Source organism: Microchirus variegatus (assembly GCF_963457635.1).
Source record: "Microchirus variegatus genome assembly, chromosome: 2".
Taxonomy (NCBI): Eukaryota; Metazoa; Chordata; class Actinopteri; order Pleuronectiformes; family Soleidae; genus Microchirus; species Microchirus variegatus.
Genome location: NC_139803.1, coordinates 30,341,106 through 30,629,463, shown reverse-complemented (window position 1 = coordinate 30,629,463; position 288,358 = coordinate 30,341,106). Strand labels below are relative to the sequence as shown.

At 40.7% G+C, this 288,358-nt stretch overlaps 5 protein-coding genes across 9 annotated transcripts in view; 4 read left to right on the top strand and 1 right to left on the bottom strand.

Annotated features, from left to right (window-relative positions):
- Window positions 1–6,316, top strand: part of meis2a (Meis homeobox 2a) — a gene marked incomplete at its 3' end in the record, with an annotated part of 70,414 nt that extends 64,098 nt beyond the window's left edge. For 2 of the 3 annotated variants that reach the window (XM_083885960.1, XM_083885959.1), the window contains exons 10-13: window positions 846–904; window positions 2,285–2,374; window positions 2,808–2,906; window positions 5,976–6,112. In XM_083885960.1, the coding sequence (XP_083742086.1) occupies window positions 846–904; window positions 2,285–2,374; window positions 2,808–2,866 (208 nt within the window). Of the gene's footprint in view, window positions 1–845; window positions 905–2,284; window positions 2,375–2,807; window positions 2,907–5,975 lie in introns of all 3 variants that reach the window. The other variant, XM_083885961.1, reaches the window with a different exon arrangement.
- A 20,110-nt stretch (window positions 6,317–26,426) lies between these two features.
- Window positions 26,427–74,068, bottom strand: cdin1 (CDAN1 interacting nuclease 1). The gene is made up of 12 exons (XM_083910709.1): window positions 74,038–74,068; window positions 73,704–73,831; window positions 63,630–63,675; window positions 62,617–62,681; window positions 61,855–61,915; window positions 58,854–58,926; window positions 52,268–52,347; window positions 51,911–51,960; window positions 50,524–50,591; window positions 49,044–49,109; window positions 48,714–48,819; window positions 26,427–27,464 (listed from the first exon to the last, which is right to left on the bottom strand). Exons 2-12 carry the CDS (start codon window positions 73,802–73,804, stop codon window positions 27,308–27,310), a joined length of 873 nt encoding a protein of 290 aa, XP_083766835.1. The 5' UTR covers window positions 73,805–73,831; window positions 74,038–74,068; the 3' UTR covers window positions 26,427–27,307.
- An 83,615-nt stretch (window positions 74,069–157,683) lies between these two features.
- dph6 (diphthamine biosynthesis 6) lies at window positions 157,684–209,005 on the top strand (the record flags this gene model as incomplete). Of its 2 annotated transcripts, XM_083910650.1 has the most annotated exons (16): window positions 157,684–157,802; window positions 158,099–158,190; window positions 159,489–159,673; window positions 171,397–171,470; window positions 172,045–172,163; window positions 178,888–178,949; window positions 179,231–179,325; window positions 179,439–179,532; window positions 181,223–181,373; window positions 181,881–182,009; window positions 183,399–183,528; window positions 183,623–183,797; window positions 200,324–200,576; window positions 203,280–203,290; window positions 204,754–205,147; window positions 208,887–209,005. In XM_083910650.1, the coding sequence occupies exons 1-16, from the start codon at window positions 157,780–157,782 to the stop codon at window positions 209,003–209,005; spliced, it is 2,106 nt and encodes a 701-aa protein (XP_083766776.1). In that variant the 5' UTR covers window positions 157,684–157,779. The 2 variants fall into 2 exon arrangements, with proteins under 2 accessions (XP_083766776.1, XP_083766775.1); XM_083910649.1 differs by lacking the exon at window positions 203,280–203,290 and having other exon boundaries at window positions 200,324–200,572.
- A 4,136-nt stretch (window positions 209,006–213,141) lies between these two features.
- LOC310941324 (uncharacterized protein) lies at window positions 213,142–215,628 on the top strand (the record flags this gene model as incomplete). The annotated part of the gene is made up of 2 exons (XM_083906479.1): window positions 213,142–214,096; window positions 215,066–215,628. The coding sequence occupies 2 exons, from the start codon at window positions 213,142–213,144 to the stop codon at window positions 215,626–215,628; spliced, it is 1,518 nt and encodes a 505-aa protein (XP_083762605.1).
- Window positions 215,629–216,245: 617 nt separating this feature from the next.
- Window positions 216,246–255,353, top strand: aqr (aquarius intron-binding spliceosomal factor). 2 transcript variants are annotated; one of them, XM_083910839.1, is made up of 36 exons: window positions 216,246–216,347; window positions 217,031–217,137; window positions 217,527–217,583; window positions 217,788–217,828; window positions 217,914–217,949; window positions 218,058–218,178; window positions 218,271–218,411; window positions 219,097–219,165; window positions 219,273–219,373; window positions 219,465–219,541; window positions 220,438–220,502; window positions 222,371–222,487; window positions 223,714–223,827; window positions 223,957–224,060; window positions 226,103–226,205; window positions 228,084–228,204; window positions 228,884–229,025; window positions 229,507–229,685; window positions 230,350–230,517; window positions 231,566–231,735; window positions 232,294–232,535; window positions 232,642–232,794; window positions 233,325–233,394; window positions 235,096–235,206; window positions 235,486–235,595; window positions 238,101–238,236; window positions 239,827–240,036; window positions 241,733–241,870; window positions 241,960–242,031; window positions 242,586–242,773; window positions 242,885–243,056; window positions 245,533–245,703; window positions 249,953–250,038; window positions 253,239–253,413; window positions 254,799–254,909; window positions 255,008–255,353. In XM_083910839.1, the coding sequence occupies exons 2-36, from the start codon at window positions 217,063–217,065 to the stop codon at window positions 255,290–255,292; spliced, it is 4,431 nt and encodes a 1,476-aa protein (XP_083766965.1). In that variant the 5' UTR covers window positions 216,246–216,347; window positions 217,031–217,062; the 3' UTR covers window positions 255,293–255,353. The 2 variants fall into 2 exon arrangements, with proteins under 2 accessions (XP_083766965.1, XP_083766964.1); XM_083910838.1 differs by having other exon boundaries at window positions 255,005–255,353.
- Window positions 255,354–288,358: the final 33,005 nt, after the last annotated feature.

Genomic DNA, 288,358 nt, shown 5'->3' with positions numbered 1-288,358 from the left:
AAAAAGGTCGCCCCTGGCTTGCAGTCACCTCCAAATGACCTCTGGCTCTACACTGGAAAAGCCACAGGAGCAAAGGCAGGCTGGGGAGGCTTTGTGGAGCTGCACTTATTCGCTGCTGCTGCTGCTGCTGTGGTGGTGGTGATAAAACTTCAGACAGCTTAATTGATGGGCTCACTGACATAACAATACCTTGTGAAAGCATGAAGTGGCCCATGCCTGGTCCTCATTTCTAGACAGCTGGAAGGGGAGCAGAGCCCCCTACAATGCAGCCAGAGTGGGGGTCCCTCAGAGGGGAATCGTGGTGGTGGTGGAGTGATGGAGTAATGAAAGAAACCATTTGTATCCAGCACATTACTGACTTAAGCTCCAGAAATAACATTGTTTTGGAGGATGAAGCAGAGACAGGATACTCTTCACGAGGTGTGAAGCCTGTGTCTGATGAGAGCAACTATTAAAGACGGAGGGAGAGAGAGGGATGTGCCATGATGAGGGTTCTTCTGTGCCCGAGCTGCACTTAATACTTGAGGAATGTCTCCCTGGTGCCCATAGCAACCAAACATAATCAAAAGCTTTATTAAAAGAGGGGGAATAGATCATAAGGAACATTAAAAGTATCCCTCACTGGGTTCCCAAGTCAGCGCACAATTGCCCTTTTGTTTGTTGCTGTTTTGTTGTGAGCGCCTCTCTCAGAGACCCGGTGGCTAATGTTGCCATTAAGTCATGCAAAACTGTTTTGTCTTTGTAGTGGCTTGTGATGAATCTTCCTGGCTGTGAATGGAGGGTGATTTAATGTTTGTTTTTCCCTCTTCTCTCTGTTTCTCTCCCTCTCTCTTTCTCTCTGCCAGGTTCATAAATGCCAGAAGAAGAATAGTACAGCCTATGATTGACCAGTCAAATCGAGCAGGTAAAAAAACTCAACCCCAGCCCATGTACAGTGGACTCTTGCTTCTCCTCTTCTTTTCTTTCCTCAGCATGAAAACAGCTTTTATTGGCATGCACATGTCAGGAGCCCAGTGATAAAGCATTACCCCTACATTTACACTTCCTCCCTTCATCCCTCTCTCAATTTTCTCAATGAGATGTGTTCAGCTTCTTACTGATTGACTCTAATTGGAGATTTCCCCGTCTAAGTGGAGAAAGAGGTGTATTAGCGCTCGATCTGTGAATTACTAATTGGACACAGGAGGAGCAGTGAAATGCTAATAGCAATTTATGAATTTTTTATCTTTTTTGGGGGGGTTGCGGGGCTGTTTGGTTTTGAATTTTAGTGAGATTTTCAGCCAAAAATTGGAGGGAGATTTTCATTTCTATACATTGCTAATTTACATAAAACAAATTGTGTTGAGACTATGAAAAAAGGCACACATAGTGTAGTTGTAAACATTCCACTCTGTGCTCCTGTGGAATGATTCAGTCACCCTAAGCTTCATTGACTGTGGCATTACCACAAAGAAGCCGAGTAATTTGTCTCAGTGAGGAGAAAAGCTGTTTTTGTTGATTCGCGAATTTCCTATCTACAAAAAAAAAAGAAAAAGAAGAGAGAGAGATTCCTACACACCGGAGCAGAGATCGTTCAAACACACGAGCCGTGCTTAAAAAGAGATGCACAACAATCTCTATTAAATAAAAGCATGACTAATGGCTCCCACTAATCTTAACAAATTACAGATTATCCAAGATAATACCGTTACATCCCTGGAAAACAGTGTGTTTTTCTGCAGTCTCCAAAAAAAAGCATTAGTTCACCACAACTGATTATCAACAAAACGACAAACCATTTGGAGAAAATTGATTGCCACTTTTATCTTTGATGTCATCGCAGATCATCAGATAAATGATTCATAATATCAGAGGGATTTTAGCCGCATTAGGATTATCTACACGTTCAGATTGTGTGTTGTTATTAGCGTGTCTTTAACTAGCGCTGATGTGACTGGGTGAAATTCTTCTCACCCTGTCAAACTGCATGCTTTCTTGTCTTAGTCGAAGAACAATGTGACTCCTGTGAGTGGTTTTGAATGACAATCGCTGTGTGTGTGTGTGTGCGTGCGTGTGTGTGTGTGCATGAGGACCTACTGTATTGGTGTTTGCATGCCACACGTCAGTCAACGGTCCACAAACATGAGCACAATGTCTTACAGTATGTTTGGGCTGGAGCTGGGACAATTGCTGATTGTCTGGTGTGTTTTCTCTTCTTCTTCTTCTTCCCCCCTCCCTGGCCCCCCCCTCCCTTTTTTCATGTCCACGTTTTGACTACAATCAGGTTTTCTTCTTGATCCTTCAGTGAGCCAAGGAGCAGCATACAGTCCAGAGGGCCAGCCAATGGGCAGCTTCGTGCTAGATGGTCAGCAACACATGGGGATCCGACCAGCCGGTGAGTTGCGGCCAACTCTCCTCGCCCGTCTCCTTTGCCACGCCCACTTTTCACCCTCCTTTATCATCGACACTGATCAACACTGAGTCTGCAGCATGAGATTTAGTCACCTCTGCACAGAGCAGCAGAAGCTAACACGTGCTACACCACCACAATAACGCTTCTCTTTACCCAGGCTGTCTGCTGCTTGTGTTGCTTGTTTTCGTTCTCTAATCTAACACATGTGGAGAAATCCTTCGCAAGTGATCATCGTGGAAAAAAAGGGATCTATGCTAAGCTAAAACACGACTGCCACTCCTTCACGGTTTTCCTCCCTCGCCATTTCTCATCTCACACTAACCAACCTCAAACGTGGCTCTCCTCTGACCTCTCTGTGATTCAAACTTCTGCTGACCCCGCCCCTTTTTTTCTGGCATTTCTCTCTTCTTTCTAGGGCCTATGAGTGGAATGGGGATGAATATGGGCATGGATGGGCAATGGCACTACATGTAACCTCCATCTTGTAAAGCAAAACGCAAAGAAAAAGGGGGAAGTAAGTACTGGGCTCTTTTTCCTTGCACTTTTTACACTTTTTGGGGCTGTGTGTGTTTTTATTTATTTTGATTCCCTTCCTCTTCATCTTACCCTGGTCGCCCTGGTGTTCCAGCATCAACCGTGATGAGCTAACATGCAGGGCTGTTTTCATGAGATTCTTTTGAGGCGGTAGCTAAGCATGAATTCAAGTCTTGGGAAAAAGGTGGGGGGGGGGTTGTTGGGGGGCACCTTCCTGGGACAGAGAGGAACCCGAATTGTGGCGCCAGACAACAGGAGCAACAACATGGCATGCAGAAATTTATTTATCACAACAGCGCCATCACTCTCTCTCTCCCCAGTCCTGGACAGCGAATGCAAATGTTGGACATTTAGGGAAAAAATAACATCTCCTGGGGTTGGGGGGGGGGCTGACGGGGAGAAATTAAGCAGGCTCCAGTGAAGCGATAAAGAAGGAGAAGTGAAACTGTCCTACGAGTGACATAAATCTGTCCCGGCAAACGATTGATGCCCAAATTATCTTATATGCAAAGACGGGAACACTGCAGTACATTACAGGCCTGAGCCAGATATACGGGCACGGGGTGACACGGCCGATCCTTCACTCAGGGTTTGGTTTGGGGGGGGTGGGGGGCGCTGTGTGTTTTGATTATTTTTTACTGGAGGGAGACGATTTAAAGGAGGGGGGGGGGCGAGCCTGACCTGCAGACAAGAGCAGGGAGACAGTGAAATAAATTTATAAGCTTGTAGACACAAGCATGGCTGCTTCTCAAAGGAGGGGGGGGGGGACTCTTTCACACGTTACAGATACAGATACTCTCACACACACACACACATACAGCTAAATGGCGACATTCTGATTACGCCCGGCCATCGCGCCGGCTCCCACCAGTGCTGACATTTGAAAAACCAAGACGTATCACATCCCAAAGGCGGCAGGGCAGCAGAGATTTTATTTAACACCTAAACTCCTTTGCCCAATGAGGCACGATATAATAACACTTACCTTGATTAAAAGAACCCTTTATATGTAAATGGAGACTGGATTTTTCAAAGGGTCACAGCGGCAGTTCTGCCGACAGAGATCATTTCACCCCTCTAGTCCTCTGCCTCCTCTCTCTCTCTCACACTCATTCCCCTCCTGTCTTTGCTAATGGCAGCAGGGGGGGTTCGAAAAATGGGGAAAATCAGGAAGCAATGTTCCCTAAAACAGCCACACAGAGACAACATTTGCTCAGGTTGGCTAATTCTTAATATAGGGCTATATAATTTTGAGACTATTTAATTACGCAACACACTTTATGCTTCATGACCAATTACATTAATAGCTCAATACAGAGGAATATTATCCTCTCTTGATTTGATTACACAGCCACACAATATGGTGTGTTTGGTACTTAATTATGGCCAGGACTGCTGTGCCATAACAGGAGTGAACAGAGATGGAGAGGAGAGTGAGAGGAGAGAGAGGCCCAGTCTGTCCTCACTTATTGTCTTCAGATGGTTTTACCACTCTTGTTAATAAAGGAGTGGGGGTGAGTGTGGAGAGTGGAGGTGGAGGTGGTGGGGGGGGGTGTCTCAGATCTACTTAACGGAATGAATGCAGCTTACACGACTGGAGATTAGCAGCTTACAGTGTCAAAAACATCTGCTGGGCCTTTTAACAGGAGCTGCTCCAGGTTATGCGGAGGTGAGGGCACCACCATCATATACCCCACCTTGATTGATTTGTTTTATGACCCCCCCACCCCCACCCACAGTAGTGGGGTTTTAAGAGACCCTGCCCTGACAAACACGTGCATTTCAAATGAACTGACATGAAAAAAAGGGGAGTATTTAGAAAATGACACAGCTCTCAGCCAATGAGACGTTGGCCATTAATCTTGGCCTTTGCTGTCTCTTCGACTCTCTCCTCTCTCCTCCTCCTCTTCCTTTTCCCCTTCACCGGGGGCCCTCCTGTGTAATTTCTTAATTGCAGTGTACTAAGGTGGAGGAATGCAGAGAGCGAGCATGCCTCGTGACCTTGCGGCGACCTCTCCCCTCCTATTACAGCTTCTAATCCCCCAGGGGTTCACGTTACAAAGGCAGGACTGGGCCCAAGACCCAGTCCCTGCAGAACCAGGCCCCCTGGCTCCAGTGGGGGACCCCCTGCTCTCACTTGTCCTCTCCCCAAGGTCCAGGCCCTCTAGAGCAGACATGTTCCCATACCCCAGTCCCAGGCTCACACACACATCTGACTCTTTTCTTCCTGGTTACAACAAACAAAGTCAAAGAGTGGCACTGCTGAGGCGGCTCTGTGTCCTGGGTCCTGTCACAGTGTGAGAGATGGCAGCCTGCTGAGGTGGAGTCCATCTTAAGGGACATCAACATACCCCCCCACCTCCTTTTCTCTGTCTTCTTCCCTTTTATCTTTGTTACTGTTTCCTGCTCTTTTTTTGTGTGTTAACTTAAGCCCCAAAACACACACATGTTTAAAATGCTCTCATTCATGGTCACAGGCCAGGCTTTTTAATGTCTTTGGTGATGCAGCTAACTGGGTCTTTAATAATTTAATAACTCCCTCCTGCAAGAAACTCCAAATCAAATATGTTCACAGAGGCATGTTCTCCAGAGAGAGAGATTGTCACTGAAGTCAGCCGGGGAATAAACTCTTCTATTTGTAAAAGTATTAGCACTTCTCCACGTCAATACCGCCGCTCAGTTTCCCCCCTCACATCCTCCAGGACTTGTGCAGTGTCTGTGGATGACTGAGGATCATTCCCCCCCCCCCAACCTGAGACCTGACCACAACGCTATTGGGCATTGTAAACCACTCACCATAGCCGAAAATAGCCCGGCGCAATAATGTCTCTCTTTACTTGTGGAGGCTAAAAGCACCGTAGTCGCCGAGGCAGTGTCATAAAATCTGCTCAGGTCTTTGTTCTTGAGGTTGTGTTTAAATTGAATTAAGGCCTGTTAATGGAGAAGGGAGGGAGTGGTGGGGGGGGGGCAGGTCGAAGCTGTACTGAGCAAATGATTTTATTGACTGTGTAAAAACTTTTCCCTCTCTCTCTCTTGCTCGCTCTCTCAGGTCTGCCAGGCATGCCAGGGGAGTATGTACCTCAGAGTGGTCCTATGAGCATGAGCATGGCCCGACCCACTTACACCAACCCTCACCAGATGACCTCCCACCCTTCCTCCCAGTTCCGACACGGACCCCCGCTCCACGCCTACCTGCCTGACCACGCCCACTCCCACCACCACCCTCACCACCACCGCCACCACCCTCCTCCTCCTCCTCCCCACGCCATGCTGATGCACGGAGGACCCTCACCACACCCAGGAATGACCATGTCTGCACAGAGACCACCTTTGCTCACGCCCATCGACCCCAGTACTGGAGGACAAGGCCTGGACGTCCACGCCCAATAGTATAAGGGAAACTTTGCAGCAGCTACTACGAGAAAAACCGTGAAAAAAAAAGAAAGAAAGAAAAGCAGCAGCAGCTCACGATAAATCCTATTTTGAGACTATTTTTAAGAATAAAAAGACGAATCCTTTTGACCAGAATTTGACACTAAAGAAACAGAATTCCAGATGAGCTGTGATGATTCTCTTCTTTTTTCTTGTTTTTTTTTTTTGTTTTTTTTTTTTAAAAACACTTGTCAATTTTGTTACTTTCATCCAAACGGAGGACCAAGCTGACAAGAACACTTTGTAAAGTCTTGGGGCTTTTGGTTTAACGTCAACAGAGGCTGTTCTGACGTACATGTGTGCAACGGATGGACACATGCGCACATTTGAGAGAGACACACACTTTTCACACACACACACACACTTTCATGTGACGCTTCTCAAAAAAAAAAACGCTTCTGAAACAAAAATCACTCCGGGAAGGTTTTTAAAAAAAGAAACACAAACAGAAAGACTCCAAGAGTTATAACTACTGTAGTATAAAAAAAAGTATAGATAAATAAGTTAAAACTTGTGCTTTTTTTTTTTTTTCTTGATCACATGGTTTTATGTTTCCTGAGCTAGTTTTAGAATTAAAAGGTGAACCTTTTCTCTCTCACACTGTGTGTGCTCCTTCCTGGAGGAGAAACTGTCTCGCAGCACAGCACTACAAAAGAAAGAAAAGAACAACAACACACACACACACACACACACAAAAACAACAATAAGAAGATGGAACATCTCAAAAAACGTCTCCAAACCACAGAGGACAATCAGGTCCTGTCCCCCCCATAAGAACAGGGCATGATGGGAAAAGGCTGCTAAATGACACCGGATCTCTGCAGAAGATCCAGTTTGAACATTTGTCATGCCCCTCTCTCTTTCTCTCTCTCTTTCTCTCGTCTCTTTTTTTGGTTCATGAATGAATGTTGCCCTGTAGGTTTTAAGGAAAAAAAAACAAAAAAACGTCTTCGTTTTGAATTGCCCAAGCACTGGATTGTGTTGGTTTTATACATTTTTATTTTAATATTATTTTATTTTTTTGTACCCTGGACTCTCATTGGTAAGAGCCTTTTGAAGGAAGCTTAACAGTGGAAAACGCAACATCCTACGGCGCCTCTTCATCTGTGGATCAACATTCTTTGCCATAAGGACGATATATACTGACACAAAAACGTTGATCGCGCAGCACTGGAGAAGCTTTTGATGGTTGATGCACCAAAAAACCTAAAACTTTTAAAAAAAGAAAAAAAACTTAAATTATGAACTCAATGCTTTTTTTGGGGAGGGCGGGGGAGGGGGAAAAAAGCTGAGAGAATATTGTAACAAACTTCGTACAGAGTTCAGTCTATTAATTGTTTCATGTTAGATATTCTATGTGTTTACCTCAATTGAAAAAGAATGTTTTTGCTAGTTTCAGATCTGCTGTGGCATTGATATTGTATGTCCATGAATTCCTTCCTTTTTCAGCACGTGTTCCTCACTAGATGATAAGATGCCGTCTCCCTTAAGCTTTGTCAAAAATACATTAAATACTTGTATGAGGACTGTGACGTAATGTTTAAAAGGTGTTCAGTCACAAATGCTGTAATAAATATTTCATTTTTGATTTTTGTTAGAGGATTTTTGTGTGAATAACTGTAAAAAAAATATCTCTTTTTATCACTAATACAAGGAACTGGTTTATTATTAATGTTATTATTATTATTATCATTATTATTAATATTATTATAAAATGTGCTCTTTGGCAACGTGTCAGCGACATTGTTGTTTTTAATGTCATTACATTTTTTTATAATAACATATTTCAATCAATAGGAGGAAGTGATTTGATAAACTAGGCTGCCTTTTTGCTTCTGGAATAATCTCATAAAATTACAAAAAAATTTGAATTCTGTTTGAAATATAGCCATTTATTTCAGAGTGCAAATTAAAAGCTAACATTTCCAACATTTTTTTTAGTTAGTATAAGAATTACAATGAGGTAAATAAAAATTAAAGCAAATTTAGAAAAAGGCCTTTTGGTTATAAACATGACCTAAAATGGCAGAATTTGAACTTTCTTCACAAAATTTGTTTGATTACTTTTTTCCCTCAATAATCCAGTTTTCTAATTAAATAAATGAATACAAGGAACAATTAAAATGTAGACTCTTTTTTAGATATGCCTGTATATATAAGAAATGAAAATTAGCTTCTTTTTTAAATAAAAAATCAAATTATTAATAATGAATAAATTAATAAATAGTTGACATGGATCCACTTTCTGTCGTCGTTGAAACAATAGAGTAAAAACTGATCCCCAGTGGAATCACTCCTGCAGTGAGAAACACTGCTGGCCCTCTCTCTCTCTCTCTCTCTCTCTCTCTCTCTCTCTCTCTGCGAATGCTCTGTTTGTTTCTGTCGTTTTGCAGCGCCGCCTCTCGGCCTCAGCTGGTACTGCCACCCGGGAGCACACACTCACACACACACACGTGCTTTGATAGGCGATCTCCTCTCTTTTCTCCATTTCTTTGCTTGTGTTCGCCCGCGGCAGAGCCTTAAAGCAGATATGACAACATCACTGCGGCTGAAATCATCTCTGCTCTTCTTCACACACACACACACGGTCAAAACCCTGCTTTGTTGGCGCTGAAATTATTTTATTGTATTTTATTTTATTCACTTTTATTTTGAATTTGAATTTTTATGGGGAACCCTGACTGTCACTAACTTAAACATCCTGTGTGTGTGTGTGTGTGTGTGAATCATCAAATCTAAGAAGCACAAAACTGTAAGTATAAGTAAAAGTAATCAGAACAACAATGTGGATTTAATTGTTTTTAGTGCACATAATATAGAGGCAACGAAAACAGAGGATTTTTCGTTTATAATTTTATCAGCGTGATTTTATTTATTTCCATGCTAATTTATGTGTTTATTAATTATAAGTTTTATATATATATATAGTTTTCAATTGGCTTCTGTCGCAAAATATATTTTTTGTTGAGGTTTTTTTTTGTCTGTAAAAATACATTTATTCAGCGGAGTTTTGGCCTGTTGCTCTATTCGTTAATCAGATTATTTATTTTTAAGAAAAGAAGGTGATTTAACAATTACATTTTTAAAAACACAACATATTTCCAAATAACACTTTAACAATTAAAAACATAAAATAAAATATATATTTTTTTAAATACCCACGTTTATTTTACGCTTGTTAAAAAAGAGATAGTTTTCTAATTTTAAATATTTCTCTCTTAGTTGTTTTGATATTTTCTGAAATACCTGCACGCGTCATGTTTTTCTCCCTGACTCAGTTTGAGGCCTTAAACCACGTGGAGAGAGAAAACACACATGTATTTATTTTACAGTTGTTTCTTTTTACACCTGGAGTCTAGTTAATGATGCATTATCTTTACTTAACCATTCAAAAAAAATGGTTAAGTTCTTCATGTTGTTTTTCTTTTTTTTTTTTCTTTCTAAAGCTCCATTATTCTCTGGATAAAACGGAAGGAAGAAGTCCTCCGTTTTGTGCGGAGATTATCAGATGAAAAAGAGAGAAAACGTGAGGATTACTGTGGATGGAGAGGATTTTAATATTAATAGTTTTTTTTCTCTTCTTTCTTTTCTTTTCTTTCACCCTCCCTCCCCCCTCTCTCTCTCTCTCCTCCTCCTCTCTTCCCCGATGAGACAGAAGGTAGATTGCCTCTGCTGCTTTCCTTTTGCCGATTTGGTGTGACAGGGATGATGGATGATCCAGCCGCGCTAAACAACTCCTCCCCTTCATCTCCTCCCTGTCAAAGCCAGTCCGCGCTGCTGCTGCACGAATAAAATCAGGAATATATTCCCTCTGCACTGCTGCACAATACTGCTGCTGCTGCTGCTCTCTGCAAGACTCCCCAATGCAACAATATTAAAAGTCCACGCACAGTTTACACGCGTGCACGTGAGCGAATTAATGCGCTGCAGAGGCGACGCGTTGTTAATAATGCTCACGTTATTGGCTCCCTTTTGTTTTTGTGTTTGTTTGTTTGTTTGTTTGTTTGTTTTCTCCGCACAGCATCTGGTAAAGTGTGGTGTAAGATCTTAGAGAGAGAGCGAGAGAAGTGAGGAATGCAAATGTGTATTTTTAGACGCGCGGGATTGCATCTGCAGGCAGACAGCGACGGGAAAACGCATTAAAAAGCAACAAATGAAAAAGTTGTCTTTCTAAGAAATCGCTGATTTCGGATTTAGTGGTCACACACCGAAATGGACGCGCGCGCGCGCGTGCTCGCGCAGGAGCTGAGTGTCCTTCGCTTTGCAGCTGGCTCTCCCCAAAATGGCTCGCTGTGGGGGACTGCGTGTGTGTGTGTGTGTGTGTGTGTGTGTGTGTGTGTGTGTGTGTGTGTGTGTGTGTGTGTGTGTGTGTGTGTGCGTTCGTGTGTGTGTGTGTGTGTGTTGCCCTCCTTTTTTATATATATATATAAAAAAAACATTTCAGCAGTTTTCTCTTCTCCTGCCATAAGGTGTTTCTATGACTACGTTATGTAGGCCTGTGTGTGTGTGTGTCAGTGTGCGCGTGCATGTGCGTGTGTGTGTGTGTGTGTGTGGGGGGGGGGGGGGTCAGAGGCGGGGGTCCCTGGGAGAAAAGGGCCGCATTTGGCTGATCATTTATCAATGTCAACCGCATAATGATTCTCCCTGCAGTCCCCCTATTGATGAGGATAATTACATTAGCTCAGAGTGACTGATCAATAAAGCCCAGGGAAAATGGTTTATTATAGCACCACCGAAAAGGCTTTCTGGCTGCTGTTTTCTTTTTCTTTTTTTTTCCTTTCTTTCTTTCTTTTTCTTTTTAAAATAAAAGGCAGGGTCGATCTGTGCTCTGCAAACTCTGCAAACAAAACAAACGAAGGGGCAAAAAAAAAACTTCATCTGCTCACACGTTTTTACTCCTTTTCTCTGTGTTTTCTTTAATTCGTTCCCTTCTGTTGTTAAAACAAGCTTATATATATATGTGTGTGTGTGTATATATATATATATATATATACATATATATGTGTGTGTGTGTGTATTTTTTTTTTCTCATTCGCATCACATTAGGTAAAACAAACTATAATAATAATAATTATCTAAACATAAACATGACAACAACAACAGCTGCCAACACTTTATCTGTAAACAAGGTGTGATTTTTAGGTACAAATATTATTTTTCTGAATTATTATATTTTTGTGTGGTGGCAAAACGACGTCAAAAACAAAACAAAACAAAAAAAAGCAAAAAAAAAAAAAAAAAAAAAACAAGCAAAAAAAGAAAAGAAACCAAGCTTTGAAATTTAGACTTTTAAAGGTCCAGTGTGTAAAAATGTTGTTAAAATTATTTTATTGTTTGGCAGAAATCAAATATAAGATTATTATTGTGTATTATTTTTTATTTTTTTTACAAGCTACAATGAACAAATTATTTATTTTATTTACCCTAAAATTAGCTCTTTTTTTGGAGAACCATGTTTCCATAATGGACAAACTAAATAATAGCAAAATCGAGGTTGGTTGTTGCTGAATGTTTGTAATGTTTTACATACTGTACCTTTAAAAAACAAAAATACACACAAACACACAGGACAGTCCACACACGCGCGTGTCAGTCCTCCTCCTCCTCCTCCTCCTCCCTCCATCTCTGTCTGTGTGTTCTTTAATTGTCAACAACTCATCCCCTGCAGGAATGTCGCAAACTCTTTCGCCTTTAATTCTGCGGACAGGCTTTCTCTCGCGCCAGCTCCCATTTGCCGCTGATGAACGTGTCTGCAGGAGACAGCTCCATTATCTGTTTATCATTTCTGATCTCCTATTTTTCTCCTCAGACAAACACAGAGGAGGAGGAGGAGGAGGAGGAGGAAGCTCTCACCTGTTCACTGACCTTTCACCAAACGCAGTCGCTGCTCATTTACTCCACGGTATTTTTTTTTTTGAAAATAAACACATACATTAGGATGCTGTCACACTGGCACACTATTTTGCATACTTCTACATATATACAAGTGGAGCTACTATTATGGTCTGTCGTACACTGAAGAGAATGAGAGATTAGTTTGAGGGGGAAATGTTTAAAAATAAATAATCTCGGTGATGGCTGATTTTCGTGAATTTAGAGGCGGGTTTTTTTTTTTCACACTTCAGTGGCGCGTGTCTTCTTTAAAAGTGAGTGACAGCGCCTTCACACACACACACACACACACACACACACACACACACACACGCGAAAATAAATCTTAATGATGTAAAATATATATATATATATATAATTAGAGGAATAACATAGCCACAGGGCTGTGTAAATTAGCACAGGCTGAATATTGCAGTGGCCACTTCTGTGAAGTTGCTGCAAAGGCAGAAAAGGGGCCACGCGCGCGCCTGTGTATGTGTGTGTGTGAGAATATGTGTGTGTGTGTGTGTGTGTGTGTGTGTGTGTGTGTGTGTGTTTTTGTGTGTGTGTGTTTTTGTGTGTGTGAGTGCAGAATAAATAAAGCGCAATAAAAAGGGAAATAGCCGCAGCTTACAGTCAAGCCTCGAGGTAGTGAAACCTTTATTTCAATCAGTTAAGATTTAATTAGTGAAGCTCGCGGCCTCGTGTCTCTCTCGCGCGCGCGGACCCCGAGGTTGTCAACATTTGACCGGGTTTTTCCAGTGAAATAATCACGGTTTTATGGCTCGAGAGCCCATAAGATTCACAAATAAATCTGGCATTATTCCACACGAGACGGCAGTCCTGAGAAAACATGGACCCCCCCCTCCCCCCTTCATTTATGTCTGCTCACATGTCCTGTTGTTGTCGTTTTATTATTCTGATTCTTATTAATATCCTTTAGTTATTTTGAGAGCTTTAAAACAGAGGGTTGGAAATATCTTGCGGGTAGACGAGGGCAGCAAAGTGAGACATTTCACAAGACCTGTAAATAACAGAAGAGGAGTGAGAGAGATAGAGATAGAGAGGAGGAGGAGAGAGGAGGAGAGAGAGAGTTCTCTAAATGTCTCCAGGTTATTGATTGATGTGCGCATATCTAAAGGCGAAGATTAATTAATAACCACAATATAATGTAAATGTTCAATGGCTTTTGGAGAGAGAGGGAGAGAATGGGTGCCCCCTCCTCACCACACCCTCGGGCGCACTGTTATTACAGGATGGCGACCCCTTCTGGAGGCCAAAGTAAATGTGTTTATAGAAGGAAAAACTATCTCTCTCTCTGTGTGTGTGGAAGTGTGTGTGTGTGTGTGTGTGTGTGTGTTGTGACATCAGCTCTGCACTCACATCTCCAACTCTTTCCCCGTGAACACAAAACAATTCAGGCAAAAGAAATAAAATCAAGAAACAAAAACAACCCCCCCCCCCCCACACACACACACACACACACACACTCAGTGTGACCAGAGCATGCGCGTGACCTGCTGCAGTAAACGTGACCTCTACAGACTCTCATCTCATATTTACTCACAGGTAGAAAGCTCCTTATGCATGTATTAGGCGGCCACGTTGATGGTAAAATCAATAAAGATGGATTGTAGGGTCAATATTATGCTTTGCACCTGGGGACTTGTTGCCCGGCTCCCCTTCTTATGTGTGTGTGTGTGTGTGCGCGTGACAGAGCTATTCATAATATGTGACCGCAACATCTCAGAGAGAGAGAGAGAGAGAGAGAGTTAGACAGACATGGGCCTGAAGGAGCAGACTCTAACACTGACATCGTTAATCACGGCCCACTTGAAGATTATCACTGAAAGTATAGAATCGGTAACCATTATCGTCTCGGATGGCACTTAAAACCTCTCCTTATTTTTCAAAACAGTGGAATGACACGAAGGCCTACGAGGAAGAAAGAAAGAAGGAGAAGGAGGAGGAAAAAGGAAGGAAAGAAGGAGCCTAAGAGACTAACATTTCCTCTGGAGGAAATACACGAGGAGACACAGAGGTCCAACTTCATTATGTCGCTTAAAAACAGTAGTAGTAGAAATAATAATAATAATAATAATAAGAAAGATTATTTGTCATTTTCGTTTATTATACATAAATAAATGATCATTTTGTTTACATTTTTTGTAAACTAAAAATAATCATCAAGCAACACATTAAATAAATAAATAAATAAATAAATAAATAAATACATAAATAAATAAATAAATAATAACAAAACAGCCATTATTAATAAGTGTATAGGTTAGGAAAAAAAAGATTTAACCATTTTCATTGATCAGTTGAACAATTAATATAATATATAATATAATAGGTGTTGTTATTTATTTATTTTAATATCTTTTTTTATTTATTTCCTTTATCACACATCCTTGTGTATCTCTGAATGTAAACAACAATAAGGCCATTTCAGTTGATTTATGTTGGTTTTAACTCACGCAGCTGAAGAGTGAATTGCACAATCACCTCTTCAGGCACTAATCATGTCCTAGATGGGTTTCCGTAGGTCTTGCATTGCACATGCTCACAAGCTGCTTCTCCAAACTAATTTCTGGGCGAGAGAACGTGCTGGAGGTCAAGGTCTTTCATCAAATGGCATCTATATCTGTCTGAGTGAGTAAGTATATTTGTTTGATATACTCTGTGATGTTAGAGCATTAGTGAATGGTCTTTGTGTATTTGTCTTAGCTCGGGTTAGCTTTAGCTAAGGAGCTAGCCAATGAACAAAACACCAAATAACAGACATGCATTAAAATAGCAATTTAATACAACATTACATGAATGTAGTTTGGTTGAACAGTGATGATCTGTAAGTGCTGCACAAAGAGAGTACATGCTAGTACTTTTGGCTTTTAGTTTCTACTGTGTTTTCTCCACAGAAACTGTGATGCATGTTGTAACTGAAGGTTTATTTCTTCTGTTTTTGAGCATGTTGAAGACAACGTGGATCAGACAGTCTGAGGAATCTTTGCCATAAAGGTGGAAGGTCTGCAGATGTTGCTATAATCATTGAAGGTGTCATGTACTTACTGGACTTGAGTCTATCCAACAAAACATTTGAGGTTCTGCAAACACTTGTGATGAAACTCATTTTGTTTCTACCTGCTTGGAGCTTCTTAAAGAATCTAGTTTGCACGTTTGGCCCTGCAAGAGATTTTTGTTGCAGTTTTCCATTGGCAAAATGTGATTTGAATTTCTTATTCTAGGGAAATCGTTGACAATTATTTTAAGTACATTGAACAACTTGGTTTTTTTGAGTGCGGAAGCTGCTGTGATGAAAAGCTCTCGCTTGTGTCCAGAACTTTTTCTTCTTCTTTTTTCAGCACATCACTACAGCTGGTGTGAATAAATAGTCGCTAACTGAAGAGGAGGAGGAGGAGAAGCTGTGACGTAAGGCTATATGTGAGTGTTGTGACCACACTGAACATGATCTCACCCTGCACAATAAAATCCCTGTGCTCGTGTCTCACAAGTCCAACTTTGTTTCCCAACCAGGAGCATAAAGTGTTGTCAATATTCAGATAGCCTTCATCTGCCAGTAATGACAGGCAGCCGGCTTCCCCTATCTTATCTGTGGGCCAGGTAGCGTCGTACCTGCAGGGAATAACTGCTGCGATAAAGAGCGTCTGGGCCAATAGAAAGGCTCTTGTCTGTCTGTGAGGAGTTAATGGAGAACGCCACTGGAGACAGGAAGTCCTCAGAAAGTGAAAAGCACTTTATTGCGCACCTGAATGGCCCGGGCGTAGGGTTTCTCTCCAACCCAATGGGGAAAACCACATTACAGGCCCTTACACGGGGTCATTACAACAGGGCAATGGAGTTCAAGTGATCCATTGCGTTTGAATGACAACATCACATCGCTCCATTCATTCTTCCGTCTTGTGTGACCCGATGATGGTCCCTGTGGGACGCTGTCAGTGAAGTGATGTGCTGAAGTTACAGTAGAGTCCATTCAAGTTTGACTCAAAACTTCACACACAGGCGTCCTCGTCTCCTCGTCACCGCCTGCATTCTTGCAGCAACAGGTTAACGTTCCCATAACCCACGCTGCACTGCAACATGACATCATCAGGCCTCTAAAAATGAACTGCAACATCGATCCCTTGCAGCTCTGACCTCCCATAAGTCAAATATAGACGATGTGGGACATGTGTTTGGATGGGAATGTATATTTACCTGTCACTGGGAACCCAAGGACATGGCAGCAGCGAGGTTGTATCCAGCCCTGAAGTGGAAGTGTTTTGGGGTGAAAATGAGTTGTAAAAGTGATAAATGGCCCACACTGCTCTAGCTGAGGAGCATTGGAGCTGACACCATGCTTTCAGCCAAACAGATAATTGCTCAGCACAGTGAAGGCCCAACAAAATACTCATAAAGCAAGAAAAGAGAGCGAGAGGAAAAAAAAGAAGAAGAAAAAAAAACAGTTAAGTAGTTAAGTTGTGTCACCCACTTCCTCCCGTCTCCCTCTCTGCATCTTCCGTTTCTTGACATCTCCGGCTAAACGGCTGCTTACATCTGTGCCCTTCAAAAAATGTCCCCACACACAGAAACATTGCATTGCCACTAAGGGTCCCATAATTAACGTTAGTACATTATTTAGCATTAATGAACTGTTTCATAATATATTAATGTCTCTAGTACTCATTTACTACTGGTGTTTATTTGGAGTGAATAAGCATGAACTAACAGCTAACTAATGCATCAATTTAATCCTGCATGGTGTACATGTTACCTGGATGAGTATTAATAAACAATTAATTTAGGTCTTAATTAAACATATACTAATGCTGTGCTGTGTATGTCATCAGGTAGCCCTTACCTAACCTTATGTAAGATATTACATAACATTAGTAACCTGACCTAACCCTCAATAAGTGCTTCATAAGCATTCATTAATTAAAGCATTTTACACATTTTATTTAAAACACATTAAAACAGATATTTACAGCTAACAGAGGAGCACTTTGAGCAAATATCTGCTCTCTTATTTAGTTCAGAACATGGAACAAAAATAACAATATGGTGAGGCTTGAAGTCAATTTTGTGGTGGCCAATCTGGGTACTGCAACAAAAAAAAAACTCAAATACTCAATATCAAAAAAGTCATTTTACCGTTGAGCACAGTAGTAAAAAAAAAAGAAGAGACGCCTGTAAAAGTGTCCACGGGACTCCTCGAGACATGGACACGGGCTTTTATAGATCTTTACATTCTATATGTTTAATTTATGGAGTTTCATATTTATAAAACCTTCCTAAAAGCCATAAAAAGCCTAGAAAAATATTATTTCCCAGAGTGACGTCACAGCTGTGTACGGGCACAGCAATATATATATATATTTTAAATATAAAGCAGGTTTTTAGTTATTTATTCCTCGCTCATCAGCATTTATTTTCAAACTTATTATCGACGTATGAACGAATGATTGATGAGAGGAGACTGAGACCTGCGCTCACTTTACCACTGATTCTCGTGAAGGCTGTGTTGTCTTATCGTCACTATCTGTTCATGTTATGATTATTATATTAACCATAATAGTAATTATAGCGATAAGTTAGCTTTATTTGTAAACCCCTTCTACAAAAAAAGTTACACATTTGAACGTTGAAATTTAAATGACGTTATTTTTGAACCGTATCACAAATTACTATTCATTTATCTTATTTTGAAAACCGGATGTCCTAATCCTGCCTGTCCGCTCGTTCGGGATCCTTTCAGTGATTTACCCTGGCTTGACCATGGTTGTTTACTGTAGCGCGATCCCCCTGCTGCTTTCAAGTGTCCCCTGGAAACACAAAGTGCAAACCACCACCACAAAGAGGAAGAAAACACCAGCAAATAACAAACAAAACATAACTGCTAATCACAAAACACAACGAGGAAAAGTGGAAAGTGGACTCCTCCTGGTTTAGTATGGTCCGCGCCCTCCCCTCTCGATAAATCTAATTGGATTCATCCACTTCCTGTTTGCCAGTGCGAAATTCCGCGGAGCCAGCAGGAGGACGAGGAGCAGCGGGGACAAACATTTGGTAACTGCTGCTTAAAAATGATCCACACATTTCTTAGATGTTGTGTTGACGCTCTGTTCACACCTGCTGTTAACATCCGACCTGAGTGATCCGATCACAGGTGTTCAGATTTACACCTGCTGCTAATGCTAATGCTAATGTGACGTCACTGCTCCACAGTAAACACAGACCTTTCATTTCATTGGTCTTCACATACAAATGATGTTTTCATTTATAGAATCCAGGAAATGTTTATGTTATTATTTTCTTTGTTTGGTCCAGAAAATGTTTAAAACATGTGATCAGTGTTTCTCAAACCTGGAAATTATGATTCTCAAATGTCTTATTTTCCACGAACCAAAAATGATTCCGTTTTAATTATTTCTTTGTTATAAGGAACAAAAAAAATAACAGAAAATGTTCAACATTTGCAAAAAAAAAAAACAATTAACAAAAAAACCCAATGAATTGATTATTAAAGTATTTCTGAATTAATTGAATCATTGGTTTAATAATGCAGCAATCATTGCATCCCTACTTGTTTTATGTATGTATGTATATATTTGAATCATCACAGACACCATGATACGATTTATCACACTATTTGCCAAATCATATATTGCGATTTTCTGACCGCGCAAGTGAAAGTGAGCACTTGGCACCATCTAGTGGACTGAAATGTTACTCTTTCTAATTATATTTTAATGCTAATCCACAAAAAGTTTGACTTTTATTTGTAACATCAGTTTAAAAAATAGACGCTAAAGAAACATAATACTCAAAAGTGACTCAAAAGTGATATAATATTGTCACACAAACTGTTGCGATATTTCACTGTATTTTTTTCCCCCCACCACCACCACGACTAATAATCTGGCATCGGAGACTTGTTGCAGTTACACTTCTGTTCAATGTTGTCAAAATGTGTCTCCGACCACCTCCTGTAGTGGTTTGGCAGATCTGATAACAATCTGTCCTTGGGGCTCATTTACACCTGTACTTGCAAGTGGTCATGTGCTATCCTATTACAATCTCCTCACAGAAAATGCATTTTTATGGATGCACAATATTGGACTTTTTGCCCATATCCAATATGCTCGTATATCAGAGTGCTTGGCCCCATATCAATACTAATATATATGTTGTTCCTTTTGCCCAACTGTAAAGATCCTTGTGTAGTCAAATTAACATACTATTACTACTTATGTCGCAGCAGATGTGAATGATAAATCATTCAAACTCAATCATTTTTGGTTTGTGGACAAAACAAGACATTCATCATTTCCAGGTTAAAAAAAACCTGATCAACATTTTCTGACATTTAATGGACCAAACCATGAATCCAGACGTGTATTTGTTTATGCAGCAGTAAAGTAGGATTCACCTGTGATTTCATCACCTCACACGGACGTTAACAGCACTTGTCAACAGAGCCTCTGTTTAATGTGTCTGCATTGATTTCCATTGTTAACAGGTGACTTTAGTGAAAACCACATTCACTTGTTTGCTGGTTTTCATGTTTCAGCAAACAAGTGAATGTGGTTTTCACTGAAGTCACCTGTTAACAATGGTAAGATTATGTGCACACATTAATCACACAGAAGTCTAATTAATGTGAGGATAATTTTTAAGCAGCAGTTCCTGGACACCTGGACCCCAATCAATTTTTATTTTTTGCTTTTTTTTTTTGTGTTTTTTTCTGAATTTTTGGCCAAATAAAATTGCATAACCCCCTCTTGTCATCCCTCTGGGGGTCCGGGGGGACACAAGCCCAGCCCCGTTCTTCCACACCACCACAACATTCCACATGCACCTCCACCTGTGAGTAATCTCTTAGGACTCGAGGTGGACTCGAACCAGCCATCACCGGACTGGCACAACCTTACGGTCGTTGAACAAATCCACCACGCCACACATCCCTGTCAGTTTTAGAAGCTCTTCAAGCTCTTCAGTCTTCACTTTGGATGTGGAACATTAAACATTGAAGTATAAAGGAATTGAACTCTCAACGTCAGGACTGAAAGGCAGCTCTCTTACCAGTTGAGCTAACTTTCCACGCTCTTTACATTTTTTTAACTCCTATTTATTATTTACTCTTTGCGTTGAATATTGTACTCAAAAAATCGCATCATCGGAGATTCGAACCCTTGACCTCTGGAACTCAAGTCTTTCTCTTAACCATGTGAGCTATTTGTCCTAATATGCTTTGTTAGAAATTATGCAAGTATAAAGCCTCTTCAATGACCTCAGGCTGATGAAATATTTAAGAATATCTGCCGCTACATCAACATCAGCGGCCAAAACGGTCGGTGTAATGGTTTGCACTCTTGCCTTTCAAGCGGGACGTCACAAGTTCGATTCCCGTTTGGAACAAGGTCATTTGTGTGTGCGCTGTTCTTCTCTCTCTAATTATAATCCACGCAGCCTGGGTTCCACACACACTGACTAGGTGTTTCAGTGATATCAGTGTATGTTAATCACAGAGGGAGAAGAAAAGCGCACACACAAATGACTTTGTTCCAACTGGGAATCGAACCTGTCACGTCCCGCTCGAAAGGCAAGAGTGCAAACCATTACACCAACTGTTTTGGCACAAGCTGTTGATGTAGCGGCAGATATTCTTAAATATTTCATCAGCCTGAGGTCATTGAAGTCATGGGTTTATACTTGCATAATTTCTAACAAAGCATATTAGGACAAATAGCTCACATGGTTAAGAGCAAGACTTGAGTTCCTGAGGTCAACGGTTCGAATCTCCGATGATGCGATCTTTTGAGTACAATATTCAACGCAAAGAGTAAATAACAAAAATAATAAATAGGAGTTAAAAAAATGTAAAGAGTGTGGAAAGTTAGCTCAACTGGTAAGAGAGCTGCCTTTCAGTCCTGACGGTGAGAGTTCAATTCCTTTATACTTCAATGTTTAATGTTCCACATCCAAAGTGAAGAGTGAAGAGCTTGAAGAGCTTCTAAAACTGACAGGGATGTGTGGCGTGGTGGATTTGTTCAACGACCGTAAGGTTGTGCCAGTCCGGTGATGGCAGGTTCGAGTCCACCTCGAGTCCTAAGAGATTACTCACAGGTGGAGGTGCATGTGGAATGTTGTGGTGGTGTGGAAGAACGGGGCTGGGCTTGTGTCCCCCCGGACCCCCAGAGGGATGACAAGAGGGGGTTATGCAATTTATTTGGCCAAAAATTCAGAAAAAAACACAAAAAAAAGAGCAAAAAATAAAAATTGATTGGGGTCCAGGTGTCCAGTAACTGCTGCTTAAAAATGATCCTCACATTAATTAGACTTCTGTGTGATTAATGTGTGCACATAATCTTACCATTGTTAACAGGTGACTTCAGTGAAAACCACATTCACTTGTTTGCTGAAACATGAAAACCAGCAAACAAGTGAATGTGGTTTTCACTAAAGTCACCTGTTAACAATGGAAATCAATGCAGACACATTAAACAGAGGCTATGTTGACAAGTGCTGTTAAAATCTGTGTGAGGTGATGAAATCACAGGTGAATCCTACTTTACTGCTGCATAAACAAATACACGTCTGGATTCATGGTTTGGTCCATTAAATGTCAGAAAATGTTGATCAGGTTTTTTTAAACCTGGAAATGATGATGTCTTGTTTAGTCCACAAACCAAAAATCATTGTGTTTGAATGATTTATCATTCACACTCACATCCAGTAACTGCTGCTTAAAAATGATCCGCACATTAATTGGACTTCTGTGTGATTAATGCATGCATTGACTTCATTTTTCCATTTTTAACCGGTGACTTTAGTGAAAACTACAATTAAATTACACATGTTGAACAAATTCTGGTTTCTTTGTTCCTTATAAGAAAGAAATAATTAAAACTGAATAATTTTTGGTTTGTGGATAAAAAAAAAAAAGAAAAAAAAAAGGACATTTGAGAATCATCATTTCCAGGTTTGAGAAACACTGATCAACATTTTTCAAATATCTTCTGGACCAAACAAAAAAAAATAACATTAACATTTCCTGGATTCTTTATCTTTGTGTAACAAACAGAAAACAACATCATTTGTGTGTGAAGACAAATGAAATGTAAGGTGTGTGTTTACTGTGGAGCAGTGACGTCACATTAGCGTTAGCATTAGCAGCAGGTGTAATCTGAACACCTGTGATCGTATCACTCAGGTCGGATGTTAACAGCAGGTGTGAACAGAGCGTCAACACAACATCTAATAAATGTGTGGATCACTTTTAAGCAGCAGTTACCACATGTTTGTCCCCGCTGCTCCTCGTCCTCCTGCTGCTGGCTCCGCGTACGTTGAAGTTCGCACTGACAAACAGGAAGTGGATGATTCCAATTAGATTTATCGAGAGGGGAGGGCACAGACTGCACCAAACCAGGAGGAGTCCACTTTTCCTCGTTGTGTTGTTCTGTTTTGTGATTCGCAGTTGTGTTTGATTTGTGTTTGTTATTTGTTGGGGTTTTCTTCCTATTTGTGATGGTGGTTTACACTTCAGGGCCACCGCACAAAACAACGGAAGTGTTTCCAGGGGACACTTGAAAGCAGCAGGGGGATCGCGCTATAGTAAACAACTAGGGTCAAGCCAGGGTAAATCACTAAATGGATCCCGAACGAGCGGACAGGCGGGATTAGGACATCCGGTTTTCAAAATAAGATAAATTAATAATTTGCTATACGGTTCAAAGATGACGTCATTAAAAGTTCAAATTTGTAACTGTTTTTGTAGAGGGGGTTTACAAATAAAGCTAACTTATCGTTATCATTACTATTATGGTTAATATAATAATCATAAAATATTAAAATAAACCTGCAGACTGACTCTAACATGATCATATTATTAGGAACAATAACAGCGTGTTAAAAGTAGTTTTATAACTCCAGATTCTTTCACTCAACATGTTTATCTTCAACTATAATTCACGTGTTCATCACATTTATCAGTGAGGCCACATGACCGCGCTTTGCTGTGCGCTTACACAGCTATGACGTCACATTTTTATCATACTCATACTGGACAGAGGTAAAGGTGAGTCCCCGCGATAACACCTGCAGCTCTATTTTTATATAATGTCACTGGTGTTCACATACATCTTCCTCCACCTTGTCTCCGACGCTGGCCCCCGTACCTGTACCTATGGATGTTAGCAGACTTCCTATGGACCCTCACTGTGAACAGGAGACGACACACTTTCTGGGTCACTTCTATCAAAGTCCAAATGTCACAGTGGGGGGGGGGTGGGGGCTGACCTTTCCGGTGGCCGACACTGGAGCAGGCCAGCCACCGTGCAGGCTGTCACCCCTGTGGTTCTACCTACAAACCCTCCCCCACCAATCTCTCCAAGCTCCTCTGTGGTATTTCTTGCTATCGTTGGATGATATATGCTAAAAGGACAGTGACAAATCAAAACTGACAAGCAAAATATCCACTGTAAAAGGTGGCTGACGTACGTCATCTTGGCCCCCAAAGATGGCCACGAACACGCGGCAGCGTATCAGGTCTCCCTGCTCTGAGGGAACTCCAAATATGCTTCCCGGGTTTATTTGAAGGTGTGAGTTACAAAGCCAATGCTACATTTTTCACAAATGAGAGCTAGAGGGCTCTCGTTGCCCTAAGAAGCAAGTCAACACCTTTCCATCACCTTTTTTCCTTCCCCGTTAAGCCATCGTTAACGTAACACACTGAGACATATTAGGTTTACACCGCCAAGCAAATCGCAGTGTTAAAAATAAAAAATATTTCACACTGCCCTCGGCTGGATGTCGCACGTCAACACTTTTGAGGTATCAAACTCGACCGAAAATGTGTCGTCTTTTGACATAAAGTGTCCGTACTTCTAGGGCAAGCTGTAGAAGAGAAAGACGGATTTAAAAAATGGCACTGTTTAATAAATGAAGTTGTGTTGAAAACATCAATAATGAATGGAATAAGTGAGAGCAGAAATCTGGATTTCAAAATATCTAAATGTTTTAATCAATACCACCAGGTCTCACCCCCTTTTTTAATTAAAAAAAAAAAAAACTGGCTGCAATCAGGAGAACTTTTATTTATTCCCACCCTGTGATGTGTTGCTGGCTGAGCGAGGCTGAGAGGATCCCCACTATAAGCAGTGTGCAGCCTGGGGCACAAACAGGCCTTAGCCCTCTTCAAATAAATAACACAGGAGCATGGAGGAAGTCCGTTTGGTGGTCTGCTGCAGGGAGAGAACTTACCCTTCAGCCTCTGTCTGGTTCTGTCCTCCTTTCTTATTCTCGTCTGCGTCTCAGTGGTGCATCTCGCAGCTCGGCTGAAGAGACATAAAACAGCAGGATGTGGATAAGATTGGGCCAAGATGTACATCTGAGTGGATAGTGAACTTCCAATAGCCCGCGGGGCCCCGGCCAGACAGAGTGGATGCCGTGAACTGCATCAGACAAATTTGACACATGGGAGTCGCAGATTTAAGAATTGTGACCGATATTACAAAATAATAAAACGTTGTAAATAAACCGTTTTGCATGTTTGTTTCCCGGGAATGAAGCCATGGGGAGAATGTGATTAATTATATGCTTTCAGCCTTTTCTCCGACACATTAAAATGATTATCCATAAATGTCATAAGTAGTTTTCATTATTTTTTTTAAACTGTATGTTGAGTGTAATTCCTCCTGAGGATCAAGTTTCTCCAGAACCCCGTGTTGTTCCTGGTCGCAGGAAGCCACCTCTTCGAAGCTGGCCTTATTTGGAGAGGGTTTGAGTGCCCCATTGTTGTGACAAGAACAATGCATCTAAAAAGAGGTAGGAGACAAGGGCAAGGAAAACAGAAAATAAAGACATCTGGCTGTTAAAAATCGTCACATGAAAGTGTTTTTTTTTTTCCTCCTATTTCTGCACTCGCATCATGGAAATCTTGTCAGCTGACGGCAGCGTCGGTCGCTCGCCCTTTGAAGTGGGTTTAAAAAAAGCTGTATTTAGTTTGCATTGTGTGCGGAACCTAATTTATAGGAGTTGACCCCGGCTCCTCGTTTGTGCGACAGCCATCTTAGAAAACAATGGCAGGAAGGCTTGAAACTTGAGAGGAACTGAATCTGCTGTTTTCCAATTTTTTCCCCCCTCTCTCTTCTTATTCAACAGAGAGAAAATTTTCCCTCCCCGAGTAAAATAGCTCTGTTTTTGTGTCCAACAGGAGCCATAAACTGATGTCTAAGCATTCCATGGCCAGGCAATAGGGCCTGTTTAACTGGACACATGGGGACAGTTGTTTTGTACCACATGGATCAGGGGGGCCTTGCAGAGGAAGCCATGGCCGCCTGGCGACCCTGTGGTGACCCACTGGCCTCCTCGTGGAGGGATCAAGGCCTAGATGGCAGCCGGCTGAGGGTTAGAGGTTTAAGGGTAACAAATCAAGCAACACTTTAGTGGTATTTAACCCCCACATACCATCCCTCTCTAACTGTGTGAGCGGAGCATGACTGTGCAGAACAAACATAGAAATGCTTATTTTTAATCCTGTATACGGTGGGAGAATTTATCCTCCTCAGCAACAGAAACCCAGTTTAAGGAATGATTAGACTGCAGTAAAGTCAAAGCAAATGCATCACTGTGTTCACGTCTCACCCGAGGTCTGCTGTGATTCATGTCTCTGCAGGACAGGAGGTGAGGCCTGATCATCTGCGAGGAAACAAAAACAAACTTTACTCTGTTTCTGCACAGCAATGCTTAGAAATATAAAATAATTATGAAATGCATTCTCTGCCGTTCTTTTGCCCCTTTTCACTTTCTTTCCTCTTATTGGTTTGTGTGCAATAAAGAAGAGGACAGGACGGAGAGACCCCCTATAGGCAGTGCATATCTGCCTCTAAAAGCATCACTCAAATTTATGCTCACTTCTGGTTCCTCTCGCCCAGCTGTGTTTCTTCCATTAGTATATGCTCATAAAAGGCACTGGTGGTTGTAAAGATGTGCAACAGACAACTGCCGAACGGTCATTCATATATTTAAATTGGACATCAGGTGTTTCTTCATACCAAAAAAAACAAACAATTATGTAAAAAATTTATTAAAAAAGTAAAATACTAAATCGCACTGTACAAGAGAGCATTTTTTTGACATTTCTTCTCACAGAAAACAAAAAGTTTAGAGTTAGCATTTTGACTGTGACCTCAGCACTGACCAAACAAATTATTTAATCCACTGTGTGTCCACACAACACCTTCATAACTTCAGGCAACAATGAAGTTCCACACACGTCTGGGCTAATAAATCATAACATCTGTGATTGATGCTCAATCAGGGAAACAATGAATCACTAATTGTGTAGTTTAAGCATTGCCAAATACCAAAATATTAACTGCTGTAGAGAAAAGTAGAATTAAAAATATCCAAAATACCACACCTACATGGCACTTGAGGGTAAAAGGGGGAAAAAAGGAATTAAAAAAGGACAATTCACATAAAATAAGCAGATAAGCTTCAACCATCACTTATAATGTGAAGTGGAAAGGGTCACGGGGAGGTCAAATTTAATCAGAGATGATCCTGTTTACCCTCCCCCCGGAGAGGGAGTAAGAGGGCACGGAGTGACGCAGGTGAGAGACAGAGACGTCCACGCGGGACCACACCTCACTTTATCTGTAACGGAGGAGGAAAGAGTGACAAAGGCCAGGGCTTTGAGGGTGATAAGAAAAAGGGCCTGATGTCCTGCTTCGGCCCTGGCTCTCGTTCTGGCTGTCCACTGCACGGGGGGCCATCCAGGGGCCAGGAGATGATGATGATGACCAAGAAAGTCTCCAAGACTGTGAATGTGACCCAGCAACTGTTAGATATACAATGTGTTGGTGTGTATTCACATGTGGTCGTTTTAAAGCATTGAAAGGGAGGAATAAAGGGAGACAGACAGAGACTCGGGTCAGGTGGAGTTCAGGGCAGATTTTTTTTGGCCAGCACTTTCACACTGCAGGAAAAACCAAATTGCTTCTGCATCCAGGTATCCACCCTCCCTGCCTCCTCCCATCCTAACTCCTCATCTCTTCTTCTCGCTCTTTGTCCTTATTCTGGCTCTTGTGGTGGCTGGTCCTGCTGGGGGGCATGGCACAGGGTGGCAATATCTGTGGGAAAGCAGTCTTTGAGCAGGATCCCTCGGTCTCGCTGGCAGTCCAGCTCTCCGATAAAACCGTACCAGTAGATCACGAGGCCTGGACCGAACCTGCAGTGCAAAAACAAAAGAAGCAAAGCTGTCATCTCAGACAGTTCTGATTTGCCTGCTGTTGACTCTGAGTTAGTGAATAGATGGAACGATGGGACACCAGTGAGACCGATCTATGACAGATAAGGTCACTTGGTATTTTGCTTTGATCACCGTGCAGGAAACATGCGCTGAATCAAACAAAAAAGGCCGGCAGGAAGATTAAGATCTCTCTGACAGTGTGATACACACTCAATCACATTACAATGGCAGCGAAATAACAATAATCTGTGAAATAACAAACCTTCACACCAAGGCCTGCAGATCCTGTCATCGGAAGCCTTTGGCACAGAGCAGAGCACGCAGAGTTCAACACGTTAACGTTAGCCAGTCCAGCTGTGTCCAGCTGTTTCATTCACATTCACGGTGAACGCCAGAGCGACTTTGCCTTAGTTGGGAAGCATCGCAGTCCCTCAGAGCTATAAATAATGAATTGCTAAGCAACTGAGAAGTCCAGTTAAGACTTTAAATGCAAGGTGTTGTGTTTTTTTGTTGCGTCGCTCTCTTATTTGTTGTTGCTCTTGTGTGTGTAGCTACCACACAGCTGAAGGTTTGCTGAAAAGGTGCAGAAGTAATTAAAATGGAGGAGTACTTCTCTGGGAAGGTGCAATGCTATTTCACCATTTTTTCCCCCTCGCAAAGACAATAAATCATCTTTTCTAAGCTGTTTATTATGCCCCAAAGAGCAAGCGGTGGCCCCTCTCTGCCTCATATAGATCATACCTATTCTTTGAACATTAGCTGCCATGCATAAAGACATGTCACAGTTCAACTCTGGATGGAAAGCACCTCAGTTACCACATGCAAAACTCAGATTCAGGGGCCTGACAGAGCTCCAGTCGCAGACACTTTATCCTTAGACAGTTAACAATGCTGTGAGGCCTCTGGAGATCGAGACAGGAAGCTCGCTGAAGGGCCAGAGAGAGCAGCACAAGTTCAGCTTCAAGGTAAAGTGCATAAAACATTGAACCGGCAATCAATCACTGCGTATTAAAAGACTCCGACACCCTGTGTTGTTATTTTTGTAACAGTTACAGGAATCCTTTTGTCTTCTGCGTGGCTGTAATTTATGAGCATTTTATAAATACCTTTTCGGTTAAGTTTAAAAAACGTTGATGGACTCCGAACACATAAATTAAAAAGTGCAAAAAAAAATCAGCTGTCGTGCTATATGTACACATGTACTGTACTGACTGTGTCGAGCAGGCCTTGAGGCGCTGCATGTTTTACATACAGTACTCGTCCGAAGAAGACAGTCACATACACACGAAAATATGCGGAGTGCAGACGCACAGGCTCCTCCCTCTCCCCTCCGTGAGGCCCTCGCAGCGGTACATGCTCCTGCGACCCCCCCCCCCCCCCCCCCATCGTACCGCATTCTGCGTTTTACAGTGTGTGATTTACGGCGCTGTATCTGTGAGCAAACAGGCCAAAGCTAACAGCCCTGGAGAAAGCCCACAGATGCACGCTGCAAGTTCACCGCAATGTCACACACACACAGAGCTCAAGCACCCGCAACTCTCATCGTTTCCATGGTCCACTGCTGAACATGCCCCCCCCCCCCCCCCAACTCTTAAAATGGTAATGTTATGGAAACAAAACCTAAACATTTACATTAGATGACTTTAGAAAAGGAGGTTATGCTCTTCTTTTTTATTCAGCTGGCGTGCAGTATGTATTCTCTGTGAGAAAGGTGAGGCAGAAAAAAGGGGTGAGAAGAGAAAGAAAGAAGGGGGGGGCAACCTTCTGCTGAGGTTAAAACTGTACATCAACAGATAAAGCAGGCTTGTATGATACATCATGTTCAGGGTCTGTCAGTAGAGGCCGAGTTCAGATTGAAACACGCGGAATTATAAACACGGGGGGAGCCGCGATGTCACCAAGGCCTTTCCGTACCTTAAAGAAAATAAATAAATAGACTTTGAATCCTAGTCAGAATTAACACAAGTCAATACCACAGGGAGATTAAGAAAATAAATAACATTTTGGGACGAAGGGACACTGATCCATAAAGGATGAGATTCTTAAGAACATTTTAATAGCATTTTCAAGAGCAATTATTATGATTCAGACCCTGTGAAGTTTGTTTTCTGTCCATAGAGGTCCAGACGTGTGCTTATTACCTCCAGAGTCAGAGTCAACCATCTTTCAATAAACACCTAACTATGTAACGAGTCGGTGAAATTGTTTGTCGCTAATTTTAGCACGGAGGCCACTTGACAAGCTTTTGGGCGTGGAGCGCGGCTACAGTGCCAGCCGTGCTTCTGCTGGTGATAATGACCGCGAGTTGGTCGCATTTAAAGCAGGTGCCAAGCAGCTTACGACTGCGGCTTAATGAGAGCGAGGCACTTAGGAACAAAAAGGCCTTGAATGGAGCGAGGAGGGAGTGTTATTAGTGAGTGCCAGCAAACACGCGGCGAGGCAAGCCTCACACAGAGCCAACATGATCATATCTCAAATGTGCAACTCGTACAAAGAAAGAAATAACAACTGCTAAAGCTTCAGTCCAAACTATAGTCTGCTTTTGCCTTTCTGATTCTGCGTCTGCCCTTCTCATTTTCAGAGCAGTCAAAAGTTGACGGAGGTCAAAAAAAAAAACCTCAACAGTTCAACATTTCCACAGAACACACAGATCAAGGTTAATTTGATCTGCCACGTTTGGTGAGAAAAAGCTTCACTAAAAAAACTTGGGGCCGTGCACTTCTGCCAAAACACATTACGCGACATGATGAATTATCAATAAAATCTAGACGAATCTGCGGCGCTCAACTTTTAAGAAACTCATTTCATTCTACATGCCCGCGCGGAGCCTTTTTTAAACAAATGCCTGAGCAATGATTTAGACAGCGTAAGCCTCTACCTGAGGGTGAACTCCACGTCTCTGAGGTCTCCCCACAAAGACCTCTTTGTTTTCAGCATCCATACATCAGGTCACAAGGTAGGGCCACTAAAGCGCTGCCAAACATTAGCTTTAGTCAGTCATTTCTCCTCTCCCTGAAATGCCGGTGTGGAACCTGCTGAACCTCTTTTTTTTTTTTTTATAAAGACACTGAGAGTGATCGGGGGTGAAAAGTATAGAAGGAAGTATAGGAGACAGAGGAACTGTGTACATAGCAAAATAAAGAAAGAGTGTGTGTTACTGACAAATGGCCTGTTCCTTGGAGGTCAGTCTCCGTGTATGGACAGCTGCATATGGGAGCTTATTTACCAGGTCAGATAATGGTGGTGTAATGTGTTTGTATGTGTGTGGAGTTTGAGCACAGGGCAGCGACCTAGGATGCACATGACCCTGCAACTGATTGTGTATTTTAATGGCCATGCAGTAGCTGTTTGTGACGATGAAGTCGGTTCTGATAACACAAGCGTTTGTGCACACAAATAGGGTATTTAAAGGCACAAGGGATGTCCTCAAAGAGGGACGTATACAGTACATCCTTTTGTCTGTACGTAACAGGAGATGAATGGGAGAGTTAACCTCTCACAGGAGAGTTATTTACTTGTAGATCTAAAAATAGAACCTCTCTTATTTTCTTTATGGGGAAGGAAAAGTTCAGCTCAGCTCCGGTATGTAAAACACAAATACACGGCAGCTCAAACCCTCACAAGCTCCATAATTAAGGTGGAATAGAGAGCAATAAAAAAGGAAAACATCTCCTGCCAGGTATAATTCTCACAGACGTTTTTATGCTTTCTATCGATGGGGTATGGAAATGGAAAGTGGCACGGACGCGGTTCCTCTTTGTCACCGTTGGAGGTAGAGAGTGTTTTATGTGTGGAGGTGTGGAGGTGTGTAATGTGTGAGTTTGAGGGGCACGGGAGGTCACGTCCAGTCAGTTTGTCATGAATCGCACACAGGCAAGATGGAAAATTTACGCGTATTTGATGTCAATTTTGCTCGTGTACAATAGCCAAATAAAAATGTAAAGTTTATAATCAATCATAATAAAAATAGCTCGACATAAGTGGTGTTAAAGATGTGTTAACTAAACTTTTATTAACTTAGAAAGACAAAATAATTCACACATGCACCACTGGGATTACTACATTTACATACACATATTTGTGAATCTGTTGGTTAAAACAAAGTAAAAGAAGCATTTACTAATTCCAGTAAAGTTCATTAAAATGATCCTGAATAAATGTGACCATGCAGTTTAAATCTTCCACTTCCTCAAACTCCTCAGCCCACTAATCTGAATCTTATCACCTTACACACACATGTACACAATGTGACTCAATTTATCAAACGGTTGATTGATTATTTAGCTATAGCTGATGCACGATTATGTGAATGCACTAAGAAGCTATTGATGGTCAATAGGTAGACATGGAGAGCACAGATCCACAGCACCATTTGGTCCTGGTTAGGCTCTGTTTGCACAATATCATGCTTCCCAAACATCCTCCAGCCAAGAGGAGAGTAGGGGGGTCTTAATCAGTGTTTGGAACTCGTTAAGTCCCTTAACTGAGCATGTCGCCTACCACATTAGCAACACATATCAGAAGGAACAAGTGTGTGTTGTGTGTGTAACGTGCACGCGTCCTCTGCTAGATCTACGGCGTCATGGTCCAATGCTCTCTGACACACCGCGGCTCTGCTTTGGATGTGGAGCGAAACCAAACAAGGTGTGGTCTGGTTTTGTCTTAAGTCTGTTAAGTGTTTCAGGAGGAGTCGGTTCCAAACGGCACTGGAGACGGCTGCACACGACAAAACAACCTTTACCGACGACAGCTCCGTGATGACACCAGAACAGTGCAGATTAAAGTTTGATTGGAGTCATGGAACAACTTATATTTCAAAGACTTTCCATCCACCGTTACAGACTTGATAACAGAAATATTCAGTCTCTGTATTATGATCTTGCTGTGTAAAGGGTTAACAGAGCTCACCTGATCTTCTCTCCCATATAATGACCTTCTATATCATGAAAATGGCTTCCTCTCTTCAGTTATGACACACTCAATGGGTATTCATTAACACTTGCTGCTAATATTATTAAATTATATTATAGCAAGGACTGCATAAAGCAAGCACTCAACTGAAATCATGAGTAGGCAGTAATCATGTCTTTGAATCGGCATGACTATAAATACATATTTAACGCACACACAGCTCAGAATATAAAAGGTAAAAAAATATCAGATGATATCAGATGAGGCTCATTAGTCTCCAAAGCCAAACAGTGCCCACAGTGCTAATTTGGCAACCTGTCTAGAGAATCCCTCTAGCCTTTGATGAGTCCCCATGTCTGTAAGTCCTGCTTGGAGACAGGAAGCTCCCTGTGGTGGCAGGCGAGCAGGGGCTGGGGGGGCTGGGAGTCTGTGCAGACACAGAGAGGACTACAGCGTCAGGGGGATACATGCTCCTTTAACCTGTTATTGTGAACTCCCAGCAGCCCTGGCCGATAATTGCCACCTGTCTCTGGAGGATACGCAGTCAAAAAGCAGGCAGAGAGAGAGAGAGACGGCCATTTTGTGTCTGTCGCTGCTCCGCCGCCCTGGACATCCTGGTCCTTACGTCTGCCCTGAACCCTGGTGGGGTAATGTGTTTTCAATTTAGGATGATCCCCCCCCTACAACAGGCCCGAGCCCTAATCAACAACAGTTTGTAGTGTAACCCTATCTGCCCTTGCAGGGGCAGCGTCAGCCTGACTGGGCGCCTGCAGACCTGATGTGTCCAGCTGAGGAACCGAGTCATGATGTGTGTATGTATATGGATGATATCATGTTTGTATACGAGGATGTGAGGTCACAGAATGTGTGCCTGATACACCGCCATTTGTTCTCCACCTGAAATGAACATGTAAACACACACAAATAAGTTGCACTAGATGCTGCTTTACTGCTCGATTAAATTATAGGGACAGCATCGTGTTCTGGAAATTAAAGAAACCACAGGAGCCTGGTTTAAGACGTTGTGTTCAGTCCTGTTACCAATGATTTCGCACAAGAGTTAATCACATGGTTCTGTTCTAGAAACCTGTTCTTTTTACCCCGAATGTCTCCTTTCAGAGTGCGCCACATACAGTTTAACTTCTACACAGATGACAGCCAGCTGTATTTATTTGCAAAGCCAGATGAAAGTTATCGGGGAGTCAAAACTTCAGGAAAGTCTTTAAAGACATTTCTACAGTTTTACTGCAGGAGAAGTAATCATGTATATGATGAAAATTAGAAATATTTTACCTCAAAATTATAAATATTATTGAGTATTTTTTACCTCTACACATGACAACTGTAATCCTGTATTGTCAGAGTGACCCAATAAGTGAGATTCAAGAAAGCTGATGTACTAACATCAGCAGTAATTACAAAATAAGCCCCTCTGCATGGGCTCCATGAGTAATACTCAAAATCTCCTTAAGTAGAGAAGCCCTTAATGATAACAGGATCTTCCCTGGTCATTGTTCAATATAACCATCAACAAACAGGCAGTTAAAAAATATATAAATTGAACATTTACTCAGAAATTAAACAACTACAATGGAGACATTTACCAATTAAGCCTCTAAAGCTTAATTGTCCACTGGCTCCGTTTCAGATATCAGTCTGCAGTTTCACTTCTGGACAGAAAAGTAAGTCATGGGAAAGGCAGGTGTGAATGTTTGTTGTGTTCGCCCTCCTGGCCTCTGCATCCATGAAGAACAGAAACTCGGCCCCAAAATTAGAGTGTGGCCTCTAAAGTCTCCCTGGGAGAAAGAGAGAAAAAAAAGAGGCCTGGCTTTCGTCCAAGTCAGCACCTTTGGAAGTGCAGTCGTGTTACCGCCACTAAATCAACATGTCAGCACCCGGGCCGGTGAACTTCTTCACCCAGACTCTAGCGCTCGCAGCTACCTCACGCACCTAATGAAACGGCATGAAAGTCCATCTGTCTGCTGAAATGTAAAAGAGGGAAATGTATTTCTTTTACCTTTTAAGTGTTGCAACGTTATTATCATTAACAGACACAGAAACCTGCTGTGACAAAACCGGTGAATACCAGGTTGAAATATCCTCACCGTCAACCTTGGCCTTTGAGGCCAAAATGGAACTGTCTCACTTTGGGGGCAAATTTGGAGATGAACGAATGCTGGCGAAGGACCACAGAAAGCAGTGTGCTTACTCGGCAGTCTGTTTACATTCCTGAGGGCAATTTTAGCCCCTGGGGGTGAACTGAGCAGGGGGTGGGAGGGGAGGGGGGGCTGACATGTTGTTGGGGCTTGTCAGAGGTGGACGGGCAAGTCAGCACAGTGGCGGCACCTGGACATGTGGGTGGTACACGGAAGAACACGCATACAAGCACCCAGCAAACAAACCACACGAGCATTGACTTATATGTTAGATTTAAAACTGAGATTTTCTTTGCTTGCATCTTCAAGCAAAAAGACAATGAAAACCACAGAAATCTGTCCGACAGGCCCACCACAGAGCACCATTATCCTCATACAACACAGGGTGACCTCCAGTGTTTTCACTGATGATCTCAGGGCGTAAATCTAATTTCATTGTCGTTTTTAAAAATTTGCTATGCAAACAAAACAATCATTCAGGGCTCAGGACTCACAGAGGGCTTCTGTCTGTGTGCGTGTTGGGATTTGTCTTTTTATTACTCCCAGCCCAGAGTGTCCCTTCAAAGGGCAAGAAAGCAAGACGTCCATGTGTGTTTGCAGTGCGACTGCGTGTGTGTAAGCGAGAAGGGGGAGGAGACGGCCAGAGAAAGAGAGAGAGGGAGGAGGAGGAGAGACTCGGAGCTTATCGAAACTAATTAGGCGAGGGATCAGGATGGAAGTTAAATACTGAGCTACATGTAATGAAAGAAGCCGAGTGGGGGACATCTAGGGGTCAGGCCCACACCAAACAGTGGTCCTCAGGCAATCTGGTATTGATTTTCACTTGTTTGGGGAAAGAAGGTGGACGTGGAGGGAGGGAGGTAGGGAGGGAGGCGAGGAGAGGAGAGAGAGACAGTAGGGGCAGAGTCTAAGGGTCTCCCGAGTTGTCAACTTGACAGTTTAACCCCCTTTTGGAGGAGAACAAACAAACAGAGGGATCTCCTGAGCTGACAGCGTTGATCTGTCACAGCGATGACACCGCAAAGCCCCGACAATGCCCACACAGGAGGGAGGGAGGGCGGGCGGATGGATATAGATATGCACACGCACATTCCCCAAACCCTGAGAAGATACGACCTGTGTTCTGCTAAAGATCTGAGAGAATCTGCACTTAGAAACATTTAAGGACAGGAAATAAATCCAATGATTTAGACTATTGAAACTATAAAGATCAAATAAAGAATACATATTTAAACAATTATTAGTCTAGTCTCTAATGAAGCAATATAGGTCAATGTCTGCAACTCCACAGACACACAGACGTCAGCACTCCTCCCCTGTCACTCAAAGTTGGAGGGGCCGTCACCCCGAGCACCTTTCCTCTCATGTCCTTAAACACTTGAAGACCCCTTTCTCTTTTCCCCCTCAAACTGCCTCATGGCTTTGTCACAAACTGTCCCCCCCGCCCTTCGCTAAAGGCTGTCCACATCAAATTAGAGTGGCCCCTGCAGTCCCTATTACGGCCTGGGAACGCTCCATCATGACGTATGCTACGGGGGTCCCTCACTTGTCAGCAGTTGTCAGACAGATAGGGGAGTGTGGAAGCACACACAGTTGACAGGTAATCTTAATGTCTTCAATTAGCCCAATTAGGGCTGTCATAAACAATTCCAAAAGTGCTCGACCAACACAAACAGATAAACGCACACGCACAAGTGCACACAGGCACACACTCGCACAACAAGGTCTGCGGGGTATTAATGAGAAGGGTAATGGATATATCAGCGGATGGTTGACTTGTCTTTTGTTTCAGGGGTGTGTGTGTGTGTGTGTGTGTGTATGTGTGTGTGTGGGGGGGGGTGTCCCTTGCTCTCAGCTGTACACTGCTGGCTGCTACCTGGTCAGTTCAAATTGTACTATCTCCTTTCATTAGCGCGTTGCCGGATGAGAATCTGAAAGGCTGTGACAAAATTCATTTGAGACGAGCCGGAGCAGATTGCCTGAAGCAGGTGCTGCATGGGAGATAAAACAAAAGCTGTGTCCATGTGTGTGTGTGTGCATGAGAGAGGAGTCTTCACATTCTGTTCTTTTTCTTGCTATGGTAAATGAGTAATGACACAATAGTATTTCTGGAAAAAAAAATAGAAAAAGAAAGAGCAGGGAGCAGAGAGGAATTGGCCGAGTGCACACGATTACAAAACTGTGGAGAAATCCAAATATTGTTTTTAGCGTGACTAAACAGGCCAACACCTTTTCTGTGTGATAACTAACAGAGTTTGATTCGGACTCTCCTTTTTTACGCTATCTTATCGCAGAGCAACGTTGACACACACTACATCATCGGCTTTTGTCCTCTAACCTTTTTCTTTAAATTCATCCATTTGCATTCACTTCATCACTGCATCATTTTCTAAGAGAAAAAAAACTAAGGTAATAATATGGTGAACGGTGAAATCCCAAGGCACAAAGAGTCAAACTGGGACAAGACAAACCAACTATCACCTATCAGCAAAGTCAGTGATGGACCTCTAACTCTACCTCTGATCTTTACCTCAAGTGACGGCTGGAATGCCATCTGATGAGGAAAAAAAGAAGGAAGGAAAGAGAAGAGAAAAGCCGTCACTGGGAAGTTGTAATAGGAAATTGCTCTTGGCAACTATTTGTTCAAGCACTGGATTTTTTTTTTTTTTTGTCGTTTTTATGCCAACCCAGCGAGACCCCATTGGAAAACAGGGCAGGTCCCCCTAATGAGTAATCTATTTCAAAGCAGTCGTGTCTGGGCATGACAGTTTACTGAGAGGCTTGAAGAACTGGTAATTACCAGTGTTACGGGGCAATTAATGCATATTACACTGCAGCACTCATGGCGGTGACTGTCAGCTCCCCAATAAAAATGAGCACTCTTCAGCTAAAGGGTGACATTAATTGGGCCCTTAATGACTATGCAGAGGAACCAAGCCAAATAGGAACAAAACAGGGGACTCACTCTGACTCCAGCAGAGGGCTGGAAATTGGACTAAAAATGAGATTAATTGCTGTTTAGAAAAAAAAGGGGAAAATGTGGCAAGGGGAAGGGAGAGAAAGAGGCTGGAATTATAGGGTGCAGAGAGCAAGTGCTCCACATACAGATGACAATTACATTTATTATTTTATACTGTATGTTCTTTACCTTCAAAGGTTTTTTATTGGAACCATTTAAACTTCAACGTGGCAACCAACAACTATTTTCTTTAGAAAGGTGAAGATAATTAAGGAATAATTGAGCAGACTGAAGATTTTTTTTTGTTTTGGTGGCCGTTGTTCATGTGTGCGTTTGTGTGTGTGTGTGTGAGTGAGAGAGTACCTTCTCAAGTTAATGAAGCGGGATCTCCTTTTTCACAAAGATGTCAGCGCACAAACACAGGAAACCTCAACAATATGCTAAATCTGGCAAGTAGAGATAAGTTTTTTTTTTTAAAGACCATTTTTTTGTCTTTCCTCTATAAAAAGGTAACTTTTTTTCTCATGCCGGCTGCAGTTGCGGCTGATTTTTGTTTTAGTTTGGATGCGGTTACGAAGGCAATATCATATCATACAGTATGGATATGCATGTATAGCTTTGGGGGCTTTGCCTCACTGCATAAATGGCCACACATATCGCACCCACACACTGTACATACAATGAGCTCAAGATCATCTTCATTTTGGTGAAAGGGTGCTTTTTAAACAGCATAAAGAAGGATAAAATAAGTATATATAGATGCAATATTTTCCATAATGTGTGATAGAAGTATTGTGAATTTCTGGGTTACAGATATTCTTATGAAGCCTTAGGCCTGAAGTATATTTTTGCACTCAGCAAAGCTTAAATCAAATGTAAATCTGGCAAATTGCAGGCCTTCCACCCTGGCGATGTTTGCTTAGATGGAGAGATTTTGTGCATGTTACTAAAGCCAGGCACATGCAGGCAAAAACCACCTGAATATGCATTCACCAAGTGATAAAAAATATCAGCATGCAAAACATGCCGTCATTTGCATACATTTTTGATTCTGGATTTCCGCGCTATTTAAATATGCAGTTAGAAATAGTCCAGCACTGCCTCTTGCGCTGTCACGCTGCACACTCACACTGTCATTGGTCCTGATAGAACTCTTCCTCTTCAAAGGGAGCTTTGCAATAAAGAAGAGAACGAGCAAATATTTGAATTGCAAAAACACATCATCTTGCGAAGGGGAGGAAAAAAATCCAAGGGAACTTTTTTAAAGACACCCGCAAACCCACAAGAAAGCCAGCATATTCATAGCGTAAGCACTCTTCTTGCTAATTTACCATATCCAAATTTGTGTAATGGGATATGACACATTTTAGAGGGGATTGCAGGGGGGGGAAAAAAAACTTTAATTTGAGGAGAAAACCATAAAATGCTTAAGCTGCCCCTGTATTTAACTGAAATCCACCACACAAATCCAGGTTCTCAGACAACCTGACATCGGTTTGATTACAGACCGGAGTGTAATTAGCTACTTAAGTTATCATCTGCAAGGTTGGAATGAGCAGCACTCGCTATTTCAGCAAATGTTAAGAAACCTTTAGCTTCAGCAGCAGCAGCAGCAATGTTTCCCCTCAGGATTCAGCAGAGCCAGTTTACAACATGTAACCACTCCAGGAGAATCTCCAGCTTCCACATTTTTGCAGAAGTTAGTGAAAGAAAGCGCAATAAATAACGTTAATGACAAATCAGTAATGTGATTCATAGCATATTTGAAAGCATGAGGTCCCCGAAAATTGATGCCAGGATAAATAGAACATTTAAGCCAAAACTTACAAATCGAGTCATGAAAGCCATGAACAACATTAACGGCAATAAATACCCATCTTCAGACATCTGAAAAAACATGACTGCAAAAAAAGAAGGGAAACACTCATCTCCTGTGTTTATGATTGTAAATTTATTTACCACAGGTTCAGTGCTACCTTGAATTTTAAGTTTGGGAAAATATGAAGCGTCTCAAAACACACAGTCAGAAAAATGTCTAGGTCGGAACACGTGGAGAATTAAATAAGAGGCAGAAATAAACTGTGGAAACAGGCAAGCAGGCACCAAAGAGGGATGCATTTTAAAAAAAATAAGCACGCCAAAACTTTCAATAAACAATTGGTGCATTATATATGATACAATTTTAGATAATATGCACCTTATATCGTTTAACACACGGTTAGCCATGGTCCACATCACACCACCCACCAGTCCAACCCTCTCGTGGCCTCTGCTCCTCGTGAGCCGCCTGCTCACAAGTAGACAACTTGGAGACAGGTCTGAGCAGAAATCAAACGTGAATGATGGATGGCTTTACTTGCACAATGACCTCTGTCACTGGGTTCTTGCCCTAAATCAATGCCGGCGATAAGGGCTCTGCAACAGCGCTCACCTTGGTATGTTCACCAGCAGACCTTATCTGTGGCAGCAGGAAGTATGAGTAATAACCAAAGACAAGCTACGACAAAACCACTAACCCCACCTTGTCAAACATAATTTACAATGTATATTCAGCTTCCCCCCCACCCCACCCCACCGCTGCTGCTAAAATAGTAATTATGAGAACCAGAGAGATTTGGGACTGCACGTTTGAAAGATTAACCTGTTATAGGTTTGTGAGAACACATAATGTTTGGTCCAAGTCTTCATATTAAACGAGGAGACTGCAGACTTACTATTGACACACTTAAGTGAAAGCACATATTCCTTTAAAATATATATATATATATATGAATATGATCCTTAAATTTGAGGAGTGTGTGGAGTTGTCCAAACTTTCAGTGATGCATTTGAGGAGAGGTTGGAGGTTAGAGTTGAGTGAAGGGCCGACAGGAAGTAGGAGCCAAGACTTTAATAGTTTTTCATTTGACTGTGCATGTGATAAAGTGTGTGTGCGAGACACAAGAGAGCGCAGCGAGAGTGAGCGAGAGCATGCTTCCAGGCAGTCGCATCAAAACGCAAAGAGAGACCAAACATGACATCAAAAGTTGCAATTAGCTGACCCCTTTCTCCTCGTGTCACAATGTGAGAAGCCCTGCCTCTGCAGCCACAATTAAAACACGCTCGCTTTCTCGTTCAAAATGACTCTTGACAAGGTTAGCGATATTTCAACTAACTGCAAAAACATTCTTGTGGCTGTAATCCTTTTTTTCCATCACTTTGCAGGGGCGCAGGTAACCTCGCAGAGAGTTTCCCATGAACTCAGCGCTACAATTTGAAAACAAAACGGTTGATGGAGGGGGGAAGAAAAAGGGACGAGCCGTTCAAAGTTTCATTCAGTAGTGTTTTGTTTCACCCAGCAAGTTGAAGCTAAATGTTTTGCCATCATTACTCAGAAAATTTATCCCCGTTCTAATTCAAACCACTACAAATATTTAAAAGAGAGCCAGTCGTCTTTTCCTCCAACCGCGAACTCCGTCCTTAGCAGAGACTTTAGGGGGTGAGAACTGTCAGCAGCTACAGTTTCTCACTGTTAAACTCCCGCCATAAACAAATTAAGCAATGTGTAATCTGTGGTCCAATGGTCTAACCAAAATGAACAGTTAAAAAAGACGTGCATAGCAATCTTTAAATATTATTTTTTCCCCCAAGGTCATATTGTAGTCACAACATTGTTTTGGGAGTGCTACAAAGAAATATGTGAACTTACATAGTCAGAAATTATCATGCCCAAACTCTGTAAAGTTAATAGTTTTCACATCCACTCGAGCCACAGGAGAAGCCAATGTAAAGTGTCGGGGCCGGACAGTGAGCCAGCCGAGGCTTTAGCTGCAGCTGCGCTCAAATTGAAGTGGCACTTTCTGTCAGAGGCCTTTCACCAGACAGCTCTATCCTGCCCTTTTACTCATAACCTCCATGACACAGTGACAGCAAGCAAAAATGCAAGCGGTCGTTATAGAAGAGACAGATTCTGGGGTTTTACATGGTGGAAGATTCATGGGCGTAAACATGCCAGCTGATAGCGAAATCACTCAAAATGAGGAAATACATTTCTACGACGGCTCTGTAGCTTCCACTCAAAGAGGCCGGGCTCAGAGAGCAAAAACCTCATCACACGGTTTCGATTTCACTCGTTCAGAAACGATGCCTTTGTTATTTTTGCATCAAAACCAAAAGGAAACGGTTTAGGTATCAACTTCCCACCTATGATGAAATGTTACATCATCAGCAGACAGAGTTGGTATTTGAATCATATCATTACCCTGTTAACTTGTTTGTGGTGGACATACAGTACTACGTTAAAAAAATATATCAGCATTAGTCATTTACAAGGGTTTACGTTTTCATAGGATGCACTTCTTTCTAAGAATTTATAGACCTGACATAGCTTGCGCAGACAAATCTGTTGACCCGATAGATCTCGTACATTAACTCGCAGAATTGATGAGCAAAATCAAAAGGTCAGCACTTGGACACAGGCTCCTCATGTGTCTTTGATTACACACTCCCACTAAAGGGATCGGCAAGCAGAGATGTTTAAGCTATCAGGCAATCAGACCGCCGAGAGACGTGAAACTCAAACCAGAGACGGGAGAGCGCTGCCTGGGAACAAAGATGGGGGGGGAAGAAGTTTCTGATGAAGCTTTTTAACAAATGCCAGGCCAGTAAGGAAAGACTCAGATGTGCTTGTATCTCTTTCAGTGTTTCTGGCAAAGAACGCAGTGAAGTGAATTAATACTGAAATATAAAGCAAAGTTCACAAAAACAAATACCTCTTCATCTGGTGTTGTAATTCACTTACTTAAGGAACATCAGTCAAAAGGACTGCCATGCGGCACAATCAGATATAGGCCTTACGTCGCGAAACAAACAATTCAAGCCATATATCAACATTATTTCAGGAGACGGGTGAGGTCATGTGACCAAAACAAAAATGTGAAAATCCAGTCTTAACTACAAATGAATGATGGACCCAAATTAAAAACAGCAATACTGCGAAACAGACGCAGATACTTGGCAAAAATGAATATATGCCAATATATGCCTCTTTTTGAACAATATTAAATTCCTGTTTTTTACATTTTTCTGGAATACAAGACATAAAAGCCTGGACAGAAAGAATTCACCACTATACAAAAAGATTAAATCAGCGGAAAGAAGGAAAAATAAGCATGGGTGGTATCAAAAGAAAAACAAGGTTGTGTCAGGGACACTGGGCCTATAAAAAGCTGCCTACTGTCTAGGTTATCTATAAGGAACCACTTATCAAAAGCCACCAGCTCTACACACACGCACATGCACACGCACGCACGCACACACACGCACACGCACACACACACTGACGGATGGGCCTCCACAGACCAAGAGAACCAGCACATTATCTGGTAAACACAGAAGCTGCTCTTTAAACACTAAAGGCAGAAATATGACGTTGTTTTCTTGGGCTGTCATTTGGTAAAAAATATTCCGTTTATTTTCAGAGAAGAAAAAAATGATGTTTTGTCATCAGAATACATTGCTGACCAGAAAAGAAAAGTGATTTGAATAAAAGTAGCTCTTAAAAGGTTCAAATAATTCTACACTATAGAGCAACTTTGAAAAAAGAAAAAGAAAAGAATATGTATAGATATATATACATATATATAAAATGCCATGACACATAATACAATAAAACTGCACTTTTCTCACTCCATCCAAAGTTAATGGTAGAAAAGGAAAAGAACAAATTGTACCCGTTTAATTCAATTGGATTCTTGTCTTGGTCTCAATCATTTTCTTTGTGAAAGGCCACAGGACTCATGGTCCAGCGCTCTCCTCCTTCATCCTCTTCAACAAAGAGGTTCAAATGCAATTTAGTTCACTTGAGTTGGGCGGCATTTTCCTATAGAAAACCTTAAATATTTATTTTGCCTCAAGTTAATCAAGATTAAATGTGTGTTTTTAGCCTTTAAAAATGTCATCCTACTTTACAATATCTCTATAACACAGACCTATGAGAAGAATAATGTATTGGTCTGAGCACAATCTATTTGTCTGTGGTTTTCCTACGTCAAAACTTTACAAGTTTATAGACAGAGCATGTTTTTTGGAGGCCGAGCAACTATTGAAATTCTTGTGTTAGATTTAAGATTTTTTTTAAAAAGTCGATCTAATCCTTGTCCTCTACTTTCTGGTGTGTTTGATGAATGTTCTGGACTTCTTCCTGGAATGAAAAGCCAGAAGGTCACTGTAGAAGTAGAGCGAACGAAAGACATGGGGGGAGAGAGGCAGTGAGAGAAAATGTAGTTTGTAAGTGTGTGTGTTGGAAGAAAGGGGAAGTTCTCTGTAAATCTGATGATATAGACCGTGAAAGCTGACAAAAATAATGTACGATCATCTTTTAAATATTTCCATAGCAAAAGAGGAATTCGTGGAGTAGACATGCTCGCTCCCCATTTTACTTGAGGCTTCGTCTCCATCTCACAGTGTCACAGGAAGAGCAAAAAGACAGGAGGGGGATATATATCTATATATCACTGGGGTGCTGCTTTCTGTCTCACTCCTCGTTCGTATACGCACAGCGGCCGTGTCAAAGCTGCTCTCACAGTCAGTGGTAAATTACAAATCTGGATAATGCACAAATACAAACCTACTAAAATAAATAGCAGACACGGAGGCTTAACTGGAGCGAAATCCTGAGGCTGCTGGAGACCTGAGAGTGCGGATTAAACTCCAGACGCCTTAAACAATGCACCCAAATGTGCATCCTTAAGCATGAAATCCTTGAAGCGTCAGAGCCAGCTTGTCATTTACCATTAATATTCCACGTTGCTTGTGCTTTGGGGGGCCAGCATTGCACTTGCGAGCGCCGATGTGCCCTTAAACAAACACTTGTGAAGCCCTGAAGGAGCCACCAGTGTAGATCGCTATTTCTCTAGCTGTGGAATATTCTAAGAAAGGATGTCATAACAAAGGAAACAATAAAAGAGGCCATGTTCCTGCACTGCAAGGAGTATCCATAACTATAGATAGAGGGAAGGCTCCGTCACAGGAAAACTAATATTTGTACTTGAACCTTGAAAACCTGTATCAATTAACATCACAATGAAGAAGCCATGATTAAATTGTTATATTTCAAGGCGACAACTGCAGCATAATTTCCCTTAATTTCTCTTGACAGAAAGGTGAGGTGAAATATTGCAGGACACAGGTCTTGGAGGTGTCACATTGTCACCCCAGAAGAGCCAGTACCTGTCCTTAGGGACCGCCCCTGTATGATGTCCAGCCTCATTGGATCAGCAGCAGTGATGGCCTGTGGGTCTCTCTCTTAGGTGACATATCCTATCTGAACAGGAACTATGATGGCCCTGCTCCTCCTGCTGCTGAGGAGGCTTATGTTACACTTAGGCTGCAGCTGCTTAAAATTCCTGATTATTTACAAGCAAACACACACTGTGTGACATTTGCTCATTATGTGAAAAGGAATTGCACATTATTTCTATATAGCAAAATATCTGCATATCTATGGCTCCAGGCATAATTCAAACCTTTTTTCAAATAGGAAGTTCTAACCAGATTAATTCTATAAGGGTGGTCTAAAGCCAATCTTGTCATTATACTATACTAATTAAGCATTCCTGTTGTTATGTCTTTGGAAAGTTCAACACAAATGATGGACACATCCATTAAAATATCAAATCATACCCATTTTCTACTGCTTTATCCTCCACAGGAGGGTCGCAGGGAGTGCTGCGCCAATCTAGTCAATTTAGAGTGTTCAATTTACATGCAACATGCAAACGCAATGCTGCCAACTACACCAACCATGTGGCCCTAAAACTCCCACATATAACAGGAAAAAAGTTCACAAAGAACAACTGCAGCTGTGTCAACCGACATAAAACATTACATAAATTAGATTTCTGTCTATTCATTAGCCGCTGTTGTCAGCGAGCAGATTAGTGATGTTTCAAGAACAATCTGGCGACAGTCTGCGGAATGACTTCCTCATCTCGTGTCGTTTTGCTTCCATTATATTCATCAAAAAAACAAATAAAACAAGGACAAGCACTAATATCGCTTGCACAAAATAGATTTGAATGAAGATCAATATGGGGGAGGACATAAATTAACTACGTTACAACTGGGCATGGATTTCAATACTACAAAAACAAAAGCACTAAATTAAAAACAATGCCTGCGAGTGTGTTCTTGTGTCAACAAATTTCCAAGTGGTCAAGCTGCATGATGTACGACAGCAACACCCCCCCCCCCCCCATCTCAAATGAGGGAGAAATGAGGCATACTGTCCTATTATATTTCTATAAATCATTTCTCACAGACGGCTGACAGCTTTTTATCAGATCTAACCTTTTCAAGCCTCCATTAAGAGTGCTAACATTTTCAGCTCTGACACATTTGCAGTTTACGAATCTCACAGTTGATTTGCTTTGGGAGGGGGTAGTGGGGGGGGGGGGGGGGGGCATGCTGGCATTCATGCTCATTCACAAAGGCTGTCGGCATTGTGTTGAGAGACACAGGGGAGTGGAACATGGACTATGAATCTTATCTGACTCTATATTTAATATAGTTTAAAGACAAAAACTTAATTCTGATGCACACTATTGATCCTTTTACACTAGCTGAATAAATAGGGGTGTTAAGAGTCACACTGATCCCTCTTAAATCTAACAAACTAATAATGAATGGAGTTTAAACTTTAAAATAAGGAAAGATTAGACAAAAAGGATCAGGAAAATGTGTTGATCTATAGAGTCATCGATCAAACCCTAACCCTAACCCAACAACACTGACCAGAACATTTGAAGCCAACAGGGTACTGCCATATTACCACAATTACATTAAACAATGTCAAACTCTATCTCGATATCGAAAGATCTTCCATAAGACAATCATTCAGCTGAACGATATTAAGAAGGTCAAAATATCACAGTCCTTATCTGTAGTTCCTGTGTGATAAAAGATAAATGAATCAGATCAAATGAATATGAGGCAGAACTGGAGAGGATACTAAGGGAGTTATAGGGCAAGTTTGCCGACCGTAATTGATTTAAGCACGCCATAATCAAGAAGAAGGGGCAGTTCAGGTGGTATCACACCAGAGATACATATTTCATTCCATGCTGTGTTTAACCTTACCCACTTCTCCTAAAACACACAAGAGGCTCATTATGTGTTTAATATTCACTAGCAGGTGAATAATTTTTATGCAACTCTGATAGTTGGGCAAGATGGATAACTCAATTATCCGAGCATCCGTCAGAGCGGAGGGCTTGCTGGCTCTGGGATGCCACCAGCGAAGATTGATGGCTCGACGACACCAAGAGCTGCTGCTTCACCATCTCATCCAGGCACTCGGCCTGAACGCAGCGTTTGATTCGGCAGAAGAGCGTTTTTCTCTCGAATGTTTTTCCTCTTTTCTTGGGAGCACGGTAGGTGAAGCGTCATTACCCCTCACTCCACTGAAGAGGGGTTCATTATGGGGTTAGTGTGTTGGCAAGACTATTGTTTGGATGATGAATGCGCCTGATGAGAGCTTTGGAGAGAAAATTAGTTATCTTTTTTTTCACGTCTACAAAAACATGTCCCCATAGCTCACTCTGCAGCGCTGGAGGGCAAAGCAAGAACAATTAACACAAGCAATGGGTGAAGCAGTTCAGTTAAAGTAAAGAAGGAACTCATGAAAAATAAGCAAATCACTGGGAACGTCAATCAGGGGCAACAGAGTAATTACAAACATTGCCGCGTGAGGTCAAAACGAAAAGTGAAAGGTTTAGAGTCGAGGCACTGAAACCTGAGTTTGAGGAATGGACAAACACGCGAAACAACAGCCCAGCAAGGCCTGGGTCATAAACTAAAACCTGCTAATGAGAAGTGAAGGCAGAATGATGTCACCCCATCACTCTCATGTCCTTTGTTCCTACACTGCTTTAGGTAGATGGGACCACACAGGTGTTAATCACCGCCTTGCACACAGTTGTATATGAGGTGATAACGCATTAGGTAAGAGAAAGAGAAAGTGTGTGAAATGTCAAACAGTAAGTGTCAATTAAAAATTAAAAGAGTCCAGGGAAAGGTGGGGTCTGAAGGGAATGTTTGTTTTCTTCTTTTGACATAACAATGTTTATATGAGGGAACATACTTTGTCAGTGCTTTAATATACTCAGACAAGGCCACCCCAGTAAATATCAATAAAAGACGTCGCTTTACATTATAGCGTGAAATATTTCAGGATATTTAAGTACTTTTTCATTTGCAAAACAATAAAAACTGTTTTCTTTTAATCAACTTTCTTTCTTTTAAGTCAATGAATTATAAAGCAGAATGACACTTTCTAAACTCACACCTGTGTGAAATTTAGTTCTTGATTTCCTCAGGCCATTTCCAAAATAAAAATGATGTCACTCTGAAAAAATAAAATGCATCATTGATTATGACCATGACCTCATCTTGTGCATTTTAACTACTCATTGATATTAGATGAATCATCATCCTTGAAAATCAAATGTAGGTCAGTGATGTGCAGGTTAGAATAGGCTCTGATAATAGTATACATGTGTATAAACTGAGTTTCAATGAAAACAAATGGTGATCTATGTTAGGGAAAAGGCAGAAAATGTGGATTATTGTAATTTGTGGATCGAGATAAAAAAGTATTTTCTCAAGTGACAATGAGAAAAGTCTATATGTTTCTTATCTTATTCATTTTAAATCTGGGAAACACAAGAAACAAACAACTGCTCGAGTGCACACACACGCACACACGCGTCTGCTGCCCTCGGGTCACACCACAAGGGCCCGTTCCCGTCCAGAGGTTCTCATGACAACAGATGCAATGGATTAATCACCCGTTTCCCAGCTTTCCTTTGAAAACAATATGTGTACTCTGGAAAACAATGAGGCTCCCAGGCCGGACCATTCAGGCTGTAAAGGGCTCCAGTGACAGAGGTGGATGTGGAAGTAGTGCGATGTGCACACGTACTATAGAGAAGTCTGGGGTTTGTGTGGCCTGCGCCAAAGAGGAAGTGGTTAGTTTTGTGAGAGAGAGATACGAGTTGCATTTATAATACTGAGAAAATAAGCTTTGTCAGTGGTTTGTGGTCAAAAAGGAGAAGTTATAAATAACATGCAGAGCGAGGGAAATAGTACTCGCCTGTTTTTTTTCTTTAAGTCAAAGGTGATAAAATGTTATAAAAACAAGACACAGGGGGTGAGAAGACTCACCTATTCCAGTAGCTCCAGAACTGCTCATTGAGATATGTGCGATGGCTGTGGTCATCTCCGAAAGAGGCTTTGCTCTCGATCCAGTGTACGATGTGTCCCTCTACGGCTTTACATAAACACAAACACACAGGAAGTCTCAAAAAGCTGGTGACATCAAAGCCACGCAAGCAAAATCCAAATGAGCCAAGAATATTTTCCCCCTCTCGATCACAAAAATTGTAAAATAACAATGTTTTGACAATTATAAAATGCTTTAAGAACCAGGCATCCAAATATAACAAGCAGTCAAAAAAAAAAAAGACTATTTAATTTATAATGTAAATAACTGACCAATTGGAACCTCCAGGATGATATCAGGTGTTTTGTCGTAGCCCATAGTTCTCAGTTGGTTTTCATCTATAGGACAAAACGAAAAAAAAGTGCAGAATTTTAACATTTAATTGTGTGAAATATGTTTTATTCTTCACTGAACAAGTTTTATTAGGTAATCAAACCACGTGAACATCAATCACATGGATACTGACCTAACCACATTCACCAAGGTGCTGGTAACAAAAACCCCCTCAATGTTAGCCAAGCAGACAAAAACCAGTGGAGGACAGCAAGCACGGTAAAACCATTAACTACATCTGCCACATATTCGCTTCCATTGCACAAAAAAACATAAAGCTCAGTTACAGAAATGCTCTTTAGTTTGCAGTTTGGCAGGGATTTATAAAATATAGAGCAAAAGATCAAGGCCGGCATTATAGCCCCTGGTTGCCTGACCCCTGCCTGCAAACTCTGCAGCCATTGTCCTTGACTTCTGGCGTGCTTCGGCCATTATCCCTACAACACCTGATTTCTCCATTAAATCTCGGGCTGACCAGGTCATTCAGCTCCAAAGGCCTGCCTCTTTGTCTCCAGCCAAGCTCAACTAATGGGGCATGGAAGGGAATTGAGGAGAGATGGAGGGTAGCGGTGTCAGTGGTGGTGAGGAGGTATAGATGGAGAAAGGGAGCTGAGTGAGGTCAGTCAGGCTGCCAGACGCCTGCAGTGGGGCATCCTGGGTGGGGTAATGTGTGTGTGTGTGTTTGGACGTGGACCTCTACTCACTCATACTGGTCTGCTGACATTGTCATGTGGCTCTGATCGCCTTTTTACATCACCTTTGATTAAAATTAATGGACCATCCCTGCTGTTGGGTAGCTTATTTCCAATCCATTTATCAGGTGGGGTGAGGCTGACTCTGTGGCCCCTGTGCCCCCCGAACTCCAATAGTTTTAGCACAGTCCTCAGTAAAGCCCTGAAGAAAGGTCAGCACTCCAGGTCCAAATAAATGATATGGTCTTAATGACAGAGGGAATGACTTTTATCCCCCATCAGTCATCTGACCTAGGGGATGGTGATAATGGGCTAAATGGGAGTTGGGGGTTGCTTTAATATTTTTGGAAGAAGATCATTTTGTTAGGAGAAAAAATTTGATCCATGTCAACACCATGATCTTCTTCATGACTGTATCATTTGAGTTCATGTAAACAGAAACAAATCCATTTCACTCACTTTTGCAAAATAAAACACCTCTACAGTAACCGGTTGTGTAAACGTAAACAGCAGCCATTCCAACTAATGAAACATTAACAAGCTTTTATTCTTTAAATATTCATCGTAGGCTTGCGCATAAACAACTAAAAGACATTTGATAACAGCTCCTGGGTTCAAATCAATAAGAGATAACATCCACTGCATCAGTCTCCCTCACACAAAAGGCAACACAGGCCCAACCAAAGTCACTTCAACAATGTGATGAGAATGTCAAGAATTGGCTTACCCAGGAAGGAAAGGTTTCTCTCCTTTAGCTTGTCTCGGAGAAGGACCTCATGCTCTTGACCAATAGCACTGAGAAATGAGAGTCAAGGATTCCAGTGTATACTTAGGTAGACAAAAATCTGTATTTTATATAAACATAAAACTGAAATCTAGGCATTATAAAGACTAAATTCTTATTCTATCGATCATATGCTACATAATAGCTCACAGGTAAACCTTGCATGTTAGTAAATCCAATTTAAAATCACATTAAGTTATAAAGTCTATGATTTCCCTCTCTTCTAATTTACTATGCAAAGTGAAAGCCACTTCTATAAAGTTTTCAGGTCAACCTTCATCCGCTTTCACAACAAATCTTCAAAGTGCATTACGAAAATGAGGGAGAAGAAACATATGCCAATTTGGCAAAATGCAAGGGGAGTCTGCTCTATTCATTCCTCTAAAATCTTTGAAAGAAAATGCTTTTAGAATAAATGCCATTTCGCATCATTTGTATGCACAAAGGTAGACTTCACAAAAAGGCTGGAAATCATAAGCAAAACCACTCAAATTGGCTTCTAATTAATAGGTCCATTCCTTGACTGACACACAGGCTCAGAGCTATCCCCCTCATGTGTGGCTAAAGCTCTTTGAAAGCCTATAGTGGTGGGGCAGTGATGATGAGCTGTGGTGGAGTAACTGACTTTAAGTTGACACAATACTGGGCTGCCAAAGAAAGGTAAAAAAAAAAAGGGGGGAGAAGGAGGGCAGCAGAGGACAGGGTTTATTGACTATGAACAGAAAGAAGCGGCCCACCACAGACACACACATACACTCAAATAAGTCTCCTCCCCCTGGAAACAGTTGGTCTGATGCACCACTACATAACCTGGACTCCATTTCCAGCCCCTTTAGTTAGGGTATTCATAGCTGGGCAATGAAAGAGACGAGGAAACACTGGAACTATAACGAGTGCAACTGAATTATTAGTAAATAAAACAGATGGGCCATCAAAATCGGGAGTGCAATTTGAACTGATGTGCCCAGAACTGTTATTGGTTAAGGCACGGGGATTCTCAGAAATGCATAAAATATCAAATTATCTGGGTTAAGTAAAATATCAAACAAAGAACACATGAGGGTTATGAACGCTATTTCTCTTGTATCATAGAACATTGGGTCTGATCCACTGCGTGCACATGGGGATGCATTTAGATCAGTCTCTCCACTCCTCCTCTTTTTTCCTCCATCACCTCCCAGCCTCTGTATCTGTGATAGCGGCGTGGCAGGCGGAATGAAACACTTCCTCTGTGAAGCAGAACTTTTATGTCAGGTGAAGCCAGACACATCTCATCCCCTTCAATAGCTCCTCGTCAATTTCGGGCTTAAAATTTTATGGGATAGGATACTGTTTGATGCAGTCTACCAGCGGTCCATAACAGCAGTCATTTATTGTGCACTGAAAAGAGAGGGAAGAAATATTATGGCGTGTGAAAAAAAAAAAGGGTGGTGGGTGGGTTGGGATGTGGGGTTAGGGAAAGAAGCCCATACACAGTGCACAGGGAAAGGAGAAAACACTGGCAGAATTGTAGACATGGCTGCCGGCTCTCACGTGACCTGATCAGCACTTGCATCATTTAAAATCTCACTGTACTTACGTTTTGTGGTGTAAAAATGTGTGTATAAAAGCATGCATCCCATTATATCTATCATTTTAGTTGATTCCTATTATATTTTGGCTTAAAACTGATATACAAAACACTTACTTGGTGGATGTTTTTGGCCAAAATTTGGTCTGGAATTAAAGATGGCTCCTTCAGCATGCTGTTGAGCACTATTTTAGTGGCTGAGAAAAGAGAAAACGGAAAAAAGAGTTCATTAATGTTATGCATTATTTTGTTTCTGATGATTTTAAAAGAAAAAAAAAAATTTCTACAAAAGCAAACAAAATATAGAGGGGAAAAAAAAGACAGGTTTGACCCAGTGTAATTCACCGAGCCACTGTGAGCGCAGTATTTTCACTGCTCGCTGTCTATACAGATTCTCTCTATATAAATGTTTCAGTCCAGGGCACAGGAGCCCCATCGTAGTTTATCTATGTTATGAACGCTGACTATTCTGCATCTCTCATCCCTATTCTTCCTCGGCTAACATTATAAATCAGGAGGGGAAGCCTGTTGGATGGATCCGCTGGTACTACAACAGCAAAAAAAAAAAAAGAAAAATCAAATCCTTAAATCATTACTTAAAAAGACCTGGATTAAATGGATTGCATCATTGTGTGACGAAATGGTTGAAGTACGCCATTTTAGTGATATATATATATACTGTACATACACACACACACACACACACACACACACACACACACACACACACACACACACACACACAGTCCTGACAGACTTGCAGCTAACAGACAATACAAGGAATGTTTCTATTCACATTTATTTCAGGCATGGACGGTTCCTGCACCAACACTGCAAGCTCATCTAGGTTTATTTTTATCAATTAACACCTCAAGTTACAAATGCTCACAATAACATAAGCTGTCTTATTCATAGTTAGTATTTTAAAAGAATATTCTAAATCCTTCTTCCGCTGCATCTCTTTATGAGAAAACTATCACAGTGAGGACAATCAGTGGTGCTGATATAAAGGAGGAGGCTAGAAAAAGAACAAAGCACATCCACTTCTCCCTCCTGTTTTTCCATTTCTTCTTGAGTTCCATCTTTTTCCTGCCTCCTCTTCTCTGTTTCAGCCTCTTCCAGTGACGGTACTCCCCCAGCCCACCCCATAACCCCACGCTCCCTGCTAAAGCTGCAAGGCACAGGGCTGTGCTTTATTCCTTTGCTCATTTTTCTCAGAGATTGCACCTTCACACGCAGATCCATACCATGCTCTTGTGCAGAGCAGGCAGCGGTGAAGGAAGAGAGTTATATTTTCCCCTTGAGTTAGGACACCTCATGACAAATGATAATGGATAATCAATAAAGCGGGAAATATGAGGCAGCAAACTTTATGAAGCCAGGAGACATATTACTCCCCAACAACACTGTTTTCCCTTAACAAAGTCACTACTCGACTGTGCCTAATAATCTGAAGGAAAATCAAAGGACCTGCAACCACATCAGCAATATTGGCAACTTATTCCACTTTAATGGCATTTTGATTGATTTTTCCCCTCTTCCTAATGGTCGTTTTATAGATTTGACGCTGCTTCTGCAAAACAGTGGCGTGTAATAAACCTCCCCGAAGGCAAACGGCAGCCATTAAAGCTCTTGTCTTACTAGTGCTCATAATTGGAGGGTGACCACCACCACATATTTTGGTCTCTCACACAACACACAACACACAAACACACACTTGGAGGACTAGACTCTCCTAATCTCTTCAGCCCCCTTGATATTTTTGGTAGACGGCCATAATACGTGGCAGGATCCCCATCTCCTGGTCTATTCTTGCAGCTGGGGTTAAAAATAGCCATAAAAGGTGACCTTGGCACTGACATTGTGGAATTTCAGCCAAGCATTGACCTGATGAAAATGGAAGGCCAGGCCGCTAATAAATCAGGATGCTTTTAAAATGAGTTTACCCTAATGCTCATTCATCACAGGCTATAATGCCATTTGCAGGCCCAGGATTCGCTGCTGTGCACAAACACAGCAGTAAATAACAACAGGGCCCGAGCATCCCTCGCATCGTTGCAGCCTCCAACATCAGCATACATTTATTAAAGACGTCCCCGCCTTGCACGGCAAGACTCCTCTATGACACCCCAAGCTCCTCTCTGCTTCACTCACACACACGCCCACACACAAACACACACACACTATGCTCTTTAAATACGCATTCTCTAGGCACACACACAGACACACACACATAAAACACGTGCAGGAAAAATAAAAAGCATAATCTGAAGAACACCAGACACAGAGAACAAAGCCCTGCAGCACGACTTTGCACCTTGTAAACATTCACAAAATTTACTGTAATTGTCCCATGATGGTATAAATTCTGACTAAAGGTATGGCATTAGATCGTCAACATCTGAAAAGAAAGGAAAAAAAGAGGAGAATAATAGATGTGAAATGCTATGCCTCCATTGGGATTTGCTAGAGAAAACAAGCAGTGTAAACAAACCAAAAAGACTGTTTTCATATTTAATTCCAAAACAATAGATAAACTCTATAAAAGCAAGGTAACAGCAATATAACCTTGGCTTGATTTCTTATTGCTTATAACTTGTGCCATTTGTATCCACTCTTCCTTTCTCCACCAGAGTGAAAAAGTCATTATCTTAAACACAGAAAAATGTTGAGAAAGCTCATTAGATAGCAACATTTGTTGAGGGAGGATCGTAATAAACAGTAACGGATGACGATTGTTATTGCCCCTGACACTGATGAGCTCCTCTGCAAGTTTGTTTATTAATTAAAAAACCCACTTTTTTCTCTCCCCTGGGTGGGGTGGGGGGGGGGGTAACTTCCCATTTCATCTACACAACCCCTCCCCCCCCTCCGCCCACACTCCCCATGCACAAGCCACTGAGCTGTGGAGGGTTACTCGTTCATCAAACTTCATGGAGCAAGGGAGAGACAGGTCCTGATAATGTGCGCCGCTAAAGCTGATTTTCCATGATGAATCTCGGAGCATATAAATTGGCTAATATCTGAAAACATTTACAGATACTAGAGGAATTGACTACTTGTGGGACATGATGGATGAGGCTCTCCGACGCTGGCCGACAGCTCTGCAAATCTCTGCGGCTGCCTAAAGCCCTCATTTGATTTTCCAATTTACTCCTTTTAAATTTATCCTCCCCTATTGAAAAAAAAAAGAAAAAAACAGAAGATGGGAGAAAGAGAGCGAGAGGAAGAGAGAGGAGATGAGAGAAAAGGGGATGAAACGTGTGTGTCTTTAAAAGATATCGGTGGTGGTGTGTACATGCAGGTTGATGATATGAGGTGGTATCTCCTGTGCAGGAGGAGCCCAGTCCCTGAAGAGGTTACTGGGGCAGAAATGATCTGCTTCCACCTGATTCTCCCTGATAGCTGTGAGATAGGACACAACATTTCTCTCACTCTCTGTGTGTGTGTGTGTGCGTGCAGCAGGAGTAATAGTGGATCTAGGAGAGTGCTGCTTAGAAGAGAGGCTTCCTAGGTCAGGCCATTAGACTGTGGCAGAGGCTGACTGGAGCTTCTCTGCTGAAAAGGAGTAATTAGTATACTTGTCAAGTGAAGTACCACACTGATGCTTACCTCCCTTGCACCCACCCTTTGCGTATACAAAAAAGCACAGAAACACTCATGGTGCCGTCGCCTCCTTACTCCCTCCCTTCTTGCTAATGAAGTGCCCTTGCTCTCATTATTTGAAAGGAAAAAAAAAGAGGCTACATATACACATCAGCTCCACCATAGTAGAGAGGTGAGGAAAAGAGGAGAGGAGCACTTGAAGACAAGAGAGGAGGAACCCTAACAATCACAGTGGATACTAAGTAGCGATAGAGCACAATACAATATCACTTATCAACACGTCTGATCTGCAAAACACTGGAGCTATTATGAATCCTGTCAAAGCAACCAAAGGATCATTGAAGACGCCAACATTCTCACAGAGTTAACATCAAACCACGGGACATTTATAACCTCGTGTACAAGACTTCTGTAAAGGAATGTGACAATAAATCTTAAAGGCGGTCGAATCGCATGGTTACAAAACACGGAGCGGCAATCTAATCTAGAGCTGGGCCTTGGGAAAATGGAAAAGGTCAAATAGCTGGCAAAATTGCCTCCTCAAAAAAGTATGTCTAAAACTAGAGGCGCATCAACTCCTGTCAAGAGCGGGGATAAGGAAAAAGATGAGGAGATAGCAGGATATGGAAAATAGAGCAGCAGCTCCTTAAATGTGCCAGTAAGTGACTTTGAGAATACAATATGACCGTTTAAATAGTAGTTTTATCATTTGCAGAAGTCATCAGCAGCAGACCGAGTCATGAAGAGAAGCGAACACATGATGACAGTCACTCATCATGTGTTCAGTGATGTTTATCTTCCCATCAACAGCAAGATTTGAATTATAAAATGTGATTTTTTTGCAGTGCATTGAATAAATAAATCGTCATTATTTTTGTTTTGATCATAGAATGCTTAATGTATTACATTACATTGATTAAAATAAATACAATTTACACTGCATTTACACTGTTAACTCAAAAATAACAACCGTATCCCTTAATTTTAGACATTTTCTCCATTACAAAACCCTGAAATGAATTCTGAAATACAAAAATCAGGCCATCTCTAAAAGTGTCGATTGCAGCTTTACAGTGACAGTGGTTATGAACAGTGCAAAGTGCATGTGTGACCTTTCCTCGTCTACTACTCCTCTGTTTTCATAAGACAAGGAGCATTATGGATGTTGATATTATATCCAATACGTGATAAAACTGCTTTAAATGTATTGATTTATTTACAAACGCCAGATAGTCGTCCATTCTGCTTGACTGATGCTCTCTCCAATACTTTTGCTGCAACGGAGAGACGGTGAAGGCAGCTCATTGGCGGTGTTGTCATGTTGAGGTGTAGTGGTGTTTGTAGCTAGTGGGAAAGAGGGAGGGCAGTGTGTGTGTGTGTTTGTTGGGGGTGAAGGGGGGGCTACAAAGAGAGCAAAACAACAAGGAAAGGACAGAAAACAATTTAAAACTCGGTATCGATCCAGCACTAGTGATTGTACATATATTCCACAGTCCCAAAGGTCCCATTCCTGTGTCTCTTAAATGCAAAGGTAGAGAGAAGGGGAATAAAAAAAATAATGGTGCGAGGCAAAGGCAACCCACTCACCCTGTTGGGTGTAATGTCCCTTATATAGAAGTGTATCGATCTTTGCAGAGCTGCCCGCTTGCCCTCCCTATGGAGTCTGACAAAAACACACAAATACACACAAATACATACACGATGGAGTGCATTTGGTGGCTTGTAGGGCACCGTGATAGATATGCCTGCCAATAGCGCTGAACCAACCTGTTAGCTAATTGCCAACAAAGACAATTATCCTTGTATTGTTTCATAATGGAAACACATTAATTGAGTCTAATATACGCATGGGGAGATTGGACGATTTGACCGCGCCGCCCATGCAGGCAGCGATTCATTTGCAAAAGGCCGAGCAGGTCACAGAGGGATTGCAGAGAGGCTCTTTAAAAATAGAAGTCACCCTCACAACCACGGACTTTATCGCTGACAACAGTGGAAACGTATGTTTAATTCTCATATAGCAGCATAAAACTAAAATAGTCTACCAGATACAATTTAAAATGGACTTTCATCTGATCTTAATCATATTGGCTTTGTGTCCTTAGTTTGGCTGATATGAATCTGCGTTTATCCTGTAAAAGTGAAGAACCATGACATCACTGTGAGATGCTCACAACAAGACGCTTACAACACTCGTTTCAAAATTAATCAAAAACATCATCCAGGAAGTTTCATCTGCTCCAAATCTATTCTGAGCAATAATAACGCGTGTTTTCACTGTATGGAGATGAAGGTATTGCAATGTGCCATTATCTGAGACAGGAGTGTTTCTCCTGGATGAATGCCCTGTTCTACAAGCCGCACAGACTCGTATTTTGACAGGCAGTGGATAACAGTGGGTCCAAAGCAATCACATCTCTGACGTTGACAAATGACTGTGCTGTGACAAAGTTGAAAATAACACACATCCACTTTAATCTCTTCCTTGATTAAATTGGAAGCACGTCTTTTTGACGTGCGATTCACTCTCAGAGCGCAGACTACTGTTCACTCACACAGTCCTGAGAATGAGCCGTTTTTGTTTTTTGGGTAATTACAAAATAATCATTTATTTATATGCAAACATCGTTGTAATAGGAAAAATAAAATATCAGGTGTATACAGTTTTTGGACATCCAAATGCAAGTGTTAAGTTTCCTCAGCACCAGAAAGAGCGAGAGAGCAAAAGAAAGGCATGAGAGGAGAGGAGGAGGAGGTAGGGGGTGCAGATGGATGCATTGGGGGATGAAGGAGGGTGAGGGGAGAAATCAGGGCTGTTATAAATAACACTGATGAGGTGAGCTAGCATTGATCCACACTGCAGTTGAGAGGTGGGTGGTCCTCCCAGTGCTTAATTGCCAGTCATGTGCCCTGGGATGCAGCTACTACTAAATGTGCTCTGTCTCTCATTAGGCTTCGACAGGCTGAAAATACAGGAGCTAGAGCCCGGAATTGGAACTTAAACAGAAAGAGATTCAAAAGACAAAGTGCTGCAATTAAGACTGATGGGAGAATGATAGAAAGGACAGAATGGAGAATGGAAGAAACTGTTACTTACGCATTTCACCCTCCAGGTCCTGTAGGAATCTGTCCAGGATGATTCGAGCCATCAGTGCAGGGGACAGATCCACCTTAACAGATTGAAAACCAAAAACGAGAGAATTACCCTTAACAAAAACACCCTATGGTGTCAATGGGGACTTAATGCAGCTTCATAAGATAGGGATAGTGGAATTGTTATTCTGCTCTGGAGAACTGCTCCATTTACAGACCTTTAGACTAAACCTCACACATCTAGGTGCAAGTAAAGACATATTTCAAAGAACGTACGAATACGGCACTGAAATTACACAGCCAGTCTGGCTTGGGCTGATGTCACACGGAAAATAATGATTGTAATGCCTCTAAATGATATTATTACGTTTTCAAACCTTGACCTAACTTTCGACAATCCCTGTGCAAATTGGTCTTTGAAAGCCTTGCTTTGCAATAACCTTTCCCACAGGAACAACAGATTGCCCATTATGCAGCCAAGCTGAATTGCCTTTACCTCTGTCAAGCGGACAACTGTAGCCTCTCATCTCATATGAAAAAGCGGCGCACACTCTGCCCGGCTTTAATCATCGGCACCAAGGCAAAACTGTATAAACCAACAGGACATACTGGAGGGACTGTGGGAATGCAGTCCTTAATAGGAAGATAGAACCTATGGCTGCAGCACCCTTTGAACACAAAGACACCTTGAGAGCTATGAGGTTTTGGTTTGAGTGCAGAAAGCAGCTCTGACAGGTAAAGCAGCACTAATGACCACTACTGAAGGTACAGTATCCACCTGCAACTGCAGGTTCATGCCAGCTAATAACGTCTTCCCACTGAATATAAACTGCAGTACCATTAAAGCGGTAATATCATAATGGCGTGCAGTGGTAAAACCAACTGCTCATATTTTCCTATGCCTTCACAGTGTGCAATTATTTAGTTAAATGGCCAGGAATCTTAAAATGTGTGCATGCATTTACAAACTTTAAAGATTAACTAAGCGGCACTGCATTGCATTTGCTTTTGTTTAAACAACATATATATACACATATATATACATATATATGTATATATATATATTCACTGGAAATAAGAAGATGCATGGAGCTACTACTAAAATTCACAGCCTCCTCAGTATGAAGGGAAGATGTTGCCATTTCAGGCCGGCTTGTTATGAAACACAATGCACTCGCAGCCAAAGATGATTTTTTTCTCTTGTTAGCATAATTGGAGACCAAAAGTGAATTTGCCCTCAGCCTGTAATGAGAATGGTGCATTTCATCTTTTCTCTGATGCTTCCTGGTAACCCTGCGAGCAGTGAGGCTTCTTCCTAAACAATGTCTTTCTTTTTTTTTTTAACCGCAGAATAGTATCTGCTAACATTTCCATAATATTGCACTAAGAAGACAGCTGGTAAAATCCTCTAAATGCGTCTGTAATAATTAAGGGGTGAGCACAGAGTTTATATCTTCATTACGACCTCTGATAGCAGTTTAGACTTTGCATTGTAGCCTGCAGCTAGCTCTCTTCCCCCCTCACAAACGCTCCTCATTTGGTCTCCCTTCCTTTTCTCATCTCAGTCCTCTCTTCTCTGTGCTTATTGGCTGCTTCTCCATTCACACCTTTGGATAACAAGAGGGCATCAGACTCCTGGTAACCTGCATCAGAGCTGACACATGAAAAATGGCAACATTACCATCACTGGCCCAGACTGAATAAGGACCACCTGATTAGTTCAGGTAGTTGCTTCTTCCTAATTTTCATATTAATCACGAATCCAGTCTTCACTCTCGAGTCAGACCGCGGCACTTCACGAGTTTAACATGTGACTGAAATTCACAGAGCATGGAATTCCGCCTGAAAATAATTATTGTTCAGTAAAACTCTGGTTTTACAAGTCCCATAAGCGAATAGGTGTCACACACACAATGTGGAATATATGCAGCTGTTCCAGAGCCTGTATGTTTAGGTAACCTTTACACAAAGAGTCATAAAATGTTGAGTTTAGAAACCTTGAACTAGGACTTTATCTGCAGGCAAAAAAAGAAATCCACCAATACTTTTTCATCACTGTTAATCATTTCCCTCTGTTGGAGATATACTGTCTCATAAAAGGGATGGAACTACATCAATTAGCGATCTGGGAGACCATGAGTGCTTGGTTTAAATGTTAAGTAGCATATTAAAATGACAGTTAAATGGTTCATAGACAGTTATCTCTGAGCTGGATTTAATCCTTTGGAGGGAAAGAAAAAAAAAACATGTGTCAATTAAATGGAGAATGAATAATGGCAGTTAGCTTTGAGGTGCCACTGATGCATATGAACTACTCTTATTTTAAAAGAAACCCTCAAATCTCATTGCCTGCTGTAAGCACCAATAAAAATTTAAATGTGCATTTAAAAAGGTCACAAAGCCCATTCTCACAGTAAATAAAAAAATCATGCATCTCATTAAAATAAAAAATTGTAATAATGTTAAAATTGATTGTATTGATTTACATGGTAATTCCCAATAATCCATCGCATAGTAACTGTTAACTAATTATTTGACACCTCAGGAATTATATTTTACTTAATCAGCACAAAATGTAAGAAACACAAATGGCTATTTTTTACAATTACACTTACTTACTGACTTATAACTTCATGTTCTGCATGTTTACAATTGCTTCCATTTCGACCACAGCACAAATGCTACACACTGACCTACCAAAGTAAACAAATGATGAAGACCGGATTTGACCAAGGACCCTGAGAAACCTGACCTGTCCAGGTTTTTCTCTGCCTGAACTGCAATTTGCACAATTACATGATAAAAGACACAAAAAAAGTATTTTCACATCTGCTTAATGGAGATGAGTTAATTACTTCAATTAATTGATAATGATGCAGACTATTTTACCAATTTTGATAATGACAAACAGACAGGAGGTGGGGGTCTATTCATCCATTTGGAGAAAAACGTAAGCATCAATTGAGGAGAAGACAAAAAAAAAAAAAAGAAGGTTATGCCATTACCTCATTGGCCAACTCCAGCAGGACAGGAGCACTGGGATATGCCTTGCTTTCACTCAGATACCTTCATTATGACAAAGAACATCAGTTAAAAAAGAAATAAAGAAAAAACAGACAACACAGAGGCAGACAAAAGGGTCGAGGGGACCAGAACAGGCTAGCCAAGACATGCTAATGTCCCTGATGACTTTGCCCTAGGTGGCATATGGCAGGCCTGGTGCGGTTAAACAGCAGCCCTTGAAGGGCTTCAAATTTCTTTGACGCCAGACAAGCATATGATAGTTAGTTAACCCCTGCCGCCCAAAAAGCCCTCTTTTCCCTCCCCAGCTAAAACAGCGGCTCCCTCAGATCCTCCCTGAGGTTTGTTGTTGTAAGTGAATTAGAAGTGCATTATGCAGCCTTGTTTTCCCCAGAACAATGGCCTAATAAGCTCGATAAAAACTAATTGCAATCTGCAAAGATGCCCCCACCCCACAGTGCGTTTCTTTTTTTTACTTATTTATCTGAATTTATTGAATTACAGATACTCATCTCATCACAAGCCAATGGCTGGTTATTTATTTATTTATTCTTGTGGCTGTCCCTGTGACATGTACATAGCAGGTATGCGTGGAGGTCTGGAGTAAATCCTGAGTGTGGTAATTTGGAGGAGATTATATCTGTCATGGTGGCTCACCTACTCTTTAGTTAAGGAAGGGGGAAAAAAGCACATGCAAGAGAAAAAAATAAGCTTTCATAGATAAAAGAGCAATTAAGTAATACTACCTTTGATAGTGGCTTTCAATAACATCCGGCGTATGATGTCTTGAGATTGTTCTTTTGGTTCGTTTCTGTCACAGAAATGTAATCGCAATAATAACAACGTCAAAACAATATTACTTATCACGAAGCAAAGGCAGTGCATTGTAAATCAAGGCCAAAAGGCAGAGTCGTTCAGCTGTGGCTCATGTTTTTCATGCTCTATTGTATATGAACAAGTGCAAGAGATCTTGGGTCACAGTAATTTAATTTCAATAAGTTTGCAGGAGGGGGGGAGGGGGTCAAAGTGTGCCACAGCAACCTTGTCCATACCCGCATTCCCCTCTCAAACCTTGTATTCATTTCCCCTTTTTTCGATCAAACAATGACCCCATTCCACATTCCACACCCTGACATTTCCATGCAATTCAATTTTGGCGATGGAGGGCGGAAAGGATAAAAAAAGGAAGAGCACATGGTTAAAAAACAACTTATTTAAAAACTACTACACACAAAAAAATGTAATTCCACGGAGACGGGCAGTGTGACTGACACCTGTCACGGGGATGATAAATGACTCCATTTTCTGCCTGTGCTGCCTTCTGCCACTGGCGGCAGCGGCCATTTATCATCATCCGCTGTCAGCCGTGGAAAGCAGCAGTGACAGTGCGAGTCAGCAAACATTTAGCACACGCAGCCGCACTACACGGGGAAATTATTATTGTCAGAATAATAATGGTTTAGCATAATTTATTACAGGTCCACCAAATAAGCAGGGGCTAGATGTTATTAGACAGATGGATGGGAAGGCTTGGCAGACATCCACTGAGGCTCAGGCAAGCAAGAGCCCTCAACGTGAACGTGAGGGGGAGGAGGTGGTGGTATAGTGGGGAGGGTGAAATAAACGTGGGTATGGTGGGGAGAGGGGGGCATCCTCCAAACCAATCAGAGAGCTGGCAGTTCAATTACAAAGAAATAAAGGGACATTCATCATTCAATTAGGCACCTGTCAGGGCTCACAAAGGAAGAAAACTTCTAACCTGGTACTCCAGGGAGAAGATGCTCAGAAGAGTGGACTGCGAGTGACTGGAACAAATAAAAGAAGGACAAAGTTAATTACCAGAGTGCATTGCACAGAGACAAAGGGAGAGGGGGAGCTTCAAAGCCGGGGCCAGCTGCCCTGTAATCTAAAAGAACATGAAAACAAGTGTGGCAAAGTTGTTCCAGATGAACACCTCTGACAAAGGATTCCTGCCACGATGGTGTGGGGGGTTCGAGAAAGGGGGGAGGCCGTGTGTGGTATGAGATGAGGAAAATATAGCCTCTCTTTTCTTTTATTAACTCATACATACCATCTTCCATCCCCTTTGTTGCAGCAAGAGTGGCGAAAGCTAAATTGTTCTGATATGAAGTGCCGTTTTTTTGTTTTTTTTTGCTGTTGTAAAACTACAAAAGGCAAGAAAAGCGCTGCCAAACTAAACATGGAAAAATTACAAATTTTATGACCCTGCGTCAGAGGATGTTTGTTTGTGAAGTACAGATGACCGCTGTGTGTGTGTGTATTTGTTTGTGTGAGTACGATAGCAATACACAGATAAGACAAGAGTTCTCCTGCTTCACCCCTCAGTGATGGCATATGGGCCGTATGGGATCCCTCCCACTATAACTGATGGGCTTTGAAAATGGAAACTTTCACTGCAGGAAGCTAGGACTCCCAGGAGTCAGTCAATTCCATGGGTTGCCATAAGCTACATTCATCTCCAGCTCCAGTCAATGTCAAACACCTGGCAGCGAGGCAAACCTAGAAAACAGGCAGCTCCTACAGGGATTCACAGCCCCCTCAAATGTCCCTCCCCAACTCCTACAGCGTCCTTTGGGTTCAAGATATCTAAAGTGGTGACAGATAATATTCTAATTGGATGGTACACACCTCCACTATGCACACACAGAACCGTACAACCGCAGTATAGAGGCATGCACACACAGTACTGCGGTGGTCTCCAGTGGTCTCCGTGTTCTGCTCTCAGTTCATTTGATAGTTAAATTTAATGGACTTTTCGTTACAAGTCACAAGAGAATGTATGTAAATACTGACAAGAAGCCGATGCTCCCAATCTGCATTGGAATATTAAGTCCACATAGACCTTCAACATCAATCACTACAACCCATAAAATAACCATGTGACGTGAACAAAGCCAAAGGAATCTCAAACACTGATTTCTGTCTAGAGTCTCAGCCTGTGACCATATCTTAATAAAACCATTTCAACCACTGGAACAGTTTAGCACTTTATAATCACTTATCCCACCAAAGACGTCATCTTGGGTTCCCCAGATGCCAGATTAAAACAGTTTTAAATCTGCTCTGGCTGTAGAGCAGCGAAACCCCAAATATTCCAACTCTGTGGTTCTCAAAACATTGCACAGATGAGTCACAATTACAGTCACAAAGGACAAGGGCAAAATGTTTGAGGTGAGAAAGAAGTGTGGGGGGGTTGGGGTGGGGGGGACTCAGAAGAAAATTAAAAAAACATTGCAACCTCAGCATTAATTTACAATGATGTTTGGGGACAAAGGGGCCACTGCAATTAAGTGGGCCATTAAATGATCAACTGTCAACATGTGGACACTTAAGTGAGAAAAAAAATAAAAATTCTTCCACACTTCAACCTTGCACCTGAGCATTTCAGCAACATTACAGCCTTATTGTTGGCATGGGACCATCACGATCCCTCCGTTGGAACAGACATCTGTTAGGCTTTAAATGGATTACTCTCTATAATGAGCATGATTACGGCCTAATTGCTAAATCTATACCCTGTTAACTTTAAAGGGACATAAACTGTTCTTAATATCTGGGAAAACATATCTGTTTCAAAAACACTAGAAAACTCTGGGGGCTTGTGTTTCACTTTGTTGCCTTAATCAGTTTCTGTCAACAGACAAAAAACGGCACAACTCCTGAAAATAAGTGAAGCAAGAAAAAAAAAAAAAAAAAAATTGTGAAATTTTAAGTAAATCAAAAAAAATTAGGCCGATGTAAAGAGATGAGCACAGATATCTGGATCTAAACAAAGACTTGTCTAGATTTTATTGAATCTGTCAAGATTTACATTGGGCTCATATTATATAATGCCCATTTTCCCCTTTGACAGACATTAATAGTAATTTATCGCAGGCTTTACATTAATGTATATCCAACCTGTGCTCTCCTGGGCACAGTATGCTCAGTTCACGCTAAAATATGGAGCCAAGAGCAGTGTTACTATGGGATCTGATCTGCCTGCTGAACAGTAGCATTACATTTTTACTGTAATATATAATATATCCATCTCCTTACCTCATAGTGGCAGCATATCCTTAGTTCAGATGTTGTAAAAAATAAACGTAAATTATTAATTATTAGTAATTTACACAATAATGTACGACTTTTAACATTAACCTATATTGTGAAAACTGGCTTTTGATGATTAGGAAACAGAAGATAAAGCATGAGATCAAAAGGAGAGGCTTATACTGAAGTAGGGCTGTGAATATTTTGTTCATTATTTTCTCCATTAATCGATCAGACATAATAAAATATGAGAAAATATCCATGGATTTCTGTTTCTCAAACCTAAAACTTATGTGGTCTCAAGTGTCATGTTTTGTCCACAAACCACAATTATTTAGTTTTACTGATTTCTTTGTTATATGGGGCAAGGAAACCATAAAATATTCACATTTAAGAAGCTGAAAAAAAAGCTGAGATCTTGTTTTAATTATTTAAAAACACACCCTGATTAAACGATTATCAAAATAGCTGACAGTTAATTTAGTGGCCACAGATATTTTGTTATAATGACGGATGCCCTTCCTGACGCATCCCTCCCATTTATCCACGTTTGTGCCCGACACTAGGAGTACTCTGGATGTGGCCCCCGTGGCTGGGGTCTGACGATTAATTTATGAATCGTTAAATTAATGATTGATTGATTCCAGTATTCAGTTATTGAAATGTTAACACAAACAAAAAACCTTTTGAAAATCAATTTTTTAAGAGTCTGTGACACCGCAGCACATTCTAACATTGACCTTTACGTTAGAGGGAGGAAAATAAAAATCCTCCCTCTTGGATATAATTTAGAACACGGGGTAACAGAAGGCTAGGAGACAGAAGAGTGGTTAGGGAATCATTCACTCTCAACCTAATTACCCGTCCTTACAACATAAGACAGAGCATTAATATGCACTGGCACCCAAAATAGTAAAGTAGCAGATTAAATTAAAAACAATTAGGGACTTTCACTTTGTCATTGGGCTGGTATGGTTGTCTGGTCAGTGCTTTAGGCTCTATTAAGCTAGGCTATCTAGTGTTTATGAATCCGACAAATTCAAGCTCAAGTGTTGAATTACCGTATTTCCCTGTGCATTCAGAGTGTCGTGAGCATACGGGCGAGAAACCGTGAAAAGCCTGGAAATCCCCATCAAGCTAATTAATGGGAGATTGGGGGTAAATCAAGCTATCAATTATATTCAGAATCTTCCTATTTACAAATAATTAATTATAAACAATAGCTGTAATTTAGGTAATGAAAGCCACCTGGCTAATGGCATTGCTATCATATGTTGCGACAATACTAAGCATTTGGTGAATCTGCATGCAGGGAGTGTTGCATGGTGCGACTCTTCAGGGCATGGAGCTGGCTAATTGAGGAATAGCACATATTTTTACTAATGGTGATGAAGCTATTTTGGAAAGAGCATGATACTAAAATATATACTACAATATTGCTTGGATTTCAATCTACTGATACTATACTTTAAAAAAAAAAATGAGCCACTATCTTCCAAGCGCATACCATTTATCTCCATCATCTTCACTGTGAAGATGCTAAAATCATATATAAAGCATTTCATTTTCTATAGTTTAATATTTTATACAGTGTAAAACAGCTCAGAGAGGGTTAAACACCCCGGATATGCAAATGCTGCTAATTATGCATGCTGATAGGCAAAAGGCTAACATCTGTTTCTCTGCTGAGTCTACCATCAGCAGCAGCTAAACAAATGTGGAGAATTCTTTATGTGTTAATGTATAAATGTGATATATTTTGACAAGAGATAGAAACAAACAGAAATCTCAGTGTGTCACGCAGCTTCAAACAAATACTTGCACAATGCGCACACGTGTTTACAGTGCAAATCCTACTTTACCCGCAAAACAACAGTACCACCTTCAATTTCAACTGATGAGGCAGAATTCACGTACAGTCGTAGGAATGTGTCAGTGTTTGACTTATTTATTTTCTAATATTTATCTCAACTTCTCAACTAAGGTCTAATTTACTACATTCACTAAGAGTGACACCTCCATCACCTGTCTGCAGAAGCCTGCAAGGTGATTGTGCACAAAAATGGCTTTAGCAGAAGCACAATCTGTCCTAATAGACATAAAAACACATGACCCCTACCCAGCCTCCACCACTTTATTACAATCTTTAAAATTTCTGTCTGCTGAGTTGCCCTGAGATGTCACAACTATTACGTAGTGGTAGGAAGCTCCCACAATCACCGCCCTAATTGTGATTCCTCCCGATGTTTGTGGATCTTTTAGACACAGCGTGTGACGAAAACTTGGTTTAACTATTATAGTGTGCATGCTGCCATTGTTATAGTGCAATTATTGTCATTGCTCTTTCTGCAGACGCTCGTGGAAAATTGAAAATGAAGTCCATGTTATCCGTCAAGAGGCGAGCGTCCACTAGTCTAGCAAAAAAAAAAAAGGCATTACATTGACCAATGGCCTACTCCTCCAAGCGTGGCTTGGGAACTTGTACCATTCAGAACAATTTGTTTCATTCTTCTTTTGCAATGGATCGCAGTATGCAAAAAAAAACAAAAAACGTTATAGGGTTTCTCTTGTGTGCTTTACTCTGGAGGTGAATGGAAATGATAGATACAACACCAAATACAACATCTCATAATCCTGTGTCAATAACTCAAACATCACATTTTGTCTAATTATCCAACAACCACAGTTTTAACCTTCCAGATATAGTGTCCAATAGTATCACTATTCCCCATACCTTACTGTACTTGAGCAGCAGGCTGCTTGCCTCAGTGTTTTTAGACCAATGAGGCGAGAAGGCTTTACAATCTATAACGTGTGCTTGGACAACGTCCCTACGATATGAGGAGGAAGAAGTCATTCCTGTGCTTCCTAATCAAGTAATTGATTGCATCTATTATTCATGAACTCCTTAGCCTGACATGAAGTTGTAAACTCAGCACAGCTTCTTCTTTTTCTCCCCTCCCGCTTACACACTTCATTCATCCATCCTCTCATCCTTCCAATGCTCATCTAACCACATAAAGCTGTGGAATTAGCTTGCTCGTCTCTGGGCCTTCAAGGGTTGTACCCCTAAGCCCCAACTGCCAGTTTATGTTTTGTTCAATATGGGCAGCCAGAAGTGTGAGGCCATGCACTGGAGGCTACCAGAGCTGCCCCCACAGGCTCTGCACTAGATCAGTCTCTGGGTAATGTCATTGCCACTTCTGGGCTATTAAATAGCAGAGGAATTCTACCTCCACACAAGCTCCAATAGTGCAACTCCTTTAAATCCACAGAGACAATGATAAAGATAAAGTTAAAACTAACTCAATCCAATCAACAAATTTAAATGAAATTCCCCACTGATTATTCATTGGCGTGGTCTATTTACATTTTTAGATGTAGACATAGATGTGTTGTGCTAAAATTATTGACATAACATAATTACAATTGTTTAAGTGAGAATTACTGTAAATGGAATTCTACCTTGTAAAAAAAATAGGTTGACCTAAAGACATAATCTTTATCATCAATCATAATCTTTTAAGTCTTTTGTGGAGTTCCCGAGAAAGAAGTTAAACAACACGAGTAAAGGGTCTGCTCGTTTAATGCATTGTGCCCATGACCAAATCCCAGGGTTTAACCATGGTGTTAAAAAAAGAGAGATAAACATTACAGCCACAATAAATAATCAATGAGCAACTCCCTAAGCTTCATCCTGAGCCAAGATATTACCATCAAAAACAAAGTGTCTGTAGCCAAGAAATCACCATATCAATGACACATGCCACAACAACCCTGCCCCGTGCCTTCCCTCCAAAGATCATGCTAGATAAACCCCAAATAACAAAGAAATTAACAAATGCTTGACATTTGCTCGACATCCATTATTCTGACACTTCTTCAGAATTTCAAAAGGCTGAACGCATGCTTAATCAACATTCATATTCCCAGAGCGAGCCCCGGCACCATATTGCAGCCCGCCTCAATGCTGATGAAAACGGCACATTAGGGCCCGATTCGAAAAACGTTCAGGGACTCCTCACCAGGGAGCTGTGTGAACGTGTGTGTGTGTGAGAGAGAGTGGGAGTTAAGGATGGAGAGGCACTGGTTGTGTTTAGAGGGGAGGATGCTTCTGACTTTGTTATTGAAGCATTTTCCACAACAGAGGCATCTGCCCCTTTTCTGCACACCCTCCAACTTTGAGGACTGTGAAAGCCATATGAGGTGTGAGCTGAATGACACTTTAAAGAGGAGGGGGGGTAATCATTACATCCAAATTCATTCATAATATAGCACAGACGGACACAGAGGGCTCTCACACTCCCTCCCTCTTTTTCTCGCCCCTCCTTACACAGACTCTCTCTGGGGACAAAGGGTGGAAGGACTGGGGTCCCCCTCCGGACCCAGTGGAAGCCAGGCAAGGCCTCAGAGAGCATCCCATCATTTCCAATTCTAATAAGTGGCAAGAGTAGGACCTGATGGGACTGATGTCACATTTTTTCCCCACAGCAGCCTGCGATGAGCCCTCCCACAGCCCCTTCCAATGGCTAGCCACGGTCCAGATACTAGACAGGACACCACGGCTGGCTAAGAGGAGGGCGAGGAAGAAAGGGCACGAAAGGGGGTTGATATTTGCATGTCCCTCCATTGTGAGTGGGGGTAAAAAGTGACAGCACCGTGTCCAATTCTTTCCCCCAAGAGCAGCTCGGGCCCAGCAAGGGAGGCCAGGCTGACAGATGACTCCCAACATCTGTGTTATGCAGCCGTTACAGATGAGGGACTCCACATCACAATCTCTCTCTTTTCTATCTGTCTATAGGACACTCCCTCTCTCCTCCCACCACCCATAATTATAGCACAACAGAAAGACTGACAGACGTTCTGTGGAAATTACCCTGAAATGGTCTATAACAATAATTTTGTCCAAAGTTTCCTCCCTTTGAATGCGCAATAAAAAGCAATGATTACGAAATGGTTCGATGGTCAATACAGGATCTAAAGATGTCAGGATAATGGCAGTCCCTATGGATTTACATCATTGGAACTTGGCTAATGTTTAGTTCCACAACCAATACATAAATGTTTGGCAGCGTAGTTAAAATGTATCTGGAATTCTAGATATAAATAATATTTTTTTTAATTATCAAAAATAAATATGAAATGATGAAAATTAATTTGACAGTTTTCAATATTAGTATTCAATTTCAGTTTTGTTCAAGCACTTTAAAGTTTCTCTCTTAAAATAATATTGTACTTTTATGTCATTGATGAAATATTATTTTATTATTTAGCTCATCCCCTCAGTATGTATTTCCATACATCATATATGTCCATATAGTGACTGAAAGGGTGTTAATATATATATAAAAAAAACTTGGTGTGGAAAAAACATGACACCCCCTCCCTTCCAAAGTCACACCCACCACAGTGGCAGACAACACATTAATACACAGTTCACTCAACATGAGTTGCATCATTCAAAATGTACCCAGAGTAAAATGCAAAATTATGCTGAAATCCCTTTCCTATATCTCTGACTATAACAACCCAAATAATATTTCGCCCACCCATTCAGTGCAGGGCTGTCCACAACAAACCCTGACCCTCCTCCTGCTCCCCCTGCCAGCCTGAGCATGGCCAATATTTACGCAATGGCAGGGCTCCCACATAGTCCGAGGGGACAGGCAGGTTGTGGGGAGGGGGTGGCTGACTGCCGTGCCTGAGCGCATGCTAAGAGATGATGGATGGCCTAGTCGATATGTTATGTCTTAAGAGCCTGATTTCCTGCCAGTCCAATCACTAACCCTCCAGAGCCCAGCTCAGCTGATTGGACAACCAGAATAATTTCGCAGGCTGTGAAAACACTGCTGCCATGCCTGTCTGTCAGGCCCAGTGACGAGACTCAGGGATTTTTAAAGTGCAAGGGCCTCCCCAGGACTGGTTTATGGTGAATGGAATAACAACAATAAACAGTAAGACTAAACAAAAGAGCCAGCACCTCCGGGAGAGAAAAATCGTGCAGAATTATTGGAATGAAAACTGTCCAATGTTTTTCTTTAATTACTACACACACCAGCAGTACCACATTTCGAAAAAATTGGCATTAGACTGTTTGTTAAAGACAGTTTGGATTAGGAAAGCAAAAGGAGAAAGGAGACTCAAAATAAACATGAGCGAGGCCTCCCAGCTTTGGTGCAGAAATGTACAGGATATTGGATGCACTTCATAGGCATGATATATTAGGCAAAATGCTGACAGTAAGAACAAAGGTTAGCTCAAGCTCAGCTCATTCCCCTTCAGGGACCTGATACTTTCTTCTAGATTGGTGATTAGGGCACAATGGAAGTCGGAAGCTCCAAATACATGTGACTTTGTAAGTGACCTCTATGGGATCAGCCATGCTGTCCGGGTGTCCTGCTAGCCTTGGGGGATTACACATGTTACGTTCAATAAAGTGAGGGCCTTCAGTGTCAAGGAGAAAAGCAAACAAAACCATTAACCTCTCTCTTCGATTTCTGGACGTGCAGGCACTGCATGGCAAGACACTGGCTAATGTTATGGTAAAAGCCTCTAAGGAAACCTGTATGGATTTAATTAGCAATCATAACAAAAATCAATTTGATTAAAAATATGTAATAATAAAATATTATGGGAATGAATGGGAAAACGGTAATTAAAAAAAAATGCATAAAAGTTTTAATGCTTAAAGGAGGTGGAAAGTATGGCCAATCGATAAACGGCAAATGCAATTATGTGCAATGGAAACATTGGATGTATAAAGGAGGACGTTTATAAATCACAAGACTGAAATGTTACTTCAGCTTCCACATGGAAAAATGGATTTGGACGTATTACTTGTTATTATGTGTGGACTAACGAGAAAACCACAGAATCCCTCGACTTAATGCGAGAAACAAATACTACTGCAATAATAGATGGAAGCTGCAATAAAATGCCACCATGTATCAACAGCTACTGGTGCTTTTGTATTTTCCTCATAAAATTATGCCTTTTTTTCCCCCTTCATCTGTGGTAACCCAGACTAAAATTATTGTGCCACCTCCAGCTGTTTATAATGGGGGCACAAACTCCTAGGTCAGCAGTAGTGGGAGGAAACATTTTTATTTACACCATTTAAAAATTTTTTTCTAAACATTTTAATTGAAACTAGCTTATTGGCTGCTGATGGATAGATGACTGAAGTAAATGTAACAATACATTAAGTTTGCCTTGTTATAGTGTGTCTAAATTAGTTTTCCTGTAATCTAAACACATCAAGTTTTGCATATTTTAAATTAGAGCCGAAACAATTACACAATTAATTGATTGTTAATCGATTACTACATGAGTTGTCAATGATTTTGATAATCGATTCATTGGTTTGAAGCTTTTGTCATTATTAAAACAAGATTTATGATTGTTTCAACTTCTTAAATGTGAATATATTCTTAATTTATTTGCTCCATAAAACAAAGAAATCATTAAACGTGAATCATTTTTGTTTATGGACAAAACAAGATATTTGAGAACATCATAATTTCCAGATTTGACAAACTGATCAAGGTTTTTTTTTTTACGTTTTCTTTTTCCACACCAAGCTTTTTTTTTTTTAACATTTTATGCACCAAACGATGAGACAGATTAATCGATTATGAAAATAATCGTTAGTTGCACCTCTATTAGTTTTGTCTTTTCACTCTGTCACACGTGAACACACCCACCCACCGAGGCTACACACAGTAAATTCACACAAGAAAGACAAATACTGTACTGTGATCAATGTGCAACCACAACTCACTTTGGAAATCTGTCCTTCAACATCTTCATACATTGACGGGTGGGTCTTAAATGTTCCGTCCACCTCGCTATCTCTTTATATTCAGCTCGGGACAGTCTCATGTTGGCCCTGCTAGCTGCTGGATCTACCTGTGGAGAGAGCGTCACAGGGGTAAACAACTGTCAAATTCTGCTGCACCAGCATTGCTACACAAACGTAGCTATATGATACGACTGAAGTGAAGCAATACAACGCCATATAACTTGTCTAGTGTTGTTGTTGTGTCTATTTAGTGACACGGATGATCAAATATGCACAGAGAGTGTGATAAATAACATGTAAAACGTTTGTTTACCTCTGTCTGTGGACACTTCCCCGTTAGCTGCTTCCCGTTAGGAAGTTGAAGAGGAGACATTCGTGTGAGCGACGCGCTGATTGGTTGATTCACCTAGACTGCGGAGTATTGCGCTACGTGATTGGTCATTTGAAACCCAGGGGGCGGCAACCAGTAAGCTCTGCTGCTTACTGCATTCCCAGCACATCGTCTGCTCTCCTGCCTTGTCCTCGGCTGCTGCCGATAAAAACAGGTACTAGAGGTGAAAATACACTCTGCTCTTGTTCCACACAAGAGAAAACAGCCCAGTTTAACAGGAAAATAATGAAGTACGTGTACTCTGTGCCTGAGCAACGTCTTTCTATTTGAAAGTAACGGAGAAAAGAGAGCCGTGCAGTGTGCGTGTGTGTGTGTGAGAGAGAGATGACGATTTTTAAGTCCATAAATTACCTCCATCGTGATGTGGTGCTGTATTCTGTTGTCTGGTGAATCACGGGTTATTATATTTTCCTAAATTGAAAACAAACTGATGAATATATATTTCAAAAATAACAAAAGAAGATATTTTCCTCTGGTAGTGCTGGACATCACTGGACAGTGCTGTGTTTGCACTCCTGCTTTTGATTATGCCTGATTATCCCTCAAGATATAGTGCAACACCTGAAACTGATGCACTGTAATTGTGAATCCAACCTTTATTATCAAACCTTTATTCATACAGGAAATCTGACTGAAACTCAGAATCTACACCTGTTTTGGACAAACTTACACCATATAACAATAAGCAGTTAGTGACGTCAGCAGTGGCTGAATCAGGAGTGATATAAATTCTGCCCCCTGAGATAATACCTCACTGGGTTTTCCCAAATGATTTTCTTTCGTTCTGCAGGATTTTTTGTGAGTCATCCCCAGCTGTGAGCCTCCAACGTTCAACGACTTTCACCTCGCCACTGAAGGTATTGCTTTAAATGCCCTTGGCAGAAATATGTAAATGAGACGATGGAAAATTATATACTGTAGAGAACTGTGAAAGAGAGATTTCTATGATTCAAGAATAATTGACCAGGAACACATATTCACCATTAACTTGATGCTTACTAACATATAAGTAGCTTACTAGCTCTCTATTACCACATGAATTAAGATTTTTCCTACATATGGTGTTAATACATGCTTAGTATTTACTAATAAAGGGCTAGTATGCTCCAGCAATTGTTTCCCCCTTGCATTTAATTCCAATTGCAAACTTTTATGTGAGGGGAAATCATAAATTTAATTTCCCCTTCATCTCACATTCATGATCTCTATTTGAAATATTAATTCTCGATAACACATCCAAATACAATCCCTTGTGCTTAAAATGATTTAACGCTGTCACTGTTTGTGTAGTTATTTACAGAAAAATAAGTCAGCCTAAATGTTTTTCCACTTTAATCTTTTTACAGATCGATGACGACGACGCAGCCCAGTTATTTTAAGGTAAGACTCAATGTTCATTCTTTTGTTATTGCCCCCTCCCCCCCCCCCATGTAGTTAAAAAAAAAAATCCAAAAAGTATATTTTATAAAAAAATACATATACACAAACTCCTACATTAGTGTCTTTCAGTCTGTGTGATGCTATCGAGCCATTCTGAGCCAGAGTCGACCATTCTTTTGACATCAGCATTGCTGGTTTCCTCCGAACAATGCATCAATGAGCAGAAAGACTCTATCTGACCTGTGGTGCATCAGAAAATAGAGCTCATTGTTGTTGGGCAGTGTAGTATGATGACTGAGATGAGCTGAGGTCTCGGGCTGCGTGTTCAGCGGCACAGTCGCCGGCTTTGAAAGGGCTCAGCACTCTGTGGTGCCTACAAAAGGGAGCTGTGTAGTGGGATTGGTATGGCCAGATAAGATCTGGGCCTCTGAGGAAGTCTGGTCTGATTGCTACAAAGGGCTGAGGTCAGGGGCAGGAGGAGCAGTTTACTCATCTAGGTATCAGAGGATCAGTGGTTTTGGTGGGGAGCCATGTATGTAATAAGTATAAAAGGATCAGTGTAATGTGATGGTATAAAAAGATTAAATTCAGAAAAGAGGTTGGCAGGTAGTGAACTGAAATGGCTCCAGAAGCTGCGGGATGAGAGACTTTGTTGTGCAACGGGTGTGTGTTTGTATTTGTTACCTCTTTAGGACCTTTGGGTCAGGATCAGTAGTCCACAAGGACACCAAAACCTGGTCCTAATCAGGCAGAACCCCATTTCTGACAAACTGGATAAAGTTTACGGCCAAGATTTGAATTATGGTTCAGTAGGATTATGCATTAACTGGTTATGGTTAGGGAGAAGACTTAGTTTAGGCTGCTCAAATAGTGTGTGTGTGTTAGTGCATGTGTGTGCGTGTAGTCCTCTGCATACGAACACACCCATATCCCTTGCACTGAATCAGTTTGTGTCTGTGCATCTTTGATGTCTAGCAGAGCCACAGTGGTCTCTGATGGGAGCTGAAGGAGAGAGAGAGAGCCGAGGCGATGGAGGGGATACAGGGAAAGGATGCAGCAGAGGGAAAGAGGAGGCGTTTTTAGAGAGGCTACGTGTAAACAGGGCAGTGGTACACAACCGTGCCGTTAACCAGCTGTGAAGACTGCTCACAGTGGGAGATGAATTTACAAAGGATGTCTCCCTCTGATATCCAGGAGATGCTGCACTGATCTCTGCTCCACTGCTCTCGGCACACCATTGTAGTGCTAAGCACCGTGCCACTAATGGCACTTATATACCTTAATGCCTGGGAAACATTTACATTTTGCTTGCAGCAGAGGGGGGAAATATGTGGTTATATGGAGGAAAGGAAATGTGTGTGCTTTTTTATATTAACAGCATCATCTGAGTATTTTAGAGGTTTTGTAATTTCTTTAGCTCATCACAAAACTGCAAGCCCTCCAAAGTCCCTCCTCATAGTGTCCACTAATATTATTCACCATGCAAAGAGAGCATTTTTTGCTGCAGAAGATTGCCAACATAATGTTCCTGTCTTTTTCCACTGAAATCAGTGACTTCACTCCTTCGTGCCACAGAATTGCTCTCAAATCTTAAGGGAGTCTGGGATCTCGGTTCTAAAAAATCACAGTTTAAACATGAGGCAAGCCATAACCAGGAAATGCCTGTAGTGTTAGCAAGGTATCGGATTCATGCATTCCCCTCTGAACAGCATGACTGCCCCTGAAAATCCCACATCCATATTTTACATCGCGGGAGACAAGACACATGTGTTTCATCCCGGATTTCAAAGCTGTTTCTTCCATTTATTTTATTATGCTTTAATGAATTTAATTAGATGACATGTAATTAAATACAACTGTGCCGCTTGCCCCACACACGTGCACGTGCAAACAGGCCCACATTTTGGCTCTAAATTGCTCAAAAACAACATGTGCAACATGAACAGATTTACTGGATTAATAGGGGATTGATAATATTTTGGGATTGTATTTCACTCTAAACGGCTGCACGCGGAAACAAAGGCTGCAGCCCAGGCTCATTAATCATAGTCAACGGGTTGCCCGGGTGCAATTTGCATGACCGAGGTGGCTGCACATGCTGCTGTTCGGCCTAGGTTGCTGGATCTGCCTCGATTTGGCCAGGCCGTTAACGCTGCGTCAATCAAGAGTAAACCAATAACAGTATGACAGAGGAAGAAGAGGGGGGAGAAACATTTTCTCCTCATTATGCCACACTCTGCCCCCTCCTTCCCCCTCCCTGTCTGCCCAACTTCTTATTTTAGTTAGCACTAATTAGACTGGGCCTGATGAAAAAAGAAGCCATTCTGTTTGAATTTATTCTAGCATTTATTACAGAACTGTAAATTTATCTCTTTAAAAGAATTGTGTTTTTAAAAATTTAAAAATCATCCAAATGTAACATTATTTATGTCAAATATAAATGTAGTCTTTTTAGAAATATTGTGGAAAACAATCACTTTTATCTATAAAGGGAACTTTTCTGGGCTCCTCCGTATTTATTTATTTTGTCAGTCACAGTTTGGAGCCTCACTATTTTTAAGATTTTATTTTAACTGTAGATAATTGGGTCGAGGCGCCGTTGCAGTCACGTTCAAAATGACGCACAATTTCACAGACCTCCATACACTGAATTTTAATTATCTCGTCGTGAACTTTAAAAAAGAGGCAGTGCTTTAATGGCTTTTTAACTCCATAAGAGGTGTCAGTGTTGTGTACGTGGAGGAGTCGTCTGTGTGTGGATGTGCTGTGTTTTTTTTGTGTGTGTGAGACTGACACACACACACGCTCACACAGACACCCACCACCATCACCACACACAGACATGTGAATGCGGCTTGTGTCTGCTCTGGCCTCTCTACCTAGGCTCTGCTGCCGAGGCTCACGCTGTGCTCTCCCCCATCCTCTAATATCCTGGAGGCATTTTTCTCATTATCAAATATTGTTTGATGTCTTTGTTTCTTGATGATTAACCATTGTCACCAAACACTGGTCTGGATTGTTTAAAATTTAATTTTTAGGCCTGTGAAGTACCTGCAGTGGGGCTTGGCTGGTGGGGACACCCGTGTTTTATGTATGCTATTTTTCACGCCGAAATGCAAGAGGACACACATTGAAATACACAATAAATCCTGGAGGAGAATCATTAGTGGAATACTAGTAGTTTTTATGACCATTGTTATTCAACGCTGTATTGAGATGCAGTAAATTATTCTGTTTATTATAGGTTTATGGATTCAGCCCCATTTTCAGAATAATTATGTTGTTCCTCATCCTACGTAAATAGAACTACACTGTATGCGTTTCTTTAAATGTAAATTCTATTTATATACACACACACACACACACATGCAGTAAATATTTTTTTTTTCCTCAGCTGAATACATTTTTGGATTTTAGAAAATCAATTTTATGTGTGCATCTTTTTGCATATTATTTGTGTTACCGTCATATTGGCCTTGTTTATATTTATTTCTGTGGTAATTTGAACATCATAAAGACAAACATCCTGCCGAGGAATTTAAGATTTATGACAGAATTGACATCGTAAGCAAACAAATAGGGAAACAACACTCTCCTCTAATGTCAGCATGTCAAAACTATATTGAATACTTGAAATATCTGTGTATCTAAGGCTGAATAGCAGCCATTGTATCAGGCCTAATGATATTATCCTCTGAAATTTGGAGTGAAAGAAAAATGGCAGAAATGAACGGTAGCATTGTCTGCCCCATTTTATTTAAACAAATTGCAAGAGCAGGGAGACACGGGCTGAGAGGGAGACGAGCGAGGGAGACGGAGAGAGACAAAAAGAGAGAGAGACTGCTCTGTAAATGAAAGGTTATGCGTCGTCCCTTGTGTTTGTATTGTCAATAACTGGAGAAGGCTGTCAAGAAAGTGCAGAGATAAAGGTCAATAACTCAGGCAAATGTATTTGTATTTGTACACTCCCGCTGATAGCAGAGCAAACGTCAGGGCGGTGTGTGACACCGCACAACAATAACACAAACAGTGGGGCTAGCACCAGAATAGTCATTATTATTGTGGGTGCTGGAAAATGAGAGGGAACCTCGGCACATGGCAATGACAGCCGGCGCAGTGTCACTCAAATGTCACTCCATAATGAAACATGCCAGAGATCAGAAAAGGCGATGATAAAGTGTAAACACAAAGAGATCATGCTGCCGGATGATTCTGATATTTGCCTTATTTTCATGTCTCTGAATAAATATGATTGTTGGAGGCACTTGAGAAATATTCGACTAATTAGGAGTGGATTTTTTGTTGTTGTCTAAAATGACATTTCATTGTTTTTTGTACAGAATTGTGATTTTTTTATATTTCTTAACCCAAATAAAAATATTGTTTCTGCCACATGTGGTTACAATGTGATCTAAATTTTTTATTTGGTCTATTCCTCATGATTGCCATACACATATATGTTCAAGTGTTATTTTATTCCAGAGCCATTTAGTGCATCTCTCTGTGGCCGAGAGTGTTGTAAATGTGCAATTAACTGACTTAACTAATTCATGAGGAACATTGTGAAACTAACGAAGGGCATAACTACTGTACAGACACCGCTGTCATTGGTGAATATTGTTATTGTTCTGCTTTTAATTGCTGGAGGAGGAGGAGGAGGAGGAGGAGGCAGCATGTTTTGAATATACGTCTTTGGTTACCATAGCAAAAGAGAAACACTGCTTCCCTCCTGATAGTTGCATCTAATGTCAGAGGTATGTGGAGGTGTTAACTTCTCTGGTTTAACCAGTTATTGAACAAATGACCCTTTTTAACATGCAACACAAAGAGAACAGATATAAGTAGTAATCCCTCAAGTAACAGTGTGAAATCCTCTGGCCATTCATCTTGATCTTGAATAGCTCCTTGTATTTTTGTGTCTCATTAACACACAGGCTTCGTTTTCTGCTACTTTAAACTGTTGTCACTGTGGAATCAACATGAAATTGTTTGCTTCTTTTCTTTAACGGGAGTGCAATAATTAAAGCTATAAATCATTTTGAGTAAATAAAGAAAGAAATTGTTTATGCCTAAATTTGGCAGCTCTCTTTTTGTGACTTCTCTGCATTTAGTTTCGCCCGTTTGCTTCGTTTTCTGTTGAATCATCATCAACAGAAGCCTCCCGAAAATGTGCAAACGTTGTCCTAATGTTATGAGAAGATGCAACAAAATATACTTTTAGTTAAGTATATAAAGTCCATAGGGGAAAGCGGATCCCTCTCTCCCTCTGTCACCCTCTCCCCAGTCAATTTGTTTGTTGGCTGCGGAGCCTCGTAGTGGTTTACATTACATATGATTATGTAAATCTGGAGCTTTTCCTGTGCATTATAGGCCAACGCATTGTCAAGATCTTTTCTAAAGCAGTCAAGTTGCTATTTCTGAATTCTTTTATTATCTGAGAGTGCAACAAAGAAAGTCTTTTGTTCACTGTTTGCCGCACACACGTTCTCATGCATACACACACACACACAGTCACTCACACAAACACACACACACAGATACTGCTGTGGTCCATGACTTACTACTGTCCCCTAGTGGTACTCTATTCCATAGTCTCTCTTAACTCTCAATTTCCATCAACTTTCCACACTTCCATTCACCTGACTTCCCTGTCTTTGTCTCTCCCCCCCCCCACGCCGTGTGCCTTCTCTCTGCCTTATCATGCTCAAACATTTAAAGGCTTGATTCGTTGCATTGTATGACAGAGAGCTCCAATTATGCGTCGCTGTGTCCACAGTGGCTTTGCCTTCAATGGTCAGGCTCAAGCAGTGTCAACAAAAACAGGAACCCCGATGTTTTGTGGCTATTGTGAGGCCAGGGTTCATGTCAATAAGGACTTGTTTAGTCAGAGAGTGCCACACCGAAACTGCGGGCAGAATGTTATCTGTGGAAAGAGGGTGTGTGTGCATAATAGTGCTAAAATGTAAGTATGATTGTTTGGATAAGCCTGACACGAATGCATACACGGAACAGCCTTAAAGCCTTTTCACCTTTTCTTACACGTTTATTTTTAGCATAGATAAACAGCTTTTAAAAACAAAATCAGTCATTTTTTTTCATCCCATTTTGTAATTTCTTCTCGATTATTTGAATATTTACAGTCAGGTGAAGAGCATTCACTTATGCTCCCCATTTCCTTTCCTGATCACTGTTAGTCCAGCACTAATTGGTGTGATAACCTGGATCAGTGCTAATAAACAACAGGGTAAAGGGGTCACTCCTCAGTGGCAAACGCACGGACACACACAGTCAAGTCACTCATGTCAAATGACCAATTATACGTTTTATGAAAGATGGCACCTCCCATCTCCAGTGCCCTATTCCTCCTGGGATAGCTCTCCAATGAGAGGCCTATCACTCAAACCCAAACCACATTCATTCATTAGCCTGTTAAAATGGGCATCAATTATTCATTAAGAAGGTGGCCGGTGGATTATTTCTGTCAGCGCTTGGCTTATTGTATCAAAGGTTGATTATGACTCGGTTGATTTAGGATGTAATGTTGTCTTTGTGATCAATCAAAAGAAAATTTGAATTCAGAATTGTTGATTTCAGAATTTAGTGACACTTTATTTATACTTTAAAGGTTTTTTGAACACTTATACTAAATTATGAAGTGCCTCAGTGAAAGTTTGATTCAATTCTGAACAGACCCTACTGTGTTATTATGAGCGAATGAATAGGGATTATTTCTCCTTCCCCTCACTAACATCACCTTTTTTTTTGTAGTCCTACAATGGAATCATCCCCAAAAATCCACACTCACACCACTCTGTAAAATCTTTTTTATTAGATTGTTAAAAAGTCCTATGGGCATTTTTTTTTTAGAAACTCTATAAGAGGGGAACTACAGTAGTAAAATGGCTGTGTGAGACTTTTGTCATGGACTAATGCATGTTATTGCTCTATATGCAACTGTCGTGGAAATTACATCATGCATAGTACTTTATATTTTGAATAAAGGTACTTTTACTGGTGTTTTTGCACCGATTTATAACATTTTTAATTAAATTATAAAGGAAGAAAGACATGAATGTAAAATATCTTAGTTTGTGTGACAGACTATTTTATTTTCTGTCGATTTAACTCAACATTTTTTCATAAAGCATTTTGTAAAGAAAGATATCTGCACATTAACCTACTTTTCTTCCTGACCCACAGCAAACTTGACTTGGAGCAAACAATGCTCGAGAGTGAGGCAATGTTTTAGCAAATACAAATGGAGTGTTTGGTAAGATTAGCATCCTTTCAAAACACATCGTGGTGCACTTGAGTTTCATGTTTGCGTGTTGGCTTTGCAGTGACAAATCTGACCTCAGACTTCAGAAAAGTTGTTCAAAGCAGCGGCTCGGCGGCGCAGATACGGCGTGTCAATATACGTTGTGTAAAGAATTCTTTCTTCATTAATCATTGTAATACACTTCTTAATTTTCTTCTTAGTTCCCCCCATTTTGTCAAGTTTCTTATAGACTGCATGTGGTTTTTACAGAAAATATCTTTAATCATTGAAATGTATTTTGCTATTTTAAGCATTAATGCTCTGTACAGATCAGACACGCACAAACACGCAGAGCAGGGAAAAAAAACGTAATGTTAACGGAAGAGAAGTTCACTATTTTACACAAACCTTTCCTTCTTTCATCAGGCCCTGCTGCATATGTTAAAACAATATATGTTAAAACAAGTGTCAGGTTGTCTCACACTGTCACCACATCTATAGGTAAGGAGACATTCTTTCATGGGTGTGTCTCTGTTTTTCGAGCCCTAATGCAGAGGTGACAGAGCGCAGACCTTGGACTAGGCCCATAGTTGTTGAGCAACAGCAGACACTCACGCGTGATGCAATGGCAGATCCAAGAAACTGATTCTTGCTCAGTGTAAAGAAACTATTCACGACTGCTTTGCTTGAGAAAACATTAACAGTTTTTTAGGATGGAAGTGGCCATCTGTTTAAATCCACATACGCCATACCTTTATTCATGCACCTCCTCTGCTAATCTCAGTGGATTATCTTAATTTTCTCTCTTCCCTTTTCCCTGCAGCTTTGTGCAGTATACTTGCAGAGTGAGACTCTCTCAAGAATGTGTCTAATTTAGTGGCTAAGAGGCAGATTTATACCTGTGCTAGTTATGGAGAAGGTTGCTCCCTGGAGAAGCCCAATGACTGTTTACGGGCGGCCCGACAATGCCTTAGTAGATGATGAAGCACCTGCCAGAGTTCCCCCACGTCTGCTCCATCCCTTTCTGTCTGTCTGCTCGCCTCCCTTCCCCTCATTTTCTTTCTTCTTTCTTCCACTCTTCCTTCCTCCACTCTTTCACAGCCTTCTCTCCTTCCCTCGCTCCTTCCTGTCTGCAGCCCGTTCTCCCCCTTGCTTTGTTTCTTTTCCTCTGCAGAGCCACATCTCCTTCAGTTACCATGGAGTTGTGCATTTTACAGACCATTCCCAGTGCTTTCCCCCAGAGTGAACCCATCTACTTTCTCTGTCCACCACAGAGAAGAAGAGTTTTTTTTGTCTCCCGTGTTCCTCTGCCATACTTTCCCCTTCGCACATGTCGGATAGACACATCGACAGCAACACACACACATGCGGGCGAACACAACTGTGGTCAGGTTTTGTTTATGACAGGGAAAGGCAATATCGAGATTGTTTCAGAGTAGTGTCATCACGTGAAATGTATCGCTGTCAGCAGTATGTTTTATACGTCTGGGCCTGAGGCTGAGGCCATTTTGGGAAACAGAAAATATCATATCATATGACCTCCTCTGGTATAAAAGTAAACTATCAGCTGTAAATCCGATACACAGCTACAGCAGCACGCGTGTGTGTGAAGATGAAAGGAAGTGAGTTCTCTGTGGCAGCAGAGCTCGCCGGTGAAATAAGAATCAGCTGTTTCTCGCAGTGAATTCTAATGGCGATGTTGCACATTTACATTTTTGAGATATTTTCTTTGAAATTACATGAATATTTATCTAGGAACATTACACATTTTTCAGAGGTTTTTCAAAAAAGTTTTTCTTTTTTAAAATTGATGCAACAACAACACCTTTTTAGGGTTTATTTTATGAATTTTCTCAGTAGTAAGCACTTTCATTTTAACACTATTAAAACGATAAATCTCCACACACATTATTTATGCCTCTCCTCACAGTATGCCATCTGATTATTAAATCATCAAGCTTTGACCACTTCTTGGTCACACTGCTGTTATTCCACTTACTTTCCCCCCTAAATTACCACGCTGCTTTATACTCAATGGGCCATAACTTGTTAATGTATGTAGTATAATTTTGCACCTGTAATTAAGTGTCACTTTATAAACACACAAACACTAATAATACCCAGAGCTTTTTCTGGGTGAGCCCAGTGGTGGCAAAAGCCTATCCATCAATGTCCCTAATGAGGCTCCGTGTAGACAAGTCAGTCGAGGCTTCCTGGGCCGTTCAGTCTTATTTTTCATGCTCACTGTGATAACCACCCAAATCCCCAGTAAGATGATATGAGGGAGGATCTTAATGTATGTGTGTTTGTGTGCAGGCCTTGCAGCACACATTTATGTATCTGTATGTTTAAAAAAGGCCCTGCACTACTTTCATAAGAACCTCTCTCTCTGTTTGCTGTTGCTGACGTTAATAGGAACCAACATCGTTAAACTTGAGCTTCCTATATTCCTGTACTGTTTTCAATTTATTTTGCCTTTTTAAATGATTAAAAGCAAGAGGCCAAATGCGAGGAGCCAAACGAGGTGTCATCGGTCATTTTTTAGACCAATCAGAAGCCACTGCAGGACATTGGCAAAACAAAAGACAACTTGGCATGTAAGGACAGCGTTAATGTGATAATAACGTACTTATTAAGCAACAGGACAAGCAGAGACAAAAACAAGGAGGTCCCCGTCTTCTTTTTATAGAGGTCTTGTTTATTTATGGTGTCAGAAATCCCGACATTCTTCACCGAAGCTCTTATGCAGCTTATGAGTGATAATCCTCTCTCTCTCTCTCTCTCTCTCTCTCTCTCTCTCTCTCTCTCTCTCTCTCTCTCTCTCTCTCTCTCTCTCTCTCTCTCTCTCTCTCTCTCTCATCCTCTCTTTCTCTCTGTGTGTGTGTGTGTGCACAGAATGGGGTTGACATGTCTCGCTGACAGATTGCTCTACAGTTTCAGGAGCTGGGGCCCTTGCACTGTGGGACGGATTTCATGACTCAGAGTTTGAACCGGTCTCGGGATCCTGCAGGGATGTGAGGAAGTTTTCTCAGTATCATTAGTGTGCTTATATGACACATTAGAAGCACTGAAAAATAATACAATGGTCAGTGTCAATTGGCAATCGGTGGTGATGTCACCCATAATAATCTGAACTGTTTTGAAACTTCCAGAGTCATAATTCTGCCTCACCTGCAACCAGCTGTCAATCACACTGTTGATTTTCTATTTTCCTGTCAACAGGAACATAATTTACATTTAAATTGACTCAATATACTATTGAAGAAGATTTTTTAACTAGCAATCAAGACTATTAACTCCTCAGGAATATATTTACTGATAACTGTTCACTACTAACCATCATAGTCTCCACCTGCGCATATTCAGTACTTCCAGGTTGGATTCAACTTAAAATCTACTTTCTATGGTTACCTTTCTGTGGTACTTGTAATCTGTGATCTACAAAACTAGTCACTTATTGGTGAAGTTTCTTCATATTTTTATTTTGGAAAAATAAGATTAGTTCATGTAATTAGTTGTACACAGAGATATTTTCATATATATAAAAAGAAAATATGAATAGGAAAACATTTACTGTACATTAGATGCAAAAATTAAAGGATTATTCAGTCATTACTCATTTAAACCTTGACATAATTGTTGTCCATTTAAGCGACATTTAAAAATGACATAACATCTCTTACTTTACACTGTCAAGCAAAAGTTTGAATTTCTTACAGTAAAAGTCTAAAAGATATAAAATCAGGGAACAAGTCTCTAGCTTCAAGGCGGCACAACATGCATCCATATGCAGACTCTGATATCCACATGCAGCTCATAATTAGTGCACATTAATGTAATAATGAAGGAGAGACCACTCTTGTCGACACCTTGATGTATTTTTCCCCCTGTACATGTCAAGAAGACTGTGGCAGCAGTCAGTGTATCAGTGGGTAATAATAGATGAAGTGACGTCTGACAGCTATGACCTGCCACCACGGTTGGTTCTTTAAAAGCAAAGGGAGGTGGCCGCGACGCGACGCTAATGGAGGAGGAGAAAATGGCCGTGTCACTCCTGTCAACGCATTATGTTTTAAATCTAGACAGTTGTTGTCGCTCTTGCAGGCCCATAATTTTATGCCATTAAAAGTGCCAAGGGGGGGAAGAGTGAGGGAAGAAGGAAGAGTGGGGGGGTTTCTACCTTGTGTTCCCTTCATGCCTGACTCCCTGCCACTTTTGTGCTGAAAACTTTTGGCATATCTTGAAAGCATAAAGACTAGTTGGGGTTTTAAAGTGATCATAAAGTCAATCATGTTAGTTTGAATTACCCAGCAATCTCTGCCAGTCCCTTTTCAGCCACTGTGCCAAGAGGAGTGTGTGGGAGTGGTGCGTGTGTGTGTGCGTGTGTGTTAATGCACATACTGTAAGTGTGTGGGAGGCTGGAGAAGTAGGAGTCAGAAAACTGAAATGAGAAATGATGGTGGAAGAGAACGAGTTTTCATGCTCAAGTGCTTTGAAATCCGGCGAAATTCCCAAGATGTTTGAAACTTTAAAGAAATAAAGACAAAGTATTAAAGTTAAATTGTATGTGTAGAATGCCTGTAAAAGATTAGACTTGAAATAAATCTTGAGGGCGAATTATATAATGCCCCCGCAGGTCAGAGCAACTCTGACATTCTTTATGAATTTCCGCTAATCGAAAAACGTTGCTGTGAATTACTGTCACTTGTTCTGATTTGTATGCATGACAACCTTTTCATCTCCAAGAATACTAGACCCCACAAGGTCTTTACATTATGGGCAAACATTTGCAATTATGATGAACTCCACCAGCTTATCTCAAAAGGAGCAGGTTCTTACTGATGGACAAGTCGACGTTTTAATGAAATAAACTGCTTTAAGCTGATGAAATAAAGATTGCTTCACCTCGGGGTGCACTCAAATTAAATTATCAAGATGAGTGCATGCAAGCAACGACCATTAACTCAGGTATGGAAGGAGCGCTGGCTTCCCACTACACTTTTCCTATATAGTATTTGTGAAACAACTGTATGCAGCTTATGATGCTCGGTCTGTTTTTATCCTCTTGTCCTACATCTCCGCTCGCTCCCATGATGGCTGAAGGCCTCACAGCTTCTCTTTTACTACATTCAGAGGGATAAACCATAATGCTGAAACCATGTGTCGTCCCACGAGGCCGAGCCCAGTAGACACTGCAGTTTTTATTCTTGCAGATAAACATGGGCCCGATGGCTTGTCAGAAGCCTGTGGACAGAGCCCAGAGTCCTCTGCCTTAAAACAATGTTGGTGTTAGGGCAAGAGGGACTGTGGCTGGCAATGGGAAACACCTGTGCTGGGGTGAGCAGCCGGGCAGTAGGAGGGGGTGACCACTGTAAGAAGACGGAAGACAGGGCAGGTGGGAGGTGTGGAAAGTCCACTACTTCCTCCTGAGGAAATTACTTACAGTAATGTCTTGGTCATTGTCTCTTTGAATTTGAACCCTGAGGCTCAGCCATATACGTTAATTCAGTCCAACTGAATTACAGCTATGAATCTAGCACAGAAAACACAGTGTGCATGCAGAAATATGAGCTCAATATTCAGCTACGCCTCCCAGAGGTATTTTAAGTTTCTGATATCAGTAATATATTGCTCTGCTTTGACAATTGTGAGATTAATTATTGAATTCAGAGTGTTAGTGTTGTGATTCAGTGTAGGAAGTATGGTATACAGCTCTACAGAAAACTGCGCCGCCTTTGGCGTCCAGCGTTTTTATTTATATCTGGTATATATTCTGACTTTGTTGGCTGTGAAGTCGCTTCAGGACATTTTGATTTGAGCCTTTCAACAACATTAACGCATAAATCTTGAAATGTAAGAATCACGTCTTTAATATCGATCGATATCTTAAAAAGTTATCTTTGATGTCATCAGTGATTACAAACTAAACAGTGCTGATGCAATTCGCACACATATCGTTTCTTTTAAGGCTATAGAAAATTGTGCTCTCAGAATAAACATGTGAATCCCAAATGAAATGATAGAACATGCAGCACAGCAATATTTTTTTTTTTTTACACCAGCCAAACATCTTACCCTGCTGTATATCCATCAGCCTCTCCTCAGTGGGCCAGTGCTCCACCCTTCAAGTCAGGTTGATCATTCCATCTCCTGCTTCTCTATCCTGAGGTGCCTACTGTCAATTTATCAGACACTTCCTTTTAATTTCATACTTTCCACAGTGTAAGCATCCATCTCCGCTGTCTGCAGCAGCGTTAGAGGGTTCAGAGCGTAGCAGTGTGAAACAGGCTGATGTGAAGCCCATAACTGACAAGGAGAAGTGGGTTAGAATGGAGTAATGATCTCGTGAAAAAACAAGCACACAAAAAAACAAGCAGGATATTGCACACACAGCTTGAAGTCCGCACTGTATATTTTCTATATTTCTGTCAATATTGAGTCTTTTTTTTATCGTTGCTGCTTATTAAATATTGATATTATTTTTCTTTTTGAATTAGAATCCAGGGCACACACTAATTTCTAAGGTGAATATACTTCAGAGAGAATGAGTAAAGGGGCGATAATAAACACTTCACTTCGGATTTGTGCTGCTGGCAAATCACTTGTTTTAAAAAAATGAATGATGTACAGCAATGTAATATGTTTTGCTGGTATCATTCTCCGGCAGTCGTTAGCACTGATGTTGATAAATGAGAAATTAGACGTATTCTAGGAGTCAAACACTGCCTTATTTTCATTTTAAACCCTGTTGGCTTTCGTTGATCTTCCTCTGACACGTCTGAAATCTTGAAAACAAAGTAAAATTATTACCAGATTTGACACATAAATATCACCAGATTCAATCTTAAATGAGAACTATACCCTCTTCCTATAGTACTCTCCGAGTCGTTGTCTCCTCTTCACGGATGTTCCTCTCCCTCTCTTTCTCTCCCCAACAAAGTTAATTATAGTATGTTTTATTTTATGAAGGTGTCAGGAAGAAATGATGAATGGCTTGTAATATCAAAAGATTAAAGACAGTGCAATGAAGGACGCATCTGCTTACACTGTGGTAGCACTTACATGCAGACACACATGTACACACACGCACTGTCGCCTGCTGCACACAGTCTCTGGGGCCATTGATATCTGGTTTCATATTTGATATTAACTTACTGGGGGGAGCGATTATGGCCACAATGTCATTACCGGTGGTAGAGGGGCCATAATAGAAGTGAACTTTTCCAAAAGGTCCTTATATCCGCGCCCTAGATTCTTGATAAAATTCTATATTGATATGTACACTGGTCCCCTCATTATGGGCCCAGATGAAAAAGAGCATTTCAGCGTTCTTTAATGAGCACTGTACCAGTGAAGGTCATCTTAATGGGGTTCAACCTGATGTTGGGAGCCAGAGGTAATATTCTAATGAGAAAGAGCCACTACGCCTCTCTAGTAATTCTGTAATTGCACCAGCGGATTCCATTTTATTGTTGCCTTTGCAGTCGTATTGAAGTCCTTTTGTTGTCATTTTGCAACACTGCTTGTCCTCTCCGTGTGATTTGGTAGTCCAGGCAAAGCTGAGTGTGTACAGGCTCATTACCATATTTCAAATCCATTTCAAACGCTCCAGTGTTTATTGGAAGATACAGTTTATTCATTGCTTACTTATGGGTGGAGGGACATCAGAACCAGCGAGCAAAATGAATGAATATTATCCTCGGCGCACACAAGTGTGGCAGCGCAAGGGCAAGGGGAATGTTTGTGGGTATTTGTGTATGCACATGTTGATTTTATTTCTATCCAAGAGAAACAAAACGTTATGCCTGGAGCTATTTCACCCCTGACCCTAAATCTGTCCATGAGGATAAAGAAAGTTTCGCAGAATGAAGTTAACACATACATTTTGTTAGTTGTTGCTATACTTACCACTTGTTGCTATGTGCAAACTGTACATTAAATACTTATTAATAGCAGTTACTGACACTATAATTCAGCATAGTTTACTGACAGACAGACAAGAGCAGAGATTGTTTTTATTCTCTTATTTTTCTTTAAAAAACCAGCCAAATCCCTACACTTGGTGAATGGCACATCCGTGGGTGTCTTTTCCCTGCCCCAGACATCTTCACACATATCAATCTAAAACAGTGCTTTGCTGTGTTTTCGAGCGTGTTTTGGAGCAGAAGTGGACGGCAGTTCCTCTTTGAGCAGATGTCGATACATCACAAATTTTATGTGGATCCCGAATGTCGTTTCCAACGCTGAACTGTTTTCCTTGACTCCAGTCTCTAAATAACTGTCCTGCTGAAGACAGATGAATTTGAAGATGGCATGTGGCAAACATCTGTAGTTGCTCGGTGGCCCCGTTTTCTCCTCGATAACTCGTCTGAATCAGCGGTAATTCAGATGAGAAACAGAGAAATGTTAGACTCTCAGTTGCTGAAGCCAGTTGTATCAACAGGTGAGTTAATCTCCCTTCACCTGCACAGTGCAGACGTTTATTTTAATTATTCTAAATGTCTTTACATGTATAATTAAAACTCCGCATATTGTAGTTTCTGTGAAAGTGAGTGGATTTGAACATGGACTAAAACAGGCTTTGCGATTTCTCCCTCCCCCTCTTTGTAGGTCACGTCAGTTTAAGCAGGTTTTTCAAATATTTTCACGATGACTGCTGTGCACATGGGAGACGCGAGGTTACGCGAGTCATGCACCTTTTACCTTTTTTGGACACGAATCATCTGCATAGACAAAGATGAACAAGATGTAACTTAAAGTTACAACGGCATATACTCCGGGGAATTAAAATGAGCATTTTTCTCAAATTTCATTCAAAGCACTCAAGTGTGTAAAGTCCTAGATTTCAGTTTTTTCTCCACTGTCTCTGGCTGACTTGAAAATGTAGTGGGAGTAGAGGAGAATGAAGCCACTCCATATGATTCAGGCAGCTGTGTAAGAGTACGAGGGGAGTTTTAGAGGTGATAAAAAACATGGCAAGGCAGTGAATATCATCTTGTAGATAAGACAGCCACCCCGCTTTCCACAGGCTACATCCGTTTTATTACATCTGGCAGCGAATTAAGGCACGTGTGTGTGTGTGTGTGTGTGCAGACGATTGAAAATGAAACCCGGGGCTCAGACCGCATTTAGTGCGACTCCTTTCCTTTCCTTCCTCGACGCTGACATTAGACTCTGATTCTCACATGAGATCCCTCTGTCGATGGTGATGATGAGCCATAAAAAATGACACGGCTCAATAAAAGTACAAAAAGGCATAAGTTCATAAAGAGGACCTGAGGGCCGTGTTAGGTTTGGCCCGTGCCAGTGCATTTCTTCCTCTGTTGGCTTTTAGAGATGATTACCTTGGATATTTATGGAGGAAACATGAATTGAGGGAGTGTGGCTGGATGTTTGCAGTGGCTGAAAATCTATGACCTATTATCTGTTCAGAACTGGGATAATATAGTAGAGCTGTCGTCAACTGTCGCCATAAATAGCAGTGAAAAAAAAAGCTCCACTGCAATATATTACCGATGACCGAATTGGAAAACTGACTGATATCGACGTACAGATTGTTGGGATTTTCCCCGTTCACCTTGGAAGACATTGGATTGAGTCCAAAAATGGCAAATGGGTCACACGAGTCTATTTTTTATAATGAGACTTTATCAATACATTGACTTTTGTGTCGATGCATAGTGGTAAATCAAATGTTGTCTACAGCAAAAAAGCAGTTCTCCTCTCCTCTTGTTACATTGATTGTTTTATCTTCTCCTCTCCTGGAGAAGGTAAAGGCTCTGGTGAGCACTGGCTCCCCTCCTCTTCAGGCAGCATGTGATGTGACTTGAAGCTGTGTGATCTCCACGAGAGAGAGAGAGAGAGAGAGAGAGAGAGAGAGAGAGAAAACCCTGATGCATACAGGAAATAATCAGGGCAACACAGCCAGGGTTCAGAGGAATGCAAATATTTTCCGAGTGCTTAAAAACAATACGGCACACATGCACACTACCAAATACAGACCCCTCCCCACACCTTCACACATAGGCAACCACAATACCAACACACACACATGAAAAAACCAACAACAACAACCAACCCCCTGACTAAACTCTCCCCAAGTGCATTTGCATAAAACATTAAGCTTAACAAAATGATTCCACCTGACAAGTTGAGTTGGAGGAAGAACATTGCCAGTGGCAGCCAGTTACTCGCAGATCCTGCAATCATTCTCTCGTCAAGCAACTGTTTTCGCGAGGCCGCCTTTTGTAGGCACTGTCATCCAGCTGCATCGTGATTAATCCTTCGCTTTTGTTTTTCCCTTTCTCCCTTCCATCACTTGCAGGCCCTCCCACAAATCCAATAAGTTGCCCTTAAATCAGGTTACCCTGCACCTTGCAGATAGGAGCATTGTGATGGATATGCCAGAACGCGTGCCAGGCGGCGTGTTTTTGTGCAGGAACACTGTGAAATTGTACCGCTGTGATTCTGCATTATGGTGCTAAGTGTTTGTCTTGTAATGCAATTAAACGTGCATGTAAGCCGCCCCCACACTCCCCAAACTATTGTGTTCCGCATTTAATAATTTTATATGTGCTCTTTTGTGACATTTCCATTTAACCTGAGGTAAAATACAATATTTTTAAAGCATTTAAAAGAATACCTTTAGAGTGTTTGCCATGGAGAACACAAGCTGGATCGTTTTAGAGGGGAGAAAAAAAGATGACAATCAAAACATTAATATCCGTCTCACTCATATAAGCCAGCTTGCAAAATCCTAGCTCTGAATACTTTGCTGAAGGATAGCTTGCAGATAAAGAAAGAGAGAGATTATTGCCTCCTTTCATTCCTGCCCCCCTGGCAGCGGTAGGTATGGTAATATGGTTTTTGAATATTTGCGAGCACGAACTTAAGAAATGAGTGCTGATAAGGAGTGACAGCAACAGAGGCAGCCGAGATCTTCAGCATGACAGGCGATGTCAAAAAGCACGGTGACGCTGTCACTGTGACAAACTTTTCAAAAGAACAATGCACACACACGCACACGCACACGCAACACGTACACACACACACACACACACACTGAGCTCTCTCTGACAGTGTTGCCCCAGCAGTTAAAAAATGGAAACATCACCTAATTATGCGCACCACCTTCTTCTTCCTTTTTTTTTTTTTAACTCTGAATATTTAAGGCCTACAAACTTTCAACTTATGTCAATATACTTTGCGCAGCACGTCGGTACATCAGCACATTTGTAGAATCAAAGTTGTCTCGAGCAAAGATCCGTGTCGTTTAGTCCCATATTTAAATAATAATGATTAGAATAAAATAGTGAGTGTGCTAGCACGAGTTAAAAAAAGAATTCCACCTTAATCTGCACTGTCTTCGCTAAGCCTGACATTATCCTCCACATGAACGGGTGTCTGTCTGACTTGTGCTGTTGAGCTCCACTTGTCTTTTAATCTCAGCTGTACTTTTATTAGTAACTCGGCAGAGCCTGTCACGTCTGCGAAAAGCCGAGAGGATCATTACTTTCAAAAAGAACCAGCTGGCCCATTGTTTAGGCTCTGCCAGCTGTGTCTATTTTCATAACCCATTTTCCTTTTGTTCTGCTACACATCCCTATAAAAGTGCAGAGGCAGGAAGACAGAGTTGTATTTCACAATTTTCATGAACTCTTACCCCTTGTGATAGCCTAATGTGCAAGCGCCTCGCCGCCCGGTGTGTGCGCCTGGCCTGCACGTACGCGCATGTGTGTCAGCGTGCACGTGAGAGTGACTGCGAGGAGGAAGGCAGGCTCTGTAATCACCTAATCCAAACATACACTCGGGGAATCTCATTACTGGACCTAACAGTTCCATTTGAACCTTATCTGGTTTCAATCAGCCGCCTCTCGTTTGGAGCAAGGCGCAGAAACTTGATTCCTTTTGTCTAGAAGTCCCTGCTATCAGAGGTCTCCTGTTTGTCTTGTCTATCACCATCTTTTTTTCTGCTCACTGTGTTTCAGTGGAGAGGAGAGAGAGCAACTTTGGTCGTTATCGTCATCAAGCTTGCGATGGGTGACATCAGCGCGTTTGTATGCACTGAATGGATGGCTGCCCTGGGGAACTCCCGCTCACCCCACACCCTTCCTCACAAACCCAAGTTCTTCCCCAGCCTGGCCACAGCCCCCCCCCCTCCCCCTCATCCACATGCAAACGGACATTAAAACGAAACCTGACCCTGGCCCTGGAATCTGTAAGGTACTGTTTTTTTCCTCCCTCTTTTTTTTTTCCTAAACGGGGAATCCTTGCTGCTTGTGTGTGTGTATGTGTGTTTGGAGCATTAGGGTAGTGAAGAGAGGAGGGGGAGGTCACAGAAAGGTGAACGAGAAGCGACGTCAGTGACTGCGAGTGAACTGTCCCAGGAATCCCCAGATTAAAAAACTCCAGAAGGTTGAGAGTCGGAGAGATAATCACAGGATCTGGAATTCACAATAACAAACTGGCCATATATCTACCTGTCTCCGGCCTTCCTCCTTTAGACGACCACAGGGTCAAGCAAATGGCTGCATTCCATCAACGCTTCTCTTTTTTTCGCTCTCCTCGTGCTGGGCTTCCAATGAAGTGGGATCAAATATGGCCTTCTCTCTCTCTCTCTTTCTCTACCGATATTCTGACTTAACTTTATCGTTGTGTTCTTTTAAGCAGAGAAAATGAGGGGCCAGATCTTGGGGTACGTGATTAATATGGGATTTTTTTTTAAGTTGATCATATCAAGACCCAGCCAATGCAACATCACAAGTGTGACTCAAGCTAAGGGCTTGAGGCAGTCGTGTAGGAGCTGAGGTTAGAGGTCTGCAGCTTTGTGGCGAGGGTTAGTGAGCTTCCTCTGAGACTTAAGGTTGGAGCCACGGCTCTGCGGCTGCAGCAATTTCTGGGTTGAATTAACAGTTTCGTTGTGACTGCGAGTCTGGAGGGGGCTGTTGGGGTCTGGTGCGGGGTCTTGCAGGGCAGGTATGATTTACATAGCTGTGAGAGAGTCCAGGATCTAAGTCTACCCAGGCCCCTCCCCGGGGAGCGGCCTTGAAGGAGGTGCTGCATTGTGATACTTGTGTGATTTATGTTCCCCACATACTCTTCCTTCCAATGCCTGACAACTTCATTATTTATTTATCTTTGTTGTGATTATTTGCTTTAGCACAGTTACAGATACTGTATATTGCACCGACGCTGTGTAAACCTTGGGTTGCAGCCTGGAGATTTGACTGTGTGCCTGCGTTTGCTTCAGATCTGTTCTCTGCAGAGGTTAGCCTTTGTTGTTGCCCATGTACCCGTCTAGACGCTGAGAATAATTTGTCCCTTTGCTTCCTCTTCTGGTTGCTGCATTCTCAACAAGGGAAATTACCTTACAAAGAGGGCAGGGGTTGCCGATTGAAAGTAAGTTATTTCGTCAGTGTAAAGTGTAGTAAATAGCCTGAGGTTAGGAGGAAAATAATGATATACAGTCCTGTCCAGAGGGAGAATATACAGCATGAGACACAATCAGACCCTTGCAGAAAACTTTCCAAAATGCTTTCAGAGGATGTATTTCATCATCTTAGATTACTACTGTGGATAGCAGCACAACTGTATGGTTATATCATATTCATATGTTGCTGCAGAATCCCTTACATTGTGCATCCGTGTTCCTTGAGCATAGTACATGGGCTTCAGGACTGCAGGGTATATCTAAACTCAGCTATTGATTGATGCAGCTGCAGGAAGAAAAAAAAGACAAAAATGAAACCCCCTGTAAAGACATCACCATCTGCAGTTACACAGCAGTCTGTTAAATTCCACCCCTCACTGCTGCATTCAAATTATTTGCTTTCACAGTCAAAAAAATCGAAGGGTTGTAAAAATTGACTTCCTGTACGGACAGAGAGAAATAAATTTCCGCAGTACTGACAGCAGCCAAACAGAAAACCTATTGGCCAGCATTTAATTATTGAAGACATTGATCAACAACGTGATTTATTTGCTGTGGTTTGGTTAAAAGGCCTAATTGAGTCGCGCCGTTCCATAAAAGGCTTTTATTTGTTCATTTGGCCTTGATCAGATTGCACGATACCCTGCCTGCAAAAAAAGTATATAGACCTTTTAGTTTGTCTTTTGAAAGTGGGATTTAATTGAACAAAAAAAGACAATCCACTAAGCCATGTTGACTTTAAAGACAGAAAAGAAAGAGCAGACTTCAAACAGTCAAATAAAAAATGTGCAGACAAAATGTTTGATACAGCATCCTAATACATCCAGTAATCTTTCTGTCTAACTTTTAATTTTACTTTGTTTGTCCATCTGTGAGCAGCAGAAATTACAAACAATGGGTTCTGACTAAAGAGGATACGTACATTATGGCTCTCGGGACATGTTGAGATCTAAACTACCAACATACACAGTATAAACTGAGCAGACACTGCAATGCAGCGTAAATATACAGTAAATTACAAGCTATTCCTCCTTTTCAGTAGTACAGAACACACACCTGTCCCCCAAAATCTGGCAGGGACGTGGGACATCTCTAGAAGTTGTCCACCTTCTACTTTGATCACAGTCTTGTCCAAGTGCTCAATGTTTCCCTGTTGGAGGTAGAGGTGACTCCTTAGACCCTTCTTTTGCTTATTCAAACAGACAGTTTCCGATTTGTTTTCCAGCTTTGACTCTGGGAGTCCATGAGAAAATGTGTTGATGTGTTTGCTGTAGCTGTTTGTAACAAACACTCAAACCTAAAGCTATTATTGGTTCATTTTCCTTGTTCTCCATTACTCAGTATCTCTTTTTATCAGACATATGCTACCTTGGTATCGAGTTGCACACTTTCTAGAGAAAATCGTTAGAAATGCACATGTTGCCAGAAACACAAGCTGTGTCTTTTTAAGTTTTCCCATTTGTAGTAAGAATAACATTTTCAGCAGATGTTTTGGGAATATAAACCGTGGTCTTTTGCAAACGGCACCTTTCTCCCCTCCTCCCTGTCCATCCAGAAACTTTTGGCTCACACTGCAACATACAGTGGGAGGAGACAGGAGGAGCAGGCAGCAGGATGTTTTCATCAGAATGTCTCTTTACTTCACAGCCAGTGAGTGGTCTAATGATCTCACTTTAGACGGAGATGGGAATGTTAGGATTAATGGCGTTCCAAGAGGGAAGGCTGGGGTCCAGGTTGTGTCCCCGGCACAGTTTGAGACTGCAGGGAAGAATCAGACAGCAGGACTGGAAGAAATTATGAGATAAAGGGGTGAGGGAAGTTAAAAAAAAATACAATAAGAAGAGGGAATTGAAAGAGTGAGAGAGGAAAAAAGGGGGGGTGGTTTCAGAAAAAGACACCAAAGGGGGGAAAAAAGTGGATTGTTCATTTTCTGGATAGATAGATCAGATGGAATGGAACCATGCATCAGACTGAAGGCAGCTGTGCTTTTGGCAAGGACTTTTTTTGGCACACACAGGCACACGAGTGCACACATGCTCCTCATACACAGTACAAACACACACACACACACATACAGTGCACACAAAGTTTTCATGGACAGGTGATAGTTAGCTTTAGTAGTAGCTCTGTGCTGCAGGCCTGGATGAGCTCAGCCACTGATTTCTCCTCCGTTTTCTCTCTGCGGGGCTTTAGCCAAGGGAGGAGTGTTTAGCAGGCCCTCAAGGCATGAAGCCATCTAAGCAGCACTAAGACCTGGAACTGCTTCAGATTACCTGCCGCGGTCTCTGCCAGATAACACAGTAGTGTGTCCATGCACGCGTGTGTTAGAGGTTGCGTTTTATGTTTATTGTGATGTTATTATCGCGGTTATTTAACACTGCACACAAATGCTGTGCATCATCCATGACTTAGTTTAGAGGTGCAGCTCATATATTAGCATTAAAGAGAGTTTAAATCACTTATAAATGACGTGATATTCTACACACACACACCCCTTTCTTTTTTTAAAATCTAGTGACAAAGACTTACTGCGAAATGGACAGAACTGGCCTTGTTTCCCCGTTTTATGAAACTGCAGGAGTTTTTTTGTTCACTGTTGCAGAAATCAAGGCTCCGTCGGCCAGTGCTGGAGCAAAAATAAACTGTTATCCTTGGAAGTGTCTTTATTGTACTTAGTCACACATGCATTTATCATGAGGCTATAAATCTTAGTGAGTGAAGGTTGTTAATGACTGTGAGGGACAGTGGTGGAAGTGCGCTGTCTCCTCCGCTGGACGGTTTGTGATCCTAGTTGCAGAAGACAGAAGAGTGGCTGGGATAGTACTTTACCTGGCCCAGGACTCCCTTGGGCTCACTCGTGGAATACTCTGCAGACTGGAGGCCCTGGCCTCATGCTGGTCCTGTCTGCATCCTGCAGTTTATGGAGACACTGCATATAGACTGAAACTGACAGTTTGATGTCTGCTCGCCACCTCTTGTGCTCGTCTTGTTTGAAAGTCTATCCACTCTGGTTTTATTTGTTTGGTTAACTCTTTTCCTTTGACTCCGACCCTCTGTCTTTCTCACTTTCTATTTCTGCATCTCGTTTTTGTTCCGAGAAAAATGATAGGAGCTGCAGGATTTTGGTCAGGAAACGCAGCAAACAGTGGTGTGCAGAAATATCACTGTGTGGCACAGTTGTTTAATATTTCCTTTCCTCTGTAGATATGGACACGAGGGAAATATCCACCTCCTGGGATCCTGACCCCAGAGGAACTATCTATATTCCGGGCGGAACTCAGACAATGACGTTTGGGGGATTGGGGGGGGGGGGGCTTTCTACTATCTGTAGTCCCGGGGTCACTTCCAAGGCATCGTCCTAAACCTCAGACTTGAGTCCATTTTTAGTGATGAGTGCAGTGAAAATAAGCATCAGCAGCAGTTTGTCTTGCATCATTTCCTGCCTCCCCTTTGCTTTTGATCACACACACACACACGTATATGTGTAGAAACTATGCTCTGCCTCCTGCGTCTTTCATCTGTCCTTCTTGCCCTAACGAGTCTTTCAGCCGAGCGATGATAGACCAGTATTTATTCTTCAGGCCGATAATTTCAGGGAGTGTATCTCCACCTCTCAGAGCCTGGGGCCCATGCCAGGGACATATCATTCCCAGCCCCAGGCACTGAGAGAAAATTGTTTTTTTTTCTTTTTTGGGGGGATCCACCTCCTCCTCCTTACCCAATTTTTCTTTAGTGCAAATATACACCCTAGACATAAGTATTACTCCATTCTCCCCTAGGCATCATCACTTAATTTTTTTTTCCAAAACAATTTCACACACAGTATAAGCCTGCATGCTGCACACGCACACACAAACACACAGCTAATCTGCTCTGCTCATAACACATTAACAATGGACAAACTCCAAGAAAAAGCCCCAGGCTACCACTTCCTTACCCCCCAGCTCTATAAAACAAGAAAAAAACTCAGATAGACAGCATCATATAAATGTTTCCGCTTGTCCTAGAGTCAGGTTCAAGTGCCCCAGCAGTTGTTTTTGCTTTTGCATATAAACTTCAAAGTTATACAGCGAGTGGCTGTTGTGGCGGGGGAGACCCACGGCATGATGGAGAGTGGGCAGTGAGCACTGTGAGATAAATCTTAACAACGCCGCTCATGGGCTCATTAATTCAACATTTGGGCCCATATGGATGAGACGGGGCGGGCCTATCCAAACACCGTCCCTCCGCAGCATGGCTCTGAAACACTCTCTATTTACTGTAGTCCTGTGTTTGGGCTTGTGCCATGTAACGCTCTGACCCAGTGCGAGGAGACTGTCGAGACTTGTATGTAAGAAGGGAAACAGTGAGCTATTGTGAGTCTCATCGCAGCAGGGTTTGGTCGTGTCGGGCTTTATCATTCTCTCCACTCACTGACGTGTTTGATGGGTAGCCTCTCTTAAACTTTATGCTGTTTTCCTGTGTGCCCTTCCTCCATGATTTAACTTGACACACATGGCAACTTAACACACTCAAGTTTTTATACATTGATGTAATGGAGCAATTTAATATGAATTCAGCAAACTTTGGAGATAAATCCAGGCTGAACTTTACAACTTTCAATAAACAAAAGCATATATTGTTTATATTTCAGCAGTGCGATAGCTCTACACACACCAGATCTCCCTGGTGACATTGAATCCACAAGATCAGTTTCTCTTTGGGGCAGATGGTCCTTGGTGAGTGGGTTTGTAACACGCAGGACGAATCCGAGCACCTGTGTTAGTTTGGACATAGCTTTACACATCACATGATCTGTCTGAGGTGGGCTGCAGCAGGAGGAGTGCGTGGTGTCCAGAGAGCATCCTCTGACTGACCTTATGTCAAAACTCATTTGTCTCTGTCTGTGCTGCATATGTAGGATTACATCACTCACCGTATTAGAGGTTTTCAGTTCACTTTGTTCTCTGAAAGTCTCAGTGATATTACACACTCTCACTTAATGTATTTTTATGGTTATGGATGATTTTTCCTTTTTACATGTTATATCTGTAGCAGTAAAACCTCGATTTTGCTTGATATCCACGATCCACAAAGTGAATTTGTTGCTGGGGCTTTGGTTTAATGAAGCGGAACAAATACAGTGTCAAAGCACATCTTTCATACGAAAAAGCTTCAGGTCACTTACAGGGCTTCACTCTTCTAACAGAGCAACAGTGCTGCAGCTGCTTTTCAGTGAGGACTGCAGTGGAGAAGTGCAGTGTTTTAACCCTGATCATGTTTTCTCTGGTCCTCTCCTCTAAATCCTTCTTTAATTATTATTGTTATTGTTATTTATATTTTCTGCAACTTTTAATCCGGGACAGCTCGCACAGGGGAAGATGTTTGTGTTGTTCAAATTGTGATATCCGTTTTGTGTGTGTACACAGCTAAGTGGCTTTTCCTTTTACATAACAAATTGTCACAGCTTTTATCAGAAACCGTAAACTGTAGTGCACAGGAATTTAAAGGCTTCTGCTGTTCAAAAATAATAATTTCCATATATTGTCATTGTGCTCGCTGCCATCAGCCAGTCACAGCTTTTAAAATCATCCTGTCACGTCGTGATGTGATGCGTTGTTGTCCTCTGCCTTGTTCCCTGCTGTCAGTGTCAGTGCACTGGATGACAGGTAAATGACCTCTGAAAGAGCAAATACTGCCATTCCTCTGTCATAAATGCTCCGGTACGGGCTCAAAAAGCAACATGCATATTTATGATGTCACATAAACACTGCCCTTACGTCACACCGGCAGGCACGCGTGTGCCGCGCTGTGCCACTCATCTCCCACCCTCCAGAGCCCTGATGGCACAGAGCACCAAATGAAGGGACGTCAAAGGGAATGCCAGCCTTTGTTAAACTATACATAGTGAATATCATCAAGGCACAAAAACACCCTTTATTCTGCCCCATGGGGGAATTAGTCCCAAACACTCAGTGATAGAAGTGTGGCCATTTCATCCTGTTTTGATTTGGAAGCTGCTGATGCATGTTGGGGCAGTGGGGCCTGTTGCTGTGAGGTATCAGTCATCCTGACCTGTCAGAGAGGAGGGAATTTTTATAAAGTCTGATGATTAGTGGATGATGAGTCCGTACATGTTTGCTGACTGACAGCGTCTCCTCCTCCCTGCCAAAGACTTAATCCTGGAGGAATGGCAGGGGGTATTAATCCTGCATTAGCTTCATCTTAACACAAGTTCTTTTTTGTGGTTTTCACAAAAGCATTCAAGGCAGTTGCGTTATTACTGGGAAAATAAGCTACAGTAATTGGCTGTTTCTGGGACTGTTGCTCCTGCTTTGTGAGGTGGATTTAATATCCAGTGACAAAGTCAAAGTGGGATGAGCCCAAACAATTGGCCATAACTGGTGTGAAATCCTTTCTGGTCCCCTGTGAGGTGCTCTGACCACTCCACCACACCTCGGCCCATCTTTCCTCTAAGTGGGGTGCCCGGCTTCCCCTGGCAAAGCAGCCAGACTTCCTGTGTTTCTCTGTATCGCATACGGTGTGTGCAGTTTTTAGAAGAGGAAAAGTCCAGTTGGAAAGTTAGCTGTGAATCGATTTATGTTCTTTTAGTTTTTACTATTGCTACTGTAGTCGGTCTAATTTTACATCATAGTCTGTACACATGTGTTAGAAATTAGAAAAGTCCAGTGAAAGACGCCGATTTAACTAGGTGCAGAGGAAATTGTGGTATTTTTATTGGTTTTAAACACTCTCGCAGTTGCACTCACCTCAGTTCAACCAAAGTGATTAAAGCTCGTTTTACTTTAAAACAGAAAAAAAGTGAACGCTCTCTGACCTATGTCCTTCCTAAATGCTGCTACCCTACCTTGAACCCTGGGTGAAACTCATTCGACCCCTTCCCACAGGTCAGCTAATAACGGAGACATTTGTGAAAGATGCTTCCTGAAAATTAACGTATTGAAAAATGTGTTTCCTCCCTCCCTCACATTTCACATAACCTCTACTGGTAACGGCGCACTCATTTTGGTCAAAGCGTGAGGGGATGGAGCGGGGGGGGGATCCACCTCTGCATGTGTCGCTGGTAATGAAAAAAACAGTCAAGTCAGAAGACAGAGCTGGCAGGAGCATCTCGAGGTCCACGCTCTGAAAGTGAAGCCCTGAGGGCAGCGGGGATAAGAAATGGAAAACTTTTTTCCATCTAGATATTTGTTAAGGTCTACCATAATCCCAAAACTCAGTCCAAATTTGCAAGAATAGAAATAATAATAAAAAAAGAGGATGAATCAAATCAAATCAAAAAACAAAGTTCTGACATCAGTGACTCAGCCACACGGCACTGATTGTACCAGTTCCGACAAAGCACCACCGTAGCACATGGGCATTCATCCTTGTAGGTGTGAGTTGATTGACAGGTGCTTTTGGAATGTTGCGTGAAGCCGTTTCACAGTTCAGTGTCAAGGTTATGGTGCATCACACAAATCCGCACTAATCGTAGCCTCTAGTAAGCTCCACCTGACAGTGAGAAACTCCACCGACGATGAATTGTTGACATGTTTTCCCAAAAAACCCAGCGTGGCCCAGCACATTATTTTCCCTTAAGCCTATTCACAGTATTAGGGAGTGCTGAAAGGATTTTGATTGTCTGCTCGAGTATTTAATGCATAGCAAATATTTTAGACACTGCTCATGGTGCGGAAACAATGCATACAGTTTCCAGCATTCTTGGTTAATCAAGCAGAGCAAAACAAACCAAGCCAGTGGGAAGAAAGGCAAAAAAAAGCCCTCTGGTGTGTGTGTGTGTGTGTGTGTGTGTGTGTGTGTGTGTGTGTGTGTGTGTGTGTGTGTGTGGTTGATCTGATTGTGAGGGAACCGCAGCTCTTATTTTACTTTGTCTGTGTTTTTTCCTTTTATAAAAGGGACACTTTTTAGTATCTGCATCGTATTCCATCAGGATTGTAATAAATGAATGATAAGATCACAATAGGAGCCTTTCTTCGATGAAACTTAATCACATTACTCTGAAATGAACTGTATGCCTCTGCCCTACAGTGTTTAAAAGGATTGCTGAAAAAATACAATATCTTCTTTGTCAGCACTTAAGGTCTATATAGCCGTGCCTCAGGATATCCCTTTCCTGAAAGGAAGGATTGCCCCCATTTATTATTATTTTTTTGCAGCTCCTCATCACATTAACACCTCAGCTACACTCGCAGCCCCTCTCATAGTGGGATTAGTCAGAGTAAAGTTGCTATTTTCACTTTCCTTTATTAAGAAGAGATCAAAAATTCTGAAGTTTTTGATCGCGTGACAAAAGACTCTTTCTGTATTACAAGTGGATCTTCATGTGTGTCCTCTAACACCTGAGGCCCACGAACACACCCTTCATCCCCTGTCCCCTTCCAGATGTTCCCCTTCGACTTCCTCTCCCTTCCTCTTCGCCGTGCCCCGTCTCTCTCACAAAATCAATAGCGAGTCCATTTGCCATATCATACTGTAGCGTATCCCCAAACTCCGGATGGTAATGATGCAATGATAACCCAAGGGTGAGGTGCATAGGGGAGAATTTTAGACTGATCAATACAGCTGGTGTACAGTATGACAAGGTTTTTTTTAATGAGAATGCAGCATCCGCTTGCTACTCACTGCTGATATCATGGCGGTTAATATTTTTTGGTAAGATAATGAAAGGAAAAGGACTGAGAGAGTTGCATTTTTTATCGGTAAAATATTAGGGTTATTCTTTTGTCAATCTCTGCTCGTCATCATTAGCTGATTCAGGGTCAGTTAATGGGTCATAGACTTGAAATTTCCCTCCGTCCCTAGGCAGCAGTGGTGATATGAGCCACCATGACATCACTCTGTTAATGTGCTGCTCAGCCAAAGAGAGTCAGAGAGTGGCCCTTCCTTGGGGAAGATTTCAGCAAAGGTCTTTTTTGCGCTGCGAGCTGCGCCAGAGAACCTCACTTAAAACCAGCCTTCTGCTTCCTAAACAGGGATTTAATACCCTCATTAATGATATATGACAGGGGAGATCAATGCAGACTGCAAGTTAGAACCCTGGATATGTGTGCGTGTGTGCGTATGTGTGGTTATACACGTGTGTGTGTGTTTGTGTGTGTGTGCGCACCACTCCATATACCCAGCCTTTAATGGGTACATGCTGTTCAACATCATAGAGACTGCACTGCCTCTGGATACATTACACCTCATGCAAGAGAGGCTGGGAGGATGCCGTTAGAGGTCATAGCAGCTCATTCCGCTAGAGGTCGACTGATATGACTTTTATATATATATATATTTTCCTCAATCAGATCAAATATTAAAGGTGTGATTACAAATGAAACACAACATGTTTTAACTTCAGTAATCACTTATGGTCTATATATTTTTGTTTGTGCATTAAAGTAAATATTGAACACAGGACATAGGTCATAAAATGAGATTAACTTTAAAGCAGGTTTGCCTGTGTTCAACTGTGAATAGTTGGATCATGAGCAACTTTTAGTGCTTACATTAAATTAATTTACACATAGGTATACTGACAAAGGGAAGACTATACATCTAACACGCCTTGTATGTGTTGAATGGGTTGAATATTTGAAGTTACCACATATTGTGTTATAATGTTTTTTTTTGTGTTAAAAAATGCATGTTTAGAACAGTTTCACATCCTCTGAGAGTCATTCCACATTTATAGTCAAGTGTATCTCAGATAAACCTGTGTTTTTTATCTTTAGAATTATTATAAGTCTTCTTAAGCCTAAAGAGATCACTGAGTTTTCTAAAAACCTAAAAAAAATCATCAAATCTTTAGAGACTTTGTTTCCACCAACGAGCAACAGAAACATTTTCTAATATCCGATGACCTTCTGTATATTTAAAGTGAGACGTGTTGTTTAGAAATATTGCTGGCGTCGCTCCACCGCAGATATTTTGTTCCAGCTTTTGTATACAATGCACAGTTCACTGCAGGCAAACTGCCAACAATATCCAAATAATCTCCCCAACGCATGAATTGGATTCCTGCTTACAAAGCATCAAGGTTAACTTGAGTTTTAAAAGGTAAAACTGAAGCACCGAATACTTGACCCTGTGACATTTTTGTTTGGAGGAATTCATAGCTGAAGTGATAGCATGTAATAAAACCCAGAGATCAAAGTTTGGATTTGATTTCCAGCCAGCGAGGCTCACTGAACATGGCCCAACAAGTCCGTCCAACTGCCATGGCAACCATTCGGGGGGCTTTATTCTCTTATTAGATTGCTCTCCCAGAATTCCATTTTTATCCACACAGATATGGCCAGTGAATCACCATTAAAGGGCCCATCAAGCTGTCAGGCCATCCAGAGTGCAGGTGCAGCAGGCCTGCTCCACTGTAAACAAGCAGCACAGGCCCCTGAATAATGGAAGCCCAGACTGTTTTATGTTGTTCGGGGAGACTTTAAGAGATTCATCTCCTGCTGCTTTTTCACTAACTTTGCTTCACAACTGCGGGCCTGAGCTGCTGAACGCTATACGCTCTCATATAAGATGGGATAGAAGGAGAGCTTGGTGGAAGTGGAAGTGGAAATCTCTTCACACATTCTCAGACATCACTAAGCCAAAAAAGCTTTGTTTCTGGAAAAAAAAGTCTTAATGGAGCATTTTATGTCTGTGAGACTTCCTCATATCTGAGATGTCTGCAGTTAGAGAGTTTGCTGTTATTTGTTAAGCAGTGAAATGTCTGACTTAACTATTTAAGAGTACAAACGATTGCCTGTTGGTCCTTGTTCGTCCTCAAGGTCAGACAGAGAAAGTATGAAAGTGCCCAAGAAAAACAAATGCAGAACCACTAATGCACGTGAAGCCCTGATCCCCTTTTATACTCAAATAAATTGCCCCCCCCCCCAAAGAAGTGTTCGCACGTGAATCTGTCCCACGTTTTTCATGATTTGTGGAAAATAGTCCTAGTGCCGCTGAGTTTGAGTGACATCACCCTGCCATTAGGTTATTAGATCCCCAAGAAATGATCTCAAAGTCCCAATAAATGAAGTGGTTAGTGCTTACTTGTTGAGGAAAAAGTGAATCCAAAGTGTTATACTTATCTTAAAGTGGACTTTTGTACGAGTTTCAAATGTCTAAAATGATCTGAGAAACTTTGCCCATTTATAACCCAATTGGATAATGTGAGCCAGCAAATGTGTGCTCGATCTAACTCTGTGGGGTAGTTAGCACCTTGGTGCCCTGTCTTTGAGGGTGTCTGGTTGTCATTAAGGCTGATGTGCAACAGTACAGGCAGGTGGGACTCGGAGCTTTAGGTTCGCTGACAGTTTTGCGAAACTGTAAAAAATATTATCGGAAGGGGGTTGAAAACAGGACTCAGCGGGTCTGTCAGGGAAGACAGACATGATAAAACAGATGATGCATGTCCCAGTCACTGCCCCTATCATTCTAGTGCCCTACAAATGCAGCTGCAAAGAACCCTGGGTCGCCACATCTGGCCGGGCTTACCTTGAGGCTGAAGGCTGGGGCCTGAGGGGATGTACGGCGGAGACTAAAGGAGACCTGTCAGCGCAGACCAAACAAAAGCTTGCCAGCTACCGACAGGTCAAACACAGAGAGGACCCCAGACATGTTTTCTGTGTCTGTTTTGTCCCGTCAACATGACACCTCACAGGACAATGCATGGCTTTTATTTCAGTCTGTAAGATGTGGCAGCTTGAGTTTGTATTAGCTGATGTGATGATCTCTCAACGCACACAGCTTACTGAGCCACATATGATGTAATATTAGAAATATAACAGTAACTGTGCTTTATCAAGATAAAATTAATCAGGAAAACAAACTCCAATGACAACAAGGCAATAATAATAAATCAAAACATATAAATCATCTGAAATTCACTTTAGCTGTAATTGCCTGCAAAAGTATACTGTGATACTGCTGAGCGCTACACATCATTAAGATTACATAAACAGTAAATTTGTTCCAGGGTGATGTTTCTAGTCCATCAAACTGCCGCGTTTTTCTTTTCTCGCTCTGTAGAGGTCCGGGCTTGTGGCCTCTGGTTGCTGTGGGCTTTAGAGAAGAAGAGGCCCAGGCCAGAGAGGGCGCAGGGCAACATGGGGTGACTGAAGGACACAGTGTGGGGTCACGCTGGGGCTCTTCCTGCTCTGCATGTTCCATGCCCCAGTGCTCTGGGGGCCAGGCCGTGATTGCTGCGCTGGGATCCAGCCGCAGAGCGTTTTCATTAGGGAGAGGGCCAAGATCATCCAGGAAGGTTCCGGCCCATTAATACATTTGAAACGGCGAATGAAAGGGGATGGGGGGGATTTGAGCAGGGCTGTGGGTTATTTTGAAAGGGGAGAGCCCTGTGGAACGACCATGAGAGCCTTAGTGAATAAATACCCTGTGGATCATGGTAACCTCGTTGTACTTTTTTTCTGTCTTCTCCTTAAGATCTGCAGCCAATTTTCCTGCAATTGAGGATAAATTGTTTGTGAAATCCAGTTGGTTCTTCCACAGGGAATCCATGACAAAAGATAGAGAAAGAGAGACTTGGCTGTATAGTTAGATCTACTTCCTGTTTCCAACTGATGCTTTTCATATAGACAAATAATGTGTCAGAGATCTTGAAGTCGCTTGGGGTGATCAAAGTAACTTAATTCATGTGATACCGTTTCAGTATGACACTGACAGGCATTTGCACAAAGCTGTGATAATTCTGATATGTGTGTTTCCAGGTCTGAGGATTGGGATTGGAACGCTTGCTCATGCAAGAGCTTGATTTCCCAGGGTCTGTGTAACAGAACATGCTCCCGGTGCAAAAACCTCTGCCTAGAATACACCAGAAAGGTCAAATTAAAATGAAAGTTAGCTGCACACACCTTCCCTCTCTTTGGTAAATATGATATTTCCCCAGCTAGTAGTTGCAACACTGAAGGGGTTTATTACCAATAAACACATCAAGCCTTCACTGCTGGAGGAAAATAAGTTATTTCCCCAACTAATAGTTGTGTAATGACCACTATTGGTTTTTAACATCTCATGAATGCAGACTGGTGCCTCAAGTTTCCTATGATGTCCCAGTTGGGTGTTCAAAGTGAGTTGTTCTAGACTTTTAAAAAGTTGTAACCGCTCTCATCAGCCTGGGAAATTTCAGTGTGTCTATTTTGGGGGGCTACTTGATTAATATAATATATTAACATGAGCAAAAGAGACCAAATATGACCTTGTGTGCTTCGCTGGCCCAGCACAAACCTCAGACGTTGACCCTGCCAATAACACAAAAGCCAGACTGGGCCTGCAGCCCCAGTGCAAAGTGAGCTGTTAAAGCCTGACGTGTGTTTTGTCATTGAAGCACGACAGGGAAGAGGCTGACGGTAAGCACTGAGCAGTGCTCGGGGAGCAGTGGGGGTAAAGAGGCTCTGTGACTTGGCAGCGAGGACCGCAGCCCGTGCCAGCACAGCTGTCCAGCAGGCGTCTCATTCAGCATTGCTCCCAATGTGAAAGCAACGACCAATCTATCACTACAGCAGCCGGGCACACAAGGACACAAAGGTGTAAACCCAGCCTGCAGAGTCGAAAGGGCTCAGCAGTGCGCTGACAGAGTGCAAGAGCTCTTTACACATCATAATCTGTCCTTCCAGACTCGCATGCACTAAAGTGATTTAATTGCCCTGTCTGTCTTGACAGGAAAGTAACAGAATATTTTGACGTCCTCATTATATTCACGGGTCCGTTTTGCAATTTCTCTGTGATCTTTGGACGTGTTCCCAACAGCACAGTCCAAAAAAGAAGTGTTCTTTGTTGATTCAACCCTTGTAAGGGCATAGATCTAACAATGGAAAAGCTCAGGCAAAAACGCAAATCACTTAAAAGTTTTGAAGTATGTAATTCAGTCAGCTGTTAATAAGTCGCAGGGCGCCAGGCCTGTGGAATGTCTTTTGTGAGGAAGACAATAGTGAGGTGATTTTTATGTGCAGGCGTTCCTCTCTTGTGCCAGGTTTTTGTTTACACTTTCATTATATCTCTACTATATTATCTGATGCCTACATCCTGAGCCCAATCTCGTGGTTAGGTTTTAATCTCCTGACGCACTCAGCTCACTCGCCTCACTGTCCTGTGCCACACAGGGAATCGGAGAGGGGTTATATTACAGCGCATGAATCAAGGCGAAATGAAATGCACTCCAGACGCTTTCAGATGGTTTTAATTTATGGCAGAGGCCTGCGGATACAAAAAAATGCATTAAATGTAATCTGATCACTTTATTCGATGCTGAATTTATGAGCAGACGGACTCTGTCTGGCTGAGTGACTGATTTTAAAAATAGACGCTGTGATAGATTACAGATCTTTAATGCTAAAACATGTATTAGGAATAATAAGATGTATAATTTTATTTGTACATTCTCAAGAAAAGGGCAAGCAATTTATGTAAAAGTGAAACTTTATTCCTGTATTTAAATGCTTTGACCTGTAAATGTGTTAAGAGTGCATTTAATTCACTTAGCAAATCTGTGAGCACACAGATACTAATAATGAGTCACTTGAGTTAATTGCTGGATTTTTTTCCCAGTGCCAGTTTAGCAGGGATTGACTTTCTCCATCTCCTGTGTTGTGGTCTGCGTTCCATTGATGTCTCAATTGTAAAAATAATCTCTCAGTCTCTGTCCTCGGAGATCAAATCAATTCATGAGAGTTGGATATCTGTCGCTGGACCCAAACCATTACGGTCAATCTAACCCGGCAGGGCATTTGACTTGCACATTAAGAGGTCCACAGGCATTTACAGTGAAGTGAGGAGACGCATCAAGTTTTAATGTGCAAAGCCACAGAAACCAATGAAAGATTAGTCTGACTCATTACGTGACATTAATGCCTCGTGGCGTTAAGAGTGAAGTGCAAAACGCTGTCGAACAAATAATCTCTGTCTGCGGAACACGACGTGATCTGAGGTTGTTTTTAATCTTTTGCTCTGTTGAGCAGATAATGCATGGCCACAAGCAAGAACATTAGCATACAATCACACCATTTGTTCCAGCATGTGTGTGTGTGTGTGTGTGTGGATGCAAAGACTTTAGGAAGTGCATCCATCAGCAAATTTCAGGCCAGCGCTGAAAAACAAAATGGCCTCTTCCTTCCTTCAACTTTGACCCATGTGACACCTGGTAGGCGAGGATGTTCCAGTGAATGGAGAAGGATGTGTCTCCCTCTAATGTGCACAACCACGGTGTTCTCAGACTCACACAGTGTCCTTACATGATCAGATTGTTATGTTCTCTTTATGAAGTCCTTGTGAAAGTTTATGCGTGAGCACTTTTCTCACTTTAGCCCTGACCAACTTCAAGTTTGGTTATCTCGAGTAAAAAAAACAACAGAAAAATGCACTCTGTGTCCCCAAATTTGAGCTTTTCCTGCAGAATACTCAGAATGACTTATCTCAAGAGCAATTTTTATAGAACACCATGAAATTGAAGTTATCCCATTTATTATACCTGCTTAATTCCAGTGTGTCTGTAGACTCTTGCACACTCCAAAGTATTTCTTCACTTTAACTCAGGTTATTTTTGACTTTTATCACAATCCTTCATCTCAACATACGTCTCAAGTTAAACTTACACATAAATACCGCTCTGAAACCATTGTGTGAAAAAAACAAAAGTCTTTGCAAGTCTTTGTTCACCGAGGATACACAAAGATGGAAAAATAAAGCCCAAGAATGAGGCAATAATTGTAAGGGATGCATGTGCGAGATCTTTTCATTCCGCTGCTTCTCCAGCTGCGCGGCACCTATCTCGCAGTAATTGCTACAATTGTACTCTCAAACTGGAATTACCAAGGGCCTGTCTGAATGTAAACACAACCTGTTAGCAAACAGCAGAACCACAGCAGAGCGAAATCACAGGCAGCCGTGTTTTGACAAGTGCCTGATGAGTGTCCACGCACTTCTGTGCTCGTTTACAATTAGATAAGCTAACTCCTACCCACAATCCCTTTTCAGATCCTGCCATCTTGACTTCAGTTCTGTCTGACTGCTCACTTAAGCTCCTTTTTTTTTTTATGTCAAGTTCTGTGCACAGTTTTGCAAACTTTTTTCCCACTTAAACAAAGACAGACTACTACTGTATTCCATCTCTTTGCTTTCTCCACTGCAAGTGTTGAAATAGTTACAAGGACTTGGTGGTTGGTTCTGTAAAGATAGCGATAAAAAAAAAAATGAAAAGAAAAAGAAAGAGTTTTGGATCTTGAAGAAATTATTCACTGCTGTAGTTCAGAGGATCGCTCATGTGATGGGCTGTGACAAGTGTACCGCTCTAAGCGCGTCGCTGCCAGCCTGGAACTCAGTGCTGCGCGCTTTCCACAGACACCATTAATGCTCTGAACTGGGAGAACAGCTCGTCATCGCACTCTCACAGAGGAACAGAGGAACTGTGGCAACATTTCAGAGGTTTTAGCGGCAGTGAAGTTTGTTTTGAAGGCTCGCCAAAGTGAAACATATGATATAAAATTTGAGTTTTGCTTTTAGTCTGGAGCATCATGTCAAGGGCTTCTCAGTATCCCCCCACTTTTAGTTGAGGGAATGGATAAACACTTTTCATGTTTTCTGATGTTTGCTCTTACCCACCATTACATCTACAAGTCACATTAATATCTTATTTTTTATTTGTAAATGAATGCCATTTATTGATATTATAAATTCAAACGCAAAAATAACCCTCAGAAGTGATCAAAACTGATTTTGTGTAATATTTGGAAAGGATGTGGGAGGAAAATATGATCAGAGATTCTTTTAAAATGACTGTAGTGTTTTGTCTGTAATTGCCCCGTCCTCTGTTTTGAGGTCCAGACGAGAAGGGTTTATTCATTCAGAGGCGAATAACAAAGGAGCGCCGCTTTAGGCCGAGCACGAGGACAATGACATGTCACCCTTGCACAGGCACATCAGAGAAAGTGATGCGACTGGGGCCGTCCCAGACTACCATAACGACTCTGCACTTTGGTCTCATGTATGTATTGAGATATGTGCGCCTTTGTACCTTTTGGTCTATTATCTGCCTCTGCCTTGGCCTGCAGCTATCCAGATGAGCTGCAGAGTTGAAGTTGTGCGGGGCGGCCACAGACCTAGTGCTGTCTGATGGGCAAAAAGAGAGAGGGTTCAAACAAACCGAGGCCTGTGAATTATGGAGTAAAGCTTGCTCAGAGCGTTGTGTAAATTAGCCTGGTTACATATGCACAGACTTCCCCAATGCCTAGAGGTCACACACAAACCTAAAGACGTCGGTGACATCACTAAGACGCTTTTGAGCAGACAACTGAATTAGTACACAAACATAACCATAGAGAATGCATTATGATTTATTCATGGGTTGCTTTTAATATCAAATGTATTGGAAATGCTCCAACAATGTCCAAGTTTTAGTTCATTTCCTCTCCCACCGATCTGCTCGCAACTCAGACACAAACTCACTTTTATCACTAAATGAGAGGGAATGGGTATGCCTTCTCTTGACAGCTTATCATCGATCCTTTTCAGTGCGCTGTCAAAGTTAGATCTGCCAAATTGCCGGGTTGGTCTTAGCATGTTGCCCATCCATCCAGCAGATGTGATGCAGGTCACCAGCTGACCAGTCAAACATCTGTCTTAAAGGGCATTTCAATTCTGACAATGACAGCAGCCAGGGTCAGAAACAAACAAGTCTGTCTGTCAGAGCTGCAGCATGAATGTGGAATCTTGTCTCGCCATGATTGCTCCCTCAGTAACGCAGAGGGTTTTTTTTTTTTTTTCTCTGAAAAGGAGAAGAAATCTGAAAATCTTTGTCAAATAGATTCACCACACTGGTTTGTAATAGGTGTCAATCTTTAAATGTCAGCGGTGAGCATGTTCTGGCAGTTTGTATAGAAGTATGGTTAGTGAGGAGAACAACACTACAATCTTTCACTGGTGGAACGCCCAACTCACAGGTATGCGGTGGAGGCTGTCAACTGAAGTGTTTTTTCATCATTTTGAATAGAGCGGCGTCGAGCACTGCCAAACTGCAGAGTGAGCCCATTGCTGCAGTTTGAACACAGTCAGTCAATACATGTGCAAATATTCCAAGCATTGGCCAATCAAATCATGTCTAGGTGTTTAGCGCAAACACTGCACCCTCGGGCAACATTGACGATGTTTTCTGTTGGACATTGTGCACCTCAACATAGTTAACCACACAGACACTATTCTGTTAAGCATAGATAGCTGCTTCCAGTAGAACATGTCAGGCCCACTCACTATCAAATATTACAACTAAACGTACTTGTGAGGGCACCACACGGTTGGTGTCGTGGGTTAGTACTCTTGCCTTTGCAGCAAGGTCGGAAAATAAGGGTTAGATTTCGGGATTAGGCAAATTGGACACGGAGAATTGACCATAAGTATTAATGTGAACGGTTGTTTGTCTCTAGGTGGCCCTTGTGATGGACTGGCGACCAGTCCAGGGTGTGACCCCGCCTTTCCCCATATGTCAGATGACTGGGATTGGCACCAGCGCTCCCTCACAACCCTCATGTGGAGGATAAAGCGGTAGAAGATGAGTGAGTACCTATGACATAAGACTTAATGCTAATAATGAATAGTTGTGTGGAAAATTAAACCAGCTGCTTAGCACCTTTAAATGTTTAAAATGATAGAAAGTGATTTTCAATGAAGCTGGATTAAGTTAGTGTCGTAGAGAGACCATAATCAAACCAGCAGAAACTGCAGGAAACCCTTGTTTCTCACTGGGCTTTGAGATGTCATGTCGGCTACATGTCCTCGGTTCATATTTTAAACATAACATTTATGAATTTCAGTCTATAATGTATGAAATAGATCAAAAGATACGAGGATAACCATTAGTGCAACAAGGACTTTATGTACCGTAGCACAGCTACATCAGCCTCACCATTATGTGGAAAGGAAATATTGTTAGACAGTGAACTGTAAATAATACATACCCGCACATAGCTCAATACTCGGTTTTAAATTCAGTGACGCTAATGTTCCTGAAGTGCTCCGTGTTTTGGCTCATTCTGTGCATGTATGTGTGACCAATTGTTTATGAAGGCAACTTATCAGCACATTTTTTTTTTCGCGTGTGCTGTCTGCCCATGCAGAACCGCGGTATACCTGCAAACCTTGAAATGCAGATCTGAAGACTGCTGAGGAGTGATGACAGCTGCCATCGCTCTGTGATTGAGTCAAACAAAAGAGACAGGGAGAGAGAGAGGGAGAGAGAGAGGGAGGGAAGGAAGGAAGGGGGGAGAAAACGAGAGAAGAAGCCGCAATTTCAACACTTTTGTACAGATTTTTTTGAGGGTGGTGTGTGCTGAATTTTGCCGCTCAGCATAAAAATGTATCAGAGTGAGAAATAAATAAAGGCTGTAAGTGACCACTTGAAACACCACTGCCCTGCAGGGGATTCTGTTTCCTTTGTTTAGATGCTAATATGCTGCTGTGATAGCAATATAGAATGAAGGGGTCCTCCTCTGCCTTTGAAACATATTATCCCTCTGTATCTGCACAACAAGAATAGTATCCCTTGGAGAGTAAATGAGGGTCTTTTGTTGCGGGCTGACCTGCAGGCACTGAGCAGCCATTAACATAAGCATATGGGTAATATCTAACATCGCTGCCTTCTGCTTTTGTGTACAAGAAATAATGATGCCTCAATAATGTGGCTGTGCTGTACGTACAGTATTTCTCACTTCTCTTTGGGGAGAGAGCAGCAATGGCCTTAGATGGTCAAAGAATGTTCCCAGTCCAGGTTTTTAATCTCTCCTTATATTCATATTTAATGCAACGCCAAGATTATTTTCAGAACCTTATCTGCTGCTGCACGCTGATACTATCTCATAAGTGACCCGGCCGTGTCCTCAGCTTTCTGTGTAAAATGAGCCTGGCAGCCACACACAGGGTCAGCGCGCTGGATCACTCTGTGAGCCGCCGCTGTTTTGAGGGTGTGTGGGCAAACTTAAGTGAGACCCTGAGCAGGAAATGGACAGGAGGGGATCAAAATGAGTGATGGAGAGACAGAGTTCGACTGGGAAAAAAGGAAAAAACACCAAACTAAAAGCAAGGACCTTCTCAAGTTTCATTTTAATAGCATAGGGCCATTTTTCTCCCTTTACGCTAAGCACAGGCCTGGCCATTAGGGCCTCTCTGTAGAATGTGTAAACCTCCTGCTATTAAAACCACAATTTGCACTGTCAGCTCCTATGAGCCAAATCTATGACCACACTACAGCCCATCCCCCTCTGCACGACTCTGGCTCCTTTTTTCCCCCCTTTTGTAACAACTTTCAGGCCACAATAACCATCATCAGTTAAAGGCGGCGGGTCCATTACACTTCCCCTGTTCACACAGCCTTGCATTAAGCTAATATTATCTATTCCCAGAGTGCCCCGGCCCTTCACGCACACCATCAATTATTAATCTGCCTGCTCACAGCTAATGTTTGGTCTGAATTATTTAAACCTATCTTCATTTATCAATAAACATAAATGTTAAACAAAGAATGCTGATGAGCGTGAATTACACTTTACAAAAAGAAAAGTTCACGGGATTATTTGGATGGGAGATGATTTATAGATGAGATATTCACTCGTAATCTTTTAAAGGAAGGATGGAAAACTGTGGAGGCAGAGGGGGTGAGAGTGAGAGAGTGCATTCACACACCAGGGCGATGGTCAATCCTGTCAGCACGTCAGTGGTCAAAGAGAAAACAGCGTTTTCAGCCTTCGTGTCCAAACGCAACTTCATTTTTTTCTCCCTGTTTCTTTAATGAATGGCTTCTTTCACACACACACACACACACACACACACAAGTGAATCCAAATATGTGCCCCAGATTTGATGCTGTTGAAAGCCCTTACATATTAGTCCAGTCGTCCCAGGGGTGCCATTACTGGCCAATACCCCTGCAGTGAGAACAAAATGAACCAACCTGTTAAAAGGAGAAATGAGCAGACCTGTGCACAACTTCTCTTTTGGGTCTTGCTCTAAAAGAGAGGCCCGTCCTACGCTGCAGCCGTGTGACTAATGAGGGAAAACAGAGCAACGTCACAGTTCTCCCTAAGCAAACACATTTGGTTGTTATGGATGACCATATGGGGGAAGGAATAATACCATTCTTGAAAGGTGTGAGGAGAGGTGTGAGGCCTGGGGCCATGGTCCCTGTCAGGCAGTCACAGAAGAAGTCCATGCCATCTTCACTGTGGAATGCTTGGACTTCCTCGCCATCATCATCATCATCATCATCGTACCCTGCAGCAGAGAGGATTGCATGGAAAAATATGAAGGAATAAATCCCACCTTTACTTAAATATCAGTATAGAATTTGTCCTCAGACAAAGAAAGAGTGATTCTGGTGCTCGGGGAGGATGTTGGTGGAGTGGAGTGGGTGGTTTGGTTTTTGGTTCACCTCCAAAAATCCCCAAGACTCTCATATCTAATCCACCTGTTATTATTCAAACACACTGAATGGACAGATTAGGTTTCACAGAGCACAAAGAATGGCAGTCTGCAATCACACAGATATGAGGAAGAGCAGCCACACATTTAAACTGACACCCAGGGGTGTCTTCATGTGATTTTAGATCACTCACTGACATTTTCTTATCGTTGGTATATAGTCCAAAGTTGATGCCCCCCCACGCTGCTGCTGCTGCTCGCCACCCTCCCTGTACCTCCACGCCGCCGTCTCCTGTGTAGGGTAAACAAGGTGGAACCCTCGTCAGCGTGGTTAAGCTGGCGGCTCGTGACAGAACGCTGAATGAGTGATTTAAGGTTTCAAGTGAGCAGCTTTCACAGTTAATTAACTCGCTGATGGCTGTGTGCATGTGCAGAGAGAAGTGAGGGATTCAGGGGGGAGGAAACCGTCTTCTGTTGCCTTTGCCATTTCAAGTTAAGACAGCCATGAGGGCTAAAGCCTTCCAGCAGAGTGCTCGCTCATTTGTTTCTCTGGAAGCTGCTGGTTCTGCAGGTTTAGCCTCATCTTTCTTCACCTTCCAACATAAGAAAAGAGGGGTTTGACGAAGAATCTCTCTTGACTTGGCGTTTCAGTGTACAGTAAAGCCAAAGCATCTGAATAGGGGACGTATATCGGATTCCACAACTGTAGATGAGAAAGTAAGGACTTTCACTCGAGTGAAGCGGCAGAAGAGGCAGCGCGATTAGCGATCGACCTTGTGTGACTTTTAGTAAGTGCAATAATAACAAATAATGGCGTCACGTTATTGTGTGCAGGCAGGAGGCGAAGAATATTTGAATGTTCTATGAAGGAATATAACGTTTGCCTTCATTATGGAAGACTTGCTACCACTGGGATGGATAAATGCTGGAGTCCTCAGCTTCACTGCTGTGAGTTTCTGTGAAGAAGTCGACCCACTGTAAATTTCCTAAGTACTTGCCATTCACACTGGGAGGTCAGGGACCTTGGGGGTAAATGTGAGCCTGATCTGCTCCAGGCTGATTGCAGAACACACACACACACACACACACACACACACACACACACACACACACACACACACACACACACACACACACACACACACACACACACACACACACACACTGAGAACACGGAACATTAACAGTCATCAATGCCCTCACACTCTCACCACGTCTCGTCAGAAACTTGATATTTGGCATGCCGAAAGCTGGGTTGTCACCTGTTAGCAGCCTCTGGGGGTCATTGTGTGTGTGTGTGTGTTTTTCTCTGGATTTGCCACCCAGGCAGGAATGGCATGGCAGTGGGAGGATATTGTGTGTGATTCATGCCCCGATAATTACAGTGTGCATCCCCTGGTTTTTTGAGCAGCTGACTGTTCAAAGAGTTACCGAGGAGATTTGGCCCCCCGACATAAATTCCACAGGAGCGCACTTTGTCTCGATGAAGACGAGTGTAATTTAATTGCATTTCAGGAAACGGTACTCGCGAATGTGATCTTTATTTTTGTCAACACTTTTTTTTTGCTGTTACCAATTAATCTGAACGTAAAAGGGCACCGTGCTGACAATCTACATAAAAGGAGTAATTGTCCTCCATGATGGAGCTTACACATATTTATCTGTGTGGCAGTAATGTAACAAAAAAGAGAAAAAAATCCCGGGTAATTTACATCATCCTTGAGGCAGTGCAGCAAAACAATTTCCCAGTGAGGGCAAAGGCATTGACAAAACCAAATAAGAACATGTAAGTCATTATTGACTCTTAGCCTTTTTTTTAACTACTCTCCTAAGAACACTGTAATTGTCTGCTCGTGTACGCGACTCTCGCTCCAGGATGTTTCAGATTGCTCTTTGATGAGTTCATGTATGTTGCCTCAGTAAATTGTTCAATCATAATTTGTGTTGATATGGATTGTAAGGGTAATTAGAGGGCATTCAGGAACTGATTTATCTTTTTTATTTGGAGTGATAATGTATTACACTTACGTATCCCGGAGCACAATATCAGCTCGAAACATGAAGCCACATCATTTATTTATTCCAGTCCAAGCTTCTCGAGCTAATTGAGACATCTATAGTAGCATGATGTGTTACCTTTTATTGTTACAATAACTATAAAAGTATAAATATTTAATTTATTGCATTCACAGTATTGCTGTAACTATGTCTCCGAGCTGTGTGTGGGAGTCCTGACATTCACAAATTCATAGGAGACGTGTAATATTGGCTCTAAACTCAAAATAACACACTTCGTAAAGTGATAAAAATGTTGAGGAAATAACATCCATGCATGATTTTTTTCCTCTTCTGAAGGGAGATGGAAATGTAGAGGAGAATGCTGATCTATGGGACTCAATGATGCGGTCCCCTGTCCCAAGGCACTCTGGGATGCATTTAGGACATGCATGGAGAAAACAATGGCGGGTGTATTACCAGAAAAGATAAATCTATCTCATTAATCCCTTATTCTCCCAGGCTGGGAGGCACATCTAAAGGAGAACATGCAGAAGTCGTACTGTATGCGAGGATCTTTCACACAGATGGGCAGAGAAGAGGGGAAAGGAAGGGAGGAGGGGCCACGGTGTCAATCTGTGCATCATTAGACAGTGCAGTGATGGTGAGAGGAAGACAGGGATTACCGAGATGTGGCTTTCACAACAAAATGATCAATGATGTCTTTGTCGTGTCATATTGTGACATGTACCCATTTCCTTTCATGGTGTGCTTTAAATGAAATAACTCATTTGGTGTTTACAATTAAAACCTTAGCTTATTAGTGTACATTCAATAATCCTCCTTCTCATAATAGCTTGTTTATTTTTACAGTCTTGCAGTGTTATATTGTATACAGTACCTTCAGTCTAAAGTTCAGATATAGACAGCATTTATTGACGACGTGAAAATCTCCCTGTCAGTGGATTCCTTCTCGCACCGTGATCCTGCTGCATGTTCAAATTACCGCCAGTAAATTCAATTGATTTCGGTCAAAAATGACATTGATTTTTTTTGCCCGTTTGAAATGACCAGGGAGTCCATAAAACAGATAAAGAGGTCATAACCATTTTACCAGCCTGTAGAATCTCACGGAAAAGATTTAAAGGGTCATGAAGGTCTGATGGTTAAAAATGAGGCTTGTGGAGAATCCTGTAAAAAGACAACAAATCGTGCCACGAGTGCCGCTGCATCACAAAATGATATATCTATAAATTAGGGTTGGCTTTGAAGCTAAATGTTTAGAGGAAAATATGTGGCTTTTGTGTAAGGATCAAGACCATAAAGTATGATGTGAAGATTCACATGGACACATTTATTTCTTTAAATTGTGCTACACACACACAAAACGACTTGTTGGTAGTGAAACCTAAGTTGATTGCAAATTAAATTAGGCCAAATTCCATTTTTTCTAATTCCAGAGGACGGCTGATATCTGATACACTTGGAGCACAGAGATTTTTCCTGTGGATAAAGGCCCTAAATGAAAAGGCTTTCATTTAGATGACAGTCTGCAGCCAATGCTCCCTGTATAAGAACCACTGTTTCCTACAAGACTGAGAAATGACTCATAGACACAATATGCTTGTAAACATCAAGTAATACCTTACTACTAATAACAGTGACTGGATATTACTCCTAAAACATATTATAGTTTTTTATTACATGAAAATGAACGTGTAGAATTTGATGTCACATGACTCTGCACACTTTAAATCCACGTAGATTGAGCAATATATCACAGAACGTGACAGACTGAATATGTCTGACCCTTATAAAGCCCCTGTGGTGCTTTTCATGAGTAAGGAAAGTGGGACATTATTCCACATCCTTGTAGTATTTCAGCCTCGTCTCAATTTCCTGTTAAACTTTCTCTCATCCTAGAGAAAAAAGCATGTAAAATAAGCAAAATATCAAGTTAATTAGCGTTGGATTAGGTTATGAAACGAAGTGATCACTCCATAGGTGGAATCCATTGTCTGCGAGTATGTACCGAGCCTGTGTGTTGCCAGTTCCTGCCAAATGGCATTGTTTTGGTTCTTGGGTCTAGTGTTGCATGATGGGATTGTGTGGCGTCAGCAGTCGTCATTTCTATAGGGAAATAGCTTAATTATACCTATTTTTTTGGTTTTATTCTGTTTTAAAGTGACCGTATTGCTGAGTTGTAGTTTAATGCGTGTCTACCAAAGGCCTTGGTGCCTTGCTCCAGGACACTTTGATTCACTCTTCAGCAAACCGTACACTATATCCTCATTTTTTGGAGTTTCTTTTCTTGGTTGCATCGCTAACTTTTAAGACTTTCAGATGTAGTTTTTGAGCTGTGTGGACACACCAGTTTTATTGATAGCCAGTGCCTGCGTTGTTGACAGGTAAAGCAGTATTACTAATTTATTACTCGCTATTCCCCGGGCTGGACAAAGAGCTAAGGTGGGGGGTGTTGGGGGGGGGGGTTAAACTAGACTTCATTCCTGTCAACCTTTTATTTCACCTGTCAGACTGATGACGGACGTACAAGTGCTTGTTTGCCCTTCCTCACTTCTTCAGCTGCATTGGCCGTGACAGGCCTGCAAGGAGGAAATAGAAGGAGTGCACCTTTCAAGGACCTCCCATGTCTTCATAGTGGAGTTGGACTTCTTCTTGTGAGATTGTGGGATTTTGAAGCAAAATCACCTTTTTCCTTGCCTTCTTCCTCCGGAGACACAATTTACTCCTATAAAAGAAGACGAGAAGGAAACTGTGATGGATGGAGGTTGATTTGAGAGTCCACAGATGATGTCGGCAGTAATATCTAACTTTTTGTTCAAATGTTTGAGAACTTCTACGCCTGTGCTGCATATTTGGTTTAGTTAAATCACAACCTAAACCCAAAGTATTAATCAAGGTATTTATTCTTCTGTTTGTATTAAGCTGTGTTTTTATGAAGCACTCTATGAATTTGGTTGTTTTAGTTTATTTTAATAAGATAACGGCACCTGTTAAACAGAGACATGCTGCATCCACCAATCACACGTGGATAAACATTTATTTTAACCTAAAACTGCTTTAATCAGTGTTTTACCTGATTAAATCACAACTAAATTATCCGGAGAGGAGACTTCTACAGATAATTCAACTCCTACCTCCAAATCCATTTGAGCAATTAATGCTGAAGGACCGACTGTGCTGTCCATGAAGATAAAAGCATCCACAATTCACCAAAACTCTGTCTCTTGTTATTTTTATTGAAGAACCCCCAGAGTTATTGAATAACATGTTACACATTTAAGGTCAAAAAATATTGGAAGCACTGGTCCATCACAAGAAAGACGAGACGTTGAAACCTTCAAAACCGGACTCAACATCTTTTTCATGCACCTCCAAGTCAGAAAACGATAGCTGGTGTTGTGGTGAGAAAACGCTGGGTGATTTACGTCGATTACCCACGATCCTTCAGGAAACGGTCTCCTGAAATGTGTGAAATCTCATCCTGTTACAAATTTGTTCAAAGCAAAACTAGAACTGAAATATATAATTATCACTTACACATTACTTCATGGACATTTAAAAAAAAAAAAAACATGTCTCTCTTTCAGTGCTGATTTCTAAACTATAAACATTCCACTCAAATGTAGACGTTGAGCTCAGCCAAATCCACATAATGACATTAGATTATACCTCTCAAAACCATGAAAATAAATATGTCTTTCTACAGCCTTGGCTTTGAGGTTTGTGAGGCTGCTTTTCTGGACGCGTATGAAAGGGTTTGTCTTTATTTCACTGATCTATCTGGAAGTAGTGAGACTTCCTCTCTGCAAACCGCCGAAGTTTTAATGATAGATTTGTAGAACACGGAGACGACAGCTCAGCTGGACCAGTGGCAACACACTCGCAGTCCCATGTGGTGAGCTTTGAAAACACTGTTCTAAATTTAAGCTGAGCGGACATCGGGCATCGGCGAAATCTGCTGCAAATAATGACCCTTTGAATTTGAGTTGATGTAAGAAGTCAGTGTCTTCGACTGGTTCCAAGAAACTTATTTTTCTTTAAAACCATGCTGCGTAGTCCTATAAATTTAAGCAAATAAGATTTAGACAAAGTTTTGGTGGAAAGTAACATCCATGTGCAAGAGCTGAGTTTTCTCCGTATGTAAAATATGGAGATGACTGAAGTGGCAGGGGCTCATTTGTTGCCTATGATGTGTCCACTGGCAGAAATGAGCACTGGCTGAGGGGCGGAGTCCACGTCGCTCCCTCTCCGTCAAACCGGTGAGGAATCCTGCACGAGACAACTTTAGAATGAGCCTTTGTTTTGGTCGGCCCTCCTCCTCCTCCTCCTCCTCCTCCTCCTCTCTCTCTGCTCTCCTGTCATCCTTTGATCACGTCAGGCTCTCCTTGCTCTCGTCTTCCTCAGTCTCTGTCTCCCCTCCTGGGTCTTGATGGGGGGGAGAGAAGACATGTTCGGGGCTGCAGAGACAAAAGGATGCCATTCACCTCGTCCATTTTGCCCCCGCAGGGCCATTCCTGCACTCACCTCCTTGCACCTTCCAAGAGATCCCCATTCAGGTGACGGCAGGTGAGGAGATTAGTCTCCTGCATGCAGTGGTTGCCCTCTTACTTGGAGTATATAGGGTCAGCACCTGTGGATATCAACAGAGACAATGACAGCGAATTTAAAACTTTGTTTGAAAAGTTGGATTTCTTCTAATAGACTCCACACTCTCAGTCTTTTATTCATCTTTTTCTTTATTTCAGGCAATATATTGATGTTTGTGCACATTCACTTCTTTCTCTCTCGTCTTCTCCCAGGCTCGCTGTAATACCTCGCTCCAAACACAGGAAGTGTCGCTCCTCTGCTGTATACTCAGAGCTGCTGCCCAAGCTTTAGGTTGCCCCCAAACTCTGTCGATATTATTGATGTAATCCACAGGCATTTTTGAGTGATCCCGCTGTCACGGGGACATAATGACAGGCAGTGGAGGCTTGATTGGATCTGCACTACTGCGATGGTTGGCCGGCGCAGAGCCAACACAGCCAGGCATTGATAAAGTGTCACAGACTTCAGTGCTTTGATTAGCCCTTCGACTAATGCCATGCTAAGCAGAAACATTACTCTGCCCCCGCTAGCGATACAGCTAGAGGAGGGGAGGGCCGGCTGAAGGAAAGGGAGAAAATATACTCTACAGGGAAATTAACCAATGTGGATGAAATGGTGTACCAAGGAAATTCTTGGATAAATTAACAACGCAATTACATTACATGACACACTGCAAGATGGATGAGGAAAACTTGGCTGGTATTATGTTCTGTTTTCCAAATTGCAATTTATTTGAGGGCTCTAATGGATGCCGTATTAAAACATCTTGGGCTGCGGTCAGATTTCATTGTGTGTCACCCAGACGTGATTGATGACCCACTCTTCCACGCCCCTCAACCCCCACCCACCCATGTCCTCTCCTGCAACCCCTTCCCTTCACCCTCCTGTGTTCTCCTCGCCGCTGCATTCTCTGCACATTTACTGGGGGAATTTTAAACATTAGCAGCATTTATGTGGATCCAGGAGTACGCAATTGATTTTCTTATCACTTAATTTCCGAGCTCGCTGCTGCAACGAGGCGATAAATTCTGCGCTACTTTCACAGTGAGAGCTGCAGTCCATCTCGTCTCTTGATCTTTACGCTTCTCTCAAGCCACAGTAAAAAATATTATCAATAATGCCGTTTTCCTGGAATCTCACCCTCTCATCATCTCCCATTGACCTCCCTTTGCCTTTTTTCCGTGCACTTTTGTTCCAGTGGCAATGATAGCTCCAGCTATTCTTGAAATGAAAATATAATCGCAAGTATTTTTATTGCTGTAGCAAATGCATTAGTGTGTAAGGGGACATCTGGAAATCATCCCACAGCGCCTTGCTCAGTTATGGCAATATCATCGTGATTTTATTTTACCATTCATAATTACTCGCAGGACAGTGAAAGACCACATGCTAGTGTCTTTGAACTTAGGGGAGCAGGGTTTTGCCCAGATTGACCTGAACAAACTTGAAGGAACCTAATCCTTGATCCACTTTTTCCCCTCACAGTCACACTCACCCCCTACCTTCCTCTGTCACTCTGAGGTGAGCACAGCCTGCTGGAGAGGGAAAGGTTAATAACATTCGGAATAAATCTGTGTGCATGCACATCCCCTGCATGGATGACATCAGCGAGTGCTCCTGCAGCCCATAGGGCCATAAACAGCTTTGTTTTTTCTCCTCAGGTTTGCTTCAGATGTGAGCAAACGGATAAATAATGAATGAGCCACACTGACGAGACACATATTTCACTTAGCAGAAATGGCTTTAATGCAGTCGGTCTGCATTACACTCGCAATCACTGAGGAGCTGTGGAGGCTGCGCGGGGGGAAAAGGATGTTCAAACAAAACTCAAAGAGCGCTCAAGTCAGGTGGAGCTCCCATGTAAATGACCTAGTTTTCAATGAAACTCTTGAACCAACTCCCTGCCGCTACGCAAAACTCTTTTCCATAGAAAATTATAGAGTAATGGAGTAACTATGTGGTTACATCCATACAACATAATCTCCAAAACAAGGAAATGCAAATAAAACACTCATTTAAGAAATCCGTCTGGGAAATGACCTAATATTGACTGTTTTTGTTATTCTTTTATCAATCTTAGACATTCCATGTTCCTGTCAAATCGTTTCCCATGCCACAGAACTGGATTCCCTCCAGCATATAGATTAAATGATTATTTTTACTTTTTTGGGGAGGGACAGCCCATTGAATTGCAACTTTATGGACTTTTCATTTCTGGTATGAAAAACATCTGCGACGTAACTGCACTGCTGTATTCCAATTCACTTATTTATTTACATATTCCCCAACAGCAAAGTATTTGCTTTGTGGTTTTGGGGAAATTCAGCGTGACTTTTTAATTTTCCCAGTTCTTGACGGTTTTAAACAAAATAAGTATAAAGGTTTTTTTTTTTTTTTTTTCCTCTTGGCCACTGCATGGCTTTTAGAGGGTTTGTCTAAACAAAGTTTGAGGTTTGTAAATAGCAAAGGTTATCTGGCCATCAAGGCCTCCAGATGGTGGCTGAGCCAGACCACCTGCTATGGAAATGCCTTTGCTGTGAGGACTGGGTGGAAACATTCAACTGCTCTTTTGCGTCTCACACAAATTCTCCCTCTTTATGACTAACATGGTTGGAGCTATGATGAGAAGAAGCCCCCTGCTCGTTTTCCCCCTTTGAAAGTATTTCCCCCTCTTCACCCCTCTCTCTCTCCCTATATTGACCCTCCATCATTCTCCTCAGACTTTTTACCCTCAGAACCAAACAGCTGGACAGGGCATGAGCTTTTTCTCTGCAGGTCCAGACGTATCATGTAAAAACGATGACATATTATCTTTTGAAGAAACAGGAGAAAAGGCGCTTTCTGGAGAGAAAACATAAACAAAGGGGGTTTTAATATGATGGTCGCCGGTGGCACACGGAGACAAGTGGAGGAGGGCGAGAAAGAAAAATTGCTTACAATACAAACGCTTTGAATGACAGCCTGGAGACCGAAAAGCATGAAACATTAACCTTGTATTCAGTCTGACTGCAGGAGAATGGATTTAGTGTTTTGTCTTCTGCTTTCTCCAGATCTAAGTGAATATATCTTTACAGTTTTTAATACTTAATTATGTGGTCATAGCTGAACATCCTCAGTACATACATTGAAAATGATAGGACAGTGTGTTGCTGTGTGTCTTATAACGCACACAGTTCCACTTCCTCATTGTTTTAAAGAGGAAAAGTCTGATATCGTGTCATCCCACTGTCTGTTTTGACACTCGACTTTGATCAATGGAGGTTGAGCATTGTGGTTGAACCGTTAAGACGTCGCGAGAAGCACCGTTGTACTTCAAAACAACCAACACGCTCCCTGTCACATCATCCAACAATGACACATGTGAGACAACGCTGACCACAACAATGGCACAAGGCCTTTGATGGCAAAATGCCGGAGTGTTTATTTACACCGGGCGACCTCCTGTCCGTCAGTTGTGTGCAGCGCGCTGGTGTCTTTGAAGTCCACCAGGGGCACAGCAGCGATCCCTGCCAGGGGTGCGTGGAGAAGGGCGGCCATGTTGGCAGCGCTCGCTGTTTGGAGACACATGGTCAGAATCAGAAACACTGTTTGATCAGGGAGGGTTTCTGGCCTAAACGGCAGTGGAGGATGAACGTGCAGCTGCACTGTGGTTTTTGGTCCGATGCACAGTGTGGTGAGATATTTTGAGTCCAAGTGTTTTGGATCAGAGCCACTCATTGGCTGTCAGGAAGATGTGAGTTAATCCACAAATTTGTTCCCTGTTAGTGTAGGTGGTTTTTCCATCAGCATGTTTCCAATTTGCACATAGAAAAAATACTTGAAATATCACATAAATATGTTTGCACTTCATCGAAGTGCAAGGTTGGTGCGTCAGGTAAATGTGAGTGCAGTGTGAAGCAGATTGTTTGTGAGTGAACTATCTCTCACAAACAATCTCACACAATCTCACAAACGAGTGAACTAACGCCAAAAAAAAGAGGAAATGGTGGACAAGAGGAGGCGTGTGTGGACTGATGAGGAAACCACAGCATTCCTTGACTTAGTGCAAGAAATCTTACTCGAATAAAAGCCGTGAAGAAGCATTGAGAGGCTTTTTCATAACACACAGACCTTCTGTGTTGACGTGGACTTTTGTGCCACCTACTGCCGATCACTCACGCGTTGTTTCTTAGCTGAATATGTGAACATTTGGTTAAAATTAGCGTAAACCTATAGCACGTAATAATAAGCAGAGCCTGTAAGAACTATGGATTAATGCATTAGTGCGTGCACGGATAAAAGGGCACGAAACATGACAGCACTCACATCTTTTTGCGTCACGAGCACAGCCACAGATTATGCACACAGGCACCGACCAACACCCGCCAACACACAGTGTTAATTAAAGCTGAAAGGTTACAATAGGTGGGAGCCAATAACAAGGCTCCATATTACATTTAAGTTGCTTCTTATCCTTACACCCTCTCAATAATTCAGACATCAGAGTGTCTACAAGGAAGTGAGGCTTCTTTTCCTCCCAGGAAGCCTCAGACGAGGATCATCTGTCCACTGGACTCATTGTAAGTAAGAAAGTGCGGGCAGCGATACATAGCCAAGCCAACCCCAGCCTCATAAATAAATATGGTGATTGTTAATGGGGTTTAAAATTACTCTTCCTCTGCTCCCCAGCCGACTACTAGTGTGACCACTGTGGCATACAAGCGCATGGAGGCTACATGTCCCTCCAGATAGAATGTCTGGCACCATTGATACCACAAAATGGCCACAATGCCTCCACTTCCACTTTGCCCTCGTCGTCTTTCTTATCTCCAGACACATCATCTTCCTCACCTTTTCTCTTGTTTCAAGGTGGCTGTCTTACACCAGTGGATAGCAAATTGTTTTTGTTTTTTTTCACTCACTTCCAATGTGAATGGAAAAATGCATTTTTATGCCCCCCTGAGTGTTTGCTGATTTCTATCTGTGTTTGAGTGTCATTACACCTGCGGCCACCAAGGCTTTCGGTCTTGAGGTGCATTTTGTTTATCTCGCTGAATTGATTTCCCTCCATTTAGGACATATTCATTCAGCTGGCTGATATCCCTACCTCACTCTTGTAAGGTAATACGTCAGGCGTGTCAATATATACCTTGGAATTATGCAGTGTTTTCCAAAATGAGTCTTTCCTAGAAGTGTTTTTTTTATATTTGAGTAATAGAATAATAGAAGATTATTCTTCCATTTGCAGCCACTTGCACTTGATTTTTTTTTTCATATTTCTCCTGGGCAGAACATTGTTCTGTGATGGAAATGTAAACTGTCTGCAGACTATGTTTATACTAGTGCTGATAAACATCATGAATTGGGCAGCATCTGGTCTTAAGGACAGTGTTTATTTTTCTACTGTGTGAGACTGAAGTTCCTTTGGCTGTGTTGCAATATTTCTCCTTGTTTATGTTCATTTACCCCCGTCTAATTAATGATTTTTAACATGAACAAACTTTTCTGTTAGATGTTATTGTTGTTGTTGTTGCTGCTGTCTCAGGTTGACTGTGTGCTGATATTGTCTTGTGTGCTGTTTTCTGTTTTTCTCCACCATACTGTGGTGTTGTGTTTCTCCGTGCTCCGGCTCGATTGCATGCCTGTATCTCCCCCTCCAGGACAACTTGCATTATGGTCTCATTCTCCCTCTGCATTAAGGCTGGAGGAGGCAGCAGTTGGTGCTGAGACATCTCCAGCTCCATCCTCAGATTCTGAAATCTGTCATTCAAAAAAAAAAAAGAAAAAAATCTGGAATAAAAATATCCAAGAGCCAAATGATGCTCTGGTCTGTGACAAAATAGTTTGAGGAAGAACTCAGGCAATTTGCCTGAATTCTGTTATTCCCAGCCCCATTCTCATCTCTGTTCCCTTCTCCCCAGCGCCAGCCTGAGCTGATAACAAGTGAGAGCACTCTCTGGAATGATGGATGGGCCTTAGCTATGGGCTTGTCAGGAGAGGGTGCAGGGCCATATGGAAGTGGCATATGGAAGCTCATAGTAGAAGATGGGGCAAAAAGGAGGGGAGTGACAGAGATGTACATTAAAGATACTGCTTTGCTCTTAAAAATGGAAGGTTCATCAGTTTAGTGGGGGAGTATCAGTCAGTGGAGCTTCCTTCCATGGGACTGGAGGCAGACAAACACGCAGATGCACCAGGTCGCTCATTTGCTGTTTCCAGCAAATTTCTGTTTTTCTGTTTTTCGGTTCCCTTTTTGTAAGCTAACGTGTTCGCCAATACACGTTAGTAATCCACGGGGAGAAGAAAATGAATAACGTGTTTATAAAAATGTACTAATCCCAGCGGACCTCAGCAGATGTAAGAGCCCCTGTTTAATATTCTGAGAGTTCTCATATGGAGTCGGTGTTGTGCTGTTGTCAGTCACGTTTAATTTCCACTTTAATTTAGAAGAATGCCTGCGCAGAAGTTCACCCGTGGCCTCCTGTGAACAAGTATTAATTATGTCTTCAGATCAAGCCATGATCAGTCTATTTTTTACCTTTCTATCTTTGCCTGTGTGCACGCACGCATGGCCTCGTGCATGTCAGGCGGAGAGCGTGTATCAGTGCCCTGTGGAGTGTTTGTGGGCCCCGAGGAACTCTGTTTGATTGTTTAAAGCCCCTCTTAATTGGTGCTTTGTCTGTGCGCTCCTAAATGAGGCGGGACACCCACGGTGGGGGGTTCCCGTAGAGACCGTGGGTCGTTTGACAGCCCCCACGGTGGGGCCTGTCCCACAACCTCTCAAACTGCCAGCCGCATGACAGCAGCCCATGCTGCACCACCCTGGCCAATTAAAACTCAGCTGTCAGGACCAGACACTATACCAACACTGGGTGACTGAGTGTGACTGTGGTGATAGCAGAGCGAGCGTGTGTGTGTATGTGTGTGTGTACGTGTGCTGATGAATAGACGTCCTCTCTCCTTTGCCTCCTGTGCATTTGTATTGGTACACCGTGTATTCATTCCTGAGTCATAAGGTGTATACAGTTATATATATGTGGTGCTCTTGTCCATACACGCCTGCTTAGGATATTAAAATTGTGTTGTGTGTGTGAAAGGTGTGCTCTTTGTGAGCTGAAGTGCTCCGCAGATTGGGCTGCACGGGGTTACATGCAGACAGATTTGTAATTCTGGAGTAATCACTTAGGACAAGCCCTTACACCATTTTATCTGGTCATGACTCTAGGCCAAAGTCAATACTCATAGTATAGTAATGAGTCGGGGCTAACTGAGCGCGTTTTATTAAAGCTCTGAGGAGTGAATTTGATGCCAACCTGCTTCCCCTTGAAAAATATCCCATTCTGGTTCATTCATTTCCTCTCTCTCTCTCTGCTCCTCTGTCTCTCTTCTTCTCTCGTCTTCCTGCAGCCGCTCTTAGACCTAAGGCCTTCTGTTCATAGGTGGTAACAGAGCCTCGGCTCCTTCTTTTGTTGGCTAACAAAGATGAAACAAAGCCTTTCCAAACAGGATAAGGGAATTATTGGCATGAGGTAGCGTTGTGCACCAACTGAGAAGTCAAAAAAATAAAAAATAAAATCTTGTTAACGTTTAAGTACGGTAAAGTATGTACGTGAGGAGATTATTCTGGAATGACAAAGGTGAGGTAAACCCCCCTTTGGCAGGTTCCAGATTTGTAATCCGAGATTCCAGTATTGGGCACAGATCCAGTTTAATCCCCGCTGAGGGCAAAATACAGTTATTGGAAACTTCTCACCTTGTCATAACCATGTTCCAGCGTCACATAAAAGTGCACCTTCGCTGTATAAAATCCCTCAACATTCTTCTCAACAAAGGGGATCGTCTTTCTCCTCATTGAATCCTCCGCCTCGCCGTGGTAGATATGCTATATGTAGTGAACAATATAACATTGTTGAGAAGGTGCACCAGCGCTCTACCCTTGGGCTACTCTGTGAAGGAGCCTGATGTGATTGACAGACAGTTTCTATGGAGCTAAGTAACAAAGTCAGAGTCAGAGAGAGTGCAGCTGCATATCCACCTTTCACCTGCTGTGTGGCTGAATAAGAACTCATCATATTCTTTTTCCTTGTGAGGGAAAAAACGCTCGCTTCTTGATATGAAAGTAAAAAGTTAAGGCAAAGTAGAGCATTAACTTTTTTCTCTCTTGCAATTCTCAAGATGGCAAAGTAAAAGTGGATCAATCACAGCGTCCACCAGCACAAAGCCAAACCCTTCCCCTTGCTTCATTAGAGATATCGACACAGATTGACTCCAAACATGGGTCAAAATAATGACACACACATGGAAAAATACACACACAGATGCACTCATCTCATCCTCGGTGTCCTGCATCTGGAAGTTGCTCCATGAAAAGTGGCTTCTTCCTGCTCTCACTGGAAACATTTTCCAACCAGTAAAAAAAGGCTTCTTCTGGGAGCTGGCCCACATCCAGGAACACTCAGGCTTCACAGCTGTCTTACGGCATTTAAATGCAGCATATGGTACACAAGTACCATTGTTTCACCACTAAACACCCGCATTTTTTTCACAGAGGAAGTACGGCCGTTTTACGTCAGTTTCACTTGGCGAGAGAAAAGAAGTTTTTGAAAATGAAAACGAGGCTGTGAAAGAGAAAGAGCTTCATATTTGTTTTTGTTTTTTTTATTTTTTAAGGGTTATTTTCTAAGACCATCACTAATTTTGGCAGTGATGACATTTTGATTCTCAGCCCTGTGAGTTTGTGAAACAACACCATCTGTGTGCTTTCCTCTAATTAGGGTAATAGCCACAAATATTACTGCAACAGTTCCTCGTGACAAGCTGTTACACGCCAACGTGTGAAGACTTTTCTCGGTCAGATAGACAGAAGTTAGCGATTGCGCTGATGTAACTGAGCAGCGCTGCTGCATTTGAATAACAATCAGGAGACCTCGTATTTATCTCATTTGGCTTCCTTCCCATGCAATAAATCTGTATGCTCACTATATAGCTTTATTGGGGTCACATGATATGAAATGGAAAAAGACAGCACACGCGGCATATTCTCATATTTTCTGAAGACAATAAGACCTTTGTGCTGCATGTGAAGAGAGCACGACCGCAATTATGGAGCTTCACCTGCTGCGAAGCGCGCGTCGCATTACCTCAAAAACAAGATCATATTCATCATCAAAACGTTTTATTTTTGGACACGCGATACATACACATCGCGCGTTATCTTCTCAATCTCCCGACTTCATTCTCCCTGGCAACATTTGAACCCCAAATCTGACATTAACAAACAGAAGTTAATTTGCTTTCCCTCAGAACGCATTATAATCAGTCTAAAGGTTAATGTTTCTGCTAATTTATAAATGCAGGATTGCTGTCAGCGTGAGGGGGAAATGGTTTTGAAAGGCCTGACATTGTAAATTAAGCCTGTCAGATCGTCTCTCTGTGCCGCTGGATCAGAAGATGCCGCAGTCTATGATGTCAGACAGGCAGGCAAACAGCCCTGGGGGACAGACCCACTCCCTCACTTCCAAAACACCGGAACACCGGGAATTATGTGGCTTTGGAAAGGTAGCATGGTGACGGGGAGGGGGGGGTCTCACCTGCTCGCAAATGGTCAAAAGTGCGTGTGATGTCGATGACGAGATTTTAACTAATTTATGGAGACTTGCAGAAGAGGATAGGCTGGAATGAAGATGTCATGCATGTGTTGTTGCTGCAGTGCATTGTGGGAGCGTGGCAGCCAGACACTCCAGACCATGTGTCTGTGATTATATTTGTCTTATTTTTCCCTCTTGTCTTTTTTTTTTTTTTTTTTTTTTTTTTTTTTTAACTCCTTCAGAAAAAGGAAAATAAGCTCCATCTCTTGGCATTCTTGTCTCATGGATTAACTGGATAGTTAAAGTTAGTAATGAATTCCATGTGTACAGCACAGTTTTTTTTTCTATTAGCTACATTTGAACTAGCGGTTTACAAACAAGATTTTGGTTGTGTGCATAATAATCTCTTCTACGTTTGTTTATATCTAGTTTATATCCACAGTGTAATGTTGCATTTCTAAATTAGTCTGCGAGGAACAAACCTCAGCAATGCCAAGTTCACATCAACTGTCTCCCCCCCCCCCCCCCCACAGGAATTGCTCCATTCAAGTTACACGGACCCTTGTGGGATGGAAAGAATTACCGCCCTATAGCAGAGCCTGCAAGCCAATCAACCACTCGCGGGGTTGTTGGAGGGCTATGTGGGAACAGCTAAGCTCTGACAAGCACCAATCTAGTCCTGCTGGTGAGATGATGAGGCCAAGTAGTGAGATAAAGATTATGTCAAAGTTGTGGTAGAAAGAAAAAAAAAAGGATAAAGTTTTGATCCAGGCAAATTTCTTCCTCGGTGGGAGGAAATGGCAAGCGACAGATTAGACATCTTCTGCTGTAATCTCTAAAAAGCTTTGAAATATATACGTCCTGCAGGCCTCGTTCTATCTCTCTCTTGCTGTTTCTCTTTCACAAGCACAATAACCTCAGCAGCTAAAGCTGCAGACACAGACTCACTGGACTCGTGTCCATCAAGCATCTGCAGCAGTTGCATGTGTGCATGTGTATGTGCTTGCAAAAAGGAGAAAAATAAAAAAAATAGTTCACCCTCTCCTTGGCCATCATTACCACAGCCCGTCAGGACCAGGTCTAATGGTGTCTCACCTGACAGCTTCACAACTTTGCACCAAACAAGCAGCAAAGGCGAGAGGAGAAGGAGGCAGAGGAGGAGAGGAGGAGGATTGGAAAGCTGGAAAATAGGAAACTGGAAGAAAATTGCAGTGAATAGAAAGCCCATACTGATTTTCAATGAGACACAATATGGGGACCTATTGACAACATGCTATTTAAAGAGAGAAATGCCTTCAGGATTCTGTCGGCCTGCAGCACAGATTGCACTTCATATCATATCTGTTCAAATTCCTCCTTCTTTCCTTCCTTCCACTTGGCTCTGTTCTTGTTTTCTTTTTTTTTCCCTGAGAAGAAGAATGTGCAGGTGTGTTGAATTTTTTTTTTTTTTGCCTCATCATCCGTTTCTCTCTTCTAAAATAAAAAAAAGGTGCGTGTGTGAGAAATACTAAATTGTTTGGTTAGCAGAAACATCCAACTCGCTAATTAATGTAGCCACATTCATAGCATCAGGATTTTTTTTTTTTCAGCAAGGTTTTGCTTTGTTTTTTCGGCCAACTTTCTTTTGTCATCATTACTTGAGGACAGAGCGATGTTTTTCTTTTTTTTCTTGTTTTCCTGTTCCTGGAGCTTGTACTTGTCTGCTTATGTCTTTGAGTTGACATTCCACGCTGTCTCTCTGTCCCTGGGCTGTGATGACCCCATGCTGGGGCTTCAGGGCTTCACCAGAAGGGCCTGAGGTGCTTCACCAGGGTGACTTATATAGCAGAGACACACAGAAATATTATTATCATCATGTATGTAGAAAGAAGCATCGCTGTAGGTCATCCACAATTACTTGATTAGTAGTCAAGGACTGACTTGATTCATTTATTAATTAAGTGCTTCCATTGCTCCCCAAAGAAAGTAAACAGTGGACGAAAAGACACAATTCAACATCATCATTCATTCAATTTCGATTTAATTGAGACAATAATTTGTTTGTTTTCAGCAATCACTGACTTAAACAATATAGGACATATTTTGTTTTATGAACTATTTTCCTAACAATAAATGCCTCTTTTTTTGTTAGTTATTGTCACAACCTGAAACAACAGGAGGGACATAAAGTGGCAAGCTCCACCAAATGTCCACTCCTTCGATAAATCACTGTGTGTGCACAAAAGCACACACGTGCATATACACACACACACACTTGGTCACCCCTTTCCTCACTGTATTCCTGCTGCTCCATAGCCCCACCCAGTGTAGAACAAGAAGTGCATGACAGTACTCTCTTGGACATGAGGATTTAATAGGTGACCCTGGGCTGCACGCTGGGTCCCCTGCTGCCTGGGCTCATCCAGCCGTAAAATGAGGCGCAGGCAGGACCCGGCTGGTAATGAGAACTGGCATTTTGCTCAGGATAACCTCGGGAAAATCGCTTCTATAAATACCTTCTATAAATAAAAGTGTACCTTGGCCCAAGACTGTGTAAGGGGCTTTCTCTGAAAAGGTCATCTACTGCCCCGGCTCACCATGCCCGTTTTCCTTCTCTCTCTGTGTCCTGCTCGCATTTTTTCATCTTCTTCTTTCTCTTCTTTTATCTTAGGTCTTTGTGTTTTAACAGCGCAGAGTACAGTGTGTTATCATTTATGTCATGTGACCCTTGAAAGGTTCCTTCATCCCTCTCACGTGCGTGTCCTCCCCTCTAATGATTGTGTGTATCTGTGACCTTGGACGGGCCAGAACATACATCCTGCAGTGAAGGGAAAAAGAGAAAAAAAAAAGAGAGGGTAGAGAGAGAGAGAGAACGACACAGATATGCTGTGTAAAGAAATTCTACTATCGTGTAAAGTGGGGTTCAGATGCACAGTCCCTGTGAGGAAACACCATGTTTATGTCTTTTTCTGCCGTGTCTCGTACAAAAGTGCTCTATAATCTGCAATAGCGTCCATGCGAATGAACAATATTGTGAATGTTTTTCTGTCCTTATTTTTTAAGCCTTTAGTGGCTAATAATAAACTATTTTTACAGTTAGAAGAAGGTGCAATGTGAACATCTTTAAATGATCTGAAAGATTAAATAAAACTCCCCACGTTCTTCCTAATCCCCTCTCTCTTCTCTTCATGTCGCAGAATGATCCTCTCTGCAGGCCAGGTCACTATTTAAACTTCAATTAGCTCCCATTTCCCTGCCTGTGGGCGACTTAAACTGATTAGCCTCAACCCTCGCTGGAATTGGCCTGACCTCACGATGCATCCAATACCACTTATTGATCAATATTCATATCGATCCAGCCTCCAATGGCTGGATCAAGGGCGAATGTTTCCATTGATTTGAGCAGATTAGGGAAGACAAAAGGTTGCTAAATCAGTTTAAATGCATGCGGCCAACAGGATATGACAGTGAGCCGCACGGGGGATTTGCAGGCAGGATTAGATTTGACGAGTGTTAACTGTGGAATTGATACAGCTGTAGGATGGCGTTACCGACCGGCCGCTAATCAAGTAACATGGTATGTTAATGCTGTCATGCTTGTCCTTTAAATGCAAGAGGCTATACCAATCAATTTATCTGACCAAACCCCATCTTTGGATCAAATGTATACAGTTATAGCGAGATGTCATGAATAAGGAAGTGAGCAGCTTTGATTCAGATTGTTGGCGACACTCGGGGTTGGGAGTTCTATCCCCCATGTGGTCTGCAAGTCAGCTGTCTTTTATTTATTCTGTATTTTATCTATTACTCTGTATGGCACTGTGGTTGTTTTAAAGTACTTTTAAATAATCTATTTGCAACTTTGAGACTGCTGCACTTGAGCAACTTATTGAACTCTAGGTCCAAGGCTTTATATGGCAGCTTGGTGCCAAAGATGAATTAATATCATCTAAAATGTTGCTTTTGGTAACTCACTGTAGCTAAAGCATTACTAAAAAGTCACTTGCACATTTTACCCTTTTCAAAAAACAGAAAGAGAAAACTTTAATATCCACTTTGTGATGAACATGAACTACATTTAATGGGAAATGTAGCACCAGCACAAAATCCCCCCCACCCCTGCTCTCTGGTGTTATTTATAGGGTAATTACAACCGAGGCATCACAATATGTTTTCATAATGTCGTAAAAAAAAGCAACAGGAAAGTTACTGTGAAATTACCAGTTTGAAAAAAAAAAGAATTATGTAAAGGAGATGTCGCCCGTGTTGTCCTGCAGGCTGACTGCAGGTCCAGCTCTGAAGATTACACATTCACACTGTTTGTTCTTCACCACAGGAAAGAACAAGCTGTTAAAGCACCACAAACAATATATTCACATATGCATTCACATACTGTGTGTGTGTTTTGTTGTGTGTGTGTTGTGCATGCACACCCTATCTTTTATTAAGGCTTGGGAAAACATGCTTTCATCCTGATTAAATATTGATGTCCTGAGTGGGATAAGATGAGTGAATAAGTCATGAAACACTGACAATACAACAGTCAAAGAAACAGAGAGCATGTGGACATTTGCAGCGTGTGATGTGTGAATGTTACCACAGAGAGTTGGCAGTGAGCAAAGGAGAGACTCGGTGAGAAAGAGAGCAGGATTTTATGATAACATCCGTGGTGGTCTTTCTCAATGAACAGCGTGTTATTCAACGTATATAGATAGTGGGAAAGCAGGTGAAGATGTGGCCGTCGTTCCGTTTAGGTCTTTGAGGATAACTCACACCAAAACAGACCCCACTTTGTTCTTTTAAAGTGGTTCATGAGCGAGTTTTACTAAAAAAAGCAATGGTTTATCCATACCTTCCCCTTGGCTAGCTGTGTGTATTAACTGGCAGCATCACGGCGGACAATTAGTCCCCAGTGGATCTTTTTCTCCTTGAAAGCTAAATGACAGTAAATGAAAGATAGACATTGAAGAAAATGGCCACTTCCCTTCACTTGTCCCTGGTGGTCTCACTTTGTGAACCTCACTCTTTTGGGTCAGCGAGTTAATCCCAAAAATATGTCCTGCCAGAACATTGCCATTTATCTACGTGGGTATTATGTGTCAAACTCAGCAGGGCTAATTCTCTCCGGGACTCCCCTCTGCTATGGAAGACAGACCTGACTGGCAAAGTCACACATTATCACCACAGTTATCTGATCCATGTCCTCCCTTCTACTTCCCAGGTTCTTCTCTCCCTTAGTTGCTTAGGTATCGTCTGGCGTAATGTGTTGCAGACTACAAATATAACTTTAATGTTATTAGAGGAACTACATTACACAAACTGTATTGTTCCCTGAGGCCATGCAGTTGGATTTATCAGGTAATGTTTTTGGCAACTTCTCACACGCTGAGCACCAGTTTCAATTTAACTTTCCCTTCAACTGGCTGACACTCAAAAAAGAATTTGCCGTCAGGTCGACATCCAGTTGATGTTCACGCGTAATCTAAATGCACTTACAGAATGTCCTCCAACAACCCCCCGACGCAATGTGTTTTCTTTGCATCAGGCCTTGCAGGAAGAAAGAATTCATAGGCTTGTCAAGTGTTATACAGGGGGGGGGGGGGTTGAATGTGGTCATTTATAAGAAGCTGACTGGAGCACAAAAAAAAGAGCAAGAGAAGCCATTTTGGTGCTGTCAGAGGGCATTGTGGCTCTAAAAGGCTTTGGTGATGTGCTCTGACACTTAGGGTCTTGTATGGTGCTTTTAAGAGCGGTGCGTGGGCACTCACTGCATCACACACTGCCAAGCAAGACAAAAACATACCTGTCAGTGGCAAACACTTAATGACTTTCCTGGCTCATTTCATGCCAGCAGAGGTCTTGAGGTGATTTTGTGACTTTTGTTGTACAGTAAAGCAATTTTGGAGCTGTTGGGCGTTGAGTTACTTCTTCTCTATGAAGAAAGACTTGTCAGTTAACTTTATTGCTTTTTCAAGTGTGAATCAAAAATATTCCAGCCTTTTCTTAATGTATTTTCCTCTTTTTGGCACAATATCAAAAATGATTATAAAATCACTCCTTACACATAGTATGACCTGTCCTTCATTAAATCCATTGAAGGTCACCGTGTGCAAAACAAACAGGAGAGAAGACAAAGGAGAGACAGTCCATTATGCCCACCTCCCTTATTTCCTGCCGTCCCCTTGCTACCTTTATTTGCTGCACTATTAACAACTGTTACTGCAACTTTAATTACGCCCCTGTGATCTCCAAGAGTGGTAGGCACGTGTCATCTCCTTCCCAAGGGAGCCTGGGTAATTACTAGCATCCATCCAAGGGCCATTGCTCCCGTTCCTCGGTCGCCGTGGTGATAATCACGCGGTCGCCCGCTAACATCTGTTCCTCAGGCGAGAAGTCCAAGTGGCCTAAACCTGTCACGCTATGCCTTCCTGTGTTAGGCTTGACCTCTGACCCCCACCCATGGCACCGCCGGGCTAATTTGTTTACCCTCAGAGACAGAGAGTGGAGAGTGGACAGACGAGACTCCCACCAGAATGCAAAGGCCCCAAGGTTTGAACACGGGTTTTTCTGTATGTTGCTTTATTGTGTGCGCTATACATCCAGACATTGCTCTCACGATCACTGTGCTTATTCTGACCACCATTCTGGCTTTTTTAATTTGGAGTTCATGTAGTTTTTGCTCCGTCCTACGGGCAGTCCATATTTTGACCTTCAAATGTTGTCAAACAATCACACTTAATTTATTTTAAAAAATGATTTTATGATCGCCAGCTCACATTATTCACAAATGTGATATGTGATAAATAAACCCATTTTTAACAATCCACCAAATAAAGGAAACCCTTTTTCTGGAGGTAAACCATTCTCTCTTCAATCATCAGTCATGCAATATGATAAATATGAGCCATCCAACAATGAGTCCTCTCACCACCGTGTGCCAGACTTCAATTTTCCATTCAATATACTAAAACCCATTAAAGTTAACCTGAAATTATATGCTGATTGTCTCATCTTTTCCTCTGTCAGAGTCCCATAAATACCTTATAGAAGCCATGATTTATAGCAGATCTGTCTGATGGGAGGACAAAGACTTTTGCAGCAAAGGAGGAACTTGTCCAGTTCCATATTCCTCTCATGAGCAGCACTCTGCAACTCTGGGCCAAGTTTTCATGGGAATAGAAAGGCACTGTTATACAGTGGGAGACAAAAATTAGGGGGCAATCAGGATACAAATCCTCAGAGACTATAAAGCCATTTCCTTCTTTCTCACTGATGAGACCCAGCAGCCAGTTTTTGCCATATTCGCAAACTTTTTTCCCCATAATGAGCGCACTTAGATGTCTGCAACCACACGAACACACAGAGAAAGAGGGAGGATTACGTGTGGCCATGGTGGATGAAGGCATGGGGAGCGACTCTAAATAAAGATATATTGCATATTTGCAGCGGATGAGGTGGCAGAATATGAAGGAGCTTAAATAATGAAAAGCTCTGTGATCAAAGGGACAGAGAAATATGTGTATTTAAGCAGGTCAGAATCTTTAAAGGCTGTTTTATTTATGCATTTTTATTTAAAAAAAGAAAAGAAAGTCATAGTCAATATTTGGCAGCTGTGACATTAACGAGCATCGTATTATAAGGGAGGGGGGATTCATAAATATGCATAAAGATATTAGTGGGGTGTTAACAGTAAGCACCTGTCTACTTAACCGTGACAGGAACTCTGTGAGTGACTTTACAGAGACTCCCCCCTGCCCCTCCCCGCGAAGCCACATGTGTCCTTCTTTACTTAACGTTGCCTCTCCCTGCCTGTGACAGTCCCGCTGACAACCTACACTTGGAAAAAAAAGGAGCATGTTTTCAGAGATGTCAACCAGCGATGGTGAAAGCTCAAGGTTAGAGTTTCTCGTTCACCCGTTGGCTGGCACATCCGCCAGCCCCGGCTGCCTGTCTGCCTCCTTCTCCTTTCCCCAACTCGGTGAATATTGGCTATCTGCGTTTGTGAAATTAATAATGCATTTTTATATTCCTTTTTTTTTTTTGGTATCTCAAAAATGGGGAGAATAGCACAGCATCCGTCAAGGCATTGAGCATCTTTGTTTGCATCTTTTTCGGTGTTTGCTTTGTCAATGGGGTAGTCAGTAACTTTGTCAGGGTGTCGTTATTTGAGTTTGCTGTGGTGTGTTTTATTATTTTAAATGTTTTAGAGCAGGTTAATCGCCATTCTATGTCCTCTCTAAAAATGAAATGTGCAGTCACAGTTCGAGAAAATTCTAAAAAACACTATATTCTGCAGTGAAAATTGTATATATATATGTGTGTATATATTACATTACAGCTAAACAAATTCTTTGTTTGGTTTTCCATCAACTCAAATTCACCCGCGTCATCATCAGAACAGTGAAGTCAAGCACAGCAACAGCTCAAGTCACACACACAAAAAAAATGCATGTGTCCTTGAAGGAGGAGGAAAAGCAATAGAATAAAGTGAGTGAGAAAAAGCAAAGTGGATCAGACACAAGGACACAAGGAGGTGGAACAAGCTTTGTCCATCTGGGATGACTCGACATTGGTATTGCTGAATATACCACATGCATCTCGAGCTGTCATGCCCCATTGGATGCCAGACTTTCGACAGAAACAGGACAAAAGACGCTGTTGTTTACTGCAGCATTCCCTCTCTTCTCTCCTGCCCTCCCATCCCATCATCCTCCCATCCTCTGTCTGCCTCTATACGGGAGTCAGGGCTGTGTGGCTGATCTGAATGTAATGACATTGGCAGAAAACGGAGAGGCTGTGGTGGGTCAGAACCCAACAAGTTGTGCAAAGACGTTTTTGCTCTACACTCTCTCTCTCTCTCTCTCTCATTATTATTTTTTCCTCTCTCAGCACCAGGTGGTGTGTTGCTTGTTTGCACCTGCTCACCTGAGATGCCACTCTGCCTCTCCTAGACAATTACCAGGTGTCATTTTTTGAATACTTACCAAGCCAAGGTGAAGACGCAGACATGTGTGGAGGACAAAGAGGTCGATAAACAGGCCACCTGACCTTGCAACTGACATCTGCTTCCTCTTTGTCTGTAAATTATATTTGAAGACTTGAAATATGTAGTTTACACTGTGGTTTTAATATGTTAATTTATTTTTCCCAGTGAACTGAAACCATACCTCTTTCCCATTCCCTCTCTGCCGTCCACGTGTTCTTTCTTGTGTTTTGTGCTCTTAAAGACAGTGGAGTGGGCCTCTTAGCGCCACATGGGACCTCGGAGAGCGCCAACCTTCTCAGACTTCTGGCTAACCTTCATGTTCGATCAATAACTCTCTACAGAGGCTTCCATCTTTGGAGTTTGTTTGTTTTTGTTCTCCTGTGCTTGTCGTACTACTTACATCACAGCTGAGATGATGAAATTGATGAGGCCTGATGCTTTAAACCCTTACATGAACTAGAGCATGTGAGAAAGTGGAGCAGGCAACACTGCAGTTTTTGTGAAGAAAAACTGTATAGAAAAAATAATCTTATTGTTTATTGTTGCATGTGATTCATGTGTTACTTCCTTGCATTTTCAGTTTTAGTTCTACTTAACTCGTGTAATGCTAGTAGAGGGGGTTGTTCGCCCTCCCTGCAAGCTATTTGATACCCAACAAAAAAAAAATACCATGAGTCTGGAAGATGGATGGACTCTGCTGCTCTGACAGAGGTCAATGATTTCCCTTCCTATGTCAGCTGAGAAGTAAACACCAGGACACAGGCAACTTTTTCAGCTCAGTGTCTGGACCTGTGAGTTCTGTTGTGAAGCTTAAGATCCCTATCTCTGAGAAAAGAAAGACCGCCTTGCCTTCACCCCCCCCCCTCCCCCACCCCCACATCACCCCACCCCATCCTCTGTCCCCTTACCTTCATTACGCATTTTTTGTTTATGCTTGGGCGCAACCGTGGCTGCTCCTGATGGTTTGAGGTCAGGCGTGACTGGCCACGGGTTACTCTAAATAAATACACACGGACTAGCCAGGAAAGAGCGGGTACGCTAAGCTTGCCGCCAAATCACCCTTGATTAATCAGCTGGCAGATTCAGGGTGACTTTTTGTGTACACTTCCCTCAGTTGACCCCAGCCCCCCCCCCCCCACCCCCCCCTCCTCCGAATCCATGTGGAAGCTGATGGAAACAGGGCAGCACAGAGTGGGCAGCACAGGCAGCGAAGCAGATGGAGCGTTGCCATGCCGTCCTGCGTCTGCAACAAACACTCACACATGCATACGTACGTGCAGAGATATGCATAAATGCACAAATATAATAACACACAGCAGCAGCATCCGCTTCTCTCATCGCACACTAAAGTGACAGCAAGAGCACATGGTCTGGTGTCACCAACTGTGAGCCTCACATGTGAATAAAAACACTATTATTATTACTGTTGTGAGAATATGCATATAATGGCCAACCCATGGCCAAGAGGAGAGGAATTGGGATTTTAACCAAAGGGTCCTGGTTCAAATCCCCGGGTGTGTCAAGGGCTGGGGTACCTTGAATCCCCATTGGTCCCCTGGCTTGTGTTTCACTACTGGTGTGTAATAAGGATGAGTTAAATGCAGAGATTCACTATCACTAATTGCTGTGTCTGCCAAAATAACTCTTATAAAAAAGGTTTATTTGTTGAGAACAGACAAACAAAATCATAAGATAAAAGTGAGTGACGCCGCTTTGACCCACACGATTCCCGCAGGCAAAGCTGTGCAGGCCCTGACAGCAAACACGTTGCCAATTAGTTTTCCACTGGGTCTCAGGAATAGATCAAAGACATGAGACACAAGCATCTCAAGGTATCTACTTCTTCACATGGTCCTAAAAGATCATTAACGTAACAGTGCGCAAGGCGCTGAAAAAAATCAATGTAAGTATGAAAGTAGAAAAGTGGCACACAGGTTAATTTCCGATCATTTATTTTAAACTTATATTTGAGGCGGATAATTACGCGGTGGTTCCGGATGAATTGTTGCAGACCCAGCACAGTGGAGGCCGGCCCGATTCATCTTTGATGCGAATCATCAATATAAACAAAAACCTTAGACACAGCAGGCGATGATGGTTGTGTCCATCATTCACCACCACTTTTCCCACTCTTCACACCTCACCCATCTACCAACCCATCAAACTCTCCATGCAAACTCACACACCACGCAGCACCGACGTCTGCCCCAACCCCTACCTTGGCTGCCATCATTAGGGGTGGTGCTGTTCTCTCACCTGTCAGCTTCACTCGACCATGGATCAGTAGAGCCTCAGCTGAACCGTGCAGACCCCTGTCTCTAATTCTGACCCTTCCCTCTCTTCCCTGGCTCCACATCTCTGCCCCTCACCCCTCGCTGCCTGCCCTGGCCTTGAGGCTCATGCAGCTTCTAACCCAGTGTCTAGCTGTTTTCCCCCATGCTCCTGCTGCAGTTCACACCCTCAGCCCCAGCTGTAGACCTAGCCGCCGGCCCCTGTGCCTCTCTTGCCCCCGGCATGGATGGACCTATCCTAGGGCAAGGTGTGGCCCCATGTGGCACACCTGTCCAGAATACAGGTTATCAGCTCTGATCGCTGCAATAGACTTCTACCCAAACCTGCTGCCCTGAGGGGATGGAGCGGTGGAGAAAGAGAGAGAAGAGAGAGAGAGAGTGAGAGTAGATTGCGCAAAAGAGGGAGCTGATGAGTGAGGAGAATGGAAAAGGAGAAAAAAAGAAAGAAAGTAGAGATAGGGATGGAGTTTTTGCCTGGAGGCAGGGATGAGGCAATGAGTAGCCCTCAAAAACAAGCAGGCAGTTGGAGACCACCACAGGCACTGCAACAGAGGGAGGACGTGGGGCTTTCAGGTGTGTGTCAAACACTAACCAGCATGCTCTCTGTTCTCTAGTTCCTCTCCACAGCGACATGCTTTAGCCACCCCATGGACGTCCTCTGGACAAAGCAAACCAGACAGCTGAACTGCTGTTTTGATGACTCTTTGATTCTGTAAGCTCCTCTTTTTCTTTGTATTATATTCATTCTCTCATTTTTGTCCTAGTTTTCCTGTTGTTGATTGTTTTGTTTTCTTCCACCTATTCTGAATTAAATTGAACACAACTGCTTCTGTGGTGCCATATCACTCCCAGTACAACAGAATTCATATCTTTGGACATGGAGTAAAACCAAACCATATGCCACCAATTGCTGCAAATTAGCCCAGATCCAGATTATCAGCACTAAAAAAACCTGTCCGAGTTTAAAGCGTCATTAATTCTCCAGCCGTTTTGTTTTGCAACAAGATTGCCAAGCACTCAGTGAGGGTTGGTTTGTTATTGTGGTCACAGACATTGTAATCAGGCCTCAATAATCACACTTCCAGAAGCGGAATGCGCCTGGGGCCCGCGCCAACAGGCTCTAATATGGGGCGCCGTGGGCCACTAGCCTGCAGACACACAGCGCTGGCAGATGGACGCTGCCATTAAACACGGACAATCAGAGAACAGAATCACTGAGCAGTACGTGGTGCACGGAGAGGAAGATGGGCTTATTGTAGATTTCGAGTCATTAAATTATATTGGTCTTATCCTCTACTGTGGTTGACGGCACATGGTATATAAGACCGAGCACATGCAAAAGGGAAAATACATTTCAAGTTTTAATAAGTGATTTGAAAGGATAATACAGTGGTCCAGCCAGCCTTAACTTCAAAATCCAACAAATCATAGCCAAATGTTGGCAGTTTGGCAGTTAAGACTTGCAGCATAGCAAATAATCAAAGTGGGGTTTTCATAAAAGGGTTTTTTATTATACATATATACATACACAGTATATAGGGACAACAAACTTAAATGTTGATTTGATCTCTCGCATAAAGCGCACTTATATTACTTTCAACGGTAAAAGAGAGCTGATTAAAGACAGCCGTCATGCTGTTGTCTGTTAAAAAGCCAACATGATGTGAAATTCAGTTTATTCAACAAGCTGGCCTCAATATCGTCGTCTAATTTCCACTGTAAAGCTGACTGAATGCCACACAAATGCAGTTGAGTTTCACTGGTCATCGCGGTGTAAAAGAAAATCACATTACTTAGTCATTGAGCAGTATCTGCATTGGAAACTAATAAGTTGTTAAATTGAACATATGATTCTCACTTCCTCAGTTTCCTTTAGCTCTTTGTCTGTCTGTCTATTTTCATGTCTTGTGTCTTTCCTCTGTGTTACAGTAATCCTCTGCTCTGGAGTATTAGGGCACATAAAAGTCTTTCCTGTTCTACTTCCTGACTGAAGATGTATTGGTGACACAGTTGTTGAGGGATAACAATCTGGGTAAAGTCATCTATTTGTGTTACTGTGATTCCAAAAAAGCAACAGTGCACACACAGAGAGAGTGTTTGTTAGTCACATCACACGCCATGGACCCATGGAAAGATGTAATGAGGCCGCCTGTAACACCTGAAAGAACCTGACATTGTATGTACAACCTCTACTGCATCAGACCATCAGCACTTTCTAATCAGACTTTCAATTTCAAAAAAAGCAACTCTGTAAACTGTAAATCTTTCTCCAGGAGCGCTCCGGGCTTCTGTGTTTCCCTTTCTCTAATTGTCCTGTGTCTCTGAGTCGTAAATCTCTCAGGGAAGAGCCATTAGCAAAAATGGCTGGCATAGACTCAGGGACACTGCAGCTCTATTCACACTGAGAGGATGTCCAGATACTGACTCAGAACACAAGTGTCTGCAGTTGCGGGCCATTCTCCGGGGTCAGATGACAGCATGTCTGGCTTGGCAGGCCCACTTTTCATGTCAGCAACTAACCAGCCTTTGTTTGGGATTTCTGTGGTTAGAATGGTTTCCTTTCCAACTCTATGAAGAACCAAATCTTTACATAGTAAAATGTCATTGACCCTCGATGTCATTGTGTTTGCTAACTGCATAATAGTTTATGATGTGATCTATTTCATGAGCAAAGTGGATAAAACCCATGATTGACTCATATTTGACTAAATCAAACCTGCAGTAAAACCAATTCTCCACTGACTGAGTGGGCCTTTATTTACAATTCAATGCACCGTAAGGCTGTGAGTTGTGTATTTCATCTGTTTTATCCAGGTTGACAGTCAGCACTGCGTGGGAAACAACATCTCACAATCAAATATCCTGTTTTTTAAGTGTTTCGGGGAATAAAAGACTTAGTTATAGTTCAATGGTAAAAATGATTTCCTTTTACAAGCACGGCGGTTTACTGATGAGCATTGAGAGCGACGTGGCAGGAACTTGCATCATGTAGTGCTAAATTAGAATTAAACTGACGTAGTGGGATTATCTTCTCGTCATTATGTGTCATTTACTTTGAGGAAGTGTCTTTCTCAACTTTTCCCCCGTGCTTTTAAATAGACATATAAATACTTACCTATCATCTCTGAAGTGGACAGTAATATCTTTGATAGTCACTGTAGGAAAAGAAAGTGTCTTGACTTTGAGATTGTGGAGCAAAGTGTGGGGAATTCATTGCTAATCTATATAAGCATACCTTATTATTAATATAAATCATCGAAGAGCCAAGTAGCTGAGGTATAAATGACCTTAACCATTTCATTAAATCTAATTAAATTGAATTTACTTCACAACCCCATAATTTCTGACTCCCTTTTTTTTCATCAGTGCAGATAGATATGAGCCACGCTGGAGCTCCTCTGTGTTAAATACATACTGAGTACAGTATTACAAAGTTAATGGAACAGATAATTGACAGTGAACCATAGGAGGTTTATAATAGACGCTTAATTGACTCCTATCAATTTGTTACACTGAACATCATTGTCAGACATCCCATTCATCAACAGAGCAAGGAATATTCAAGCAATGACCATGTTTCCTTTTATTATGATCAGCGGACATGGGATACACAAGGACAATGAAGTGCTGGAAGAACTAGAAAAGATACAATGTTATACATATATATATGTGGATTATTTTATTGTCATTATTTTTATTTTTTTTACAGTACACCTTGTAGAGGACAGCATAAAAATAAATAATAAAGTATGCATGCATAAAAAAGATTGTTGAAGATCTATTGGAGATTATTATTTACTTTTATTTTTTTAACATTCATGCAGCTCTGACTTGGACTGGCGACAGTTCATTTGGCGTTCATTATCTGTTCTGTTACTTCAAAGACATCCTTAGGACAGTATGACATACTTAGGACAGCGCTTCCCACCGGAGCACGATTTTGTCCGTCAACACTGAGGAAGTGAGAGTTTATTTCTTCTGACGCCACTCGGCAGATTACGGCAGCCCTGACTCTTCAGTGTGAATGGTGAAAGTGTCAGGTCAGCTACTGTCCCAGGCCCTCTGTGTCGCTCCTGACTCTGTGGAAGACCTCCACTGTTTACATGTATCTGTTTCGCCTTTTTCCTCCTAAACAATTAGTGCGTAAGAAGAGGAGGAAACCCGTCCTATGAGAGCTCAACATTCCAGCCGGTGTTGCCAGCTGGTAGGACATCATGTGCATGGACATTGACGGGGGAAATGCTGATAAACATAGCATGGATTCACTTATCATTGTTCAAATTCAACGAATAGCAGGGAGGAATCTTCCTTTTTTTAAATCCTCCAAAATGAAGTTGGAACAATTAAATAGCAAATCATTAACTGTTACTAATTTTATGCACTGGAGACTCGTCGACTCATAATTTGAATGCATGTAAATAGTGTGCATTGGGAAACACAGGGTTGGCTGTGCGCCATGCATCACTCAGAGGACTTAAACAGTTTGAGAGCAGACTGATAGATGAACCTTGCCGGAGATATGTGGCTGGATGGAGAAGGGAAGGTTGAGAATATTAATCATAGCAATTATTGAAAGTGTTTTTCGCTGACATCATCTTGCAGGACCCATATATCAGCCGGGAGCAGCGTACTTATGACTTAGTGATACAGGCTGAGTGGAGGACATTGAGCTGTAAAAATTAGCAAGTTACACCGAGTGAAAAATGAAGCCATCAGAGAGCCACGAGCAGTCAGCGTTTGTTATTCCAAGGAATTAATTTCAGGAAGTACACTTTGTTGATGTTATTGCATGTTGTCATTGTCTTTACTGTGAAATGCATTCTGAGAAAAAAAAAAAAAAACAGATTTACATCCATTGTGTTGGTCCACTTGGACATAGTTGGTCTACATATATACAAACAACAATTGAATATTTCATATCCACGGGAAACAAAAGACGCATAAAGTAATCTAAAATTGTTAGGTGTGTGTGTGTGTGTGTGTGGGGGGGGGGGGGGGGGGGGGTGTGTGGGTGTGTGTTTGGAGACATTGGTGTCCTCTTTGTTCTACGGCAGGAAGAAGCAGACACTTGAATCCGTGCTCAGAGACTTCCTTCACTGGAAGTGAGAAGCATTTCACAGAATTAACACTCAAATGTATGTAAGGATATTCATCGAAATAACATATGTTCCTGTCCACATGTAAAATATGAAAACTTTATTAACTTAAATTATTATTCCTAAAATGGATTTTTTTTTTTGAATAATTCTGTTGTATAATTCTGTAACTTTGGGAGAAAAAGCATAAATGCACATCACGTCTTTGTTCAGCTGCTTGACTGCAATGAAAGAATCCCATACTTCTTTTATGTGACACTTATTTATACACTGTGCCGCTCTTTCGTCATGCTCTGTGTAAGCCTGTGCAGCGCTGCTTCCCCTCCCTAAATTTAAGATGTTGTAAACACACCGTAGCCTCTCTCCTCTTTTGGGTCTCTTGTGTCTCTGCTGCTCCTCGCAGCTGCATCGACTCCTCTGGGCAGCCACCCAATTGGCTGGGAGACTGCTGCCCTGACCCTGAACCCTGAATATAAGGGGTGAGCCAAGGGCCAGGACAGAGGCTGAGGGTGGGTGCGGTGGCGGAGGTCAGGATAGGGAAGGCGAGCGATGCGGGCTGGGGGGTTACAGACAGCTATTAAACACAACAGAGGAAGGCCTATCAGGATGTGCCTTTTACAGCTGGCTGGTACTTGAAGGTATCAGACCCTATACTCCCACAGATGAGAGGCATGCTATAGCAGATGAATCCTGTGCGGCTGGAAAGGATGGGGTCAAGGCTTTTTATTAGGTCAGGACAAGGTTAGTGCAAGGTCAGGGACACAATAATCCATCCTGTTCAGTCCTAAGACATTGGAAGCGAGTTAACTCACGCTGTAGATACCACCATGGCTAAATTCACCGACCAGCACTTTGGTTTCGTCCAGATCAAACAAACGAGATGAAGCTCAGTGCTTCTGGATGAAAGTTTTAATGAGCAAATCAGGATCTGAAATTCAAACCACAAACAAACATGTGAGTTGTGAAAAGGAATAAGTTCTTCGCGTCTTGAACTGTTCATAAAAGAGTTGCTCTTTGGCAGCTGACTTTAAAAGCTACAGCTGTCATTCAGTGGACCATGTGGGAAAGTCGTCAAAACCGTGCTCACAGTTGCTTGGCAACATCGTATAATGCTATGTCAACTGTTGATTTCCAAGCCACAGTGCAACTGGCGCTCAGTGGGTCACCGCAAGTATGCATTAAAAAATGTTCAGTTCGAAAGTAAGCTTTGTTGTCAAAAGTTTTTGAGGCTAACACATGTCCACAAACATCCATGTATCACCATCATCATCACCATCACCTCCAGATGACCCTGTCCCACCAACATCTCCCCTTTCTTAACCCCTCAACCCTTTCTAACGCCGTCGCGTTCCTTGTTTCATTTTCATTACAGCCCTCCTGTGGGGACTTGAACTTGTCGCCCCGCCTGAACTGAGGCGACAGCTCACTAAATCACAGCCTTTTAGTGGAGCTGCCCCCTTTTTTTTATACACTTTAATCACCAGACTCCAGTAACCAGGAATATTGGGCCCAGTGTATGGAATTCTCCTCATAAAAGAAAAGGCAGAGGCCACTGATGTGCTTCTCATGGCAGAATCGCTGCGAGTATTCATCTTGTTCTTGCTGAGACAGTGTTGGGGGGGGGATTGATGGAGGCGGGCGCTCCTTCTTACGGGTGACAATCAATCGCTCAGGATCAACAGGTTTCAGGCCGTAAACCTGAGGTCATCTCCTATCCAGCTGACAGTTTCTCATCTGGTGATGCCGGTGTTAATGCTGGTGGGAGGCCTTGGATTTTGTTTGTTATTTATGGTTAGTCACAGGTTTAGAAATCGTTCTGAATGATCGGAGGCTATTTTTCACACTGGGATCTGTCACCGCGTTTGAAATGGTTAACCCCCCGTGTTCACACCGAGGCTGTGAGGAATGGAAAGCCCAGGGTTATAGAGGAGAGAAGTTGAGTTTGGACAAACCTTTATTTTTGAGAAACATGTACAAATTACCAGTCTTGCTTGTCATACATCAGTCCAATCATTTTTCTCACTGTCCTCCTCCTCTCCCTCTATTTCATCTCCAACCAGAACCAATCTTCATCCTCCCTGAGGAAACCCACTTTGTGCAACAGCAAGCGTATTTAGGAGCTGGTGTTGACATTGGACGGCACGCTAGACAAATATCCCCAACTCAAAACCACGAGACAAATGACAGACCTGGCCTCGCTGTGTTCTGGCAGTAAGTTTGCCGGTCTGGCTTCACACAGGTGATGTCTTATATGGCAAGGAAAAACTGAGGAGGGTCGGTGGATGGATGAAAGGAGACATGGGGGCAGAGGGTGAAGCAAAAGATGGATAGAAACTGGAAGGAGAGAAGAAATAAATGTGATTCATGGTGAAAAGGAAGGAAACAAAACCAGAAGCACTGCAATCATGCTTTAGAATGGTATTATCACATAACTGAAACAGAGTTAAACAGTGTACAGTATTTACACTTTGTCTGTGGCACAGATTAAATGATTATATTTCAGCTTCTCGTGTTAGGAGGAGGGGGGGAAAAAGACTACATGTGGAGGAAACCAGTAACTCCCACAGACAACCAGGTGGTGGCGTTGATTATGGGTGGGACATTACATCACTTCAAGGTGGAAACAAACACACATACCCACACACAGACATCAGTCAGCCCGCAGACAGGGCCCTGTGACAAGCAATCCACACACACTCAACACATAACCACACACATACAGGCAGACAGCACCAACGCACCACACACACACACACACACACTCTTCAGAGATATGGGGCCCGTTTTGACAACTGCCAAGTTGACTTGGCATCAGGTCGGGATCGGCGTGATCCAAGAAAAGCAGAGCAGACCCACGAGAGAGCTGGGGCTTTTGTGTTTGTGGAGTGTCACACTTCATCACGAGGGAAACCCGTAACAGGCCCAGGAAGACCTTTGAAGCTTTGGGAGGGGTGTGTGGGAATCGCCTCTGTGGCTACCTCTGATGTCAACTCCAATATTCTGATTGCAGGCTATTTCCTGGATTAGTATTGTGTTTGTCGACTGAGAGGGAAACCGTCTCAGGATTGTATATCAGAAAGCAGATGAGCAAGGTTCAACATCCCACCAGGCAATTTACAGATTAAAAACAGTCAGCTAAGTTACTGTATTCATTTACTCGTCATTAAGCCAAGGACTTATCCTAATCTCCAGTCCATTGATAATAATTCAGATATGAAAGAAGAATATCATTGTTTCAGATCATCTTTATTATATTGGGCTTGTGTTGCATAGCAACCATAGGCTAAATGTCCAGTGGTTTGGATTACTACGAGCTCCATGTCTCTGTAAACCATTAGACTAAAGATCCTGTGTGTGGAACAATGTTTGGCAGCTGAGTTAGGTGATATCAGTGCGTGCAGTTTGCTTTGGCTACTTCAGAATTAGCGGCATGGTGGTGCACTTTAATCGGCCACATCCTTATTGGCTGCAGCTTCACAAGCTCCTCTACCACCAAAGCCATAATTTGATTCTACGGACGCTAGAAACAGGGCAGAACAATTTCAAATCACGGAAGAAATATTCAGGAAATTACATTTGTACTCAGGGATGATAAGTTGGTTTGAATGTTGGAACGCTCTTTTCCTGTAGTGCTGGAAAGGTCACCGAGTGATTTTTGAGACATATATTCATCCCGAAACCCATATTCATGCAGAAACCTTATTTTAGACGGACGAACAATGATTAAATGTGGAGGATTTTACCTTCAGCTCAAAGTTTAGTGTGCTACACCATGCATGATTCACGAATGGATGCAGTTACAATTAACTTTTTTTTAAATAAAGCAAACTGTTGCTGGAGAAATGATTCATACTTAAGTGCACTTGAGCCATGCAGTTTTCAACATTCATCATTTCAGAGTTTTGGCAATAATGCGTATATGAATGGCACACTATCTGTCTGGTGGTGGGTTTGTCAGTGCGCTGATCACCACTTTCGGTGCAGTAATATCTCAGCAAATGCGGGCTCTGCCATTAAACTTTGTGCAGACATTCACAGCCTCCAGAGATTGAATCTTATTGACGTTGGCAAACCCTGTGACTTTTCCTGCAGAGCCACCGGCAGGATGACATTTTAGTTTTTTAGGGAAATGTCTTGACATCTATTGGAGGGATTGCCTCTCAGGATGAATTATATAACTTTGGTGATCCTCTGACTTTTACATCTCCAAAATAATTTGGCCAATACTACAATGCAGGCCATTCAGGTGTATGATTTATTGGTTTGGTTTAGTTCATATTGTGAGGTGTTTTTCTTTTCTACATTTAACATTACACATGTCATCATACGTTGAAGATTTCAAAATATTGTAGTGCTTGATGAAATGGATGTCAAAACGGGTTGCACTGAATCAGCTACACTCTAACATGAATTTATAAAGGGTTTGAGCAGAAATAGAGCAAATAATAGGTATCAGCAGTGGCATATGAGGCAAAACATTTTCCATCCATTTTCAGACTTTAAATTGTTTACTGGGGGGGTTTTAGAGGGAGAAAAAAAACGAAACTGCTGCTTGCAGACTGGGAACTGTTGTTAAGGACGGTGCCATGATCAAACACAATTTGGATCAAACCACGACTTTATTTCACATTCTCTCACATTTCCAATCAAGGACCGATTAGCCTCAGACATTAATGAGCCTACTAATCCATTTGGGCCCCTCGTGATAGCAGTTAATTGTCTGTAAAAATGTGTACAGATCCCCGTTTGGGTTGTTTACTAACTGATTTGGATGTGGTTAAACCCTAAAGAGGCATCATTATGCTGATAGTTCTTTGGAAAATGAGCTCCTGATGGAGGCAACACCAGAGGAGTAGAGTTAAGAATACACAAGGCTGCTGTAAAACCCCTGCTCACTTGAGTGCAAATTTATCACTATCTTAAGATAACATTTGGCTGTCATCTGCCCTCATTACACTTCATCTATAATTAGAGTTTTCTATTTTGCTTACAGCACTATGGTGGAAAAAGTTACTTTTTTTCCTCAACGTAACCTATAACTTTAGCCATTTGAGTCGACTTTGATTCCCACCGTTAAGTTCCAGCGGGGAAAAAAAGTGTGGAAGCAGGATCAGAACTACACAATGTTCAAAGAAAATGATTTACTTTGGCATTATTTCCTCTGTTTTATGTTTGCGGTTTGGTTGAAACCTAAATCGAAATTACAGTCAAATTCAAATTCAATTTGTGTTTTGCATGAAGTTGGGAAAATAATTTATTCTGGCTTTAGTCACAGGACAAAGTTCCCTTTAACGTCGCTTAAAATGTTTAGTTAAATAGGAATTTGTGGTTACGGTGACAACGTTTGCTGCCCACAGTCCCTCTGGCTTTAATGTCATCAGAGGTTTGTCACAGTCGCAGAATTAAGTCTTATGATTCTGAAGATATATATGACATTTGTAGATACTAGTGTAGTGGATTATACAGCACTTTAAATGCACGGTATTGGACAAACTAAATAAATAAAATGTAGACGTTGACATTATTTCATTATATATACCTTTATACATTTAAATACTTCAAATATTAAGTGTGCCTGCCTGTAACTACATACGGAATTCAGTTTTTTATTGTTTTAGAAAGATGTAAATGTAATGCACTGTGTTGTAGTGCGGCATATTGTATGTACTTGCTTTGTCATGTTGCTGAAGGAAGCAGAAGTGTGTGTATGTATATGTGTGCGTGTGTGTGTGTGTGTCTGTGTATTCTGGCCACTCAGTGTGCAACCTTGGCTGGCCTGTTCTGACACTCAATTTATCGTCCTGTGATTTGAGGCCTTAGTTTCTCATTACAGCCAAACTTTTTGTGTCCTTGTGTGACAAAAATTAGTTTGTGTGTGTGCGTGTAAATCACCTGTCATATGCACATGCTCCTTTAAGAAAAGGCCAAGGGTGTCATTTGATTCCTGCTTCCTTGCTTTCATATTTATGCGTCTCATATTCATGTCCGTTGGCTGTGTCTCCGTTGGGCTATCCATCAACACTTTTTATTCCCATCGCACCAACAATATGGGCATAAAATGCTTTTCTTTTTTACGTCAGCAAAATGCTGCCACAAATAAAACCGGAACAACACACTTCTTTATTTGTCAGGGTAATAAACTACATAAATTAAAAGTGATAAGTGACTAAAATTGGCGTTAGTCATTTCCTGTGGGCTGGGGTTTTATGGAAATTACCAGAGGCAGTGAAGCTGTATTATAAAGTATTACCAACAAATTGGAAAACATAGGTGATATATAAATGAGTTTAAAAACTGAAGGACAACCAGACCCAGGAGTGTGCGTGCCCTGCTCTCTGCTCCAAGGCAAGGCCGTTTCTCAAACCAACATGTCAAAGAAAGAGTTAGGAAAACAACTCATCCTGTCAAATTAAATCTCCAACATGTTTTGAAATATTTATTTTACTAATTAACTTGTAGATTTTGTTGCACTGATGATGATTTTATTGTGTTGTGTTACATCTGCAGAGAAAGTGAGTGTAAATATGAATTGTGGAGTTATATCTCAATGAAGATATTCTGATTAAAGCCACTAATAACACAATAATGTGTTATTGCTAAATATAACAGAAGAAGTAAATATTGTTCATGAAGAAATGAGGAATCGCTCAAAGAGGGAAGGGAAGAAAGCACATGTCCTTAATTAAAAACATTACAGTACATCTTTAATTTCCTCCGCTTTATATGAATCAATAAAATAAATCATATATAATTACCCAGGCGCACTAAATCAAAACATTATTCTCACGTTAGAAAGTAATCTATGCTCTCTGCACTGTCTGCACCACAAATGATGCTCATCTGCAGACTGCATATTTTGTCATACATTTGGGAAAAATATGACAAAACAAAAACAAAAGGCAGCCTAGTTGAAAGCAATGGGATGAAGAGACGTCTGTCTCAATTTTGTACACTCAAACAAAATCAGTTGCCTTTGGCCTGCTTAGGGGTAGAGGGTGAGTGAAGCACACGAAAGCAGTGCAATTATTCTGCTCTGGCACAACAACAGAGAGCAAAAAGTGCATCAAAGGCTTTCCTTTGAGCAAAAGAGAGAAGCGCAACCTATGTGTGCGTGGACTTTTGGTACTCTCTGGAGACGCATGAGGCAAAGGATGCATGTCAGTGTCAATATTAGAAAGTGTAAAGCACTGTGATTACGTGACACAAAACCATCTCACTAAACTGTAAATTAAACATTTTCGAAAGTTAATTTCCTCAACATGTGTGTGTAGTGTATGAAATTATTTAAAATAATAATAATAAAAAGCTTCTGTTAAAATTGGAGTGGGAACATCTGTGTTTGTCCTACTATTTCATATCAACAAATATCTGCTGTGAAAAAAGGTTTATTATTGTTATTATAAACATACAAAATATGTTAAGTGTTTTATGAGTTTAACTCATTGACAGCTCATATAAAATATAATATATACAAACAAAGCTAGTGGTCTAAATATGTCGAATATGTTGGATTTTCCGTCAGGCATTGTGAAGGGCATCTCTGTAGATAGAAGGGGTCCTACCAACCCGGAAGTGTAGCTCTCACATGTTTTTGTGTACATTTGCCGGCTCCTGAAGTCTGTTGACACATTTCTCTGTGTTTTTTGGATACAATAGACTGTAACACCGAAAAATAATAACATGAAAGTGGTCGCTTTGATAAGGTAGACGAGCTTCTTTCATTTTCTTGTCTCCGAGATCTGTCACTGGTGTTTATTAGCGTTTATTAGCAGTGCTTGAATCCCAGATGTGTTGCTGAAAACTAAACACCAGCTAACTTTCACTATTCACTATTTTCTTATCTTTAGTCGCTGATACAGCCAAACAGATCGGTCCAAAAGCTGAATATTAATGCTGCCGCACCACAATTCTGCATCGCTTACTGCACACATGGCTCTGCATCCTAATTTTTCTAAACACAGCTTCACCTCTGTGCCTGTTTCTCATGCTGTTGTTCCAGTGGGGGCAAAGACAGCTGCTACAACATGATGCAGTGTGTTGCTGCTGGGCACCGGATCGTAGCTTTGGCTAACCTGCGTCCTGCTCGCTCAGGTGAGGAGGATGGGACACTGGGGTTTAGAAGTGATCTACAGGGGGCCGAATGGGCTATTTGGGCCAGCCAGCTGCACTTCTGCAGACCAAGAAACTCAGAGCTGTGTATCATCAAAACACGGCAGTGATGTATGGCCTGTAAGTAGTGTGATAGATGCAAGAATACAAGGCTTCAGCTGGACCTCATAAAATATATTTATTTTATTTATTTAACCAGTAAAAAAAAACCCACATTGAGATTAAAACAAATCTTTTTGTGTGTGTCCTGGCTAAGGCACAGTTACGGACAAAGTACAACAAGGTTACAAACAAACAGTCAGCCATACACTCTATAAAAACCTAAAATATTCAAATAATGTTCAATCTTTGTTTATACTGTAAATATCAAACCCATACTGTAAATATTCTGGAAACTGTCTGTAATGTACATTCAAATGCTTTATAGTCTTATTGTTAACATCTTTCTACTTGGAATGCATGTTTATTATTTATTATCTTTATCTTCACTGTATTTGCTGCTGTGATAATGTTAATTTCCCCACTGCGGGACTAATAAAGGACCATCTTATCTTAAGCAATTTTCAGGATCAAAATTGTAATTTTAATGTAATGTTTTAATTATAATTATAGAAAAAAAAAACACACAATCATAAATCAGAGAGAACACCTACATACAGATGTGTCTGCCTCTGAGCATTCCCATCCAGCATTCCCCAAAACACATCCAGTGAGACCAAGCCTATTAAAATAATATAATTTTGAGAAATAGTATTCTGTAATATTTATTAGTATTCATGCAAAAATATATTGGCATTTCTGGAACCTTTTGCAGGAACACCCTGCTCTCACTCACACCTTTAAATAAAGTCACACCCAGAAGCTGCCCTTTACAGCCCCAGTGTGATCTGTTCTCCACTGAGCACCTCCACTAAAGCAATTAGGGTTTTAAGGTCTTGTTCAAGGCTTTCACAGTGGTGATAATGAGGAAGGGGCAAGTGGTGCACTTTCATTTTTTTAACCACCCAGATTTATTCTGCAGGTCTGGAGGACATCACCATTCAGTGCCTACTTTTCCAAGACAGTTGTTTTATTTTATTATAAATTATATAATCTTCTTATTCACTGTTTTCCATAGCCACTATTTGTTTAGTTGATATCTGTGTATAATATAGTATATAATGTCATATCGATGAATTGTTTCACTGCCTGGAAGGGAATGAATCTGCGACTACTCTCACATTAAAAAGACGAAATCCTTGTCATGGATCGTCTTTAATCGTCTTTTATCAACACTGCAGATGAACTGGACAGTTACATGTACCAGACTGTGGGCCACCAGGCTATAGATCTGTATGCTGAAGCCATGGAACTGCCTTTATACAGACGCACCATCCAAGGCTCCAGTCTAGACACCAGCAAAAACTATAGTGAGACAAAAGGGGATGAGGTGGAAGACCTGTATGAGCTGCTGCACCTTGTCAAGGTAAGTCTCTCTCACTATTTGTGAGATATACATAAAGGGATGTTCTTATCTTGGTTAGGCTTTCTCACGTTGGGTTTTCCCAAAGTGTTTATATGTTTAGCTCACCTTTTAACCTTTACATACAGCATAGTATTTAATTTAGCTTAATCCTTAGTTTCCTATAATAGCTCTTGAGAAGAATATGTGTTTCTCTCTGATCTCTATAAAAAGTGTCTGCATGTGAAATATGTTAAATTGTCCATTGACCAGACAATACAGCCAATGGGTTCTGAGACTGGGTTCTCATAAGCCTACAATAACATAATACACTAATAATTACTTAGATGTAACCAAAATAAACATGAGGGCCCTCATTTAAATTGTGTTAGACACATAAAGAGGCTTTGGTTGTCTGATTGTCTGATTGTGAGCATCTTAATTATAAATGTAAATGATAGATTTTTATGATATTTTCTATATGAGTAGATCATGGCCCAATGAAGAAAAGGGTGTTGATCTGCACATTGATGTGGAATCAGATTAAAAAGGTTAACCTTTGCGAGGGAGAGGTCTGTACTGACACTGTGGGAAACCGAGCGGCCTCGGCTGAGGTTTGCATTAGTATTATGATACACAGTGGTTACGCAACCTCACTTTTGCCATGCGTTGTTTAACATACACCAAAGCATCCATCCTGGCCACACACACATGCTCGACTGCTTTCGAGTGAAGAAGCTCTCAGAGCGCTATTAAACATCTCGTCTTGGCTAAGGTTCATGACATATGTCACACTGTTGAGATGTTTAACAAGTCACTCTGTGTGAATTCAGATTCACTTAGTGGCCCATCAGCACTGTCTCAAAGAGGCTGTGCTTGTCTGGCTTCATCTGGCCCGCTGTACACTAATAGTCCTTAGCACCTATGTAATGTTGCCGTGGAGATTAAAAAGCCATGCCACTGCTTTTAGTCTGTCTTATTTACTATGTCTTGATTCAAAGTGTTTCAAAGTTTTCTTTTGTCGTACTCTGGGAAAACAGTGTGCCTGTTCTATCAGTCTATGAATTTTTAGTGTGTGTGTAATGAGGTGTCCTTCAGCACCTAACTTCACAGGAAACATTGGATTTTTTATTTTTTTTTTAATCTCACTTGACAGAAGATCAGATGCAAAAATTGTATCACCAAATGAATAATTCATCCAATACCACTTTTGCCACGACACTGAAAAAATATTAATTTGATGCCAAATTATGTATGAGACCTCGGTAGCCCAATGTGGTGCAGGGTGGCTGACTGACAGGTATGAGACAACTGCATGTGTGTTTAACACACTGCTGGCATTGCCTACCTGACTGCCTGCAGCCACCTGGACGCACATTTACAGCAGCTCTTCCTGCTGTCAGCACATACGAGGTGTAATACATTTTCCCTTCTGCACTCCCACGTAATCTCCAAGTTTAGCTCACAGCATCCAAATTTAAGTGCTTCTTATGGAATGGTGGATGAGAGTTTGTTGTGGAGACGGGAGTCACTTGATGTGGTTTAAATATGAAGTGGTGGCGTGTGTGGTTTATCCTTGTTGGTCTGTGTGAAGACATGTTCATCTGTGAGCGGGGCTGCTCCAGGGTCCCTGCATGTCGGCACACCTCCTCAGTGGCAAGGGCCAGTCAGGCTGCCTCAGGGCATTTTGTGCCCTCTGCATGACTTTCTTTGTTGCCTTCTTTACAAATCGCCAGTTTTACACGTGCAGCTACAGGAGACAGCTTGTGTTTGTTTGTTAGTTCCTCATTCACACAGTCCACTTTATAGTATTGGGGGATCTCATAAGTATTTGTAGTCTAATAGTCTCTGCTACGTGACGCAATATGCCATTCCTGCTTGTGGTAAGGACTCTAATTGCAAAGGGCTGCTAATTTCCCATTTCCAGGGCTTCGCTGCTCTGACCTCACCAGTCAGACGGGCCATAGATCACGGCAGTTGGACTCCCATGGGGCCCTCACAGGCAGGCAGACCTCCAGTCATATCTCCGTTTACCCCTCTCACCGTCATCAACAGACCTGTGCCGTAAACAACAGGCTTCCTCTCATACTTGCTGAGTGATGTCAGCCATAAGAATACAACTTTATCTCAAATTTCACGTTGCTGCTCTCTGTAGTTGCTTGTTTCCCCCCCTCACCATGCTGAGTATTCAGTAGATTTACCAACTTGTACAAGTTGTTTTGCATGGTGAAGGGTAACAAACTCAAATAGAGGAAATTTTTATACTTAGAAACACACTTGTGTCACAGCATCTGAAATCTCATCTACTAATTGTGGTCACATTCCATTTTTTTGTTCATCAGCTATGCTTAGTTTACCATTACATATTTATAAATACATGTTTTTCTCACCATAAAGTTTGTGGTGTTGTTGATTAGTGAAGAAAATGATAGAGTGGAAGGAAAAAAACACATGATAATGAGCTGTTAAGTCACCCTTACTGAAAAAGAACAGTTTCAGCTTGAAAAAAAGTGTTCTGTTTGAAAAGTGTGATATTTTGAAAGATTCTTTCTCGCAGTTTGAATTAATTACAACTTACAAGATTATATTTGGCAAATGACACTTGAGCATAGATGAAAGTATTTTTTTTTTTTTTTTTTTTTTATCATATCCGGAGTTGATGAGTTTTAAGTGGCTATATTCTTCCCCTTTTCCTCCTCCTCATTTGAATGGCTTGTAATAGATTTGTAGCATGAGCCAACAGTGCCATCTACAGACCATTCCCAGAGCTGGCAAACTGAAGCAACTCTTGGCTGATGTTTGGAGTCATTCACAAGATTCAAAGGAGGAGATCATATTCTTCAGACCCATTGTTGATAAAAGGAAAAAAGAAAATCACAATTATAATAGGAGAAAAAATGAGCCGTCCATCCTCTGGTCGTAATGATAATGACAGAATGACAATGCAGGCCTATCCTCGGCCCCTTTGCTCTCATCGCTGCTTGTGTATGGTGCTGTGTCTTTGAAGTGTGTAACCTGATAGACATTCAAGCCACAGCATCCCATCCTGCTCAGTGCTGATCTTTGAACCTGTTCTTTGAGCGGGAGAAACAACACTCTTTTTTTTTTTTGCAGTGGATGGAATCTTCAAATTTTTTGACGGCTGTAAAGGGTATATTTCCATAGAAGTGATTATATCCTCTACAAGCCTTCCACTGGACACCAGAATGTGTTTTTAAAAAATATATAAAATCTGTCCAATTATAAAATGTTGATTTGCTGTGTGTGTATTTTAGTGTTAGAGATTTAAGCTTGCAGACCTATTTCCAGACATTTGTGCCCATACTGTAGGTTTCGTGTCTATACTAGATGATGTGTGTGGCTGGTCTGGTGGCCTCTGCTGTGATCTGCTCTGATGTGTGATACAGATCAGCAGTGTCAGTCACCGCTGGCTGAAACGCCAGTCCCCCTGAAGGCCCGCAGAACTCCTCATATTAGTCATATCACATCCCTCAAGTCCTTTATTCTTCCCTCTGTGCTCTGTGACCTGACACAGTGGCTCATTATGCCCCGTGACCCTGCTGGCGTGTGTACGCGGGCGTGTGCGTGCATGCTCATGTTTTCAAGGTCAGGTCAAAATGGACCTCTATTCTCCTCTGTTCTCCTTGCACACCTCTGCCTATATTCTTTTTGCTCCAGTTTCAGCACTCAGGGGTTAGAAAAAGTGCTCATGATGCTATTTTCTAGATAGTTTTCAGCAGATCAAGCATTTTACTATACAAAGATGCAGTGCCTTTAATACAGTATATCCATTATTAAACACATATTGATGAGTTTTAGAAAGAACTAACTGGTCACTTGTGGTCATAGATCGTATTTAAAAAGAGAGTAATTATCTTGCAGCATCTCTGCTGCAACCTTTTTAGCTAATGAAAAAAGACAGACATTCACACTCATTAGAGTGATGAAGAATAATAGATGATATCTATGCATATGCTCCTTTCTGCCAGCTCTAATTAGCAGCACCGTGACATCTCTGTTGTCCTTTGAGGACGCTGGAAATGTTACTTTCAAATCAAATTTGGTATCTTGTAATGCGTCTGACATTTTAGGAACACTGATTTTTTTTTGTGTTGTTGTGAGAGCTGATACTCAGGGTCACTTAACACTCAAATTAATCACTTAATTTAATAATATTATTATGGTTTTTTTTTCTGAGGAGTTGTTTTAAAAATGTCTTTAAGAAGGGCACTGAGCCCTTTGGCCTTTTGAAGAAATCTCAAATGTTTTTTTTAGTGAGATAATACCTCTGAGCAGACAAGAGCGAGGCCCTGCGAGATCACAGAGGCAGTCTGTCCACAAGTCCAAACATTCTTTTTCATTCTCCATTGTATTGTCGTCTCTCTTTCATCTGGACCCCTCACATGCCTGGCACTGCGTTGTTGCCAGTGCCATGATGGAGGTGTAGCCTGCTGCGATGGAAGAGAGGGAGAGGAGAAAGAAAGGAGGAGGAGGGGGAGGAGGAGGAGGACGGCAGTCTGGCTGGCAGGCAGAGGAATCTCCAGTTGAACAAGAAGCTCTGTGTTATTGATTAGGGAGCTGAGGTGTTGGGAGACAAGTCGTCGAAGAAGAGTGTGAACTGTGAAAGGCGTGTTTTTTTGTGGGGTGGGGGTTAAAATCAAACACACAACCCTTCTCTGATTACCGGCATGGCGCTGCATTAGGCTTACATTGGGGGCTCAACAGGAAAATGGATTTCTTTAAAAAGCTCCTCAATACATAAATCATGACCTCTGGGGTCACAGCGAGGGTTTAGGAGATCCGATCAATAACAAAGCTAATGCAGGCTTGTTCTAGCTGGTTTGTGGTGCAGAGAGACCTCTAAATGTTGTTATTGGAAGTACCTTACAAGTCGTCTTGGATAAGACGGATGGATAATCACTTTGTGGAAAGTTTGTTTTATGACATTTTGAGCTCCAGTTAAGAATGCCTTACTTGAGTGTGTGTTTCAGTGAGCTGCTATGGACTCCTTTGAACAGCTGTCCTTCTATGCTGCCTCTGTGATCGCAATTGTTATCTTTTCCCTCGCTCTGAGACTGCTTGTATTTATGCCGGTTGACACAGTGGCAGTGGGGTTGAGATTGCAGGCTTGTTTTGCACATGAGGAAGGATAGCATTAGCGCCGAGATAATGGCGCTGTGTATTGTTCGCTGGCCGTGTGGAAGTGGTGGGACAGGATCTATTAGATGCAGGCCCATTTCCCTCCAACTGACTCTTAACAGTCCCCACAAACATTAGATAAAGAGCCTAGCCTCAAGCCTTTGTAATTTGTTTGTATTTTTCTGCTTAATGTACTTTGCTCAATCTTGTTTAGTGATGATGGAAGCTGATAGCCTTATCTTGCCTTGCCAAGGGCATGAGCCACTACCACTGCTTGGTTGAACATTGTTCCATTGAAGAACGCGTGTGTTTATGGTGTTTTTCTGATTTTATGTTATTTTTAGTTTGCTGAACTGAGGGTGTAAATAGAGGTTATTTGCATTTGAACTTTAATGGATTGATGTGAATAGACCCTCACAAATTATTGTACTGTTGGAATTTTCTTTATTGTTATTTTCATGTTTTGTCCTTTTGTCTCAAACACAGATTTCCACAGCTGCTACTTTTAATCAGAAGACATCATTTTCAAGTTAATCTGAAAATGTGACTCTTATGTGTTCTCCACTTGAATTCTGGAAGGTTATTTTTACTCTACAGTCACTTAAAAGTGCAAAGGATGATGCAACTGCTTAAGAAAACAGAAGTGAATGATGAGAGTTGACTTGCAATAAATAAAACCTTTTAAACTCACCAGTATCAACAGCTAAATCAGCCTCAATGCTGTCTGTCTCAGAACAGACGACTGAGGAATAGTCTTTCAACTCCCTGCCATTCATCTACTACAAAATTAAGAGGGTTTTTTTTACCTTTCCCCACAAGAAATACAGTATTCGGGGCAGGCCCCCTAACCTCCCGCAGCTTAAGTCATAACTAGCCGTAGAAAAACACTGTCTGGAGTCTGGAGAGTGGGTTAAACCAGCATCACTGCTATATTTTCTTCTCGTCTCTCTCAGGGGAAGGAATGGGGCAGGAGTTGGTGGGGGATGTCATGATGTCTGTAGAAGCTTTGGAGCATAGAGGACAGGATAGCCAAGAGCCTGGAACCTGACCTCACCAGAAAAACATTTACATTTTGTACTGTCTGTGTGTGTCTGTGTGTGTGTGTTTGTAAGGCTCTGCATTGCTGTGTGTACATGGACATTAGTCCATGTGCGCACATACACCATGTGGACGAGGCGTAGTTTATAGACATAGTTTATGTCTCTGTGGTGTGAGACTCTGAGTCTTTGATTCTGTCCTTTTTCCACTTTTTGGAAGCAGCTTCCTGTCTGAGACACTCAAACACTTTTACCTCAGCCTCGTGGGAATGTTGTTGTTGTTGTGACACAGCTGGCATTATGACTTTGCCTCAAGTTTATTGGAACACCTTATCCTTTTAATGGCGAGCGGCAAGACCTGAAATGTTTCGCGGAAGTTTCATGATTTTCTGTTCTGTCTGAGAGTCGAGGCAGAGACTGACAATGTCAAAGCCAGTGATAACTAAACTCACATGCCTGAATTGCAAGTATTCATGGACATACATCGATAAATGACCTTATGTCTCCCTGCTGCTTCCCAACATTTAGTTTTCCATGCGAGCTGATATGGAAAGCCGCCTTGTCCTTGGACTGCTGTAACTAGGGCTTTGTGCTTGCTTTGGCCAAGGCCCTCTCTCTGCCTGCCTGACGACTGGCTGCGTCTGTGTTTACGTAACCATATATATTGGAGAGGAAACTCGTGAAACGTTAATCTCTCTTACTTTTTAACCCTGATGAATTTCTACATTTTCCAGCTGTGCAGCACGGCATATTTATGCTCATGCTCTATCGCTGAAAACAGCTCTGTCATTGTGAATGAATCACTGTCCAAGACTAAAGAGAGAGAAAGAGAGGGGGAGAGAAACACAGACAGTATATTTGTATGTATGTGTGTGTGTGTGTAAACTTCAAGTGCAGCCATGAAAATCTGCACCAGTACCTTTGTGGATAAAATCTACTGCTTCTTCTCTCCACATACGTCTGTCTATTGTCCCGTTTCTCTTGGTTGATGAGCGTCATTCACTCATCACGTTGATGACACAATGTCCGATGTCATGTCCTCTGTTGGCTGGTCACATCTGCATCATGGCCTCAGTGGAGGACAATCAGCTTCCTCTCAGGCCTCCTTGTTACTGTGACCTGCATCGTCTTTTGGAACCCACCGGGGCTATATGGGTTTATGAGCAGCTGGCTTTGTGAGTCCTTTTTTTGTTTTTCTTACTCCACCACTCTCCGTGGCTGAAGAATGACACGTGGTGAGTCATCTTGCCTGCCTGTCCACAAGCACAAAGGAAGAGCCCGTCTTTCAGCAGCTGCTTCAAACAGACAGCCCCACCAATTTACCAAGGGGAATGTCTCTGAAAGCCTTTCTGAACAAAGTTTTAGCTGATGTTTGTTTTACAAAGACGTTCTTTAAGCCTGCCTGTCCAATTGTTGCTTTATTTTGATGGATCAGACATTGTACACACTGTTTGAGCCTCAGCATATAATATGTCAGTGGTATATTATATTTATTTAAATTGATTTGTTTCCACACGCGATCACTCCTTTACTAACTCTTGGTGTCACCTAGGAGTCTAACTGTCTTTACAGAATAATAAGGAGAATGCTCATTTAAAACAAATAAGCAGGGTTTCTCCTCCTGCAAGGCGCACACTAAGCTTCCTGTCTGTTTGGCACGTCTGAGTTGTCAAAATAGCCTAACACGCCCCAGGACTATGTCCGCATTACATTAAACACAATCACTTGACCCTGGCTGGCCTGAGTCCCTGTACCACATCTACTTGAGCTGCCACAACAGGGTCCGACCCCCTCTCCATGATGTTCCCACCATGTAGAGAAACGAGAGGGAAACAATCCCATTAAATTACAACAGGGCCAGAGCTGATCTAATGGAGAGAACATCAAAATCATGTCGCGCTCAGTCACTTACATGATGGATCCTGGAGGAAACGACACATGAGGAGGAGTGATGAAGAGGAGGAGGAAGGGATAGAAGGCTGTGGGGTTGGAAGTCGTGTCACTCTGGCGATGTGATGGTACCTCGATGTCCTTGAGCAGATTCAGTCATTCAAACCACTTACGTTAATTTCTTTACTTTGCTTTTTCCCCGCCTCCATGTCGCCACACTAGCATATTACCTACAGGAGGCTGTAACACAATAGAAAGTACATAATATCAGCAATTTAAATCTAGATAAATAAGGAATATCTGTGACCTTTGTGTTGAAATCTGCCAGCTTTTTCTTCCTGTTTGTCAGAGAAAGCTATAAAGCAGCCATTTTTTTAGAAGCCTACCATTTTGCACAATGGTTCTTTGTATTGTACATCGTGCATAATTAAGTTCTCATTGTGACAGCCATTGACAGAGGGCTAATGAGGGTTCTGATATATTCCATATGAATATGAATATTTAATTTTTAATATTTTATGGCTTTCTAATTGCCTTGAATGCTGTTAATGGGTTTGCCTGTCTAATATTACCCAGGCTGAATGTGTGGCATGCATAAGTACCTTTTCCAACTGATAGCTGCATCCTCAAGTTGAATTCTTTGCTTTATGATTGCCGTGTATTGTATATGTATCTTGGGGGCAGACATCGCTTCACTGAGGGGCATGTCTGTGACTCTGAATACATTTGAACCACTGTTTTACTCCCTTACCAAGATAAATGTATATATAATTACAGAGTATATCCCATACACTACCTTGATATAGAGTTTAATGGCCGTATCTTTTCTTTGTCGAGCATGTCTGCTGGCTTTAATCTTCCCCACAGCTGACATCTTAATAACTCAGCCCTCTCCATCCATTTCCATGGGAGACATCCGGATGTGGGGGAAGGATTAGTTTAATGAATTTGACAATTAGTAACAGAAGTTAATGACTGCATGGGGCTAAGTACCCTGATGGACATGGCTGGGGGGACTGAGGGTTTCCATTGCTCTGGGCCATAGATCCTCATTAATAGCTTTTCTGCCTGCCGGAGAGGGCAGGGGAAGCCAGGCCAAGGCTTTGTTTAACCTGCCCGTGATCAGGCTGCAGGGGAGTTGCACTGTTGCACAGTGACGTGCTAGAATTAGTCCCGCTCTGGGCATGAGTTAATACAGGGCCTTGGGTCCTGGATCAGGTGAAGCCTCCTTTAATGAACTAGGGTCATTAAATGTTGAAAAAAAAGTGACAGGGAGTCGGCACTGGGAGGGAGCGCTGTCTTTGCATCCTGTGCCAAGAGTCATGAAGAAAGAAAAGTGGTTTGTGGGTGACGGGAGTCCTGATGACCTCTGCCTTGATTTATCATTAAGGTAGCTTCTAACCCACATCCCACCTCTAAGGTAGTCAAAACATCGTTTAGCCAGATAGCTCTCATAAAGATTTTATTATTATTTATTATTTTACTGTTCTTCACGAGCTACCTTGTAGCTTTGTCAAGTCTTCCCACTATAAAACATTTTGATAAATTTTTCAGCGACCATAAAAATCAAAGTTTGTGTTTTTTATGGCATCGTGAATACACGTGGAACATAATATACATCAATTCAAATTCAGATTTTTACACACACTGTATATATTTATACACACGCACACGTGTCGTCATAATAATATATCCTACCTTTCCCAGAGCAGATGAGAAAGTGTCTAGAATGTGTGATGTCCAGAGCAGCATTAGCTGACCCATAATTCCTGTCGGTCTCCTGGTGAAAGCTGAAATAGTGACAACAACACAAACTCGTCCAAAAGTCATTGCTTTTCCAAAGCTGTTTGCCAAAATTTCTCGTAGTGAGAGACTCCATTGAAAGAGGATGTGAGAGAAATTTGTCTTGTTATCATTAACATGTTGGTGAGAATGCCTGGGTATCATAAAGCTACATGATGCCATGTAATGTCTAGATATATAATTATATAGCGTATATTGAGAGATCGAGAGAGAGACACAGAGAGAGAGAGAGAAGAAATGGCGAGACAAATGGAATATATTTTTGCTGTTGCTCTGATGCTCTCTGACTCTGTCAGAGTGAGTCTGCTCCTGTCAGAATTAAAACCAATTTGGTGTTGATGTAGCCCTCTTCTTCAACACTCTCTCATTTCTATCTCTTTTTCCTCTCTCCTCCCTTTCTCTCTCTATCCTCATTCCACTCTTTACCTCCTAATTTGCCTCTTTAGGAAGTGACAATTGCATTTAGGAAAAAGGTTATCATTGTATTATAAAAGAGTGCTGGCCCCGAGGCTTACCCAGAATTACATGACACTGCCTGCAGCCCCCTTGGGTCTGTGCTGGGTTGAAATGTTATCAGTCTGACTTAATTACTGTCACCAAGCAGCTGCAGCATTGACTATAATGTATATTCTAGCGTTGGATGTGTTGGGTTGATATTAAAACTTGAGTGCTGAATCGTTCTGAAGATCTCTTGATGATTAACTTTAGGTCAAAGAGTTAAATTCTAGCCGTGTACTTGTCTCTGTGCGTTTAGCTTCGCCTTTATACCTCACATCCTTTGCTGCACAGTAAACACCACACACACACACACAGCACATCCTTTATCTGATTAGCTGGCACGCCTACATGGAGCTGTGTGTGTGTGTGTGTATGTGTGCGTGCAGCACAGTGCGTCGCAGCTTAGTGTCAGGCCCCAGGCAGGGCATGGATTTCATTTAGGAATGTATCAAAGGTTTACACGCTGTTCGCTTTAATCAGCATGTTTATCAGGCAGAGAAAAATTGCAGGAAGGGACCACAGGGAGAAGGAGGGGAAGGGGGGGTTATCTTAAGGACCAGTAGCCAGGGAAATTGATAATGGCTACAAGGTAATTTACTGGAGACTTGTGCATCCCTCCACTGCCTCTACTCTTGCCTCTCATTCTAATTACAGCCCATGTAATGTTCTAATGAATCTGCAGGTGTGTGTCTGTAGAGGAGGGGCCTGTAGGTGGAGTAGAGGGATACGCGCGGCGTCGGTGTGGTTGAGCGTGCAGCGCTCGCTTCCGTGTGCATGTAAATGTTTGCGTGTGTCGCTCCGGATTGAGCCTGTTTTTGTGGAAGAAGATTGAACGCATCTCAAGGCCATGTCGGTATCTCTCTCGAGTGCATAATTGTCTCACTGTTTCTGAAATATGAATATGAAAAAGCAATTAGATTAGCCCTCAGTAATATTAAAGCTACATGACACACACACAGTGCTCCACTGGTACGTTGAGTTGTCACTGCGGTGCAGCGAGGATAGAAGCTACGGCCAAACATGTTCATTCCCGATACGGTTTAGATTCTGACTTTGGTGGAACTTCTGCATCCAATCTCATCCTCACACGTGCACATAAACACTCACAACCTCCAGGTTTTATATGACCGGAGTGTAAACATCCCCACAGGGCTGTGGTCACGTGAAAGGAAGAGCTGTCAGAGTCCACCATCTTTGTCTGTTGCACAGTTTGTGTTTTGTAAAGTTTTGTACAGATAACACTGAGTTACCATTGTAAGATTTTGACCCACAGGACAGTGACATCATGTTACTGTAGCACTGCATGTCACTTGGAAATATAATGGAAAAATGCAAGAAGTCATTGTGGTGAGGTTCACTTTTTTTCCCTCCTCCCCACAGGAAAAGCAGGCTGTCGAGGGAGTGTCAGTAGGGGCCATTCTCTCTGATTACCAGAGAGTCCGTGTGGAAAATGTGTAAGTCAAACATACAAACGCACTCGTCATCTTGAACACACTCTTCCTAAAGTACACACACACATGTGCACTGTGTTTAGGCCTATGAACAGGGATACTCCACTGAAGTCCACTGAAGGAAAAGAGTATGCTCTCTGTAAAGTTTGTTTACACAGATACACATGCAAACTCACCCAAATACTGGGTAAATAAAGAAATAAAAGAGACTGTTCTTATAATATACCTTTATGTTGTTTTATTCTTACATTTTTTGTAATTTTCTCTTAACTTAAAGAGACTAATCATCACAGAAGCTCTCATGTCATTATTTCTCGAGTAGTGGACATTTGTTTGTAGTTGCTTTGAGTTTATGTGACAAACAATGTGTGTGTTTGTCTCCTGCTTGAAGAAAGCACTGACAGTGGTGTCAGGTATGTGCCGTGGACCTATCAGGGTGTCAGCATCCCTGACAATGAAGAAGGTGTCCAGCCTTGCTGGCTTTGAAGTTTTTTTTCTGGAGCTGGCAAAGATTCAGTATTAACCACTTTACATTTACAAACCCGCTCCCACTTTTCCCTTTTCACCTGTTCCCCAGATGTTTGCGGCTAGGTTTGCAGCCCCTGGCCTACCTGTGGCGCCGGGACCAAGAGTCCTTGCTCTCTGAGATGATATCATCTGACCTCCATGCTATCCTCATCAAAGTCGCAGCCTGTGGTGAGTTTTTTTTTTCCCCACTCTTTTGTGTCTCAGGCAGCTGGCAGGCAGTCTGTTGTCCCCTTCCCTGTGCTCACTCTTTTTTTTTACTCTCTCTTCACTCTCTCGTAGGTGCCATGTTGGTTGAATAGTGTTTAGTGCGGGGATTGAAAGGACATAATTTGAATAAATGTGAGGTAGGAGGAGGTGGCACTACAGCGAAAAAAAGAGAGACAAGCAAAGTAATGCCCTAATCATTAATCTGTGGCTTAGCAGCAGTGTCGAGACTTGTGCCAGCGGCAAAGGTATTGAAGCAGAGAACAATATGAAAAGATAAGAAGCACAGGGAGGGAGGAGGTGCGAGGAAAATTTGCGGTGGTATTAGGAGGGAGGGAGCGGGAAGGGTTTGCCAGTTGAGAAATAATCACAGGTGATTACCCCAGAACGTTAATGCAGCCTGTCAATAAGCAACACATGTCACCATTGTGTCTGTGTGTGTGTGTGTGTGTGAGAAACGCTGCCTTTCCAGTTCATGCATAGCTCAGAATACACGGTCCATGAAGCAAGAGATTAAAATCTGGTATCTCTCATTTATGTTTTTCAACTGCTCCAGCGTTTAAGGGAGAGGTTAATGCGGTGTCATCTGCTCTCTGCTCGCCTGTTTTGGAGCCCGAGGACAGGAGGATTGGATTACTGCATAACAGGAGAGAGTGAAAAAAAACTTTTCTTCTTCTTTTCTCTGGTACATGATGTTAAGATTCCTACCTGTATCTACTTGACAGACGGTGTAGCCGGATCCCCTTTGACGGTGCCAGTGAAAAATGATAATTATGGCCACAAATGGTTCTTTTTTACTCTCAAACTACTCATGGACGATAGATCATCGTGTCGACATTGTTTACGTGTGCTTAAGTGCTTGTTGTCACCTTTGGTGGCAATCAATTGAAAAGGAGTCCACGGCTGACTGATGACCCGCAGAGATGAGCGGTCACGATTTTCTGCATATCTTTCAGCGCTGCTCAAATAACCTCGCATGAAATACACATGTCAAGCCATTTATCTTCGGTACTTTACTTACTGCACTCATTTGTCATTTGCAGTGGCTTCATGATAAAGGACCTGTTGGCAATAAATAACTCGTCACATGGCCCACATTGGCTGGATCGTGTCAGGATTCATGTTCACAACATCTTGTTTTCTGAAGGATATAGTTGTTGTTAACTAGTCTAAATTAATTTTTATTGCCACATGGAACCAGATAAGATCTCGGTTTTTGTTTAGTAGTAATTAATCAGCTATAAGTCAAATTACTCCTCCGGAAAAATTCAAAACTACCTGTGCCAAGGTTTCTTCTTTAAACACAACTATGTCTGAAAGCAAATTCTCCACATATTTTGAAAGATTATAATTAGAAAGGAAAATCACCTCAGGTGCCTTTGTGTGTGTGTATCTTGGCCTCTCCTCTGTAGGTGTTTATGTGTGTGTGTGTGTGTGTGTGTGTGTGTGTTTGTGTGTGTGTGTTTTGGCTACAGGTGAAAAGAAAAGATCTTATCAGCAGCCCTGACTCCTCACCTGCCCCGCGGCGGTTGTAATTAGAAAGGAGAGAATTAAATAGGAGTGCAAGAAGCGCCCGAGGCGTTTTCAGGCAGAACTTGTATAATTGCAGCTTTGGTTGAAGCAGTTCTGAGCTGTGAGGTGTGCTGTTTAGGGCAGATTGGGTGACAGAAGGGCATACCTGGTGGCCTTTGGTGTTTGTGTGTGTATATGTGTGTGTGTGTGTGTGTGTGTGTGTGTGTGTGTGTGTGTGAGAGAGAGAGGGAGAGAATAAGAGAGAATTTGAGGGATTTTCTTGTGCAGATTCACAGGGCAGAGGTTAAGTCTGCATCTGAACTTGCAGGCACTGCAGCTTATGCTATTCTATAGGAGCATGAAATAGGTTTTGGTGGGCGGTGAATAGAAAGATGTCATTCAAGATGAATATTCCTTCATTAGCTGACTCAAAAGGCTTCTTGAAATGAACAGTGAATGGATGAAAGATGTATTATCTTTCTCATGGGAGGATATTTGTCTCGATGACAAATCCCTGTAGTGAAAAAAGGCAGCTGTCCAAATGTAGGATGATCAGCTAAGTGAATCCCCCGGCAAGTGATCATTTGTGTGCTGATGGCAGACTAAAACCACAAAAGAGACATGAGGAAGATTTGATTTTCACATGTTGCCAAACTGGTAAGTCCAACAATTTGGGTGTAAGCCCCTGAACGGCAGAAAACACTTCTCATTAGACCAAATAATAAAAAAAAGAAGCATTTTGCTCAAGAGGGAATTGCATATTTTTGTTTGCAATACAATATCTCTCTAGCTACGCATGATAATTGGCAATTCCACGAGCTATAATTAAATATTCATGTAATTAGTTAATTGATTGATTAGTGCAGGTGTATAAGAGGGCAAAGGTTCAGCAGTTAATTGGTCCTCGGCACCGGAGATAATTGGCACGCATGAAATTAAGGTCTTTCCACAGGAAAAACCTTTCATCACTGTATGATCTTTGAGCCTTCACATAAACATGAGGGGAATTCATGTCACAGATTTACTTTCACTGATCACCTCACTGTCTAAAGACAGTGGATATAATTTAATATATACTTAAAAGACAATTAATGTTCAAAGCCGTCATTGTGGAAGGCAGTGAATTACAATCGTGGTTCAATTCCCCAGGCTGTGCATTAAAGACTGTTTGATCTGATGTGGCACATACAGTAGGTTTATAAAGAAACAACACTATAAAAAGACAGTAATACAAGATTAGAGGACAATGATCAGGATTCAGATGCTATAAGTGTTTTAAACTGTGCCACAGTAGATGATTGAGTGAGGAGTTACAGTGAAAGGCCTGGCTTCTAATATTTGAATATTGATTGGGATCTGTGTTTTTTGGGCACATTTGTAAATTCAGCTATAGGTAAATAATATTAATTTACATTCAGGTTGAGTTGGTAAATTTAAAACAACCAAATACAGGGAATCAGAATTTTATTTTCAAGCTAAATCGAGGTTTACTTTTTTAATGAAAAATCACATTTTTCACAATGTTCTATATTTTATCCAACACCCAGATATATTCAGTTTACCATCACATGTAAAATAAATGGCTGCCAGTCCTCACAAGCTCTGGCTTGAGAAATGACAGAGAAAGATTTGTCTGTCCGTCCATCCATCGTTCAACGTTTATCTGAGATCAGGTTGGGGGGTGAGGAGATTAGTCTCTAATCAAAAGAGAAAATGCCAATTAATTCCCCGTCACTTCACGTCTAATTGATTAATACATTAATTGCTCCACGTCTAATGTTCATGAATCTGACAAATGTTTTCTCATTTAAAAAGAAAGTTACCAACTTTTTGTATATTACACAAAAAGGGTGATGATCTTGACCTTTCAAATAATGTTTTTGAAGTGAGCTAGTTAGTTATCTACCTCTTATCCTGGTTAGAATTAAAGCCAAATAAAGGTGACGTTAACATGTCCAATTCAATGTGGATGCAAGCGTCCTTAGTTTTTGCTTTTGATTTGTGGCACTGAAGAAATTGTAACACGGTGTGATCGCTACACAACTCTTGCTGCCTATTATTCTGTTCACAGACACCGAATTTCAGATAAGCGCCTGACAAATTTCACATCTAACCTTATCATCATTTGTGCCTCCTTCCCCTTCTTTCTTTCTTTCTTTCTTTCTTTCGTTTACGTTCTTGCTGTTCTCCGTCTCTTGCAAAGATGAGGCGATAGCGAGCAGCCATTGTTTTGTTCTGGGGGGTCTTTGAGAGCTTCTTTTAAAGGCTGATGCAGCTCACTTCCAAGGAGGAGATGCTTATTTTATCCATTTAAAGGCTAAAATGTTACACATCATGAATCCAATTTTCTCTGCCTTTTCTCTCTCTGAAGGCAGGGATTAAAGCCGAGCTGTCAACTGGCACGCCACAGTATCTACAATCTCCCGGCTTTTAATCTAGCATTAGACTCGGTACGCAAAAAAAAAAAGAAAAGGAAAACAAGCAGTTCCAATTAAATAGGTAAGTCACTGCTGTGGGTTTACGTCAACCTCTTCAGGGTGGAAAAGGCCAATCATGATCGTTTAAAAGAATTAGTGCAGAAGTGTGCTCTGGAAGTAATTGCCATTGACTTCTAGGTAGAAGAAGTAGAAGTTAGATTTTTCTGATCTGAGAATTTTGCCTTTTAGTTCAAGAATTGAAAATTTAAAGTAAACTCAATCAAGGAGAGTAGAAAGCTGTCTGCAATGTGATGAACATATATTGTGTTGTGTAGAATGCCATTCTATTTTTAAAGTTACTTCAAGAACTAACCTGATTGTCTAAATGGCTCCTGTTTTCCTGGCAGACTTTTTATTCCTGACTAATTTCAGTGCTTTAAATGTCGACTAGGTTTTCTCTCATTACTGGACTCCCTGGCTTTAAAGTTCACTGGATTTGATTGGAGTTTTATTGGATAATGCAAGGTAAAAGGCGCTTTTAAAGGAGACCCATTCCTCTCGGTCTCTCTTTGGGGAAACTCCTCTCTCTCAGAAGCACAGTCTTGCTGTCTCTGGCAACGAACTAATGGCTGCTTCTAGTGGGCTTATTTGGGTTTAATGTGCCATAATGAGGTGAGGTAATTGGGTTTAGGTCAAGTTGTAAAACAGCTTCAGAGGAGACAGAGATGAGAAGATCATGCAAATGAGTGGTGTTAGATCGCGGAAATGCTCACACCAGTGGCTACTCAAAGACTCCTCGATACAGGTATTATACAAGTGAAAGCTCATTCCACCTATCCTCCTCTTCTCCAAATGGTTCCACTAACCTTAAGCCAGTCAGGAACATCAATTAAGAAAACACTCATACAAGTGCTAAGTGGTCTTAGGAGAAATGCCTCCACATTAATGCCATCGTTACTTTATCACTCACTCCTGTCTTCCTGCGTGTCCATTGTCCTCTCCCATCCTCGTAAATATCAAATCATGTATCATATATTATTTAAGAGCAGGGGAGTTAATTAACATGTTAAAAAATGTGGCATCCCCTCAGCAATTTGGAGCCAATTATTAAAATTTGTTAAAAGGCATGACTAATTAAAGAGGATATTTAAATGGGATTGAATTTTAATGCTTTTTTTCCTCCCTCCTTATTACCTTTGTGGCAGGGTTGAGATGAGAGGATGTTAAGATTAGATATTCTCTCACTAATTAAGACCACAGATCCCCTGGGAAGAGAATAAGAGCCTGCTCATTCTCTCCCTTCACACTCTCTAGCCAGCCTCCCTCCCTCCCTCCTCTCCTCCACTGTGGCCCTTCGTCCCTCCCTGGCAGTGCGGGACCACCGGGGCCTGGAGGAGAGACACAGCTGGGATCAGAGATGAACTCAGGATGGGATACGACGTCATTCCTTCGCCTCTCCTTCTCCTTCGCTCTCGTCTCCCATCCATTGCTCCCCATGGGGCCCCCACAGATGACACATTAACCTTTGAGGCTGTCAGGCCATGAGGAGAGACATTCTCACATTACAATTAACTTTGTTCCTTTAATTAAACACATGAATGTGCCAATGAATGCGGCCATGCGGTGCCTCGGAATAGACCTATATTAGAGTTTTCTGAGAAATTATTACAATTTTTCAATTGTGATGGCATAAGTGCCACAACTGCACATCAACCAATAGGTCATCACTAACCTGTGAATGATTATGTCACTCAGTTAACAACCAGAGAATGAAAAAAAAAGGAAAATGTTCTCCTGCAATCCTCTACCAGCCACTATACAATATGTACTTTTTTAAATTGTTTTACTGTAATTATGCTAGCAACAGGTACATATAATTACATGGTTTGGTATTTCCTCAAATTTAGCGTTTTACATCCATGTCTTTGTTAAAAACACCTGGGGTTTGATGCTTTTGTATTTGTACTGTTTTGAATGTATAGTAGGAAAACGTAGGCATGTATCTTTAGTTTACAGGGATGGGTCAAAGGTCAGCATCAGGGACGGTCGACTGGGAGACAAAATCAGAATCTGGTGTCATGAAGGAGTAAAACTTCAAGTGTTCGTTGTTCAATACACTATTTTTGTCCTGATCATTCTGAAAGATTATGATCGGTATCATGATTTTTCATCGGTCTGAATCTGAATAACGTAATAACAAACTTCTGATTTACTGTATTTGATTATAGAAATCTATTTGTTGTTTTTGTGGGTGGGGTGGGGTGGGAGTGAGGACCAGTCAGCTTGTATTTTAGAGGTGTGCCACCACTGGTTCTCTTTCCCCTCCTTCTATTCTCTCCCATGCCTGTGAGTCACTTCCATGGACCATTTCAGGGGAAGGGGAGGGAAAAAGGCAAATAAACAAGATCTCTTTCCAAAGTTTATGTTCTCAAAGGGAACTTAAATGAGGGGGCAGCAGGCGAGGGGATGTGGGGGGTCTGTGGCCAGCAATTGAAAACTGTTACCCTTACCCGGAGAGATCTGTGTACACTACTCGCAAAGTCAAACAAATAGATCCAGGGTGCAGGTTTACGTGTGTGTTTGTGTGACTGGCCCGTAAACCTCTCTGCCTGTCATCTTCAATCACTGTTCTCTGTTTCTGATCAGACCTCTCTCTCTCTCTCTCTCTCTCTCCTTACATGTGTGTGTCTGTGTGCAACGATGTTTGTGTGTGTGTGTGCATTTCTGTCTTTGTGCATAATTTCCCACGTGGGTGCCAGGCCTGGATCCAGAGAAGCACTTAGGAAAACCTCTGGCTGACATGGAGCCCTATCTGAAACAGGTCACTGACTGCTAGATACTCTTCACTGCATCGCTTCCATCTACATCTTTTAAGAAAATCAGTAACACCATGTACTTTTTTGTCATTTGTGATTATTCAAACTTGACTTTTTTGTAAAGCAAACGTTTGTGTGTCTCTGCCACAAGAGAAAAAATATGAGATATTCAAGCTTTTTTGAACATGGAGACACTCCATTATGAATTACCTATTATTATTTAACTATTATTATTTAACTAGTTGTGTTTACATTTATGTGAATGTGTTATTTTTTTACTGATTAGCTCTCGCAGAAGTATGGAGTCCACATATGTGGAGAAGGAGGTGAATATGAAACTTTCACCCTTGACTGTCCTCTCTTCAAAAAGAAGATTGTTATGTAAGTAAAACACAAATTACTCACTTTTTTTAACAGCACAAGGCCACATTTACTTTGAAAAGTTGTTGTTTGCTGACAATCCACAGAAGTTTCTTCTTGTTCTTTTTGTGCAGCGATGCAGCAGAGACAGTGATCCACTCAGCAGATGCCTTTGCTCCAGTCGGCTACTTGCGCTTCACAGAGATGCACACGGAGGATAAAGGCAGTGTGAGTCAAACTTCTGAAAGAATCCGTGAGCACACGTAAACTTGTTCCACAAGTAAAGATCAATGCCGTTTCGAAGCGCGATCGATACTTTTTTACAACAAAAGTTTGAGCTGCGTTTGGGGGTTGATTGCTTTAAAACCACTTGGAGGGCAAAACAAATACAAGAACAAAACCCTTTGGTGTCTGATCACTTTGTTGAGGAGAAGAGAAACACGGCACTTTAGGGGGAGAGTTCACATCAACCTCCACGGGGCCAATCTCTCTCTCTACCGCACTCTGTTGCTCTCGGTCTCTCCCTTCATCCCTCGCACTTTCTCCTCCAGCCCCACATGGCCTACTTTGACGTCTGCAATATTCACTGCAGCCTGAAACCAGGCCCAGCTTAATAAACATGTCTGCTCACATTAGGGCACTTTGCATTCAGGTAGCAGGGGTTACAGAGAGGCGGTGGTAAATGTGTATTAGAAGGAGCTGAATGAGGCTTCACAAGTAGATAATATTCTACTTTACTTTGCAAGAACAGAAAACTTACGCTTTAAAAACACTTTGTTGGATTGATGTGACTAACTCCAGTGCGCGTTGTCTATTTTAATGAAACACCTACGAGGTGATGCTTCAAGTGCTGTGTGTACGCTGTCATGAAATGTAAAAATGTATAAGGGTACGTACGCTATAGTAATCAGGAGAGGTGTTTTGAATGTGTGTAAGTTAGTGTTTGTAGTCGTTTGTGTGTGTGTGTGTGTGTGTGTGTGTGTGTGTGTGTGTGTGTGTGTGTGTGTGTGTGTGTGTGTGTATTGGTTGGGGGCTGGGACTGTTATGGACAAAAAACATACCCCCATCCCACAACCTTCATGACCCCGCAGCCTCACTCCCTACAGCTATATATTTTTTCACTACCCCCCTCCCCTAGATTTCTGGCAGAAGAGCAGGGCGATCCAGGGTCTGGTGGTGAGGGGTGGGGGGCAGGCGACCAGGGAGGAACCTGCCCTGGTTGGCCTTCTGAAGCTCTTCTTGTCAGGGTGACAGATCTGCGGTGACATCAGCACTAGAGGAAACTACACCGGGCTCAGGGGGTGGGGACAGACCGCCATCATTTGCCCTCCCGTTAATGCTACTCAAGCTATTTTCCTGCTGGCCAGGAGAGAGGGGCTGGAGTGTAATTAATTTGATTATCATATGGGCTAATGCGGTTGACAGCAGATGAGGAGGAGGGAGGGGGTGAATGAGCGTTGGGAGGGGTGTTGAGGAAATATGAAATATATATTTAAATGTGTGACACCCTTCAGGATTTGGCAGGTAATATGTATGCCTTAGAGAATAGTAGTCATTTGTTATTCAAAGAAGAAGCAGAGTGTGGTATAAGAAAAAGAAAAAAAACAGGTGGAATCCAAATCTTGTGTCATGAGTTTTGACTGACAGCCAGCATGATTGAATCTGCGATATCCGAGCACGCTGCTCTCCGGTCGCCTGAACCGCGAATATGTTTGCATAGTTGTTTCATATTCATTCACCTTGAAGATATGTGTGTGTGTCTGGGCCCTTGTCATGAAAGAATGACAAACACGGCCCACTCGGTGGGGTATTTGAAAAGGTTGGCTAATTATACAGCGTTTTGTCTGTCTATGCAAAAGGCTCAGTGCTCTTTGGTGGGCATTTGGCCTGATGTATTCCCTGTGGTGCTTTATCGTAGGATGCGGTGGCGAGAGCTTTGCCCCATGGTAGTTGTCCTTGCCAGAGCGCCATTGACAAGATGACTGAGGAGGTGGAATATGCTGATCAAGCTGAAGACAACAAGCAAGAATTTACATCAAGTTGTGACCTTAGTTGTCAGCGGGGCCATGGTGAGATTCATTTATTGTGATGCATGCTCCAGTGTGTATGTTGTGTGTGGGTGTGTCGAATGCTCCCTGAATCTGTGTCACGCGGGCCAGCTTGATGATGCTTGCATTTTTGAGTGATTGTTTGATAAGAGCTGTCATTTTGAAAGTGTATTTGTGTCAGACTCTGAATTTGTCTCCCCCTTTGACATTAACCACCTATTCATGAGTTCACTCTTGTGTAGTATCTGTCGTCCTGGTTGTAAATGAAGACAAATATGATATGATATGTTTATTTTTGCTTTTGGGATGGCTGGTGGCTCACAATGAGACTTAGACCCAATTGTGTGGCTTCTTCTGTGTGCCCTGCCTTCCTCCAACTGTCCAAACATGCAGATTGGTGTTAGTTTGATTAGACATTCCCTCCCCTCGTGACCCTGAAAAGATAAGTGTTATAGATAATTGATGGATGGATGAATGTTGTTTTTGTGTGTCCTGAAAACCTAATTTATTCCATCTCTTTCTATACAGATCATCTCCCTCCCTCCTGCTCACCTAGAAGCTCCACAGGCTATCAGTGGCTCGGTGGCATTAACGGCCTTCAGAGCCAAGTTCCCGGAGTCCAAGGCCAAACGTCAGCAGCTTTTATACAGTTGCAAAGTAAGGGAAAGTGTCAAAGAGAAAGTACAAGACATTAAACACTTACCTGTTTATAAAAATGTAGCGGAGATGCCTTTAAATGTCTCTACATTCAGGAAAAACACAGAAATCTATTATTTAGTTTGCCCCACACATAGGCATAAATAAAGCTGTAATATTACTTTTTTTTTTTTTTTTCTATATCAAATCAATAAAATAAATCATATTTGATCAAAGGGTGATATAGAATTCCTTTGTCCAGGGGTGATTTAAGCACCTCTATGAAACTACATTATTATTATAGCCCTAAAAGACCAATATGGAGAATCAAATTGGAAAATCTTCTCCTGGTCCTTTGGGTGTCTTTGTTTCTCCTTGCTTTTTTTTTTTTTTAGCTAAACACATGAGGGGGTGTGGCAAAACTTAAAAAGTCGCTCCATATTGAACAATGCCTGTCAACCCCAGCAGGCAGAACCCTGTGTGTCAGAGGCTCGATCTGTCACAAGAATGGCTGAGTTGGCCACCAAACAAGGACAAGAATTTTAACCCAAACCAGGCCTCCGTTTTTTAGAAAGAAAAACACTCACACACACATTCATACTGTGAATCATGTTGGGTGGGGTATCACTCTTGCCCTGCAGATGTGTAAAAGTGCACGCTTTTGCAGTGTATCTCAGTCTTCTCTTCTTTTTTGATGGAGAAAGAGGAGCGAAAGATGAAAAGCATATTTAATGTTTATGGTGGTGCTCAGCTGAGCAGCCTTCACAGCGCAGAGACAATATTAAACAAGTTAATATTTAATGAACAACCTCTTTGTATGAAGCAGTCTGAGACGCTGATGTTGGCAAAGGAAAAACAAACTTGAAGCCCTTTCAAATGATTGTAGGGTGAACTGCTCGGAGCCCTTTTTTGTTATTGGTGTGTTTGGACCCAAATCTTCAAGACTTTAAAAGAGGGGACAGACACCATTCCCGTTTTATAACAGTCTCAATGGATTTCAGCATCCAGTGTCCTTGAAATATCAGCATCAACAGTGATAATGTACAAATGACAATATTTACAGGTACAGAGCAGCTGTTGGCTTAGCAGTTTAATATGATCCCAATCTCCTCCTAAATATGGATAACAACTGCTAAACAAATATCTGTATGCTAAATCTGTTTGCAGTATTTGTCCAATGGCAGTATTGTGAACTGTGGTGTAATTTTCTCAAATGAATAAATAAAATTAGAAGTTTATTCAAGGAAAACAATAATATCGTATCAGTTACATGGTCTGTAGTGGGTCACAAACATTCCATTTGGCAATTTGTATGGTTAGTTTTGTTAAATGTGCTGAACAAAAGCCTTCATGAAAGAAAATTATTGTGTTTTTTAGACGTTATATTCAGTGTGTTGCTTTTTTGTTCAGATCAGTTGGACAGCAGAGGTTGGAAGATGAAGGACATCATCCTGGTTCACCTGTACGTAAGCAGCATGGACGACTTTGGTGCAGTCAACGCTGTTTATAAAGAACATTTTGGCGTAAACCCTCCAGCAAGGTAAGGGTGGAAAACGACACACACACTATGTCTTGTCTTATTTGTCATTAACAAGCTCAACCATTTCACTTCATATTCCACCCTGCTCTTGTAGGGTGTGCGTCCAGGCCGCTCTGCCCGCCGGTCTGCTACTGCAGATGGACTGTCTCCTCCATGACTGGACTGGGCCCCCACAGGAAGGCTGCTTCCACCAGAGAGAGGCCATGCATGTCCAGAGCCTGTCCCACTGGGCCCCCGCCAACATTGGGCCTTACAGCCAGAGCGTCAGGGTAAGACTCCACGGTCCACAACTGACAGGTTCCATTTGAAGGCAAATTCATTCAGTATATGTTTAATGGAGTCGCTTTTACTTTCCGTCACGGAGTAAATGATTATTTAGTTTTGGCATTAACTAATTTATACAGTAGGTACATTTCCATCCACATGTTTTCTTGCACTTTGTGCAAATAAAAATATAGTTTTGGGGGAAGAAGCAAAGGACTGGAGGAATACCAGAGATTATAACAGATGATAAATATCTCGAGGAATTCTTATGACGCAAACTAAACTCTCTAAGATTCCGTGCAGTGGTCTGTGTTTTCTGCTGTTGTTGTATAACTGCATGCATGCGTGCAGATGGATGTGATTGTCCTGTGTGATAGTTTGTTCGCTTTACTACTTGTAAATATGTATCCACGTTATAGTGGGCAGTATGTAACCATTTTTTGCACTTGTTTGTAAAACCATGAATCCCGACTTCTTTCATATTGTTTAAAACCCAGAAAGAATGTGCAATTCAAAGGCAGAGCAGAGGAAGTGTGGGCCGCGGTTGCACGGTTGGCTTGGTGTTTTGTTTATCCAGTGTGTATTGTATGGGATTACGCTTGTCAAGGTACTGTCAACAAGGATAGTGTCCATCTCCTCCGCACTGTCCTTGATCCTGCAGCCAAATCCTTCTATGAGTGAGAACATGTGTGGATTAGCCATTTGTTTCGAGCTTGACGGCATATCTCACCAGTGTGTCACTGAAGCTCAGAAGATCTTGTGCAGTTTAGATTCCCGGGACGTACCCATACAGAGTCAGGTTTGCTTTTAACGTGCCAGCAGTGTTTGATTTCCCCAATAGAGTCTCATTGAGACATGAAATTAAAGTCAGCTGTGGGCATGTGTGCTATTGCATCTGGAAAACACTCTAATCTCTCATCCCTCTAATGATCATTCATATCCAAAGTAATTTGGGAAAACAATGAGAGGGGCTTTCTTGCTCAGAGCAGTGCACAGCATTTCATATGACCCCGTCATCTCTCAGTGTGTCTTCTCCTCCACGCTACAATGACTTAATTTGATCAAAAATGTATTAACAACTCGTCACTGCAGCCAGAGATTTTTACATATTGATACAATTACCCCCTTGCTGTGAGCAAGCACGCCGTGCCACCGCTCGCTCCCCTCACCATTACTACGCTGCCTCAGTCTTAATGACAATTTTCCTTGGTGACTGTTGCCATGTGACACCACGGCGACAGGCCCCCCCGACAACAACAGAGACTGAAAAAAAAACTGCTGTTTGAGACCAAATAACCTGAAGCAGACCAAACACGCAGTCTGTGGACGAGAATAATTAATTAGAAGAAGCAATCTTGGAATAATTAAGCTTCATGTGAATAACTGATGTTGATATTCTGCCTCAGTTTGGTCTTCATGAACAGAAAGGATCTAACATTATTTGTGTGCGTCATAACTCTCTGACCTGACTGAGGGAGCAGTTGTTTGTATACAGTGGCAGTGCAGGGGCCGGCAGGTGCATGACGTGTTTGAGAATTAATTCACTTCTGTAACTTTTCATAGGTGCTTCTTTATTGTTGTTGTTTACGAGCACAGTGTTGCTGTTACCGCTGTCTGTCACTCTTAACATAAAGCAAAGCTGATATATGAGCTGATATTTAAATGTTATGCACTACTTTAAAGGATGAATTAGAGAAGGTTTCATGATTACTTCTGTGGGAAGAGGAAATAAATGGCAATTAATGCTCTGTATCTTGGTAAGAGGTGGACTGAGTTATTGGGCAGATATTTGTTGTGTTTGAAGAATCATTCATTAATCGGTCTGTTATTACACATTTTTTCAGTATCACATAATTATAGTTTATTAAATGGAGGAAAAACAACAACATCGCCATAACATATGGGTCCAAGAATATCTGCATCATGTTTTCCTTTTCCTTTACTTTCTTGTTTGTTAATGAGATAAATTGTGGTGAATACCTGTATAGTATCATATAGCTGTATATTGATCAACGTCTCTTTCTATTGTAAGCCGTGTGTCCAGTGTTTTTAAAGTGAGCCTGTGACCACTGACGGGACTTGGCACGTTCCTGCGGTATTTGACCGCACTCGGTGTCCACAGTGAAGCGTTGTCGTAGCGATGAAGGCAGAGAGAAGAAGCGGTAGCATTAGAGATTGGCAAGCGATGGATGCTGGATCTTCACATTCATTCCATCTGTTCATCTACTTTCTGTCTGGCTTGTCATGTCTCTTAGCTTCACCTCTTGGGAATGGCAAGCTGACTGAATGTCAACTTGGCCTGGCAGACTGACAGATTCAAATTTGACTTGGTTTAAAGAATGATTTACCCTTTATAATGTCAAATGTGAATGTCCTCTTGGTGCATTTAATGTTAATGTATAATGTGGATAAAACACAGGCTGGACTGACGAAAAACAGAGGCTAAATTTATGCTTTGTTTTTGCTTTGCTTCATATTGTTGTTGGAGACTTGTTCTAGCAAAGTTTTTACGACTAATTGTTTTGTTTTGCTCGTTTTATTTCACTTGGATCGCATGCAAATTTCTGAAAACAAATTTCATAATCTAATTGAGGTATAAAAATGTCACTCTTTTATTGCATTAATAATTTCATTAAAAAATGCCCTTAGACATCCCATTGTTTTTGTCATTGCAAAGTATTGAAACAAATTATAATGGTGTGCCTTTAAAGGAAATAAAAGTTATGACCGCACTTTTTTGGCAGTTGTTTTTCAGAAGAAGCTTTTAAACAATTCAGTTTTATTTGCATAATTGCAAAAAAAAAGGTGCATAATAATGAATAAAGAGTGTGGGCCAGTTTCTGTAGCAGCAAAGTCTCACATTTTTACAGAGAAATCCATTTGTGCTAATAACAGATGATTACGCTTATGAGTTGCCAGATGGGAAAAATTGACCTATCAATTACTAAAGTCAGAGTTAACAACTGCAGTCACAAACTGTAGGATTTATTTGACTCATATATGTCATATTCCCTATTTTCATTTACAAATGCAAACATGATAGTCAAACCAAGTTTGAGTGGAGAGACGATCAGCTGAATGGTTGTGAAACATCTCCTCTTTCTTGTTAAGGTAAGTGGCTCACCCCTGGGATATTTGCCGGGAAATAATACTCACTTATCAGATTCTGTGTGCTCTGTTTGGGGAGCTGACGGCGCTCGCCTCGGGTTGCCGGTGAATGCTAACCCCTTGCTTCATTGCCCCTAATTGTGAGTGACAGTCAATATTGTGGAGGACTGTCTCGCACTCGCCCCGTGATAGGATTTGCATTGGATTTTGAAAATTGTCAAAGTGGACTGTGAGGTATCAGAGCAAAGTGGAGCTGACGTTGCCAATTAACATTAAAGCGAGAAGTGTACAGAGAGGGTGTGTGTGTGTGAGAATATGAATAATCTTCTTACAAGAGTCAAAATGTCTGAAAACAATGACTCAAACTTTGTCTGACCTTCTTGATTGAGAGTTCAGAGGTCAGGCTGAAACAGTTCAGTCAGGCCACACATAGAGAGGGGATTTTTCGACTATTCATTTAAAGCTCCTTTATGATTTGGTTTATTTCAACCAACATGGTGTTGTGTATAGAGCTGCATCTAACTTATTATTTTCATAATCGAGTAATCGTCTGGTCCATAAAATGTCAGAAAATGTTGATCCGTGTTTGTCAAACCCAGAAATGATGATGTATTTAAATGTCCACAAACCAAAAATTATTCAGTTTTAATGATTTCTTTGTTATCTGGAGCACAGAAGCAAAGAAAAAAAAAATCACATTTAAGAAGCTGAAACAATCAGAAATCTTTTAATTATGAAAAAAGCTTCAAATCGATGATTAAAATAGTTGATGATTCATTTAGTCATCGATTAATAATCCAGTAATTGTTTTTCATCATGCTTTTTGAGCCTTATAAAAGATGATTCACAATAATAATCCCCAAAACTAATTTTGAAATAAATGTTCTTAGACTTAGAACACCTCAAAATATACATCTTTGAAGGTATCCTCCCTCACCTGTTCTTTTGAAAATAAATACAGATACTTTTGTAGCATTTTTGTAGGAGAACTCGAACGAGTACATGAGGTAATGAAGATAGCAGGCTCTCCAGGCCGACTCTTCATGGCGAATGATCAAAGGGTTGACGGCTCAATATGAGCGCGGCGGTGGAGAAAACAGAAATTTTAGTGATGAATAGGAGAAATTAAGCTAAGCACTTTAGTTTTATAGTTTGTTGTTCTCGCACAGAATGTTTCACTACTATAAAAGACCCAGCTTGCACAATTCAACAACCCCTCCCTACCAACCACATCAAACACCTCCCCACCCCTCACCTCCCCAAACTTCCTCAGCCTCCATCTAGAGAATATATCTACCTCAATTACCACAGCAGAGTAATTAGCCAAAAAACTGTGTGTGTGCGTCTATCTACGCCCAGGGAAGTATTCATGCAGCACGAACAGATTAATTAGGACATTTAACTTCATTTCTAATACAACAAAATTAATCCCATAAAATATGAAGCATCTCGGAGGAGGTGCCTGTCAGCATCTGACGCCTCTCCCCTGTTTGCCATAATCTATTAAAACCTTGCTTTTATCTCACCTCTCCCTGTCATACTTTATGGATTTTTTCATAAACACGGCCCATACTTCATAAATGTCTCAATTTTCTAGTCTATTAACATTACTTTAAAAGCGCTTGATAAAAGAGGAGGCCATGCGTGAAATAATGCACCAATAATACGAAAATGCTGGAGGCGAGAACAGTAGGGGCGGCTCTCTCCCGCTCGGCGTGCGCGCTCAGAGAATGCGAGGGACGTTATCAACTTTAATAAAAGAACAAATGATCACTTCCACCGGAGGAGGAGGAGGGAGGAGGAGGAGGCATGGGGAAGGGGGTGGGGCCAGGAGGAGAACGGTTGTTGAGTAATTGAGATGATGAAAAATTAGGTCTTGAAGGCTCAGCAGTGTGAGCAGTCATGAGACTGAAGGATTCTTAAAATTACAGCGCATGTAGTTACTTGCAAAGGAGGATGTCAACACCGTTTTGTTTTTGTTTCATTTCACCGAAGGCTCAGGTCTAATAGGCCCGGCTGTTTTCTTTCCTCAATGCCCAGAATCCTGTGCAATGAGTCGAAGCTTTTGTCTGCAGAGAGTCAGAAAGGTTTTTGACTGACAGTCAACGCTTCACCTCAGAGCCTTTCCCCCCAGTGAGCTTTGATTCACTTCCTGTCTCTGAAGATCACTGGAGTCTCTTGCTCTCTGTTGGCTTTTACTCATCCTATACCAAACACCGGGGTCAACTGTCTTCACTTGAACCGGACACACGCGGAACACGCTGATCAAACCTGGAGGACCTTACCACAATGGCATGTCGGCTGTATGCCCCGAGGCCAGGTCTTACTAAGACACACACACACACACACACACACACACACACACACACACACACACACACACACACACACACACACACACACACACACACACACACACACACACACACACACCTGTGTGCTCATTGTGCTCGGCTGCGGCTGCATAAAAGGTCTGCTCGGGTCATTAAAATGAGTTGCAGCTGACTCATTGTAACAAGCTCATAATTGACAGCATTCAAAAGCACATTCAGTGACACGCACATAGATAAAGATTTGTAAAGAGATGTGAGGACAAACAAAATTGTGTTTGCTCATTATCTCAAACCGCAGTGCGATTAACGCCAAAACATTTTGGCTTGTGTACGACATGACATGTATGCATAATACCTACCCGAAAGATCACAGCTCTTATTGTTGAATGTAGGCTGAGAAAATCTTGCCTCATATTATGTGTGAGGCCAAATTTAAACCACCTTTTTAATCTGATGAGTGGGCACTTTTTATGGGAAGTGGTAGATGGCAGTATAGCAGCAATTATGATCCTTCCAATGGCTGTCCCACGTGCTGCCCTACTTCTCTCTTATCACAGCCACATAGAGGCTGACCTGCCATGGCAGTAGTCATTTTCAGGAGTCAATGCATTCTTTGTTACATTATCCTGCTGCTGCTGCTGCTGCTGCAGCACCATGTGCACACAGGCTGGTATCAGCTTGTACCAGGCGAGGACAGGGGAAGGACTGGATCTGTCAGAGTGTATCGGCTCTCACGCGGTCGCCTACGCCGGTGCTTCTGCGTCTGCCCCGGCCCCTGCCACACTCCCACTCATTAATGGGGCCGGCCCCTGACAACTGATCCTAATTGTCTTTGAACGGCTCTTCATGTATTATTGGTGCCTGACTGCCTTGGTTCACGTCAACAATCCACGGGCAGGGAGAGACAGAGTAGCCACAGCAATCGTCGCCACCTACTCATTCACATACATGCGCAGAATGTACACACACAGACATTGTAAATTATCGAGAATGATGTGCATATATTAGATGCGTATAAATAAATAATAGCTAAATATATAAATACATTTGTTTGCACTGTATGATATATGCAGCTTAGGCGTATATTATCATTTGTTGTCATGACCGTATGATCAATATGCTTTTGTTTGTTTTGGTCTTTTTTGCATGTGTGTGCAAGTGTGTTTGCTTCTCTTCTCCTTTTGTCGTGGTTGATGAGTAGGGGAGGGGGTAGGGGAGGGGGGGTGAACGGTTCACGGCGTAATCATCTGAGAAACGTCACGTAAAGATCTTAGCGCTGCAGACACGTGCGAAGACGCCCGCGTTATTACACTCGCAATCACAAACATTCAGTCAAAACACATCAATTATTTTGTAGTCCCACGTGTGAATTATTACCCCCCCCCCCCCCATATCCAACTATTTACTTCCCATTTCACCCCCTCCATTTGAGTCCTGATAAAGGAGAGAAAGGTTGGCTTGGCCTTTTATATGCAGAATGAAATAACCGAATAGTAGATGCATAGATAAAAAGCGTAGCGCCATGTCCTGTCCACTCTCATCACTGTCGCAGGGAGGAGAGATGTATGACCATTCCATTACTATGGTAACTAGCCACTATATTCAGAGCTGCCCGGATGTGTTTCTTCCCCCGTGCAGTGACGAGAGGGCATAGCTGACAGGGCAGCATGCACACACACACACACACACACACACACACACACACACACACACACACACACACACACACACACACACACACACACACACACACACACACACACACACACACACACACACACACACACACACACACACACACACACACCCACACACACAGACACACAAACGCACACAAAAACACAGATCAGGAGGGTGTGGAAGATGCTTCTTCAGAAATAGTATGTGGCCCAAAAAACACAAAATATTTTTACTCTTTCGGAGAATATTTGACACAGATATGGAAACAAAGAAACATTAAAGGAATTTAGCTTTAAGTATTTATGTGTGCTTTTGTCTTGCTTTTGCAGATTTAGGAAGCAACAATCCGATTTTATTTGACAAAATAATCATGGAAACTAATCAACAGCTTAATCTATAATCTATAAGCACCCTGTTTTTTTACTATCAGCTAAAAACACAATTCAACAAAATTGGCGAACGTTTTATCAGCACGACATTTTGTCCGTATTAAATAAATTCAATATGGAGAGGAAGTAAAAATCTCTTTATAAATTTAAACGGTCACCACATCAGCACACCATCAACATTCACCTGCTCTCCTGTACAACACCTATATAATTTATAAAACTGCTAATAGTTGCACACATTAAAAGTTGATCTTCATTCATTGAGGAGATTTTTTTTCCCACAGATTTTAGAGTTAACGTTTGACTTTTGGCCACCAGCTTCACATACATTTCACATGAAGCAATTCTCCTGTGTAGTAACTTTTAACCTGGCTCATTCATTCATTTTTCAAATGGCATTTGTCATCAAACCATGTTTCACTGAGGTAAAATGACTGCTATTTTTTTTTAATTATTATTATTTTAAACTGCAGATACTTCTGATATTTATTCATAATTGATATTATAGATTTATTATTTGAGGGAAACATCTGGGCCCCGGAGTCATGCTAATGTGATGAAGTTGGGTTCATTCTTTATCATTTAGAGTATACAGTATTTTCCACATCATGTCATAAATGTATTGAATTGATTTTGATGCACTGACAAAGCAAAAAAAATAAAATATTAATTACTTTATTTTTCAGTGGGGATTCAGTTCATCTGCAGCTTATTGCTTTTTTTATCAGTTTGCCACAGTGAGCATATGTATCACTGCCTTTTCAATAACATAACTCCAATGTAGATATAAACAAGTATGTCACACATAGACCAACAGTTTTCTTTTTTCTTATACTATTAATCTGTTGCTGACACAGTTCACGTGCAGTGGATTTTTAAGGTATATCTATCTATCAATAAGAGTGAAGTCAAACCTGCACCACACATTTATTCCTATGCTTCCATACATTGTGATTTTCAAGCATGGGATTTTTTTTGCAGAAACCACAAAGAAAAAAAGGAAAATAAAATCCTAGCAGATTGTTGATATTCTTTCACTAGCCTGTCTATGGTTTGAGTGCAGAGGTTTGCTGATACTCGAATTGCCCTTTTAATGCAGTCATACTGCCATCTGTTGAGGTGAAAGGGAACTGCACGTCTGTTTTGCTCATCTCTGCATTTTCTGTGTACTGTCTTGTTCACTCTGTCTTTCAGTTTGTGTTTGTTTTTCTGTCTTTTATCTCTTTTTTGGGTGGAATACTGAGCTACGTATGTGTTGAGTTCATTACAAGCAGAGTAACAGGACAAGGAAGTGTGTGTAAACAAAATACTCCTCTCTGGATCAGCTGTTTCATGTCAGTAGGTCAGCCGAGTTTGTTTTGGACATTCCCTCTGTCTAATCCAGTCCTTCCTCCACTGACAGTTTTTGTGGTGACATAATTCCTTTGTACCCAGGTTAAGTCAGTGCTCCTATAACCAGCCAGACGAAGAGATGCTGCTTCAAATAAGAGGGGAAATGTGAAACGACAGTAGATATGAGATGGTCACAGCTGGAATGGGAGAAAGAACGGGGGCTCAGCGTTGCAGCTTCAGCATCATTCAGTCAGACAACATGCCCTTCAGCTCAAACAGCAAGACCCTCCCGATTCTTTCGAATTAGGCAGATTAGCGGGAAAGCGCATAATGCAGGATGATGGAATTTGTCATAATTTGCATTGTCCTGGAAAGATGCAGTTTGATAGAGCGATGCGTGGAGGGGCTTGTCATGTCCCACGGGCAGGTCATATAGAGGAAGCTTGGCAGAAGTGATTTTTGCGATATGTGCATCAGTCGTAAAAGCCTCACAACCAATTTGTCAAAAAATTGTGAGGTTGGGACAGTTGAAGGCAGAAGGGGGCATTTTGCCTAACGCAAAAAAAAAACAAAAAAAACATGCCCCCTCCTTCACTCTCAATCCACAGCCCAGCACTGGTTTGGTACAGTGTTTCACAGCGGCAGAATAATGAATATTTGTTGTTTGATTTCATCATATTTCTTCACTTTAACATCATTATGGCAACTGGCAAGAATAACACAACCAAAACACATCAATTCTTTCATTCAAACATGTATTATTTTTTTATACCATTTCTGGCTTATTCCGATGTATCTCTGAGCCTGACCTTGGTCACAGTACTGAGCGGCAGCTCCTGACCAACATAAAGCTCATCAGATCTGACATGACGGTGTTACTCATCCACACGGTTCAGTGTCTATGCAATGGGTACGTCAGGGGCAGACATAAGGGGCACAAAAGGGAACTAGACATCAGCGTACAGAGTTTGGGGGTTGGGGGCCAGTGTCTCCACAAGTTGCCTCTACAACGGCTCGTGATAATTGTACAATCTTGAATATTCTCAGCATTATAACATGTGTCGTGGACATATGCTTCTCAAATTTATTTTCTGAGTAAAATGTACAGTTTTAGACTTCAGAAAATGCCCTGTCCTCGTCTTCCTTTGTGCACTTCATATGGCTATTTATGTCGCCGTTTAAGTAACGCTGATTTTGCGTGACAGTTAAGCGCACTAGGGTTAGGCTCAAACTGGAACACAAACGGGAAAAAAAATATAGAGATCGTAGGGGGAAAGGAGGAAATAAAATAAAAAAGGCAAATATCTCTCCCCTCTTCACACGATGACTTAAATGAGGAGCCTAACATTCAGTAAAGGGGAGAGAGAGGCTGTGGTTCTCCTGGAAGGTTTGTATTTGTAAAAATTAGGTGTCAGAAGAGGCAGGATTTCCTCAGGGCGCAGCACCACGTGAGCCCATCTCTTATCATTTCCCACTCGCAGACGTGATCTGCTTTGAATGCACTAATGCTGAGAGAGCCCCACAGACTTGAAGCCAGTTCAAGATGAAATCACGGCACACACACGCATGCACGCACGCACGCACATACACACACACGTCCCTGACAAACCATCCACCACACAAGGATTAAACAGACGTTGCATATCCAATCCCCAACAACACGGAGGAATAATATATGCACTCAAACACGTTAAACAAAACTTTAACCTCAGTTTTTTGTCATCCCTACATTTCAACTATTTGCCAGCCCTAAAATATATATATAAAAAAAAGAAAAAAAGAAAGAGAATAGCGAAACAGAATTTTAGAAATTTGTCACAATGTTTCATAAGGGATTAAACGACAAAATGTGGGTTTCATTTTAGTATAGTTTATTTATCAAATTAAGTTTTAGCTCGCACAGCGTGCTGGTTCGAGCCTTGTGCTAGTCATGCATCATGCTCCTTCTTATATTGTGTCTATATTTCTGATCCTGTTCATTTAAACGTTCAAGTGAAGTAATCCTAAAAGAGTTTCAGCAGTGAGTTTGACACAAATTAAAATCGTCTCCATTTTGAAGTTGTAAACAAATTTAAACAAGATTTTGCTGTTAAATCTTGTTTTATTCTTATATTAAGTATTTTTATTACTGTAAAATTAACTTCGTGTTGCTGATATTTACAGTTCCATACTGACTTTGTAAATGTGGCATAAAACTGAAATGTCTTACATTTACAGGAAACTCTGACATGAGGGTCAGCAGTTTATCAATGTGTATGTGCACGGTTAATACAGAAGTGTACTTGCGGTTTGTTTTTCTATTTTAGATCATTTGCTACACATAGATGTTGTGCTATTGGCTATGGGCATTTTGAAAATATTACGTTTTGGTCATCTTATATAATGAAATGTTTTAATAGTGAACAAATATGGCCTTTGAAAATGTGTAGAAACACAGTGAGACTTCAAAGTGTGTTCTTCAAACATTGCCTCTCGATCAAGCCTTTGAAAACTTATGCAGAAATATCAGCCTTTTCCAAAAATAAATAGCGTAACTATCAAAGTCATACAGTGATTCTCCTCTCAAGCAAACTGTTCATGGTTGCATCGATGCTTTTAGGATTACTTCAGAAGTGTTAGAAGACAGAGAATGACTGAAAGACCAAGTCAATGACCAACTGATAGAGATTAAATGACTTAAATGCCAGTGATTGATTGTGTCTTGTGTACGGAAGTTGGAGTTGGATCGGTATCGCTTACAACTTGTTGAAGTTTACATAGTGTTTAGGCACCGTTAGTTTCTGGAGAAAACCGGAGACACAATAAGTGACTGATGTCATCTTTTTCTGCCTGACATTCTCCATCTGTTTGACAGAACCTGGTGCCTCTCTCTTGATTTATGCTGATTAGGCAGCAGGCAAAATGTTTTTTTATTCTTTCTCTTATAAATTGACATTATTTGCATCAATACTACTCTCCTTTTCTATCTAGGGTCTTTTATAAATTTGTTCCGTATATAAATGTAGTAATGATTTACCCCATGGAATGTGGATGCTCGGCGCTGAGAAGTGTCGGAAGTGATTTCTTAAAATGCTCTAACAATCAGCTGTTGAACAGCTGGCATGTGAGCTGTGATGTATAACTCAAAGAACCTCAGGTCCTTGAAATACTCAAAGCTGCTGTGAGCGCACAGTAACTGCTAAAGGATGTAATTATCTAACACTTTTTTGAATGAATTCCAGGCAGTGCTCGGTACTGAAGTTTGAATAAAAATCTGTCTGGATGCCCTCACAAATGATTTGTCCGTCTGTGCTGACCGTATAAAGTAACACTTTTATTGTATTGTAGGTACACTCACGTGTGTGTGTGTATATCGCAGGAAACACTGTACACTCGCCGTAACGTAGGCTACGTCATCACACGCTGCTTGTGGTGTCTGTAAAGAGTAACTACTGCTGCACAGACAGCAATGAAATGTTATCTCCTAATAAAAGTGGCAATGTCGCCTGCACTTCACTGTAGAGGTTCACTAAATAAAATGAAACTCACCCTTTTTCCGTTCACACTCTGATATAAAAATGACTTCAATCAGGTCCGGTGCTCTCTACGGTCACTCACGTACGACTCGTTTAAAAGATTTCATGAGGATTATTGAAGACTAGATGTGAATATAAAATATATTCAGTGTTAGAGCTAACATAGGTTTAATTATTATTGACAGATATTGTACCCTGTAGCTGATACTGTACTGACATTATTCCTAAAGCTTGGTTACATGTGTCCTTGCATGAGGGTAAGTTACACCATATTAATGTAACCCTTTTTTTTTTTTTTTTTTTTTTACACGTTTTGTATTATCATTTTCCTCCTTAAATTATGCATGAGGTCTCAATGGGGCGAAATGTGACCATTAGCATATCTGATGGGACCGCTGGAGCAGTCCTCCACCTCGCTCTGTCCTTGGGACCAGGCAGGGAAAACCTGACTGTTTGTCAATACCAGGTCATTTTATCTAGGGTCGGCCCCCGTTCGTTTGTACCATTCCGAGGCTCCGCTAATGACACTTGGAGACGTCCTCAGCGCGATGAGGGCCCAGAGGGCACCGACACCAATGTGAATATGGTCTCGCACTGTCTGGTCATCTGTGGGAGTGCTTTGGCAAAAAAAAAAAAAAACGCAATTAGAAACACCTCAGACACAGCAGCCTGGAATAAGACACCTTTAAGGGCTGAGAGCGGACACAGACAGGCGCTTTCCCGAGTAGATTTACATATATGTTACTGTCTGCAGCTCACAGATGGACAGAGAATGTCTTTGAGGTTGGTGACCTTTCACTACATCATTGGGTTTATTAGAAAACCGACGGTGTTTTAGCCAGGAAATAAAGGTCGATAAAGGTAGAACTCGGTTTTAGTTAAAAAATAGAAAGTGTGCTTGTTATTTCTTCGCTTGTTGGACTAATGAGTAGTTATTATATATATAAAAAAATAGTTTTTTGAATATGCTGGCAGTTGGTTTTTATGACATAAACTCATTATTATTATAAAATTGTACATTTCTCACAGTTTTCATGACAAATCAGTAGTTGGTTTTCTTCTTGAATAAGAAAAAAATAATTAGAATCATGAAAACGGAACAATAAACATAGTCTTACATCAAATATTAATATTGTGATATAGCTTTGACAATCAAATTAACTTTAAACAATAAAATGTATTATTTTCATCCTGTATAGCAGTAAATAAGATACAGAAGAACACCAGCGATGACGTGCAGTATTGAATCTTCCCCTTTCCTCTGTGGGCCATTTAGACGGCTAAGGTTAGCATTTGAAAAATACTTACCTTGTTATAGAAAGTTTGATGTCATATTGCAGTTGTTTGACCCTTATGAATATTAAAGGATTTCCATCTCCAGCCCCATTAAAAATGCATGTGGCATTGTGGTTGTTGATCACGTTTAGAACGCCCATGCAAATTGGACTGTCTTTCCTGTCAGGGCCTAAGATGAATAATGTAGTTGTGTTGTATATTCAGGGACACACCATTGACAGTCAATTAACAAGTTTGATTGGTGTGTGAACTCATTCTTTTGAACTGTTAATTTTATGTAAATAGTATTCGCTCTCCCCTCTCCGCCACCGTTCTCTTCCCCACATCCAGGTTCACTACAGAAGGATGTGCCTCCACCACCGCAAACCCCCAAATTCCCAATTCCACCTCCCACTAAGAGTAACCAGAGTGTCGTCCTTAATAATTGATCATCACACACCTGCTTGGTAGAAGCGATGGGAGTCTGCTTTTAACAGTCAAGGGGCCCCGTGCTCGCCCCCTTTTGATATTCAAATCTACAAATGGCAGCCAACCTTTATGCATTCAAATTGGAGGTAGTCACTCTTTTTCACTGGAGCGCGCTTGTTAGAAGATGATGGCCGTCCTTCCAACCTGATAGAGCTCGTCTTTGTCGGAGTAGATTTGATGGCATTTGATGGCTCGTAAATGGAATGCCAATGACCATTTGTTGTCAACGTGTGTAGGAATCTTTGGCCTTTTGTGTGAGACAGACCATAGTAACAAGAGAAAGAGACACCACGGCGGATCATGCTCACAGGTAAATGATCCAGCGATTGATCCGACTGGTTTAAAGCAGCGAGGGCCTTAACTCGTCCCTTTCTTCCTCTTCACTCCCTCCCAAGAGGAAAGGAGTTGGGCTCCTAAATTGAGGTTTGCTGGTTCAATCCTGGGGTGGGCCTTGCTTGTGTGTGTTCACTACTGTTGTGTAAAAAGGATGGGTTAAATGCAGAGGACAAATTCACGTTCACTAATTCTCTTTTGGAACCTGAACATTTAACCCAAGCCCATGTGATTAAAGATGCTTGACAGATGCATGTCATCATCCATCCATCCAATATCTACCGCTTTATCCTCCACCGGAGAGTCGTGGGAGGGTGCTGTGCCTATCTCAGCTGACACTGGGCGATAGGCGGGGTCCACCCTGCCGGACAGTTCGCCAGTCCATCGATTTCACTCACACTCTCACGCCTTCGGTCAATCTAGAGTGACCAATTCACCTAATCCTCATATTGCATGTTTTTGGACTGTGGGAGGAAGCCAGAGAACCCGGAGAAAACCCACACACACACAGGGAGAACATCCAAACTCCTTGCAGAAAGGCCTGTTCCTTGTTCCGAAGTTGTTCCTACCAGGGCTCAAACCCAGGAACCTGGATCTTCTTGCTGCAAAGGTGAGAGTGCTAACCACTACACAAACCGTGGGCCCCATGTCATCATCCGTCTTACCATTTTTTTTTACCACCAACTGGCACCTTTTCTGCTTCTGCCCCTTCAGACACACATTTAACTCAATTCAGCTTCAACTTTTCCACTTCAAATGAGGTTATCCCACTTCAAAAAATACAGTTTCATTGTCCCCTAAAACGCTGTCTCTGTTTGGAACGGCCCCTCAGCCTGTCCCCTTTTAAAATGTCTTAAAACCCATTTTTACTCTTTACTTTCATTGTATGACCGACAATGAAACCTCTATTAGGTCACACGTTTGTATCTTTTATTTGTTTTATGTATTTATCTCTGATGTACAGCACTTTGTTTCAGCTGTTTTTAAAGTGTTTTATAAATAAAGTTGGATTGGATTGTAACCATCGGTGCAAAAATCCTTTTGAAGTTAGACGAACAAAGCGTTGTTTGAGGAAAGCAGTTTGTTTAATCCGAAGCTACATCTTTAACCAACACCTTCACTCCACTTTGACCCCTGCTAATCTCGCTGTGAAACACGGTCCTCCACGCTGTGCCTTTTGCTAATTAGCCAAAGTGTCTTGTCTCGAGCCTGTGTATCAATTGATTGTGGCCTGCGCCGCGGCTCCCTGGACATCTGCATGTGTCCCTGCACAGGCCAGCAATTATCAACATGTATCAACAGCATCTATTTGCATTGAGTGTCCAGCGCTCTAATGCCATTCAAGCTCACACACTGATGAGCTACAAGGTCTCTAAAGACTTGACCTCCTTAATGTCACTCCTCATCCTAACTCGCCGCTCTGCATTAAACAGATAGATCTCCCCCCCCCCCCCCCCATGTTTCATTATTCAAAGAGCTGGAGGTATTTAACAGAGAATTGAGCTTATTATCACATGCTTAATTATACTCATAAATAACAGTGGTGCCACAGAGATGCATTCGCTGGCTTCTCGCTGAATACCTGCTCGTTTTATAACTGTGAAATGAAAATTGTTGGTGATAAGATGCTGAAAAGTGGGAGAGGTGGAAGTTGATAATTAATGCACCGCGACTCAAACATGTACTTATAATTACTGTTAATTTGATTATAGCACCTCACTGATGAATATCATAATTTTCTTTTTTTGGAGTTGGATGTTTTTCTATGTGGTGTGCGGAGTGAGTTTATATGTGTCTATTTAAATGTTTATATTTTCTTTATTTTAAGCAGTTAACGGGGAATGAATGCAAGTGTTTTAACAGCTTTTCTGCACGTTTGCAACACTTTTAATCTAGAACAGCTGCAGAAATGAAAAAGTGGCGAAAAAAATGTCATTTTTATCCATTAATTTCTACTGGATGAATTTATCATGTAGTTTGACCACTGTGTCACGTCATCAAAGCTCAATCTTGTTCAATCTCTCAATCTCTAACAAAGAGTTTGTGTTTTTCCTCTCTGTGTTGTGTTTATGTTCAGGTAAATGAGTCGGTTTTCTGTGCAGGCCAAATTGCTCTGGTCCCATGCACCATGCAGTTGGCGAAGGCAGGCACCAGGACGCAGGCCCGCGTGTCCTTCAGCCACGTGAAGAAGGTCCTGGAGGCTGTGATCAGTGGCTTGACCGTGGCTCATGTTCTCCAGGCTCACTGCTACGCCACGAAACGTCAAGACATCGCAGTCATCAGAGCCGTCTGGCAGAGCATGCAGCGCGACGAGGAGGAAGATGAGGTCAGTCAGTTTTACGAAAGTGATGCTTGTTTTAAGGAGCTGTTTTTAATATAGATGCAGAGGAAATATTGAGTGAAAAGACAGTGGGATCCACTTCCAGAGAAACTTGTATGGTATCCAAGTTTTTAGTGAGGCCTTTCAGATTTGTGTCCTTGTGAAAATAAGGGGAAGTTCTTTGCCCTTTTCTCCTCCCTCGAGACCCCGAGCCTCTGCGACTGATATTTACCAGTGAGTGTGCTCATGAAAAGTTGATGATATGGGAAAACGCTGGTGTCTTTGATAATGTGGAGCTTGGCACAGAAGCAGATGTCTTCCTCAGAGCCTCCCTAATCCTTTGCCCCCCACACACCGTTTTGGAGCAACGTTCAACTCTCCAAGCAGCTTATCCCCCGTCTCCACCCCTCTTCCCTGCCACCTCCCTCCGTTCCACTGGCCCAGCTTACAACCCCGGCTTCCATAAGTCTTACAGGGCACCAGTTTCCCCTGGCAGCCCTTCTCCTCCCACAGTAATCTGTCTCGCCATGGGAATAGGGCCCGAGGGAGAACGGCAGGAGCCCACCCCCAGTATGTGGCTCTGAACTGAGTTTAAAAACTCTCGTAGATGTCAACTTTGTGTCACATTCTCAAAAGTCATCAGTGTATGAAATTCAACATGATATATATTAATACCAGCAATCATATTCTCAGTAGCTTTCAAATGTTAGAATTTTATGTATGTGACACAGGATAACACTTAAGGGAATGTGTAAAATACTTGTGCCAATGGTCACTGACGATCGGCAACATTGCCCATCTGTTGTGACAGAAAAATCTGAAATATTAATCTACATGACCAGGGATTTCTTGAGCCATGTTTTATTTTCAAAGGACTTCCAGATTAAGTAGCTCTATAACTGACATCGCAGGGTTTTCACCTGCAAACAGATGAGAAACTCTCTTGAGATCAGAGTTAACATAAGGTGTTTGGTAACTCACCCAGCCTCACTTGTTATATTGGCATCTGTAAAGAAATGTGCATGCAATTATGTATGCATATATAGCATAGATTAGTGTTGGAAAAAGAACATTGAAATATGTTATTAATTTAAAATAAACAATAAAGGCTTATTTAATCTTTTAACTCTCATTGGCAAAAACATGGGATTGTATTTACAGCTAATTAGATGGTTAAGCAATAGCGATAGTAAGCAATTAAATTGCCAATTTACACTTCTTCCTAACCTTTATCCCAAAAGACATCAGACCCAAAACACATTGAATCTGGATTTCCAGTTTTTCTTCAAGTTGCTACCAACCTGGATGAATGAGAATCTACACAGATGATGTATGATGACATTAGACCTTTTAAAGAAGTCAAGTTCAGGTGTATGAATGAATGCCAAACATATAAACAGTTGACTTTTCAGTGTGTATTTTTTATCTACCAAACCAGTGAAGTGCATGTTTATAAAGGAAGAACCACTACCAGTGCAGTACAGAGTGTGTCTGTGGGGCCATTGAAGCCATATTGTTGTTGCGCGTTGATAATTTATCTAATCAGGTGGATGAAGAAGCTTGCAGGGTTAATTGGGAGCATACTGGAGTCTCCATAAGTGTGAAATTGCAATTACGGCGCATTAAACCACAAATAGCCTGTTTGCCTTTGTGTGTGCATCGGGTTTGATGAACAAGGAGATGTTGATGTGTTGAGTCAATAAATGTTAAAATGACTGCAGCAATAACCAGTTCTGAAAACAGTCAAAAAATGCAGCAATACTTTGTGTTTTTGTAAGGTAAAACAGATTAATAGTAGTATGGAGAGTTTCTTCCCTGCATGACCCTGTGTTTTATTTACACAATGGGCTTCAGAGATTCACTGGAATCCGGAGAGAAGAGAGTTGAATGGAAAAGGAATATCATAGTAGACTGACAGCATTACAGTAAGTGCTGAGACTTCGAGCCACATGCTGAAGGTTTCCCGCTGGGCAGGAAATGTAGGGGAACTGGCTAAGCAGTGCAGTCCCATCAGCTCCCCGCTGTTCCCCACCTTTACACCACTTCCTTATTACCGTGTTTACCGTTCGGCTTTTACGCCTCTCAGCCATCTTAGCCCGCCGCACGCTCCAGGCACATGGACGTGAGTTAGAGGGCGGAAAAGTGGGGAGAAGGAAAACAAACATAAGGAGAGGCAGGTCACACCCCATCAGCGGAGAGAGCTGAGCCCAGCAGATTTGGACTTCATGCATTTACCTGCTGCCTGCGGAGTAAGAAAGCACAATGGGGGAACGGCTGCATGCCCTGGAACTGCAGTGAAATGGAGTCAGTAGAACAAGCGTGTTAAGTTGCTAGTTTAGAGCCAAACAGAACACTCACACACACACACACCCTGACTGACCCTTCTAACTCCACCATTCATCAAAGTTTGATTTCAATGCAGAGTATGTAACAAAACAAAAACTAAAGACCTTGATGTTGGGGAGCTTTATCTCACTTCCTGATCCAGTGACTGATCCTCTTTTCCCCCAAAGTCACCTTTTAGTCTTGCTTTTTATTTTTATTTAATTTGATTAAAACATGCTGTTTAAAAAGTCTGACATTGACCGACAGACTCCTCTCTCTCTTTCCGTTTCTCTCCATGAACAAACACAACACGTCCTGTATCTGTTTCAAAGTAAAAGCACTCTAGTGTTTCCTTTAATTTTTGCTTTTATTTTTTAGATATTTGCAGGACTAAGAGGAGTACAGTGGTGCATTTATTCTAAAGGCATTTCTTTGGATCTGAAGAGTGTTAAATTATAAAATAGTATAGAAACATGCTTTTAAATATTTGAATGCAGACATGTCACAGATTATATCTTGATCTCAGTGGTCAGGTAAGGATGTCAGCCTTTGTCCCCCTCCCTCTCCCTCTCCTCTGGCAGTAAAACACACCTATAATGATGCTCTAACCACAGTCACGTCTGAAACATGCATGTACACCGGACAGCCGAACAAACTTCCTACCTCATGTATATGAATAAAAAACCAACCTAGCCTTGTCCAACAGCTTTGACAAAAAGTCAGCGACTGTACTGTAAGACTAAAGTCCTGCCAGAGGCTGGAGCAGAGTGCTGAAGTCTCCTGATCTCCCCCGTGGACAGTTAGGCGAGTATAGAGCCTCAGCAACCAAGGCCTGCAGGGTGGCCTTTAAGCCTGGCTGAGCAAGTCCACATGTCCTGTCACTTCTCTCCCCGAGTTCCCACTCTCTGTTCCATGTTCAATCACTATTGACAAGTGCATGAGCAGCTCCCTCTAGGAGAAATACGTGGCGGGTGTCAGAAGTGCTAATATAACATTTATCAAAGCACAGGACATGTATGTGTGCTGTCACCTTTGTCTGACATGCTAAGAGGTCGGCGCTGACACGGCTATTGTTCTCCGCTCGTGTGATTGGTATTGTTGATCGCCACAAGCTCGGCTCTCCGCCGAGTGAAGAAAAGTTAACGTAACCCCCTGCACACACATAACCTGTTATTATTCTGCACTTACGAAGTGGGGTGTAAGTGGATGAAAATTGATCCAGCAAGCTGAAAAGGGGGTTTAAGTGTTTTTGCCCTATCGACTCCAGCTGAAACGAGGGTTATATAAAACACTAATTTCTCTCCCATTAGCCACAACCAAGTATTATTAGAGAGCCACATTGTAGCACTGCTTCAAGACATTGTGTTTCTGCTAATGGCCTTCTGTCCAGAAGAGGGGAAAAGAAAAACATTTTGGCTCTGTAACTAAAATGGAGACACATTTTCATTCCAACTAAATGCATGTGTGCCGTAGCATGTTATGAATGATCTTCTCCGAAAAGGTGAAAGCTGTCACGCCAGGAAACGCAGCACAAAGTGAACAAGTGTGTGCATTTGCGATGGCTGGGAGCATTATGGATTCTTTTCGGGTTGTTTGTAACACTATCATTACCGAGGGTCACCTCACAATCTCACATTAATTGATAGCCTGTCAGTCTGTCAAGGAAAACGCCCGTCTTTGTGCTGTGTGGTAGAATCTTTATGATGTGCTTTACAATAATGTTTAACGTCGGTGGTGTAGTGTTTGTGATCAGAGAGCTCAGAATGCATCCCAGCAGGGGGGGACCATACATTTGATGTGTGTTGAAACAAGCGTATAATTTACTGACCGATTTGTATGAATGTCATTTGTTTGCATTGCAGGACTTGCTGTGGGAGCCTGAGATGAAATCTCCTCCATTGCTGGTCGTTGTCGTGCCTGCTTTACCAAAGGGTGCAGACGTTGAGCTTCACGTAACTGCAGTTCAGGACGATCACAGCAAAAGGACTTCCTGTCACATGACTGCACGAGCGGCATGCGGATCCATTGAGTGCCACAGTGTAATGTCCGCTGACAGGTGCAGCGCTTCCCTTTCTCTCTCTCTTTCCCCGACTGTAACTCGAGACGACCTGGAGGTTGAGGACGTCAAGGACGTAACAGACGTGGTTGCTGTTACGTTCAAAAAGGCCATAAAGAAGATGGACGCCGAGCTGGTGCCACTGTGTGCCAGAGTGTTTTACAAGTGTGGCAACTCGATGGCACAGCGAACTGTTGAAGGTATGTCACGATATCTCGCTCCAGACACACAAGCTTTAAGCGAATGAAATATTAAGATTATCTATCTTAAGTAAGCTGTTCTGTTGAGGCAACACTGGTGACATACACTGCTGTATTAATGAAAACAAAGTGACAGCCCGTCTCTTTCAACTCTCTCTTTTCAAAGAAAGTTTGCACTGACACTAGTTAAGTATCCTCCATAAAGTATTCCACAAAGCAGCCTCTCCAGAGGAGCTTCCCTCCTTCCTGTGTTTAATTATTGTAAGTCATTTGTTGTGTCTTCACTGTGTACAGTAACCCAAGCAGCTGGCAGTCTTTTGTCATCATTACACTTTTATACGCCGCCATCCACTGCTCCCAGGATTCGAAGTTCTCATCAAGACATATGTGCAGTGGAATTTGTTTTATCCTGAGAAATGTTCTCTCCGAGGGAAAAGCGGGCGATGAGCGCCATCGATCACACGCGCTCACTTGTCAACTCATTGCCGAAGCACTCAATTAACATTTTTGAGTCGGTGCCAAAGTAGCCATCTTACTGTCATTCTCAGCTTTGACATAACTCATCTTCTGGCGGACATTAAATTATGGTTATCAGTGATGAACGGCACAGGTTTGATCTTCTAAGAATATAGTTTGATATATGTGTGACACAGTAACAGTGCTATTTGTTATATTATTACCTAATTGTATAATTGTTCTTCAGCGCTGATACATGATGTATGACACATGTCGTTTTGTTTGATTTATCATCACGCAAAACAAAATAGTTAGACTGTAATCACATTATTTTTAAATTTAGATTATTTACTGGGTCATCTGGAGTTAAATCAACGTCAATATTTGCCATTGAGGTGTATTTTCCTTTGATTATAGGCTGCACAGGCCGCCTGCTCGCCTGCCTAAAACCATTTACTGACTCATCATTGAGCTGGAATCTGTTACCTTACTCTGCACGCACAGCCGTGCCCTGGAAGCTCACCCACAGGCGTGTTTATGGGTCACAGCCGATGCTCATTGGGTGATGAATCCAAAAAGTCAAAGGAAGAAAAGTAACACCTCTGGCACTCGCATCGCAACTGCTGCCGTCAGCAGGCAGACAGACAACAACACTGGAGCGTAATGTGACTGCACTGCACTGAACACACGCCCCCCCCTCCCCCCTCCCCCCTCCCCCCTCCCCCCTCCTTCGGTTACTTGCGTTAGGATTCACAGCTGAAAGACATGACATATGCTCCAAATGAAACCTTTAAACATCTTGTCTCAACTTGTTACTTATGATAGAGAGGTTCTCTCATTGAAAGGCCCTCACAACACAGACACAACCCCCGACTGGGAGCTAAAGAAACCTTATGAAAAGTCGGGTGTATATATAATATATCATAGTCAAAATATAATACTATTACTGGATGGAGCAGTTCAAGTTTTAAGTCAAGAGAGTGGGCAGTTGTTGACTTTGGAGGAAAACATTTGTGTGTTTACTCATTCCACATGTTGTACTAGTGAGTGAAATATCTGGAAAATGTTTTTGGTTTAAAGAAATGCACAGTTCAGTTCAGCCACTGCTGAGAACGCTGTGCTGTATTGTAGTCTCGGGCTCAGCAAGATCTCTGAAAAAACCTGTTCTGGTTACTTAAACAGTAGTTCTCACGAACAGCAGATCCTTCTGCTCCGGGCACTAGTCCTTGCACATCCAGTTGCGTACATTGAACCGCAGCAGAAGAAGAATGTCTGTTGTGGAGGTGTTTCACGAGCGACAGTGTCTTCTGACTCTGTGTCTGATGCCGGGACAAAGGCGAGTTACATACAAGTTAATGTATGTAAGTAGACCATAACTAACATATATGTGCAATAGGACCACGCTATGGGAGCTTTAAATTTTCATGAGCCAGCACCATGTTTACCGGTTCATCAGTGCAACTAAATTAAAAAAAAATTTAAAAACCCGGTGGCTTTGGGCATTGTCCACTTGCCCAGCAGGCATCAGCTATGCCACTCCACATTTTCCTTCTCCTTCTATTTACTCACAATTTACAGCCTTTAAATATTAATTTGTTCAAACAGAAATTTCTAATGGTTTAGCAGTGTTTACTGTGAAGCAGAATAATGGCCGGTCCTCCTCTGGGTGGATGGTTTAGTTCCATCCCATTGCTAATGTGACAGCTTTTGAATCTTCCATCCCCTGTCCACTGGGGCTCTCTTATATGATGGCTCCCCTGTGTAGCCCAAAGGGGGGGTGGGGGGTCTGTGAGACCAGGGGACAGGATTTTGTGCAATATTTAAAGAATAGTTTCTAGGGATTGAAGCGAGGCGCTGTGTAATTACTCGCTTTTAAGACAAAATCACGCAAAATTGCATGGTCACTCAAGCCGTTTTCACCCCCCCGAGTCTCTCAACCATGCATAAGCACGCACGGACAATGAGAGAGACTCAATGAGAAGGCATCTTGTACAAAGATTACAACTTCCTGACATAAAACAGATTTAGTGTACAAGGTGTGTTGAAGGGTGTGTTTCCTCTCCCTCTAAAACCATCCCTGTCTTTCATTTCTCCTGCTCGTGCAGTTGTCAACCAGCCATCTCCAGAGATATCCTGCTTCCCAGGGTGCACCCCGTGCTCTGATAACATACATTTAGGGTTTTTAATGCCCCCTGGGAATTCCTGTGTTCAATGGGAGCATTTTAGGCTTTTGTGTGAATGAGCTAATTAGGTTTGTGTGGGCTCTTTGTGTGGATATTTTGCATGCGGCGTGCGCTGGAAATGAAAGAGAATGAGGCTTATTAAAGACTGTGGACCTGCCCTTAAAACCTCTGTCCTCATTTCTCTGTCAACAAGTTCACATAGATGTCAGACAACAGCGCTGCAGCACTGGTAGACGTTATTAAAAATGACTAGTTTGTATTTGTCTATTAAGAATGGAGATTACTTTTAGATGGATGTGGTGAATCTGAAGAAACTGTTACGGCCATGCCAGATCATGGCGACCACACCCAGGTCCCAGCATGCTGTTATATCAGCAGAAATAAGAGAGGACAGTCAACCGTGAGACAGGAACACTTGTGACCAATTAGTTCACATGGCAGAAGAGGGAAGAGGCAGTGTCCCAGCGGGCTGCTGCTAAGTAGACGGGCTGTCATCAAGACCGGGCTCTGAGATGCTCGACGAAATTCTCACATTGCCCACTGTCCATCTGTAGTCTGACCACACAAACGCACACACACATTCCTGTACAGCATTTTTAGTGAGGACACTCATAGACATCATCCCTTTAGTTGTGATTGCAAAGTTCAAGGTAAGAGACTACTCCGGTTTGGCTGAGGCCGCAGTCCCAAAACCCACAGGAACAGAGGATCCCTTCCACACCCCCACCCCAAAAAGCTGCTCAGTTGTCCAAAAAGGGCATGGCACAGTTTGTACCCACCCCCTAACCCTTGTGTTTACTTGTGTATGACTCAACTGTGCAGTTTTTAGAGGGGTGGCTTAGAGTTCAGTCCTTGCTGACCATATGTCTCCCCAGCAGGAGACTGAACTGGGAGAATGTTTGCAATCTGCCAAGGATGTAATAAGAATGCCAATAATTTGTAAATAGGCCCATGTTCCCCAGTCTAAGGGTTAAGTGTAACCTCTGTCCTGGGACATGAGAACTTTGTGCCCAACTGCAGTTAAAAATTCTCCTGAAACTAATGACTTTGTCGTCTTATGCCCTCACCGTCTAATCTCTTTCTCAATCTCTACCTGCCAGGACTTGAAGAAAGTTTAAGAAGCTCTCTGGAAGAGTCCAGTCCATCTGTGGTCCTGGTTCCGGTCCTGGACTTGCCTGATTCCCAGATCATCCACCTGTCTTGCTGGCTTAGTTTATAAAAAAAAAAAAAAACACACAGCCACTCTCTCAGTCCTCAGCAGCACTGGAATTTAGTGGGGCTTTTCTGCAGAAGCGACTGTTACAGACCAACACCTCATGACTTACAACAGGACGTCAGTGACTGTGGAAAAAGGAAAGACATGAGGCATAACCGCTCATTAATGTTTGTCACCGCTGATTGTTGAAATGCAAAGCTTTGTCTGTCTCCAAGTGGTTTCTGTTGTGCGTCGGCGTGGAGGATGTGTTTATTCCACTTCACACCGCAGAACTTTGGCCAGTAATCCACTGTGTCCTCCAGTGGAGTTGTAGACTGCAGCAGCTGTTGTTCTGCCTTGGAGAGGAGTCTCATGGAACTGCTATAACCCGAGCCTGCATACCAGAAGACAAGAGAGCATAGTCTACAAAAGGAGACAGTAGCAGTGTCTCGTTCCACAGGATGATAAACTATATCCCCCTGAATCCTACTGTTTCTGGTAGAATCTCCCTTAGCACGCTAACTAACAGTCCTCATAAAGGCCCAGTGCCACCACTGACACCATCTGTTCAGTTGTACACGTATAGATTTACTGTGCGACTGGTGTGTGGCTGTGTGATGAGAAGGACTGTGTCGTACGCTCATGGTCCAAGGGATTCAAGACGTGTTATTATTGTGTAATAGGCAATCAGCACCAAGCACCTGAAAAGATTAAGCCTCTTTATGTTTTGTATTGATTCTAAGGCAACCTGGTTAATAGGAGAGAGACACCGCCACACACAGCCGCAGGGCAGGTGTGTGTGTGTGTGTGTGTTGGGGGGGGATTGTCAATGTGACGATGTGTGAAGAAAATAACACTATTAACCATTGCTCCTGGAACATTTCTTTTCTCAAAGATCATGAACTATATTGATGACCGAGTTGGAAAGCATCTTCACTCCGGCAATTCTCTTCATCGTGCTTGTGATGGCAGGAGGACGGAGTGGGCTATTGATCTTCACCCACCAGTGTTGTTTTGATTGTTGTTATCAAAAATTGAACAATGGAGACGGCCAATAGAGCCCTAAGATTTTTTTTTTTATTGGAGGTTGAAAAAAAAACACAAACAAGCAATTATTTACGAGTGCAAACAAGCCGGTGCCCCATAAAATATACAAGCGGTTGTGTGTAAATGTTCACGTTTGGTTTGCACCAGAGGGGGGATTCTGAATTTTCCAATAATGCAGTTGTCAGATCAGCCCCAAAATAAAGATGTGGGCACTAAATTACTTTATTATGTGTGTTTATACCTCAATTAAGTATGTAACCATAAATTCCACTGACAATTATTATTTTGTATTGCAGTTATTTCAATAAATGTGGATTTGTGCATTTTCTTGGTTCGTTAAATATCACAATGTGTATTTAACATCAAGTCAGGTGTTGTCTAAGAAGGTTGTGTTCAAAGCTTATACAATCTGTAAGATTTAATTCAAATGCAAGGTTTATAATTTCAATAAAAAACATGAATAAAATTCAGTACACGGCAGTCACTCGTCAGTCTTTCAGTGAGCATGTTTCTACTCAACTCAGCCTCATCATAGCCAGTATGAAAGCCTGTGGCAGACACTTGTTTGTGTCCTCCCCACTGTGCTCCCTCACCAAATGAAAAAAGACAGGGTGACATTTGGTTTTCTCATGAGTTTTGGCAAATATACATTTTCAACCAAGCTGACCTGCAACCACTGTGCAAACAGAACGAGCTGTTGTGGCAAACATTGTCCTTTTGTGTGCAGCGTACCAGCCTGCGGCCATTGTCATTGTGGCCTCATACGTGGACTTTAACTCTGCTTTTCCACCCCCAGGCCAAAGAGGCTGATGTGTGTGACTCAGTTTCCCAATTGCAGTGGGCTACAGTAGGGAAGCCTCGTGCAGTAATAACCTTGCTGCACAAAATGCCTCCTGACGTTGAGGTTGGTTTGGTTCACTGACTGTGGTTTTGTTAGTTTGCATCATTTTGTGTTGTAATGTATTGTTTTAGTTCCGTGACATGTAAAAGCATATATTTATGGTCACTACAATGACTTAAAATACAACTGGTTCTGCCTGCAGCACTGTTAAGCCATATCATGTTATTGAGTGGTGTCTGCTGCCCTCTCGTGGTCAGCCCTAAAAAGTGCAACTGAAAGGCAGCAGAGTCGAAGAAAATCCAAGCAGCATAATAACATGTGCCTTTACTTTACTGGATCACTTTAAGATATTAAAGAAAAACAATACATGGAATTGATCTCTAAAAATGTTTAATTTTTGTCAGGGTTTAAAATCAAAATTGTACACGCATCTTACACAGTGCAGGACAGCAAACCAGTTTATGACATATTTGACACTACTCCAGACTATATTTAATGTAGCAATACAGGGATTCAAAGCTAGACTGGAAATGACAAGCTGGCTGTATACAAAGTGTTTGTTTTAAAGCAGTCTGGCAAATTTTCACACTGTTATGAGTAAATTTTTTTGGAAATATTTAGTCATTAAACGTTTTAAATAATACCCTTACAGTGACTTCGTGATTACAATTTTCGAATTCGATGAAAACAACTTAAAACTCGTAAATACTTAATAGTTTTAAAGGGACATTATTTTGCCACGGACAGGAACCAAAGCCATGTGTTTCCCGTCGTACACATTGAGGGACGTACATTTCAGTTCCCGGTATGACGTCAGAGATTGCCGCACCGTTAGCATGAAAGCTAAGACAATATACGACACATTTTCCCTAAATAACGAATACTTGTAATGTTATAGTAAGTTTATTTGACTCAAACCACCCCGAAGCAAGGTTACACAGCTGGGTAGGTGGCTGATTTCGACATTTTTCTTTATTTTTGATATGTTTGTAACTTGAAATGACTTTCCCCCACCCTCTGATATTGCTAACAGTGATGGTTAGCATGCAATCCTATTGTGTCGTTAAAATGTTGTACTCTTTCATTTTTAGGCTTATAACTTTGTAACATTAATTGAATATTATATAAAGTAAGAGTAGTTTTATTTTTGTAAACTGTCCCACTTTTAAAAAAAATGTTTTTAAGTTTTATATCATGTGTTTTGTCATAGGTCGAGCAAAAAAGGATTATCCACGCTGATGTAAGGATGCATTGGTGTGCTGTTTGTGGTAAATCTTTCCTAACACCGTATAAACTTAGGAGACATCAGGTCGTCCATACTGGCCAGAAGCCCTACGTCTGTGAAATCTGTGGAAAAGCCTTCACACAACCTGTGCATTTAAAAACACACTTGCTGAATGTCCACACTTCACAGAATCCACGAGGCAGTGGCAATTTGGCAAATGACCGGAAGAAACCCAACCTTGATAAACCAGCTACAGGAGTCGGCACACTTGACAACTGTGCTATAACGCCAGAATGGAAAAGAGGAACTGTAACTCAAAAGTCATGTCGTCCTTTGTCTCAGACTGGAAATAGAAGAACAAATGTGGCATATGCAGATGATGGTTCAGTCACCATGGATGCATCTAGCCGCAGGAGCCGCAAAGGATTCACATGCAAAATCTGCCTGAAGTGTTTTAGTTCATCTCTTCAGCTTTGGATTCATTCACCAATTCATAAATCTACTGAGAAGGGCCAGACTTCTTCAGCGAAGATTAATTTGAAAAAGTGCTTGCCGCGACGAGACTTGAAAAGCTCATGTAAAAGCAAAATAGGTCCGAAACACCACTGTCGTGAATGTTTTAAAACCTTTGGTTCACCATACCATCTGCAAAGACATTTCCAGACGCATACAGGACAAAAACCCTACTCGTGTACAGTTTGCCAGAAAGCCTTTACGCAAAAACCACACTTGAAAACACATTTAGCAAATAGATGTCCACTTTCTGGGCTCAATGCAGAAAGTAGACATGATCGATCACTTCAAGACCCTTCCAGTCATCTGAATTCATCAGTGGAACTCATGTTACAATGTCAACCAAGTGTAAATAAGACTGAAATGAAGTTGGATGCAGTTGTAAAACCAGCACAAGAGTTCACAAAAAAAGATATGAAACCCTTTCAGTGTATGAGCTGCAACAGATCGTTTAGGTTAGAAGTGAACTTAATACATCATTGCAAAATTCACCAGAACAGTGAAGAATCGGGACATTCTGTGCAAAACAGGACTATGACTAACAGTCATGATTTGAAAATATGTGATTCTGAAGTACCTGAAGGTAGTCATGCAGATCACACTGACTCCAGCATCTTTGTTGAGCCAGAATCATGGAGAGAACTTTGGGATGCCTCCTCATCTCAGGATGCTTTGTCGACAAAACGCCAGAGCAGCACCAGTGATCAGATTAATACTTCACATGAGTGCTATATGTGTTCAAAATGTTTTCCATCGGGTTCCAAACTTCAGAGGCACATGATGACTCATACTGGACATAGGCCATTCCACTGTGACATATGTGGAAAGAGATTTCAACAGGAGACACACTTGAGGGTCCATTCTCGCACGCACCTCTGGTCTAGATATCAGAAACAGCGATCGTTGTATATCAGTCGTCCGCCCTCACACACAGGTGGGCTTAACGATGTCCCAAACAACAAAATGTTAGTGCCAAAACAGGAAATTGAGACATGTACTGCTGCAGTAATTACTCAGAATAACAGCAAAAGAGAATCAAGGAACAAATTGTTCCCACGTACCTTCAACCAAAACGAGACATTACACATCAGAAAAGTTTCCACGGTTAAAGTAAAAGGCACTCAGATGGCTAAATCAATGCAAAATCCTGGCAATGCACGACACAAGTGCTTCCATTGTTTTAAGTGTTTCCAGAGTGCGTCTAAATTACAAAGGCATGAGATGGTGCACACTGGCTTGAAGCCGTTTCCGTGTCCTAAGTGTGGTCGAGCTTTTGGGCAAACTTCACATCTGAAAAGACATGAAAGGACACGCTGTCCCGGGAAACTGTCAAAACCAGTCAATCGACAGGTGAACATCAAGAAGCTTAAAACAAGTTGTCAGCAGCAGCAGCTTTACTCAAGGATCACTGTTAGTGTCCCAACCCCACAACAGCCTGCAAATACATCTGTCATGAGTTCAGCCTGTAGCCTGAAGACAAACACGAAAAGTAAAACAAAGAAACTTCACACATGTCGAATATGCTCTAAGAACTTTACTTCTTCATACAAACTCTCAAGGCACGTGGTGACTCACTCTGGGTTGAGGCCGTTTAAATGCGCGTTGTGTAGCAAAACATTTGCTCAGCGTTGTCATCTCAAAGTTCATGAGCACAGATGCAGACAGGAAGGCAGGACCTCACATTATACTCGCAGCAAGGTAATAAAAAATATCACCCACCCCCAGAATAAATGCCTCGACAACCTCACTGATAATCCAGATTTCAGTTTGAGAGCCGTGAGACAGCAGAGTGTGTCGAAAAGTAAAGCAAAGAAACTTCACACATGTCGTATATGCTCTAAGAACTTTACTTCTTCATACAAACTCTCAAGGCACTTTATGACTCACTCTGGATTGAGGCCTTTTAAATGTGCGTTGTGTAGCAAAACCTTTACTCAGCGTTGTCATCTGAAAGTTCACGAGCACAGATGCAGACAGGGAAGCAGGACCTCACATTATACTCGCAGCAGGGTAATAAAAAACATCACCCACCCCCAGAATAAATGCGTCGACAACCTCACTGATAATCCAGATTTCAGTGTGAGAGCCGTGAGACAGCAGAGTGAGTCGAAAAGTAAAACAAAGAAACTTCACACATGTCGAATATGCTCTAAGAACTTTACTTCTTCATACAAACTCTCAAGGCACTTTATGACTCACTCTGGATTGAGGCCTTTTAAATGTACGTTGTGTAGCAAAACCTTTACTCAGCGTTGTCATCTGAAAGTTCACGAGCACAGATGCAGACAGGGAAGCAGGACCTCACATTATACTCGCAGCAGGGTAATAAAAAACATCACCCACCCCCAGAATAAATGCGTCGACAACCTCACTGATAATCCAGATTTCAGTGTGAGAGCAGTGAGACAGCAGAGTGAGTCGTGTTATTCTGGTGTTGGAGATGTCTCGTGTATCACAGAGGCAGTGGACACAACATGGCTGTCAATACCAGAAGTAGGATTTAAAGAGGATATTGAATCAGTGTCTTTAAATGACACTGCAATCGGTTACGATCAGGCTACAGACCAGTGTAGTTATTCATTTCCCTCAGAGCCTGCCCCTGAGATGGATAATCTAATCCAAAATCAAGCTATTGCAGGTGCACCTATGTTATATCAACATAATATGCATAATGTAGAAATACCATGTCGGTATGAAAGCATCACAGCTGTTTCAGACAAGAACAACGTGCTCAGTCATGACAGGTGTGAACCATTAATGGTGTTTGAATGTGGCAAGTGCGCTGTTAGCTTTACGAGCAAACGGGATCTCAAGAAACATCTTTGTCCCGCTCCTAAATTGACAACTTCTGCCCCGAAGAATCAGTGTGACGTTTGCTTCAAACATTTTGTGTCTCCTTCTAAACTTCACAGGCATTATATTGTCCACACAGGCCAGAGGCCATTTAAATGTGGCATTTGTGGCAAAACCTTTACACAGACATCACATGCCAGAAAACACAGCCTGACTCATATACAATAATCAAATGTAGTGTATACACTTATTGTGTATGATGACGACTAGTTCTCAAATGGTGTTTATGACGATCAGGATATGTTTGTTCTTTTTTATATACCTAAAATGTCTAGTATTGATGTGATTTCAAATGAATGCATTGTATTTTTCTTTGATTTGGTATTTTGTTCTAAATCTTGTACAATTTATTATGGCTGTTCATTAAAACAACTTTCATAAAATGTTGTACTTTGTATGAGTCCAATGTTTTGGAAAGTCAGAATATATGTATAATGATATGTGTATAATTTATATATATATATGTATATATATATATATATATATAGTATACTGGTTTGTATGTATATATATTATTACTTTTATTATTAATAATAATAGTAATACTATATATATATTATTATATTATATAATATATATTATTATATTATATAATATATATTATTATATAAATAATTAGGAGAACATTTGGGAGAGGAAATTGGAGCCGGACCCACACGCCCGGTCAGTAGGTGGCGGTAATGTCCCATAATGTACGTGGGCCAGCCGCCTTTAAAAACCAAGAAGAAGAAGAAGACGCGCGGAACGGAAGACGTGCACTGTGTGCGCGGGGACGATGTTTGAGACGGACCCATTGAGGAAGTTGTTCGCATGCAGCGCGTATTAGTTGTGTACATGCGTATCGAGCAGCTCACGAAAGCTTCTCTTTTGCTGTAAAGCAAATAAAGGTCAGTGAGTTTACTTTATATCACATAGTTGTGTTCGCCGTGGAACAATGTGTGTACGGATATCACCAAAACGACTGGACTGACCTGTGTTATAGTGTCGAGAGCCTATTAGCTTAGCTCACCACCTGATAGTGATAACTGTGGCTCAAGGCCATTTTATTATTTTGTTGGGGTGATAAAAACAACAAAAGCAATTAGTATTTCTAGTCTTGCTCATAAATATACTTACCTCATTTATTATTTAATTAAACCTTTTACTGCAGCTAGCTAACTTAAACCTCAAGTTGAGATGTTGAGATGAACTGCAGCCTTATGCCATTGTTGCTGCGACGTCAATATTGTCGAAAGTTAAGACAGTAAGAAAAAAAAAAAAAAAGAAGATATAACATTTTCTGTGTAATGGGGGCGGGACTAGATAAGCTTTGCTTCTCCCGCTGTCCCTTTCGGTCATGTGTATGAATTTAAATGCTGATGTGTGCAGATGTTGGTTACTTGTCATGCCCGAAATAAACGATTCATTCATTCATTCATTCAATACACCTGGCGTTAAAACTTAGTGGCGCACTGTTTTTTTTATCCCAGGTTGTTAAGCCACTTTGATTGTTATTGCGTTTCGTTATGTTAAACACATACATGTAGCAGCATTCAAACGATATGTTGTATGTCTGCTGTTTACCTTACAGTCACCATTGTAGCTGCTGTGGAAGGTTGCACCATGGAGAAAGAGACGCCCTCTAAAAAGGCTGCAGCCCCTTCTGTGTCGCAGATCAACGCAGATTATGTCACTCAGGTAATCTGCACTTTACATGCACATGACTCTTGTAATAACTCTTCCATGTCTTTTCACGTGCTGTGACGTTAGCCGTTAAAGATAATCTGAACTGTACATTTTAGGAGATGCTTATTGCATGATTTAGGGCTTGGCAATGTATGATGTGAATGAGCTGTTATATGTTTATTATTTGTATACCAGGACATTATATATTATAAAGTACATTGCTATTAGACCTTTACTCATGCAACTGTGAAATTACCCTTGAGACAGACAGACGTTCCTTGTATTTATAGATGAATGTTTTCCACTCATACGCTATCCTGTAACACATAATATGTCCCATTTGTGTGTGTGTGTGTGCTGCTTAATGAATTCATGATGTTTAATGTTAATTATTGTTTCAGTTGGCCAACAAATACTGGGCTCCCCATGCAAAGAATAAACTACCATTTGACCCAAAGGTAAAGTATTTGCATTGCAATATCTTAGAGATGTATAATTTTTGTAGGAAGTGGACATATTTTGTTAACTGTATTTATGAGAATGTAGTATTATATTATATGTCTTCATCAGTTTTAACCTTTATTGTTTTTTGTTTAATCATCATTTACCAATCAAAGAAACCAGGTTATATGTTTGCCTAAACTCCTCCCCTGTTTGTTTAGGTGATGGAAGATGTTTACAATAAAGAAATTGTCGAGGCCAAGTAAGTAAATGACCAAATTGCAGTTTTAGCTTCAAGTGCCTTTTAAACCAACTTTACAGATTTTATCTTTCTTGTGTGTTTTCAGATTTTCCATCAGAAAAATCATGCTGCTTGAGTTCAGGTAACATATCTCTATTTGTAATTTGCTCTACTTACCAAGTAGCCACTGATATTGGTGAATGGATGTACAGTCTTTGTCATTTATTTGCCATCCATCTTATCCTTCCAGCCAGTACCTTGAGAACTACCTGTGGGTGAACTACACTCCAGAGGGATCTAGCAACGCCTTCCTCATGTCCATTTGCTGCATTGTCAATGAAAAATTCAGAGAGAATGTCCCAGCTTGGGAGGTACAATACAAATCCATTACATATTTAAGATTAGACAAATTGTCATGTCATGTTAAACACCAGCTTTTTTTCTTTTCTATTGTGTATTTTAGGTGTTCAAGAAGGAACCCAGCCACTTCCCTTTCTTTTTTAAGTGTGTGATGGAAGCTATTTTGGCAGGCGAGGAAGCTGGCCTCACTCTGAAGGAACAAACTGTGCTGCTTGTCTTTCTGGACCACTGCTTCAACAGTCTGGTAAGCGCCACTGTGCTGATATCACATCTAAATGTTTTAAAATAATATGGTTTAGGTAGTTTATGTAGGTGCTATTTGTGTGTATCTCCATGACTCTGGCTCAACAAAGATGCTTGGTTGTCATTGAGTTCTATTGTAGTTAGGAAAGATAACTACTGTTATTATTTCATTATAAATCTAGGACATTAGAATACCCTATAATTTCTGTCATGTATGTTTTTGGTGTGTCCCTGCTCAAACACACCTGATTCAAATAGTCAGCTCGTCAGTCAGCCTGATAACAAATTTAAAAACAAAATGTGTTTGTATCAGGTGTGTTGGAGCAGGGAAACAATCTCCCCAGGAGTTAGAAACCCCGTTCCACATTGTTATTCAAGCATGAAAGTGAATGCAGTTGTTTCTAATGTCCACTAGGTGGCAGTCCTGCACTAGTCAGATTTATTTTGCTTCAACTTGCACCCATCTGTATAGCCACATTTAAACCACAGGGAAGCTCTGCAGATGTTTCACTTTGAAATCTGCTGTGATAGCCTGCTGCACTTTGATTGTATCATATAAAGGCATCTAAATATTTTAGTTGCAGGCTTTTATTATAGGATGAAGTGTAATAAGAAATCTGTCATAGGTAGTACATTTTGATATCTCCCTCCTCTCTCCCTCTCTTGTTCTGTTCTCTCTCTCCCAGGAGGTAGATTTGATCAGAGAACAGGTGCAGCAGCTCATCTCTCTGCCCATGTGGCTGTGCCTCTTGCCAGTAAGATGCCGACCTATTGGCTTGATTCAGTTTTAATTACTTTCTTGTTATGAATGTGATCTTTAACTTCATTGAGAATACTGATTTTGTTTCTCTCATGTTTTCAGTCTAGACTTCAACACGAGCTGAAGAAAGTTCCAAAGCTGCAGAAGTTCTGGAATCTAATAAAGAAGAAGTTTGAAAAGATGGATGCTGATGCAGCTGAGCAGTAATTGTTATCCCCTTGCTTGCACGTTCAGCTTTGAAAATTTTAGGAGCACTAAGCACTCTCTGATTTTTATGTTTTGTGTCTTTCTCAGGGCAAAAAAAGAAAGGACCTTCCTCTCTGCTCTTATTAAAAAATTTCTTGGCGTTCTTGCCTCAATTCCACCAACAGGTAAAGGAAGAAATGCTAGTATTTCCCTCAGGATTTCTGTGTTATTTTATCCAATGAATTAACATGGAATGTCTTAAGCAACAATATCTGGGTTGTATTTTAATCAGAAAATTCATAATTCTTATTAAAATTCACTATGCTGAGTTACTGCAAAGATGCCTTTGCAAGTTCTCTTGTTACCATTCCCAGCATGATAAATGTGCTCAGGCTTTAAAGCTTAGAGCTTAGAGAGAGCACATCTCTTCAACTCAAGGCCGCGGCAGCAGTGTGAAACACAATATTACCTCTTTCATCACAATTTTCGTTCCATTGCTCCCTCCTTCTAAGTCGTGTGGCCACCAAAGGCGCATGTGGTCCAGCTACCATGGAGCCACTGGCACTGACTACTTTATTGTAATGTAGACTGACACAGAGCCCCCCCCCCACCTGAATGCTAAAAACAGAATATGTGCATCTGTGTGTTTAGGTAGAATTCAAAACAGACAGACTAGATTATGATCCAAACCCCAGCGGGAGTCTCATCACTCTGATACTTGCTGCATGTATCTACTTTAAATGTGTCCTCACCAGCACGCGCACACCAACATGCTTAATGAGGGCTGAGGTCCCAGCATGTGGCTGTGCTGGCATTGCAGTATCTCATTGTGAGGCTCACACACTCAGCATGACAACATGGTGGGTGTTGTTCATACGAGTTTGCGTCCCTCGTGTCCTTGGTGATAACCGCACAACCTCCCTTCCACTGCTACATGGCACCGCTCTATATCTTTTTTTAGCATCACATGTTCATGTCGTTATGTCTACATGTCTGTCAGATTGTATCTGTCATTAGCAACATGAATCCTCTGATGTGAAGTGAAGTGCTCACCTATGTGGTCTTCGCTCCTTTTCCATAGGGGCTGTATCCATGGACAAAGTACATTTTTGTGAGCGATTCATTGAACTCATGATTGATTTAGAGGTAAGCCATCACCTAAAATTCCATAATCTCATTCAGTAAATATGTTTTTGTGTCATTAATGGTAACATTAAGATATGACGCACACATAAAATGTCACTGTGTGTGTATATGAGAAGAGTCGAGGTTTTGCGGTGTACTTAATCGTGCTATCTTGGTGAATGGAGTGGTGTGGACATCCGAGTCTGCAGTGCTCATTTGCCTTTTGTCCTTCATGTTTATAGCTTACTCAGGTCAACAGGCAGTGGATAAATGTCCAGCCTCAGCTCCACCCAATGCGTCACTGTCATTGCTGTCTGCACAGCTATGCAGGATTTGAAACAGGAGTCTTTGATCAGGGCAAGAGAGGTTATTTTCAGCCCAACAGCCTGGCTTTTTTGACATGTGGTTTAAGGTGTAGAGTGATGTGCAGTGTCTGCTCGATGAAATGTTAAGATCTGAGAGAACCATCTTTATGTTTGAAGGAACAGGAGGCTTACTGTTTCTTCACCGAATGGAAGTCTCTTAATTCACTATCAAATGTCTTAACCTTGATGGGTTAGGATTAGTTCACTACAAATCTGCTGTCTGAAAATGTTTTTATGTAAAATGCAGCAGTGGTGTAATGCTGGTGTTTAGCACAGATGTTGGGCAGATTTGCATATATTTAATAACTTGTGGGGTTTTTTGCTATTCGGTGTGGTTGTTGTTTGTATGAAAGTTGTTTGTGCAACAACACAAATGCTCCTCTGACCACATTCACTTGGCTCTGTTTGCATGTGTCTTTCTTGAGATTCAGTGCAAGACTTGTGATTTCATGGTAGTAACATCTAAATTGCTTTAAGAAGGCACACTTTTCATGTGGTTGGCGGCCTGAAATTAAGACACAATGTCGCAAAACATTGATGCTGCCTTTGCAAATCTGCCGCTATGAGCAAGCACAGGCTCTATAGATTTCATCTGGCTATCTGCTGACAGGCCAGCCTTGGTGTTCCTGGCAGCAGCTCGTGGTCGGCAAGCTGACCGTCTCCAGAGACATCTCCTGTCCCTTTGCGCTATCCTTTTACAAAGCCTCAGTTGCCTGAAATCCATACTTCCGCTCTCTAATGACCACCTGAAAATGAATGCTGGGGAAAAATATCCTCTTTTCTTTTTCTATGCCTCTTCTGTACTGGCTGTCACGACTGTGCTGAGATCAAAGATGGCTGTTGCGTATAAAGATATCTGTTCTTTCAGCATTTAGGTATAACTGCAGTCGCTTTCTTTTTGAAGAGTAGTTACCAATTAAATGAAGAATGGATATTTTTGAGGGGTTTTCAGTATTTAATGCTCAATTTCTTTTTTTTTTCCTCAGAGCAGTTCTTCTCTTACAGGCTTTACAATGTAATAGACTCCTTTTTTGCTGTGTACACCAGGCACTCACGCTCTCACTTAGGCTTTCCGCCTTTCAACCAAAGCACATTTGTCATCTCATTTTGACAGATTTTCAATGCTTTTGCTTTCATGTCATGTTTTCTGCACTACATCAAGTAACAATTTGCCGCTAAGCTAGTTTTTTTTCCTGTTGTCTTCACATCTGACTGTTCAGTGTGTTGTTTCCCTGTCCTATGTTTTAAAGCAACCTCAAGACAAGAAAATATTATGGATAGATAGGATTTATAGATAATCATGGTCCAGATTCTGGGAAACGTGGTTGTTGTTGTTCGATAAATTGATTATTTTGACTCCCTGAGAGAGGTGTCGGTTCATACAATACCACATTCGTTTTTCTGTGATGAGCGGCGTCATCTAAATTTAGTTCAAAATTAAATTGGTCTTTGTATTGTCTTCAGTTGTTCTGGTAACCACAGCTGTAAGAATGTAGTCTCAACTTGCATTTTCTGTAATTCTAGGCCCTGCTTCCCACCAGACGTTGGTTTAATACAGTGATGGATGACTCTCATTTGGTGGTAAGATGCCATCTGTCCAGCCTCACCCAGAGAGAGAAGGAGGGACACCTCTTCTGCCAGGTAACACACACACACACACACACACACACACACACACACACACACACACACACACACACACACACACACACACACACACACACACACAGAGACATGAGAAGAATATATGCATACACATGCACAGAAGCATGCAACTCATTTCACTATTAACTGTTGTTTAGCTCGGCTACAGTGAGTGTTTCTGGTTAATCACTGCAGATGCAGCAGTCAGACTGCAGTTTGAATGCAAGTACAGTGCAACAACAGGATCTGTTATATGAATATGTATTTCTAATGCTGTCAAAAGTATTGTGTTCGTCGTTGTGATTCCATTATAAATAAATTAGCCCATCTGCGTTTTGTAAATTGCCGCATGGCTGCTGAGGAGACAGGAGGTGCATAGTGGAGCTGCTTCAGTTGCACCAGTGCAGGTGAGCTAACTGGCACAGCTGTAGCGAGGTGTTTAATCATAATCTGCTCTTTTGAAACTGCTGCTGCTGCTCGCTCTTTTCGCTTTCTCACGCCTACACACACAGGTCAGTCTTTTAGTGTGCAGCTAAAAAACAATTGAGATTGAAATTGCTTCCATGTGTGATCTGCAGAATCCACCAAGGAAACAATGCATGTTTCATTATTATTTACCGTAATTTTAATTAATGGCTAACCTAAAAGCCATCAAGGTCATTAAAAATATGTAGAAGTTATTTATCTTTTCTCTTTCTCTTTTTATTATGTTTTATTTGAACAATTATCAGTTTGAAAGAGTGACACCCATGACCCAGTTAACAGTCAGTAATTTAAAAAATAGGTGTAACTTTATTGTTACCTATATTGATTCTACAGATCACACACAGACGGTGCATTTTTTGCAAATTAAAACTCCCTGATGTGTGAGCTGTAGCAGCAGTTTCCTCAAAGTCCAGTCTAAAAAGCAAAATATGACAAGATGTCAGACGACACCTGCACTGCTGTTGCAGATCCATCTCTGTCTTACGCAACAGCTGAGTGCCCGACCAACAAAATGCCGATGCTTTAATTTTTTTTAGCAGCACGTGGCCTGTAAGAGCTGACAGCTTGTGGGAAGTGCTGGTATGCAACACAAAACTCCCCCTGCTTAAAACGAACAAATGTGAAGATGCTGGTACTGTCCATCCATACGTCCCTGTACCTTGAGATCACCCTGGCCCCTGCTCTCATTTCAAATGGTGAAAGTAACTTGTTATAATGCTGTTGCTTCATCTTCATAGTTGTTGGACATGCTGAAGTTCTACACAGGCTTTGAGATCAATGACCAGACAGGAAATGCCCTGACACAGAAAGAGATGACTTCCCTGCACTATGACAAAATCACCTCCCTGCAGGTAAAGATGTGGAAAATAACTGCATTATTCTTGTGTGTTGGGTCATATTAACGTTTCATATCCTGGTCTGTATATATAAGTAATGTTATTGTGACATCAGTGTTTTTGCTCTTTGCTTCTGTCTTGCAGAGGGCAGCCTTTGCTCACTTCCCAGAGTTGCAGGACTTTGCTCTGTCAAATGTCGCTTCAGTAGACACTCGGGAATCCTTGACCAAATTCTTTGGACAGCTCAGGTAAAGGATGAATATTGTGAATGGTAGATTATTATGGTGGGAGGCTATGCAAGATTTGGAGTGAGCAATCGTACAATGAATTGTTACTAATAAAGTGGCCGTGGACATAGACTGAGTACAAAAAACTGATGACTGAAGTCTTAGTGACAGTGACTGTACCCATATTGGTCCTATGTTTGCAGTACAGCATCAGCAGTACCTTTGTTGCTTGACTTCCTTGCTAAATGGCAGCAAGTGAGCCCTTAAACAGGCAGCTGGTACCAGCCAGAGAGCGAGGCACGCCTCATTAATTTAATCGATTTGCAGTGGCTTGAGAAGATACTCTATGAACAGCTTTGTTTGTCAGATAATATTAGCTTGCTAAAGAGCCAAAAAGGACCACCCTCGCTTTTATCCACCGAACCAGTGTGTGGTTTTTCTAACTTGTACATGTGTATGACGGGCAAGAGACGTGAATTTATGGGTGATTTCCGATTGCTTATTTTCTAGCCTTTCATTATTTTTTTTATTACTGACTCTCTTTCAAATGTCTTAAAGCCGTCGCATTTTGACTTTAAGTGACTGACTCATTATGTCTTTTTTTTTTTAGTACAGAAGTGATGTGTCATGTATATTTGTCATAATTGCTCTGAGAAGCCATGTTGGAAAAACACAAAATTCCTCTTAGCAGTTCATGTTTCTATCACCATCACCTCTTTTTAACTTGTATTGTGGATTATAAATGCTTAAACCTCACACCAAGTTGCTTTAAGTCAGGCAGAGGGTTATGAGCCAAACTGAGCTGAATCAGGTGCAGACTTTAGCTCAAACATTTCATCCTTTTCTGAAAGCTCTGCTCCTTTTCCCCAGAATTAGGGTTTTGAATATAGTAGGAAGTGCATTGTTCCCTGCTCCACAACTGTCACCAAAGAAGCTCCTGGGGAACTCACAATATGCCAATCAGAATTATCGAGGCACTTTTCATCCAAACATCTAATACTAATGCCAGTTTATTCCAGCTGCAATACCCATGGGCTTAGCTCCCAGTCACCAGCGATGCTGAATTTATCTGCTAAGTCCTTCAAACACACAAACACAGTATTACTGCATTGCCTGGCCTCACATTTATAAACCTATTCTTTTACACACACACACACACACACACACACACACACACACACACACACACACACACACACACACACACACCCACACACACACACCCCCACACACACACCCACACACACCTAATTGAAAGTTATTCATCACTTTGTGAAATGTTAAGATTTGTGTATTTGGTTCTGTTAATAGTTCTATAAGCATGGTCAGTCATTCGCATCTTTAAATGACCCTGCCTGTGGCTCAGCTGTCAGTCATGACCTGGTCCAGTCATCATCATTACCCAGAGTGAGTTGTTGTGCTGCTGTTATTTTGTTGCTAAGGGAAGGAATGTCCACATGACCGATGCCAGGTCATCCAGTGAGCCACCAAACTGCAGCATTGGCAGAAATGCTATCCCATTGGCCAAGCGTGGCATCACAACAAGTAAAATGCATGCAGACACACTGATATAGTCGGTCACTGCCACGTGTCGCTGTGCAGGGCCTGTCACAATGTGTCCAGTCCCTGTCTTTTTGCAGTGTACCAGACCCTGCCTGTGTCACAGTGTGTCAGCCTCATTAACACAGGTCTGTATGCAGAGCGCCACACCTCAGACGTTCAAAAGAAAAGAAGGGCTTTGATTTTCATAATCCTGTCGCATCGCTGCACCTCAGCCTCTTTTCACACATGCTGACAGAGCAGGAGTGCAAGTCTTTGTGCCATAATGATAACAAGCATAAAGAATTTTATATGGGGCACTGCATCGACACTCGGTGATGCAGTGCCACAATTTACAAAATTTTCATCACAGGTTAAAGTAGAGTTGTTGAATCTTGACCCTTTCTGATCTTGTAAAATATGTTCTTTGTAAAGTAGTCAGTTATTTGCTTGATTGTATTTCCCTGATTCTATCCTGTGCACATGGTACTTTTCTTGCTTACACATTTTATCTTCCTGTCCAGCCCCAATATGCTCCACCAGGTGGCTTCGTACCTGTGTCTGCTGCCAGAGCTGCCTGAAGGGCAAAACACGACCTATGAGAGGGAGGTTCTCCTTGAGCTGTTGGTTAGTGACATTTTTATTTTTTGTACATTTGAGTTTCTAACCAATCATGACAAAAAATTGTCTTTGTTTTCTGTCTGTTGTGTTTGAAAATGTTAAGTACACCTTGTTAAGTGGCTTTCATACCGTGTGTGTACGTGTGTGAATGAACCAATGGCAAAGCTGTATAAAGCACTTGATCATCAGGAGTCATTAAGTGTTATGCAAGTACAGAGTCAGACCTATTTATAAAATTAAAAAAAAAAAGGTATATGTTACTGGCTTTGTCCCATATCCCCCAACTAAGTAGGTTAGTTTTTTCTTCTATATACAAACCATATGTATCTCAACCAATGTTTAATACCTCATCCCTTCAAGAACGGAATGTAAAGAGATTGATTCAAGGGAATTAAGTAATACCTCATGTACAGTTTGCTTGTCAACAAGCAATATAAAAGATGGATATTTGTTTTTGGTGTACCAGTAACTGGCCAGTCAGCAGTCTGAAACATAATAGGTTTTGTGTTTCTTACTTTATGATCATTAATTGAATAACTTGACCTTAGGATACATATAGAATTGCCTCTCTCCCTTGCTGCCGTCTCTTGAATTTGCCCTCTAATCCAATTACTGCTTTATGTGGGAATTTGTGTGACCTAGGGTAAATTGGAGACAGTGCTGATGAGATTAAAAAGGCTGTCTATTTATTTATTACCTTTCCTATTTACTGGTTAAGCTCTCTGGTTTCCCCATCTATTGTTTATTTAATTTCTTTATTTATTAAAAAAAAAAAAACCCTCCAGAATCTTCTGGACCCTTGTCCCATCAGTCTTCCCAACACGCACTCTTGCATGTGGTGTAGACCTCTTCATCATAGTGGGCTATTCAAGGCTCTCCTGCAGTTATTCATAATTACCCTCTCAGACCTCTCCCCTGGTCCTTTTTGAGAACCCAGTGGAGAAGAACTGATTCATAATTATGTGATTGGATTGCTGTAAAAGACAATGTCAGGGTCTCATTTGTGTGGGCCTAAGGTTGCCCCCAACAACCAGTATCGAGTTAAACAGGAAGGGGCCACAGAACCTGAACTGTGCCACATGATCACACAAATCATGCATGCAGCAAACAGTCATACATGTGCTTAAGGTGCATGATTATTTCTGGGAGCTAGCACTGCTTTTACACCAGTGCCAGTGTTTGGCTCATTTAGGGTTTTTATTTCCTCTGGTGTTTCAGATGAGCTGGTTTGTATTCAGCAGCAGATATCATTCTCCTTGACAAAGTGAATACTTAATGTAATGTGACTTTTATCAGAAGAGCACAGATACAATGCCAGTGCTGGAGTCCCAGACTAATACAATGAAATAGAAAGATATACACGCACATCATATTAATAATTATTTCTCTTATTAGCAGTGTTCTACAAAACTATTTAAAAGGAATATCCACAAAAATTACTGAATCACACACATTTGTGTTGTTGTGTTGTCATAAAATGTAATGGGTGATTGAACAGATAATTCCTGGTGATATCCTGTTACTTTTGACCTAATACCTGTTCATATCCCTTCTCAGGCCTTCCAGGCATAAGCACATTAGAACCCATTGAGCAGCTAGTGTACCAGAATATGCAGTATAACCATTTACATTTTTGCCCATTTTGAAGCATACATTTTCTCCAACCGAGGTCTCGCAGAGGGGCTAAGTTAAGGGTAATGCAAGTAATTGGCCTCATTTGTAAATTATATGATACAACCTGTTTTTCCTCTTCAGTGGTCATTCTTCTACAGCGGTAGAAGATAATTATCTTCAACAGTGAGGCCCAATTTCAGAGGAGCATTTGTTCATTAACCCAATTTCCCTCTGTCTTTGCACTCTCTCTTTTCCACCACACACACATAGGTGTCGCGACATGAGCGCAGAATCTCTCAGATTGAGCAGCTTAACCAGATGCCCCTTTATCCAACAGAGAAGATAATCTGGGATGAGAACATTGTCCCGACAGAGTACTACTCAGGCGAAGGTAAGTGCATTTGCACGTGTTAAATGTAACTGTGTTTGCACGTCTGTGTGTGTTTTTATGAGTGAGGTGAGCCCAAATGCTATCTTCAGTGTCTTGCCAGTCCTTCACCGTCACAAGTGCACACCCACATCTTGTCATCTCTTATCCTAAGGACACTCAAGGGAGTGAACTGGCACCTCTTACTCAGGGAATCCTCTTTAGCAGGCAAGGACACCTTCAGAAGCTTGCATAGTCTTGATGATGCAAGAAAGCACGTTACATAATTCTGACCACTCAAATGTTTGCACTTGAAAATATAAAAACTTAAGAAAAGAAAGTATTTTAAGTTTGGTATTTTAGGATTAGGAATTAACATATTCAAGGGATTTCTGATGTAAAAGTAAGAGCAAGGTTGGGATGGTTTAGTCATGTGCAGAGGAGGGATAGTGTTTAAATAGGACAAATGATGTTCCAGACCAATCTACCAGGCAGGAGGAAAAAAGGAAGACCACAGAAAGGGTTTATGGATGTTGCAAAGGAGGACATGAGGACAGTCGGTATAATGAAATAGGACATAAGGGATATGGCAAGGTGGAGGCAGATGATCCACTGTGGAGACCTCTAAACTAAGAGGTCGAAAGATTACTCATATTAATTTAATATACACCCTGTGTGTCCATTCATGTGTTTTTCTTCCCAGGTTGCCTGGCACTACCCAAACTGAATCTCCAGTTCCTGACTCTCCACGACTACCTGTTGAGGAACTTTAACCTCTTCCGTCTAGAGTCCACTTATGAGATCAGACAGGACATAGAAGATGTCATTTGGCGTATGAAACCATGGTGAGATGTCCATATTTCTGCAAGAACATCTGTGCTCCTTATCCAGAAACCTTAATTGCGTTCTTGTCAAAAAAATCAAAAAAGATGTTTCTATTTGTTGATGTCATAGTGTCATACTGCTCGTAAAAAGAAAAGTCTGGAGAGGTTATTGAATGCACATTTGTGATTATACTCTGTCTTTCATTACTAATGCCTCAAAAGAGTCGTAAGAGTCTGGATTCATTGGTAATGTATTTATAGATTCAGAAGGTGCAGTGCATCTCCAGGGTGATGTACCCAAAGACAATGTATTAAGAGGTCATGTGCAGTAATAAGAGTGAAATTTCTTTTATATCGTACATAGGGATTGAGTTTCAAATGCAATTGTTGCACACACACTGACAATGATTATTATTCTGCCCTAAATCCACCTGATTTTCATTTTTGCCAACAGCCCACAGTGCTTGTCTAACGTCTTGTTGTATCTGTTTCTATACATAAGGCAATCGGAGTATGGTGGAGTGGTGTTTGGAGGCTGGGCCAGGATGGCGCAGCCAATCACCTCTTTTTCCATTGTAGAAGTTGCCAAGCCCAAAATCGGAGAGAGTTGGCCTGCTCGCGTTCGAGCGGATGTCACCGTCAACCTCAATGTACAAGATCATATCAAGCATGAGTGGGAAGGTAATTGTCTGTCATTTCAGTATACTTACCATTCATATGCATTCACTCACCCTGACATGTTGTGTTGGGGTAATGAGACATTTCCAATGAGAAGCAGCAGCACAACATGTAAAGGTGAGTGTATAAATGCCATACTCCCAGTTTCAACCAATGTAAATTAAATGCACCATAACGCAAAGCCTACATTCCCCCCCCCCCCTCTTTTTAGTTTCATACAGACACAATACATAATTTTACTGGTTCGAAAGACATTGAATCACTTCACTTAACATAAAAAGCACAATGATCTTAAACTTTCAAGAGAAAGATATGTGACATGTTCACATCCCTTTGGTCTTTGTGGGGTAATGCTTTTAAAAAGAAGTCGGCGATACCAATATATATTCCAATTTTATGTCTTCTCTTTTTTAATAGCTACTTTTATGTTACTAGCTCTTTCCCAATCATTTACCTAGATCCTTGTGTATGAAGGATCAGGCAAACGCTGACAGAGCAGTTTCTCTTGCCCCTTTAAAAATCCTCCACACTACTGTTCTGTTTTACTGGGAATACTCACACCGTTCTGTTCTAGTGTCCTTTTCTCTTTTAAATTAATTCTCTGTCTCACCTTTATCCTCCCCGTGTCTCCAAATCCTGTTTAATTTGATCCTTTCTGTCCCTGTAGGTCTGCGGAAGCATGATGTTTGCTTTCTGGTCACAGTGCGGCCAATGCTGCTCTATGGCACACGCTTCGACCGGCGCCAGTCTTTTGTTGATCAGACTGGGCTGGCGTATGTGAGGGGCTGTGAGGTGCAGGGCATGCTGGATGACAAAGGACGTGTCATTGAGGAAGGTATGCTCACATACAGACTCATACACAGCCTAAACAAAGCATTCTCCCTATAACCTTAACCATAACTAGTTAATGCCCAAACCAAAGGATAAGTATCTGCCTAATTAAGACCTGGTTTTACCAGAAAGGGCCCTAAGAGGGTAACCAATACAAACACACACATGCACACAAGTGACACATGACATCCATCCTCCCGTCACCTCCTATACATGATTAACCACTGACTGGTCCTCAGGACAGGTTCATGCTAGCGTTGTCATGGTGACAATCACAGGGAGACCTGACCTGTTCACATTCCATTAACCCCGAGGTCAGAAAGAACACCTGTGAGCTTTGGGTCCTGCCCCCACTTTATTATTGGACTTAATGGACTAGAGGCTTTTCTCTGTATATAGTATATGAAAACATGAACCTCTATTTATGACTTATTTCCAGCAACAATTTGTTCCAACATTTTGTTTATCGTGGTGAGTCCTGGGCTTTATTTACCATGTGTGTTCTTTCCCGCGTCCTAGTGCAATTCCTCTGAATGGTTGATTATATATGTGTACTGAAGCACCATTTCCCCTATCCCCTCTCATCTTGTTTGGATTAAATATGCAGAGGTTAGAGATTTTTAAAAGGCATCCTGTCAGGAAAAAGACATTTACTGCTGGTGTCGGCTTTGTTAAACTTTCAGATCCTCAACAAGGATAAGTGGTACTCTAGCTAACTGAGTACCAAGCACTTGTTGAAGTTGTTGGGAAAGATAAAACATCTTGTTTTCTTTTGATCATGAATGATACAATATCATCTCTTCATGAATGTGAGGACAGTACAATGACATATATATATACATGAATGGACATATGCGTCAGAGGCCAAAAAGATTGCTTTAATCTCCTTCTCTGTGTCTAAATAGACACAATAATCTATTTAGACATCTGTGAAAGCTACACTTACACACATTACACATTGCACATAATTAGGTACAGATTTTTATTTTGATTACAGAAAAAAACTATACACTAATCATTACACCCTTGCTTTCTCCATCACTCTGTCGCAGGACCTGAACCAAAGCCGAAGCTGCGAGGAGATGCCAGAACATTCCGGGTTTGGCTCGACCCAAACCAGTATCAGCAGGACATGACCAGCAGTATTCAGAGTGGCACCGAAGACCCCTATGAGACTTTCAACATCATCATGAGACGAAAACCCAAGGAGAACAATTTCAAGGTTTTGTACTAAATTCTGAAGCACACAGGTCACCCCTCACCGGGCAACATATTTGAGTGCTTTATCTTCAGACCTTGAGCTCTGGTCCCACCAACACCACTGCTGAGTGATGTATTGCACATATTATACTCTCACTGGAATTGTAGCTGCAAGGTTAGGGCCAGGGCAGCTCATGGAAGTTCGTCATACTAATATGTGATCCTTCCTCTTATTCCAGAGCCTCTCATTGCAGCTCTGTCAAATCTCCTTTTTATAATTCTGCACACCCATTTCTGTTGTTCACAGCTAGAGCAGGTTAAGATATTTTTGAAGTGAAGTGATGTTCTTTCATGGATATGAAAAACCGGAAGTAATGGTAATCAAGAGGTGTTTTTCCTCCCTCTTTGATGTGTGACACAGACAAAAGTAAAACAGTTTTATGCACAGGGTATTTGACAGTTTGTCTCATTAAAATATAACTGACATAATTACCTGCCATCCAGTCATCCTGTTAAATCTTCTCTTGTTTCTTGGTTGTCTGTTGTCTGACAAGTTCTTACTTTACTATTTCTGTTTCAGGCAGTGCTAGAGACCATCAGACACCTGATGAACACAGAGTGTGTCGTGCCTGACTGGCTCCATGACATTATCCTCGGCTACGGTGACCCAGGCAGTGCCCACTACTCCAAAATGCCCAATCAGATATCTGCACTGGACTTCAATGACACATTTCTGTCCTTGGACCACTTGCGTTCATGTTTCCCTGGCAGCACCATAAAAGTCACTGAGGAGAATCCTGACCTTCAAGTCCCTCCTTTCAGGTGAGAGTCAAAGATTTTTTTTATCGGTCATATAATTTACATACTAGGTAAACATTTATGCTATGTGATGCTGATGCTCTTTTTCCATCCATCTTTTGGTTTCCAGAATCAAGTTTCCCATCTCAAACAAAACAGACAAAGGGAAGAAGAGAAAATCAGATGAAGAAGAAGTGAAAGACGAAGAGGAAGACACAACCCTGGTTGTCGAGCCCTATGTCCCTCCCAACCGTGGGCCATATCCCTACAATCAGCCCAAAAGGTGAGAGAGGTCAACGCCAAGATTCAGGCCTTCCTTTAACAACATTACAAGATTATAGTTAAGATGTTGTTCAGTTTTTATTTATACTTTCACTCCTCTCTAAAAACAGATGAACATTCTAAGTGCAATAGGTACTACCCTGTTCTGGGTCCAGCTATATTTTGTCTCTGTGGTGTCTCCACATTAATAGATGGATTGTATGCCATTAAAGGACAACAGAAGATACTTTCATATTCCTGTACTCATTAGAATGCCACAGCGTAATGGCTTCATCAAGATTTATGTCTCATCCGGTGATGGTTTAGGATTTCTAGGTCAAGCTTTGATATTCAAATGTTGACATGTCCATGGGGACAAGTCTGTCTTTCAAGACGATCTCAAAAGAAAACTTCTAACAAAACCTGCAGCGTTAAGCACCTCCTTAAAAAGAAAACATTTGAAAACAAATGTGTTAATGTTGTCAAGGCCATTTAGCATTTTAGGTTAATCACTTGCCTTATTAATATCAGCGATTTTTATTTTTCTTACAGGAATACGATCCAGTTCACTCCAACCCAGATTGAAGCCATCCGAGCTGGGATGCAGCCAGGTCTCACCATGGTAAGGACTTGCTATTTGGTGATTCACTTTGTAACATGCTGACATATGTTTTCAGGATACACTTCAGCTCCCTGAAGAAAACCTGACAGATTTGCATCATAAATCACATTTCAAAACTCTCCCTGCTTAATGCACCAGATGGTTTGTTAAACAGAATATGCTGCAATGGAAAGTGCTTGAAAAGCACAGATACTCTAAATAAAAGCGTAGCAGTTGATTGGATGAACCATGGATCACAGTAAAAGCCTAGGTGTCTTTCAGTGTCTTTCATCTTTCAGTTCTTCATTCAGGTGAAAAAAAGGGCCCGATATCAGCATCAAGGACAACATCTCTTGGAGTTGCTGTTAATAAACTGCATAAAGCCTGGACATAGTGGACTTAAATAGGAGGACAATCTGTCTGATTCCAGACATATCAAGTTATCATGCATATCCTTAAGTGAGTGTGATACTGTCTGGACAGCCTCAGTGAGTGCTGATACAGTTGGCCCACACTTTTCCAGCTCGCTGTTCTAAAGCCAACAGATTTACAGTCATTAATCCTTGAGATGTATACCGAGGGGATTCCCTCAACAGTAAATATGCTGAGGCTTCATGTCTCTTATCTCCATCACTGATCTAGAGTGCTGACAAATTCCCCCCGAAATCCCGTCTATAATTTTGGCATTTCGCAGTGAAATAAAATATCACATTAACAGCAGTTGATACATGCACATCCAGAGCCATGTCATCCCAGCCTGCTCTGGTATCTCTAATGTAACACACACACTTTTTGACAAGTGCTATTTCACTCTGGTGATTGGGAGCTGGCAGCGAAGCGTCTGAGTAATTTATTGTGCAGCTATCTGAGGTAAATGCACCAACAAGGCTGTGAGCAGAGTCGTAAAACAACTCTGCTCCTCTTCTCACTCCCTCTAACCGCCCTTCTTGGCATATGTCACAGTCATTAGCAGCCATAACAAACACACTCTACCTCCCAGTCTGCCTTGTTTGGCTTTCATGTAGGGAAAGCAAGAAGATGATGATTATGTGCTGATTTATGCAAGGGGATCTAATTGTGCTCACTATTTTTAGCAGAATTTGCTCACCTGAGAGACCCAGATTAAGACCAACCTGTTTCTTGAATATTTATTTAATAAATGAGATGTGCTCTTACTCCCATTAAGTAAATATAAGACCTATTTTTGTAGTAACTTCTATGTGGTGATGAAGGTCTTCAAGCATTGAGATAATAAGATATTTACACCTCCTCCAGCTTTTCTGCTTTTCCAGTAGCTCTCTGTTTCTTCATCCATCTGCACAATCAATGGGACTGTCTTGGCATGCCAGGCAACACCACATTGCATTGGATCCATCCAAGCATGGCTAACTCCTAGGAAATAACATAGCCTATTCTGACATGCCTGTGGCCTAGCTGTCACATCCACTAGACTGTCTACAGGGCAAGACTCTCTGTGCCGTAACCAAACGAGGGACGCGCCGATACATTACTCAGTTTTTAAAAAATACAATCCAAATAATAGTAGATGGTAGAATAGACCGTAAAATGTAAACAAAAAATGTTGTGGGTTGCTTACTCCATCATTATGGGAGAAGAATATTTCTTATACAGACAATTATGTCTTTTAAATTAACTGAAATGGCACAGTTGTCTCGTTGTCTTTTGTCATTTATTTTGTTAAAATGTCTTCCGTTTCTCCAGGTTGTAGGACCACCAGGTACTGGAAAGACAGATGTTGCTGTGCAGATCATCTCAAACCTCTATCACAACTTTCCTGAGCAGAGGACCCTCATTGTCACACATTCAAATCAGGTTTGCCTACACGCAACACAGCACTTCTGCACTCAGATATTGCTGATATTTGAAGTAGGTGGAACTGTAGAGCTTTAGATAATGCTGTAGTATAATTGTATTATACCAGTTTAATACCTCTGGTAAGTCTTTAAAGCACTGTATGAAGAATCTGCATGAATGTATGGTGACTGAAATAAGAAAGTCAGAATTTATTTGCATGTACACAGGCGATGACTACCAATATTCACACATGATGGAAGTGGTTTCCTTGCTTGATGGTTGTTCTTTGTACAACAGGCTCTGAACCAGCTGTTTGAGAAGATCATGGCTCTAGACATCGATGAGCGTCACCTCCTGCGTCTGGGCCATGGAGAGGAGGAGCTGGAGACCGAGAAAGACTTTAGCAGGTGAGAAAAAAGAACGCTTACAAAGATCTTTGCACCTAGACAAACGGAGAGCTTGTGTGAAAATTGAGACAAGTAGTATTTAATCATGCATGTGTGGTGGCGCATTATAAAAATAGTAGTATTCACTGTACATATGCACTACACAGGCAACCATCACAGTTGGATCACAACGGTCAACAAACAACACTCGTATTTAAGCAGTCCAGCTGCCCTCATACATAATTAGTCTGAGCCAACGCAGTGACAGGGGCTACTTGATACTCTTATATGACAGGTCAGGAGCCTGGTTTATCTTCATTAGGCATCATTGGCCTCCTCGGCCTCTCCCCTGGTGTAAGGGATCTCTCCCTACAGCACTACACTCACAGGCAATGTTCTGTTTGTTTGACCCTTTTGTGAACCGACCATTAGTCTGTTTGCACTTGAAACATTTTCAAGAAGCCAGAGAGAGGTGATTTTACTGTAAGTATGAAGTGCCATAATTATTTGTTTTTTATCTGGCCCAGATGGCATAAGTAATGAGTCATTCTCAAATAATTTTATGACATTTGGATTGGCACATTTTACTTAAATCTTTCTGAAATATTAGCCTAGATCTTATAAGATCTATAGTAATGTTTTACCAACAACTAAGAAATGCTCCAAAATACAAATCATAGCTAATACTTGGACCATAATATGTATTTTATTGTATTTAAATTGTGAACATAATGTTACACAACATGTTATAGTTTCAAGGAGATTTTTATTTAAAATTTATTTTCAATAATTTCAAGTGCACAAAAATGTTCAAATCTGCTCAGACCAGAGCCCTCCATTTAACAAGTCTCACAACTTGCTTTGTCTACAACCTAATAAGAACTTGTGATAAAACATAGTATTGCTGTTTGTTATTCCATGCTGGTGAAATGGCACAGAAAGAAATAGCCCCCAGATAAGAACCACTGGAGTACTGTCAAGTAACACTTGAGTAGTTCCCATCACTCTTGGTGTTGATAGCGGCTCAGACCTCACAACTGAGACATAGTGAGGTGGAAAAAGAGGGGTGGGGATGTGCACTTTCAGCACTCATGACAGATTTTAAGAAAAAAAAAAGAAAAAAACATCTACGGTTCTTTCAGTTCTACATGACTGCTGCTGCTGTATTCGACACTATTATTAGACAATTCAGCCAGTGCCTTCTTTTTATTAGCATTTTTTTTGCCTTGTTTCAAATATAGCTCATTTGTATTGAATACAACTGTTTTGGTTGATACTATTTAAAGTTCCCTTATAGCTGACATTGTTAATTACCACCTGATCTATCTGTGGCACTGAGCAATTTGCTCCCTATATCTCTTAGCAACACTTACCGGGTGGAGGGGGAGTGGATGTCTCTCCCTCACTTGCCTTGCCTTGCCTTAACTTGCTTGTGCAGTGTGAGCATAGGACTGTAGAATGAATTGTGTTATATGGAGGATTGAGGTCTGAACCCGGGGAAAGCAGTCTCTTACATTCTTAAATTATGCAGCAACACAGATGTAAAAGGTTGAGCTTTAGCAAGCAGGATTTAATATGTTCCCGCCTGCCTGGCTTCCTCATAACAACATGCAGACTCTTCACTACTTCCACCCCACTGACGCCAAAGAGCCAGAGAGTTTTAATTAACACTGTGCATATATGAGATGAAAAATGTAAGACATTGCTCCTCAGAATGTCTGACAAAGGAAAAGCTACAGCACTATCAATTAAAAAAAGCCCCCCCAGGATTTCATGATGAGTTTTTTTGTGCTGTTACAATGATATTTTGTAAGTGGAGTTCAGATTATATCACATTTAAAAATAGTTTGTTGACTTGTGCCATACATTAATTAAAATCAGTGCTTTCATTCAGCTTGGAGCACATTTACATTTATTGGATGTAGAATAACAAAGTAACTGTTGTCACACTTGTGCATCTATTTTGGGTTGCAGTCTCTGAGTAGCCGAGTGCAAGATGGGAAGCAAGGTCACATATGAGATTTTATTTTTCTAAGGCAGATCAGTGCGGTCTTGAGACATCTGCTGACTGAAGATCTTTGCACTGTGTCTAAAAATAGCGTTCACCTCCAGTATTACCCTATGACCCCTCCCACTTCCTGTCAGTGTGTGCTGCTCGATTCGCTGCCACCTGCTAATTGCTGCTCAGCTGCACAATAGGATGCATGATAGAACCTCAGCACCCTTTATACATTCAGGAACACTTATTTTCTTCTTCAGAAAGGATCATAGTCGCTAATAATTTTAAACTGTGTGTCCTCGGATTACCTGAATCAGAGCATGCATATGCTCCGATCCAAGGGTTACACAGTGAAGGTGATTATCTAAACTCTACACAATCAGATCAACAGTAACATGACACCCTTCAGATTAATACCAACTGTGCTCTACTAATTCTATCTGTCAATTCATGAGCTGTTCCCAACTTGATGGTATGGATCACATCAGAGGTTGTTGAATAACCGTGCTGTGCTCTCTTGTCTCCAGATACGGCAGAGTGAACTATGTCCTCGCCAGGAGGCTGGAGCTCCTCAGAGAGGTGGGGAGGTTACAGGAGAGCTTAGATGTCCCAGGAGATGTGTCTTATACCTGTGAGACTGCTGGACACTTCTATCTCTACCAGGTAAGATTCACTGTATATTTATATGTTTTATGAATGTAAATATTGATTTATAAGCACAAGAGAGTTAAGAGTATTCAGGGGATGTTTTGCAGAAATAATTAGAATAGATTTCTGTATTGTCTGGCCTGTTCCTCAGACACATCTATTCCACACAAATCCAGAAATAATTGAAGTTTCCATCCCCCCACATTCGACTCTCTCAGCTGCAAATACCTCAAAACTGATCCTTCGCTGTTTATTCTTGTCACCTCATTATCACTGTCCTCTCAGGCTGCAAGAAAAATGCAATTACATATTGCATTCTTAAGCTCCACCAGGAGGTTTCTAAAGGACGTGCTGGGTGTAACAGTCATTCAGTGACGATGGGCACTCGGTTTAAAATCCAACCATTTGGATACCTACTGTAACATGCAGTGTATTTCAGTGCCAGCAGATTTAAGTCTCTCACACATGCTTAACACACAAATGTGATGCTGCTTCCAGGGATGTCACTTGGTTTTCAGTGTAATGTGTCCTAGCAACCACATATGGTGATTTGTATGGGCCCCCAATAAAATAAATAAAATAATAATTTAATGAGAAATGTTAGTGTTAAACCCCCCCTTTTCATGCTTTTTGGCCACCAATATTTCTGGTTCATTTTACTGACAGCAATCCATCATTTTAATTTGTTGTTGGTAAAATGTTAAAGATGAATTAGGAATTAGGAAAAGAATGTGAACTTCACAAATGCAGGAAGAAGTGACATTTAAAGTGGTTGTGTCTTGTATAAAAACAATAAAGTAAAAAATTTAAACAAAGATGGATATAATCACCAATTGACAAGTCCATCATTTAATTTTGTTTCTGACAATCACAGAAACCCTGTCAGCTCACCTATTTCCGCTCACTTCTTTTTCTATTCTATTTATTTAAGCTCTGGAAACTGGCTGAAGGTGAAGTGCTGTGACATTAAAAGATGTAAATGACACTGATTTGTTATGGAGTTGAATCTGTGACCTTGAGCAGAGTTTTCTGTTTGTGATCAATGATAACGATTTACTCGGAGACTCAGAGACACACTTAAGGTTTAGATGGTTGTCTTAATAGTCTGTACAGACAGATACTTAACACACAATTAGGCTAAATCCTCCAGCAGACTCATTAATGTTTCTTAAAGTTCTTCTTCCACCAGGGTATTTATAGGACTAGACTACCCTGCTGTTTGGGTGAAGCTGGTTTATTAGGTGCTCAGTGGGGGTACCTCTGAAAGAGTGGCGCTATCTGTTTTCATTTGTTCATTTGTGTGTAATGTGCTTTAAGCTGAGGTCAAATAATTATTTAGGAATTACAGCAAGCGCCATTTAGCCTGGGCATAGGACATAATTTGGTTAAACATTAAAACTCCATCAACCAAGTAGTCATCAGCAATTTTGCAAATTAAAATCCAATTGTGGTACCACTATATTTGATGTGGGTGTTCCTTTTTCAATAAATAATAGTAGCAGCATTTATACATTGATATGTGATATTCTGCTACATAAATGAAAGGACAAACCTGGTTTGAACATTGTTTGAATATGTGAAAACACCTTCTCTGCCCATTAACAGGTGATCTCTCGCTGGGAGCAGTACATGAGCAAAGTCCGGCCTAAACAGGGCAAGGATGTGGAGGTGGAGGCCGTGGCTGCCGCCTTTCCCTTCCACAAGTACTTCTCCAATGCCCCCCAGCCTGTATTCAAGGGTCGGTCATTTGAGGAGGACATGGATATAGCAGAGGGCTGCTACCGCCACATCAAGAAAATATTTACCCAGCTGGAAGTAAGAACACACCAACATGACATTTATAGAGCACATCATTGCAACTACATTCAACCTGATTCACTGAGATTCACAGCAATAGTAAGACATGTACAGTTCCACTGATTCAAACGCACACATGCAGTACTAACTGTGTCTTACTAGCTAATAGTCACCATGGTAACAGGTTGTTGTAGATTTAATAGTAATGAGAAAATGGCTGTCTCTTTGTGAATGTGCCTATTATGAGCAACTCCCTCCCTTTATTCATCATCTGTCTTTCGCTTCACTTAAAAAGTTAATCATCATATGAGATACTTTCCGCCTCATTTACTGTGTACCTGTAGCGATATGTTTGCCGAGCCTTTGGAAAGATGAGCAACACAACAATACACTGAATCTTCTCACAATAACATTTCAGATTTATGGGAACACCAAAAAGGTCTCTGAAAAGCAATAAAAAGTTATTGGCTGGAGGTAATATTCCAACACATGTGGTGACCTTGATTTATCTGGCTGGCCTTTGTATCGCTGCATCACAGTACCTCTTCCTCCCTCCTCCCTGAGCCTCACCCATGCTGCAGTGAAGTCTGTACACCCATTAAGAGGTATTGCTGTCAGTGGTGCAGGGCAGGGAACGCAACATCCTGCAGAATTTGCGTTTCTGTCTGCCGATTCAAAAGTAAAAGCAGTTTGGAACAAGCTGTCATCGGAATATCCTTAGCATTTATTGCTAGACAGACAAGGACAGTGTGTGCCTCCTGGGAATCTTCTCTGTAAGCATATCCTGTTTCCTCCTCTGCAGTCCCACCACCTTTGCCCATTGGTTATGGGTTTTTTCTGCTTCCCTTTCAGTGTCCGTGTATCCTTACCGTCTTGATTTCAACCACTCTGAAGCCACAAGGGTTAAAAATAGAACTCATCAATATTGTATGGTTTGATTGGTTTTAATATACTGCTAAAATTGTAACGCATCAAATATTTATGGCCCAGCACTGTCCGAGTCTGTTTCTTCAGTCCTGTCTCTGTCGATTTCCGTTTACTACCCCCTGTACAGCTACCGTGGCAACCTGAATATCACACACTTTTCATTAATTTCTCCCCCAAACCGTATGGTTTTCCACACGACCACGATATCACTCAGATGAATCAATCAAAACAAATGGAAAAAAACGCACAGAGGACACATTTTTGATCCAATCACTCAAGACAACAATCTGAGGTGGTCTTCTCTTGTGATTGTGTCTTAGGCCACAATAAAGGACCACCACTGCACACAGTTTCATAATTAATTTAAAATATGACTACACTGCTCAGTGTTTCCCAATTCACATATATTTATTTATTTGTATGTATTGGTTTTTATCACTTCTTGAACTGAGTGAGCTCTTATTTCATTCCTCAGTTGCTCACACCTTCCTATCTGCAATAATATATTGCATGATTTGCACACAGAGAGGGGTTCAGTCACAGACTCGCGTGGAGATGCATTTTCATGCCAGATGTAGACTTTGAGCTGCCCACTCATTATTGAATCACCTGAGATGGATGAGTCTGGTTTTACCTCGTGAAAGTAGAAAGCAGGGGGATTATGTTAATGTTTGTGCTTCATTAAAAGGCAGTGAAGGTTTTCTCAGCATTATAGTTGCCCTTTGTGACAGTCTTTTTCAAGCATCTGTGAGCAGTGAATCACATATTCTCTTCTTTACCCTGGAAGGAGTTTAGAGCCTTTGAGCTGCTGAGGAGCGGACTGGACCGTTCCAAGTATCTGCTGGTGAAGGAAGCCAAAATCATTGCCATGACCTGCACACATGCTGCGCTGAAACGTCATGACCTGGTTGAGCTGGGATTTAAGGTAGAGCCGTTTCAATTGTCACACACATTTGACTGCCTGCTTTAGTTTAAGTATTAAAGGTGTTAAACTGCTGAATCTCTTTTCATTAGTATGACAACATCCTGATGGAAGAAGCTGCTCAGATTCTGGAGATCGAGACCTTCATCCCTCTGTTGTTACAGGTATCTCCTCTCATGAATAAATCATAAAAAATGGAATATGTGTACACTTAATGAATGAAGACGTGACATTTATACCTGTGCCTGAAAATGTACTGCCAGGCCCCTGATAGTGTTGTAAATTTCCACAGTCCGTGTAGTTTAACCATTAACACAAGTATCAGTGTTGTAGTGTCTGACTTTCTCTGTTAAGAGCTGACTGATGGCCTCCAAGCTCAGTAATGGTGCTCGTCTTCGGTAGTTGTGCCTAATTGTGCGAGATAGTGCTGATGACTTTTTACAGATGAGATCATTAAGCACATCAGCTCATCCAATAACTTCACCAGAGCTCCCTTGTTTATCTCTAGTGAGTCAGAGCCTTATGACAGGTATATGTCACAGTTGTAGCTTCTTTAACTTCACTTATAATTATTCAGCCAATCTCTTATCAACAATTTCAGTGATAAAACCATTTTTAAGTTATGTGGTGGTTATATTTTGGTTTATTTATCTTGATAACTTGAAGTGTGTTTTACAGGTGACATTACCACATATTTTATGATGTTCTCTCTCTGTAGAACCCAGAGGACGGCTACAGCAGGTTGAAGCGTTGGATCATGATCGGAGACCACCACCAGTTGCCCCCTGTTATCAAGAACATGGCCTTCCAGAAGTACTCCAACATGGAGCAGTCTCTCTTCACGCGGTGTGTGCGCCTGGGGGTGCCCACCATCGATCTGGATGCGCAGGGCCGTGCACGTGCAAGGTGGGTCTTCCTGGCAAAACACAATGATAAAGTCAATTTTGACTTCAAAGGGTGCAGCATGTTTTTTTTCATCTTTTTTGGGCATCATTTTTATCCTGTACCTACCTACAGCTTGTGTAACCTGTACAACTGGCGCTACAAACACCTCGGGAACCTACCTCACGTCCAGCGACTGCCTGAGTTCCAGGTCCCCAACCCTGGCCTGACCTTTGACTTCCAGCTCATTAATGTGGAGGACTTCAATGGGGTGGGAGAATCTGAGCCCAATCCTTACTTCTACCAGGTCAGTAGTACAGATTTAAAGTACACAAATGCACACACAGCACAGGTAAAAACAAATCTAATACTTACTGAAAAATCTGCTTTTTCTACAGTATTTGTAGAAACCCACAATGAAAGTAAAATTAATAAATATCTAATTAAAATTTGTTTTTTTCTGAAGCATAGATGTTTTGTCCCTCTCCTCAGTTTGTAAACATAGTATTCAGAATATCACTCACTGCACACTTCTATATATATTTTGTAACAGCAACAACGGTTCTAAAGAATGTGTAATTCACAAATGTACATGTTGCTCCATCAGTGAGACATAATCTTCCATTGCCTCATTTTTACTCAGAATCGGCTCCATCAGAACAGTCCATTCATTTTTAAAAAGTAATAGTTTGGCTACTAGTCCATATGATATATTAATAACCCTATTAAGTCTGCAGCTAATACTGGCGTCTCAGCACAAACCAGTGTGTTTGACTTCACACCAGGAACCACAATGTGTTTCATTATGACACTGCTGAGACATTCAAAACTGCGTGGGCTGGGTGTGGGGGGAATAAAGGGATGTGTAAAAAGAAAAAAAAAATACTTTGGCACAAAGACAGTATAGGAGCCTAGATACCCTATTTTTAGTAGAGCCACAATGTAAATGTTAACAGTAAAACAAACATAGTTGTTTATTTTGATGATATAATAGTTTTGTAAAATGTTGTATCTTTTAAAGATGGAATGGATAGATGAAAAATACATTGAGAAACCAGTTTGTTTAGAGCCAGTTTAGGCCAGTGAATATACCACAGTCCTTCATGCAGCCTTGAACATTGTGCACTGTGAAGCTTATTGTTTTTAAATCCAGACCATGTGCACTTCTCGAGGCACCAGGTCACATGAACCTCAACTCCATTTGCCTCCTGCCATTTTTCTGGCTCCTCGGGGGAAATGCCAGTATCGCACTCACTGCACCAAACACACACACACTTGCAATTCTATCCTAGTGAAGACACGTGTTGACCAAACGAATTCCTTCTCTGTTACTCTAACCTAATTCTAACTTGACCCTAAAACACAGTCTTATCCAGACTAAGTGTAGACCGACCAAAATGTCCCCTGTGTTCTGTGAAATCTTACACACATATATGTACATACATTCCTAGTAGTAAATTGGACACTAGAGGAGCAATTGTAACCATTGCGTGCTGAGTGTCTGTCACAGCTGAACAAACACTACACAAAACCCTCCTTTATACTCACCCAGGAACTGTACATCATCACACACAGACCATAGTCCAAAGGTCTGCTTGTCCTTCTTTGGCTCATTTGCTAAAGCGTTTTCCATATCAGTTCTCTGTGTGTTAATAGCACCTCCGAAGTTGTTAAATAGCTCAAACGGGGCAGATTCTTATCATAATTCACATCTTCTATTGTTACAAAGGGGATTAACACAGCTACTAGGCTTGCTACTTGAGCCTCCTCTGCTTCACAATATTTTTTTTTAAAATACAGAAGACCAAGTGGCATGATAGGCTTTACCCGAGGTTAGACTAGATTTTTTATTTATTTATTTTTATTTTTTACATTCTTCACCTCAGTCTTAAAAGAACTAATGGTATAAAAATATGGCCATTAAAGACATGGATTTGTGCCATGTGGAGACAGGTGATGGGTGAGCAACAACAAAGGCTGTCACTGTTTTTGATGTGTTGTTGACTCCCCTGCATCTGGATCAGGAATAGTTGATGAAACTGCATAAATTATTATCAACGATGTGAGGCTGCAATCCAGGCTTAATTGAAAGTGCATGAATAATGCAAAAATGTTGCCCTGTTTTTTGGTCACATTTGAAGGGCAGTGTGTGGCCTTGGAGCCAGCACACAAACACACTCACACACAGGAATCAAACAACTGGGGCTGCAACGATTATTTGATTAAACAAGTATTACTCGATGACTAAATTAATCGTTTATGTATAATTATTTTGATATTTGATTAATCGGCTGAGTGTTTTTGACAAAACAAGACATTCGTGTGTCATCATTTCCAGGTTTGGTAAACACCATCAACATGTTCTCATGCAACAACTATTTTGAATATCTTTCCTTTTCCAATTCATATACAGTGGTACTCATTTAAAACAAACCTGCCACCAACATGAGTGATTAAAGATTTGATGATGCAACCTTGTAACACTTTTTGATATCAAAGCCACGGTAGAAGTGTGCCTTCTGTGCAGCGGATCCTAGAATGGGACATTTTGTCCTAGCCTGACTAGTGGTGTCGAGTTCTGTCTGAGCCAATTAATTCCAGCCCAAATCAGATGGCTACTCATGCATTAATGAGAGGGCTTTTTATCTGGTTGGAAAATTGACAAGTTGACACTTCACAGGCAGGGAAAGGAATAGAGCGAGATGTTGCATGGATGGAGAAGAGGTCGAGTTAAGACTCCACACATGGCAGATCAAATAATGTGTGGTCGTTTTGTTTTATAGAACCTGGGCGAGGCTGAGTACTGTGTGGCCCTGTACATGTACATGCGTCTACTGGGCTACCCTGCTGACCGCATCAGCGTCCTCACCACCTACAACGGGCAGAAACACCTGATCAGAGATGTCATCAACCAACGTTGCGCTGGCAATCCCTTTTTTGGACAGCCCAACAAGGTAAAGACATGCATTCACCACTTTATTATTCAATAATAAAGTGTACACACACACATTTATACATGCATCAACAGTTTCTTAGCTCTACTTGTCAGCTACTGTTAATTCACCAGCCTCACCACTGTTAAAGTGAGAAAGTCACAGCTCTCACTTCTCACAGGTTTCTGTCTGCTACCACAAACATGCACTTCTCTTTTCTGTGCACTTCAGGAAGAAAAAAACCTTAACATGACACTGAATCTAAATGAATCTGAATCTACATTCTAAATCTACATCTACAATCTAAATTCCTGTGGGTTGGAAGATTAACAAATGGTTTGGGAACATTATTTATTTGCCTTGCACAGTTTTTGGCAAAGCAAATGTTTTTTTTGTTTTTGTTCATGTGTTCATTGTCCACCTTCATCAAATCATGAGACCATTTAGAATGCTGCAGGTCACAAGACCCAAATAGAGCAGGACACTGTTGTGTCCTCTGTTTGCAACAGTGTACGTACCAGCCAAGTGCATACCTCAAACTCTGTGTGTGAGTGAGATAGAGCAAGAGAGTGTGTGAGTGTTGTTGGGGAAAAAGGTTTAAAAGAGCCTGGATGCTCAGTGAGTGGGTGGGTGTAAACTGAGCTGTGTTCAACCCTGAAGGATCCCTGTTGAGTTGTCTTCATCTAGCCCACATTATTCCCCTAAACTCCTCTTGTTTCTCGTCTTCCTTTCCCCTCCTTCGCACTGTGTTAAGTCAGCAAAATGTTGGCACAGTTTCCCCATCCCTGTTCTGTTTGTACTGCCAAATGTTTTTTACCCGCTAGCCTGAGGTTATTTCTTTCCTCTCTCCTTACTTTCCCTTACCCACATTCACCGTTGTTCTTCCAAGTCTTTTACACATTTAACAATGTCACAGATTTGTTTATCCGGGCAAAGCAGAAACCAAAAAAAAAAAAGAACAGCGAACAACAATGTCATAATGTCACTGCAACAGGGAGCACCAGCTAGTTTCCAACCCAACTCAAATTTTATTTTTGGAGCATGTTTAAGACAACCGCACTTGATCTAAGTGTTGTACACAACCACACCAATAAAATGACAAACAATAGGAATACTGTATTATATAGGGGTGGGAATCTCTTGGCACCTCACGATTCGATTCCATTACGATTCAGAGGTCAACGATTCGATTCTAAACCGATTATTGATGCATCTCGATGCAACAATTTTTTACTTTAATACTTTGCTACTCATTTAAAAGTAAGATAAAGCATGCAACATAAATATAAAAGTGGTAGTGCCCCCTCATCTGCCTCATCTGGTGCAGACAAACGGCCCTTTTATTTCTGCGCACCCCCCTTGCGATGTTCTCTTCTCCCTCTCCTGCGCCGTTCATCGTTCCTCTGCGTCTCCAAGCGCTCATTTCATATCTAAAGCAGACTGGATCATTTCTCTACGTTTTTTATCCCCACATGAAAATAATGATCTTTATGACGAGGATGGAGTACAGTCGCGATGAAGTGCAGGTGATCTGAGTGAAACATGGTGACAGACACTGAAGAGCAGAGCGCACTTTTCATCGTTTTCACTCCGTGGTCTAAATCTTTGTGAAAGAAGACGCTTTAACGCTGCAATTACGGGAATAACGGATGCATCAGATGAGCTGATCTCTTTAGTTAATTGTTCAAAGAGAGAGAATGTTCTCTGGTGTGAAGTGAATGTCGCGGGGAGTTCATAATCTGTGCCGCACGCAGCCAAGTTTCGCTTTTACGCAGCGTTTAACAGCGTTTAACAGGTGCTGGTCCACCGTGTTGTAGCTGTGTTTCAACCGCCGAATTATCGGTGCATCCCTAAATATACTATCTTTATTGACAAGAACGATGTAATCGTAATAATGACGCACTTGATAGTGTGACTTGTGTTTCAATCGGCACCTGGACAAGCGTGCGCTGTGCGGATTACATGGGGAACGTGCGCCCTTGTTCCCCGGTATAGAAAAAGCCGAGGTGTATAAAAATATCTATTTTAAATAAATAAACAAGCAACTCAAAGCCTGGCGGGGGGCAAGTAAAGCCTGGCGGCCCGCTAGGCTTATAATACACTGGGGGAAACCCTGGCTCTGCAGCGATCGAAGCGAACAGAATGTTGCAGCAGGCGAAGTAATTTAATTTTTTTAAATTCCGATTATTAACTTATCCGCATCGATTCTGAATAGTTCTAGAGAGAATCACAATGCATCGAAGAATCAATTATTTTTCCCACCCCTAGTATTATATTGCACCAATTGCAATACACAACACAAGAAACACGAAACAATGGAGTCTAGCTCTGCCTGAATTAAAAGCTAAGGAGAAAAAGTAAGTTTATATTGACACTTCAAACATGCTTAAAGTTAAAATTTAACATTTTAAATCCAAATGATTTTGGAAAATTTAATGAAAAATTAATGTTCAAGTACATGGGGATCGCACGGTACCACATTTTTTTATATCTGCCAATACCAATATTAGTCCGTCATTTTAGACTTTTGCAACTATGAAGCTGTTAACAGCACATTTGTGCTAATGCATTTCAATCTATTTCAAAGAAATGCTAATAAATAATGAATGCAATATATAGGATTTTACATTTTTATCAGTCCAATATCCAGTGATTTTGACCAGTATTGGCTCATCCGTAGATGTGTGGATACAAGAAAGAAAGACAAATATTGCCGTGAGTTGCTTTTTGTTAATCTATTCAAAGAGTAAGGAAAGTAATCCCTCCATCATTTGTGTAAACAGAAGCTTAGATTACTGTTGTATCTCATCACCTGCAGTGTGTACTTTGCAATGTGCAATCCTATGTTGTTGCTTTGTCATTGGGTAAATTCCCTATTCTGACAATCAGCCAGAAACTCTGCTTTGTCATGTTGGATGTCCTGCACTGTTTAGACATAGCCTCGTCCCTGTGTGCTCGTGGTCTTAGTCAGCATGCATGCCCAGCAATAAAGTGACAGGGGTGACAGATTTGCTGAGATGAAAGATAGTCGGAGAGAGATGACAGGGGGAAAGGGACTCTTGTGGGAAAATGCTGAGCAGCCGAAAGGTCACGACGCCGAGTGTTGGGTCCAGTGTGTCTGACAATGCGTCACTGTGGCTAAAACCAAGCAAATGTCAACAGCCAGCACACTTACTGTCACAACTTTAATTAAGAAAGGGCAGTTGATCACCAGTCACACGGTCCCACATTCAAATGAACACATTAGCGCTCAGCTGAATCTCCAAACACAGCAGTTGGCTCATACGCAGACAACTGTGAATTTGCATTCATCTATATTTATTAGTGAATTTTGGGCAGTCAGAGTTTACGATATATTCAGTTGGAGTTTACGATATATATTATTTTCAACTCAAGGGTCAACAGCCAAACTTAAATCATGTAAGTCTTTTTTCTTTTTCTTTTTTATTTTAAATAACTCTATATTACTACTATATCTTTGTTTTCCTCGGCTGCAACACGCATGCATACATACATGTGTCATTAGGGAGAGACATTGTGTCTATTTAGTGTAACAATTCTCATATAAATAGCGACACAATACAACCCAGTATGGATGTACACACAAATACAATCTGTGCCGCAAAGTGCTTCCTTGAATCCGTAGACATGCATGTCCCACAATGATGTGACCTCTGTAAATCACTCCCTGGAAGATTTCTCATCAATAATTTAACTCCATGCAAAAATGTGACACCTTTTCCATCAAAGATGCACAGTCTCTGGACTTGGAATAACCCTGTTGTTTTAGTTTTAACCATGTAGTTATACACAGTTCCTTCTAAAGTAAAAAGGTCTGCTGGAGTTCCTCTTTGTCTACATACAAACCACTGATGTTTGACGAGAGCATAGAAACCCCCAACGCTATCACGCTATTGTAAAACCGACATATTGTTGCCTCTGGTGCTGCACCTGTTCTGCATAGCAACAGAGAGACCTAAATAAATATTGGTGTCGTTCCTCAATATCCCCATTCCATTCTCTATCACACATTCACACTTAATCCTCACATTGCATTTCTTTTTACCCAAAAGAGGGAATTTATAGGGTTCGTTAAAGGGGAGTTCTAGAATCTCAGAATGTTGTATTAGGCATGTGAGATAACTATGACTGCAGGATTAATTTAGCATTTGTGGTTCGTAGGTCTTCAAAAATTATTTTACAGTGTCTGGCTGATGTGGTTTTTCTTTTGCTTCTTTTGAGTAATTAATATGTGTGTGTGTCCATGCAGGTGACAACAGTGGACAGGTTCCAGGGTCAGCAGAATGACTATATCATCCTCTCACTGGTCCGCACCAAGGCTGTGGGACACCTCAGGTAATTACTTCAACGCGTGCCAAGAAGAAAGAAAGACACATTTAGCTTCTGTTCTGCTGCAAATACACTTGTGTGCTAAAAACAACACCCAGGATAAACAACCTCCAGGAACACAACACAGCATAATGTAGGCACTCTCTGAAGACAGCTGCTCTCAGTTGAACACAGACCATGTTTTTATGTCCTCTTGGAGAACCGTGTTGACTGGTTACACATCACATAGCTGAACTATACATAAGCTGAATTTCATGACTGGTTACCTCTTCTCCTGGTTAAGAGAATATCAAACACTGATATGTGTTCAGTGATTAAGTCACATTATGGCTAACCAAACTGCAGCAGTGTTTTTATTCCATATGCCATTGCTTTCTGCTTTACTACGCTCCCTTGCTGACCTCTGTTCATCGTCTTCAACTCTTATCTCTCTCCTCGTTCTCCTCTTAACTGTCGCTTCCTTCCTCATTTCCCTGGGAATTGATTTGTGGTAAAATGGCCTTTTACTCCTGAGCTGCCATGAGATCCTAATGAGCTCTTCACACTTTAATACGCTGCATGTTTTAAAAACCGGACGATTGAGGCAGAGCTCGTCCACGGTGCTTAAGCTTGCCTCGCTGGCCCTGTGGCTATGATGTACAGTAGCTGCGAGTGGAATTGCACCGTTCACAGTTTTGTCACAGATGTACTGCCAGTGCATTCGTCTGTCCTCACATTGGCCGGTCAAATTGGAGCACCAGTGTGAATTAGAACTCCATTCCTTTTGTAGTTAAATGTACATAATAAAACTGACCATGCTCAAGTTTGTGTGTGTGTGTGAGCGGAGAAGAAAACGCTTAAAGTAATGACTTGATGTTGCTGGGAATGAAAAGTGCAGCTCAGCCATGTAAAGTGGTAGTTTATCTTGCTGCTAGGACCTGCTCTGCTCTCGGCATCATTCATTTGATCTCGTCTTATTGCACTCTGCCTTGTTCACACTCAAATGCATCCCTGTAACAGTTATTGTTCCACTGTAGTTCTCCGATGGAGGGGATGGAATTTCCACTCCTGATTTATCCACGATGGGCCCCCAAAAATCCAATTCTTCAACTGTGTGATTCCCTGTGTTTCTCAGCTTCTACATGAACACACACATGAACATACTTTGGTAATCGTTGTGTGATTGTTTGATTACTTAAAACAATGCCCACTCCTTCCTGAAAAGATTCTGTTTTAATTTACCACCTCCAAGCAATTTGATGCTGTTGTGACCACAGTTCCCATTCTGTGACATGGATGCAAGCTTTTAAACAGATTAAATGAATGATTTTTGGTTTAGTCCTGCTCTATGTGCACAGAAGAAAGCCCACATTAGAGAAAAACAGAGCAAGTAACAGCAATTAGCAAAAAAGGAAATTACCTTTTCATCCAGTATCCAGTTAATCCAGTTGTAAACCAGTTTACATTACAAATGTAAACAAATGTCCATTACAATTAACCCTGTGAAGGAATTTAACCCTGGTTCTCTGAAACATTGCTGAGGTAGTCACGGCTCTGCAGACACCAGAGATTTGGGATAAATCACACAGGGTGGACGCAACATTCGCAGTGTTCCACAGTGGACACTTCATATTCATTGATATTTTTGGTGTCTCTGACTCTTCTGAATGGGCAGTTGAGAGGTTGGAAAAAATAGTGATCCATGGGGAATTCTTGTGCTGTCTATTGTGGTTTTCACTTCCTTGGATCACACAGTGGTACGCCACGGACCTTCAACCCCTGCTGCATCTCCCCTATTGGCAATATGTAGCCATGACAACCACGGAGAGACCAGCTGACCATGTGATGGAGCTTGACCCCTTGCTTTGGCAGGAGTGGCATTCCTGCTGTGCTGATACACACATGTGGGAAGACACACTTAGACATGCAAAGCACAGATCCTGACATTCCCTGACAAGTACACGCACGCACACACACACAGACAGCACTCATCCATGTCACAGCACCACCCAGGCAGGTGGGTGTTCTCTCACTCGTGCCATGTCCACAAGCAACTGTGCTTTGTGATTGGTTCCTCTCCTCTAGAGCTATTTGCCCATTGGTTCTCGGTAGTTGTAGATTGTCTCTGAGGAAATGTTGTATCCCTCGTTGTAAAATGTACAGTAATTCTCAAATAAATGTAGTTTGTAAATGTTAACTCAGCCAGAAACGGTGCACAATGGTTTCTGTAAGCCTTTTTTTCTCTTTTTTTTACCCCTCTGCATATTTATAGAACTCATAGTGCAAGAATTAATCCTCTTACTCTCACAAACTGCTAGGGTGGACTCCATATTCCACTTTTTTTGAGCTGTGTGTCAGTGTGTGTGTGTGTGCAGTATGTAAATGTGTATTTGTTGGCACATCTGTACAAGCAGGATTCAATGTCAAATTCCTCTGCAACAGCCCAAAAGTGTGTTGACAATATCACTGGAGCTGTTTGAGTTAGAATTGCTCTGTGATGGTCCACGCTCTGAGCTCCAATGGTTATATCTCGTACTGTAATTTGCAGGCAATTTGAATGCTCGTTTTGTTTCCACTGCTCTATTAGGGTGGCTCGTATAAACACCTAAAAATGAAGGTTTATCACTAAATGGATGACAGGCGTGCTCGTCGTTGGTTCAATTTGTGAAACAAATTATTTTTTATTGCTTGCCCAAGCCTCCTAAAGCTATCTGCCTCTCACTTCCTGTGCATTGTATGCAAAATTAATGCAGCGTGGTAGAACACAACCAGTGAATGTATTATGAAAATAGTCTTCATACACAACTGAGGGTGGATGAACTTTGAGGTCACCGTGTTTTACAGTTCGCGGCTTGTTGTGTGTATTTTTCCTGTGTTTTTAAGTTAATTTCAAGCACACTCCTCAGAGTCTAATCTCTTAATTCTACTGGATGTCAAGAAAAACTCTGCCACCTCTCCCTCAGTGTTTGCTGTTTATCCCTGCCCTTTGCCTCCCATTCATTTTGTTTCTCTTTTAGCATCTGCATTTGTCCCCCACGTCTATTGCTGCTTATCCTTCACTAAAACATCTCTCCTCCTACACTTGGCTGCTCTTTTTCTTCCCGATCTTCCCTGGATTCCTCCACTTTGATCCTGTTATTGCTCTTTTATAATTTCACGTTCTTCCTCCACCTCTGCTGCTTATCTCTGTAACTCAAACTTTTTTCCTTCTTCCCCCCCCTCCACAGGGATGTGAGGCGTCTGGTGGTGGCCATGTCAAGAGCCAGACTGGGTCTGTACATCTTCGCCCGGGTGTCACTGTTCCAGAACTGCTTTGAACTGACTCCGGCCTTCAACCAGCTCACTGCCAGACCCCTGCAGCTGCACATCAGACCACACGAGTACTACGGCCAGGAAAAGCCTGTACGTCAATACTCATGCACGCACATGCCATGTTTCATAAAGCACAATATTTTGAACTGAGCTTATAAAATGGTTGCCCTCTTGCCACTGCTGACACACACACCCCTGACTCTGTCTAATCCAGCCTCTATATTCTGAATGGCATCTTCATTCCTCTAAATCTTACTGCAGCTTTAGCCACAGGCCCTGGTCTCTTACCAGCATTCTGCACAAGCCTTCTACAGGCATGGGAAACACAGACTCGGCTATAATTAACCTCCAAATGTCAGGAGCCACAACGACGTTCCCAAATCCCACCAGGCTACTATAAGACGGCTGTTGTCTGGACTTTGTGTTTCACTGACTGGCATGTGTGGCAACAGAGGGGTCAAAAATACCACTTCCTCTCACACGATAGTGTTCGTTCCCATGAGGGACAGCTGTTTTGAGCGCACACACACATGTGGCCTCTCTATCAGTGAAAACCCCCTGCTGCTTCCATGAAGATGCAGAACAGTCAGATTTTGTCTGATATCACTGTAGCAGAGCTGTCACACGGTACTTAACAGCGCTGATTCAGGGGCAGTACAGATGGTAAAACAAGATGTCTAATCACATTCACGCAGTGATTGTTGTTAATGACGCCGATACCGTCACACCCAGTTAAGTTTTATGGTACCGGAGTCGTTAATGCACTCACACTGACACGGTGTGTCCACAGGGCCTCTGTGAGCATCACCCCCTTTATTCAGGAGGTAACAACACAGGATGAATATTCTCCACGCCTTCCTTTCCAATTTAGGTTGAATGACTGCAAGTGCTGGGCAGTATACCGGTTCTTCCCCTTCAATACAAACACACACACACACACACTTGACTGGAGCAGGAACACACAGCACTACTGCATACTAATTTGATCAAATTAAAAACTCTGTTTTCATGATATGTGAGCAGCAAACTTCCAAATAACAAGCAGGTTTGGCCACAGACAGAGATTACCAGGTGATTTCTGAAGGGGAAGAACTACTAACAATATAAGTCTTCATGATCATTTCTTCTTAAACAGGGGTAACCCCAAAAAAGGCAGTTGATTTATTGCCCATTGCCTGTAGAGACTGTAAACAACCACCGTGTAATTCACTACAAAAAAAAGTATCACAGAGAGAACTAACAACTTAACAGTGGTCACACTTCTTTTCAACGATTTAAAAATGGCTGCTTGAATAGTGCACAGCCTGATGTCAGTGTGGAAAAAGATGCAGAACAATACAGACTCTGCAAAGTGACTGCTGGAGCTGGTAAAAGCCCACATCACACGTTATCACATTATTACCAGTGGAAAAGTGGCTGCAGATTTAGTCTAGTTCTGTTTCTGACCCTTTTTTGTTGTTGTTTCTGCCTCTCAGAGAGATGCCTCTGGGCAGCCTGACCAAATTCTCAAGAACATGCCAGAGCTGGCCAACCTGGCGTACAACATGTACATGCACATGATCCAGACATCCCAGAAGCATAGACAGGTAAGGATATCTGTGAATTTCAAGTCTCAAAGATGCAATATACTTCTGTAATGGGCAAAACACGTGAATTAATAAGTTTCCCTTTCCCCATGTAGCAGCAACAACAGTCAATGGCTTTGCCTCCACAACAAACAAAGACAGCTGCTGCTGTGGCTGCAGTCGAGAAGGCACCGCCCGCGAGTTCTGAGGAGGAGCAGCAGCAGGAAGAAACACCCATGGAGCAGGAGAAGCCAGAAGCAGAAGCAGAGGCGAGCTGTGAGCCAAAGTCTGAGGACACCAGCGAGAAGGAGGAAGACACGCAGAGTCATGCGAAGATGCCGGAGCATCCCGGACAAGACAGTGACAGTGACGAAGAGGAGCGTGGCGGAGATCAGGAGAAATAAAGAACCTTCATATGGGACTGAGCTATTGAAGGGACCAGGGACTGTCCCAAAGGAAAGATTAGGGTGGAAGTAGTGATTCTGAATTTTGTAGTGTCAGAAGATACTGATGTTTCATTTTCTACAATACTTGGTTTTTGTAATCATGACTGCTTTTTTATTAAAATAAATAACATGTTTTAAGAACATTTGAGGTCTCAGCCGCGCACACACACACACACACACATAACGGTGTAAAAGTTGATGTTTCATTTGCTGTCATGGCACTTCTATCCATTCATCTTCGTTTCCCTCCTCTGATTAAAACACAACTCAAATCTGATTGGCTCGGCCTATTCCCACTGCACAAGCTGCGACTAAGCTGCAATTGTAGGTCAGTCACTTCACTCGAGGGCCAGCGTGCATGCTGGGGGATTTCAACATGCCCTCTGGATGTACACAGTCCTTAAATATTGAGCCATTCATAACTTTGAGTGGCACAGAAACAGCAACAGTGTTTCTCATAACAGCCACGTGATTGGTTTGAGGTTTGGCGGCTAGATTAAAGATAAAGAAAGGTTATACAGAGGCCAAGTCCCACGCAGGGCTAGACTTTTGTCATTTTAATAGAAATCCACCAAAATTGGAGAGGATAACACAGGCCACAGCCCCTGCAGGCAGAAACGCAGACATTATCATGCACCAGAGGTTGATTGTTACATCATACCTCAGGCAAGCTGAGCAAACGGGTCAGCGGCACAGCTGCTCTCGCCCGGGCCGTTCTAAAAAGACCTGATGGAGAACCATGTGTTGATGGATGTGGAGAGACATTCTGCATTCAGTCAAGTGTGCTGCAGCCCTGTACTCTCTAACCGCCTGAATCAAATCTCCTGACTGTGGGCCGACGCTCACACGAGTATTTTGTAGAAAGCGATGTCTCTGTTAACCGAGGAGAGGATTAGAATGAAAGGTCAGATTAGGGAGATAATCTGTCAGTGAATCACTGACAAATGTTTTAGGCAGGGAGCGCACAAGACTGTGACTCATGTTCTGCATCACATGACGCTCATCTATGTCATAATCTTTGACCACAGACTCTGGAAAAGTAGCCAGAAAGTTTTTGTTTTTCCCGCTTTACGTCGTGCCGACGACTCGTGACATGAAGCGCACCGCTTTCATGAGTCACATGAATTATTTTCCTTGTGTAATACCCTTCCTCTCTCGAGCCTTGCAGCCACTAACTTTGTTTTCTCGCTTGGCAATTCGGCTGCCAGTTGTGACTTTGCAGCAAATTAGATTTAACTGGTGGGAAGTGGCCACTGCTCTGCTCACTGGGAGTCTCGCACAGGAAACTGGGACTGCAAACAAGAAGGACTCTTCCCTCTGCTGAAGGTGAACATGTCTTTTATAGTCACACGACAGGTATTCATTAGGTTCATAGTTATACTTTGCAAAAACTCTCCTAACTTTTGCTGCAGGCTTAAATCTCACAGGGACTAACAGCATGCACAATAACTGTAGAACTGTTGTCTGTGGGCTGACTTTTTACTTCATTAATGTTTTTAATCGAATTTATAATGAAAAATTCATTTTGTTCATGTGTTAATTAAAGGAACTGACAACTGGGATGTTACTGGAGTAGTGATTGTCATTCTACCCTAGAAATCTTTGCATTTCAGCAGCTGACGTTTGATTTCCAGGGCGTTTCCTAACATCATGGGGTTTACCATGGGACATACTCGTGTTGAACGTGTCATTTGTTGCTCAATCCTGCACGACACTTAGGTCACAACAGGAAATTACATACATAATTTAAGAGTAGTAGACACAAATGTGACCATTTTAACTTATTTCTTTGACATTTCACTACAGCAGAACTCTCCTCTGTATGCTGTTTGTCTAACTATAGTACACATACAATCATCTTAAAGCGAGTATTCACACGTTGCATAGCAATCTAATTAGCAGTTTTTCATCACGGCTGATGATACAACACGTGTTTTATTCCTGAAAATAGCAGCACATCATAATTCTGTCTGCCGTTCATTATCCGTGTTGATAGATAAAGTAATGCTCATTATGATCTCAGCTCATCTGTTATTAGTGGCCGACTGAGGTGCCAGCAACTGGTTCTTCGACACTATGTAAAATTGGAGGCCCCCCCCCCGCGCGCGGTTGTTGTTATTGAGGCTGGAGGCTGCCAGCTTATCATGCTTTGTTAAGACCGCTCTCTAATCCTGACGAGCACATTCAGATCATCAACAGGACACATTTCAATCTGATAATCTGTCACTGACCAGGCATGTCTGCTGACAAGAGCACAATCTGATGCTGCTGCTGCTTTTCATTCCTCATCAGATTGTGCAACTATTAGCTGTATGTGGAACTTAAAGCTACAGTTAGGGGATTTTTGTTGTTGTTGGTAATTGACCTCCGCCAGGAGGTATATGTTTTTCGCCAGAGTCTGTCTTTCTGTCTGTCTGTGTGTTTGTCTGTTGCATAACTCAAAAAGTCACAGATTTGACTGGAATATTCAGGAAATTCAATTCAATTTTGGGCGTGATCTGTAGACGCTGCGCACTGGCAGGGTTGTTATTATTATAATAACCAGGGTTATCTGATTATTATTATGTCTTTGTGCAGAAATATTTTGCCTTTTTTAGAGCACCATTAGACCTGCAGGGAGAATGTGTGTGTATACAGCAGCAGAGCAGGGAAATAAGCATTTATCTTTCTTTATCAAACTGCTGAACAACCTGCAACGTTTGCGTCTCTCAATTGAGCTTTTCGAGGGCACTTGCTTGTGTTTTCATTCGTAAAAAGTCTCGCTTTATGAGTGCTTCTTTGATGTTGCCTCCGTCTGCCTCAACATAGAACCAAACAAAGGAGTGACATGAGATCTGAACGCCACTATACTATCAGAACTAATTTGACAGTGCTTTGAATGTAAAAGAAAAAATTGCCTTTTGCTTTTTAAATCATCACTTTCAAGTGAAATCTCTAACATCGTGTTTTTCCTTTTAGTCTAGAATGGCCTCGTGTATCTGGTGTATCGTGTGGCTGCTGATTCTGCTGTGCTTTGGCTGGCCGCTCAGCATCACCTTAGGTGGTCTCTATGGCCTCATTACCCCCCTCACCACCTGCCTGGGCCTGGACCGGCTCTCTGATCTGCTCCTGGAAGGAGCCAACCTGGGCCGAACCTGTGCCAATAACATGAAACACGGCAAGCCGCTGTGTTAACATCTGCCCTGAGTGACCGCGAGCGAAACAACGCGCCGCGGCCAAAGGCCAAAGGCAAGATTGGTGCTTTTCTACACAGGAAATCCTTCACTTTGTGGAGAACTGTTCTCGTCTGTTTGTTTTTTTTGTTTGTGTGGAAACCTCCTGAGGTCGTTGGCAATCAGTGAGGATTTTTTTTTTTATAGCAATTTATGCAACATAAAAGGTGTGGAAAATGGATTCCTCTCTTCTGTTAACATGTAATTAACCACGGATTTCATTGTGTGAGTGTTTGCTTCATTTGTGATGACCCTGCTCGCAGGAGATAAGAATGAACACTGCAGTTTAACAACGGAAATGCTCAGACTTGTAAATGACTGTATTTAAACTCATAATGCGATTAAACCTGCTTTGAACTTGCCCTCTCTGTGTTTGTTGACTTCTCGTGTTTGTTGAATACACACGACGTGTTTGGGGTGGAAAATGCATGCTGGGGGATTTTAAGGAAGGTCAAGGTAAACATGATATAAATACAGATATTAAATAGGTTTTGTTGAGTATTGTTTGTCTGCTTTTATCTCAGTAATGTCAGAGGAGGTTGTCGCTTTTACCGATAAAAAATGAAAATAAAGTCGAGCTCAGAACTTTGTCTTTTCATGCTTTAATGTCTGCCTTTTTATTCATTTCCCACTGTGTCGAGGAGAATAATGTGTGCATCAAGTATCAGTGTAAGCGTCCACTTCAGTCAGTGCTTCATTATGTCCATTTTCCTCGTATTTAATGGCTCTTCCTCCTCTACATTTCATTACATGACAGCCTACAGAGAGGTTTGTGTGCATGTTTTGCATAAAATAAGACAAACTTTCTTTTGCCTTTTTACTTGGATGTTTGTGTATTTGTTAAACTTTGAGAAGTGAAAAAAGAATTGTGGTATTTCAGTATTACTTTGAAATATTACTTCACAGTTTGTTCACTGAAATTACTGAGAATTCCGACTGAGGCACTGTTTGTGAATGAATCTTGCGTCGCACTTCAGACATGAAAGGATAGGATTATGGTTGAAAATAAGTTGAAAAAGAGAAAGTCATGAGGACAACTGGCAAACACAGGCAAGGATATATATATGAGTGAATTATTGAATGGGTGTGTGTGTGTGTGTGAGTGAAATGTGAAATTCAAGCTTGGGGGAGCTTTTTACTCAACGGGGTAGATGCGCGTTGCAAGAGAAAGCAACATATGTCGAGTTATAAATGTGTTATTTTTCTCTAGATATCCAATTCATTCATTTGAAAATAGGCAATGGTGATGAGAAAAGCGAAAGCCTGTTTAAGTGAACTCCTCCAATGCACCGCGTTTGGGTTGTCAGTGTCACCGTGCATTAAAATAGCCCAGGATTCAAGATTTACCAAAATACTCTCTATGGAGCACATCTGGGCAGCTCTCTTCGATTCTGCAGCTCGTTTCACATTGGATTCATGAATTTTTCATGAATATTTCCCCCTCTTCTATTTAACAAAAAAAAAAACTAGTTGGCAAATGTTCAAATGTCATGAGTTTCCTGATTTTTTATTTATTTTTGTCTGCCCACAACTGCTCCCAAACATCCAGAGGGTATGAGGCAAGACACATAATTCCTGTTTTTTTTTTTTTTAGGCAATGAGCCTTACAGTGTAAGAGAGAGAGAGAGATTAGAGAGGAAGAGGGAGAGGGAGCTGGTAGATTCTTCAGTGTGACTGAGATTGGCTGAGGTAAAAAAAAAAAAAAAAAACTCCTCCTGGTGGCTGCAAACAGTGAGGAAGAGAGGGAACAAGTGTCGTCCTCCACACTCAATTAACCACATTCTGCTCTGTAATTTCACCCTCACACACACACCCACACACACACACACACGTGTGCATGCAAACACAAAAGGTGAAGTGGAATCACTGCTAAATGGCGATGTAAGGAAATCTCAAGGTGCCAGGTGTTAAATTGGGGCTCTTGTGGACACGAGAGCTTCTCCTGGCATGTGGGTTACTAATGGGCTGATTCTGGGAAGGAAAAGTTGGAAAAGTTTTTGCAGTTTCAGTTTCATTTTAATGAGGTAAGAGTGAAAACACCGCTGTGCTCCTTTTTCACTGGGGGTTTTAGCAGCTTTTCAATAATTAAAAACACAGACGTGGAAGGTGTTTTACAAGCTGCTTTCACTGTGTTTAGAATCTGAATCATCTGAATTTGCGCAAATGAAATGTTACATTCAGAGTTCAGTACTTGAGTACAATCACAAACAAGTGCTGAGTACAAGAATTGATACTCAACTTAAAGGGACACTGTGTAGTATTTATGGGTTTATATGACCCCAAATCCACTTTTGTATACATATTATGTGCTCCTGCATTGTCTAGTCGCTGTATAATATTCTTTGTTTCATTTTCGTAGTGTTTCAAAAAGTCATGTAAAATAACATGGTCGCGGGCCGCTACTGCATTGCCACGACGCCATGTTTCTACGGGAGCCTGTATAGACAAACGCGAGAGAACAAATCGAGCGGTAGCTCGCCCTCTCCCTCGCCTCACGAACCTCATCTGCTGACACGGAGAAAGACGACGAGGACGACATTTGACCGGCTGAGGATACCGTAGCGCTCAGGGAAGGGAGGGGGTGAGCAGAGGAGCAGTTCTTTGTTGTAAGTTTCAGCCTCTCCTCTAGATGGCACTATAAACTACTTACTTCACCTTTAATACATAACTGTTAATATTTTGAATGAGCATTTGGAACTTTCAAAAAATGAAGATATATTTATATTTTATATGTAAAAATGCACAAATCTCTCTCATGTGATGGCCATTTTCCACTATTTTTGTTTAAACTCATACAAATACACTGTGTTCGTGTATTTACTTTCTAACCATGATCATTATGGTCTGTTTTAATAATGTCATCAAGCATCAGTTTCTGTAGGTGCCATATGGATAATTTATGTATTTCATAGTAGTTTCAGTTTCTGATTAATATTAGTTCTGATGATTTAACCACATTTAAAAGGGTTAAGTTAGGTGATGCTAATTATTATGTCATTAGTATTTGCACTACATTTGTGGCATCGGTATTTAATTTAAGAGAGAGGTGTGGAATGGTTTGAGAGCGAGAGGATTTCATGGCTACTTAACTTAACCTGCACCAGTTTGTGCGTCTGTAATTCTCTTTTCAAAATCGCAGAACTTACTTTCTCTGGCTCTCACTGAATGAGCAGATGTACTTTACAGTGCTGGTGATCTGAGCTCTGTGCTGCTGTAAAGAAACCTGCAGACTTAAGACTCAAACACGAGCCAACAGCTTGTCACTCAGTATTCGGAGCCTGCTCCAGAAAAAGGGACACCCAGATTTCACTGAGCAATATGCCTGTGCACGTCTTCTCTCTGCCCGTGACCTTTAAATGCCCCCCCTCCCGACTCTCAAACACAGATAAATCCGTCATGTTGCAAGGAACAAAGTGCTTTCAGAGCATTTGTATTGAGCGAGCTTTTGATGAGCGGCTCAAACGCAGCGTGGGGGACATTCCTGTATATGTGCACATTATTGATTTAGGCACAAAAACCTTGGCTGCATCAGGCAAATGACTTCCCCCCTCAGGGTTGTTTAAAGGGTTCCTACGCTGTTTATGATGTGAAATTCCCAGAGAAAATCAATATGTTTTTTGTTCTGGACACTTTTGTCCTTATTACCTCATCTCTGCTGCCTCAGAGTAATGAGGCGGATCTCCTCAGGGGTCGTGAGCAGGTGGGGGGGGGGGGGATTATTGTGCCACATTGATTTAGTCTCAATAGCAACATCTAAAGTAAGAGTCTACACTGCAGGACTTTGAGCAGCCTCCAAATGTCTCTGTGTCTAATCTAGGCACTGGCATCAGCCTTTCCTGGTCATGGATGCTCTGAGACTGAGCACAACAGATATTTTACTGTTTACCAATATCATTATATATAGAAGTCCTTCCCTTAACTGTGTTGGTCCTTGAAAAAGCAGAGAATAAACATAAAGATTTTTTACAATTTGTTGATAAAAAAGTTCATAATCTGTTTTCCCTCTGGTTCTTAACATGGTTCTTTAAAAGTGATTTGTTCTTCATTTAGGTGGCAAATAACGCAATATGTTTCATGTTTTTAATTAAAATACTCACAGCAGAGGTGGAGACTGACCTGTGCCAAATGTTTTCACACATTTCCATCGCTGTTAGGTGCAGGGTTTAGGTTATATGTAGAGATACTGTTAAATAGTTGTGAGACGTTCACCACCGGAGCTCAGGTCTCCACACACCGACCGAACTAAACTCTGGTCATAAAACATTAGCATTCGCTGAATACTGGGGCAAAAGGATGTTCAAAGCAGGGGCCACAGCCTCGCGTTCATTACATAAGACCAAAACAAAGAGTCACACACTGCACAGTGAAGGGTTAGGGCTCGGGGTCGGGTGACAGCAGCATATGATTCATGGCTCGCTGTGCCCTTTTGTCTTGTCCTTCTCGTGGCGGGACCGTCCACTGCTCTCAGCCAATGTTATTGTCACAGCCTTCAGAGCTTTTCTCTCTCTCCGTCTCCGCCAAGTAAACCCGGCAATGTCACTTCCTATGTCGACTCTGCTCAGTGCAGGGAGAAAGAAAGAATGCGGGCACATCTCACAACAGGAGATGAAGCCTTTGCTTCATAGTTCTGATGTCGGGGTGGGGGGGGGACCTCAAAATCATGTCAACATCGTGTGTGATTTACACTGAAGAATAGATTACCTTTACTTTTATTATTCAGTAACTGGTGTTTAAGGCACAGCTGAGTGTACGTTCAGAGAATAACTTGTACAGAGAATAATATGTAGGCCAAAGTCTTTGCGTCTTTGTTATCACTGAAAAACTGTTCCACTCCCAACTAGTCAATAAGTTCGAAAATATGCAGATGCAAAACCCAAAAGAGCCTGAATTTTCATCTTTAAATAAATAAATAAATAAAATATTAATGTGCAGACACAGCATTACTGCATGGCCAGAACACCAATAACTTCAAAAGAAATCTCATTACAATAATGAAAACTCATTGATTTTATGTAAATGGATGCATTAATGCATTGCCACCATGTTACAACTGTATTTAGACTTTTAGAGTTTAGAGTTGAGTGGAGTTTGGACTCAAACAACTGCTGATACCAGCTGTGGAATACAAGTGTCTCCTCATCTGGGATTGCAGAGCTCCACCTGTCCTGTCAGACTATTTATTTATTTATATTTATTGATTTATTCATTGTTAAAGGTCAGATGAGTCTGGGGTTTAACAATAGCAGAATATGTTTTGTTCTTCAGTCTCCAGTCATTAGGTGAAAGATGTGTGTCTTTGTTTTGAATCTTATTCTATTGTTTGAGTTAATTGAATTTTGGACCATTTTTTAAAAATTTGGACCAAAAGTGTGCACATTTTTTTTTGGACAACATAGTATAGTATGTCATTTTTGTCAAATTTTGTACCAAAATTATTTTTTCAAATTTTTTTTTAAAAAAGTCACATTTTGACGACATAGTATAGTATGACGTACTACATCGTATAGTATGAAGTTTTTGTCAGGTTTTGGACCAAAAAATGTTTTTCAAAAAATTGTCACATTTTGGACGACATAGTATAGTATGACGTTTTTGTCAGATTTTGGACCAAAAATCTTTTTTCAAAACAATCGTCAAAATTTGTATTGCAATTTCAATGCCCAAGATGGGAATTGAATCCATAAACCCTATACTAGGAGACCAGTGTCTTACCCCTGAGGCCACCAGTTGAAATACTATTTTACATTTTGGTTTTGTCAAGTTTTGGACGAAAAAAATGTTTTTTCAAAAAACTTGTACGATTTTGGACGACATAGTATAGTATGACATTTTTGTCTAATTTTGGATGAAATAGTATAGTATGACATACTACATAGTATAGTATGACGTTTTTGTCAAGTTTTGGACCAAAAAAACGTTTTTCAAAAAAATGGTCAGATTTTGGACGACATAGTATAGTATGTCGTTTTAGTCCAATTTTGGACCTAATTTTTTTCTCCAAAAATGGTCACATTTTGGAGACATAGTATAGTATTACGTACTACATAGGATAGTATGACGTTTTTGTCAAGTTTTGGACCAAAAAACGTTTTTCAAAAAAATTGTCAGATTTTGGACGACAAAGTATAGTATGTCGTTTTTGTCCATTTTTGGACGAAATTTTTTTTTCCCAAAAATTGTCACATTTTGGAGACATAGTAGAGTATTACGTACTACATAGGATAGTATGACGTTTTTGTCAAGTTTTGGACCAAAAAAACGTTTTTCAAAAAAATTGTCAGATTTTGGACGACAAAGTATAGTATGTCGTTTTTGTCCATTTTTGGACGAAATTTTTTTTTCCCAAAAATTGTCACATTTTGGAGACATAGTATAGTATAACGTACTACATAGTATAGTATGACGTTTTTGTTAAGGTTTGGACCAAAAAAACGTTTTTCAAAAAAATTGTCAGATTTTGGACGACATAGTATAGTATGTCGTTTTTGTCCATTTTTGGACGAAATTTTTTTTTCCCAAAAATTGTCACATTTTGGAGACATAGTATAGTATAACGTACTACATAGTATAGTATGACGTTTTTTTCAAGGTTTGGACCAAAAAAACGTTTTTCAAAAAAATTTCAGATTTTGGACGACATAGTATAGTATAACGTGCTACATAGTATAGTATGACGTTTTGTCAAGTTTTGCACCAAAAAAACGTTTTTCAAAAAAATTGTCAGATTTTGGACGACATAGTATATAGTATGTCGTTTTTGTCCAATTTTGGACCAAATCTTTTTTTCTCCAAAAATGGTCACATTTTGGAGACAAAGTATAGTATAACGTACTACATAGTATAGTATGACGTTTTTGTCAAGTTTTGGACCAAAAAAACGTTTTTCAAAAAAGGTCAGATTTTGGACGACATAGTATAGTATAACGTACTACATAGTATAGTATGACGTTTTGTCAAGTTTTGCACCGAAAAAACGTTTTTCAAAAAAATTGTCAGATTTTGGACGACATAGTATAGTATGTCGTTTTTGTCCAATTTTGGACCAAATTTTTTTTCTCCAAAAATGGTCACATTTTGGAGACATAGTATAGTATAACGTTCTACATAGTATAGTATGTCGTTTTTGTCCAATTTTGGACCAAATTCTTTTTCTCCAAAAATGGTCACATTTTGGAGACATAGTATAGTAGGACGTACTACATAGTATAGTATGACGTTTTTGTCAAGTTTTGGACCAAAAAAACGTTTTTCAAAAAAATTGTCAGATTTTGGACGACATAGTATAGTATGTCGTTTTTGTCCAATTTTGGACCAAATTTTTTTTCTCCAAAAATTGTCACATTTTGGACACATAGTATAGTATAACGTACTACATAGTATAGTATGACGTTTTTGTCAAGTTTTGGATCAAAAAAAGTTTTTCAAAAAAATTGTCAGATTTTGGACGACATAGTATAGTATGTCGTTTTTGTCCAATTTTGGACCAAATTCTTTTTCTCCAAAAATGGTCACATTTTGGAGACATAGTATAGTAGGACATACTACATAGGATAGTATGACGTTTTTGTCAAGTTTTGGACCAAAAAAACGTTTTTCAAAAAAATTGTCAGATTTTGGACGACATAGTATAGTATGTCGTTTTTGTCCAATTTTGGACCAAATTCTTTTTCTCCAAAAATGGTCACATTTTGGAGACATAGTATAGTAGGACGTACTACATAGTATAGTATGACGTTTTTTTCATGTTTTGGACCACAAAAATGTTTTTCAAAAAAATTGTCAGATTTTGGACGACGTATGTCGTTTTTGTCCAATTTTGGACCAAATTCTTTTTCTCCAAAAATGGTCACATTTTGGAGACAAAGTATAGTATAACGTACTACATAGTATAGTATGACGTTTTTGTCAAGTTTTGGACCAAAAAAACGTTTTTCAAAAAAAGGTCAGATTTTGGACGACATAGTATAGTATAACGTACTACATAGTATAGTATGACGTTTTGTCAAGTTTTGCACCGAAAAAACGTTTTTCAAAAAAATTGTCAGATTTTGGACGACATAGTATAGTATGTCGTTTTTGTCCAATTTTGGACCAAATTTTTTTTCTCCAAAAATGGTCACATTTTGGAGACATAGTATAGTATAACGTTCTACATAGTATAGTATGTCGTTTTTGTCCAATTTTGGACCAAATTCTTTTTCTCCAAAAATGGTCACATTTTGGAGACATAGTATAGTAGGACGTACTACATAGTATAGTATGACGTTTTTGTCAAGTTTTGGACCAAAAAAACGTTTTTCAAAAAAATTGTCAGATTTTGGACGACATAGTATAGTATGTCGTTTTTGTCCAATTTTGGACCAAATTTTTTTCTCCAAAAATTGTCACATTTTGGAGACATAGTATAGTAGGACGTACTACATAGGATATTATGACGTTTTTGTCAAGTTTTGGACCAAAAAAACGTTTTTCAAAAAAATTGTCAGATTTTGGACGACATAGTATAGTATGTCGTTTTTGTCCAATTTTGGACCAAATTCTTTTTCTCCAAAAATGGTCACATTTTGGAGACATAGTATAGTAGGACGTTCTACATAGTATAGTATGACGTTTTTGTCAAGTTTTGGACCAAAAAGAACGTTTTTCAAAAAAATTGTCAGATTTTGGACGACATAGTATAGTATGTCATTTTTCTCAAATTTTGGACCAAATATTTTTTTTTTTTTTAAATTGTCACATTTTGGAGACATAGTATAGTAGGACGTGCTACATAGTATAGTATGACGTTTTTGTCAAGTTTTGGACCAAAAAAAACGTTTTTCAAAAAAATTGTCCGATTTTGGACGACATAGTATAGTATGTCGTTTTTGTCCAATTTTGAACCAAATTTTTTTTCTCCAAAAATTGTCACATTTTGGAGACATAGTATAGTATAACGTACTACATAGTATAGTATGACGTTTTTGTCAAGTTTTGGACCAAAAAAAAGTTTTTCAAAAAAAATATCAGATTTTGGACGACATAGTATAGTATGTCGTTTTTGTCCAATTTTGGACCAAATTTTTTTTCTCCAAAAATGGTCACATTTTGGAGACATAGTATAGTAGGACGTACTACATAGGATAGTATGACGTTTTTGTCAAGTTTTGGACCAAAAAATCGTTTTTCAAAAAAATTGTCAGATTTTGGACGACATAGTATAGTATGTCGTTTTTGTCCAATTTTGGACCAAATTTTTTTCTCCAAAAATTGTCACATTTTGGAGACATAGTATAGTATAACGTACTACATATGATAGTATGACATTTTTGTCAAGTTTTGGACCAAAAAAACGTTTTTCAAAAAAATTGTCAGATTTTGGACGACATAGTATAGTATGTCGTTTTTGTCCAATTTTGGACCAAATTTTTTTTCTCCAAAAATGCTCACATTTTGGAGACATAGTATAGTATAACGTACTACATAGGATAGTATGACGTTTTTGCCAAATGTTTTGGACCAAAAAAAGTTTTTCAAAAAAATTGTCAGATTTTGGACGACGTAGTATAGTATGTCGTTTTTGTCCAATTTTGGCCCAAATTCTTTTTCTCCAAAAATGGTCACATTTTGGAGACATAGTATAGTAGGACATACTGCATAGTATAGTATGACGTTTTTGTCAAGTTTTGGACCAAAAAAACGTTTTTCAAAAAGATTGTCAGATTTTGGACGACATAGTATAGTATGTCGTTTTTGTCCAATTTTGGACCAAAGTTTTTTTTCTCCAAAAATTGTCACATTTTGGAGACATAGTATAGTATAACGTACTACATAGGATAGTATGACATTTTTGTCAAGTTTTGGACCAAAAAAACGTTTTTCAAAAAAATTGTCAGATTTTGGACGTATGTCGTTTTTGTCCAATTTTGGACCAAATTCTTTTTCTCCAAAAATGGTCACATTTTGGAGACATAGTATAGAAGGACGTACTACATAGTATAGTATGACGTTTTTGTCAAGTTTTGGACCAAAAAAATGTTTTTCAAAAAAATTGTCAGATTTTGGACGACATAGTATAGTATGTCGTTTTTGTCCAATTTTGGACCAAATTTTTTTTCTCCAAAAATTGTCACATTTTGGAGACATAGTATAGTATAACGTACTACATAGTATAGTATGACGTTTTTGTCAAGTTTTGGACCAAAAAAACGTTTTTCAAAAAAAGGTCAGATTTTGGACGACATAGTATAGTATAACGTACTACATAGTATAGTATGACGTTTTGTCAAGTTTTGCACCAAAAAAACGTTTTTCAAAAAAATTGTCAGATTTTGGACGACATAGTATAGTATGTCGTTTTTGTCCAATTTTGGACCAAATTTTTTTTCTCCAAAAATGGTCACATTTTGGAGACATAGTATAGTATAACGTACTACATAGTATAGTATGACGTTTTTGTCAAGTTTTGGACCAAAAAAACGTTTTTCAAAAAAATTGTCAGATTTTGGACGACATAGTATAGTATGTCGTTTTTGTCCAATTTTGGACCAAATTCTTTTTCTCCAAAAATGGTCACATTTTGGAGACATAGTATAGTAGGACGTACTACATAGTATAGTATGACGTTTTTGTCAAGTTTTGGACCAAAAAAACGTTTTTCAAAAAAATTGTCAGATTTTGGACGACATAGTATAGTATGTCGTTTTTGTCCAATTTTGGACCAAATTCTTTTTCTCCAAAAATTGTCACATTTTGGAGACATAGTATAGTGGGATGTACTACATAGTATAGTATGACGTTTTTGTCAAGTTTTGGACCAAAAAAACGTTTTTCAAAAAAAATATCAGATTTTGGACGACATAGTATAGTATGTCGTTTTTGTCCAATTTTGGACCAAATTTTTTTCTCCAAAAATTGTCACATTTTGGAGACATAGTATAGTATAACGTACTACATATGATAGTATGACATTTTTGTCAAGTTTTGGACCAAAAAAACGTTTTTCAAAAAAATTGTCAGATTTTGGACGACATAGTATACTATGTCGTTTTTGTCCAATTTTGGACCAAATTTTTTTTCTCCAAAAATGCTCACATTTTGGAGACATAGTATAGTATAACGTACTACATAGTATAGTATGACGTTTTTGCCAAATGTTTTGGACCAAAAAAAGTTTTTCAAAAAAATTGTCAGATTTTGGACGACATAGTATAGTATGTCGTTTTTGTCCAATTTTGGACCAAAGTTTTTTTTCTCCAAAAATTGTCACATTTTGGAGACATAGTATAGTATAACGTACTACATAGTATAGTATGACGTTTTTGTCAAGTTTTGGACCAAAAAAACGTTTTTCAAAAAAATTGTCAGATTTTGGACGACATAGTATAGTATGTCGTTTTTGTCCAATTTTGGACCAAATTCTTTTTCTCCAAAAATGGTCACATTTTGGAGACATAGTATAGTAGGACGTACTACATAGGATAGTATGACATTTTTGTCAAGTTTTGGACCAAAAAAACGTTTTTCAAAAAAATTGTCAGATTTTGGACGACATAGTATAGTATGTCGTTTTTGTCCAATTTTGGACCAAATTTTTTTTCTCCAAAAATGGTCACATTTTGGAGACATAGTATAGTATAACGTACTACATAGTATAGTATGACGTTTTTGTCAAGTTTTGGACCAAAAAAAAAATGTTTTTCAAAAAAAAATTCAGATTTTGGACGACATAGTATAGTATGTCGTTTTTGTCCAATTTTGGACCAAATTTTTTTTCTCCAAAAATGGTCACATTTTGGAGACATAGTATAGTAGGACGTACTACATAGGATAGTTTGACGTTTTTGTCAAGTTTTGGACTAAAAAAACGTTTTTCAAAAAAATTGTAAGATTTTGGACGACATAGTATAGTATGTCGTTTTTCTCAAATTTTGGACCAAATATTTTTTTTTTTTGTTAAATTGTCACATTTTGGAGACATAGTATAGTAGGACGTACTACATAGTATAGTATGACGTTTTTGTCAAGTTTTGGACCAAAAAAACGTTTTTCAAAAAAATTGTCAGATTTTGGACGACATAGTATAGTATGTCGTTTTTGTCCAATTTTGGACCAAATTTTTTTCTCCAAAAATTGTCACATTTTGGAGACATAGTATAGTATAACGTACTACATAGGATAGTATGACATTTTTGTCAAGTTTTGACCCAAAAAAACGTTTTTCAAAAAAATTGTCAGATTTTGGACGACATAGTATAGTATGTCGTTTTTGTCCAATTTTGGACCAAATTTTTTTTCTCCAAAAATGGTCACATTTTGGAGACATAGTATAGTAGGACGTACTACATAGGATAGTATGACGTTTTTGTCAAGTTTTGGACCAAAAAAACGTTTTTCAAAAAAATTGTCAGATTTTGGACGACATAGTATAGTATGTCGTTTTTCTCAAATTTTGGACCAAATATTTTTTTTTTTTTAAATTGTCACATTTTGGAGACATAGTATAGTAGGACGTTTTTATCAAGTTTTGGACCAAAAAAACGTTTTTCAAAAAAATTGTCAGATTTTGGACGACATAGTATAGTATAACGTACTACATAGTATAGTATGACGTTTTTGTCAAGTTTTGGACCAAAAAAACGTTTTTCAAAAAAATTGTCAGATTTTGGACGACATAGTATAGTATGTCGTTTTTGTCCAATTTTGGACCAAATTCTTTTTCTCCAAAAATGGTCACATTTTGGAGACATAGTATAGTAGGACGTACTACATAGTGTAGTATGACGTTTTTGTCAAGTTTTGGACCAAAAAAACGTTTTTCAAAAAAATTGTCAGATTTTGGACGACATAGTATAGTATGTCGTTTTTGTCCAATTTTGGACCAAATTCTTTTTCTCCAAAAATTGTCACATTTTGGAGACATAGTATAGTGGGATGTACTACATAGTATAGTATGACGTTTTTGTCAAGTTTTGGACCAAAAAAACGTTTTTCAAAAAAATTGTCAGATTTTGGACGACATAGTATAGTATGTCGTTTTTGTCCAATTTTGGACCAAAGTTTTTTTTCTCCAAAAATGGTCACATTTTGGAGACATAGTATAGTAGGACATACTACATAGGATAGTATGACGTTTTTGTCAAGTTTTGGACCAAAAAAACGTTTTTCAAAAAAATTGTCAGATTTTGGACGACATAGTATAGTATGTCGTTTTTGTCCAATTTTGGACCAAATTCTTTTTCTCCAAAAATGGTCACATTTTGGAGACAAAGTATAGTAGGACGTACTACATAGTATAGTATGACGTTTTTGTCAAGTTTTGGACCAAAAAAAGTTTTTCAAAAAAATTGTCAGATTTTGGACGACATAGTATAGTATGTCGTTTTTGTCCAATTTTGGACCAAATTCTTTTTCTCCAAAAATGGTCACATTTTGGAGACATAGTATAGTAGGACGTACTACATAGTATAGTATGACGTTTTTGTCAAGTTTTGGACCAAAAAAATGTTTTTCAAAAAAATTGTCAGATTTCGGACGACATAGTATAGTATGTCGTTTTTGTCCAATTTTGGACCAAATTTTTTTTCTCCAAAAATGGTCACATTTTGGAGACATAGTATAGTATAACGTACTACATAGTATAGTATGACGTTTTTGTCAAGTTTTGGACCAAAAAAAACGTTTTTCAAAAAAAAATTCAGATTTTGGACGACATAGTATAGTATGTCGTTTTTGTCCAATTTTGGACCAAATTCTTTTTCTCCAAAAATGGTCACATTTTGGAGACATAGTATAGTATAACGTACTACATAGTATAGTATGACGTTTTTGTCAAGTTTTGGACCAAAAAAACGTTTTTCAAAAAAATTGTCAGATTTTGGACGACATAGTATAGTATGTCGTTTTTGTCCAATTTTGGACCAAATTCTTTTTCTCCAAAAATGGTCACATTTTGGAGACATAGTATAGTATAACGTACTACATAGTATAGTATGACGTTTTTGTCAAGTTTTGGACCAAAAAAAACGTTTTTCAAAAAAAATTTCAGATTTTGGACGACATGGTATAGTATGTCGTCTTTGTCCAATGTTGGACCAATTTTTTTTTCTCCAAAAATGGTCACATTTTGGAGACATAGTATAGTAGGGCGTACTACATAGGATAGTATGACGTTTTTGTCAAGTTTTGGACCAAAAAAACGTTTTTCAAAAAAATTGACAGATTTTGGACGACATAGTATAGTATAGCGTACTACATAGGATAGTATGACATTTTTGTCAAGTTTTGGACCAAAAAAACGTTTTTCAAAAAAATTGTCAGATTTTGGACGACATAGTATAGTATGTCGTTTTTGTCCAATTTTGGACCAAATTTTTTTTCTCCAAAAATGGCCACATTTTGGAGACATAGTATAGTATAACGTACTACATAGTATAGTATGACGTTTTTGTCAAGTTTTGGACCAAAAAAAAGTTTTTCAAAAAAATTGTCAGATTTTGGACGACATAGTATAGTATGTCGTTTTTGTCCAATTTTGGACCAAATTTTTTTCTCCAAAAATTGTCACATTTTGGAGACATAGTATAGTATAACGTACTACATATGATAGTATGACATTTTTGTCAAGTTTTGGACCAAAAAAACGTTTTTCAAAAAAATTGTCAGATTTTGGACGACATAGTATACTATGTCGTTTTTGTCCAATTTTGGACCAAATTTTTTTTCTCCAAAAATGCTCACATTTTGGAGACATAGTATAGTATAACGTACTACATAGTATAGTATGACGTTTTTGCCAAATGTTTTGGACCAAAAAAAGTTTTTCAAAAAAATTGTCAGATTTTGGACGACATAGTATACTATGTCGTTTTTGTCCAATTTTGGACCAAATTCTTTTTCTCCAAAAATGGTCACATTTTGGAGACATAGTATAGTAGGACATACTGCATAGTATAGTATGACGTTTTTGTCAAGTTTTGGACCAAAAAAACGTTTTTCAAAAAGATTGTCAGATTTTGGACGACATAGTATAGTATGTCGTTTTTGTCCAATTTTGGACCAAAGTTTTTTTTCTCCAAAAATTGTCACATTTTGGAGACATAGTATAGTATAACGTACTACATAGTATAGTATGACGTTTTTGTCAAGTTTTGGACCAAAAAAACGTTTTTCAAAAAAATTGTCAGATTTTGGACGACATAGTATAGTATGTCGTTTTTGTCCAATTTTGGACCAAATTCTTTTTCTCCAAAAATGGTCACATTTTGGAGACATAGTATAGTAGGACGTACTACATAGGATAGTATGACATTTTTGTCAAGTTTTGGACCAAAAAAACGTTTTTCAAAAAAATTGTCAGATTTTGGACGACATAGTATAGTATGTCGTTTTTGTCCAATTTTGGACCAAATTTTTTTTCTCCAAAAATGGTCACATTTTGGAGACATAGTATAGTATAACGTACTACATAGTATAGTATGACGTTTTTGTCAAGTTTTGGACCAAAAAAAAAATGTTTTTCAAAAAAAAATTCAGATTTTGGACGACATAGTATAGTATGTCGTTTTTGTCCAATTTTGGACCAAATCTTTTTTTCTCCAAAAATGGTCACATTTTGGAGACATAGTATAGTAGGACGTACTACATAGGATAGTATGACGTTTTTGTCAAGTTTTGGACTAAAAAAACGTTTTTCAAAAAAATTGTAAGATTTTGGACGACATAGTATAGTATGTCGTTTTTCTCAAATTTTGGACCAAATATTTTTTTTTTTTGTTAAATTGTCACATTTTGGAGACATAGTATAGTAGGACGTACTACATAGTATAGTATGACGTTTTTGTCAAGTTTTGGACCAAAAAAAACGTTTTTCAAAAAAAATTTCAGATTTTGGACGACATAGTATAGTATGTCGTTTTTGTCCAATTTTGGACCAAATTCTTTTTCTCCAAAAATGGTCACATTTTGGAGACATAGTATAGTATAACGTACTACATAGGATAGTATGACGTTTTTGTCAAGTTTTGGACCAAAAAAACGTTTTTCAAAAAAATTGTCAGATTTTGGACGACATAGTATAGTATGTCGTTTTTCTCAAATTTTGGACCAAATATATATATTTTTTTTAAATTGTCACATTTTGGACGACAGTATCGTATGACGTACTACATAGTATAGTATGACGTTTTGTCAAGTTTTGCACCAAAAAAACGTTTTTCAAAAAAATTGTCAGATTTTGCACGACATAGTATAGTATGTCGTTTTTGTCCAATTTTGGACCAAATTTTTTTTCTCTAAAAATGGTCACATTTTGGAGACATAGTATAGTAGGACGTACTACATAGGATATTATGACGTTTTTGTCAAATTTTGGACGTTTTTGTCAAGTTTTGGACCAAAAAAATATTTCAGATTTTGGACGACATAGTATAGTATGAAGTTTTCGTCAAATTTTGGACGAAAAATCTTTTTTCAAAGGAATCGTCACAATTTGTATTGCAATTTTAATGCCCAAGACGGGAATTGAACCCATAAACCCTACATTAGGAGACCAGTGTCTTACCCCTGAGGGCACCAGTTGAAATACTACAATGACATTTTCGTATTTATTTTACACTTTGAATGACAGAATAACTCATGACTTTTTTTTTAATCAAATTTTGCATGGCATAGTATAGTATGACGTTTTTGTCAAATTTTGGACCAAAAATCTTTTTCAAAAGAATCGTCCAAATTTGTATTATAATATAAATGACCAAGATGGGAATTGAACCCATAAACCCTATACTAGGAGACCAGTGTCTTACCCCTGAGTCCACCAGTTGAAATACTGCTTCACATTTTGGTTTTGTCAAGTTTTGGACGAAAAAAATGTTTTTTCAAAAAACTTGTACGATTTTGGACGACATAGTATATAGTATGACATTTTTGTCTAATTTTGGACCAATTTTTTTTTTCAAAAAATGGTCACATTTTGGATGAAATAGTATAGTATGACATACTACATAGTATAGTATGACGTTTTTGTCAAGTTTTGGACCAAAAAAACTTTTTTCAAAAAAATTGTCAGATTTTGGACGACATAGTATAGTATGTCGTTTTTGTCCAATTTTGGACCAAATTTTTTTTCTCCAAAAATGGTCACATTTTGGAGACATAGTATAGTAGGGCGTACTACATAGGATAGAATGACGTTTTTGTCAAGTTTTGGACCAAAAAAACGTTTTTCAAAAAAATTGTCAGATTTTGGACGACAGTATAGTATGTCGTTTTTCTCAAATTTTGGACCAAATATTATTATTTTTTTTAAATTGTCACATTTTGGACGACAGTATAGTATGACATACTACATAGTATAGTATGACGTTTTTGTCAAGTTTTGGACCAAAAAAATATTTCAGATTTTGGACGACATAGTATAGTATGACGTTTTCGTCAAATTTTGGATGAAAAATCTTTTTTCAAAAGAATCGTCACAATTTGTATTGAAATTTTAATGCCCAAGACGGGAATTGAACCCATAAACCCTACATTAGGAGACCAGTGTCTTACCCCTGAGGGCACCAGTTGAAATACTACAATGACATTTTCGTATTTATTTTACACTTTGGATGACAGAATAACTCATGACTTTTTTTTTAATCAAATTTTGCATGGCATAGTATAGTATGACGTTTTTGTCAAGTTTTGGACCAAAAAAAGTTTTTCAAAAAAATTGTCAGATTTTGGACGACATACTATAGTATGTCGTTTTTGTCCAATTTTGGACCAAATTCTTTTTCTCCAAAAATGGTCACATTTTGGAGACATAGTATAGTAGGACGTACTACATAGGATAGTATGACGTTTTTGTCAAGTTTTGGACCAAAAAAACGTTTTTCAAAAAAATTGTCAGATTTTGGACGACATAGTATAGTATGTCGTTTTTGTCCAATTTTGGACCAAATTCTTTTTCTCCAAAAATGGTCACATTTTGGAGACATAGTATAGTAGGACGTACTACATAGGATAGTATGACGTTTTTGTCAAGTTTTGGACCAAAAAAACGTTTTTCAAAAAAATTGTCAGATTTTGGACGACATAGTATAGTATGTCTTTTTTGTCCAATTTTGGACCAAATTTTTTTTCTCCAAAAATGCTCACATTTTGGAGACATAGTATAGTATAACGTACTACATAGTATAGTATGACGTTTTTGCCAAATGTTTTGGACCAAAAAAAGTTTTTCAAAAAAATTGTCAGATTTTGGACGACATAGTATAGTATGTCGTTTTTGTCCAATTTTGGCCCAAATTCTTTTTCTCCAAAAATGGTCACATTTTGGAGACATAGTATAGTAGGACATACTGCATAGTATAGTATGACGTTTTTGTCAAGTTTTGGACCAAAAAAATGTTTTTCAAAAAAATTGTCAGATTTTGGACGACATAGTATAGTATGTCGTTTTTGTCAAATTTTGGACCAAATTCTTTTTCTCCAAAAATGGTCACATTTTGGAGACATAGTATAGTAGGATGTACTACATAGTATATTATGACGTTTTTGTCAAGTTTTGGACCAAAAAAACGTTTTTCAAAAAAAATTGTCAGATTTTGGACGACATAGTATACTATGTCGTTTTTGTCCAATTTTGGACCAAATTCTTTTTCTCCAAAAATGGTCACATTTTGGAGACATAGTATAGTAGGACATACTGCATAGTATAGTATGACGTTTTTGTCAAGTTTTGGACCAAAAAAACGTTTTTCAAAAAGATTGTCAGATTTTGGACGACATAGTATAGTATGTCGTTTTTGTCCAATTTTGGACCAAAGTTTTTTTTCTCCAAAAATTGTCACATTTTGGAGACATAGTATAGTATAACGTACTACATAGTATAGTATGACGTTTTTGTCAAGTTTTGGACCAAAAAAACGTTTTTCAAAAAAATTGTCAGATTTTGGACGACATAGTATAGTATGTCGTTTTTGTCCAATTTTGGACCAAATTCTTTTTCTCCAAAAATGGTCACATTTTGGAGACATAGTATAGTAGGACGTACTACATAGGATAGTATGACATTTTTGTCAAGTTTTGGACCAAAAAAACGTTTTTCAAAAAAATTGTCAGATTTTGGACGACATAGTATAGTATGTCGTTTTTGTCCAATTTTGGACCAAATTTTTTTTCTCCAAAAATGGTCACATTTTGGAGACATAGTATAGTATAACGTACTACATAGTATAGTATGACGTTTTTGTCAAGTTTTGGACCAAAAAAAAAATGTTTTTCAAAAAAAAATTCAGATTTTGGACGACATAGTATAGTATGTCGTTTTTGTCCAATTTTGGACCAAATCTTTTTTTCTCCAAAAATGGTCACATTTTGGAGACATAGTATAGTAGGACGTACTACATAGGATAGTATGACGTTTTTGTCAAGTTTTGGACTAAAAAAACGTTTTTCAAAAAAATTGTAAGATTTTGGACGACATAGTATATAGTATGTCGTTTTTCTCAAATTTTGGACCAAATATTTTTTTTTTTTGTTAAATTGTCACATTTTGGAGACATAGTATAGTAGGACGTACTACATAGTATAGTATGACGTTTTTGTCAAGTTTTGGACCAAAAAAAACGTTTTTCAAAAAAAATTTCAGATTTTGGACGACATAGTATAGTATGTCGTTTTTGTCCAATTTTGGACCAAATTCTTTTTCTCCAAAAATGGTCACATTTTGGAGACATAGTATAGTATAACGTACTACATAGGATAGTATGACGTTTTTGTCAAGTTTTGGACCAAAAAAACGTTTTTCAAAAAAATTGTCAGATTTTGGACGACATAGTATAGTATGTCGTTTTTCTCAAATTTTGGACCAAATATATATATTTTTTTTAAATTGTCACATTTTGGACGACAGTATCGTATGACGTACTACATAGTATAGTATGACGTTTTGTCAAGTTTTGCACCAAAAAAACGTTTTTCAAAAAAATTGTCAGATTTTGCACGACATAGTATAGTATGTCGTTTTTGTCCAATTTTGGACCAAATTTTTTTTCTCTAAAAATGGTCACATTTTGGAGACATAGTATAGTAGGACGTACTACATAGGATATTATGACGTTTTTGTCAAATTTTGGACGTTTTTGTCAAGTTTTGGACCAAAAAAATATTTCAGATTTTGGACGACATAGTATAGTATGAAGTTTTCGTCAAATTTTGGACGAAAAATCTTTTTTCAAAGGAATCGTCACAATTTGTATTGCAATTTTAATGCCCAAGACGGGAATTGAACCCATAAACCCTACATTAGGAGACCAGTGTCTTACCCCTGAGGGCACCAGTTGAAATACTACAATGACATTTTCGTATTTATTTTACACTTTGAATGACAGAATAACTCATGACTTTTTTTTTAATCAAATTTTGCATGGCATAGTATAGTATGACGTTTTTGTCAAATTTTGGACCAAAAATCTTTTTCAAAAGAATCGTCCAAATTTGTATTATAATATAAATGACCAAGATGGGAATTGAACCCATAAACCCTATACTAGGAGACCAGTGTCTTACCCCTGAGTCCACCAGTTGAAATACTGCTTCACATTTTGGTTTTGTCAAGTTTTGGACGAAAAAAATGTTTTTTCAAAAAACTTGTACGATTTTGGACGACATAGTATATAGTATGACATTTTTGTCTAATTTTGGACCAATTTTTTTTTTCAAAAAATGGTCACATTTTGGATGAAATAGTATAGTATGACATACTACATAGTATAGTATGACGTTTTTGTCAAGTTTTGGACCAAAAAAACTTTTTTCAAAAAAATTGTCAGATTTTGGACGACATAGTATAGTATGTCGTTTTTGTCCAATTTTGGACCAAATTTTTTTTCTCCAAAAATGGTCACATTTTGGAGACATAGTATAGTAGGGCGTACTACATAGGATAGAATGACGTTTTTGTCAAGTTTTGGACCAAAAAAACGTTTTTCAAAAAAATTGTCAGATTTTGGACGACAGTATAGTATGTCGTTTTTCTCAAATTTTGGACCAAATATTATTATTTTTTTTAAATTGTCACATTTTGGACGACAGTATAGTATGACATACTACATAGTATAGTATGACGTTTTTGTCAAGTTTTGGACCAAAAAAATATTTCAGATTTTGGACGACATAGTATAGTATGACGTTTTCGTCAAATTTTGGATGAAAAATCTTTTTTCAAAAGAATCGTCACAATTTGTATTGAAATTTTAATGCCCAAGACGGGAATTGAACCCATAAACCCTACATTAGGAGACCAGTGTCTTACCCCTGAGGGCACCAGTTGAAATACTACAATGACATTTTCGTATTTATTTTACACTTTGGATGACAGAATAACTCATGACTTTTTTTTTAATCAAATTTTGCATGGCATAGTATAGTATGACGTTTTTGTCAAGTTTTGGACCAAAAAAAGTTTTTCAAAAAAATTGTCAGATTTTGGACGACATACTATAGTATGTCGTTTTTGTCCAATTTTGGACCAAATTCTTTTTCTCCAAAAATGGTCACATTTTGGAGACATAGTATAGTAGGACGTACTACATAGGATAGTATGACGTTTTTGTCAAGTTTTGGACCAAAAAAACGTTTTTCAAAAAAATTGTCAGATTTTGGACGACATAGTATAGTATGTCGTTTTTGTCCAATTTTGGACCAAATTCTTTTTCTCCAAAAATGGTCACATTTTGGAGACATAGTATAGTAGGACGTACTACATAGGATAGTATGACGTTTTTGTCAAGTTTTGGACCAAAAAAACGTTTTTCAAAAAAATTGTCAGATTTTGGACGACATAGTATAGTATGTCTTTTTTGTCCAATTTTGGACCAAATTTTTTTTCTCCAAAAATGCTCACATTTTGGAGACATAGTATAGTATAACGTACTACATAGTATAGTATGACGTTTTTGCCAAATGTTTTGGACCAAAAAAAGTTTTTCAAAAAAATTGTCAGATTTTGGACGACATAGTATAGTATGTCGTTTTTGTCCAATTTTGGCCCAAATTCTTTTTCTCCAAAAATGGTCACATTTTGGAGACATAGTATAGTAGGACATACTGCATAGTATAGTATGACGTTTTTGTCAAGTTTTGGACCAAAAAAATGTTTTTCAAAAAAATTGTCAGATTTTGGACGACATAGTATAGTATGTCGTTTTTGTCAAATTTTGGACCAAATTCTTTTTCTCCAAAAATGGTCACATTTTGGAGACATAGTATAGTAGGATGTACTACATAGTATATTATGACGTTTTTGTCAAGTTTTGGACCAAAAAAACGTTTTTCAAAAAAAGTTTTCAGATTTTGGACGACATAGTATAGTATGTCGTTTTTGTCCAATTTTGGACCAAATTTTTTTTTTCTCCAAAAATGGTCACATTTTGGAGACATAGTATAGTATAACGTACTACATAGTATAGTATGACGTTTTTGTCAAGTTTTGGACCAAAAAAACGTTTTTCAAAAAAATTGTCAGATTTTGGACGACATAGTATAGTATGTCGTTTTTGTCCAATTTTGGACCAAATTTTTTTCTCCAAAAATTGTCACATTTTGGAGACATAGTATAGTATAACGTACTACATAGGATAGTATGACATTTTTGTCAAGTTTTGGACGAAAAAAATGTTTTTTCAAAAAACTTGTACGATTTTGGACGACATAGTATATAGTATGACATTTTTGTCTAATTTTGGACCAATTTTTTTTTTCAAAAAATGGTCACATTTTGGATGAAATAGTATAGTATGACATACTACATAGTATAGTATGACGTTTTTGTCAAGTTTTGGACCAAAAAAACTTTTTTCAAAAAAATTGTCAGATTTTGGACGACATAGTATAGTATGTCGTTTTTGTCCAATTTTGGACCAAATTTTTTTTCTCCAAAAATGGTCACATTTTGGAGACATAGTATAGTAGGGCGTACTACATAGGATAGAATGACGTTTTTGTCAAGTTTTGGACCAAAAAAACGTTTTTCAAAAAAATTGTCAGATTTTGGACGACAGTATAGTATGTCGTTTTTCTCAAATTTTGGACCAAATATTATTTTTTTTTTTAAATTGTCACATTTTGGACGACAGTATAGTATGACATACTACATAGTATAGTATGACGTTTTTGTCAAGTTTTGGACCAAAAAAATATTTCAGATTTTGGACGACATAGTATAGTATGACGTTTTCGTCAAATTTTGGATGAAAAATCTTTTTTCAAAAGAATCGTCACAATTTGTATTGAAATTTTAATGCCCAAGACGGGAATTGAACCCATAAACCCTACATTAGGAGACCAGTGTCTTACCCCTGAGGGCACCAGTTGAAATACTACAATGACATTTTCGTATTTATTTTACACTTTGGATGACAGAATAACTCATGACTTTTTTTTTAATCAAATTTTGCATGGCATAGTATAGTATGACGTTTTTGTCAAGTTTTGGACCAAAAAAAGTTTTTCAAAAAAATTGTCAGATTTTGGACGACATACTATAGTATGTCGTTTTTGTCCAACTTTGGACCAAATTCTTTTTCTCCAAAAATGGTCACATTTTGGAGACATAGTATAGTAGGACGTACTACATAGGATAGTATGACGTTTTTGTCAAGTTTTGGACCAAAAAAACGTTTTTCAAAAAAATTGTCAGATTTTGGACGACATAGTATAGTATGTCGTTTTTGTCCAATTTTGGACCAAATTCTTTTTCTCCAAAAATGGTCACATTTTGGAGACATAGTATAGTAGGACGTACTACATAGGATAGTATGACGTTTTTGTCAAGTTTTGGACCAAAAAAACGTTTTTCAAAAAAATTGTCAGATTTTGGACGACATAGTATAGTATGTCTTTTTTGTCCAATTTTGGACCAAATTTTTTTTCTCCAAAAATGCTCACATTTTGGAGACATAGTATAGTATAACGTACTACATAGTATAGTATGACGTTTTTGCCAAATGTTTTGGACCAAAAAAAGTTTTTCAAAAAAATTGTCAGATTTTGGACGACATAGTATAGTATGTCGTTTTTGTCCAATTTTGGCCCAAATTCTTTTTCTCCAAAAATGGTCACATTTTGGAGACATAGTATAGTAGGACATACTGCATAGTATAGTATGACGTTTTTGTCAAGTTTTGGACCAAAAAAATGTTTTTCAAAAAAATTGTCAGATTTTGGACGACATAGTATAGTATGTCGTTTTTGTCAAATTTTGGACCAAATTCTTTTTCTCCAAAAATGGTCACATTTTGGAGACATAGTATAGTAGGATGTACTACATAGTATATTATGACGTTTTTGTCAAGTTTTGGACCAAAAAAACGTTTTTCAAAAAAAGTTTTCAGATTTTGGACGACATAGTATAGTATGTCGTTTTTGTCCAATTTTGGACCAAATTTTTTTTTTCTCCAAAAATGGTCACATTTTGGAGACATAGTATAGTATAACGTACTACATAGTATAGTATGACGTTTTTGTCAAGTTTTGGACCAAAAAAACGTTTTTCAAAAAAATTGTCAGATTTTGGACGACATAGTATAGTATGTCGTTTTTGTCCAATTTTGGACCAAATTTTTTTCTCCAAAAATTGTCACATTTTGGAGACATAGTATAGTATAACGTACTACATAGGATAGTATGACATTTTTGTCAAGTTTTGGACGAAAAAAATGTTTTTTCAAAAAACTTGTACGATTTTGGACGACATAGTATATAGTATGACATTTTTGTCTAATTTTGGACCAATTTTTTTTTTCAAAAAATGGTCACATTTTGGATGAAATAGTATAGTATGACATACTACATAGTATAGTATGACGTTTTTGTCAAGTTTTGGACCAAAAAAACTTTTTTCAAAAAAATTGTCAGATTTTGGACGACATAGTATAGTATGTCGTTTTTGTCCAATTTTGGACCAAATTTTTTTTCTCCAAAAATGGTCACATTTTGGAGACATAGTATAGTAGGGCGTACTACATAGGATAGAATGACGTTTTTGTCAAGTTTTGGACCAAAAAAACGTTTTTCAAAAAAATTGTCAGATTTTGGACGACAGTATAGTATGTCGTTTTTCTCAAATTTTGGACCAAATATTATTTTTTTTTTAAATTGTCACATTTTGGACGACAGTATAGTATGACATACTACATAGTATAGTATGACGTTTTTGTCAAGTTTTGGACCAAAAAAATATTTCAGATTTTGGACGACATAGTATAGTATGACGTTTTCGTCAAATTTTGGATGAAAAATCTTTTTTCAAAAGAATCGTCACAATTTGTATTGAAATTTTAATGCCCAAGACGGGAATTGAACCCATAAACCCTACATTAGGAGACCAGTGTCTTACCCCTGAGGGCACCAGTTGAAATACTACAATGACATTTTCGTATTTATTTTACACTTTGGATGACAGAATAACTCATGACTTTTTTTTTAATCAAATTTTGCATGGCATAGTATAGTATGACGTTTTTGTCAAGTTTTGGACCAAAAAAAGTTTTTCAAAAAAATTGTCAGATTTTGGACGACATACTATAGTATGTCGTTTTTGTCCAACTTTGGACCAAATTCTTTTTCTCCAAAAATGGTCACATTTTGGAGACATAGTATAGTAGGACGTACTACATAGGATAGTATGACGTTTTTGTCAAGTTTTGGACCAAAAAAACGTTTTTCAAAAAAATTGTCAGATTTTGGACGACATAGTATAGTATGTCGTTTTTGTCCAATTTTGGACCAAATTCTTTTTCTCCAAAAATGGTCACATTTTGGAGACATAGTATAGTAGGACGTACTACATAGGATAGTATGACGTTTTTGTCAAGTTTTGGACCAAAAAAACGTTTTTCAAAAAAATTGTCAGATTTTGGACGACATAGTATAGTATGTCTTTTTTGTCCAATTTTGGACCAAATTTTTTTTCTCCAAAAATGCTCACATTTTGGAGACATAGTATAGTATAACGTACTACATAGTATAGTATGACGTTTTTGCCAAATGTTTTGGACCAAAAAAAGTTTTTCAAAAAAATTGTCAGATTTTGGACGACATAGTATAGTATGTCGTTTTTGTCCAATTTTGGCCCAAATTCTTTTTCTCCAAAAATGGTCACATTTTGGAGACATAGTATAGTAGGACATACTGCATAGTATAGTATGACGTTTTTGTCAAGTTTTGGACCAAAAAAATGTTTTTCAAAAAAATTGTCAGATTTTGGACGACATAGTATAGTATGTCGTTTTTGTCAAATTTTGGACCAAATTCTTTTTCTCCAAAAATGGTCACATTTTGGAGACATAGTATAGTAGGATGTACTACATAGTATATTATGACGTTTTTGTCAAGTTTTGGACCAAAAAAACGTTTTTCAAAAAAAGTTTTCAGATTTTGGACGACATAGTATAGTATGTCGTTTTTGTCCAATTTTGGACCAAATTTTTTTTTTCTCCAAAAATGGTCACATTTTGGAGACATAGTATAGTATAACGTACTACATAGTATAGTATGACGTTTTTGTCAAGTTTTGGACCAAAAAAACGTTTTTCAAAAAAATTGTCAGATTTTGGACGACATAGTATAGTATGTCGTTTTTGTCCAATTTTGGACCAAATTTTTTTCTCCAAAAATTGTCACATTTTGGAGACATAGTATAGTATAACGTACTACATAGGATAGTATGACATTTTTGTCAAGTTTTGGACCAAAAAAACGTTTTTCAAAAAAATTGTCAGATTTTGGACGACATAGTATAGTATGTCGTTTTTGTCCAATTTTGGACCAAATTTTTTTTCTCCAAAAATGGTCACATTTTGGAGACATAGTATATTAGGACGTACTACATAGGATAGTATGACGTTTTTGTCAAGTTTTGGACCAAAAAAAATTTCAGATTTTGGACGACATAGTAAAGTATGACGTTTTCGTCAAATTTTGGACGAAAAATCTTTTTTCAAAAGAATCGTCACAATTTGTATTGCAATTTTAATGCCCAAGACGGGAATTGAACCCATAAACCCTACATTAGGAGACCAGTGTCTTACCCCTGAGGGCACCAGTTGAAATACTACAATGACATTTTCGTATTTATTTTACACTTTGAATGACAGAATAACTCATGACTTTTTTTTTAATCAAATTTTGCATGGCATAGTATAGTATGACGTTTTTGTCAAATTTTGGACGAAAAATCTTTTTCAAAAGAATCGTCCAAATTTGTATTGCAATATAAATGACCAAGATAGGAATTGAACCCATAAACCCTATACTAGGAGACCAGTGTCTTACCCCTGAGGCCACCAGTTGAAATACTATTTTACATCTTGGTTTTGTCAAGTTTTGGACGTAAAAAATGTTTTTTCAAAAAACTTGTACGATTTTGGATGACATAGTATAGTATGACATTTTTGTCTAATTTTGGACCAATTTTTTTTCTCAAAAAATTGTCACATTTTGGAGACAAAGTATAGTATAACGTACTACATAGTATAGTATGTCGTTTTTGTCCAATTTTGGACCAATTTTTTTTCTCATAAAATGGTCACATTTTGGATAAAATAGTATAGTATGACATACTACATAGTATAGTATGACGTTTCTGTCAAGTTTTGGACAAAAAAACGTTTTTCAAAAAAATGGTCAGATTTTGGACGACATAATATAGTATGTCGTTTTTGTCCAATTTTGGACCAAATTTTTTTTCTCAAAAAATTGTCACATTTTGGAGACAAAGTATAGTATAACGTACTACATAGTATAGTATATTGTTTTTGTCCAATTTTGGACCAAATTCTTTTTCTCCAAAAATGGTCACATTTTGGAGACATAGTATAGTATAACGTACTACATAGTATAGTATGACGTTTTTGTCAAGTTTTGGACCAAAAAAACGTTTTTCAAAAAAAATGTCAGATTTTGGACGACATAGTATAGTATGTCGTTTTTGTCCAATTTTGGACCAAATTCTTTTTCTCCAAAAATGGTCACATTTTGGACACATAGTATAGTAGGACGTACTATGTGTCGTTTTTGTCAAGTTTTGGACCAAAAAAACGTTTTTCAAAAAAATTGTCAGATTTTGGACGACATAGTATAGTATGTCGTTTTTGTCCAATTTTGGACCAAATTCTTTTTCTCCAAAAATGGTCACATTTTGGAGACATAGTTTAGTAGGACGTACTACATAGTATAGTATGACGTTTTTGTCAAGTTTTGGACCAAAAATCTTTTTCAAAAGAATCGTCCAAATTTGTATTGCAATATAAATGACCAAGATGGGAATTGAACCCATAAACCCTATACTAGGAGACCAGTGTCTTACCCCTGAGGCCACCAGTTGAAATACTATTTTACATCTTGGTTTTGTCAAGTTTTGGACAAAAAAAAAGTTTTTTCAAAAAACTTGTACGATTTTGGATGACATAGTATAGTATGACATTTTTGTCTAATTTTGGACCAATTTTTTTTTCAAAAAATGGTCACATTTTGGATAAAATAGTATAGTATGACATACTACATAGTATAGTATGACGTTTCTGTCAAGTTTTGGACCATAAAAACGTTTTTCAAAAAAATGGTCAGATTTTGGACGACATAATATAGTATGTCGTTTTTGTCCAATTTTGGACCAAATTTTTTTTCTCAAAAAATTGTCACATTTTGGAGACAAAGTATAGTATAACGTACTACATAGTATAGTATGTCGTTTTTGTCCAATTTTGGACCAAATTCTTTTTCTCCAAAAATGGTCACATTTTGGAGACATAGTATAGTATAACGTACTACATAGTATAGTATGACGTTTTTGTCAAGTTTTGGACCAAAAAAACGTTTTTCAAAAAAAATGTCAGATTTTGGACGACATAGTATAGTATGTCGTTTTTGTCCAATTTTGGACCAAATTCTTTTTCTCCAAAAATGGTCACATTTTGGACACATAGTATAGTAGGACGTACTATGTGTCGTTTTTGTCAAGTTTTGGACCAAAAAAACGTTTTTCAAAAAAATTGTCAGATTTTGGACGACATAGTATAGTATGTCGTTTTTGTCCAATTTTGGACCAAATTCTTTTTCTCCAAAAATGGTCACATTTTGGAGACATAGTTTAGTAGGACGTACTACATAGTATAGTATGACGTTTTTGTCAAGTTTTGGACCAAAAATCTTTTTCAAAAGAATCGTCCAAATTTGTATTGCAATATAAATGACCAAGATGGGAATTGAACCCATAAACCCTATACTAGGAGACCAGTGTCTTACCCCTGAGGCCACCAGTTGAAATACTATTTTACATCTTGGTTTTGTCAAGTTTTGGACAAAAAAAAAGTTTTTTCAAAAAACTTGTACGATTTTGGATGACATAGTATAGTATGACATTTTTGTCTAATTTTGGACCAATTTTTTTTTCAAAAAATGGTCACATTTTGGATAAAATAGTATAGTATGACATACTACATAGTATAGTATGACGTTTCTGTCAAGTTTTGGACCATAAAAACGTTTTTCAAAAAAATGGTCAGATTTTGGACGACATAATATAGTATGTCGTTTTTGTCCAATTTTGGACCAAATTTTTTTTCTCAAAAAATTGTCACATTTTGGAGACAAAGTATAGTATAACGTACTACATAGTATAGTATGACGTTTTTGTCAAGTTTTGGACCAAAAAAAGTTTTTCAAAAAAATTGTCAGATTTTGGACGACATAGTATAGTATGTCGTTTTTGTCCAATTTTGGACCAAATTCTTTTTCTCCAAAAATGGTCACATTTTGGAGACATAGGATAGTATAACGTACTACA

What these genes read in the sequence shown, in the direction of transcription:
- cdin1 (XM_083910709.1), bottom strand. Translation starts at nt 73,804, where the DNA reads ATGAGACTGTCCCGAGCTGAATATAAAGAGATAGCGAGGTGGACGGAA. An exon ending in TGCTGGAGTTGGCCAATGAG is followed by an intron (nt 58,927 to 61,854) that starts GTAATGGCATAA and finishes CAATCTGTTAAG; the next exon opens with GTGGATCTGTCCCCTGCACT. An exon ending in CTGGTAGACTGCATCAAACA is followed by an intron (nt 50,592 to 51,910) that starts GTATCCTATCCC and finishes CTCATTTCTCAG; the next exon opens with TGCTATTGGTCAAGAGCATG.
- aqr (XM_083910838.1), top strand. Translation starts at nt 217,063, where the DNA reads ATGGAGAAAGAGACGCCCTCTAAAAAGGCTGCAGCCCCTTCTGTGTCG. An exon ending in AAAGAAATTGTCGAGGCCAA is followed by an intron (nt 217,829 to 217,913) that starts GTAAGTAAATGA and finishes GTGTGTTTTCAG; the next exon opens with ATTTTCCATCAGAAAAATCA. An exon ending in AACTCATGATTGATTTAGAG is followed by an intron (nt 220,503 to 222,370) that starts GTAAGCCATCAC and finishes CTGTAATTCTAG; the next exon opens with GCCCTGCTTCCCACCAGACG.